The sequence below is a fragment of the Castor canadensis genome, chromosome 8, assembly GCF_047511655.1.
Source record: "Castor canadensis chromosome 8, mCasCan1.hap1v2, whole genome shotgun sequence".
NCBI classification, from domain to species: Eukaryota; Metazoa; Chordata; class Mammalia; order Rodentia; family Castoridae; genus Castor; species Castor canadensis.
The window spans coordinates 160,757-449,114 of NC_133393.1; the positions used below are offsets into that span (position 1 = coordinate 160,757).

The 288,358-nt window shown below is 40.9% G+C and overlaps 3 protein-coding genes across 17 annotated transcripts; 1 reads left to right on the forward strand and 2 right to left on the reverse strand.

The window, feature by feature from the left end:
• Positions 1 to 19,986: 19,986 nt before the first annotated feature.
• Ptp4a1 (protein tyrosine phosphatase 4A1) lies at positions 19,987 to 24,505 on the reverse strand. 2 transcript variants are annotated; one of them, XM_074081818.1, is made up of 5 exons: positions 24,367 to 24,505; positions 22,654 to 22,746; positions 22,211 to 22,341; positions 21,918 to 21,992; positions 19,987 to 21,336 (listed from the first exon to the last, which is right to left on the reverse strand). In XM_074081818.1, the coding sequence occupies exons 1-5, from the start codon at positions 24,469 to 24,471 to the stop codon at positions 21,156 to 21,158; spliced, it is 585 nt and encodes a 194-aa protein (XP_073937919.1). In that variant the 5' UTR covers positions 24,472 to 24,505; the 3' UTR covers positions 19,987 to 21,155. The 2 variants fall into 2 exon arrangements, with proteins under 2 accessions (XP_073937919.1, XP_020027523.1); XM_020171934.2 differs by having other exon boundaries at positions 19,987 to 21,340.
• A 265-nt stretch (positions 24,506 to 24,770) lies between these two features.
• LOC141425612 (uncharacterized) lies at positions 24,771 to 27,850 on the reverse strand. Its single transcript, XM_074081819.1, has 2 exons — positions 27,717 to 27,850; positions 24,771 to 24,905 (listed from the first exon to the last, which is right to left on the reverse strand). The coding sequence occupies exons 1-2, from the start codon at positions 27,753 to 27,755 to the stop codon at positions 24,810 to 24,812; spliced, it is 135 nt and encodes a 44-aa protein (XP_073937920.1). The 5' UTR covers positions 27,756 to 27,850; the 3' UTR covers positions 24,771 to 24,809.
• Positions 27,851 to 28,206: 356 nt separating this feature from the next.
• On the forward strand, positions 28,207 to 203,625 carry Lgsn (lengsin, lens protein with glutamine synthetase domain). Of its 14 annotated transcripts, none has more exons than XM_074081807.1 (12): positions 28,207 to 28,670; positions 54,615 to 54,711; positions 57,559 to 57,598; positions 69,420 to 69,526; positions 72,052 to 72,196; positions 73,024 to 73,558; positions 144,045 to 144,493; positions 144,600 to 144,752; positions 190,595 to 190,718; positions 191,917 to 192,084; positions 197,439 to 197,605; positions 202,221 to 203,625. In XM_074081807.1, the coding sequence occupies exons 9-12, from the start codon at positions 190,628 to 190,630 to the stop codon at positions 203,418 to 203,420; spliced, it is 1,626 nt and encodes a 541-aa protein (XP_073937908.1). In that variant the 5' UTR covers positions 28,207 to 28,670; positions 54,615 to 54,711; positions 57,559 to 57,598; positions 69,420 to 69,526; positions 72,052 to 72,196; positions 73,024 to 73,558; positions 144,045 to 144,493; positions 144,600 to 144,752; positions 190,595 to 190,627; the 3' UTR covers positions 203,421 to 203,625. The 14 variants fall into 14 exon arrangements, 12 of the variants coding, with proteins under 12 accessions (XP_073937908.1, XP_073937909.1, XP_073937910.1 ...); XM_074081808.1 differs by having other exon boundaries at positions 144,045 to 144,223; positions 144,357 to 144,752; XM_074081809.1 differs by having other exon boundaries at positions 73,213 to 73,558; positions 144,045 to 144,752.
• Positions 203,626 to 288,358: the final 84,733 nt, after the last annotated feature.

The window sequence follows — 288,358 nt, forward strand, 5'->3', positions numbered from 1 at the left end:
AAGCCTCAGAAGACATCAACACTTGGTGGGAATGCAAACTAGTACAACCACTCTGGAAAAAAATTTGGAGCAATACCACTCTTGGGGATATACCCAAAAGAATGTGACACAGGTTACTCCAGAGGCACTTGCACACCCATGTTTATTGCAGCACTATTCACAATAGCCAAGTTATAGAAACAGCCAAGATGCCCCACTACTGACGAATGGATTAAGAAAATGTATTTATACACAATGGAATTTTATGCAGCCATGAAGAATGAAATGTTATCATTCGCAAGTAAATGGATGGAACTGGAGAACATCGTTCTGAGTGAGGTTAGCCTGGCCCAAAGACCAAAAATCGTATGTTCTCCCTCATATGTGGACATTAGATCAAGAGCAAACACAACAAGGGCATTGGACTTTGATCACATGATAAAGTGAGAGCACACAAGGGAGGGGTGAGGATAGGTAAGACACCAAAAAACTAGATAGCATTTGTTGCCCTCAATGCAGAGAAACTAATGCAGATACTTTAAAGCAACAGAGGCCAATAGGAGAAGGGAACCAGGAACTAGAGACAAGGTTGGTTCAAGAAGAATTAATTTAGAAGGTAACACACATGCACAGGAAATCAATGTGAGTCAACTCCCTGTATAGCTATCCTTATCTCAACCAGCAAAAACCCTTATTCCTTCCTATTATTGCTTATACTCTCTCTTCAGCAAAATTAGAGATAAGGGCAAAATAGTTTCTGCCTGGTAGCGAAGGGGTGGGGGGGAGAGGGAGGGGATGGTGGTAAGGGAGGGGGCGGGGGAAAGGGGGGAGAAATGACCCAAACATTGTATGCACATATGAATAAAACAAAAGGAAAAAAAAAACTGCCAACACCTTGATTTTGAACCTCCAACCTCCAGAACTGTGAGAAAATAAATGACTGTTGTTTTCATATGAAAAAAAGACATAACTATAACATTATAATTTTATAAACTATATAATCTGCTCCTGGTTCCTGATACACAGTCCCACCCCCAACCTCAAGGGAGGAGAGGTTTGAGTTGACACCAGTTGTCCAGTTGTCAATGTTGTAGTCAGTCATGCCTGTGGAATGAAGCCTTCATAAAAACTGAAGGGAACAGAGTTCAGATAGCTTCCAAGTTTCAGAACACATGGAGGCACTTGGAGAGTGTTCCCAGAAAATGAAAGCTTTATACTTTTCCTGTGAATCTCCTGTTTGACCTTTCACCAGTACCTTTTTGTAATATTCTTTGCAATTCTAAGCATAAAGAGTTTCCCTGAGTTCTGTGAGCCATTCTGGAAATGACAAAACCTGAGGTGGAGGTCACAAGAATCCCAATTTATAGCCAGTTGGTCAGAAGCACAGGTCACAGCCTGGGACTTGTGAATGGTGCCTGGAGTGTGGCAGGCTTGTGGGGCTGAAAATGGCAAAGTTGAATGTTGGGATACTCAGTTGCTGTCCACTGGACAATTGTTTGGTGTGTGAAGAAAATCTCCATACATTTGGTCTCAGAAGTTTTCTATGTTGTGCTGAGTGTGTGAAAATAAGAAAAAAAATTTTGTTTTTCAAGATCTCGCATTAAGCCATCCAATCTGTGCTGTTTTGGTACAGCAGCCCTAGCAGACCAACACAGTTGATATATAGTAAATGTTCACAGTTTATCAGTTCTAGTTATTTAATGCTGACACATCTTCTACACTTACCAACCTCTTGCCATTACTTCTCATAGTTTCCAATTATCTGAAGATATCTTCAGTCTTGTCCTTTGTTTTTTTAAATTGTCACCATTGTGTTTTTAAAATCTATATCTGACAATTCAAACATCTATTGTCTCTGAGAGTCTGCTTTTTGCTCATAGAAACTAATTTGGGTCAGTGCCTGACTATCTTTTTGCGGGGCATTGTATTTGAAAATGATGTGCTTTGAAGACACAGGTGGTCCTCAATTTATAATGGGGTTATATCCACATATACCCTTCATAAACTGAAAATACTGCAGTCAAAAATGCTTTTAATACTCCTAACCCATCAAATATTGTTATGGCTTGGTCCCCAGGGGGCAGATCCAATCATTGAAAAGGGATTGGATGATGAGGGCTCTGACTTAATCATTATAATATATTAATCCAGCTAGGATTGGAGGAAGCAGGTCACTAGCGGCATGTCCTTGTGGGGTATATCTTGTTTGAAAGCCCATCGCTGACTCTGTGCTTCCTACATGCCATGAGGTGAGCTGTTCCACTATGCCCTTCCACCTTTTAATTGTTTCTTTCAGGCATTTGTCACAGTGAAGAAAAACCACCACAAGTGTCATTGCCTAGCAGCACAGTAAACAGTAGCACAACAATGACTTCACTTATGTCTACAGCACTGACTGGTGGCTGTGGTCACAGCCACTGCTCAGCACCTCCAAAGAGTGCCATACTATGTATCACTAGTCCAATAGAAGATCAAAATGCTAAGTATGATTACTAATGAATATGTGTCACTTTAATACCATGGTAAAGTTGAAATTTGTAAATCAGGGTCCATCTGAACTTATGCCAGAAAGGATTAGCACTTATGTCTGAGGTTATTGTAAGTCTTGGACCACAATAAAACAAGTTCAAGTCTGGAGTTTCTCTGGGTATTCCAAGACTCAACTGGGTTACACTGCAAATGGGCTATTCCATTTCCAAGTCAACTTCAGTTTGAGAGAATAGTTTGTAGCAAGGATTCCCAACCCTTGCTTAAAATCTGGATTAATCTCCTCCTTTTTACTCCATAAAGATGTCAAATTTTACAGTTACCCTTAACCAATGGGAAAATGTTGTTGACAAAAGCAGTATCCATATTAAAGCACTTCTCTGGGTCTTTTCCTTCAGGTGTGGCCTAATAATTCCTTATTGTCTTGTCATTCATTCCATCCTCTTAAAAGTATGTAGGAAGCCAGATTTGAAGGCAGGGGCAGGGTGAGAGAAAAATAACAAGCGCAAGAGAGAAGTGCCCAGGAAAGGGAGTTTGGCTTCTGGCATGACAGTCAACCTGCTCTATCTGGCTTTCCTTCTGTAGAGCTGTCATTAAGGGTGGGCTCCTGGGCCCTTCATGTCTTACATACATGAAATAAAAAGACAAATGACCTTGCATTCTTGTCAGGGCTAAGAACAGAGGCTGTTTTCTAAAGAGATTAAGAGCCTTCTGGGAAGGCCTCAGGCTTCTACTGTAAGAATTTGTGCCCTTGAGGAAAGTTTTTGGGTGTTTTCCAACCTGTCCTCTTGCTCTCTACCAGAAAATCCCAAATAAAGGTGGCCAGCTACTACCCCCTGCTTGAGTACACACATTGCTGCTGGCGAGGGAGAAGGAACCTGGAGAAACAGTGCATGATAGGAGTGGCCCACGCCAGCATCCAGGCTGGTGAGCCTGTTTTAGTTTTGGAAGTATGAATGGACACAATACCTACCCCCAGAAGTCTGAAGAAAACTAACAATCTGAATGTGAAAGGCCAGAGTGAACAAAGCAAAAATAGGTGGAAAGAAAGCCAATTGAAGAAAGAGAAGAGAACCTATACCATAAAATGCTAATATCACCCGGAAAATTCAACATGACCTTCTATCTACAAAACTGTGCTACAGACTAAGTCAGAAACTATGAAAGATGAACCATCAGAAGACACAAAGGTTTTGGAAGCAAAAAATAATTTTAAAAAATCAGCAGAATACTGAAAGGAAGTCTCCCAGAATAAAGAACAAAAAGAGAAGAAAAGCATGAAAGTAAGGCGTTGCGGGAGTTTGCTAGCTGAGAAACAGGACTCTGAGGCAATTAACAGGAAGCAATGTTTTATTGTGCCAGCACAGACTCAGTGGACTCATGTCCAAAGGCTGAGCCCCGAGAACAAAGGAGCCTCACTTTATATACCCTTGCAAGCAGGTTACAGAAGCAAAAAGCAAGGTCTAATCCATATATGGTTATATTTAATTTTATTGGCTACTTTATCCTAGTGCTACGTGTTTCCCCCCTAGTGCTACATGACCTTTCTCATGTTCAGATTTCTCAGGTTTTCTCTCTCTGCTATGCCATCCCTACCTCCCTGCTTTCTCAGGACTCAGGCCTAGTCTGTTTTTTTCTGATCCTCCTCCCTGCTACAAAGAGGGCATATAGATGCTCAGCATCTGACTTGATTAACACATATTTCAGAAAATCAGACTTGAAGAAACAAAGGAGAGGCAATTATTAAAGAAGGTATTTCTTAAGAATAAAAACATATAGGGGGTTGTGGGGAGAGAAGGGGAGGTGGCCCAAACAGTGTATACTCATGTGAGTAAATGTAAAACTGATAAAAAATAAATCATAAAAAAGAATAAAAACATGGGCTGGGATGTAGCTCGGTGGTACAGCGCTTGCCTAGCATGCATGAGGCCCTGGGTTCGATCCCAGCACCAAAAAAGAAAAGACAAAAAAAAAAAAAGAATAAAAACATAAAAACAAATTTAATTGAAAATACCGGTGGGGATCAAGTAGGCTAGATGATAAGTAAAAAATAAAATTTCGTACACATATCCTCATTTATATCCCAGATTACAAAGTTTAAGTATGAAATTCAAAATGTTTATAATGGTTGTGGTGGTGCATGCCTGTAATCCCAGCATTTGGGAGGCTGAGGCAGGAGGATCTCAAATTTGACATCAGCTGGGCTACATAGCAAGATCTGGTCTCCATGAGGAAAAAAAAAATATACAAACTTCTGCAAAGAAAATCAGGTTCACTTAGAGAGCAAGACAACTAACCAGCATGTGTGTCCTAGGTACCAGCCCTAAAAGGCACATATGAAGCAATATATTCACACGCTTTTGAAGGAAATAATTTGAGACTCAGTATTTTATGTTCAATCAGATATTCAGACAATTGTGAAGAAAAGAAATATATTTTTAAGCATGCAAGAGTTCAGAAAGTTAACCTCCCTATAATTTTTTGTGCATTATTAAATACACAGTTTAGCAAAACATGGAATAAAACTGAAAATGATGAAAGGATGGAAACAAGCTATGCCAGAAGAAAATTAGGACAAAGGGTGTCGGGATGGAAGCAGAAAGTCAGAGGTCCTGGAACAACACTACAACACACAGTAATTACTTCAGGCTGGGTAGTCTTCAGCATATAGTAAAGGAGTGTTTATTCTGTCAGTAAGGTGAAAGAGAAACAATCAAATATCTAAGCAATAAAAGATTTATTTAAAAAGATGGTTTAAATATAAAGCAAACTAAAATATTGAATTATTTTAATAGTTTATTGAATGTAAAAAGGGAACATATTTAGCTTGATAATTGGAATATTTCTTTTATTAGTATGACGTAATGTTGAATTTACAGCAAGGTATAATATGATACACTTCACTCTACAGCAAGAAATATTATCATTGTCATAATAATGTAAACACTGAGTAGTTTTCAGTTTTCAAAATCATTCCACTCAAAACACAGAAACCTTACTTTTGGTTGCAACACAGAATAAATGACTAAATTAAGCAAACTAATTTAATTAAATTATTTAATTTCTGTAATTTGGGAGGTGAAGAGGAGGAAAATGCAAGAGAAGTTATAGTCTAGGAAGCCAGTATCTGCTGTCCAAACTGAGACAGTAGTGTTTAAGAAAATTTAACCATTTGAGGGAAAACAGCCACAGTGTAACAGCCCTTACCTACTTAGTGTTTACCTTGCTCAAGCACAGTTCTGAGCAGTTTACATTTTACTACTGAATCCCTACAATGACCCTTAATGTACTCAAATGGTCCCCATTGGAGACAAAGAAAAATGGAGACACAGAGGGGTAAGTAAACTGCCTGTTTACATACACAGTAGTGGCACATTAAGGCATTACTCATTGAGCTGCTGCTCTTTCTGAATTACAGCTTGAATTATTGAAGAGAGTTAGGAAAAATAAGCAAATTCAGTCATTATGGATACGTCTGCTGTAAAATTGTCAGGGCTGGCCATTTGTCTGTTTTTAATTTCTGTCACTCTGACAGACAGGTCTCTGCATACCCTAGCAGAGACCGAGACTATCATGATGTCATATAATGCAGTAATAATCAAGATATACGGCTTAACTTTAACAAGTTATTATCCTTATTTATTTTTCTGTATTTTCCCCAAAATGTCAAAGCACTTCTCAGTCTACAACTACACCATATTCACCTTGGAGGCAGGTCATGTTTCCTTCTTGCTGGGCACAAAGACAATACAAGGCTCTTTCTCTTCTCTCTCAGGATTGTGTTTGCACCAAGCAACTCTGAGGGATGGGGTAATGTTTTCCCAGAAAGAAAGTGGCCTTCTTACTGTACAACTGGTGAATTCCCGAGCTGGGTTGCCAAGCGAACTCTTCAGGCATAGCAGCCACTTGAAGCCCATGCTCCCTGCTGCATTCTGAGAATCTGTTCTCCTGTGTCTTTAACCAGCCTCCACTTGTTACTCCATAAGAAAGATAAAATCAAATCCCCAAACCTGGAAGTAAGTAGCTAACAAGGATTATAATCTCTTCTGCCAATCACTTCCCAAGGTGTCCAGTCACAGACACTATTGTTTGACTACTCAATTGTGGATGTGCCTTAAGGAAAGAATAGCAAAACCATAATGGTTCATTCAGCGTCCCTATGTTTCATGTCCTGGAATCACGCAGTTGTCATGGTCAGTTTTCCGTAAGAGAGAACCAAGCCTCACAAGGTTAAGCTCATTACTGGTGCAGCAAGTCTCCAACTGCAAGTCTTTGCCCTAGTGTGTATATGCCATGTGTTTGCAATAGAAAATTTGGAAAAGATACTACACATTAACTGGGCAATATTCTATTTGAGGCTTCATAAATTGCTATTTTAGAAATTACTTTGCATTGTCAGCTTGGGAGGGTTGAACCAAAACAGTGAGGAGCTAAAGAATATTTCATGTTTTAAAAAGGTTTGTCTTTGGTAATTGTCTGAAAACACACTGACACACTGAATACACTCATATCCAGTGCTTGTTTCAGTGCACATGAAGATTTCAAACAATGAGCATTTAATTGAAAAATGTGGAGTGGAACCTAAAAATATCGTCTGTTGGCATTGTACCACCTGGAGCAGAGATTCCAAAAAACTGAAGCGTCTTTTCCTGAACTTCTTCTGCAGGTTGTGCTTCAAATCCACATTACCACAGCTGTGAAAAACAGTCATCATTTCTTATTGTGAAGGTTTAACCATGTCTCTCTTAGAAGCAGGGTTAGATTGTCCACATGTTAATAGTGTTACCTGGTACCATAAAGGTTTCTTTTCTGTCTTTCCTTTCCTCCCCTTTTCTTCCTTCTTCCTGTTTTAGAGAACAGAATACAATGCTCTCCAAATGCAAAGGATAATGGGGAGAATCCCATCACTGAATACAGGGCTCCATGTTGTGCTCCATCACATCACTATGTTCTCTCACCATGATGCCAACTGAATTTTGAGTAGCAGCTCAGAAGACAAACATTTTATAAATGAATGTGGGAAGACTAACAAATGCCACGATACAGTGTAGCAGCCAAAATTCCTGCACCTAATTTTCTTTACATTTACCACTTTAGAGTTGTGATTTAATGACAGCATAGAGAAAATTTACACTTTAAGGAAACAATTATCTATTCAGATAATAAGACAAAACATTTACCAAATTCCTGTGATTCATATACTTAACACAAATATTTTGGGCAGATGACTTTTTTTCCTTTTTTTTTTGCTGGTGGTATTGGGGTTTGATCACAGGACCTCAACGATTGCTGCACTTTTACCACTTGAACAACTGCACAGCCCTGGGCAGATAACTTATAAGCTCAGAATAAATGAGTTTTCTTAACTTTAGAAATCCATATGTGAAAATACTGTATCAGAAAAACAGAAACTTTTTAAATAAGATTTCTAAGCTGGGTACCAGTGGCTCATGCCTGTAATCCTAGCTATTCAGGAGGCAGATTGAGGTTTGAAGCCAGTCTGAGCAAACAGTTTGTGAGATCCTATCTCAAAAGTACCATCACAAAAAAGGACTGGTGAAGGCCCTGAGTTCAAGCCCCAGTACCACCAAAAAAAAAAAAAAAAAAAAAATTCACAGAAAATGTTATGTGGGCAGACACGTTTATGTTAAATTTTTGTTAAGACAAACCAGCAAATATCTGAACCATCCTACTGACTGCAAAAATACATGTTTTATTCCATATTTACATATACATGTCTACACAAATCTGCACAGGGGACATATAAATGATAAGGTAATATTTATATCCCATGTATACATGTACACAAATGTACACATATATAGTAAGCACATATTATATATAAAATATAAAGTCGTTTATACATTTATATATGCATGTACACATATGTATGCACATTAATATGTACATGTATACATAAGTACACACACATTATATTTACACACATGATATAAAATGTTTGAACTTCAGAAAATACTTTGCTTTGGCCTCTCTGAAAAGCAGGTGGTATGAGCTGGAAGGCATGTAGCTCAGTTGTGAAGCACTTGCCTAGCATGTGCAAGGCCCTGGGTTTGATTCTAAGCACTGAATAATAATTTTTAAAAAAGAAAAGAAAGAGAAAGCAGGCAATGACAAAGGAAATTTTGTTTTATCTTCAAATTCTGTGATTGGCTTCCAATAATTCTTTATCATTATAAACACTGACAAAAACTAGACTGACTTAGCATAAGATTCATCTGCTATATATGGACAGTCATTATTATTGCTTCTTAGAAATCAAGGGACATTTTAAGGATCCTTTGGACAACACCAAAACCAGTGGACAAGAAGAAGCAGGAGTAACTGAACACTTTTTATAGGAAGAAAGGCACTCAGCCTTCACAATGTGCTCTGAAGTAGCTAGCTACTTCATTTCAGCAAACCAAACATCAGGTTTTGAAGTGGCTAAAGTCTGCTGCTAAGATTTCAGTCTGAGAACCTGCAACACCCTCTTGGCTCAAGGTCGTGGGGAGTGTTGGGGAGGCTGCTTTTTCTCCTTAATGCCTGTAATCCTTACAAATAGGAAATATCCAGTCAAAAGTGAAGACAAAGTTAGTGTGTTCCTATTATAATCTCGTCATTTTTATTTGTTTTTACGTGTGTTGCCACATAAAAGTTAGCATATTAGACCAGAAGAACTTAGTACATCATAGCTATTGACTTTAAAATGAAAATTATCATTCAGGTTCTTTTCAGTATTGTTGAAGACTAGGGGTGTGTGCAGATGACCCTGAGTTCAATCTCCAGTACTGGGAGGGGGGAGCAGGGAGAAAAAAAGGAAAGGAGGGAGGAAAGAAGGAAAGAAGGATTCTTCAGCATGTCATTGGGATAATTTTGTGGGTCTTGGCCTTGAGATTACACCCAGTCGGCTTTACTTCAATTTTTCTTTTTTTTTTTTTTTAGCCATTCTTTGAATTATTTTCATTTCAAAGTTTCTTCACACAACAACAGACCATACTAAGTACATTTAAATGTTCACTAATTCTTGACATCACAATAAACACCACACATAATAAATAACTCAGCTAAAGAAGAGATATGTGGAAAATATACCCGGCCAGATTTTTAGAATGTTGAGTTTATTGTCAGGTAATCCAGAAAAGGATTGTAACCAAGTTTCTAATAACTTTTTGACCTATAGATGAAAAGGCAGGCAACCCAAACTCTATTCTGTTCTTATACCAGACATGAAAACACCAGGCATAGGCTTCTCATGTCTCTGAAGACAGATTTTTCAAGGGCTGGGTCTGCAGTTTGGGTGCAGGAAGGAACAAATGCTGAACACTGGTAAGATGTTCATTGTCCTGCTTTTTGTGCTACTCACTTCTAAATCAGTGGGAATCTCTGCCCAACATGCAGGGTTCAGGCCCCACTGAGAGGAGGCCTCTTCAAAAATAGAGTGTTATGGGGTCTGCCTGCCACTGAGATCCTTAAAGTGAGAAATTTCTCAAAATTAGAGAGTGGGGTGAAATTCTAAAATGCTGATAAGAGAATGACATATACCCTTATATGTCATTATGGGGACCTCCTCAATGGCAGGACATGTGTCAGTTAGGCAGTTAGTACAAATGGTCTGTTTGAGGCAATGAAATGAAGGATTTTTCTAAGCTTACTACCATTATAGAAAACAAAGTTACCTAGTTCTAGAAAACATAGTCTCTGGTATTTTAGAGTACCTGTCAGGGAGTCTCACTCTAATTCTCAAAGAAAGTTGTCAAATCAATCTAACGTACATTTATGTAGTCTATTGTGTTTGAGTCTCTGAAGATAAAAAGATGAATGAAATAAGATGTATCTTTTAAGAAACTTGTCTAGGATGGAATGGTGGATCACACCTGTAATCCTAGATACTTGGGAGACAGAGATTGGGAGGAGCACAGTTTGAGGCAGCCCTGGTAGAAAGTTGGTGAGATCCCATCTCAGCCAATAAGCTAGGTGTCCTGGGAAACATCTGTAATCCTAGCTAGGTGGGAGCTGTAAATAGGAGGACTGTGGTCCAGGCCAGGCTAGGCAAAAACAAGAGCCCTTATTTGAAAAATAATTAAAGCAAAAAGGGTTAGAGTCGTGGCTCAAATGGTGGAGCATCTGCCTAGCAAGAATGAGGTCCTGAATTCAAACTCTAGTACTGCCAAAAAAAAAAAGAAAGAAAAAAGGAAGGAAAGAAAGGATTTTCCCTTCTCTTTAAAGAGAACACAGCCCTGACATTGACAACACATGGTGACTGGCCTCGGCCAGCTCACAGCAATGGTGTGGTGGAAGCAGAAAATATGGACCCCCCCCCCACCATCCCCAGGGCACCGGGGACCCATAAAGACACTACTCCAGTTTTTTTCTAATTTTTAAAAACTACTATATTTGTAGTACTGTTTTTACTTTATTTTTATCATCTTTTATGTGTTTGTTTTTGTTCCTTTTTTACTTTTATCTAACTGTATTTACATATTTTCTTCATGTTTTAATCAGATTTTTAAATCTCTTGTTCTTTTCCATTCTCCTTCTTCACCTTTTTTCCCTTTTTGCTTCTTTTTCTTTTATTTAACCTTGCTGCTTCTTTCATTTTCACTTCCCCTGCCCCTTTTTTGTTCCATTTATGTTTTCATTATTACTTTTATCTCCATTAATTACTAATTTCATAGTTTATTCTACAGCATTTTCCACTATCTTCCCCACAGTGATGCCTTTCTCTATTCACCTGTTGTGGTGATGCTGCTATTTCATTCTCTCTAAGTGGCACTGGGGATTGGCCCTCGAGAGAAGTCTGCTCACTAAGAAGACCCCCATATAAAACCAGAAGAGATATCCAACCCAATAGATGCATGGGTTGCAATCTAGAAACATAAAAAATATGAAAAAGCAAGGTAACATGACTCCTTCCAAAGTTCATAACTTTGAGATGGTTGAAATTCCCAGCAAAGGATTCAAAAGTCCAGTTTTTAAAAATGCTTGATGACCTCAAAGAAGATTCAAGCAAACAGAAGAATGAAATAAAGAAATCAATTCAAGACCTGGGCAAGAAATTCAACTTGGACACAAAATTTAATCATTTGGATGAGAAATTGAGCAAAGAGATGGGGATTCTGAAAAAACAAATGGAAATCTTGGAAATGAAAAGCTCATAAATCAAACAAAAAACTCTGTGAACAGCATCAATCAACAGTAGACTAGACCAGACATAAGAAAGAATAAAGAAAAAAACAATCATGACTACAATATTCAAGACCTCTGGGGCATGATTAAGAGAATAAATCTACAAATCTGTGGTGTAGAAAATGGAACTAAGATACAGACCAAATGCATAGAAAAACTATTTAATGATATTACAGCAGGGGGTGAGTGGAGGAGAAAAAAAATAAAGATAATATAGCAGAAAATCTCCCAAATCTAGTGACATAAATGGATATCCAAGAATGAGAGGCATTTAGAACCCCAAATAAACATGACTAGAAAAGCAGCTCTCTGTACAACATTGTAGTTAAAATGCCAAGAGTACAAAGCAAGAAAGCATACTGAAATCTGCAAGAAAGAAGTGTGAAGTGATTTACAAAGCAAACACATCAGGATAACAGCAGACATCTCAGAAGAAGCCCCAAAGGCCAAGACAATGTGCATGGATGTATTTCAAGTTCTAAAACAAAATAACTGCCAACCAAGATTTCTATATCCAGAAAAGTTATATTTTAAATTTTAAATAAAGACCTTCCATGATAAGCATAAGCAAAAGTAATTCATGACAACTAAACCAGCATTTCAGAAAATACTTAAAGCAATCACACACAACAGAAGAGGAAGAAAGACATACACAAGCATGAGTTTAGAAAAAACTAAATCTCACTATTAGAATAGATGACCAAGTAAGAATTAGGAAAGAGCCCAACATTATTAACTCATCAAACCAGCAAACCTCTAAAATGAAGAAAAGACAACTAGTGTATATTTTTCCATAATAACAATAAATTTAAATGACTCTGTAGTATAATTTGAAGTCAGGCATTGTGATGTCTCCAGCATTGGACTTGGTCAGAATTGCTTTGGCTATTCAAGGTCTTTTGTGTTTCCATATGTATTTTAGTATTGATTTTTCTATTTCTGTGCAGAATATCGTTGGAATTTTGATGGGGATTGCACTGAACATGTAACTTGCTTTTGGTAGTTTGACTATTTTCACAATGTTGATTCTACCAATCCATGAGCATAAGAGATCTTTCCATCTTCTGAGGTCTTTTTTGATTTCTCTCTTCAGTGGTTTATAGTTTTCACTAAAAAGGTATTTGGTTTCCTTTATTAAGTTTATTCCAAGGTACTTTATTGTTTTTGAGGCTACTATAAATTGGATTGTTTTCCTGACTTCTTTTCCAGTAAGTTCATTGTTGGTGTATAGGAAGGTTATTGATTTCTGTATGTTAATTTTGCATCCTACTACTTTGCTGAAAGAGTTTATAATTTCTAATAGTTTTTGGTAGAGTTTTTAGAGTCTTTTATGTATAGGATCATGTCATCTGCAATAGTGATAATTTGACTTCTTTCTTCCCTATTTGAATCCCTTTTATTTCTTGCTCTTGTCTTATTGCTCTGGCTAGGAATTCCAAAACTATATTGAATAGGAGTGGGGAAAGTGGGCATCCCTGTCTCATTCCTGACTTCAGCTGGAATGGTTTCAGTTCTCCATTTAGTATAATGTTAGCTATAGGTTTATCATATACAGCCTTTATTATGTTGAGGAACATTCCTTCTATTCCTAGTTTCTTCAGAGCTTTTATCATGAAAGGTGTTGAATTTTGTCAAAGGCTTTTTCTGCATCTTTTGAGAGGATCATGTGGTTTTTGTTCTTGTGCTTACATGCTATATTATGTTTATAGATTTACATATGTTGAACCATCCTTACATCCCTGGAATGAAACCAACTTGGTCATGGTGCATGACCTTCTTGATGTATTGTTGAATTGTTTGTCAGTATTTTGTTGAGAATCTTTGTGTCTATATTCATTAAGGTCTATAATTCTCTTTTTTGGGTTGCATCTTTATTGGGTTTGGAATGAGTATAATGCTGGCTTAATAGAATGAGTTTGACAGTGTTCCTTCCCTTTCTATTTCCTGGAAAATTTTGAGGAGTATTAGTATTAGTTCTTCTTTAAAGGTTTGGTAATTTGGCTGTGAATCCATTAGATCCTGGGCTCTTCTTTATAGGGAGGGTCTTTATTACTGCTCCAATTTCATTGGATGTAATAGGACTATTTAGTTGCTTAATATCATCTTGATTGGATTTTGGTAGGTTATATGCCTCTAGAAATTTATCCATTTCATCTAGATTTTCCAGTTGACTTGAATATAGGTTTCAAAGTACTCTCCCTGGGTTTCATTAGTATTTGTGATTATGTCCCATTTCATCTCTGATTTTATTGATTTGGGTCTTTTCCCTTTTCCATTTTGTCATGTTTGCTAAAGGTTTGTTGGTCTTGTTAAACTTTTCCAAGAGCCAACTTTTTGTTTCATTGATTCTTTGTATAGTTTTTTTCATCTCAATCTCATTGATCTTGGCCCCGATACTTACTATTTCTCTCCATCTGCTGGGTTTGGGTTTGGTTTGTTCTTGTTTTTCCAGGAGCTTAAGGTGCATAATTAGGTTATTTATTTGAGAAGTCTCTGTTTTTTTAACGTAGGCACTTGTAGCTACAAACTTTCCCCTTAGCATGGCCTTTGCTGTGTCTCACAAATTCTGGTAGATTGTGTTTTCATTTTCATTAGATTCTATGAACTTTTTGGTTTCTTCCCTTACTTCTTTGGTCACCCACTGGTCTTTAGCAGTGTATAGAGCCATAACAATAAAAACAGCATGGCACTGGCACAAAACCATACAGGAAAACCAATGGATCAGAATAGAAGACCCAGGCATAAACCCACACATCTACAGCCAACTGATTTTTGACAAAGGAGCCCAAAACAAATGATGGAGAAAAGACAGCCTCTTCAACAAATGTTGCTGAGAAGACTGGGTACTCACATGTAGAAAACAGAAATTAGGCTGGGCACCAGTGGCTCATGCCTGCCTGTAATCCTAGCTACTCAGGAGGCAGAGATCAGGTGAATTGTGGTTCGAAGCCAGCCTGGGCAAATAGTTTGTGAGACCCTATCTCGAAAAAAACCTTCACAAAAATAGGGCTGGTGGAATGGCTCAAGGTAAGGGCCCTGAGTTCAAGCCCCAGTACTGCAAAAAAAAAAAAAAAAAAGTAAAATATACCCACAGTAGGGATACATTGAGAAACCACTTTGAACATCAACTTAAATATTAAGAACAAAAGACGAGACTGTAAAATAGGTACAGTATGTAGAGGAGTGTACTCGTGGGAGGGGGCAGGGTGAATGAAGAAGATTAAAGTAAGGGAATATGGTTGATGGGCCTCATATACCTATATGAAATAGAACAAAGAAACCTCTTGCAATTGCTTTAAATGGGGCGGGGACGAAGTTGAGGGGGAGAGACAATGGGGTCATGTGATGTAGCTAATATACAATATAAGCCTAATCAGAATTGTCACTACAAATTCCCTCTGTACAACAAATATATCCTAATAAATTTTTTTTAAATGTAAGAAACAAAAATAAAAACGTAAATGATGTTCTCCAATTAAAAGACAAAGGCTAGCAGATGGGATTTAAAAACAAGATCCCAAGATCCAAGTCTTTGCTATTTATAAGAACTTCAGGTCACTGACAAAGACACACAGAGACTAAAAGTGAAGGTATAGAAAATGATATTCCAAGAAATGGGATCTGAAGGCAAGCAGGAGTAGCTATACTCATGTCTGACAAAACAGACTTCAAGACAGAATTAAATAATCTATCAAGAGAACACAACAATTGTAGACACATGTGCATTGAATTTTAGTGCCTCAATTTCATAAAAACAAAAAATTACTGAACATAAATGGACAGATAGGTCCAGTTACAGTAACAGTCCTTGTTTGTGGTGATGTGTGCCTGAAATCCCAGCTACCGTGGGAAATATAAAATAGGATGATAGTGGTCCAGGATAGCTGTGGGGAGAAATGAAACCCTATCTCCAAAGTAACCAGAGCAAAAAAAGAGTGTTGGTTTGGCTCAGCAGTAGACTGCCTGCTTTGCACACTCCGTCCTGAGTTCAAATTCTAGTACTACCAAAAAAAGTAGAAGCCTCCTTTTAATTTGAATCTGCCTCACTTTTTCCTATCAACTGATAGCTTTTTATTTTTCTTCAGCATCAATCTGCTTCTTTAAGCTTTAAGGTTTCTATTTTGGCAGTGCCGGGGATCAAACCCAGGGCCTTAAGTATGCTGACTAAGTGCTCTACCATTGAGCTTCCTTTAATCTAAAAATTCTTGTCTGCATTTTCATCCCTAATCCTTTGCTTTTTTGTTTGTTGTCTGTGTTATTATCAGTTTCTCTCTATAGGAGACAAGTACCAGAACTCAATCAGAAAGAGGCATGGCCAACATATTTAAATAAGTTGGTTTTCACTTATAATAATGGGGAAAGGCAAGGTTCTGAGAGACAGGCAGCTAATCCCAAATTTCTTATTTTTACTGGTTTTAATCACCAAAATTTACTTTCAGAAGTCTTACAGCTAGTTTATCCCATTTCTCAGCTAAGAGTGGGAATGACATCTCCCAGAATCCAGTTTCCTATTTTGTTCCATGTTAGAACTGTACAAAAGAGGAATTAGTATAAGATGTGGTGAGAGGGTTAAAGTGAAGCCACTGTGCCCAGAAGGTGGTTGCTGGGAGGCTGAGGGAGGAGAGGTGGCTGTGGCAAGTCCTGGCCGGGTCTTCTTTCTCTACACTTCTTTTGCCTTTCTTGCCACCTGCTGGTCTTTGCATAAACAGCAGGCCGGGGCTCCTGGTGACGCCTGCTGCAGGCATTGGGGGCCATTGGTCAGACTTGGTTTTCCTTAGATTTCTCTGACACTGCAATTTGTCTACCATATTGGCACTGAAGGTGGGCTGCCAATAGGGACACCTGTTTCTCTGATTTCTGTGTCCTTCCAGACCTACAGTTCTGCAGCTCTTCTCCCAACTGTGTTTGGACTAATTCCTGTATAAGTACTGTTTTTCCATACGGAGTGTCTTTGTTTTCCTACTGATGCACTTGAAGCTTTCAGTGTTCTGCCATTTTCATCACATCCCCCATGTCTTCTCCCCAAATTGCAAACTACCCCTCCAGCTAAAGTTATACCTAAAGTAAGATTAATAGGCTTAAGCTCTTAAGATTCTCTAACAAGCACCAGTGACATGTTTTGGCTGCTTGCCATTTGTTATGTGGAGTATGTTGCTGTGTATGTACTTACAAATCCTGGTGTGGTAGTGATACTGGTGAATGATCTTAGAAGACCCTGATCAAGAGTCTTGATCTCAGGTCCTTGGAGGCCAGAACTAAGAACTGGATGGAGACACATAGATTTCAAAGTAGAATTTTATTGAGCGAAAGCAGGAAAGTACACTCCCCAAGGAAGCGGGGTGCGGGTCTGAGTGAGGTGGCTTAAGAGCAACACGTGTAGCTCAAGAGTACCGGTACCATGGTTTGAATGGGTATTTTACACTACAAGGGGTGAGAAGGCAAGATTTGGGTGGTACTCAGGAGTGGCTTTTGGTGATTGTGTATGTAATTCAATGAGATGCAGTTATTCATAATTTGGGGCCCTTTTACACACACCCATGTCCAGATGAAAATGCAATTTCAAAAGGATGATTGGGGTGTTCTGGGTGGACCTAGATCACCCTGTTCCCCATGAGACGATCTGTGAGGTCACCTGTTTCCCATGACTTGATTTGGGTACTTTCCGTTACTAGCTTGCCTCAGTAGCAATGTATTTCTGCCTTTTCAACACAAAGCTGGGTGGCTATGTGACCACTTCTGTCCATTAAGTCCTGTGTGCCATGATTTCTTTGTCAAACACTTTTCATTGTGAGACACTCCAAAGCCCTTTTTTGCCTTCAGTTATAACTAGCAGTGCTCACAGTAGATATCCTATTGGCTTGGGTCTATGATGGACAGGAAGTTTTGAGAAATAAATATTAAGGCATAAATCCTAAATCAAGGCCAGCGCTGTAGCTCAGTGGCACAGCACTGGCTTAGCATGCACTATGCCCTTGGATCCACCCTCACACAGCAGCCCCTTCCAATCACAATCTCAAGGGCAGTTTATTACTGCGATGTTAACAATCTGTTCTGATTTAACTTCCACAAAAACTTTTCTTGCAAAACAAAGTGTGTGGTGGTGGTAGTGGGGGAGTTAGATGAACTACAAGTAAGGATCTGTAGACTTCAGGGGAACATTTGTAATGAAAATGAGTTCAATTGGCAAGAGTTCAAGGACTACAAACCTGTAACAAGTGGTTACATAAAAAAGAGGCATATTTGTCTAATTGTGTGGTTTAGTGGATAGGCGCAGATACAAGTTTGAATTCCTGAATTCTACAACATAGCCTCTAGTTAACCTAGTTGGAGGCTCAAATCCCCTTCCTATAAAATTGGCACAACATAGAACACAGAAGGAAATCAAATTATGAAAACTTGACAGGAAGATTTTTAAAATGGTAGCGGTCATAAGTTAAAAACTGGCTGACAATACATATCAAATTATAGAATCACTGTCAGTTCTCTTTTTTTTTTTTGCAGTGCTGGGTATCTAGCCCAGGGCCTTGCACATTTACTTCCAAGCCACATCCTCAGCCCTACTCATTTAATCCACTGAAGGCAAACACAATTTTCTTCCAGTATTTGGTTGAGACTAGTTATCCCAAAGGTAATGCAGAAACAGTAAGTGTCAGATGCTTTTAAACCAGTCTTTAATTTTCAATTCAGGTTTAAGGAGGAACATATACACAAACATCAATTCAAGGAAAATCAAGAATGTGGAGTATAAACATGTATGGCAGATGCTACTCCATGTACTTTTAAAAAAAACTTTAAAAGAATTTCAGTTTACATGGACAAGAAAAAAAGAATCATTCACTTCCATTTTAAGTATTTTCAAATCACATTTTCTGAAATTCCAGACCGCATTCTCTTAACTCATGGGCTGGGGTTACTTGCTGAACACAATCTGGTGATGCCTTTTCATGTCTTTTGCAATACTCTGGAATGCCTGGCAGACAGTAGCTATTCATCAGATGAATAAAATGACACTTAAAAGTGGGAATCCCAGAGATTGAGATTCTGCAGCCAAGGTGGAGAGGCACATTATCATTTTCGGTGGGCTGGGGGGGGGGGTGGGGGTGGGGGGGGTGGGGATGCACCTGGGGGGCTGCTTCTAGGCCTGGAGCTGTGTTACGGTATGGAAACAAGAGCACTGTCCCGGGATAGCAGGGCACTACAGAATGACTAATAGCACCCATTTCTCCGGTTTTCCTTTTCTCCTTACAATTCAGTGTCACATTGTCTTCAACACTATGGCTCCTACAGAGGCCTGGGCAACCAGTCACTGTTACATCATCCCTCTGAGGAATCCAAACCACATTTTAAAACAGCGTCTATAAGTAACTTCTTGAATTCAAGACCTTGTCATAGCTCTTTAAATTCTCACACATAAGGAATCTTCTGAGATGTATCACAAGTATTCCTATAATTAGCCTTATTTACAAGATACAAAATATTTGGATAAAAAGCAAATCCCATGTTGTACACTGTATAGGTAAAATTTATAAAGTAAAGTGATTCTTTAGCACCATATTTACAATCAAACAACAAATCAATTCTACTTCTGGTAATCATGATGGCACCTCTTATCTCCTAGTAAGCACAAATGCTGTTTTGTAGTAACAGTATCTCATTTAGTAATCACACAAAATTACCTTCAAGAGTAGGCTCAATTTTTTTAAAAGAATAAGAAAACATCTCAGGCTAAATAATTTGCTGCAAACACACACGATCTAAATTTAAAAAGCCAAGCATCTCCACAAATCTGTTCTTTTTGTGTTGGTTAAAACTTAAGAATGGAATATATTAAGTTCTAAACTGTCAGAAGAGAGAGAAGCAGACTCTTTGTAACACAAGGTGGAATTTTACTTTTCAAATCTTTGAGATATTTAAAATATCGTTAACATGAACTACATATTTCAGATTATTGAAAGCTTGATGTTACTCCTGTGAGTGCCACAATCCCACTCAAATTAATTGAAACAAATCCCTAATTAGTGGAACTGAGTTTTTAAAAAAACAAGGCCTTCTTGTTTTACTCCTCAGTATCCAGTAATGAAAATGAACTGGCTCAGGACTTTAAATCTAGACCTTTTTAAAAAGAGTTATGATGAAAAGCACTTACAATAAAGAAGTGCTCATGACTCTCATTTGTCTAAACATAATACAATACTGACTTAATCCTTCATTTGCAAAAAAAAAACCCAAACCAAACCAAACCAAAAAACCCCCACACATTCTTACATCAAATGGCATTAATGGAAGTGCAACTGTTTTCTGCAAAATAAGTTAACTTTAAGCAAAACAATCTCATGATGATAAATGCATTTCATTATTTATTTAGATGTTTAAGCTCTCACACTAAGTTTTTACAAGCTGGTGAACACTGACAATTTATTTCTCCCACAGAACTATAACCACACATTCCCAGACTGTATAAATATATGGTTGAACTAACATTAATACACATCACCATTTTATCAATTACATAATAAAACAAATTATCAAGTATCCAAATATTAAGTTACACAGCTCAAAAGGCATATAAAATATTAGATGTCTGCTCAATTCATTAGCAGAAACCCACTTCTTTTTTTGCAAGAGAGGTTGGGGAGGGAGGAAAAAGAAAAATCACAATTCAAACAAAAAATAAGTTGGTAAACAACTTCTGATAAGCATGAAAAAAATTATAAGAATTTCAGAAATGTTATGATTAAGAATTGTTAAGCTACAATAACAAAGCGTGTCTACCTTTAAAAAATATTTACTAAATTAAAGATACTCTACGTGTTCTGCACAAGACAGAAGCAACGCTACAAAAAATATTTAATAGCCCCTCCCACTCTTTCAGGCTCCCCCTAAAGATGCACCTCAGAGTGCAAACATTAAATTAACTGTAAGGCTTTTTGTCTGGAGACGTTATTAAAAACATGTGCTTCTGTAACAATGAAGATTTTCAAAATGAAGGTTTCCCCTACTGCACAAACAAGACAATATAGAAAGACATTAAATAATCACGAGACTTGGTAAAAATTAAAAAAAAAACAAACCTGATGTATACTGGTACAAACATGGGAGATGTAAACATAAACGAGCAGGCAAATAACCATATAGGCCCTACATGTTTGAAATGACTGAAGGAATAAATCACATAAGATCTAGAGTGTTGCTAGTTCCTGGAAATTTGGTTCTGTATGGTACTAAAAATATACAAGTATTGTGCTGGATATTTTGGCACCTAATCCTTCTAAATCTCTTACATATTGATAAAATTCTGACATGGGGATAGATTTAATGACAAGGCAATGATTTTAGGAAAGGTCAGTTGGGATAAATAAGCACATTTCAGATGCTCAATAGCAGGAATCTTTTGCTAATGGTCATAACCCAAACCACTCTTGTCAAGTGTGGCCTGGTAAAACTGCTTTTCAATACTCCTATGGAAGTTCGACTAGACTTATTCCCCAAGCCAATGTCCACTACTATGTACGACAAATTAGGTCCATCTCAAGTTCCATTTGCAAGGCGATGGCATCAGGCACCCCAGTTTTATTGAACGCAACAGTTGTTTCTATGACCATTGGAGTCTTTGAAGCGCAGCCGCATTTTAGGACGGTATTTCTCCAGATACAAAAGTTGCTTGCTGTTAAAAGCTCCACGCCGCTTTCTGGAAGACAAAACCAGTTACCACGACAGAAGTTAAAAGGAAGTTGCTTCTGGTGATAACAGTGATGACAACAAAAGCATATTCTGCAGCACCACACATTCACCTGGTAGTTTTGATTATTACTGTCAACCTTTGAGACTTGTACATTTAATTATATTTCAGTTATACTTCAAAAAATGCAAATTAACAGGTAATATATTGAATCAATAATTAAGGCAAAACCAAACTGCAAATACTACTACTGGATTAGAATCTTAATATTTTAATCTTAGAAATTAATCAAAGGAGATTAGTCTTTATTTTTTGGTTTTAACCAAAACCAATCTTCAAAATGGAACAATCAAGCCAGGCTGGTGGCTACTGAGGAGGCAGAGATTAGGAGGATCTCAGTTCAAAGCCAACCCAGACAAATAGTTCTTGAGACCCCATCTCGAAAAACCCTTCACCAAAAAAGGCTGGCAGAGTGGCTCGAAGTGTAGCACCTCCCTCCTCCATTGCAAAAATTTGTAACGTAGTTAAACTCATTGGCAATCATCAAGGAAACACAAGAGGTTGCAAAAAGAGAACCATTACTTACTGTCTAATGAACTGCACTGCATCTTCGTACTTCATTCCACCTTCAATTAATGCTAGGGCAACGAGCACTGGAGCTCTGGTGAGGCAAGAATTTTGATAAAACAGTTTTTCAAGATCTGGAAAACTCACTGCTCCAAAGAGCCCCAAATCCAAAAGTATAATTAACAGTCATTCTATTTAAGTGATACCTGCAGTTCAACACTGATCTTACATTAAAAAACAGAGAAATCTACAAAGTATCAGTGTTTTCACATCAACCAGATTTTTACCTAGAGCCGATTTAAATTCTCTTACCTCCCAAGGCCTGCAACACAATGCACAGCAATACAACAGCCAGGTTCTTCACGAAATTTAATCTTCACAAGACTTAACCAGTCATCAACAATCTGGTTGGATGGTGGTGCACCATCATCAAAAGGCCAATCCTACATAGAGAGTATTTAAATATCTTAGATCTTCAGTGAGTTTAATCACCTGTTTCACTAATCCCCACTGTCAATGGCTAAACACTCAATCATTATAAAGACTTTCATCATGTTAAAGTTTGCTTAGTTCTCACCTTTATTTGAAAAATAAGATGTTTACCAGCTTAAATTTGAGTCCTGTGATTTTAATAAACTCTTGTGGCATCGTATCATAAACAATACAAACTATTAAATGTGCATGTATGGAAATGCCACAATGAAACCCCTTTGTACAATAAATGCTAATAAAATGGGGGAAAGGGTAACACTTACGAGAACATGGATGCCTTCTTTTTCCACAAGAGTAGTATCATAAGTTGCCTCACAAACTCTTACTATTGTAGTAACTCCATACTTCTTAAGTTCCTGGACAAAATAGACATTAAAAAACTTAGTGAGGTCTACATAACTAAATCACTATTGTTCAACATTTGCCCTTTTTTCTGGGCAGAACTGAGGTTTGAGCTCAGGACTTTGTACTTGCAAAGCAGGTGCTCTACTGCTTAAGCCACACCTTCAGTTCATTTTGCTCTGGTTGTTTTGGAGATGGGTTCTCATGGCCTATATTTGCTCAGGCTGGTGTGAATCTCGATCTTCCTGAGCTCAGCCTCCCAAGCAGCTTGGATTACCAAAAGCATGAGCCACTGGCACCTGGCAACACTTGTCATTTTGGTAATTTCTGATCAGCGGGTATGCTGGTTAACAGCAAGTACAGGAAGAATGATAGTTTATGTATACACATTTATACATGTATGCTTAACATGGAAACAGATCCTGTCTTAATATCAGAACAGAATAAAGGGAAAAAAGAATGTTGAAATAACATGTACTTTAAAAAAAATTCTGTGGCCCCTCATATACTAAAGTTTATAGGCATGGTAACATTGGATAGATTGGGATGCAACACTAGCAAAAGGGGGGTAAAAATCAGTAAGTACAAGGAACTATAACTCAAGGAATCACTTATAACTAATCAAGTAACTGACCTGACTCAATTATACTAGTCACTTAAACTTTTACTCATTTGATGAACAGCATTTAACTATATCCCAAAACTCTCCAATGCAGAAAGTATAGTTTAGAAAAGCCACCTATCGTTTAAAACTATAGGTAGAATGCATGTTTACTAATTACAGCTCTCTTAACAACATAGCTTGTAATTAAAACAAAACAAAACAAAACAAAACAAGTATATATTGGGCACCTGGCTACTGAGGAGGTAGAGAAGAGGTTGGATGCCAGCCAGGGCAAAAAGGGTAGTGAAACTTTATCTCAACAAAAGAAGATGGGCATGGTGGAATACCAGCAAGGAGGCAGGCCAGTGATAGGTAGGAGGATCAGAAACTCAGTCTAAGGCCCACTAGAGGTAAAAGTGAGACCAGGGCCAGGCTGTGGTACAAGTGGCAAAGCGTCATGAAGGTGCTTCCCTATGATCTAGAGCCTAGTTACTGTCTTTGAACACCTGCAGATACTTATGGAATAAATTGATACTCAGCACCACATTCCTTCCAGTGCTTAGCAAAAAGAGATGGGTAGGAAGTGAGACATGCTGCCAACAAAAAGCAGGTTTACAAGGTGAAAATTGGATTCTGAGCATCAAAACGGGTCCAAGACATAAACTTTAGTTCATAGTACTCAGGTGAAGTGCATGGAAAAAAAAAAAAACCCACAAATGCAGTCTTCTCCTGTGAATTTCTTTCTTCCAAGGCAGGGATATATTGTTACTGTCCACATGTAATTTAAATTAAACAAACTCAAAGGCAGGACGAAGCAGGTCTTCAGCTATAAATCCAAACTCAAGTTCACATCCTTCTACAATGTGTGACAATTCACCTATGACCTAACCAACACAGTAATACTCATTTCTGGGAAATGAGCAGCAGGCACACCACGTCATGCCACCTAACATCTTCTGACACATTTACTTTGATAGCCCCACTATTATGTGAAAATTAGCTTGAGACATTTAAGAAAATCAAGTATTACCTCTATAAATTTGTTCAAGGTTGCATTGGTTGGGTTATGTGTAATAAGGAATCTCATGTTCTTGTACGTGACTTCCACAGGAGCAGGGCGGTTCATTCGAGCCATGTTAATTTAGTTAAAAACACTCAAGAGGGTTATGAAAGAATTTAAAAGTTGAATACAGAAATGATGCAGAAACTGAAGTCTACTTCAATATACTCCACTTGAAATTCTCAGTGCTTTGCATATGAAATTGGGAGCGATGGTAAATGAAATAACTCCTAAAGAGAAGCAGCAACTCTTCAATCCAGTAATACTGAGGCAATAGAAGGAAGGGCACTGAGCTTTACCCCATCCAGGTCACAACACTTGTAAAAGGCTTCGCAGATTTCAAAACACTTCTGTGTCCAGGTTAACCACTCTTATGGGGGCTTCTTGGTGGAGTAGTAATGAGTTTCTACAGTTCACTTGTCTGCATAGAGGTCGTGCTGTGCCTGGCAGTAATCTCCACTGCCCTTCAGAAACTCCATAAATGTGTGACCAAGAACACCACAGAACTGCTGTTTAGAAGAAAAAGAGAAAAAAGTTATTTTCCACTTAAATGGAATGTGCTATGCTTTTTTTACAGTATTCAAGTACACATCTTCTCCAAGTAAAGCCCAGGCTACCTTTCAAATTTTACTTGAATTAAAAAAATCCAACTGAGTGATTGGAGACTAAATCAATGAACATAAAACAAGCAGTCAGAAATCCATCAAATGAAAATTACTAATCTATTACAGAAAATCCTTGTAACATCTGGTGAGATTCCCTTATGGGTGTTTTACATTGTTATCAACTACATGTACAATGTCCTGTATCGATCTGTCCGACTTAGAAAACATCTATACACATTAATAGGAAGTTGACGAAGTTCCAAGTCTGAAGCCATTACCCTTGCATAATTAACTCCTATACTGAAAATGATTTAAGTTTCTTTTCAGATTTTTTTTCTTTTTCCTAGTTCATGATAGGGGCGAGAAGAGGTCAGTTGTATGCTCTTTCTAGTAAGATAACACTTCTCTATGTAATCGTTCAGTAATTTTTTGCTTTTGAATCTTAGTTTTTAAAGTTATGTTTAGGTTACAACCACATCTTCATTTTGTACTTTCCATTAGCTCTCAAGTTCCAAAACACACTCAAGAAGACTTTTAAAAAGCAAGATAGTTCCAATAGGCTTACAGCATTCTACCTAGAATAAAATTAATCAGCTCTCCATAAAAATGATGGTACTCCTTCAAACACTTAAAACTATCTTTAACCAATACATCCTTTTCTGAAGGGACCAGTTTTCAAAGTGCTTACATACACATCTCATTTTATTAGCAACCTATGCATTTATCACTCTTATTTAATAAGTGAGGAAAATGAGTCTGTAAATGATCTAAGTAACTTACGTAAGTTTAAAAGGAAGTAACTGTCACTTGTAACTATAAAAATAAAATACCCATAATTTTAATAATATCCTTTTGTATTTTAAAAACATTTCACTTATCAGACCTAAAACTGAAATCTAATTCAGACAAGAAAAAGGGTTAGGAAATCTCCCTTGACTTTTTTTCCTATTAAGTCTCAAAATCAATGTAGCTACTAGGGCCATAAATATAAATGAGTAATACTTTCCCCACATTCCTTTAAGCCCTAGGTCAGATTCATGACAATATCAAACATTAAATGAATATTCACAGGACACTGCAGAATATATACATAGAAGGCATTTAAGTTAATGTTCATCCACAACCAAGCAGTTTGTGTACTTAGAAGTGAAGAAGGGACAGAGGAAAAGCATGGGTAATAAGAGCACTAGTGACAGCCACTGGCCGGGAGACTGTATTCAAGGATAAATTACTAAACAAAATAAAATCTTGTAACAAAAAAAAGGATTCCACTAATATTCCATCCTTAAATTTAAGCACTTAAAAGACTTAAAATTAATACATCTGCTTCCATTTTCATCCCTTGAGAGTCCACACCGGTCAGTTTCTAAAAGTTTGCTACATTTCAAGAATTCATATGGTGAAGTCCCTGAGTTCAAACCTCAGTGCCGCCAACAAAAACAAAAAAGTCCAGTCTACATTGAGTCATTTAAAAGGTCCCATAAACAAAATTGTATTAAGTTTGTTGAAAGGAGTCCTCAGAAGTTACTTCACTTACTTGCCAGCTGGGTTACGAAAATTGGTGTCTAAGTCATCACTAAAGACATCACTTACTACAGTGAACAGAAACAACAGCTTCACTGTACCTCAAATCCTAAGTCCTTTGGACATACGATTGAGGCCACTCTGCCAATGATACAAAATTCACTGAACACATTCGCAGAATTTTTAAGCAGTCTCACCAGGAAAGCGGGTGGGCACTACTTACTTTTACCCGGTGGCTGGGAGACTCTCCACCAAAGCACCCTCGGTCTGCTCAAGACAGCCCGGACCTAATCCCTCCTCCCAGGAAAAATCTGGTTGGGAACCAGGAAGAGACCTTTTCCCTCCTCCGTTTCGGCTGCTCGCACTCGCAGTACACAGCAGGTGACAGGGAGCAGCGTCTGGGGTCGGACTGGCAGTGTGCAGACCACCTTGTCACTGAGGGCTGGCGAGTGTGTCCCGGGCACGCTTAGGTCTATCAGATGACGGTGCACCCAGCACCCGGCACGTGCGGGACCCTCCAGGCCCGGAGCCAACAGAACGCGCAGAGGGCGAGCGGCCCGGCGCTTCCGCCCACTGCGCCCCTGGACCGCCCGAGTTCGGCCACAACCCCGACCTCCGCCGCCGGCTGCACGCGGGGCGCGGCCACCAGCCGGGCTCCCGGGCCCCGGCCTTCGGCCTGCCCGGGGCGAGGACGGTGCCGGAGGCGGCGCAGAGCGCTCACCTGCAGGCCGCCCGCCGCCCCCCGCGGGCCGCAGTCACGGGTGCGCGCCGCGCCTTCCGCGGGCCGCGGGCGAGGCCATCTTGTCTCCGGCTGCGGCCCGTCTGGCCCGCGCTCCGCGGCCGTTACCGCTGCCCGTCCGCCCACCCCGGCCGGTCCCGCAGTGGCCGCGGCCCGCGCCTCTTCCCGAACAAAGGCCCCGACGCCGTGGGCCGGCACGGGGGCCGCAGGCGGGGGCGGCGGTCACAAAGGGACCTCTGCCGCCCGGCCCGGCCCGCCGCTGCGGCGACCGAACCACCCCTGCCCGCAGCTCCGCGCCGCAGGCCCGCCCCGCGCCCCAGCCCACTAGGGACCCCCGAAGCCGCGGCCTCGCGGCGGAAGGCGGCCGCCGGGCTCCGAACAAAGGCGGCGGTGGTGGGATGGGGGGGCGGCCGCCCTCTCCAGTCCGCGGCGGCGGGGCGACGACTACTCACAGGAATATGTCTACTCATTGAAGATTGTGGCCTAATCATACAGCCGGTCCCGAGGCGGCGGCGACACAGGCGGCGGCGGCTGCAGGGAAGAGGGCGGCGGTGCTCGTCGCGAGGCGGCGGCGGAGGCGATGCGGGCGGTGGCGGGGCACCAAGACTACCATGCAGTGAGCGGCTCCGCGGAGAGCGCGTCGCCGAGCCGGCCGCAGCCCCAGGAGCCAATGCGCGCGCCGCGGCGCCCTTGCGTCACAAACCCACCTTTTTATACCCGGCGCGACGAGCAAGCCCCGGCAGCCAATCGCCGTCCGGCGCGGACGAACGTGGGCGGAGGCCCGCCCCCGCCGACGTCACCGCCCGGCGGCCGCCGCCGGTGCGAACCGGTTGATGAATGGCGGAGTGCGGCTGCTGGAGCATCCCCGAGGGGGGGCGGGCGGGCCAGAGGAGAATTGCGGGTGCTGGGATTTGGGGCGGGAAGGGTGGGATCTGCAATCTCGCCCAACACGGTAGTTGCGATCATTAAGGCCACGTAGGTGCGCACGTGTCACGCGGGGAGGCTTGAAGTTTGCCTCAAACTTAAATGCAGTCCCTCTAAGCCGTAACCGCATCGCGGTCTCCAACCTTAAGTCGCAATCTGAAGTCCTGTTTGCCAACGGTTTACCTTGGCACCTGCCCCGTGGGATTCCGCCAAGTAGCATTTATGTCGTAGGATCACTGTGCCCGGTGACTCAACAGCTCGGATGCCCGGGCCCTGGGCTGGGACAAGATGGGTTCCTGTCGCCGGGGACGCTAGGAAACGCAGGCAGCTTCCGCAGGGGTCACCCGCGGGGCAGGGGGCGCGACCCGCCCGCCATGGCCGTTTTGGGGCGCGCCTCCGACCGGTCTGCCGCCGCTGCGGTGGCTCCGGGTGGCATCAGGTCACAGCGTCCTGTGCCCCGCTGCTCACGTGGGCTGCCGCAGGTAGGGTTAACGCTGCTAAAGGAAGCGGTTTTAAACATAGCCTTCGGTTCTGTGAAGCTGCCCTTTTTGTTCCTTTTCAGTCTGCTGTCGTCTAAGGGAGGCCCCTGGGAAGTGAAGTCTTGTTGCAGCTGAGCTGTGTTCTAGGAGGGCAACTTTTTTCAGTCTGAAAGCCTTTCTCCTTCCTCAGTTGTCTTCTTACCGGCCTTGAAGAACTGTCTCCTAACAGGCCGTTTTTCCTGAGCCTTAGGTGGGGAAGGCTCTAGGGATCTAACTGTCCTCCCTAGTATACTGCAGAATTTAAGGATCTTCTAGAACTTCTATTTAGAGACTGCTTCCATAGTTAGTCAACGCTTTTTATTTTTTTGTGGTACTGGGAGCTGAACTCAGGACCTCCACCTGTACTCTGTCACTTGAGCCACTCCGCCAGCCTCAACTTTCTTAAGCAAATATATTTATTCTATAAGGGTAATTGCTTCTGAAAAAAATTAGGCCAGACCTTCAGAGGAACAACAGTCAACTCATATTCATTTAAAAAAAATTGCTTGCTTAGGGATTCCTTTAAGTCAAGGAACACTAGAATTTAAGACATTATATCCTCCTACAACTAAATACAAAAGGATTAGGTTTATAAATAAGTCTCACAGGAAGATTTAGAAAAAAATTTGGAATGGTAAGTTAAAGTTTAGCAGACCAGGAGATGCAAGTCACAGAGAAAAGAAGACACTTCATTTTATAGAAATTAAAAACTTCTGCTGGGTGCCTGTGGCTCACACCTGTAATCTTATCTACTCATGAGGCAGAGATTAGGAAGCTTGCTGGTTCAAGGCTAGCCTAAGCAAATAGTTCTTGAGATCCTATCTCAAAAAATCCTTCACAAAAAAGGGCTGGCAGAGTGGCTCAAAGTGCAGGCCCTGAGTTCAAACCCTAGTGCTAAAAAAAAAAAAAAAAAGTTCTATATGGCAAATGACTTAACTACTATTTCACATTTGGAGAAAATATTGATGGATACATTGTGGGCCTCACAATCCACAGATCCTGTAATTACCACAAGCAGTGCTGGCACGAAGTATTCAGTTAGCTGTGCTCATTGAGCTCTGGAAGTCTCACTCTCTCATGATAGGTACCACCAGGACATAGTTCAAGGATGAAAAATAGAGCCTTCTAAAGAGATAGCCAGTCCACTGAATTCTCACAGGGTAGCCATAGGCCTGCTTCTGTGGCAGCTGCCATGTTATGTCCTATGACACAGTGGTTCACTGCTGTGCTGAGGGTATCTGTTCTATTAGTTCAGTAGTTCTGCTGATTTTCAGAGACCAGGATCCATCCCAGCATTGGTCAGGAGATCCTAGGGGTCTGAGGGTTCACTAACCTTCACAGATTTGCACTCAGCTTATTTGCAGAGGATCTCAAAACAGACTTGCAAATAGTTCAGACATCAAGAAGAAAACACCTACAAATCCAATGCTTACTCTAAACTCCACAAGAAACCCCAAGATGTGTGCTTTTCTCTCCTGCTAAACAAGATGCCCCACTGCTAACAAAACCTGTGTCCTTAACCTCATCAAGGTAGGCAGGACTTTTCATCAGCATATTCAAAATATAAAAACCAATAGCAAGGTATGAAAGATTATAAAAACATAAGGAAGATCCTTATGTGAGGTGAGAGACTGCAGAAGACAACAAATCAGCAAATCCTGATGAAGAACAAAGAAATCCTTACAAGGGCAGTGGACCTCGTAAACACTGATTCAAGTATACAGGAGGATCGAAAATTTCATCCTTTTCAGTCTCCTCTGATTAGTTGAGGTCATGAGGGAGTCTGATAACATTTATAGCAAAAGTATGACCACTGCAATGGTACAATACCAACCTAGAAAGAGACATTAATTTGCAAGGTATATGATATATCAAGCACATTTAATGGGCAAATACCCCAATGGGCCAAAACCCGGTAGGTGTTTGAATACTAGTGAAGAGGGTGAGCTCCCTTTTCATATATAGGAGGTGTTTTAAAAATCCAGGTATATAGTCATGGTTGCTATCAACATTGTTAAAATTTGTTTTCAGAAAATTTGTTGGGTTATAATTTGTGATTAAGGTAAAAAGTGTGTAGTAAATTTCTATGAGTATATAATTCAGTGTTTAAATGTTATTCAAAACTAAAGCATGCTCAGTGGCAAAGAGTAACTTAATTTCTTCCCTTAAGACATTATTTTATCAAGAGCCTTTTAGACAAGGTTAAGTGAATAATAAAAGCACAACAGTGCTATATCATAATTTCTATAGCAATTCCAGACACAGCAATTTCCAATCAAGTTTTCCACAATAAGTCTCTCAAGGAATCTAGCCTAAGAATAGAGTCCAAAAGCCAATATCTGTATGTGGGCTACTGTGTTTCATAGATATAGAAACTTTCACTTACCCAACAGGGTACTATAGATCTATAAATTAATACAGCTGGCTCACAGTAAACTTTACATCATCATATTCAACCATTAGAGATATTTTCTTCTCTATAGATTTAAGCAGTTTTTGAATAACTTAAAGTAATTGTCTATCTTAAGACTATTTCTCTTTAGTCTTTGTAATGTCCATTTTTTCCTATACTTTTTTTTTTTAATGCTTTTTGAGATGTTCTGACTGTGTAGCTGAAGCTGGCCTCAAATATCCTCCTGCCTCTACCTTTCCAGTGCCGGCATTACAGGTGAGGCCCCCTCAGCTGGCTTTTCCCTTTACTTTTCATACCTAATTTTCTTTCTTTTTTTTGTAGCACTGGGATTTGAATTCAGGGCTTGCTAGGCAGGTACTCTTACTTCCTGAGCCATTCCCCCAGCCCTCTTGCCTAATTTTAGTCAAATTAAATGTAAGCAAAGTTGCCTAGGTAGTGTTCAAATTAGATGAGAATGTGTTTTCACTTTAGTAATTCTGCCACTTTATAGTGAATATTTGCTTCTGTGGGAGCTCAGTATGGGTACTAAGATATGACATGCTGGAAGAGACATTTCCTTGGGACACAATAAGGAGCTGTGAAGCCATAATCAGAGCATTTTTATAGCATGCCATTATAACTGATCCAGAGTCTGGTACCTGGAGAAATCTAACTTGAGAAAACTCTTATTTTCAGAAAACTTGGTAAAATTTCTCTTGCTGTTCTGCAACCTGAACACAGACCACTTGAGGATTGGAAATCAGTAGGGACACAGTTTCCATGTGATTATCTAGAACATGTTGAATTATGCCAGTCTGAAGTGAGGCAAAAATAGCTTAAGACAGGAGAGTTTAATTTGGCTAGAGAGAGCGAGTGGAGTGTAAAGTTTAAAGGTTGGTTATGCATGTTGTAGCAAAGCTGTCACTTGACAGGTTCAATTTACAGAGCTGGCATTTAGGCTGTAGATAATCCAGACAGACACTGACCTAAGCAATGTGACTGGAGCAAGCCTTATGTAAGGAGAAATGTTCTTGAGCAGTTTCTTGCCAACATAATCACATTTGGTTGACAAAAGCTACAATAGTCGTGCTTTCTCCCCTGTCCTAATGCAGTTGCTTTTTAACTGGGCATGTTCAACAAACATTGCAGTTGTAGTGTCTCCTATAGTTCATGAGTATAGAAGCCTTTTGAAATTCCTTCTGTTTAAAGATAGTGGTCACATCATGTATTTCTTGAATCCCCAGACATTAATATACACCCATAGATAACCAATATTTGTCTGAGTATCATCAAGTCATTTTCCACCTAAAATCCTTCTAGGGCATCCCACTCCCACTTCTCCTAATTTTTCTTTGCAGCTTGCTTTCAGTCTCTCAAATGTTTGACAATGGCGTTCACTGGGGTTTTGTCCTAGGGCCTCCCACCTTTGCCCTGTGCTCTCCCTCGGTTTTAATCCCCTCCCATACTTTAGCAATCAACCTTTTCTTCCTCTCCTCCCCCGCTGCCAGCATTTATTTGTTAACTACCTAGCCCAAACCAGGCACTCTGATATCATGTTCGGCCACATAAGCATGGTCTCTGTCCCAACAAAACTTTTATACAGACAAGGAAAGAGGTTGAAAAAAATAATTGGAAGTTCCTAAAAATTGTGTTTTTAAGTTTTCAGAGAACAAGTTGTCTTGATAGATAACTACAATAGTAAGACTGGCTAAAATTTGTGGTGCTTTTATTTTCCAAGCTATGTGCTAAGTACATGTGTATTTTTTTGTTGACACTGTTAGAATAATCAGACTCTGGAATAGAAACTTAAAAAAAAACATGTTGGATAATGTCTGCCCCATGAAACATCATATACATAATGAGATTATTTTTCAGACCTAGCTGCCCATGGTATCATGTGCCTAGACTCCTAGTACTTGGGAGGCTGGGACAGACAAATCACTTATCCTAGGAGTCCGACTGAGACTCCATCTCAAACAACAGCAACAACAAAAATACTAAGTTAAACATGGAGAAAATACTGTGTGATGTTAAATGAAAAGGAATAGGGTAAAAAGTACATAGTTGGTGTAGCTATACAAACACAAGTTAGAAGCTCCCAGAAAACTTGAAATAAATTGAATTGTTTTCAGAGAATTAAACCAGAAAGTACCATAATGACCATGTTTATATGGTATCTGTGGCTATACAGGAAAGAGTTGCCTCTGATGTATGGATAACATTTAGAAACATCCAAAATCTAAGCGGATTTGAGCCTAATCTAAAGGGTGATTATGAACTGAAACAGAATCAGTTTTATTGTATCTGTTCTGAGAAACAGAGTGAGCTTGGTGAGTGGGTACAGAGCCAAGTGTACAGATTTGAGAGTTGCCAGTGTTTATGTAGCATTCTCTAGGGAGGAGGCATTGAAGCTGTAACCAACATATAGCTGTTGTAGGATATGCCTTATTTTGGGACAGTATCAACAGCATCAAGTAACATTACTACATGCTGGATGTTGTATTAAGCTCTGTATTAGTCCTTTTATATATCGCTCCATCATAAAAATCAACCACAAAGCCTCAGAAAGCTTAGTCACACAAGTATTGTGAGATGCAGCTGGGATTCAAATTCTAGTGGCCTGACAGGAAGAGTCCCTGTTTCTACTGTTAGTCTGCTCTCCTGGTCTTGAAATACCCCTAAGGGATTTACCACCCCTTCACCTTCGTTCCTTCCTTCCTTCCTTCCTTCCTTCCTCCTTCCTCCTTCCCTTCCTCCCTCCTTCCCTCCCTCTTTTCCTTACTTCCATTATTAATTATTTTAATAGAGTAAAATCAAAGAGACTTTTCTTACTCAAAATAGTGCCCATCAAATCTTAGGATCTAAAACATTCACCTTCTTCATGCATACATACACATACATAGTATACAACACACTATTGCACACTTGTAAAACTCCCGTCACTGCTGTGCAGTTTTGCCATGTTCTTTACTAAGACTTCTCTCTGTTTTTGAAATGAGGGCTCACAGTGTTGCCCAGGCTGATCTCAAACTTGCAAACTGCAGTGCTCTCTACCTCAGCAAATCACTGGGACTACAGGCATGTACCACTCCTCCTGGCATTATTTACTCTCAGGCTCTGGTTCTTTGGTCAACAAATAAGATTTAAATATTCATTTGGCTTCTGACCTATTCTGATTCTGAAAAGGAGTCATGCTATTACAGGTTTATATGTCATTCTATGAATTTAGTAAAAGTGAATCATAAAATATAATACTTTGAAAATTTGCCCTTTCCTTTTGTTCTTGTAGATAAGTGCAGTCTGCTGTGGTACAAATCTATGAACTGCTTCTTGTCTGAGGAGATAAGTAGCAGGGAGATTGAGAGCAAGCATTTAAACACTTTTTAATTTGATAAGCTAGCATATCTGTTGAACTTAATTCCAAAAATTAGTCATGTATTTTTTGAGTACTTTTCACGTTTCCAGTAATTCATTTTTGTCTGGAAGCACACCACCATGGAGAGATATTAGACGTGTGACAGGTGTTTCCAGGGGCACCCTCTTTTGTCTTTCATGAAGGAGGTCATTTTATGCTCTTTTACAATACTATCTATTCCTGTCTGTCCAACTGGGTTTCTGTTGTCAGAAAAGAACACCATTCATCTCAGTTTCCTTCCATAAGCTTTAAATAAGAACTATGATTTTGGTTTTACCAGTCTATCCACGTTTTTATTGAAATATTAGTGTGTATCTGTCATTTACTGTAGTTTGAGATAGCTTGGCTATCTCTGCCTTCATGTCCTATGGATAGATGTCTGTATTTGTAAGGGTATTTCCTATTTTTTCTCTATGAGTCTCTTGTACTCTACAATTTCAGAGTCATGTATAGGACTTCTTTGGTGTCAGCCTCCAAGCACTCAATGGTAACTACAAAATGTGCTTTTGATAAAGGACTTTCCTGAGATTCATGAGGTATCTGTGTGGGGTGAATTCCAGGGGCCCAATGGTTAACATGGTAGAAGACAAGCAATAATCTCCTCTTTCTTACCAGGAAACCTACTCATCTTACTGTGCCCCGAGGTGCTCAAGTCAGAAATCTAGTCATACTAGAATCATCCCCTTCTGTTTGGCCACCATATTCTATTGAGTCTATTTACTAAATAGCTCAGAAATTATCCCCCTCCTTCCAATTTGTACTTACTTCATTTCTTTCTTCTTTCTTCTCTTCCTCCATCATTTACTGAGTCATATTTCAGTTGCTTGATTCAATGACTTTTAGTCTGGTTCTATCTAACCTACCCTGCACTTTTAAAAGCCAGTGTCATTTAAAAAATGCATATCTGAACTGGGTGCTGGTGGCTCATGCCTGTCTTGTAATCCTAGTTACTCAGGAGGCACAGATCAGGAGGATCACGATGCAAAGCCAGCCCAGCCAAGATGCTGTCTCAAAAAAAAAAGAAAACGGCTGGTGGAGTGGCTTAAGTGTAGGCCTTGAGTTCAATTCTTAGTACCACATTAAAAAAATGCGTATCTGATCTTGTTACTCTCCTACTCAAAATCATCCAGTGGCCTTTCCATTAACTTTCAGGTAAAAAAAGCGAACTGTTCAGCAAGATGCTTTAGACTCTCCAAGATCATGCCCCTGCCTGAACAGCCCCCCTTTGTTGCCTGTTAGCCTTTTGAAACTGATGATTTCTCAAGTAGACAATATGCTTTCTCAGGCCCTCCATGGCTTTGAATTCACAATTTTTTTACCTGGAAAACTCTTACTTCTCTTGAAACCATAATGTTAATTTTTACGAAGTCTCCCTGGCCTCCTTATCATCGGTAGTCAATACATTCCTTATTATTACGCTGTGTCATGTACATATCTCTCCTATAGCATTCATCATATGACAACCATCTTTAGAAACATCTCCTTCCCTCATGTTCTCCAAAGGTTTCCAGGGCAAAAGCCATGAATGTTAATTGCCTTTGCCTAACAAAGCACTTGACACATAGTAGATACTTGAGAAGCAGCTGGCATATTTTGTGCTAATATTGTTTCACCTTTGCTTCAAGGATGCTTGGATGACTGTGCTGGTTTGGCAGGAGATAGAAAACCTTGAGAAATACAGTCTGGCATCAGGCAGTGATACTAGAAGGTGAAATCAAGAAAGTGATGGTGATAACAGGCAGGCTTATCATGAGACTATCATCCAAGCAGCAGATTGCTTACTAACTTTCGTTTGTTATTTTAGGCATTTTCCCTAAAAGCTGCCTAATAACTCATTTTTATATTACTGTTTAGAATAAGCCCACTTTTTATTTCTTGAAATGAGTAACAACTTACAAGTAGTATCAGTGACTCAGAAATAAATTATCTAGTATAGATTCTCCAAAAGTGATAGTGACATGTCAATCTCCTTGGCAGAGTCTTAGCACAGAATCCTAGACTTAATTTCCCCTGTGGTGTTACCCTTTCACTATGTACCAAGGCACAGAAACCATGCCCTGAGGACACACATAACAGGACAACCTTAGAGACAGTTTTTTGCTGCATCTTTGTAGCCGTACTGGGGTTTGAACTCAGGACCTCATGCTTGCTAGGGCAGGTGTTGCACAATTTGAGCCACTCTTCCAGCTATTGCTGTATCTTTAAATTGTTATGTTGTCAAGGCTTTAGACTTTTAGATTTGTACAGTGGGAACTTGAAAACAGGAGAAATTTAAGGACCCTATTTCTTTATCTTCACCATGTTAATTATACTAAAGAAATTCAAAATTATATCAAAGTATAATTGAGAAGAGTATTGGATGAACTTTGTTGACTTTTGGGTGATATCTGTGTGTTGCAGTTGCTGCCCAGTCACTGGTAGTGAGAAGCAGCTTGATGAAAACAGACTTAATAGTATTTTAAATGTTTTTCCTTAAATTATGTTCTTTGAGAGGGAGAACCCTGGCAGGTGGCTGCTATATATATATGTGGCATAATTCATGATGGCAAATAGCTTGTGGTAGTTCTGTTTAGGATTTTATCCCACAATCACACATAACTTCTAATACTATTAAAATCATTAAGATGTCCCTTCGAGGTTATTTTTCTTATTCTTGGATAACTGTTCTCTATCACAATCTTTTGACTTTAAGGGGTTTTGTTTCCATACATTCTTCCTTCACAGACCAGCCTCTCTACCTGTGATGGTCCTTAAAAAACGAGATTGTGCAGTGTTTATGGCCACATGCCTTTTTGGAGGAGCTGAAACTCAGAAGCTGTTAGGATGAAAGGCAACAAAAAAAAAAAAAAAAAAAGGCAACAAATGCAGTAGGGTTAGAGAAGAGTCTTCCAAACATAAAAAGATGAAAGAATTTTAGGGGATAGGGTGTAGATCAGTAAGAGAGCACTTGCCTAAAATGTGCAAAGCCCTGGGTTCAATCCCCAGTTCCACATTAAAAAAAAAAAAATGACAGCCATGTAAAATAAAGGTAGACCTGGAAAGACCTGGAAGGATAACTGACTCATCTCATCCAAATGGTCACAGAGGTGGCATTCACCCCAGAGCCAAGGGGAAGTCCTCCTAAAAGGAATGTACCTTGCATTTCCATGCAATTTAACTCCTCAAAGGGATTTCCTTTATGTGATCTGATTGCATTTCTTACTGACACTGACAGCACTGGAAGGAGAATTTGCTATTCCAATTTACATAAGGAGAAATTGAAACACACCTAGTAAATGAATCAGTCAAAATTAAAAACTCTCTCGATTCATCATTCTTTTCATCAAATTGGGACCTGATGTGTCTGTGAAGCAAACACTCAAGTCTCTTGGGCTGTAGCTCCCAAACCCTTTAGAGTAACTTGGAATAGCTGATTTATGCCATATTTCTGTGAATCTTAAAATTCCCCAGGGCTGTTGTCCAAAGGGTCATTCACTCAGGGAGACAAAACCCTCCAGTGTAGTGGGCACACACATAGTTTCATGGTCTCAAGAACCACAATAGCAGCAGCCTACCAGCTATGTGAACAGATTACTGGAGAGACAGGAGAGGGGAATACTCACTGACCATCAATAATTTCAACAATTTTATTTTCTGTGGGATCTACTCTAGTGACTATGACAAGAAAACTGATTCCAGGAAACTTTCCCAAGGACCTGTTTTTACTCTGGAAATCTGACTCCATCTTTTAATGAGATGTTTTGCCACACAGCATAACCTGCACTCAGCACATTCTCCAAGCATCTCTGCTAAGATTTTCTCTGCTGAGCAGACTAGATCTCTTTTGAAAAAGGGAGGGTTGGTTAGCACTATTCTATAACTTGAAATGAAAAGCAATTGTTCTGGGAATGGAATGATTAAAAGGGGAAGTAGGGTTTTCCGTGAATTCATGGAGTATTTTCTGCTTTGGTTGGCTCTGTTCTCACATCAACTGTGTTAACATCTTTAGCAGAAACCATATCATACTTCAGGACTGCTGACCCTGCCACTCAAGTGAAAATCTTTTTGTTACATGGTTCTGACAAATGTTCTGAACATCTCCTGCACCCTGGCACTAGTCTAAGAGCTAGATACAAACACTAATGAAACTGTGTCCCCAAACATGACACATATTCATATAGACAAAATACTGTTTGTTATAATAAGCATATAAATTATTTCTTACTCTGTGCTGCGGGAGCCCTGGAAAGGGACACCTAATTCTGCCTGTAAAGTGAGATATGGGAAGGGATGAAACCAAGATAATCTTCTAGCTGAGTGCTGGTGGCTCATGCCTGTAATCCAGCTACTCAGGAGGCAGAGATCAGGAGGGTCATGGTTCTAAGCCAGACCAGGCAAATAGTGTGCAAGACTGTATCTTGAAAAAGAACCCATCACAAAAAAGGGCTGGTGGAGTGGCTCAAGGTGTAGACCCTGAGTTCAAACCCTGATACTAAAAAAAATAAAACAGAAAAAAAAAGACAGTCTTCTACTGAAGAGCTAGAGTCTAGAGGAAAGAGTACAAGAATTTCCCAGCCAGACACAGTGGTGTGTGCATGCATGTAATCTCTGCTACTCGTGAGGCAGAAGCAAGAAGAATGAGAGTTTGAAGCCAGCCCAAGCAAAGTTAGCTAGACCCTATCTCATACCCAAACAAGAACCACAAGGGCTGGAGGTGTAGAGAGCTTGACTAGCATGACTGAGGTTCTAGGTTCAATCCCCAGAACCGGGGGAAAAAAATTCCTGTCCCTAGACCAGATACTCACAGTATTATGATAATTGTTTAAAAGGAACACAAATAAAATGCTTTTCATAGGTTTTGAAATTTTCAACAGGAATCAGAAACTTGAGACAGAAAAAAAATAGTCCTTCTGTAATGGAAATATTCTTAACAAGCCTGTAAGACAAAGTTGTAACTAAATACATTTCTGGTGAGAAGAATTGTAGTCTTTTTATTGCTTTGGCTGAGAGCAGTCTACCATCTGTTAGTTTGAATACTCGTGCTTTCAGCCTCATTAAAAAAAAAATTTAAAGCACGAAATACAAAAAGAAAAGAAAAGATATGGTTTATGTCTATCGAAATTTCTACACTGGCAGGTAACTAGGAATTTCCAACTGTGTTTATAAGCTTACTAAAATAAGGCCAACTGAAGAATTGATGCTTTGCTATTATCCTCTTCTTCTGTGCTTTAAACAACTACAGTGATTACCTTTTCAGTAACCGGATCCAAATAAGTTAATTGCATCCCAAGCTGGGTAAAAGTTTAATTTAGTTTAATTATGTTCACACAGCAATTTCCTCTCCTTTATCCTCTCCTCCAGTCCTCTGATGAAACTTAATCATGGCTTATCTCTCCTGCCCATATTCACAAAGATCCTGAATTGCAGTCCTCCTCCAACCTGAGCAGTAAGCCATTCTCCTTAGCTGTCACTTCTCAAGTGGGACCCTAGGATCTGCAACATGTGCTAACATCCAGGGATGATTGACACACCTCCTTCACTGAGGCACTAAAATAGTGATAACACATGACAGGATTCCAAGCCAGCTTGAATTGACCTGTCTTGCCTGACAAAGAACTCTATTTTTAGGCCCCCGTGTAATTGGTTATTTATAAGAAGGAAGTACATGACCTTTGACTTTCACTACTGAGCATAGACCCATGGAAACCAAAACTGTATGTGAAAGCCATTCAATTACCACTACAGCTACCCAAACCCGAGTCACTCAGTGTCATGTTACTATGGCCCTAAAATATTTTGAGGCCAAAATTTTAGCCTTAGGTGAAAGTAGAGTTCTGGTATCACAGAGTGCACTCACTAAGCCTTCACAGTTTCTGGGAACTTATTTGATTAGGCAAAATAAGTAGTTTGAAGTTGAGTGGAATATGCTGAGGAAAAGTAACTTGGATTTAATCAATATACCTTCTCCCAACTATTTTGCAACTTTGAAAATCACTTAAATACAATTCCTTTAACTGTGTTAAGGTTACTATGCAACTATTAACATCACAGTTCCCAGGAATATTGACTGAACTGATAGTTGGTCTTTAAAATGTGACCAAAAGTGTAATCTGGAACTGAAGGATCCACATTACTTTTCAACAAATCAAAAAAGTTTTAGGTGGGTGCAGAACTCCGTGACTACAATCCCAGCTACTTGGGAGGTGGAGACAGAGGAGCCCTTGAGACCAAGAGCTCAAGGCCAGCCTGGCAACTTAATGAGACCCCATCTCAAAAAGAAAAACAAGCATTTTTTTTTAAAGAAAAAGAAATACATAACTTAAAAAAATCAAACACTATAGTAACATTTAAAAACAAACCTATCCAGACACTCTAGACCCCAATCCTTGGAGAGAACCAGTTAGAACCTAAGACCTGGGTTTCTCTGTAGTGGTTTTTGGGACCTTGAACACACCAGTTTGTGTGATTTACTCACCTCTGTCTGTCAAGGTGTCCTCTTGAGCTGGACTCACTAGTCAGAAGAAAGGTCCTTCTGGTAGCTTCATCCTCAGCTCTCCACTGGTCCACTGAAGCCTTCCCCAACTCATTTTATACCCTAAGGGAGTGACATACCCTTGCCTCCCTAATCCCATTATCTGTGATTGATTAAGTCATCTTTTTCACACCTCTGTTCATTGCAGTCCAGGAAGGAATACACAGAGAACTCCATTATGGATGTACTATGTAGATTCAAAAAGCAAGCTCTGTGGGTTATCCCCATTAATCACTTTAAAGGTTTTATTTCCTTAAAGCCTTCAAATCTTGCCAACAGTTTATCGCTTTTAAAAGATAATGAACCCGGGGGTGGTAGCTCATGGTTATAATCCTGGCACTGGGGAAGTTGAGGCAGGAGGATGGAGTTTGAGGCCAGCCTGGGGTACATAGTGAGACCCTGTCTCAAGAAAAAAAGGTAATTAAATCAGGTTTGTGTTTTTATTAACACAATAAACCATGCATCACAGGCACATGTGCTAAGTGACAGGAACACATGGAAAAATGAAACATGGTCAGAGCTTCTGTGATAGAAACAAACAAGGAAACTGAGTCTTATTTTGTAGAGTGGTGCCACAAGGATATACTAAAACCTCAATCCTTCCCATATACTCACTCTGTGAGGTAGGTCTTAGAATTTCCTTCACTGTTGGATGAGGGAACTGAGGTACAGAAAAGTTAGGTCACAGCAAGTAAGTTGGAACCCTGAGTTCAAAGCCTGGTTTTCTGCTGGCTTTATAAGCACTACATTATGGGTGTTTGTAAATAGTAGCTTGACAAAAGGGTAATGGTGTGCAGGGAAATAGGATGTGGTAAAGGATGCCACAGAGCACCATCTGAGCCCGAGATTCAGAGGACTTTCCTGAAAAGATTGTGACTTCCAGGAGAAACTGTGGGAAGGAAGGGATTTGGGGTCATGAGTGAGGGGTGGGAAAGAAATATGGAACTCCTGGAGGGATAAACAGATCTCTCACTATGAATTTATAGTCCATGCTAGGGCATTTAAGAGGCACCTGGAGAGAATGGGGAAGCTTAAAGGATCTGGGGGTGCACTGCTGGGGATCTAACTCGGGGCCTCACACAGGCTGGCAAGTGCTCCCCTGAGCCTTACTCCCAACATTCTTTAGAGGATTTTAAACAAGAAAACCTTAAGTCAAATTTCTGGTTATTAAAACGATCTTCAAGAAAACAAGGAGGAAGGCAAAAAGATAAAATTGGGGTCTAGGTAGCTTAAGAAATTTACGCAGTTGTCAGCTCCATGAACTGAGACTCCTGACTTTTCTGAAGGTTGGGCTTAACACCTTTGAGCAGGGCAGAGCTAGGGATTATGCTCAATAAAGTTTTTGATGGAAATAAATGGAAACCAATGACCACCACTTACTTTTTCTTTTAAAATGATTTTTATTACTGTAAATTAATTGTGCAAAGTGGTCTCTTGTGATATTTCCATACAGAGTGTACTCTGATCAAATTCATTCCCTCTTTAACTCTTTCTTAACTATTTTAAAAAGTTTTAATGAGCTTCACTGTACTATTCCTGTACATATGTATAATGCAATTTGTCAGTCCCCATCTTAATCCATTTTGTTTTTAAGAAATGGTGGCTCATTAGGCTGCACAGGTTGACCTGGAACTTCTGGGCTCAAGTGATTCTCTTGTGTCTGCCCCAGAGTAGGTAGATGTACAGGTACGCACCACTGCACCCAGCTAACCCAACGTTTTAAACTTTCAAAATCCCAAAATTCTAAACTTAAATTTTTTTTTCTCCCAGTTCTGTTACTGTTTAAGGTGTCATTGACAAAAATCATAAAGATTTGTGGTGTTTGAAGTGTTGGTGTACATAAATACTGTGAAGTAATTCCTTAAGCTCATTAATGCATTGGTCACTCCACATACTACCATTTTTTATGGTGAGAACATGTAAGGTTTAATCTCACAATTTTCAGGTGTACAGTACTATTGATAATTGTCAATATGCTAAGTGACTTCAGCTTTGTTCTTTTTGCTCATAATTGCTTTGACTACTGTGGCCTTTTGTACTTCCATATGAATTTTAAGATTTCTATTCTATTTCTGGAAGAATGACTGGAATTTCCTTAGAGACTGAATCTATTTGGGAGGGTGAGATAGGAGGACACTTGAAGATTGAATCTGTAGGTTGTTTTGGATAGTACGGACATTTTGACAATGTAACTTCCTCTAATCCATGAACATAGGACACCTTTTCATTTACTTGTGTCATCTCTGAATTCATCTTCATTCTTTTATAGATTTCAGTATATAGGTCTTTTATCTTGGTTAAATTTATTTCTGAATATTTTATTTTTGTAGATCTTATAAATAGGATTTTCTTTTTTTTTTGCAGTGCTGGGGTTTGAACTCAGGGCCTACATCTTGAGCCACTCTACCAGCCCTTTTTTTGTGATGGGATTTTTTGAGGTAGGGTCTCTCAAACTATTTGCCTGGGCTGGCTTCAAACTTAAAAAGGTGAATATGGTTGATGTACTTTCTATGCTGAGTAGCTAGGATTACAGGCGTGAGGCACCATCTCTCAGCTCTTTATTTTCTTTCCTTCCTTCCTTCCTTCCTTCCTTCCTTCCTTCCTTCCTTCCTTCCTTCCTTCCTTCTTCCTTCCTCCCTCCCTCCCTTCTTTCCTTCCTTCCCCCTCCCTTTCTTTCTTTCTCTCCGCTACTGGGAATTGAACCCAGGGCCTCTCACATGCTAGGCCACTGAGCTACCAATTGAGCTGCACCCCCAGCCTGGTGGGTTTCTTGGTTTCTGTCTCTGTCTCTGATAGTTTGCAGCACATTGTTAGATAGCTTATAGAAATGCTACTGACTTCTGTGTGTTGGTTTCATATCCTGCAACGTTTCTGAATTCACTTATTAGTTCTAACAGTTTTCAGTGAATGTTGTGGTTTTCAACATATGAGTTCATGCTGTTGGGAAAAAAGAGAGTACTTGTGTTCTTCCTTTCCAATTTGGATACTTTTTCTTTCTTTTGCTTAATTATTCTATCTAGGACTTTCAGTACAAGATCTAGAATCTTTAGTACAAGCACTGTAAACAGAGTTCTAAGCGTTCCAGGTCCCAGGAAACTGTTCTGTTTTGTTTATATGTTTTGTTTTGCAGTACTGGGAATTGTAGTCAAAACTCCACCACTTGAGCCACATCCCCTATTTTATCTTTGTGTATCATTCCTTGCTCAATTATGTTTGCCAAAAACAAAAGAATGAGCATGGAAGTCTAGTTAGGTTTGCTTGTCTCTGAAGTATGGGATATATATATATATACATATATATAAATTTAGAATAATGGAATCAAATTTCTCACTGCCAGAAAAGACTTGTTGCAAATAGAGAACATGGCTGGGCACCCATGGCCCATGCCTGTAATCCTAGCTACTCAGGAGGCAGAGATCAGGAGGATTGTGGTTTGAAGCCAACCCTGGGCAAATAGTTCGCAATTGCAATCATGAAAAAACCCATCACAAAAATAGGGCTGGTGGAGTGCCTCAAGGTGAAGGGCCTGAGTTCAAACCCTAGCACCGTAAAACAAAACAAAACAAAACAAGAAAACCAAATACGGAACATGTGAGGCCAAAATGAACCCTTGGATTTTGGACTGGATTTTGAGTACTCCTAATGTCTAGATTTTGGTTTCTAGTAATTATCCTCCTCTAAGGAAATATGCCTCCTTGAGAAACAGAGGGTTCCAGGGCTGGGCCTGGGAAAATACAAGATGAGTCTGGAAGGGCTGGGATGTAGCTCGGTGGTACAGCGCTTGCCTAGCATGCCTGAGGCCCTGGGTTCGATCCCAGCACCAAAAAAAAGAAAAAGACAAAAAAAAAAGATGAGTCTGGAAGAACACCTTGAACCACAAATTAAGGAGTGCCCAAAGATGGAAGGAGACATTTGAAAGGGAAGGAAAATGCTTGAAAAGGGGCTTCCATTCCCCAAATCTGGGACGATTTGAACATCAATATAAGTAAAAATATTTACAGATTTTAACCCAATGAATCAAATGAGGACCATGATTGTATCCTTATGTAAACAGCCGAGGGAAAAGGCAAAGCTCCCCTTATAGTGAATGCAGTTGGCACGTATTGAAGAGGTGACAGTTACCAAGTTGCCAATTGGAAGCTATTGTAGTAATAATTCATTCAGAAAAAAATCATCAATGGGTCCTGAAGCTAGTGGATGAAAGTTTGATATGCAATGTGATATTTGTAAAATCTCAAAGTATTAGCCTGAGACACTTATTAACAACAAAAAGAAACATAATTATCTTAGAGAATATAAATCTATTTTTTTTATTTGTACCTGGGAAACTTGTTTAAAATATAACAATTTGGGCCACACCCAATCCTACCAAATTAGAATTTAAGCCAATAGTTACATTCAGATCGTTGCTTGACAGCATGGCAAGAAAACCTATGCCTTTGCAAAAATTGTCAGAAGAAAATTGATCACTAAGGAAATCAGACAGGAGGGAGTTGCTGGGAGGTATTGAGGAGACAAATAATGGGAGAGGAGACCTACTTTGGTTGTTGACTTTTGTTTTATTTGTTTGAGACAGTGTCTGTAGTAGCCCAGGCTGGCTTTGAACTTATGCTTCTTCTGCCTCTGCCTGGAATTACAGACACATCCATCAGGCTGGCAGATTCCTGATCATTTTCTAGGGTGAGATACCCATTGTTTTTACACTATATGAACTCAGCTTGAGTTGATTGCACTCCTTAGTTTGAGGGAGGCACACTATTCATTCTGCGTTGGTGTTTCTTTTTTATTCTTTTTTCCCATTTCAAAGTTCCCCTCCCCCCTCACAATTTTAATGTGTTTAACATGCATCCTTGCTTTTGTGTATGTATGTTAATTTACATAAATGGTGGTGTGACTGAAGCTCATTTTTTATCCAGTGTTTTTAGACACAAGACTAGGTTTTTAAATGTTTGTGTGTTGCTAGGTACACCTTGTCTGCTTCTTCTAACTGCTGGATAGCAGGTAGTTCAAGGAGTGAGTGCATGCACCACATTTAGAAGTTTGCATCCAGGTCTTCTATCAGCAGGCACGAACAGTCCTGTGTCCTTTTCCTGCCCAACCCGCCAATACATGGCATTATCCAACTTCTTCATTTTTTATGGTCAGTGCATGTAAAGTATTAAATACTGGTATAGCCGTGACCATTAACAAATTTGAACATGTCTTCATGTAATATTTGCTGGCCTTTGAGGTTTCTTCTGAAAATTGCTTATTTATACCCTTTGCCTTTTTTCTTTTAGATTTCCTCTTTCTTGTTGATTTGCAGTACTTTTTTGAAACCATAAAGAATAATGATTAAACATGGAGAATAAAGATTCCCTTGATATGGATAAATGAATAAATACACAAAAAAAGATTGCCTTGGAAGAGGAGTGGAATTCTGGGAGGATATGTAGGTGATTTCAACTGCATTGAGATGTAAAGTCTTCAAGTGAGGTGGCAATTCAAGTGTTTTTATTGACTTGTTCTTTACCTCTTTGCACAACTTATGTGTCATGTAATTTAAAACAGATCATACATATTAGAATTTATTCAGAATTCTAAATCATTGCTTTTCAAAGCGTGGTCCCCAGAGCAGTAACACAAACTTTACCAGAGAGCTCCTTAACAGGGAAATTCCCCCTGCACTGCAGACTCGACTCAAAAGCTCTGTGGGTTAGACCCAGTGATCTGTTAAGCCTCCCGATGTTCTGGGCAGGTAGAGTGTTTTTAACTCTTGTCACAGGGAAATATGCCTCAGCATATATATATTTATAAACACATATAAATATATATATATATATTTGTAGTACTGGGGTTTGAACTCATGGCCTACATCTTGAGCCACTACACCAGCCCTATTTTTTGTGATGGTTTTTCGAGATAGAGTCTCAAACTATTTTCCCAGGCTGGCTTTGAACTGTGATCCTCCTGATCTCTGCCTCCTGAGTAGCTGGGATTACAGGTGTGAGGCCCTTTGCATATTTTGATGCTCTCTTAATGATGAGAAGTTACAATGTCCAGCTGTCTCAAATACTCTTTTTTCTTCATGTTATTTTTTGATAGCTGTGGTATTTTATGTCTGCACCAAATTTCAAAATACTATTACTTACTGTTTCTACAGTACCACAGCTTAACTGGCACATGTAGTCAGGTACTGTTGGCTCACACCTGTAACACTAGCTACTTGGGAGGCTGAGACTGGAGGACTGAAGTTCAAATGCCAGCCAGGCAAATACTTCTCGAGACCTCATCTCCAAAATAAACAGAGCAAAATGGGCTGGAGATGTGGTTCAAGTGGCAGAGTGCCTGCTTTGCAAACTTAAAGCCCCGATTTCAAACCCAGTCCCACCACAAATAAATTAAATAAATAAATGTATACATACATAAATAAATACTGGCAGCACATGAAACTCTGAGGCAGGCTAGAATTAGGGAAAGTTGGGGAGTGAGACCCCTCTCTGACACACCTTAAGAGCTCTATTGTAATTACAATAAGTTAGAAAGAAAGGGAACTTGCTCCCTCATGGGTGGGGCACCTGAGAATTAACATAGGTGTAGTAAAGGAGTCTGCGCAGCTCCTCTCCCTGGCTCAAAGGTCAATGGAACCAGGTAATGATACCCCCTCACCTGGCTAGGAACCACATGTGCCCCTCCCCACTCATTGATTATTGGATGAGAATTATCTGCTTCCTCCCTTCCCAGAGGTTAGTTAGAGGTAGATTTTAAAAGCACCTGGAGAGCCCAACACTTGAGAGTCAAGGTTCAAGGCCAGCCCTGACAAATAGTTTGTGAGACCCTATCTCGAAAACCCCTCCACAAAAAGAGGGCTGGTGATGTGACTCGAGGTGAAAGCCCTGAGTTTAAGCCCCAATACCACACACACAAAAGCACCTGGAGAAAAGAAGCTTTTACTCTTGGCCTCTAGATTCTGCCTGGGCTTCATCATGCTTCCTTTTGTATTTCCCTTCCCTAACTTTTAATAAACTCCATTATACCCATGTGTCCTGCCATGGATTCTTCCACGTGGGACAAAGAATTTGAAAGTCTTCTGATCAGACTGTTAACAACTTTATCACCAGCTGTCTTCGATTGAAAGGTGAATCTAATTTCTATTGCATTTTTAACCAGCATATCCAACATTCATCTTTTAAGATTCAGTGTCCAAATTATTCAACTTCAGTGTTTGCATGTTCTTTTATCTGAAGTCTAGAAATCCCTCTAACAATATTTGATGAACTTTCAGCACAATTTCTTAATATCTTGGTGCTAGAGAAATAAGAATAGTGGGGATCTTCTCCCTCTTTTGAACAACTTGCCATTCAAACACCCAGCTCCTGTCCTGAAGAACTTTGGTGGAGATGGATGGGCTCAGTCCTGCTGAGATAAGTGCCTGGAAATTTACACGTATCTTTTACATCAGCAAATTAGTTTCCCACTCTTTTGCAAAATCATTCCAGAGATAATTTATCTTTATTTCTCACTAATCTCCATTTGGCTGAATAAGGCTAGCCTCAAGTAAACGCTGACGCAGGTGAAATGTGTCTGTGATGGTTTATCCGATCTTTTTTTTTGCCCTCTGTCAGGGCCTGCCCGTACTTGGTGTGGTTCTCCCAAGACCTCCCTTCTGAGCATGGTGGCTCTTTCTCCAGGTATTTGGCTTGTTGTGTTCTGGCTCTGTTCCTGACTCCAGTGATCATCTTTCCCTTCCCCTTTCCAGAAAACACATTAAATCACACTGTAGGGTCCCTATTGTCCTGGGGCTCTGATCTGTTGAGAAAGATGTTAAAAGAACTCATCAACCCTGACCTAGTTTGCTCAGCCTGTGTTCGTCACACCTCTTCTTTTAGGAAGCACTGTCACTGAGAAAGAACGAAAACTCCTGTAAATTCACTGTCCTGGTGAAGAAAGGTTAGTTTTGGGGCTCAGCGCTTGGCTTCCTTCTTGGGGTGGAGGGCTTTGTAAGGCAGAGGGAGCTGTGAGAGCCATGCTGATGCCAAAACCCCATCCCTGCCTGGGCTTTGGGCACTTCCAAAGCTCTCAGGTATTACTAAGATGATTCTCCCCTTTATCACACATTGGGATCATCTGGAGGGCTTGTGTGACCAGGATTCCCAGAGCCAAACCCAGAGTTTCTGGGATGCAGCCTTGATAATCTGCATTCTAACAAGTTCTCAAAGGATACACATCCTACTGGTTCAGAGACCACATTTTTGAGAGCTACTGCTGTAGTGGGTTTTTGTTTTTTGAGATAGGGTCTTGCTATGTATCCTAGGCTGACCTCAGCTCAAGATACTCCTGCCTCAGCCATCGAGTGTTGGGATTAAAGGAGTATACCACCACACTTGGCATCCAATGACAACTCAAAATCACTGTTAGATGAGTTTTGTCTTGTTCAGGAATACTGCCCCAGTCCCTTCACACACTTAGCTCTTACATGAATGAATAATGACATTTTCCTACTTAAGCCATTCCACTTGTTGGGTCTGGATGAGTGAGTATCCCATCCCCCCTTGGAGGGCACTATGATTCCTGCATTCTGAGAAGGAGGTGTAAATCTGCATTCCTGAATCCTGAAGAGGAGATACAGGATCTGATAGATCTGCCACAGGGCTGAAGAGCAAAATGTTCTTAAGATTGTTTCTCCTCCCCCAATAAGGGACAAACAGACCAGCTCATCTAAGAAAGCCTGTGAATCCTGCCAATGAAAAGAGTCCACCTAACCCTTACTCAAACCCAGAGTTAAAATGTCCATAAAAACCGCAGCCTTCACCTGAGCAGATAGCTACCGGTTTCTGGGCTCTGCTGCACTGTTTTAGCTGTAGCTTTTCCTTTCTCGTTAATAAATCCTACTTGGAATACCAGCTTTGGCTTATCAGTCAGCTGCCTTACAAGCCAGTTCTCTGGCCTGTGAAGGCAAGGACCCTCGACACTGGCCCGAAACACTTCAAACTGGCACATAACAGACTTTATCATTACCAGTCCATGAAAGAGCTTCTCATTTTAGGTTTCTTTTCTTTTTACTTTTTACCTTAATTCCCAGTCCCCACTGCCCTCTCTCCCATTAAATACACTTCCTCAACTGTTTATAATTATATAGGAAAGCAATTTGTTAAAAGTTCAGACTGAAATGCCAATCCTGAGAACTAATAGTCATAGAGCATTTGCTCTGAGGAGACTGTCATTTTTAAATTCTTACTGCTTTTATTTACTTTATTTTGTACTGGTTCAACAGTCTTTTAAAACAACAATTACAAGTAATCATAAAGCACTAGTAGCATCAGTTTATCCAAGACATGAGTATCTAGTTCCAAAGGTACTTGCAAAGAAAACCATTGGTGAGGACAACAGGGAGCAGGGATAGAAATTTCATAATCATGGCACCCATTAGTGTGGACTCAAAAGACTGCAGTGGTGTGGTGAATTTCCAGTTATGAAAAGGCCTTGAACTGCCATGACTGTCAAATACTTCCTGTAGACCTCCCTCAGATCTGAGGACTGATTCTAGAGCCCTCTCCACTACCAAAGTATGTGGATGGTTGAGTCTCATACATAGATGGTGTGGTGTTTGCATATAACCTGCATGTGTCTTCCTGTATACTTTAGATTATCTCTGTAATAATACAGTGTAAATGAACAAAAATCATTGCTAACTGTATAGGTGGGAAAAAAGTCTGTACATGTTTAGAACACCTGCAATTTTTCCCCTAAACATTTTCTATCCATGGTTGGCTGAATCTGTGGATGTAGAATCCTTGGGTATGGAGGGCTGACTGTACTGAAAAATCATGTATTTATTACTTAACTAATGATATGATAAAATATATCCTAATAAATAATAACCAAAGCTACCTTTTTTAATAGTGATACGGAGTTTCTATAGAGTAGAAAGTTTCTTTAGAGCATTCTCTTTTTTTTGGCCATACTGAAATTCACTGGGATTTGAACTCAGGACCTCACATGTGCTAGGCAGGCACTGTATCACTTGAGCCATTCTTTCAGCTAGAGCATTTCTTATTCTTGAGGATGAAATAGAGTTAACACTACTGTTTAATATGAAGTTGACAACTGTTATAGATATGTCATTCTTAGATCGTCATAAGACTGGATAAAACCTAAAACTATGGCTAAAATTTAAATGGTGGTTTGCTTCCCAGGGGCTTCTGAGTACAGATGTTTTATAATATCATTACTTTTTTTTTGGTTCTGCTTTTTAATTTTTTTTTGTTTATTCATATGTGTATGCATATGCACATATGCATGCCTCCCGCCCCCCCCTCGCTTCCAGGCAGAATCTGTTCTGCCCTTATCTCTAATTTTGTTGAAGAGTATATAAACAATAATAAGAAAGACAAAACGTTTTTGCTAGTTGAGATAAGGATGGCTGTACAGGGAGATTCCTAGCATTGCTTCCATGTACAAATGTGTTGCATTCTAAGTTGATTCTTTTTGAACTGACTTTTCCTCTAGTTCCTGATCCCCTTTTCCTATTAACCTCTGTCACTTCAAAGTTTCTGCATTAGTTCCTTTGCATTGAGGACATCAAATACTATCATGTTTTTTGGGTTTCTTGCCTATCCTCACCCCTCCGTGTGTGCTTGCCTTGTCATGTGACCAAAGACCAATCCCATTGCTGTGTTTGCCCTAGCTCTGAAGTCCGCATGTGAGGGAGAACATACGATTTTTGGTCTTCTGAGTCTGGCTGACCTTGCTCAGAATGATGTTCTCCAGTTCCATCCACTTACTTGTGAATGATAAGATTTCATTCTTCTTTATGGCTGAATAGAATTCCCACTGTATATAAATACCACATTTTCTTAATCCATTCGTCAGTGCTGGGGCATCTTGGCTGTTTCCATAACTTGGCTATTGTGAATAGTGCCGCAATAAACATGGATGTGCAGGTGCCTCTGGAGTAACCTGTGTCACATCCTTGGGGTGTATCCCCAGGAGTGGGATTGCTGGATCATATGGCAGATCTATGTTTAGATTTTTAAGAAGCCTCCAAATTTTTTTCCAGAGTGGTTGCACCAGCTTGCATTCCCACCAGCAGTGTAAGAGGGTTCCTTTTTCCCCACATTGTTGCCAACACCTCTTGGTGGTGTTTTTGATGATGGCTATTCTAACAGGGGTGAGGTAGAATCTTAGTGTGGTTTTAACTTACATTTCCTTTATGGCTAAAGATGGTGAGCATTTTTTCATGTGTTTTTTGGCCATTTGAATTTCTTCTTTTGAGAAAGTTCTGTTTAGTTCAGTTGCCCATTTCTTCACTGGTTCATTGATTTTGGGAGAGTTTAGTTTCTTAAATTCCTTGAATATTCTGGTTATCAGTCCTTTGTCTGATGTGTAGCTGGCAAATATTTTCTCCCACTCTGTGGGTGTCTCTTCAGTTTAAAGACCATTTCTTTTGTTGAGTAGAAGCCTTTTAGTTTTATGAAGTCCCATTTATTTATGCTATCTTTAGTTGCTGAGCTGCTGGGGTTTTATTGAGGAAGTCCTTGCCGATACCTATTACTTCCAAAGTGTTTCCTACTCTTTCCTGTGCCAACATTAGAGTTTGGGGTCTGATGTTAAGGTCCTTGATCCATTTTGAGTTGATACTAGTACAGAGTGATAACATGGATCCAGTTTCAGTTTTTTGCAGATGGATAACCACTTTTCCCAACATTTGTTGCAGAGGCTGTCTTTTCTCCATCGTATATTTTTTGCACCTTTGTCAAAAATAAGGTGGGCATAGCTGTGTGGGTTCATATCTGAGTTTTCTATTCTGTTCCACTGGTCTTCATGTCTTCATGGTACCGTTTTTGTGCCAGTACCATGCTGTTTTTATTGCCATTGTTTTGTAATATAGTTTGAAGTTGGATATTGTGATACCTCCAGCATTGCTCTTTTTGCTGAATATTGCCTTGGCTATTCGAGGTCTCCTGTGTTTCCAAATGAACGTTAGGGTAGATTTTTCAATATTTGTGATGAATGTCATTGAGATTTTGATGGGAATTGCATTAAACATGTAGATTGCTTTTGGGAGTACAGCCATTTTTACTATGTTGATTCTACAATCCATGAGCATGGGAGATCTCTCTACCTTCCTTAGTCTTCCTCAATCTCTTTCTTCAGGGGTTTGTAGTTCTCCTTGTAGAGGTCATTCACATCCTTCGTTAAGTTTACTCCTAGGTATTTGATTTTTTTTGAGGCTATTGTAAATGGAATTGTTTTCATATATTCTTTCTCAGTTTGTTTGTTATTAGTTTATAGAAAAGCTAATGATTTTTGTAAGTTGATTTTATATTCTGCCACCTTGCTGTAGCTGTTGATGGTGTCCAGGAGTTTTTGGGTAGAGTTTTTTGGGTCTTTAAGGTATAGGGTCATGTCATCTGCAAATAGGGATATTTTGACAGTTTCTTTAACTATTTGTATTCCTTTTATTCCTTCTTCTTGCCTAATTGCTCTGGCTAGGAATTCCAGTATTATGTTGAATAGGAGTGGAGATAGTGGGCATCCTTGTCTCATTCCTGTTTTTAGGGGAAATGGTTTCAGTTTTTCACCATTAAGTATGATGTTGGCTGTAGGCTTGTCATATACAGCTTTTATAATGTTGAGGTACTTTCCTTCTATTCTTAGTTTTCTAAGAGCCTGTATTATGAAGTGGTGTTGGATCTTGTCGAAGGCTTTTTCTGCATCTATTGAGATGATCAAGTGTTTTTTGTCTTTGTTTCTATTAATGTGCTGTATTACATTTATAGATTTGCATATGTTGAACCACCCTTGCATTCCTGGGATGAAGCCGACTTGGTCATGGTGGATGATCTTTCTGATGTGTTGTTCAATTTGGTTTGCCATGATTTTAATGAGTATTTTTGCATCAATGTTCATTAAGGAGATTGGTCTATAGTTCTCCTTTTTTGGAGGTGTCTTTGCATGGTTTTGGGATGAGTGTAATACTGAATACCATTGCTTTAGTCCAATCTTTTTGTATGAATCCATTCCCAGTGAAATCGGTGAGCTATCCTCAAATCTTTGTGATTGGGTCTCAAATGCCAGTAAGGAAGTGATAAAATGGCATGTGCCAAAAATAAACTTGTCTCTCTCTCTTTTTCCTTTTTTGCTTTTCTTTCTTTTTTAAAATTTTTATTAGGAAATATTCACTATACAGGGGGGATTTGTAGTGACAATTCTGATTAGACTTATATTGTACATTATTTACATTGCCCCCATTGGCTCTCCCCCTAAACTTATCTCTCTATTCTTAAGGAGCCATTATACTCTGGATGGCTGTGGCTCTCGTAAGTTTTGCTATGTGTGGACACAATCCTTGTGACTAAACTATCAAAGCTACTATGTTTTTGATGTTGCTGTGTTTATTTTTATAAACATTTCTATCTTTATTTTTCTTAACATTCAGTATACCTCATAATACCACCCTGGAAGAAATTATGATGATACATATACACAACTGAAAAATGCCACTAATTCTAGTTATGGAATAAGTGAAGTTTATCTAATATTTAATTCAGGAAGAAAGCTCACATTGTTGGTGTGGTTTTACTACTCCATACCCTCTTTTGTCCACAGGGACCAGGGATCATGCTCTGGGTATCTCATTGCCTGAAGCACTGGAGCTTTCATGAGTTCTGACTGCACTGACTTAAGCAGAACCAGTTTTAGGGAGGTAAGTGTGCAGTGATGGCTCCTTGTGCTACTCTCCCCATCAGATACAGAAGCTTCCACCTTAGAGTGAACCTTGATTCAGGAGAGATTGTGAATTATCATATATAGTGGAAATACATTATTTTCTGGTTCTTTCTATTTATGCTGTTGCTAAACCATTGCTGAGTGAAGCTTTTTCACAAAATTTCTGTGCTTACAGATGTGCAGTTTGCGGTAGATAGTGATTTCTGCATTTAAAAAATGTTTGTTCAAAAATTCACTACAGCCAGGTGCTGGTTGCTCACGCCTGTAATCCAAGCTACTCAGGAGGCAGGGATCAGGAGGATCGAGGTTTGAAGCCAGCCTGGGCAAATAGTTCACAAGAGCAATCTTGAAAATACCTAACACACACACACACACACACACACACACAGGGCTGGTGGAGTGGCTCAAATTGTAGGCCCTGAGTTCAAGACCCAGTACCACCAAAAAAAAAAAATTCATTACATTTTGTTTGTGTAGTTGTTTGCCCACCCCTTTCTCAATATGATTGCTCACTCCTTACTCTTTTCAGCTTTGCAAGGTCATTTAAAATTCTAATCCAGTCCTCTGAAGTAATAAGCACTTACTCCAACTCGCTGCTTTCTGAAAATTTAATCATTCGTGCTCTGATTCATCAACCACACAACAGATGACTGTGAACAGCCTGGGTCCGAGAGGACACTGTGTGCTCTACAGTGTGGTGGCACTGTTCCTTTGACAACCTCAGTGCTCAAGTCCCAACTCAACTGTTTTCCAAATAGCTTTTACTTTTAATGAAATTGTGTACAACACAAGATGAAGATGCCATTGCTGCCAAGACAGATAGGTATGTTTTACTGCTTTCTTTTAATCTATTGACTCTTTTAAAAGACAAAATAAAGCAGATGTGTCAGAGCACACCCATCCTCCCAGTTGCTCCAAAGGAGGCAAGAGGATCTCAGGTTTCAAGGCCAGCCTGGGGAAAGTGAGAGCCTATCTTAAAATTAAAACAAAAAGAAAAGGGCTGGTGGGGTATAGCTTGAGTTCCATCTCCAGTACTGATCAATTGATCAATCAATCAATAAATATATAAATAAATGCCTACAGGTTTTGATGCCTCCGTCTGTCTGATAGTTTCTTAAAGGTGGGGTCTCAAGGAATATTTCTGTGAATCAGTGCTCCCATCTGCTCCATCCCATAGGATATAGGAAGTAGTAGATTACAGGACTATAATATATTAATTATTAACCAATTAATTAATAAGCCGGTATAATTTAGACATGGAAAGAAAAAAATCTATTGTGTGCTATTTAAGTTTTTGCAGACTTTTTTTTAAAGAAGGGTTTAGCCCTTTATTACTATTTTTTTTCTCATATAATATGTACTGGGGTACATTGTGACATTTACAGAAGTTCATACAATATATCATAGTTGAATTCATCCATCCATCATTCTCCTTTATCCCCCCTCCCCTCATTCCTGGAATAGTTTCAACAAGTCTCATTTTTCTATTTTCATACATGAGTACATAATATTCCACCATATTCACCCCCCTATACCCTTTCCTTATATCCTCTCCCCTCCCCCTGGCACCAACCCTCCCCCCACAGGACCTGTTTTACATTCCTGTTCTGTTTTGTTTCCTTTTCTAAGGCATTTTTATTTGTTTAAGGTAGCTATACAGGGAGTTTCCTTGTGATATTTCCATGTGTGTATGTATTATCACCCAAATTGGTTCATCTCTATTTTTCTTCCTTCTACCTTAGTCCCCTTCTTGTGGTAATTTCAACAGGCTTAAAAATTCTAAATTCTATATTCATTCTTGCAAAGAAAGTACATTAACCATGTTTACCTTGTTAACTTACTTCTTTTACCCCACCTCCCCTTAACATGACCTTTTTTTTTTTTTTTTTTTTAGTGGTACTGTGGTTTGAACTCAGGGCCTCATGCATGCTAGGCAGGCACTCTACCACTTGAACCACCCCACTAAGTCTTTTCTGTGTTGGGTATTTTTGAGATGGGATCTCACTTTCATTTTGCCAAAGGCTGGTCTCCAACTGCTATCCTCCTGAGTAGCTAGGATTTAGGTGTGAGACACTGCTCCAGGCTCAGACAGCTTTTTTTTTTTTTAAAAGGGTTTTGCTGTGTAGCTCAGGCTAGCTTTTAACTCTTGATCCTCAGCCTCCCAAGTGCTGGGATTATAGGTGTGGGTCACTGTGCCTTTTTTTTTTTTTTTGGTAGCTCAAATAGACTTCTGTGTTATGAGGCCTGACACTGAAACAATATAGTCATTTAAAAAACTTATGACAATTAAATATGTTAAGTCTCAGCAGTTAGGACTGATTTCATCCCTTCTTTCACACCTCCTCTTCATTTGAAGGTGGTCCAGAGCATTTTTGAAGACCAGTTAAGGGCCTGGTGAACAGGAACTATTTTGCTTGGGCTTAGTGTCATTTGTTACTCTCATGTCCACATTCACTGAGCTGCCTGCCTACAGAAATGGCTTCAAAAACCACCCTGCCATTCACCTTGCTCTCTACTCTGCTATGCTGACCTGTGCAGAGCACATAGGCCACGGCCCGGTTCTGCAGGGCCTGGCATGGGTAGTGAAGGCAGCATGATAAGGTTGACTTGAGAGGTGTAAATCCAGATGTTAGACTATAAGAAACTTTATAGCCAGATGTGCAAAAGAACCTGACAGAGATGTGCCCAAATATGACAATATCCCTGAAAATTTCTATGGTTTCTCTGGTATCAAATTATGATACTGAGAGAAAAAATTTTAAAAGTATCATTAATGAAAACATTTATCACATATAGTATAAGAAAGTTTGTTTTTTTTTATTAGCCACCACAAACTGTCACGTGGAGATTATGGAGCCAAAGAGGTAGGTGGAATTATAACAGGGATGTGCCAGGAAGTTAATTAATGAAAACATGCTTTCGTTCATTGGCTTTATAGGTATTTTGAATTTTTGAAAATTTATAACCTGCTCCATTCTAAGTAAATGTTATTTTTATAGTTTTTAAAGTTGTTTTATTTAAAGAGAACTCCTAGATTGTATAATTTCCAGGTCCTACACAGCCAGTGTCTGCCCTGATTCTACACACTGAGGTAGGAGCCAGTTGCCCTCTGCCTCCTTAGAGCGGCCTAGGGGTGGACAGTCCTTCCCTGGCTGTGAAGGATGAGGCACAGTGTCTTGGCCTAGATGAAGAAGCCAATAGAGGCAGAATATCCTGAGAAAACCCTGAGCTGAGGGGACTGTCCTGAAACCTGATCACCTTTGAGACGGTTGTACTTACTACAATCAGACCAGAATTCTTAAAAGAGAAGTGTATCCTCAGTTTAGTGGAATAGTTGAAGTTGTAAGATTACGTTAAAATATCAAGGAAGGTAGAAAAATAGTGCTTGTTTTTCAAAGGGATTTTTCTATCTATACTAAAATCATTCTGATATACTTTATAGCATCAAATCCATATGCAAGTATCAATTTGGATGTTTTAATCACTGATTTATTAAATATTATTAATTAATTTTAAAAGCTGCTAATTTACTCAATGTGAAAATACAGAAAACTAGGAATAAGAATGAGTGACTTCGTGCATATTTCTAGAAATTTTAATTTGGTGTGGTTTGTTCTGGTTATTTTCAATATGTGTTTTATTTAAAAACTTTTATCTTACTTTATGCAATTTTATATTCTGCTTTCTCCCTTTTACCCTGTAGAACCCAATGCATAGCATGGAAGGGTCTTCATGTCTCACAGGTTGAGGGGTCTTACCCATACTGTGGTCCTGTGAGTGGTATGGCCACAGCTGTGCGGCTTTATGAGACAGCTGTCTGAGTCTTCAGAGTGACAGACCATCCATTTATTTATTTATTTATTGTTTTATTATTCATATGTGCATACAAGGCTTGGGTCATTTTCCTCCTGCCCCCACCCCCTCCCTTACCACCCACTCCGCCCCCTCCCTCTCCCCCCACTCAATACCCAGCAGAAACTATTTTGCCCTTATCTCTAATTTTGTTGTAGAGAGAGTATAAGCAATAATAGGAAGGACCAAGGGCTTTTGCTGGTTGAGATAAGGATAGCTATACAGGGAGTTGACTCACATAAATTTCCTGTGCGTGTGTGTTACCTTCTGGGTTAATTCTTTTTGATCTAACCTTTTCTCTAGTTCCTGGTCCCCTTTTCCTATTGGCCTCAGTTGCTTTTAAGGTATCTGCTTTAGTTTCTCTGCGTTGAGGACAACAAATGCTAGCTAATTTTTTAGGTGTCTTACCTATCCTCACCCCTCCCTTGTGTGCTCTTGCTTTTATCATGTGCTCATAGTCCAATCCCATTGTTGTGTTTGCCCTTGATCTAATGTCCACATATGAGGGAGAACATATGATTTTTGGTCTTTTGGGCCAGGCTAACCTCACTCAGAATGATGTTCTCCAATTCCATCCATTTACCAGTGAATGATAACATTTCATTCTTCTTCATGGCTGCATAAAATTTGGACCATCCATTTAAAATGGAGACTTGGAAACAGATGGCCAGCCCTGTCTGCAGCCATCCCACAGCCCTCCTCCTACAAGGTTACAGATACGTGTTTTCCTCACCTTGGGTTAATTTGCTGACTCCAGTGGATGAAAGTGTGTTAAGCAATTAGCCTCGTGGCTATGTTAATGTTGTTTTTAATCCTTACATCATTTTGCACAATTCTAATTAGACTTCCTTCTGCCAATTTGTTTGGAGTGATTTTTATCTGCTTGTTTCCAAGCATCTATAACCTTATCATCCAGGTCCTATCTCAAACAACATTAATCTTCATGATTCTAATTTTCTTTCTGTCAGATACTGAAATATTGCTCAAAGTCCTATAAAGGTACCTAAATAATAATGAAAGCCAAATTACATAATAATTTATAACAGCAAAACATCCTATTTTTTAGCAAGGAAAAGACTAACTGGGCATCTGTGGATCATGCCTGTAATCCTGCTACTCAGGAGGCAGAGACCAGGAGGATCACAGTTCAAAGCCAGCCTGGGCAAATAGTTCCATGAGACCCTATCTCAAAAAACTCATCACAAAAATAGGGCTGGTGGAGTGGCTCAAGGTGTAGGCCCTGAGTTCAAACCCCAGTACTGCCAAAAAAAAAAAAAAATAGACTAACTTGGAACTGTGGACATATTTTAAAATTAATTTATAATTTTTAGTTCTCTGATAATTCCTGCTAACTCCTCGTAAGCACATATTTTTCTGATTTTTTTAATTGTTTTATTATTCATATGTGCATACAAAGCTTGGGTCAATATATTTTCCTGATTGATAGAAGAAAAACAGCCTAGGTCCTGCTGGTTGGTGACCTGAGGCAAGACAGACTCTAAACCAAAATGCATAACTCTCTCTTCTACCTGGGATCATGAAATCTTTCATTTTTAAAATTTTATTTTAGGCAAACATGTTGACTATTCAAACTAAACTTTAGAGAGACTGTAGCAAGGAAAGAACTTGTTTAAGCTTCACGACAGGAAAAGAGGTAGGGGAATTAGACAGGAGAGAGGTAGAAGGGGACGCTCAGGTTGCCAGGTAAAGCAGTAAGAAGGGCAAGGGAGAAAGAAATGAATCAATCTGTTTTGGAAATACTTTGGCTTAAAAGTTTGTGTGATATTATTCATTTGAATTGATGTAGGAAATAAAGCTTTATCAGGTTCAATATTTGTTCTAATGTAATATTGGTCTTGCAATCAGACCATATTATATATAAAACACTATGTAGAGAAAGAAGGGATATTAATTATTCTTTTTTGGAATTCCAGGAAGTCTGGATACTTGTCTAAATTATATAAAAGCTTTGTAAAAATTATTATCAAGTATTTTTATAAGACATGTTCTGTACTATAAATTCTCTGTGGAGAGTGCCACCAAAGTGTATACCAATCGTATTTTTCAAACAGCTCCAAAGAAATAGAAATGTATTCATGGTCCTCAAGTTTCCTGCATGATGGCCCTCCATGTCACCAGTGTGTTTGAAATTTCATGGGCCAGAAGAATTTCAATGGCTCACTAGGCACTGGACCAGGTCACCCAGCAAGCGCTCTGTGGCTTTCCTAGGGAGGAAGAGGGAGGGAGGGAGGGAGCCACACTTACCTGTCTTCTGCCGTCCTTCCTTGCCTTGGCTGGAGAGGATCCTCCAAGAGCCGAAATTCTATTGGGTCTCATTCATGAATCCTCCGATGCTTTTCTCTCTGCTGCTTTTCTAAGTCCAGCAGAAATCTGACTCCCTGACCTGATAGCTGGTTACACTGTGGTCAGAATCTCAGCATGTGAACTGGCACTGTAGCTGGGAACTGTGAGTCACCCTTTCAGGTTTGTCCTGGGGTGGAAGCAAGTCTCTGCAGAGGAAAAGAGACCTTCTGTCAGGTAAAATGGTCATTGTCTTCATTGCTGTCTCAGCATGCATGTCCTGAAAGACCCAAAGAGCCCTTGTCACATTCTGGGAAGATCACTGCCTTGTTTTGTGACCATAGCAAGTTAACTGATGTTCTGAGAGCCTCAGTTTTCTTTGTTCAAATGGAAGAAGGTTCCTCACAGCCGGCAGCAAAGCTTCAGTAGCTAATGTATGGGAGGTATTATGCAGATCCAGACAAAATGAAAACTCTCATTCTGTGACACTGTACACACAGTAGGAAGAATATGAGACATTTATGTCCTTTATATTAGTATTTGATGTGTCTGCAATATAGCAGATGAGAAAGACTCATAAAAGCGATGACTATGCCTTAGGTCACTTGTTCACTCAAAAACCATTCATTGGTTGCTGATCTAGGTAAGTTCTGTGAGATGGGGATGCCAGGACACATGTGATTTGTGGGGTGGTGTCCTTAAAGAGCTTTCCGATTAGGAAGGAAGACAGAACACATCACAAGCAACTTAGGCTATAAGATGTGCTGTCCATAAAATATGTACAAAGTAAATGCTGTGGCAATTCCAAACAGACAGGTTCTGAGGAAAGCTCACTGGAGCAGGAAGGCCATGCAAGCCAGGCCCAGCCGGTCCAGTTGAGTTCCTGTCCCATGCACTGCTCTCCGTATTTGCATATTCAGTGATGAGGACTCCCAGACAGAAGAGCCTGGAGTCAAGATAAGGATGCTGGAGGCCACACACAAGGTGTGGTAGGTATGACAGGTGTAGCAGGAAGCAGGTGTTTCAGTCAAGGCAGCACTGTAATAAGATTGGGAACATTTTGAAGAAGTGACAAGGGTGACATCGTCGGTGTCTTCAAACATAAAGCCACAGTTTGGTCTTTCCTTCCTTCCTTCCCTCCTTCCTTCCTTCCTTCCTTCCCTCCCTCCTTCCTTCCTTCCTTCCCTCCCTCCCTCCTTCCTTCCTTTCTTCCTTCCTTCCTTCCTTCCTTCCTTCCCTCCCTCCTTCCTTTCTTCCTTCCTTCCCTCCCTCCTTCCTTTCTTCCTTCCTTCCCTCCCTCCTTCTCTCCTTCCCTTCCTTTCTTCTTTCCTTCCCTCTTCCTTCCTTCCTATTCTGGAGTTTGAACTCAGCACCTCCCTCTTGCTAGGCAGGTGTTGTATCACTTGAGATGCCTCTACCCCTGTGCCAGTATTAACTTAGACGTTAACACTTCTGTCAGAGTCTGGTCAGGAAAAACACACCAATTATTGTAAGAAAGAATTCACATAGGGGATTGGTTACATGGGTACCAGAGGACTGAAGGGCAGAAAAGAACAAACTGTACTGCAGGAAGCAGCCAAAAAGCCACCAGGAGCAAGGTGGGATTCGTGCAGCTCTTAGGACGAAGGAGAAATTCATGAGGCTAGGATCCCGATTCAGGACCTGTGGGGCTGGGATCCAGACTGGGAACATGTGGGGCTAGGGTTCTGTCTCAGGAGGCAAGGAGCTGTCTGGATAGAGCAGCTGGAATCCAGACTTCAGAGGGCTCTGGGGTTCTGGGGATGACAAAGTGAAGGTGCTGAAGGTCCAGCACCTTGGGAACATTTTGAATGTTCTGCTGCTGGAGACCACGGCTGGCAACAGAACAGGACAGTCACAGCAGTGTCTCCCACTGCCCTCCTCTGTTTTCTGTTCCCCACTGTCTCCAATGGGTAGAAAGGAGCAGGGCGAGAACAACACGTGGCTGTAGGTCCAGCTCAGCATTGCAAGCCCAGTGCAGAAGGCGGATTTGACCTGAGAGTGTGGTCAGCCAACAAAATGCAGACACCTCATGGGAACATGTCCTCCCCTGGAGTCCCAGGGTCCTCAGGGCCTCAGACTCACAGGAGTCACAGGAATCAGAGCGGGGCCCAGAACCTTCACTTTTGACAAAGATCCTCTGCTGATAACACCCTGTCAGAAGTGCTGTTCTAGTTTGTTGAAATCAAGCCCCTGAATCAAGTCAGAGCAAGAGTTTGTAATGTGCTCAGCTCCACTACTTCAGTTCCCTGAAACAGCGTCACGAGTAAACTTTTCTTTCTTAAATTTTTCCATGAAATATGCTTCTTCAGTATCTTCAAAACAAAACTCTGACCATTCTGATAGTCAGTACTTGCTGTCTTGGCTTTCATATGTAATTACTCCTGTGACTTAACACGAGAGGAACAATCTGTGTATTCATAGGAACTTCTGTATTTTCCCTTATCAAAGCTCATTAGAGAAATAACACCTTCATTTCTCTTTTGCCTTCCCGGGAGCTCAGAGTAACTTAGTGTAATCTCACGCAAGCTTTCTGTTTTAATCACTTTATTTTTATACTTTTCAAATTTCAATTTGCCTCTTCTTTTCTTTCCTGACACAGGTCAGACATAAATAAATATGTTACAATTTTTTTTTTTTTTTTTTTTTGGTGGTACTGAGGTTTGAGCTCATGGCCTCCTGCTTGCTAGGCAAGGGCTCTACCACTTGAGCCGCTCCACCAGCACCTACATGTTATAATTTTTAAAGTGCTCTCAGCTGTTGTAACTTACAGTTCCTCCCTGATTAACTTAGGATGTCAAAAATGCTGAAGTCGATGTCTTATACCGGAGATGTATCTGCTGTGCTACTTGTGGGAAGGTACTGCTCTTAAACAAGGTCCTCATGAATATGTATAATTCATATGCCCCCAGGCTTCTGTACACTATATAATCCATATTAAGACCCTCTTGATAAAATCCTACCTTTTACGTATCTAATTTATTTCTATTGCTTTTACAGTCATATGTTGGAAATCTGGAACTGATAGCAAAACTTTATTTTGCCAGGAGTGGGTGATCAGTTAACTAAGGCATAGCCTATCCTAGGCAAATAGATGTGTTTGCCCTGTTTTGAGAAGGCTTGTTGCAGAGACATGCAACTGGCTTTGTTTGTCTGGTTTTTTTCTGCCATAGTTTATAGCCTTGTGGGATTTATTTTATAAACACACATTGTTAATTTATAAGCACACATTACAAACACATATATACCTCTAATACCTGAGAGAGTGCATAAGCTATGAACTAGCCCTGGAGCCTTACTTTATAGTTGTTTTCTGATAATTCTTAAAAGTGGTTCTGTCTAATACAGGTGATCATTTAGCTAGCTCTGTGACTAAGCCACCTTCTATGGTAATTCAAATGCACCCTACTGCAACTGCATCTCCTGTCCACCATGAAAACAGTGATATGGGATCACCACACTGTCCAAGGAGCAGTAACCATGCGTAAATATAGGAGCAAATATTTGTTATCTAACCATTACACTATTTTGTTCTTTTAACTAACACAAATGATATAAGTTGTGTTACAGAGCCCTTTTCTACCTCAAAGGGAAAGTGCTTTTACTACTCTTTTCTCTAAAGCTTGGTGAGTGTGACAATTATTTTCTTCCAGGGTTGGGGATGGAACCCAGGGCCTCACAGAAGTGAGGCAAGCCCTCTACCACTGAGCTAAAACCCCAGCTCAAATACACTCAACCTTTTGATTTACAAGTCAAAGCTTTCTTTGTCCCTTGCTAATTTTGGCTCCCAGTGCCACTATGCAGAAATGATCTCACCTTCCTATTGCAAACTGAGTCGAGAGGACTGGTAACCTCATGACTTAGAAGCTGGGAACTAAAACTGTTCCTGTCTTCTGGTTGGGCTGTACTTCAGTGATGTTTAATCTTGACTGCCAACTTAATTGGGCTGAGAAATCCCTAGGAGATTAGTAAAGGGAATGTCTCTGAGTGCATTTCCAAAGACACAGTGTGAAGGCTCTGAACTAATCAATGGTTTAATCCGTTGATGGATCCATAATGGATTCAGAATTGTGGAACAATTCAGAACAGATTCAGAGCTGTGGAAGATAGGGCCTCGGAGGAAGTAGATCACTGGGGACCTGGTCTCTTCCTGTTATCCCTCTCTGCTGACTTCCATGAAGTAAGCAGCTTTACCCCTCCACACACTTCTGCTACGATGCTCTGCCATACTGACTATGGACTGAAACCACAAGCCAAAACAAACCCTTCTTCTGTTAAATTGTTTCTCTCAGGCATTTGGTCACAGGATGAAAAGTACTATGAACACAGGATGGTGATAAAGTTTCTGACGTTTGACAACACCTCAGCCTGTTTTGCCTGAGTTATAACTAAGTTTACACTAATGAGAATTACCCACTGCAAGGGCTATTTATTATTTGTTGTCATCTGTTTCTCTCACTAGAATCTTTTTCAGTAGATATGTGGTGATTCCACTTATATTACGGATATAATTTCTGGACCTCTTATCCTTTTAATTATGGAAACTATTTGGACAAATTCAGATAAGTAGCAGAAACATAGCTGAAGTTTGCAATATGGATTTTGAAATGCTTTGGAGAATATGGGAATATAAAATTCCATAAAATCAGAAAAGCATAAATGTAGGGCTAGTATAAGAAATCTGTTTTCTCTCTTTTTTGGTGGTACTCGGATTTGAACTCAGGGCTTTGCTCTTGCTAGATAGGAACTTTACCACTTGAGCCATGCCTCCAGCCAGGAATAAAGAAATCTAACATACCGTTTTGGAAGCCTGGATTCAGCTGACTATTGAAAAGGTTCTACCAAAGGATGCAACATAAGCCATGACACATGATCTAGGGGGCCTGTGGGAAGTGGGGGACAGGTGTGCGGTGACTTGGGTTCCAGTATGGGCTCTGCTCTTAAGCAAGTCAGCACTGTCTGGCTGTCAGTTACTTCATCTGTAAAATGAAAGAATCAGATTCATCCTTTTAATAAGATTCTCTTCCTATGACAGTCTATCTCTAAGTGCTCCACAAGATACCCACATAGGTTAGAATGACCCATTCAAGGGGAACCAGCTTTTCAGGTTGATAGCCATGTGGGATTCATTCTGCACAGGAATATTGGACAAGGCAAGTCAGGCCTGAAACAGTCAGAGGAGGGTGAGCATAGTCCAACTCTTAATGACTTACTGTAGGCGAGGCAGGGAAGGGTATCACGTCTGCTTACTTTGCAATTTCACAGGTCAAGAAATAGTTCTGAAATGGATGCTGTTTGTTTCCAAACTATGCTCCACTAGGAAATGTGTAATTTTGCTGGTGAATGGTGATTCTTAGAAAACTTGCTTATGGCTATCTCTCTGTTATTTATTCTCTTTACAGGCATTGTGTCAGTCTTTTTGTTTTTGGTGGGACTGTGGTTTAAACTCAAGATTTCATGCTTGCAAAGCAGGTGCTCCCAAATCAGGTGCTCTACCACTTGAGCCACACCTTCAGTTATTTTGGAGATGGGTCTCACGAACAATTTGGCTGGCCTGGCCTTGAACCTTGATCCTCCTCATCGCAGTCTCCCAAGTAGCTAGGATTATGGACATGAGCCACCGCCCTTCTGTCTGTCTTTTGTTGTGATTAATTACCTACTTTGGCATATTCCCACACAAAAGGGTGTTGTTCTTCCTGATTCTACAGGCACTTCTGAGAGAATTAGGCTGATTTTTAAAGAAGTGATGTCGAATCATTTTATGTTAGAATATTTCAAGCCAGACCTTATTTTCTGAGCTAAATAAAGAAATATTTGCGGCTTTTATTTTCTTAGTTTTATAACTGATTGTCCAGAGTTTGTCCACTATGGCCCGTGATCTAATCAAAACATCTCTTTACTCCCTGTTCACAGGCAAAACGTCAGAAAGAAGAGAAACATTGTCACAAGCCAGGGTATAATAAATTCAGGTTTAGTAATTTGAAAAAGTGTACTAAAATATTTTTCAGATGTCTGCTTTTCATTTTTAGTGTTTTATTACTTTTCTTAGATGTAAGCAATCTGAGTTGATAAATCTTCTGAAGGTCGAGCCCAAGATACTTCAATACTCATAAGTAAGAATAACATAAATGTCTAATGGGAAAACACTTCCAGTCAAAAAAGATGAAAGAAATAAGAAAGCACACAAGCTAGGCATGGTGGTTCATACCTGTAATTCTATCTACTGGGGAGATGTAGGAGGATCAAGGTAAAGGCCAGACCTGGCAAAACACAAGGCCCTATCTGAAAAATAACTAAAGCAGGGGAGAAAAAAAAAAGAAAGAAAGAAAAGGAGGAGGAGGAGGAGAAAAGAATGTGCACAGAAGGGAACAGAAAAGTATCAGTTCAGTACCTGAGTACCACGATGAAAGAGACCTAGAGGTTAATATTTGACAACTATAAAGTTACTTGGAGATTCATCTGTAGTTTTAAAATATGTTGGACTCAGATGTTGAGGCCCCTCAACACATTGCAGGCACAGGACACACTGAACCATCCTGCAGGTTTACACAGTCAGAGTAGAAATGATCGTCTGTTGAGTTTTTAACATGTTCAATGCTTATTTCAAGTCCAATTGTCATAGGGAAGTGTGGTCACAAATGCCTTTAATTTGATCAGGATGTACCCTAATGATATACTGATGACTGATTTTTTTCAGGAACTGGTAATTTATTCATAGTGCCTTCGAACTTACTCATTTATTTGCAAGTTAAGTGTGATAGTTGGAAGAAACTAGAGTTTGCATTGATTTGTAACTGTCCCACGAGCATTGCTTAGGAGAGTGCGTGTATTTTAGTGATGGACCTATGTTTTATTTTTGTGGCCTACATTTTAATTCAGTGGAGTCACATAATGGAGTGTCACCAGGCAGGAATGAAGTCTGTGCCAGCACTATGGGCAAACTTGGCATATCCTGTTTTTCCCACTAGTGGAAAGTTACTTCTTGGAAGTCAGTCACTCAGTTACCATTAGTGTTCCCTCACCTGCTGAGAAAGGACACAGCACAGGAGCACAGCCCTTACCTGCAGTTGTGAAACCTGCACAGCTAGGGAAAGAGGAAGTATTTTCAAAATTCAAAACCTGACCTGACCTCATTACTAGCAGTGAAGCCTGTGCTGGACTGACGTGTGACTTACAGTCTGTATTTGCTCTCATGGTGTGAGTACTCACGTAGATCACTACAGAAATATCAATGTGCTTGAGCACAGGTGCTGCCCAGACCCTGCTGAAAGCACATCATAATCCCTGCCTCTTCCGAAACCTAAAGATACTGGGCCCCCAAGCATGTTGGTCCCCAATACTACCTTTCTTCAAACTGAGGTCTCCTAATGTGTTCTCAATGTTGAACCCTTCTCTATCCTCTCTGCAAATTCCCAGCTACATTAATACATTATTACTGCAAATCTTAAAGCACAACTCTGCTCTTAGCCTCTGTTCTGAGAACACTCTGAGGCTGAGTGGCTGGCTAGGAAAAGCCTCACCTCGCAATGAAACCCTGCTTGGGCTGTTCACAAGCGATGCGACCTCGGAAAAGCCATTGAGCACCTCTGAGCGTGACATTTCTTTATCTATAAACTTTTGATCCTGATACCTACAACCCCTCTTTTCCGTTTGTTTGTTTCCACCTCAGAGAAAGTTGGAATCCTGATTACCTGTATTAAAATCTTCACCCTTTTCTGCTGTTGAGTTCGTTCAGTTCCCCTTTCTTTGCCATGGGGATGCCCCAAAATACTAATTTTATACTTAGCAAGTGTAAAATTTATTTTTGCCTTTCTGCCAGGACCTCATGATACCTAAGCTATGAATTTAGGTAAGGGTAACAGAATAGCAATAAAACAAACTGGACTGATATCATGCTAATTAGGCAAGGCAAGCTAGCAACATAAGGTGTCCTCTGTCAGCAGAAGAGCCATGGAAAGAAAACAGGAGTATTTTCTGTAGACGATTAATACTTTTAAAACCTGTTGGGTTTTGTAACTGGCAATGGATATTTTTTAAAAACATTGGGGTGCGTTAGTGGATACATAGTCTATGACTGGGGGTGGCTGAGAGGGAGGCTCCTCCTCGTGTTCAAGTACTCCATCTACATCTGTGATACAGGCTGGGTGCTGGTGGTGCACGCCTGTAATCCCAGCTACTCAGGAGGCAGAGATCAGGAGGGTCGTGGTTCAAAGCCAGCCTGTACAAATAGTTCATGAGACCCTATCTTGAAAAAACCCATCACAGATAAAGGACTGTGGAGTGGCTCAAGGTGTACTCCCTGAGTTCAAACCCCAGCACCACAGGGGGAAAAATATCTGTGATCATAGTGAGGAATTCTAAGTGATTCTTGACAGATTAGTGAAAAATTATTCACAACGCTATACAACATAGTTCCTGTTTCAAGCTTTTAAAGTTCATTTCCCTTTCTAAAATTGCTTTATAGGATACCACATGTGCACACCTTTATTTCCATGTTAAATTTCTTATTCACAGTCCTTCCCACTGAGAACACCAGACATCACTTGGTGGAAGAAAGTTTGTGGTTACCATGAAGATTAGGAGCGATTGCAGGTCTGCTTGACCTCTTTCCTTCACTGCAGGTACCTCATTCTAATAACATCCCAAGTTGCTTCCCAGGAGAGTCTGTCCTTTGATATGTGTCATTTTTTTTTGGCAGTACTGAGGCTTAAACTCAGGGCCTCACGTTTGCCGGGCAGGCACTGTACCACTTCAGCCACTCCACCAGTCCTGATATGTGACTTTATAATTTTTTAATGCTGCTGGCTTGAAATGTGAGGTTTTTCACATTATATTTTTCTGAATGGTTAACCTATAATATTTTCTTTGACTATCAATATAATAACACTCACAAGCATCATTTATTGCATACTTAGTATATGGCTGGCACATGGTCTCATTTTATTCCTAAAACTTTTCTTTGGTGTTATTATTATCAATCAGAATTAGTTTGACAGAGAGAATTCAATACTTCAAAATGACAACTTTGTCAGGTAGCTTATTTCTCTTTCTTGTTCAGAAGCCCAGGAGAATTGGTCCAGAGTTGGTATAAGGGGGTAGCAGGGATTCAGTGTCTTTCTATTACCCTTGGGATCTGTAGCTTTCACTTCCAGGGTTTCCTCATGGACAAAGGAGGCTGTTGGAGCTCCCGCCATCATGTCATTTTCTAGATGGAGGAAGTCACATGTCTTACTCTAAGTATACTTCCTAGAAGTAGTACATACCATTTTTACATGTATCTCAGACTTAGACTGATGGCCACATCTACTTGTAATTTTTTCCCCAGCCATCTGTGTGCCCAGTTAAAATATGGGAATGGGTACTGAGAGTCAGCTAGCAGTCTGCCAAATTTGAGTGGTATCATTATCCCTTTGCTGCAAATGGAGAAACTGAGGCCTAAGAGGTTAAACTGATTTGCCAAGAGCTCAACCCATGATTCAAACCCAGGTCAGTCTAGCGTCAGCTTTTAAGCTCCACTTTGAAGTGTTTTTGTCTTAAAATACTTATTTGACTTCATTCTCTGTCATCTACTGAATCAGTAGAAAGAAAACCTTTTTAAGAGAAACAATGGGCTCCTTTGTTTCACCAGCATTCTTGGCAAAGGAGGCAATGAAAACTTTACTTTGCTGACCTTCTGGGTAGCTGGATTCTCAGAATTTAGTGAGAGGCTTAGGAAACTGGCTGGCTGACAGAGTACAGTCTTTTGGCCTCCTACCTTTCGGGGTTACAACAGGTTTAAACGTCATTAAAATAAACGTTCTTGTCCTATGCATGGTTTAGATATTAAGCAAGGCATTAAAGGACCAAGGTTTTCAAAAGGACCAATAAGAATAACGAGAAAAGGATAACTCATTCTAGGAAAAACACAGTAATACGATTTTTCTTCTAAAGATATAGTTTAGAGCATCTTAGAACAAATCAGCCTACACTACTAAGTTGTTTGAAAATTATTATAGTTGATTAACCTGTGATTCCCTCATATCTAAGTTGTGTAAAAGTCCAAATTGTGTAACACTATGAACTGGAGCTTCCTTCCTCTCCTTCCTCCCTTCCTCTTTCCCTTCAACTCCACAAACCTTATTTTGCTATTCTTTTCCTTCACTTTGCTTTGCTGGGTTCCTGTCTCTGCATAACTCCTGGGGGTTTCTCAATCTTTCCCATGCCTGCCTAGCTCTTTGCTTTCTACAACAAAAGGGAAAATGTGAATGTGAATGAACAACTCAGAAAACAGTGAATGGCATGCTTTTTGCCTGCCCCAACTTCAAATTGCTAAGTTGCTTAAAACGTCCATCATTTTAAGAGACCTCTGTATACAGGAAGGGGGGTGAAGGAGAATGATGGAAGGGTGAGCTCAACTATATATTATGAGAGTTTTTGTAAATGTCACAAGGAACCCCCAGCACAACAATAAAAAAAGACTCTGCAAACTCAACAATGCCTTGGACAAATGTGATTAAGGTAAATGAACAGTAGGTATTCAACATGTCCTTCACTTAATTCGCCTCGGTGACACTGGGGACACCGTGTGCGACAGGGTTCATGACTTCAGATGTTTTCACTGCTGTGACAGCTTACAGAAAAAGTTCTTCAAGACTGATTGGACTTTGATCATAAGATAAAAGCAAGATCACACAAGGGAGGGGTGAGGATAGGTAAGACACCTAAAAAATTAGCTAGCATTTGTTGTCCTCAACGCAGAGAAACTAAAGCAGATACCTTAAAGCAACTGAGGCCAATAGGAAAAGGGGACCAGGAACTAGAGAAAAGGTGAGATCAAAAAGAATTAACCTAGAAGGTAACACCCACGCACAGGAAATCAATGTGAGTCAACTCCCTGTATAGCTATCCTTATCTCAACCAGCAAAAACCCTTGTTCCTTCCTATTATTGCTTATACCCTCTCTTTAGCAAAATTAGAGATAAGGGCAAAATAGTTTCTGCTGGGTATTGAGGGGGTGGTGGGGAGAGTGAGTGGGTGGAGTGGGTGGTAAGGGAGGGGGTGGGGGGGAGGGGGCGGAGTGGGTGGTAAGGGAGGGGGTGGGGGCAGGAGGAGAAATGACCCAAGCCTTGTATGCACATATGAATAATAAAACAATAATAAAAAGAAGATGAAGAAGATGATATGGAGTAGTGGAGACAGTCACAGCGCGAGAAGGGCGAGAGTACAGTGGAGAGTTCTGTGCATCCCCGGTTCTTCCCAAACATTAAGCAAGAACAGGACCAGGGACCAAAGGAACGGCCGAAGAACAAATGGTTAGCATTTAATAGATTTCTCATTGATCATTTTATTTAATATTAGCTTATATTTAAATAAGTAGCACACTAATACATAAAGCCTTGAAAGCCTTTTAAATCATTTCCCAATGATTCTTTGTCAGGAGTGACTTCAGGTGTTTCAGCCACACTACTTTATTTAAATAAGTTGAGGTCAAAGTACCAGTTCCGAGAATTTTGAATGCTGTAGCCTTGAGGTCAAAGGCTTAGACAGTGGCTACTTTTGGCCTTGCCTGTGTGAACTCTGCTCCTGTTCTGTCTAGTGAGCTGTTGAATGCTTCCCAAGGACTGTTTCATTCACCTTTGCAACAGTGCTGCTGTGAAGAACTGGCTACTGGTACTGATCCAAATCAAAGTTGAGAAAGCTGTGCTAAGAACCCGAGGCAATTCACTTGTCATGAGCAGTGAGCTCACGTTGGCCTCCAGTGCTGAGTGAAAATGATGTTTGCGAGAATTTTCGCATATGTTCTGCACATAGCAAAGGCTAATTTCAACTGAGTGCTCATAAAGTGCTGTAAGAATTTTCAAATCCCTGCCTGGACATTTTTTCTTTTATTTTGCTAGAGCTTTCAGTTTACCTAGATGTCTCAGATTATAAACCCTAAATTGGATATTTTATAACTTTTTCTGAAACACAGTTTACCATTCTATTGTTTTAAATTTGTCCATGAAAATCAAAATTAAAAATATTTTTATTAAGCAGGGAAGCATGGCTGAGCAGCTAAGATATTTTTATTACAATATGTTATTTTTCCTTATGCTAGCTTTTGTTATTATAGTTTTTTTTTTTTTTTTTTTTTTGGCAGTACTAAAGTTTGAACTCAGATGCTGTACCACTGGAGCCACTCCACTAGCCTTTTTTTGAGTCTGTGTTGGGTATTTTTGAGATGGAGTCTCACTTTTTGCCCAGGCTGGTCTCAAACTATGATCCTCCTAATCTCAGCCTCCCAAGTAGCTAGGATTACAAGAGTAAACCTTATTCTTGTACCACATAGCTCCATGGCTGTCATAGCTTGAAATACCTGAAGAAATGGAACAAACCAGGAAGAAATGGAACAGGAAGCTTGTTTCCAGTCTTGTCCCCTTTTACAAAGATGGAAGAACTCCCAGAAGCCTCGTGGATGTTTCCACAGCCTCACTGGCAGGCTATGCCTCACTAGGTGCCTCAATGACAAATTGGGAGAGAAATTATCTAACGAAGGGTGGAGGCTGTCCCAAGAAAAAAAGGAACTCTGTCTATAAGGTGAGACATGGATGATGGTCAGCCAGATACAAGGTCTTCATTACATTCTTCCCGGAGTTATTTTCTGGCCACTTCATGGAAAGGCAAAAATTAATCAGGTACAGTATATATATCTAGTCTTTGCAATTATGTATGAAAAAATGTTTTACTATTTCTTGGTGTTTGATTTGTACATTGAGATAGAAAAGCTGTTGCTACGCAAGTTTGACCTGGCTTTGAGGTTGAGGTTTACAAGGCTCATCCCGTGGATTAAAGATTCTGTAGCGAGGGTGGGAATGTAGAAACCGACATTTGTGGTAAGCATTAGCTGGTGCTGATGGCTGGGGCCAATGTGCCTTGAGCACAGCACTCACTGGTTTCCTTATACAACCAAGTTTTATTGCCATTGTTACTTATTTGTCTAGTTGCCTTCTAGGTAATTAGCTTCCTGAGGTAAGAGACTATGTCTTACTTCTCATTCCTAATGCTGAAGACAGTGCCTGGTATATGGTACACACTCAGTGAGAATGGGGTTGGAGATTATCTTTCAGGAAATAAAATGTGGGAGAAATGATCAAAGCTTTTATATTAAGTAGTTAAGTCTCAGAATATTTAAAAATAATAAAAAAAACTGAAATGTAATCAAACAATGGAAGGTTTAGCTAACAACTAGAACTTTGTTTTTTTGCAGCACTGGGTTTGAACTCAGAGTCTCAGGGTTGCTAGGGAAGCACTCCACCGGCTTGAGCTTCTTAAGGGGGTAATTTGACTCTCTTCTTTTCTTTTTTCTTCTCCCTGGGAGAGTTCCTTTGAAATCACGTGGTGTTTGTGCAAATCGCTTGGACGTCCATGGCTAAAGTGCAGCTGAGGTGGAACTCAAAAACAACCCGTCAGGACGAACGTGATTCAGAGCGGTTACCTCACACAGGCCCAATTTCACAGCAGAAGGCGACAGTGATGTCCTTCCAGCAGTCAGTGCTCCTCTGCTGTGTTGGGGAAGTGGATCCAGGGAGTGCTCCTCGCAGCACAAGGGGCTGTTTTGATTTATTTCTTTACAAAATTCAAAAAGTAAATTTGCCCTGAAATTAATTTTTAACAGATGCAGTATTAGATTGCTGTTACGTTAGGTTCCCCCTTCGCTGGTGATATTGCTTAATCCTAAGCCTCACGCACTCTTGTTTTGAAAGCTAGTGGCACTTTCTCCAGAGCAGGAATGTGTGGATCGCCTCATTGGGTCGCCAGTGTTGGAGGGAGGCCGGAACTGTGGGATGGCCTGGCTTCATTCTGGGTGGCTGGTGACTGGCCCTGGACCTTGGCCAAATCACTAACCTGTCTGTTGCTCAAGTCCTGGATCTGTAAAGCAGAGGTGTGAGGGGTGAGGTTTTAAGACTTTTCCTAGCTCTGAAACTTTATAATATGTCAAATGCCCACATTTAACAGAACGTAGGAGGGGCCAGTGTTACTATTTTCTCTACAAGTTAGCTTAATCAATTCATCTTTGAAAACTAATTTTTCATTTTATAAATTATTATATCATACATTTAAGAAAATATGGCGGGACTCAGCTAGGGCTGTAACTAAGTTGCAGAGCACTTGTCTAAGGCCCTGGTTTGATCCCTAGCTCTGGAAAAAAAAAAAAAAGATGAGGAAGAAAGTATAGCAGCTATATAAAAATAAGAACTGAAAAAAGTGTAATTAAAATTTAGCATATTTATTTTAATGTCTTTTTTTGCGGTAGTGGGGTTTGAACTCAGGGCTTCACACTTGCTAGGCAGGCACTCAATTAATGTCTGTTTCTATAAACATACATCATGAATATAATAATTGGGACACACTTTCTATAGAGTTTTGATCCTTTATTCCATTGGACTTTATATGATTGAGCACTTTCCTATCACATTAAAATCCTTCAAAACAAGATCTTATAAAATTTCATATTGTTCAATATATGCAAATTAAAGAACTGCATATATAAATTGTTATCAGGTGAACGCTTAGAGCCTGTCTCACTCAGAGACAGGATCACGCTGGCCTCACCAGGAGCACCATTGTCACATAACCATTTTCTTCCTGCTGAAATTGGTGGTCCTGATGACCTCATAATCTCCTGTGTTTCTTCCTGTCTTGCCGCCCAGATGCATCACTAAACATTATTACTTATATTGTCTGAGAATATAATTTTAATGGACATTAGTTTTTTTTATCATGTAAAGATATATAAACACATGCAAGAGTAGCTTACTGGATATTTCCTTTCATTTGTGATAGTTTATCTTTAAATTTCACCTTTTGAGTACATATCTGGTCACAAAAATCTTGGGTAGTTTTATATTTTGAATTAGTGTGTATTATACGAGGGGGCTTCATTGCGGTAGCTCCATACATGGGTACAGTGTACTTTGAACAAATTCACTTCCTCCATAATATTCTCATTTCTGACCTCCTCCCCTCTTCTAAAGCAGTGTTCTGTGGGTTTCACTGTGCTGTCTTTGAACAAACCCTTCCCTGGTCCTTCCCTCCTCCTCCCACTGACCCCCTCAGGCTGTCCCCTTTCACATTCATGTCCCTTCTTCTTTGTCGTCGTCTTCATCATCTTCTTAGGTCGAGGTTCCTAAATGAGTGAGAACATGTAAATTTTGGCTTTTTGAGCTTGGTTTATCTCACTCAACATGATGAACTCCAGTTCCATCCATTTTCCTGCAAATGAATAATTTCAATTTTCTTATGGCTGAGTGACATTTCATGGTGTGTGTGTGTGTGTGTGTGTGTGTGTGTGTGTGTGTGTGATATTTTCTGTATCCATTCTTTGGTTGTGGGCACCTTGGCTAATTCCATGGTTTAGCTAGTGCTGTTCACAAAAGTTTGAGGTTTCAAAAGGGAATGCAGAATTTTCAACTATTTCTCTGAGTCTATCCTCCATCCACATAGCTATCTTCATGACAGTTTCTGCAAAGTTGTTTTTGAGGAGAAAGGAGAATAAGACTGGTATTCTTATGTTTTCAGCTTTAGTGTCCTAAGAAAATCTCTTGGTAGGTAAAAAAATATATAATTTTTGGCAAAGCATTCAAAAAGTTGATGTTCTTTTATTCAAAGTTGACATAATTAGTGCAGTAAGATATCACTGGCTTATTAACTGTGTACCTTTGAATAGTTTTGTGAATTGGATGTAGAATTACCACAGAAGGAAGACCAGGACCAAACAGTGTAAATGGTGGTGGCTTATCTTGCTTGTTTATGGAGATGAGAGACCCAAGTTACTTTGTCTCAGGTACAATGGAAAACTCAAACAATTTCTTATGTTCTGCTCCAGCAGATCAATCAGATCAATAAATAGTGTCATAATGGTAACATATCTTATGCAAAAATGTGCAATTCAGCTTGAATGAATGCAGAAACCACCATGTAACTTACCTGGGCAGTGCACCATTTTTATGAATTAGGGTTCTTTGATCACAAGAAACAAAAACAGACTCTGCTTAACGTTAAAAAGGGGATTTGCTGGGAAATTCAGGTACTCATTGGCAGAATGAGGCTTTAGAATGAAAAAAGACATTGCAACTTAGAAGCCAAAGGAACTGGGGTTGGCAAGAATAGTCTAAGATCAAAACTGGCTTTTGACTACAGTTTAATGTTCTTGACTACGGAACAGGAGACTGCACAACTAGAGTCGTCCAACATGATATTGTCAGGTGCAATGAATGACTTGTTTGTATGGTTGTGTCAGCAGACTTTCAGTAGATATGAAACATTTGGATCAAGCCTGACCAAGTCCAGAAGGCACACAGTAAATTATATATGCATGGATGTCAAGCCTACATGTTGTCAGTCTCTGTTGCACCAATGCTCCACTCTCAGCTCACATTTAAGGCCCCGAGTGGAAGGAAGGCAAGTGTTTTCCTATGACCAAGAGACAGGATAAGAGGTAATGGCTCATTTCTCACCATAAGTTAATGCCAGTTGATAAAAGGTTGCCACCATTGTTACAGCCCCACTAGGGACAAAGAGACAGCTTTAAAAAGAAACACCCTTCAGACAGTGTTATGAGTAGGGCAAACGGATGGTGGCAAAAGTAAGGTATTGTTGAACAGCAACAACAAAAAAATCCCAGGAAATATATGTTTGAGTATTTTATGGAAAAAAAAGAAACAAATGACTTAATAGATATTTTAAAACATCTGATATAAATTGTTTGATGGATTTGTTGGTTACCATTGACAGATTAGAGCACAGATCTTTTTCTAGATGGGATGATTTCACAATTATTTGCTGTTCATTATTTAGATACCACAGAAATTTTCTGGCTAAATTTGCATTACTGTGTATACAGACGTAAAATTTCAAGGCATCAAATCCTCCCAAAGTAAGAATTATATACTGAGGTTTGTTAAATGGATGTAATAGGAACTAAATTTCAGGATTATTTTCTTTTCCCTTTTTGAAGATTTGGCAACATTGGTGACTTTTGTGTGGGAAGAATCCTCTAGATATCATGTTTTTAAAAAGTCCTGGTCCGTTTTCACGTTCCCTCTGCGTCATTATCCTGAAGGATCAATCATTGGGTATAATCCTCTTGATCTCCTGCCTCAGTAAATTAGATCTTCTTTCTTTTCATGCGTTTTTGGCAGTGGAAATGAAGGATTATTTGTATCCCGGGTCTGAAGTTAATTGTCATGAAATTATGTAAAGTAGAATAGAATGAGCTTTCGAATATCAGATATCATCACCTTTATTACAGAGTACTTAGAGAACTAGTTCTTCTCAGGCAGCCAATTGTCATGAGAAGAGGACAGAAAGAGTCTCAGGTGGAAACTGCTCCTGACTTAACCCTGCTCCAGTGACCAGCTGCAGGGCCATGGGAAGGAGAGCGGTACTGAGCTCACCACTGTGCTTCTGCTGGGCTTTTACACAAATGTGCCAGGTTCTCCTCCAATGGGAGGCCACATTTGCCATTCATTAATGTGAAAATTAGTACAATTCAAATATTTAGAGGAAAATTCTGTAAGTTACAGATGCTGTGCAGAAAATGGATGAGTCACTACCCAGGCAAACAAACCAGAACTGATTTTCCTCTGAATGTGGTAGGATGGTCAGAGAAACTGCGCACAGAGCAGAGTCACTGGAACTTTTCAGCTCTTGAAAGAACATAGGACATGGGAAACTTAATGATTTTATACTTAGTGTTTTAGTTTTTATTTTTTTGGTGGTATTGGGGTTTGAACTCAGAGCTTCATGTTCACAAAGCAGGTGCTTTACTACTCAAGCCACACCTCCCGTCCATTTTGCTCTGGCTATTTTGGAGATGGGGGTCTCTCGAACTGTTTGCCTGGGCTGACCTCAAACTGCAATCCTTCTGTTGTCAGCCTCCCAAGTAGCTAGGATTACAGGTGTGTGACATTAGTGCTTAACTAAAGATGTTATATTTAATGTCATTTTTTTCTTTGAGGCAGGGTCTTTCTATGTAGTCCGGGGTGGCCTTAAATTTGCTATTCTCCTGTCTCAGCCTTTGATACCAGGATTACAAGTATGCACCAGTATGTCCAGCTAATGTGAATTTTTTTTAAAAAGCATGTGTATTGGGTAGGGACAAATAAAATAAATGAATAAATTCTGTGTAAGCTCAGGTGAGAGCCAATGACCTTTGGCAAAGTGCCATACCCAATTTTCTCCCCATGTCTCTTCAGCTGCCCTGCAGTCTTCCCCATTTCTTCTCAGTACTTCTCAGTCCAAAACCACTTCCACTGTTGGGAAGTTTCCCATAAAGTTCTGGGTGAATTCCTGTTTTCTTTCTTTCCCTGTGCACTTTAACTCCTGTAAATTAGCCGTTGTCTCACCGCAGGGCTGCAGGGGACAAACACAAACACTTTGCTCTGCTGTCTGCTCTTGTTCTGACCATGTCCCCTGCCATGCACAAGACTACAGGCTTTGGGATGTGGGGCTTGCTCATTCCTGCAGCAAACCTGGCTTGATTGCCTGTTGCTTGCCAGACAGTGTGCATTAGAGAACAAGGCTGAGCTCAAGGCTGCTTTCAGAGAGCTTGTGTTCCAGTGGAGCAAAGGAAAACAGAATGAAGACAAAAACCAGAGGGCTGAGCACTCTGTCCCAAAAGACAGGGCAAGATAGGTGACAGGGCAAGATAGGTGACAGGGTGAGATAGGTGGCTGTTGTGCGCTGCCAGATGGGAAAGGCTGCTCCCACTGGTTCTTTTAAACTGTAGTCCACCTGAAATGAGAGAAAGAACCAGAGATGGGCTCTGACCTTTGTGCATGTAGGCAGAGACCTTGAGGCTCAGGTTCTTCCTGTACAAACTGAGGAACAAAGCAACTTTGCATTAAGTGAAGAACATTTCTGGGTGTATGAGAAGAAAGTTACCTACTCCAGTTCAGTCACTAAACTTAAACGTTATGCTAATTTTCTCACTAAATATAATTGCCAGCTAACATAAAGGGCAATACAAAGGCATGGTGTTGTTATTATACCTCCCCTCGTTCAGTCTCCCATGGTCCTTTCCTAAAATGAAACCCAAGGAACGTTCTGTGGACCGCTCACAGGGCTGTGGAAAAACAGTCAGCTGGTCATTTTCCCTCCATGCGTTTCCTATTTTGCTTTTCTCAGAACAGGGGTCATAGTTTGGCAATGCTATAACTTTCTAAATCAAATTCAGATTTTTGTTGTAACCCTTAAACCACTCTTTTCCTTCATCTTAAGATCCACATGGATGCTTACCTTGTGATAGGGGCAAGGCCTAAACAAAAGTTGTGTCAGCTTTTTTCCTGGCAGTACTAGCATTTGAACTCAGGGCCTTGGGCTTGCTAGGCAGTGCAAGGCTCTACACTTGAGCCACACTCTCAGCCATTTTTCCTTTAGTTTGTTTTTCAGATAGGGTCTCTGGCTTTTCTCCAGGGCCAGCCCCAGGCTGCAATTCAAGACTTCTGCCTCTTCCATAGCTGGGTTTACAGCTGTGAACCACCACACCCATCCCTAAACTGTGTGAGGCCTTGGCACAATCTCTTTTGTAGCTGAGTGATGCTAAATTATTTATCTATGTGTGTTTCATCTGTAAAGTAGGGATAATAACAGTTGCCACCTTATAGGATGGTTGCTGTAAAGAGTAAATGGTTTAATACCTCTAAAGCTATTGACATAGTAAATACTGTAAATGCTGCCCATTCTCTAACTCATTTTGTGAGTCCATTCCACTTTCCTCATCCAGACCTTCCTGCCTGCATGTGCCCATGCTGCACAGATGTAGGTATCCTTGTCTTAATTGCCTGAAGTTCCTTTATTCATTCACCTCTCAAATACTTATAAAGCCCTTACTATTCATGTGTCCTTGGACTAGCTGCTGTGACAGCAAATAGAAAATATAGTCTCTGGCATCAGGAAGGTCACTATCTGTCAGAAGAAAGGATTAAACATGCAAGTTGCTAACTACCATTGTGGGTTAAGAGGCCACAGGAGTCAGTACAAAAGGAGCTACAAGTCTTCCTGTGAGTATCCCACTTACAAATGTGCACACAGCCCTTTAATACTTCATAGGCCTGTTTTCAGGCTTAGTGTTTATTCAGTTGTCCATTTGATTCTTAAACTATGAGCAACGAGTGCAGCTGAAGCACAAGGCCTGTGAAGGCTCTGGGGACAAAAGAGTCTCCGCTGGCTGACATGCTGGACCAGCTGCTCTTCCTCACTGAGCCTCATTTGCTTATCCCTAAAATGGGATAAAACAGAACATTTTTGCATTCATTGGGATTGAATGATATAATTCACATAAACCCAAGTACAAAGCCTGAAATTTGTAAATGTGCAATAAACACAAGGTCTAATTGTGCTTTGTAGAGCTGATGGTTCGTGAATAATCTGTAACTCCCAATCTAGTTCAGCAATTTGTAAGTAGTGGACTGTGAGCTAATTTTGTTGTTGTAGAGATCAATAGATGAGGGAGGGAAAACTCTGCATTCAAAAGCATACAATCCGTGGTATTGTAACACTACAACTTATAAACGCAGCGGTTATTAGCATTGGAACTGGTAGCCCGTTTAGCAGCAAGTATCTTGTTTCAGAGTGCTGTTCTGATATTATCTAATTTAGAGGAATGTCAAGAGTTTGTTACCAGACTCTAAATGAAACTTTGGAAGCTTAGAATCTACAGAATGTCAAAAAGTACTAGAGCAAAGTCAGAGTTTTGTTATGACACATTTTTTCTGTGTAAGTAGAATTTTCAAATGCTATTTCTTTTTAAGCTATTCAGTAGTTAGCAAGATGCCAATTCTGAAAGATGACTCTGTAATTTTAAAATCAGAAATTTGAACCACAGAGTCATAGAGACACGGTCTTGATGTATGTCCTTGGTTTCTCTTTTCTTTAATGCTTTTTTCTCATTGCATATAGAGATACATATATGCACATACATGACATAGTATTCTCTACATATTCTACATTGAGACTTAGTAAATGGGACTTTCCATGGCACAGGCTGCTGTTTTGCGGTAAATATGGAGCTCCAAGGAGTCAGCGGTAATTCCTCTCTCGTCCTATTATAGGGTACTTACCATATATGACTCACTTCTACTGGTGGAAATTGAATCTATTTCTGAAATGAAATTTTCCTTTTACAAAATCACAGCTTATAAATGATTCCCAGGAGTCACTTGAAAATGAATCATCAAAGAACTGATACGTGAATCAGAAGGAGTGATTATTCATGGGGTGCAGACATGTTAGGCCAAGGAGAGACGGCAAAGAGGCCATGGTCATTGCACAGCAAGGTCAAAAGTGTGTCTGCCCTGCCCAGGCAGGAGTGGCCTTCCTCATGAGGGAAGACCTGAGATCCAGTACTACCCTGACTTGGTGTACAGGAGGAAGCTCTGAAAGTCCCCACACCTGGGTTGAATAAGTTTAACTGTCAGACTGAAAACCTGGAGCTTCCTGTTGAGGTGCCCACCAAACTGCTAGGGTTCAGATATAAAGAATATTTCTCCTGTTCAAGCTGAAGAGTTGGGGAAAGGGAACGCAGCTTATTTGTAGACTGAACCAGACTTCTGTTTGCATTTTATTAAATTTGGGTTAGAAATCTGCTCACTGCTTTCTACACTGTCACATTTCCTCTACTTCCTAGTAGTTTTATAATGAAAGGATTTTTAAAATTTTATCTTAAACTTACCGGGGGTCTTTGTGATCTTATTCTCCTAACAATCATTTTTAATGAAGCCAGTAGCCAAAGTGGACATTCCAGGAAAAATAACGTGGTAACAAAATGTGCCAATTTTCTCATCGGACATGGAAGGGTTGAGGAAGGGACTTGGGGAGGTTGGAGGGGACTCCAAAATATTGGGGAAATGTCAAAGGGCACCGACATTGTTTTTGTTCAGAAACATGACCCGAAGCAGAATGTCCTGCAAAATGTGAAGTTCTAAGTCAAATCAACATGGTGGGAGACATGGCACTTCTTTCTTGGCTTTGTGAGACAGATTCCTGAAGGCTGTGTAGCTTCACATTTGTACAAGTGCAGTCATTCCTCAGAAGCACTTGGCTGAAGTATGGTTTTGAAGTGGTGTTTATACATAAACTCAAGCCATTACACCTTGTGTTTATTAGACTTCATATAGATGAATGTTTACTTGGCAACCGTTGATTCCACCAGCATACGAGCACACACTGTTCTTGCCTAGGGAGGTTTGTTGCCTCTGGTTGGTTGCCTTAAATGTCAAGGGTGCAGCCATCCTTCTGGCTCAGGGGAAGTGTGCAAGCTCACTGGCCTTCACAAGCAAGTTCTCAGGAAACTGTCAGGGTAGAGTGTCCTTTTATGCACAAGCCCTGTGAGAGCAGCTCACTCTGCCACTTGGATTGCTCAGCTTTAAACATGTAACAACAGTCAATTGCACAATTGTTGGGAGATGCAAAGTCACAGTATAATTACTGTAGTTTTCAAAGGAGTTAGCATGCAGTTACTCTGAGCAACATGTCCCAGTTTGTGGAAACAATGCAATTAACTTGTCCTAGGCTAATAAATTAAAGGTTGTGTAAGCTCATATAGCAGCTGCTGGAGAGAGGACCTGGCTAGCCACATGTTTTTTTGCCATTTCTTTGAACTTTTAGCCTCTATACTCGTGGGTGCATCCTGCTTTAGTGAAGCTATTCACCTGCCCACGTTTACAAAGTAAGTATTTTAGGAAGCTTGGACATACTTGGCTAAAGTGTAAAAAGAGGAAGGGGGTGAAGATGATGGTTAAGTCATCACATGCTAATTAAGCAGAAAGTCAACAAAACATATGTGAATCTATTTTGTGACTATACAGTAGCACAGGACACTTGGATAAGTTCAGTTCATAGCAGTTTATCACGAGTTCATCGACTGCAGTTATGAAGCCATCCTGTGCCGTGTCCAGGAAGTATGATAGGTTAGAGGCCTTTTAACTCCTCTGTCTTATTCTATGTATATTTAACAACATTGGCCTAGATATGAGTGAAAAAAGAGGAAGAAATAGTTCCAGTAGAACTGTTTGAGGAGTTTATCTTTGGATCTTCAGAATTCTCCCATCTAAGTTGAAACCAACCCGACTCTGCTTAGTTTCTGAGGTCAGGTGAGATCTGGTACATTCGGGGTGGTGTGGCTGTAGACCAAACTCCCTTTAGAATTCTGCATCGGTGTGTTTGAGGAAAAGACCTGGGTCTCCCAGTCTGGTAACAATTGCCAGATTTGGAGGGCTGACTTCATAGTGCCGAGGTCTTGGTGACTTCTCCAGTTTCAGCCAGGGACACTCCATCAGCATGTTCATGTTACAAGAGGAAGGTGGTGGTTATCCCTGGGAGGCCCCTGTAGCTGGGAAAAAATAGTTATGGGGTATCTGGAAGAGATCAGCATTTGAATGGGCTGCACAGACAAAGCAGTTCACTCTCTTCCTGAGCTGCCCTTGTAACATCTGCGTTCCTGCTTCTCAGTTTTCAGACTCAAGCTGATTCTCAACCTTTTGGACTTGAATTGGGAAAGGACTTTCAGGTTGCAGACCAAAGGTCATGGGACTGTTTAGTCTTCATGCACCTGAACTAACGCTTCAAAATAAAACTATATATCTCTATCTCGTCTGTCTTTCTATCTATCTATTGTCTATCTATCTGTCACCTATCTATCTATCAATCATCTGCCTATCTATTTTATCAATTCTTTTTCTCTAGAGAACTCAGATTAATATATCCTGTGACATATGACAGAATTCCTAACTGTAGTTGGGATATGGATAAGTTTAGACTTACTGAATAGAAAGAAGAATTTTCTTTTCTTGTTTTTTGCTTAATTGATATTAATAAGATTGTATACCTTATCTCAGCGTCTGTTAGCAATCTCTCCAGGAGATGATCAGTTCTGGAGGTAGACATCATAAATTTTTATTTAGCAACTGTCTTTTCTTCATTTCCCCATGGTTGTTCATCCCCCCTCGTCCTCACACAGATCACCAGTAGACACAAGTGGGAAGGAGATGCAATTGTGTCTAAAGGGAAATGAGGCAGAGGCAGTGTTCTCTGCTGGCATTAGCAAACCAGTGTCCCCAGGCAGCTGTGCACTGATGTCAAAGCAAATAGTTTGCCTTCGATTGAACCATTTGCATCTGTTTGAGCATTTTCGTTTCCTGTGTTATGGTAAATTCAATAAAGTGTCATTTTATGGTTTTTCCCCAAAGAAGAACCAGACATCCAGTCTAACAACAAAAGGACTTCAGAACACATAGTATGTTCTCAATTATTTTTATATCTTAAAAATAAAATACAACTTTCTCAATGGAACCCCAGCAGCACAGCAACTAAGAGATAGCATAGATAAATGGGACCTCATAAAATTAAAAAGCTTCTGCTCAACAAAAGAAATGGTCTCTAAACTGAAGAGATCACCCACAGAGTGGGAGAAAATATTTGTCAGCTACACATCAGACAAAGGACTGATAACCAGAATATATAGGGAACTTAAGAAGCTAAGTTCTCCCAAAATTAATGAACCAATAAAGAAATGGGCAAGTGAACTAAACAGAATTTTCTCAAAAGAAGAAATTCAAATGGCCAAAAAACACATGAAAAAATGCTCACCATCTCTAGCAATAAAGGAAATGCAAATTAAAACCAACTAAGATTCCACCTCACCCCTGTTAGAATAGCCATCATTAGCAACACCACCAACAACAGGTGTTGGTGAGGATTCGGGGAAAAAGGAACCCTCTTACACTGCTGGTGGGAATGTAGACTAGTACAACCACTCTGGAAAAAAATCTGGAGGCTACTTAAAAAGCTAGACATTGATCTACCATTTGATCCAGCAATACCACTCTTGGGGATATACCCAAAAGACTGTGACACAGGTTACTCCAGAGGCACCTGCACACCCATATTTATTACAGCACTATTCACAATAGCCAAGTTATGGAAACAGCCAAGATGCCCCAGCACTGACGAATGGATTAAGAAAATGTGGTATCTATACACAATGGAATTTTATGCAGCCATGAAGAAGAACGAAATGTTATCATTCGCTGGTAAATGGATGGAATTGGAGAACATCATTCTGAGTGAGGTTAGCCTGGCCCAAAAGACCAAAAATCGTATGTTCTCCCTCATATGTGGACATTAGATCAAGGGCAATCACAACAATGGGATTGGACTTTGAGCACATGATAAAAGCGAGAGCACACAAGGGAGGGGTGAGGATAGGTAAGACACCTAAAAAATTAGCTAGCATTTGTTGCCCTTAACGCAGAGAAACTAAAGCAGATACTTTAAAAGCAACTGAGGCCAATAGGAAAAGGGGACCAGGTACTAGAGAAAAGGTGAGATCAAAAAGAATTAACATAGAAGGTAACACACACGCACAGGAAATCAATGTGAGTCAACTCCCTGTATAGCTATCCTTATCTCAACCAGCAAAAACCCTTGTTCCTTCCTATTATTGCTTATACTCTCTCTACAACAAAATTAGAGATAAGGGCAAAATAGTTTCTGCTGGGTAGTGAGGGGTAAGGGGGGAGAGGGAGGGGCCGGAGGAAGGGGGAAGAAATGACTCAAACATTGTATGCACATATGAATAAAATAAAAATTAAAAAAAACCACACTTAATTGACTTTTGAGTTAAAAGGGAATCTTATTCCAGGCTATTTAGATATAAGCAGAACTTCAAGTTGTGTAAATAATATATTAGCTAAATATAGTACATGAAAAATTAATTTTGTAGAGTAATAATATTTATTTATTTATGTTTTTATAAATTTATTTATGCTTGTTAAATATACTATGAGTGCAATTTAGATATTATCAATATGCAAAGCTTCCCTAATGTGCAGTATTGGTTAACTGACTATGTAATTTTAGGATTGTTAAAGTATTGAGAGTTTATAAAACTCAATGCCTTCAAATTAAAAAATATGTGGTCTTCCAGCCTTTCTGTCTTCCGGAGCACAGAGAACTCCTGCGTGTGATTTAGGTGACTCTCAGTCAGAAGAACTCAGCTAGTGGGAAGTGTGGAAGCAGCCCACAACCTTTCTGGTGCATGCTTGTGATTTTTGTAAGGATAAAAATTATATAGATTTCACCTGCATAATATTTGTTTTTTAATTTTTAATTTTTTTATTGTTGTGCTGAGTCAGGGTATATTGTAGCCTTTACAAAGTTCTTACAATATATCAAATATATCATAGTTGAATTCACACCCTCCATCATTCTTTATCCTCCCTCCCCCTGTTAATGGTGCTGGTGCAGTCTGTGATCAGAAGACTTCCAAATTCTTTGTGTCCCACAGGGAAGATCCATGGCAGGACACGTGGGTGTAAATGGAGTTTATTAAAAGTTAGGGAAGGGAAATTCAAAGGGAAACATGGGCACAGGTGGAATCTGGACACACAGAGAGCGTGCTTCTCTTCCCCAGGTACTTTTAAAACTCACACTAACCTAGGGGAAGGGCGGAACCAGGTGATTCCATTCAGTAATCAATGAGTGGGGAGGGGCGTGGGTGTTCCCGGGCCAGGTGAGGGCGGTCCCTGAGCTAAGGCGTGCTCAATCTAAGATGTAGTATTTTTTTTATTAGTCCTGAACGTTCCCTACTTTAGCCTGCCTCGCCCCCTTTCTAGGAATAGTTTCAGCAGCTATCATTTTCCATCTATACACGTGTGCACGCAGCTTTTATTTATTCCTCCTTCCTTTCATGGGAGCACATCTTAACTTTGCATAGTAATAATATGTCTGGTATTTAGCAGGCTATCCATATCAATTCCTGCTGAATGAAATATATGAGTGAATACCTAAGTGAATGTGCACATGCTAGGCAAATGCTCCACTACCAAATATACGCTTCCTATGTAGCTCAGGCTGGCTTTGAACTCAAGATCCTCCTGCCTCAGTCTCCTGAGTGCTGGGATTGCAGGTGTGCCTCACCATTCCTGGCTCAATTACTATTCTTTAAGGCCAGCTTTGGGCTGGTATAGTGGCTCAAGTAGTATAGTGCCAGCCTAGCAAGTATTTATAAAAAGCATTCAACAGGAAGATCTATTCTTTGAGGTCCATGACAGAAGACACATTTGAGTTCTCCTAGTGCCCAGGCTAACTGTTGAGTTATTAGAGCAAGATGCATTAAGTTTCTGTTGAGAGATAATTCTGGCAACTCTGGGTGACCTTGAGTGAACAGCATCGCCTTCGTTCAAGGACATGGCAAAGCTGCTGGAGGGCAGGGCATAGCGTGACTTCCACTCCCAGTAATAAAGCTGCTTTTCCTCCCTCCCAGGAGATAGGTGGGGATGAAGTTGGCACCTCCCACTGTCAGAGGGCAGATCTGGTCCTAACCAGATAAGAAGACAATGTCTCTCTCTGTAGGGGCGGGGAGGGGTTATTAGTAGATCCTTTAAAAGATTGGAGGTTTACAAGCTTAGGATTCCTAGCAGTAACCCAAACTCCTGTGTGTGCAGCTTTATCTGGTCTGCCTCTGTATCTCTGCCATTGGCCCTGTGTGAATGTGACACTCATGTGGCCAGCTGTGCCACGTACAATAAGATGTACAAATCCATTTGGGCTCATGATCTTCCTACTAACTGAATCAATGGAAATTTGCAAGCTGACTTAGCTGGTGGAGACTGCTGTTTAGAGTCTGTTTGGATGCTCATAGAACCATCACCTCTAAAATGCTGACCTGGAAAACCTTATCTGAAAGGAAAATTCCCACTGTCATCTATGCTTTTGACTTTGTAGGAGAATCCATCGTCTACTGATAGCCATTCGCAAGAGTGTTTAAGATGTTGTTTGGATTGATGTATGTATGAGTACCTTGAGAATCATAAGTGCTTTTGGTACAAAACTATTATTGTCATCAACATTTCTCTTTCTGCTGCCTTCAGGAGAATTCCCTCCTCCCATGTAGTCAGCAAAATAGATATTTTGAGTATGAGAGCCAGGTAAATTTCTAAAAAGAATGATCTCCAAGGTTTACCACACATAAAACCACCTGGGGAGCTTGTCTTGCCCTAACCCTCAGGAAATCTTATTCAATGGATCTGGAGACTTGGCTGAATCAGCTTTTGAAGGGAACCCACATCCCTTCTCCTCCTCCTCTTCCTCCTCCTCTTCTTCAGAAGTACTGGGGTTTGAACTCAGGTTGTCACGTTTGCTAAGCAGGTCCTCTGCCACTTGAGCCACTCCACCAGTTCTTTGTGTGTGTGTGTGTGTGTGTTGGGTATTTTTGAGATAGGGTCTCACTTTTTGCTGGTCTTAAACCTCAATCCTCCTGACATCTGCCTTCTGAATAGCTAGGATTATAGGCATGAACCACCAGTGCCCGGTCAGTAGTGTCTTTAAGTAAATGAAAAACTGTGTGAAATGCACAAAATAAATCTGTACCTTTCCTTTGCAATGTGCAGGTTTGACTGGGGAGGAGGTGAATACACAGGTGTCCACACAACACAGTAGCTCAGTACTCAGGTCTAGAATGCTGGCTGGAATGCCAAGGGCTCCTTGCTCAGAATCTCTGTTTCCCTACAATAACAGCAGGTATTGCTGACACGGCTGGTCCAGAAGTCATTCACCTCAGGGCTTATGGTTTCAGAAATATTATTCAATGTAATGTCTTGGGTAGCAAATCATCGTTTAATATATACGTAGGTCTAGAATGCAGGTTGCAGTGCCAGACTGAGGCTAGCGCAAGTCCAGTGACAGACCAAAAGACCAAGCACCTGTAAAACCCTCTAGTTCTGTGTCTGAAACATGTTTGCTTCTGTGCTGTCAATCATCCTTCATGTGTGGGCACCTTTCTGGGATTTTTCATATGAACATATGATCAATGGGTTTAGAGTGCATGGATCACTTTTAACATTTACTTGTTGTTAACCCTGAAACCTAGCTGGTTGTATGTTACAGGCTGAATTGTGGCCCCCTCAACTTTATATGTTAAAGTGTTAGCCCTTATGTGCCAGGTGTGGTGACACATGCTTATAATCCCTGCACTTTAGAGGCTGAAGCAGGAGGATTTCATGTTTGAGGTCAGCCTGGGCTACATAGTGAGACCCTACCTCAAACAAACAAAGAAAACCTAGCAGTACCTCAAAATGTGACTGCACTGGAGATAGCTGTTTAAAGAGGTAATTAAGCTAGAATGACATACTGAGAGTGGACCCTAGTCCAGTGTGAATGATGCCCCTATAAGAAGAGGAAATTTGGACAGTGACACATACAGGGAACTCATGTAGGGAGAAGTCAGTCTTCTAAAGCTGAAGAGAGAGACTGCAGGAGAAACCAACCCTGCTGACCCTTGATCTCAGACTTCCAGCCTGCAGAATGATGGGAAAAAAAACTGTCTCTCTTTTTTTTTTCTTCCCTAAAACCCAGCCTGTGATAGTTTGTTGGGATACCTTAGCAGACCAATTAAAAAACAAACAAACAAACAAACAAACAAAAAACAACACAAGAAGAGCTTCCTTTGCCATGTCTGGCCTGTGTGCTACAACTTTCTAACTTTCTACAAAGTAGACATCAAATGTCCTTACAGCTTTTCTCTTTTAATTGTCCAGACTGGTTCCTTGCTGCTGGAAGTGACCAGATTCTAGATGCATGTCTGCCTTGTTTATCTCTCTGGCCTTAGTACCAAGAATAGTGCCTGACATGTGGTGTGTGGTCAAAGACGAATAAACAGTGAATGAATTTTGAATAAGACAGAAAGCATCTTTCCTCTAGGACTTTTAGAAAATCAATTGCAACCAGTCTGTGATACTTTGTTTCAGCAGCCTGAGAGAATGGATGCATTGTATTTCTTTGGCAGGGCTCACAGGGCAGGTCCTGCATATATTAGAATGACCTGGTTTATTATAGTATAATAAGGCATCTTCTGAGGATCAAATCCTAGACAATATCAACTTATGTTAAAATTCTTGTTTTATTCTACCTAGGAAATCATTTTAGATAACACCTGAGATTCCCCAGCCTTGGACAACAGAATCACTAGATTATCTCAAAGGGCATTTTGCTCCAGTACAAGCAGATTGGACTTATTTATCCAATGAACACTTTTTGACTGCCTACCATCTGCTAGGAATGGGTCTACAATCTAGGTGCTGGGGAGATAGCAATCTGAACCAAAACTTCAGAGTCTGATGATGTTTATGTATCTACTGTGTAGTTACATGTATGTGGGGTAGAAAATGTACACATATAAATAATAATACTATACATTAAGTGGAACTAGAGAGAGTAGTGGGAAAGGAAGACTGGGGTATATCTGGGGGCTAGGAATGAGGATGCCCCCTACATAAAGGGTGGTCCTTGGGGCCTCTTTGAGGAGCTTTCCTTTACACAGTGTGAATGAGGTGCATACAGAGCTGTGCCATCCAGGCCCTCCACAAGGAAGGACTTTCTGCTTCAGTCACGCCCAGAGTCTTCAATGTCAGAATCTGCAGGGACTGCCTTGCTACAAAGAGCCTTTCACAGACCTGCTGGTCCCCAGGCAGCCATACCCAGTGATGGCTCAAGGTGGGGTCTTATCTGTCAGGCTACTTCAATATTAGAGCTTTTCCATCTGGCAGCTGATGCTGGTGAGCCTCCCCCTTCTCTCCATCCCACAGCTGTTAATCTCAAGAGCATTCTTTCATAAACATTTCATGCACAAAAGTCTGTTTCAGTCATCTTCTTGGAGAACCCAGTTTGTGTCAGGGAGAGGGTAGGTGGTTATCTAAAGGAAGAACATTTCCTTGAGGAGGACACAGTAAGTGCAAAGGCCATTGAACCAATGCCTATACAACATGACACACGTACAAGCAGTGTAGCACAGCCTGCTTTGCTTTCTTTTGGCATCCCACAGGGACCAGCTAGGAGGTGGAGTTTGCCCAGGAAGGTGTTAGGTTGGATTTTCCTTGTGGAGAGTAGTTAAAAACTTCCTAGGCAGGAGGCAGTCAAAAAAAAAAAAGAGTCAGAGAAATGGAGGTAGTTTTGATGTGGAGTTAAAATGCAAATCTGAACAAGCTCATTTGAGACTTGTAGGACTCTGAAGCTTATGGTTTTTCCCATTGAATGTCAAGGTGTCCCGCAATCTGAGATCTGAGGAGCAGGTGGGACCAGCTTTAAAGCTGGAATCTCACATCTGTCTTGGTATTCTCTGAGCCCTGCTTCTCTGGCTCCTCTGTTTTGACTTGTTTTCTCATAGCTTCATCTCCACATTCAGGAAACCCAGGGGAAGAAAACAGCTTTGTCAAGCCTAGGAAAGTAATGGGTATATCAGGGTTCCACATGCTGCTAGTTATAAAGAGAGGATGGAGGCCAATCAGAAAATAAGCAATGTCCTTTCGACCGAAAAGTAACTAAATAAATCACATGCCTTCAAATGAGCTCAAGAAGTGGTTATAGCCCCAATTTTCTTTACAAAGGGAAATAATTCCTTTTATTTCTGTAGGACATAGGGTTGAAGGTGTGTGGGAAAATTACACGAGCCTGACTTTTGTAAGGCCCATATTGTGTGTTCTAATGTTCAGGTCATCATTTTCTTATTATTCTGCTTTTGCCTGATCAGAGCAATAGCTTTTGATGTGGGGATTGTTTGTCTCTGAATAGCTTTCATTTTTGTATCCAAGCACTTGCTAAGATACATGTGCAACTGGATACTTTAATTATTAAGGAAACGACTATCATGAGTTTAACAGTTAATGTAGCCCAGGGTTCTGTTTGAGTTACTGTAACTTATAATACTTAAATCGCCATTACTGAGATTGAAGATGCTGAAAGACCAAGATGTCACAGATGACCAGAATAGATGATCAACACTTTTACTTCTGTGTTGCCTGGGGTTGTTTTAAGTTGAGACTGGAAGTAATGGTGCCAGAGAAAAGCCACACCTAAAACACGTGCTTCAGGAGGACAGTTTTGTGTTTTTTTTCTTTTGGTGGAGTAGGGGTTAAACTCAGGCCCTGTACTTGCTAAATGGGTGCTCTACCACTAGACTGTCATCCTCTTATTTATGCTTCCTTGCACAGCTGGGATCACAGACGTGTATCACTGTACCCAGCCATTGGTTGTGATGGAGTCTTACTAACTTTTTGCCCAGGCTGCTTTGAACTTCTGTCTTCTTGAACTCAGTTTGCCAAGTAGCTAGGATTATAGGCTGGAGGTACCACATCTAGATAAAATTTTTCTTTTCTTCTTCTTCTCCTTCTCCTTCTCCTTCTCCTTCTCCTTCTCCTTCTCCTTCTCCTTCTCCTTCTCCTTCTCCTTCTCCTTCTCCTCCTCCTCCTCCTCCTCCTCCTCCTCCTCCTCCTCCTCCTCCTCCTCCTCCTCCTCCTCCTCCTCCTCCTCCTCCTCCTCCTTTCTTCTCCTTCTTCTTCCTTCTCCTCCTCCTCCTTCTTCTTCTTTTTGTGGTGTACTGTGGTTTGAGCTCAGGACCTTGTGCTTGCCAGGCAGGCAACTCTACCACTTGAGCCTTGCCCCAGCCCTTGCTTTCTTTTGATTTCTCTTGTGCCTATAAGTGGCTAGGGAGATATCTGGCACACAGAAGTTGCTCAATAAATAATTGCTAAGGAATGAATGATTAGGAAATTGATGTGCTAGACTGTAAACTTGGCTAAATCAACCCGGGGTGTCAGGATAGGTACACTGAAGAATTCTACTTAGTTCTGGCAGTCTGTTACTTGGGGGGGTGGATTGTTATATTTTTGATCTCACTTTATCTACCTTCATGGATGCACAGTTGGCCCTCTGTGTCCATGTGCTTGCCATTCATGTATTCAGCAAATCAAGGATGAAATTGTATTATTCCCTAATTAAAACACTGTAACAACCTTGCATGGAGCAGTTACATTGTATTAGGTATTATAAGTAATCTAGACACACTTTAAAGCACACAGGAGGATGTGTATAGGTTGTATGCAAGTTCTACATCATTTTCTGTGTGAGCTGAATGTCTGTAGATTTGGGCAGGAGGTGGGTGTCCAGGAACCAATTCCCTGTGGGATTTTATTTTTGTGCAGGCAGGAATGGCTAGAAAAATGATAGTGAGTACTATCTGCCTTTCCAGCATCTGTTACTTTCTTCCTTTCCCTTCCTATGACTGCTTAAGCTTTCTCTGTGCCCAAATCCCTGCTGATGTGCTCTGCAAGCAGTTGGCCACTGGGTGGACTGTGATTGATTAAGCCAATCCTGGTAAACCCATCCCCTGGAATGTGGTGATTGCTTGGGGCCTAGCGCCGTTGCAAGGCTGTGCTGTCATGAGGCTGCAAACCTTGGAATAAACTCACTGTAGAAGGTAGAGCTGAGACAGGGAAACATTAAGTCTTTGGTAAAATCACTGAACTTCCTCAGCAGACCAAACCTGAACCAAACTCTACCTTTTGACTTTCTAGTTCATAAACCAACAAGCACCTTAATTGTTTACTTAAGATTATGTTTGAGTTTTGCAGTTCCCTTTGAGGGAATGAGTTTAAGCTCCTGAATATTTAAAGTAGAATAAACTCATGGCCACCTGTGTGATTAGAATGAGCCACACTTGGGGAGACCAAGAAGAACTTTTGGTTTGGGATGTTTGGCTCTTTGGTCCTCAGAACTGTTCCTTCCTGCTAACCTCTCACAAGCCCACTAGGTTGATATTGGAAATTTAGGGCTTCTTTAGAAAAAAATGGCTCTTAGGGTCCATAGGCCTCTTAAGGAAAACAATAAATTAATTTTATCACCTTGAAAAGAAACCATGTACTCATTTAACACTCCCCACTGAGCCTCCCCCAGTCCTTGGCAACCACTAATCTTTCCATCACTGTCAATTTGCCTATTATTTCTCATATTTTATAAATTTCTTTTAGAATAAAAGCTTGCTAACCTTTCTAGCCCCCCCCACTCCCATTCTAAACTGTCTTTTTAGTTTAACTTCAATGATATATCTTGGGACCCTTCTAAATTTGATGGGTTCTGTTAGTGTATTTGATTCCATAAATCCTTACAGTGTAAGATACATAAAGGTTCATGCTTAGCTTACCCTCTTTAAATTTTTCTGTGATATCAGTCCAATTTAGTGATAAGGAATAGCAAAAAGGAAAAGGAAAATGAGAAGAAGAACAGGAAGAAGAGGGAGAAGAAGAGGAATATGGTGAGCAATTTTGTCAATAAGGTGTAAGGAAGAAGCAGTGGAATCACAAAATGAATCTTAAAAAACACTCAACTTCTTCATTTCTGCACGCACAAAGGGATTAAAACCCAGAACCTAGGTCCTCGTGCTTGCTAGGCAGTCCTCCATCACTTGAGCCATGCCCCCAGCAGAGAAGACATTTTTTAAATGTCCACACACTAGGATAGCGACCCCAAAGCTAGATTTTCAAGTAACCCCCAATTTTCAGGTTAACATTAATTTCTTTCAAAAAGTATTTGATTTGGGATGTGGATTTTAAGTAGTTTATTAGTTTGAGGAAAAAAGAGATGGTGATTTCATCATTTCAGGAAAAATAAGAACGCTGTTTTATCCTTTGTAAAGTATAAGAGATCAGAAACCTCTTCTTACATGAGAACAAAAAAGAATCTGAGTTTTTATTATACAGAAGTAATTTGAGATTAACTAGGAACAGGTGACACAAAACCAATTGTACCAGAACAGCATGTTACAAGAGAAGTTGACTGCCTGTTTTTCCTGATTTCCAAGCTTAAGAAACCATGTTTTGTATTATTTTTTTCAAGAAAGACTAATTGAAATTCTATACATTAAGTTTTAACTCAAAAGTAGCATTCCTGTCATGCTTTGACAGTTTAGGTCCTGCAAAACAACAGAGTGAATGATAGAAATAAGCTAGCAAAAAACAAAGAGAACATATTTCTCATACCTCTAGGCTTCACTATATGGAAGGATTTCAATTAAAAGCCACATCTTCAGAATAAAGGATATCTATTTCCAAAATCAGATAGGAATGAGTAATAAGAAAGGAAATTAAACAGGATTACAGACTGATGGGAAGCTGCTTATGGTGGAATTAAGAGATGAATCTTTGACACTCCTTGTATAGACAAATGGAGGCCAGTTTCCCTTCCATGGAGTCTGGTGGTTTTGACCATGACCTTGGTCAAAGCTCAGTGCCATAAACACTGAGCAGCTTCCAAGGCTGGGTCAGAAAGGCTCTGAGTTTTTGGGATGCTCACTCTCCTTGCTGTCACTCTGTCTCCTGGTATCCAGGGGCTGCCCGGTGAGAACAGAGCCACCTGGAGAGGTCATGGGTAGAGACCTTGGGTTGACATCCCCACCCCGCTGAAAGCTAGCACCAGCAGAGCCTTCAAACAACCTCGGTTCCTGTCAGTGTCTGACTACGAGTGGTGAGGGATTTTCAGAACTTCCCAGCTGCGTTAGATACACTCTTCATACTAAGCAAAATAAATGGCTAAATTGCGTTATGCTCAAAAGTTAATCCTGGTTTGTCAGACTGCTCTAACAACTTCTGTCACATCAGGCTTTGTGTGACAAGGTTGTTGGATGTGCAAGGATAGGAGAACCTGCCTGAAAGCTTGAAATAAACAAGTCATGTAATTATGGGGTAGGACTATAATATCAAGGTGAACTTTTAATGATTTTATTGCTTAGTGAAGAATCTCCTTAAGCCTCCTTTTATGTCTTCATTACATCTAAGAGTTAAAAAAAAAGAGAAAATTACATAATCTTTTATCCCCACTCTGCACTTGATCTCAATGACGTTAGACGGAAGGAGCCAGCACTCCACCTGCGTGGACTTTGCTTCCAACTCCTGGTCCTTTCCCTCTTCCTGGGAAGGGCTGCTTTGATTACAACACCCCGGACTTGCCAGAGTGTCAGTGGCCTCTGCTCTTTGTTGTTTCCGGGGCAGACTGTTCCGAGCATGACCTGCTGGCGTGTGACTAAATTCTGATTTGTTTAAAACATCTCCTGACTTCAGACATGTTGCTGTTGTTTTCCCTGTCCCTCTTCATTTATTAGGGAATTTTGTTAACTACCATTAGCCCCAAAGTCAGAAATGTGTTCTTGACCTATCAACCCACCCTGGCCCCTGCCTTAAATATGCCTATCAACTCTGAAGCTTGTTTCAGCCCTGATTTCCAGCAGTTCTGTTCTGGACCCAGGTCAAGAGATAAAATTTACCACCAACCTACATGCAGTGTCCTCACTGAGGGGATGTTTGGCTTGGGGGCTGCACACTGGAAATCTGGGCTTTAGAGAGTTATGACAGAATTATAGTTTTTGTCTTTTTATATGATTATGATGTAAATTATTGTTAACAGCAAACATTGTGCAGGTAGAATCAAGGATAATTTTCTTTTCCTTCCCTCCTTCCATCCCTTTCCTTCCCTCTCCCCCTTTCCTCCCCTCCCTTCTCCTCTCCTCTCCTTCCCTTCCATTCACTTCTCTTCCTTTTCCTTTCCTTCCCTCCTTCTCTCTCTCTGTCGTCTCTCTTTTTCTTTCTTTCTGTGGTACTGGGAATGGAACCTAGGTGATTGAGCATGCCAGGCAAGCATTCTACCATGGAGCTATATCCCCAAATCTGAAGGCCAATTTTATAGAGAGGAAATGAGCCTCAAGGAAGTGACATCCCCAGAATTTGTGTGCAACAAACCCAGAGGGGCAAATAAATAAGTGGAATGAGGACTCCCTGGGCCCCAGTCTGGAAGACAGCAGAGATTCAATCTCTCAAGAATGCAACCCAGGGCTATTTCACCTGCTTCATAGTGATAAGGAACTAAAACTTAATGTACAAATCTGTTGGAATCTACTTCCCCTGACAACTGTGAATGTTTGTACAGGGTGTGTAGTGGAGGTGGGAGAGCATGGGCTGGCATCCAGAGTGGACCAGAAGGAGACCTTTTAATAAAGCAGTTTCCTGTAGCTGTCCCTGGATTGACTTAGAACCGTGTGTTAGCCACTTTTTTCCCTCAACATAGAACAAGTGGACTTCCCCTGATGGAAGTAGGAGAGCCCTTCCTTTACCTCATTCTTAGGGGCAGAAATTGCCAGAGCTTTCAGAGGCAATGTGGAATTCAACATAATTTTCAAGGAGGGAATAAGAGACTTTTCGATGCAGGCACACCAAAGATTGACCCTTGACTGTCTCTGGGGAAATTGCAGTATTCCGTGGATACAAAGTGGTGGTTTTGATTCCCTCACATAGGCTCCCAGTGTCAGAGTACTTCAAGGTCACTAAAAGTCAGTCTATTTTGTTTTGTGGGAACTTGACATCTGGTGACATTTCTCCAACCTCCTTCCTATTTTTGAGCAAACGCTCAACTAAGATGGGCCCAAGCCTGTTTCAGTGAAGCACAAAAGCTTCAAGACCAGAGATTGGTGCAGGAATGCTTGGACAGGGAGCTAGAATAAGGCTTATGTGTTGGACACAGAATTGACAAGTATACATACCATAAAACCCCATAAGGAATACAAATATACAAAATGCAAGGAGGTAAATCAGAAAGATTGCTAAATCTGTGATGCAGAGACAAAAGAAAAAAAAAGAAGTAAGGGTTTGAGGATTAGAAAGATGGAGAAATAGGAAATAATCACAGATCAAATTGGAGCAGGATTTCTAGTGAGGGCTCTTTTCCTGGTTTATAGAGAGCTGCTTTCTTTCTTGGTTTTCACATGGTAGTGAGAGAACATGGTTTCTTTCTTCCTCTTCTTATAAGGGCACCAGCTCATTGTGGCAGCTCCCATGCACGTGATCTAACCCTAGTTACCTCCCAAAGGCCCCAAAGGCCCCTTTCCACATACTATCGCAATGGGGTTACGGCTTCAACAGATGAATTTGAGGGGACACAGTTCAGTCTCTAATGGGTGGTAAAAGAAATGCAGAGCTTTACTGTATTTCATTGTTTTAGTGAGTTCAGTTGTGTTACCTTCAAGGAGTTCTTGTACAATGTCCCTCAGGAATTGTTCTGTGTTCTTCTTCTGTGGTCACCAGGCATGACTGCAGCGTGAGCAACTTTCACAGTGACAGTAGCTCGCAAGAAACAAACCAGCCCTTGGCAAATTTTCAGGTTTATTATTTATCAGAGAAAGGAAATAAAAAGTCACACAGCTCTAGAACCTTAGACATTTATTCTTTCAGGTTAAAATAGCAATACACACTCAGATACTTTCTAGTGTACATAAAGGAATCTGGGCTTGGAATGTAGTTCAGTGGTAGTGCTTTGTGTGAGGCCTGGGTTCAATCCTGGTACCACAAAAAAGTTCCATTTTCAATAGGTAATTTAAAAAATTTTTGTGACTTCTCATGTCTTGAACATTGGCTCTAGACTTTTTTCTGAGCTTTTATTTCTAATTATTATGCCTCCCAAAGTCTGAGTGGCTTTTAGTAAGGATTTTGTGGACTCTTCTTGCCTGACTGCTCCTTTTCTCAGCATTGAAGCTGAAGGAACAACTTCCGCACAGTGGCAGCAGCCTTCATTTCCCACGAGGACGCTGGCACTTTGAAGACAGCACACCCAGTCAACCAAGTTCCTAGTGCCCGTGTTCAGCTGAGGGACCTTCTGTCTGGACTCACAGTTACATTCAACTTAAAGTCAGGGCAGACACTGACTTAAAGAGGACTAATGTGACATTTATAATATATTGGTTCTATTTGAAGATGCTTTTATAATCTTAAAAAAAGTAAAAACAGTGTAACTGTTTTAGGCTGTATAGTATCCGCCATATTTGCTTTTGGATCTCTGGTCTCCAGTGTGAATATATTTGTAGACAGAGCCTTTAAAGAGGCAGTTAAGAATAAACAAAGTCATAAAGATGGGGCTGTAATTCAGTAGAAGTGGTTCCTATAAGAAGAAGAGAAATCAGGATGTGTATAGAGAAAAAGTCATGTGAGGATCCAGGGAAAGAATGACCATCTGTAAGCCAAGGCCTCAGAAGAAACCAAACCTGGGACACCTTGATCTTGGATCTCTCACATCCAGAGCTGTGAGAGAACAGATTTCTGTTGTTTGAGTCACCTGGTTTGTGACATTTTGTTATGGAAGCCCAGGAAAGGTAACACACTGCTTCTGTTTCCTTTTCTGTGAGTTTTAGTTCTAGGGAACTCAGACTGTCATTTTGCAGTGACCATGTTGACGCCTATAGTTTCTGTCTTTTTAGTCTTTCTTTTGTGACTCAGGTTTTTTTTCTTCTGTTTCAGTTTTATTAGCTTATTATTTGTTTCTTTATTGTTTATGGTCTCAAAGCCTTTGTAGGAAAGAAGCAGAACTTAAAGAAATAAAAACAACTTCAAGGGACTTTTTTAGTTACAGGTTCTTCTTTTACAGGTGCTCCTCTCAGTTTGCAGTGATGGCCCCTTTGATTTCTTGGACCCTTTAATGTTGGGGTGCTGTGGGTTCACCTCAGACCTTAACTTTTTCTTGTGTCAGATCCCTGCCTGTAGGATCTCTGTGTCTCAAACCTTTCCACTGAACTCCCACACAGATATCCAACTGTCTACCCATTTGGATATCTAGTAGGCACCCATACTTCACATGTCAGAAGCCATGCCAAACTCCAAGGCTTTCCAATCCCACTCTTCCCGGTCTTGTCAACATACCTCCAATTCAGTAAATAACAACTCTACAGTTCCTGTTGCTTGGTCCCAAAATCTTGGAGTCATCTTTGACTTTCCTTTTCTCTCTCTCAGTTTCCAACTTGTCAGCAAGTCCTGTTGGCTCCCATCAAAATATACCTAAGACCTGACAATTTCTGATGTCTTCCTCAGCATCCCCCCTTCCCTTGGTTATTGCCTATCAAGTAGTTCTGCTTCTGCATTTGCCTCTCTTGGTATATTCTCCACAGACCTAGAGAAATCCCATTAAAATGTAAGTTGGATAAGTCACTCTTTACAGGAAATTTTCCATCTCTCTCACATTGAAAGTGCTCCTTGTAATGGTCTGTATAGTACAGTAAGATCTAACATCTGTCACCTCTTTGACTATAAGCATTTTCCCTTGACTCACGTAGTTCTAGACACAATGGCCATGCTCACTTTCTTCTGTTTAGAACAGAGCATGCTGTTCTCCAGGACGTCTGCCAAGGTTCACTCTTGTCTCCTGGGCCTTTTATCATTCTGTTAACCAAGGTAACTTTATGAGAGAGGTTTACCTTGTGGTGTGCTGGTACATGTTTAACAAGTAGCTCTCTGGGAAAAAAAAGTTTTATGCTTGGTTGTATGTTGTAGCACAATCTTAAATTTAGTCTGCATAGTTGTCATTTTATTCATCATTTCCTTAGGTTTAGGTGACTATCAATTAGCAATGCACTAAGTCCTGGTATGAATATTGCCACTCTGGCCAATCTCAGCTACTAGAATGTCACTGACGTCGGGGATGGGAATAGATGTGCATTAGTGGCTTAGCATTACATGGGACCTTCACCATATAGATAAAAAAATGTACAAGTAGACTTAGAACATGGGAAGTAGTATAACATAGCAATCAAATAAGGGAGTTTTAAACATTCATTACCTTTGTTTTTATAAAACTGCTATAGTTTGGATCTGAATTGTCTTCTAAGACCTTTTCTTGAAAGCCTGGTCTTCAGCTTATGAGAGGTAGAGGAAGTGAGTTAGGTCTTGGGGTGTGTCCTGAATAGGGACATTGGGATCTCAGCCCATTCCTTTGCTTCCTGGATGCCACAGGGAAGGTAGCTTTGCTTCATCCACACTCCCTGACATAAGACTTTGCCTGCCACAGGACCAAAACCTGGTAATGTCAGGTGATCTTGAGTTGACATCTCTGAAGCTGTAAGCCAAAATCAATCTTTCTTCTTTGTGAGTGGATTATCTCAGTTATCTTGTCACAGCAACAGAAAGCTGACTGGCACAAACACTTCCAGGTTATACAATGTATTTTTAGTGGTGACTGTACTTGTCTGTTCTCTTCTTGTCTCTCTTGTGTTTATCTTGCTACAATTTTTTCCACTAACATTTAACACATACATGTATATATTTATTATTTTTTCCACTGGGATTTAAGGTGAGTAAGGCTAGGTTTATTTTGCTTGTCACCACTTAGAACATAGCTTGCACATCATTTAAGAGCTTTATAGAAGGAATAAATGAATTTATTAATACTTTGTTAAAAGGTGGGATTAGCCTGTTATGGAAAAAACAAACAACTGAGAATCAGAAAACTACTCCACGAAACAGGTAGATGAAACGTAGGTATACACATATTTACACTTGGTGGCTTACATGGCTTGCACAAGTTCCCATGAAGAAGGTGTTATTATTAAAAAATAATAAAATTGTATCTTGTACATAAAGAAATCAGTCACAGACCTGCCCACTGACACTCAGCAGATAAAGAACACAGCTACTCACAAAATACTCTTGCATTTTGGCTCCAGAAACACTTTTTTTTGGAGGTACTGCAGATTAAACTCAGGGCCTCTATCCACCTTGAGCCAAGCCCCTGGGCCTTTTGCTTTCTTTCAGTTTGGTTGTTTTTCAGATAGGAGTTTGTGCTTTTTGCCCTAGCTGGATTCAGGCGGTGATCTTCCTACCTATTTTCCTGAGCAGCTGGGTCACAGCATGAGTCAACATGCCCAGCTTGTTTTTGAGAGATCTTACTAACTTTAGTACAGGCTGGCCTTGAAGCATTTGTATGTCCACATCTTGAGTAGCTGGGATTACAGGTATGCACCACCACACACCAAACTCTTAAAAAACTCAAATAATTTTAAATTATGGAAAATTTAAAAATGCAAAAGTAGACAGGATAACGAACCATAAATACCCATCACCTAGTTCCAGCAGCTGTCAGCTCCTGGACAGTTTGTTCTCACCTGTACTCTCTTCCCCAATTAGATGGTTTCGAATCCAAGGCATCATCTAAGATGAAGACAAAGACACAGTCTTGTTGGAAGTTTATCTATTTCTCCCTGTTTATATCTCACTGTTTGCTGTCACGTTCCCGAAACAGAGTTTCTTCACCTGTATGATTGATAACCTGTTTCCACACATCTTCTGAGTATTAAATGAGACATTAAATTCAAAGCACTTTGTGAACTACAAAGCAGGCTACGAATTGGTTTTCAATTGTTATGGCAATACCCACATTGTGCTGTTAACACAGTTAGAAGTTCTTACATCAAAGCCTACTTTGTTAGGTCATACCAGCATGGCCTGAGTTTCCCAGAAATATGGTTTCTAAATAACATTACCCCCATAAATATGCTGCAGTCAGCAGCTGCCTGGAATGTATAAGCTTTTACAAGATCATAAAGTCTTAAGAGAAAACAAAGATTCCTTTTAAGAATGGTTTAGTAGTAAAGAGGAAATATTGCACATCACATATATGTATGAAAATCTATCACAACTTATTTCTCAAATATGACCATGAGTATTTCTCAATTTGGGTAGCAAGGTACAAGGGTGAGAGTTGGAGCAAGATGGCCACAAGGGCCTCATGTTTCCTCTGTCACAAACACAAAGTGTTCTTTGATAGAATAGTGGTATCAGCATACACTTACATAGCTCTTAATATGCGTCAGACACCGTTCTAGACACTTAGCATTCATTAACTCATTAATTCTTACAACAACTCTATGAGGTAGGCACAGTCGTTGTGTCTTCCTGGAGGATGGTGAAGCAGAGGAAGAAAGAGTTAAGCAATTTGCCACATTTAAGCAGGTGGCAGTGCGGATCTGAGATTTAGATCAAGTATCTCACTGTCATCCCCAATTTTGCCACCATCTCGTCTCCTACAAAAGAAAAATGCATCATTGCAGCAAATATTTTCCAGGCGTAGAGCTACTCCAGCGTTCTCCTTACAATTTTTATTTGAGAAAATATATCCATGAGACCAATGGTTTGGATAGCTGGTTATGTTTTCTCCAAAGACACACCTGAACTTAAATGAGTATGTATAATGTAAGAAATGTATTTGTCTGCATTCAGTTTCAGATGAGCTCATCTACTATGATCTTGGACACCTTGAGTTATGGTACAGACTGCATCAAAGTGGAAATAAATAATTAAGATATCAGACTATGACCTTGTGGCAAGTGTATGGCATAGTTAGACTTCTGGACACTTCTGTTACAGATGTGTAGGAGAGTTTAAGAGCAGTTTGTGTAACAAGGCTTTGAAAATAAAAACAAATTGAAGGGATATGTGTCTGAAAGGGGTGAGTATTAGTCATGGGCTTTTCCAGAAGTTCTTATTATTTCCTGACACTAGGTATATGCCTTGTTCTCAAGTACCTCACAGCCACTGGGCAAGACAGCTCTGTAGATCCTCTAAAGCAATGTGGGGCTGAGGTTGAGAGAGATTTTCACAAGGTGTTATGTTGACAGAGTAAGAGAGTGCATGCTCTGCTCCACCTGGGAGTATCAGGAGGGAGAGAGAGAGAGAGAGAGAGAGAGAGAGAGAGAGAGAGAGAGAGAGAGAGAGAGAGAGAGATTGAGAGAGACCGATTCTGAAGTGAAACTCAGGATCCTACAGTGCAGAAACTGCATGTGTGCTAAGATTTTTCTGCCTCAATAGCTCAAGCCTCCTTGACCACCCTAATACTTTTACACAAAAGAAATGGAGTTGGAGCCAGAGCTGGGCTTACTCTGGGATTCCCACTGGTGTCATGTCTCGTGGAGGAGTGGCATGGAGGCCCTCAGATCTCAGTCCTGGCAGGCAGGCGGTGTCTGGAATACAAATTCCTGCAAAGTAGAGAGGTCACACTTCAGGACTTTGGGTCTGGAGATAGTTTTTAGAGCTTGGATGCTTTATTAGTCATCCATGCTTTGTTTATTTATTTTCACAAGAATCCTTTTGGAAATGAGGGTTTAAAAGGCATTGTCTTTCCATTTTTCAAGATTCAATAAGAAGCATAATTTTTACAAAATGTTTACTATCATTTATCATCTCCTGCAGAGGCCATGTTGCTGTAAGTAACTACACAAATCTGGAAACCCAAATCTACTGAAAGTGTCATAATAATCTTTCCAAAATGCTAACGGTACAGTAAGAAGATTGTACCTAAAAGTAATGATCCATCACATTGACGATAGGCTGGGTGGCTGTGGGTTGCTCTGTGTCGCACAGAACGCCAGCTTCAATCAGGGCTTAGCTTGACTTACACCATTTTGTGAAGCAATAGTTTGACCTAAGCTGCTTCATTTGAAGTACAAGGGCCAAGACAGAACAAGTCCACATCTTCTTTATATAAATAAACAGCCACCATCTGCCAGCACACCACGAGGCACAAGCTGATAAATAATTTACTGTGTCAGTAAATAATTCCCCTGCAAATATCAGATAATATCAGAAACCCCAGACACATGAACTTATTAATCACACCAGATGTAGCTCCCTCACCTGGGACTATAAAAGGAGGAGCACCCCAAGACTGAGACATGCCAGGCATACTGACCCCATTTCCAGATCACTCATCACAAGCCTTGTTCAGGGAAATTTCTACTGTGAAGGATCTCTTCCTTTGTGCCCCGGCTCTGACTTGAGCACAGTTTCTTCTGCCCATGCCACTGAAATGGCCACGGGGAACCTGCATTTGATCACTCTGTGCCTCGAACATCTCTGTGTCTATGGGGTGGGTTAGTAGAACTTCTTACCTGGTCCTCAACAGAGACTTTTCCTTGCCTTTTTGTCAGCTCTCTGTCCCCAGCACAGCCCCTTCAGGACTGTGTGAATTATTGTGTGAAATGTAATGTGTGATCTGAGAGTTTGTATTAGCAATAAGACTAGAATTAAAAAAAACTGTGTTGCCAGTGGCTGAGGCTATCAAGTGACAGCAGTAGTACTCAACAAATCAATGCCAATGAAATTCGCATAGCTGGTAAATTTGTTATTATTCAATAAATCCTGACATTGTGGTAAGACACAAGGTGCCTGTCTATGTTTCTGGCATAGTTCATTCATGACACATAAGCAGCTGTCCATAGACTCTTTATGCATCATTTTATGACTTGTAACTTCATTCACATCAAATGAGTGCTCTCAATGAATTTTGAATATTTTTGTTCCATTTTTTCCTTTTTCAAATTTTTGTTTGAAAGGTAATAATTGTGCATATTTATGGGGTCCAGTGTGACAATTTGATATACAATGTAGAGGATGATTAGAATTTCTGTCTCCTCAAACATTTATCATTTCTTTGTGTTGAGAAACTCTGAACTCATCTCATCTGGTTCTTTATAAAGTATAGAATAAATTGTTGTCAATCACTGTCACAATATGGGTCTGTAGAACACCAGAACTTGGTCCTCCATCTAAGTCTGTTTGGATTCCCTTTATCCAACCTCTCTCTATTTGTCCCCTCCCTGCCCCAGACTCCAGTAACTTATTCTCTCTCCCCTGTGACATCAGCCTCTCAGCTTTCAGATAGGGGTGAACGCTCCTTTCCAAATGAGTTAGGGGAGGTCTGTAGGGTTTGCCCTGGGCACCATTTCCAGAAGAAGAGTTTTAGGTTCCTCTTCCCAGGTAATCACACTGCTTCTCCATCTAAGTATGGGTAAAACAGCATTCAGTGAGGTGTTTATTCAAAACGTAGTGCCGGTCCTGCTGAGGAATACTGCTTACACGGTGCTCCCTCACTATTCCCTCCATTAGTCAGAGACCGTTGATATTAAATGTGTCTGATACTTGGGTTGACTGATTTTCTTTCACATTAAATTATTCTGTATTTATATTTTCTAAAAATAAAATAATCCAGGCATTATCTATCTAGAGTTTTGAGTTTTTAAAAAGCCCCAATCAGATTTACTAATGGTTTTACATACTTGTACTAGCTTGGAAACTCCTACTTTGTATCACAGCAGCACAATGTCAGGCTCACATTCTGATGGTTCTTCTCTAGAAGCTATAGTTCCCTTTTATGAAATGACCAAATGAATTAGCATCAGAAACAAATGCCTGCTTATAATTTTCTAGGTTCTCTACAGCATCTTAAAAGGGGCACAGAACTAGAGACTGAGTCTGAGGTCTTTGTCTCAGAAACCAGCTAAGGTTGGAGAACTTTGTGAAAGTCACTCAAACATTCTAGTCTCAGTTTCATCACCTGTGACAATACAAGATTAGACTCAGTGTTCACCAGAGACCTCACTAATTATAAGAGTCTGGAAGGCCTTCAGCGAGAGAAAGCTTAGTTGGCAACAACTAACAGGTGTATGTTTTTGAAGTGTTAATGATTGATAGGTTGTGACACTGAAATCAGAATCAAATATTTACACATACCTCACATGCAGCACAGTTTCCATTATGGAAGGTATTGGGCAATGGAAAGTTTCTCAAATACTTTTACTGGAAGAGACTAATTAGGCTCTGTCTTTGAGGTTATTATCAGCATTAATGATAATGTGAAAGTCTGTTTATTCACAGACTAAAACACCACATCAAGAGCTATTTAGCAAGTTGCTGTCAGCCTAGGATGGGTTAAAGATGAGTGGCTCTCCTCTACAGATGATGGTTTTACCTAAAAAAGCCCAAGTCTACTGTCCTTGTTAACAATTATAATTCAAAATGTTGACAATGTTCTCATTAATTATAAGCACTACTTCTTGAAGTTGGCCTAAAATGGAAATCAGAAATCAGTGCCCATATTCTTAACTCAGCCACAGACTCATAAGACAGCAAAATGTCCTTTCATTTCATATCTCTCAAAAGATGGAAAAAATACCACGCAGGTACTTCCATTCCACCTGAGAACGGGGAGAGGCCATGCTAATTGCTCTGCAAGTGTTAATATGGGAAGATCTGTTTAGCGAAGCATATTATAAGTTGATCATTACACTTCTGCGTGTAAGATTTTCTATTTAAATTTACAACTTGTTCATTCTTTAGGATAAATTCCATGTGCTTACCACCCATGTTTAAATTTTCCCTTTAATTATCCTGGAATCATATTTTGGAAGTTTGGTGGTTATCTAATAATGCTGGAATTTAGGGATTTGATGACCGAGTTCCCCCTACCCCCACCCATCCACACCTTCATTGTGAATCAATCTTTGGTCCTATCCCTTCTGGGTCTTTCCCACACCAGAATCCTCTTTCAAATATGCCCTTGCATGGAAGCTTTCCTTTCCCTATGTTTTACTTAATCCTCCTGCTGTTGACCTTCATTTATTTATATTTATCTATTTTATCTTCCTTGACTATGTTGCCCCAAAACACACTATAGTTTTCTAACAGAAAGAAACTATACTTTCATCTTTCTAATACCATTCCTATTAATATTTATTCAATATTGCAGTTGTCTTGTGTCAGAACAACACATGGAGAAGTTAAATGAAAATCTCTTTGAATTACTTCGACATCTTGGGTCTCTTACCTTCAAATCAAACTTTCTCTCATTTGTTACTGGTTGCTTCATCCTAAGTATTGTTTGCCAGGTCCTCGTTCATTTCTATTATCAAGAAGAGCCTTCTTAATTCCTCCCCTTCTGCTGTTACTTGAGCGGACCACTGTTTCTCAGAATGCCAGCACAAGGCTAAGGTTCAGGAGCTTCTCCTGTTGTGTCCTGATGTGTTCTGTGGTGCTCTTCTGAATGGGTTGCTGGTTGCTTTGGCCTGTTCCAAATCACTAAGGTGATGACTCCCTTGATATCCCAAAACAGTAGCCAAGATGGCAAAATCGATTGAGGAAGTCTTTACTACCCTACCCCAGAGTATACACTCTGCTGCAGGCCATCAGTGTCCACACGGATTCCTGGTGTGAGAAGAGAAGCCCAAGTGCACCCCACGGGAGCGTCTGTCTTCTGTAGCTACTGCTACCGCTGGCCATCCTGTACCTACATGTATCTCTTCTTCCGGTTTTTAGTTGTTCTCCCTTATCCCGAGATTTAGTCCTGAATCCTAGAAGCCTGAACTAAATGGTAATTCTTCCCCTAAACTGTGGCTGACCACTTTCAGACCAAGACTGTGAGCATCCTTCCCACTTGAAGAGTTATTTCCTGTTCTGTACACATTCATGATCTAACGTCATCCTTATGAACACCCTCAGAGTAAACAGTGCTGCCATCTTACAGACAAAAACAACTGAAGCATCAGGAAATTAAGTTAATTACCCTTTATCATAGAGCTGGCAAGTGATACCCAGCATCAAATCTGGTCACCTTTATCGTAGCCAATATACATAGTCAACTGAGGTGTTTATGAATGGGTGAATGGATAAATATGTTTTATTTTCATGTATACACATGGATTGTTATTCAACTGAAAGTAAAAAGCAGGAGCTCCTGTCATTTGTGTCAGTGTGGGTGGCACTGGAGAACATCAGACAGTAAGTGTAAGACTCCAGACGCAGACTGTGTCTAAATGAGGCTGGTCCCTCATCTAGTGGGAACGTCTGCTTCTGCCCTTCTGTGCCTCAATGAAGGGATTCTGTAGAACATCTTCCGACCTCCTGCTCTTGATCCAGTGCTACACCTGATGGTTTGTCACCTTGTTTCCAGTCTCTTAGGAGCAGAGGTGGTGACACAACGCAGCCCACATTGCAAGATGGGGTTTCTGCTGAGTCTGGGGTTTGGTGTGCGTGTTCCAGGGATCACTAGTCACAGCCTCACTCCCTCCTGTAACACAGATGAACAAGCGAGACCCCATTATTATTGGTGCTTTTTCAGGGAACCTTGAGGCTTATCCCTTAGAGGGAATGCAAAAACTTACAGTACAGAACTTGTTATCTGTGAATAACCAAATTATTAGTTAACTTAGGTAGACAGACAGCAAAAAGCAAAGCTCAAGATAGGCACCAGTAGAAAGTGGTAAGAAGACCATTTATTTATGTGTGTTTTTTTGCTCCAGGATCAATTCAGTGAAATTAAAAAAAAAATTCCATGTTCAAAGTTTCCTCATGTAAAATGTTAAAGCCATACTGGGTCCCATGATACTAATGGGAAAAATACACGTTATTTTTGGTATTTTATTTACCTTGGATGGTAAAATCTGGCACGTTGAGAAGTGGCCCTGGGAGAAGAGGACTAAGAGCTGTGGCAATTGGTGGGTAAAGACAGTATCAGGTTGGGTGGAAGGAGAAAGCAGACTTTTCACACGTAAACTAGGGATAATGATAGCACACAGTTCATAGAGTTGCTTTGAGGATTAAATCTAATGACATATACTGGTTACAAATAAAAGAAAAGAAAACAGAGTACCATGAAACAGTTTTTAAAGAAGCCGGTGTTGTTTTGTCAATATCAGGGAGCACACACACCATGGAGAACAAACACTGCCTTTCTCTGTTCACAAACAACCTAAATGTTTATGCACCTGAAAACGTCGTCCAAATACTGAAGCAGAACATGGCCAGAACTAAACCAGAACTACACAGATGCACAACCGGCACTCCTAGTGATTAATGGAACAAAAGACGGATGATCAGTGAGGACACAAGACGTCAACATTAAGAGCCAAGCTGTTCACAGCAGCCATAGTTCAGGGTTGAGTGCTGCCCTCATACGACAAGGCCCTGTTTGATCCCCAGCGGGCAACATCAAAGAGCAAGGTTTCCTCAACCTGACCTACTTGGCGTTTATAGAAAACTCCACGCAACCATAGCAAAATGGAGGTACAGTGCATTCTACCAGTAACTGGGTTGAAATAAAATAACACAAAGTGTGTTTTTGGCCCAAACAAAATTAAAGTAGAAATCAGTAACAGAAAGATACATGGAGAAACCTCCAAATCTTTGAAAATTAAACAATATCCTCTAAATAAAGCACGACCAAAGAAGGTACCGTAAATGAAATATGGAGAGTTTTGGACTGAATGAAGTACACGCGTAAGATACCAAGATGTGTAGTTGTGGCTCCCACGTTACCCAGTGTGAAATCCATTGGTTACGTGCTTACATTAGAAAGGGGTGTAAAAGATCATAAAATGATCTAACTGGTTCGAGGTTTGATCACGGAGCAAAAGAGCACAAAGTAACCAAAAAGAAGGAAATGATGAAGAGGAGTGAATAGAACAGAAATAGGAAAGAAGAAAATCAACGGAATAGGGTTCCACTTCCTCGCAGGATCAGTAAATCTGATAAGCCCAGAGCCAGAATGATGGGAAGAGGACAGGTAACATGGTTAGAGATGAAATAGGTGTGCCACTGTACTTCTTATAGATACTCTTTCAAAAAAGATAATAAAGGGATATTATGAATAACTGTTTAAATAGATTAGAAAACTTAGATGAATTACAGAGTTCTTTTGATGTCACAAACTGCGAAAGTTCACTCAAGAAGAGATAGAAAACGTGACCAGCCTGTTAAAGCCCATAGCATCACACTGAGACTTCGTCCCACAAGGAAAACCCCAGACCGGAGTCTCACAGGTGACTTCCACCAGACGATCAACTTAAGGAAGAAATGTTACTTCTACATGGACCATGACACCAAGCAAAACTACACAGAACAATACATTTGACTTAAGGGAGAAATATTGCTTCTACACACATGTGCACACACACAAAGCACACACACTCACAGTGCACACACACGCACATGCGTACACACGCACAACTGCACATGTACACACAAGCATGCACATGTGCACACGCGCATGCATACAAACGTGCACATACAAAGCACACACACACACTCGTGCACACACATGCACGTACATGAACACCTGCACACGCACACACACACCCATGCACATATGCACACAAGGGCATGCACACACATGCACACACGAAGACACACACACACGTGCACATGCACACACATACACATGTGCACACATGCATGCACAAGATGTTTTTCAACTTGTTTATGAGGCCAGCATTACTCTGATGAAGACATTTAAAGAAAAGAAAGCAAAACTCCAATATTTCTTATGCAACAAACCTTAAGAAAATATTAGAAAAATGAAATCCTGACCCAGTGAGTTTACCCCAGGAATTCAAGTTTAGTTTAAAAATTTTTAATCTATCAAAATAATACCCCTCCTCAGTAGATGAAATCTATGCTCATCTCAGTGATGTGGAAGTACACGTTTCTGTTTCACTTTGCTTTTTAAAACTTGCTTTAGTGTTAAGTGTATTTCAGGTAGTCAAAGGCAGTGCCCACCCCTTTCGATGTTTTCTCACTTCTGAGGTTTGCTTTTGCAAAACAAGCACTATCAGCTTTTCAGCTGTTTCTTTTGTTATTTGCCTTCATATTTGTATGAAGAAATCTTCTCACTAAGGTTTTGATAACATTGTATTTCAATTAGAATTATCCATTTCTTTTCTACTATGGAAGATGAGGGTTTTATTCTCTTCTTCAGATTGCTTTCTCACTGGGAGAAACTGTCTCTCTTTCCCTGAGAAGGGTGATGCTACCTTCTGTGGTTCAATCAACAATCTGTGCTTATGTTACTGTAAGTAGCTACTTATGTGTGGCCTAGCCTTGCAGTGGCTTGCAGTTTGCTTACACGTCCTGTGTTTTCCAGAGTTAGTGTCATTGTGCTGTTTTCTGTGATGTGACACTAACTCACACCCAAATCTTTCTATAGGCAGAAAATATCTTCTGAACAGGCTCGCAATGAGACGCTTTTTTTTTCTGGAGGGTACTCTTTCTTTTGAGCAACTGTCATTCTGGACTTCTACTCATTATTACCCTTGGTATTTCTTTCTGTTTTCTGTTTTCTCTTCTTTCCTGTTTTTCTTCTTCCTTAGGTTGGCTCTCTAGTTCACTGTTGCCTCTGTGGGTTGTCCATAAAAGATTCATAACTGTCTTTTTATAACTATTTGGGGGTAGAACTCAATGTAAAATATGAATTCAATATGCCAATATTTCAAGTTTGATATAGTTTGTTTGAAATGCCCTAGAAAGCTGCACCTTTGGCTTAAAACACTTAATCCTGCCCAGAATATTTGATAAAATGAGGTGAAATCATGGGAGATTTAAGTAAGTCAGATTTTAGTTTTTCAAAATTTAACAAGCTCAGATCTCTTTGTACATGGTGAATCTTTTTTAAGTTTTATTTTTCTTGATATAACAAATCATTACTTAGGACATTATGAACTAACATAGTGAGATGTTAATGTTCTATATTAGCACAGAGTCTATGAAGAACATTTGGCAGGTACTTCAGAACTCAGGAAGAGACTGTTTTGTTCTTAATTTAAAAGTACCCCTTTTTGAAATGAAATATTTTGCAAGGCACGACTGTGCACAATAATACTTTAATGGAAGAAGAGTTCCTTTAGTAAGCCCTGGAAAGCAGTGAGTTTCAGTGGTTCTCTAACTCTGTGTTGTAGGGTGGCTTTGGGCAACTCTGCTGAATCAGGTTCCTGTCCTGAGTTTGGACACAACACCATACTTATGTATTAGCATGCATGCAATTGGAATCATTACCTACAATTAACTGATAACCCAAAGGTTAGAGGTGTAAATAAGTGAGAGAATTTGACATGAAAATTATTGGAATATTTATGGTTTGTAAAGTAATAAAACCCTAAGATCTGCCAAGAATATTCTGAACAATGAGTAGGATGCCAGAGGTTATTTTGACTCTTTATGGCATTAATACAAGTCAACAGGGAAATAGACACAGGAGTAATATAAAGATTATATTACTGGCCAGCAAATTTTACTACAAACTTTTCTTTTTTGTTGGTACTGGGGTTTGAACTTAGGGCTTCACCCTTGCTAAGCAGGTGCTCTACAACTGAGTCACTCCACCACTGGCCATAACTTTTCATCTCTATTAAGGCATCCAATATAATTATTTAATATACATATTCCTATCTTTTTAAAATTCCCAAATGAACTCTAGGCACACAGGGCCAAGTAAGGCAGCAAAATCAGATACCCTGTTTTGCACACTACCATTTAAATTCTAAATATAGCCGTGCTGCTTATTTGGCAGTCAGCTTCTGGCTGCTCAACCCAAACCTGCAGCTGAGAACCTGAGTATAAACAGAGCAGCCTCTGTGTGGTCACACGGATGTCACAGTCAGCACTTCAGTGGGAGTCAGGATGCACCAGTCCTCACATTCAGATGTCCAGGGTGTAGTCGATTAGAACAACAGAAAGACTGTGATTCATAGACACACCATAGCAGATAGGACCCTAGAAAGATTCCAAGAATGAACAAACAAACCTGCTTTCCTGTTTCTTGTTATCAAATGGAAAAGTGATATTTGTTGAACTTAATTCCCTTCAACTATACTGAATTATTCTTGGGCCAAATACAATCTCTAACTCACATAATTTAAATTTGAACATTGACTGAGAGGCTCTGTGAGAGAGATGTCAGAACTCACAGGTTCAGGAAAGAGTGAACAAAGCCTTATGTGTTGAGGATGGATTCCTTCATTTGACAATACTCTAGAAGGTGCATCCTAGGAGCCTAAGTTGTTTTCAAGTAAAGAGGATACAAGGGAACAAAATCCTTGTTCTTGTGAAAATTATAGTTTGTCATAGCAAAAAGAGGCAGAAAATAGACAATAAATGACACAGTGTCAGAAGCCATTAAGTGCTATGTGTGGGGGGAGAGCAGAGTACAGGGAGATAGGTGAGGTGCTGGGGTGCAAGGGTGTGTGATGTGTGTAAGAAACAGGGAGAAGGCCCTGTGCTTGGCAGTGCAAGGGGGATGACAGGCTCCGGGAGGTGAAGGTGAGGGGACACAGAGGTGAGGGTGAGGGGACACAGGGAGGTGAGGGTGAGGGGACACAGGGAGGTGACGGTGAAGGCACAAGGAGAGGTGAGGAGGAGGAGGAGGACGCAGGGAGGTGAGGATGAGGGAGAAAACACACCCGGCTCCAGCAGGTCTTGGTAGGTCATGTTGGGCGTATGAGGAGGAAGCCATGGAGGATTTTGCGATGACCTGACGTAGGTCAGGAAGAACGCTGTGTGGGAACAGATAACAAGTGTTCTGGAGTGGAAAGATCACGGTCGGCATGCATGGGAGAAGTTCAGGTGTGTTTATAAAGCATCCACACATATTAAGTATTTCATTTAATATAATTATCTACATCACTCATTATTATTATTGATGCTGTTGTTATTATTGGAGGTACTTGTGTTAGAACTCGGGGCCTTGTGCTTGCTAGGCAGGTGCTCTACCACTGAGGCACACCCCCAGTCCTTTTTTGTATTGGTCAATTTTTTTCCCACAGGGTTTCACATTTTTCCCCAGTGCTGGCCTTGGTCTGCCATCCTACTACTTACAGCCTCCCATATACCTGAGATTATAGGTGAGAGTGGCTGAGCCTGGCCTCTCCATCTGTTCTATGCTGAAGGTTGTGTTACGGTTTGGACATGAAGCATCCCCCAGAAAGCTCTGTGTGGAAGGCTTGGTCCCCAGCTCTTGATGGTGATTGGATCACAGGGTGCTAACCTCACCGATGGGCTAACCCACTGATTGTCTCAGAGCTGACTGAGCCGAAGGAAGCAGCCACTGGGGATTTGCCTTTGAAGGGAGAGTTTGTCCCTGGATCGTCTCTCTGGCTCTCTGAGCAGCTGTTGTACACCACCATGCTTTAGCTTAGGCCCACAGGAATGGGGCCAGCCACCCTAAGACTGAAACATCTGAAACCATGAGCCACAACACACCTTTCCTCCTTAGGACTGATTTCTCTCATGTTTCCTGTTGTAGCACAGGAAGTGGGCTAGCTAACTCAGGCAGTCACTGTATGCAATAAATTCATATCAAGTGCAGGAAAGAGGTGTCTGCTCTGCACCTGGCACTTCCCCAGGGAAGCTGCCTAGGCCTCGGTTCAAGTGCTGTGGATGAAGGGACCCTGTCCTCTGCCTCTCTCCAGCCTGCCTGTGGTTGACTGGAGGGGGAACTAGACTCCATGATGGCCATCTATAGCCTAGTATTACTCTAGAAGAGGGCCTGGCAACCCAGGCTCCATCAAAAGAGTATTGACTGGTTCAAGCAGATTCTTCTCAAGAATTTAACTGGGAGGAATGTGTTGCTCTTATTATTTTTAACAGAAAGAGAAGTGGACATGCTGATAGCCCAGTATGGGAGGGTAAGGAGACTCACGAAGCCCTATCCCCAGGTCCAGAAGGCTTACGGGTGTGAATGGCCTCTAGTTTCTAGCTCTGAGAGGCCGATTGTAAGGATTCCTTCTTTTCCTGAGTTTCCAGATGTGCACAAACTTGTTATTGCTCTCCCCATGTTATGCTTTAGGTGATTTGAACAAGTCTCCATTTCTTACCAGAGTCTAACAAATTGTAATGCATGGATAAGAGCCTTCATATATTCGCAGTCGTCTGTCAAGGATTCTGGAATTTCACTGTTCATGTTGTGAGTGGGTAATGAGTAAGAACACAGGCATCAGAGCCTGGCTGAGCACAACTGCCAGCCCCATCCTTGACCAGCTATGTGACCTTGGGCAAGTAATGTCACCTGCATTCAGCTTCCTCTTCCATAAAATAGAATAATAACACTACTTAGAGTTATTGAGAAGATTGAATGGTGAGAATGGAAAGCTCTCAGACAGTACTTGGTAGACACCATCAGCTGAGGATGAAATAAACCAGTATTTCTAGGTGGCCATCACCAGGGATGGGTAACTGGTATTGGAATGGTGGTGTTTACTAATTGATCTGTTAGATTCCTTCAAAATCAAAGATTTCCACACCTTATGGGCAGGTTTCAGAGAGGCCTCATTACACCTTTTAACTTCAGAGAAAGAGGTATCTGGGCAAAAGGTAAGCAGGTAGACACAGCTTTCGAGCACCTGCTGCATGTGGGCAGGGCACCGTGCTTGGTGCTATGTGAAGGGACCCTGATGTCAAAGAGCTCAGGACTTGCTCATGACGACAGCCTTAGGACTTGTGACTACAGCCCAGCTCAATGAGGACCTACAGGAAATTTTGGTTTTGGAGGGATGTGTGTATATCTGTCTTTTTAAACCACTGATACACACCAGCACCTGGAACCTAGCAGGCACTTGGAAAATGTTTTCGAATGAGCGAATACATGTTGAATAAAAGAAAAATAAGATGCCCAAAAGGACAGCTAGAGGGTTTCAAAGTCAAAAGAGAGGCGAGTGTACAAGGCTTGGATATGCAGAGATGTGGGCAGAAGATTCTGAGTGGGCGTAGGCCATGTGGGAGGAGGGATGGTTCCAGACTTGAACTGGACCTTGAAGAGGAAGTCTTGAATAAAGGAACAGTGGGAGAGGCTTAGAGGAAGAACTTTTCTAGTAGAAGGAAATCCAAAGGATTCGAGTTGAATCTGGAGAACAGGAAGTAGTCTGGGATGAGAACTGAGAGGGTGTGGTGAAAGATGACACATCCGGAAGGGAGAGACAGAAAATGCAAATGGAAAGGTGGTTTGGAGCCAGCGCACGGACAAGATGACCTCCTGTGGCACACATGGTACGAATCCTTTTTCCTACAAGCATTAAACTGGGACAAAGAAGCTTCCATCTTCCCCTCACTGCTCTGAACAGTCTGGCTTTTTTTTTTTATTAATTTCTGCATTGCTGTGTAATTCTATTAGTTTTTCTTTATGTATCTTGATATTAAGCAAACTGCACAAATCCTCATGGAGGTTATATTTTGTTAGGTTGATCTGTACGTCCATGCTATGCTGTGACTTCATCCTGACCCCTAAGTTCTGTTTTGTCCTTCTTAACACTGCCACTGCACTGCGTTTACATTTGTCTGAGATACCTATAATCATTCATTATGAATTTTTATCATAAATTGTGCCTGTCTTAATGACAGCTGGTTTTTGATCCACTGGTTGTTTACTGTGATGACTGAACTTTGGTTTTATTTCTGTCCACTTTTTTTTTGTGGTACTGGGGTTTGAACTCAGGACTTCATGCTTGCAGGCAGGAGCTCTACTGCTTGAGCCACTCCCCAAGACCTTTTTGCTCTGGTTATTTTGGAGGTAGGGTCTCACTGTTTTTTTTTTTTTTGCCTGGCTGGCCTGGACAGCACTCCTCCTATTTTAAGTTTCCTGCTGTCTGTGGGTTGAGATGGGAGTCTCACTAACTGTCCAGGTTGGCCTCGAACTGCAGTCCTCCCAATCTCAGCCTCCCAACTAGGTAGGATTACAGGCATGAGCCACTGGCGCCTACTGTCAGTTTCTTTTGACTTGTATTTTCTCTTATGTGAGGCAAGTTTTGCTTTGGTTGATTTTGGTTCTTTCTAATTACTTCTTCTTTACTATTCTATACCTACAATATTTTAAAGTCAGCCATTTTTCTTTCTGTTTGTTTTCTGAAACAGGGTCTTGCTATGTAGCCCAGGTTAGCCTTGAACTCACCTTCCTTCTCCCTCTACCCCAATGGTGGTAGAATTTATATATCTAACACAGCCCATGAAAACTATGAGATAGCTGACTTTCTTTCCTCCTTAAAAGCAAGGATAAAGTCATATATTCTGACTTCTCATGATTAAGGTCACTATTACATTTCCTCTTCTACAATAAAAATACTCAGCGCAAGACACTTGTGCATATTTGTGGTGCGCACTTCATATGATCAATTGTAGGGGTCAGCAGCTGCATCTCCTAGAACACCAGTTCTTTGTGTTGGGAAACTTCCAGCATCTTTCTTCCAGTTATTTTGAAAAATTTAACAAGTTCTTGTCCACTACAGCCACCTGACTGTGCTGAACAACTCTAGAACACACTCCTCCTGTCCACCTGTGTTTTGTTTCTCTTTATTTCCACCTTCCCTACTTCTAAAGATCTCAACTCTTCTATAAAATCAAGTATTTTGCTTTTCACATCTGAGGGAGATCTGAGTGAGATCATGGGTATTTGTCTTTCTGGGCCTGACTTACTTCTTTTAAAATAATACCCTAGAGTTGCATCCACGCTGCTGCGAATGACAGGATTTTATTCTTTTGGAAGGCTGTATAGTACTCCATTGCTGTATCTGTTGATGGATAGACTGATTCCACGTTTGTTCTTGTGACGGTGCCGCAATAAACATGGAAGTGCAGAGGATTCTTTGCATACTCCTTTCATTTGCTTTGGAACTGGGGTTGCTGGGTACCATGGCAGTTTTATTTTTAGGTTTTGATGAACCTCTGTACTATTTTCTATAGACTACTAATTAGCCTTCCACCATTGTGTAAGAGGACGGTCTCCTTCCTCTGCAGCCCCTCCAACCTTCTTTTTGATCTTTTGGAGGACGGCCATTTGTCTCAGACAGACTGACTGTGACAGATACGTGAACAGTTTAAAAGAGGAAATACTGATTTTGGCTTACAGTTTCAGAGGTTTCAGCCCACAGTCAGCTGGGTCCATTGCTGTGGGCCTGATGTGAGGCAGAGTATGATGGTAGTGGGAGTGTGTGGTAAGGCTGCTCCCTTTAGGGAAGCCAGGAAGCAGAGAGAGACGGGAAGGGTCCAGGGAGGAGACCCTCCCAAAAGCTGGACCCCGTGATCCACTTTCTCCAACCAGGTCCCACCCTCAATGTGTCCAGAACCTCCCAATGCCAAGCTACCAGCTGGGGACCAAGACTGCAGGGACATTTCAGACCACACCGTATCACCATTCTCATTGGGGCAGGTGATCACCCATGTGGCTTTGAGTTTCACTTCTCCCATGAGTGGTGATGTTGAGATTTTTCATACACTTTTTGACCATTTGTGTATCTTCTTTAGAGAACATGTCTATTCAGATCACTTACCCATTTTAAATCAAACTTTTTCACTGTTGAATTTTATATGTATACATATGTTTATCACCTGTCATCTATCATTTATCATCTATCTATTAATCCATCATCTATCAATCATCTATCACTATCCATCTATCTATCTATCTATCATCTATCAATCTATCTATCTATAATCTATTATCTATTTATCTTGATATTGGTCCCTTGTGAGATGAATAGTTTCCAAACATTTTCTCCCTTTATTCAGGTTGTCTCTTCCCTGTTGCTTCCTTTGTTGTGTAGAAGCATCTTAATTTGATGCAATTCCATTTGTCTCATTTTGCTCTTGTTGCCTATTTTTTTGGGTCTTATCCAAAAAAACATTTTGTTCATACCAATATCTTTTTTTTGATGGAACTGGGTCTTGAACTCAGGGCCTCATGCTTGCTAGTCAGGTGCTCCACTGTTTGAGGCACTTTCCAGTCCTCATATCAATGTCCTGAAGTGTTCCCCTGTGTTTTTTTCTAGCACCTTCATATTTTGGTCTGTGATCAACTTTCAGTTGATTTTTGTGACTGGTGAGAGGTAAGAATCTGGTTCCATTCTTTTGCATATGAATATACAGTCTCCCAAGCTCCATTTATTAAAGACACTGTCCTTTCCTCAATACATGGTTTGAATATCTTTGACAAAAATAAGTTGGGCTTTAAGTGCAGGGATTTATTTCTGGGTTCTCTCTTCTGTTCCCTTGGCTGTGTGTTGGGTTTTGTGAGTACAGTTCTGTTTTGGTTCTGTAATTGTAGTGTGTTTTGATGTTAGATGTCATTCCTTCAAATTTGTTCTTTTTGCTGGGGTTTACTTTGGGTAAAAGTGTTTTGTAGCTCCCTACAGGTTTTTCAATTGTCTTTCTACTTCTGTGAACAATGTCATTGATATTTCGATCGCAATTGCACTGAATGTGTAGGTAGCCTTGGATATTGTGGACATTTAACAATGTCAATTCTCCCTGTCCATGAACAGTGCATGTCTTTTGCTGCAGGTTTTCCATTACTGTACAGAAACACTACTGGTTTCCGTATGTTGACTTTGCATCTTCTGGCTTTGTGAATTTGTTTATCAGTTCAAATAGCTTTTTGGTAAAATATTTATGTTCTTTAAATATGAGGCCATGTATTCAGCAAACAGAAAATGTGACTTCTTGTCTTTGATTTGAATAACTTTTATTTCTCTCTTTTGCCTAATTGCTCTGGACAGGACTTCCAGTACTATTTTGAGGAAGAATGTTGAAAATGGACACCTTTATCTTGTTCCAGATGTTGAAGGAAGTCCATTTTCAGTAAGAAGCTGGTTATGAGTTTGTCATATAACTTTTATTATGTTGAGGTACTTCCCTTGTACACCTAATTTTTTGACAGTTTTTATTACAAAGGAGTTTTTTTCAGTGTTAGGCATTGAACCCAAGGCTTCATGGATCCTATGCCACATTCAGCAAGTGTAGACACTGAGCCACACTCCCAGCCCTTGTTGAGTGTTCTCTTCATCTATTGAGAAGATTGTGTGGTTTTTGTCCTTCATGTTGTTTATGTGATGTATTATGTTTATTGATTTGCATAAGCCATCCTTGCACTCCTGGAATGAATCCCATCTGATCACAGTGAACAATCTTTTTGATGAACTGTTGGATTTGGTTTGAGAATTTTCACATCTCTTCCTCAGGGATATCAGTCTGTGGTTTCTTTGTGTGTGTGTCTTTCTGTGGTTTTGATATTTCTACAATGCTAGCCTTGTAGAATGGTGATATTTTTTCCACATCATTCTAAGAATTATTTCAGCCCTAGACTTGTTTCACTAGAATATTAGTGACAGTTATGTGAATGCAATGTATGCTTTTCCTGGAGCCTGCTATCTCTCTGATCTCACCCCCCTCAACTCTTCTTGCTCACTGTGTTCAGCATTTTTTCCTTATCTCAAACACTATAAGCTTGTTCCTACTTCAGAGCCTTCGCTGTTCTTGCCAGATTGCTTCTCTAGATCTTTGCATGGTTGACTCCTTTTCATCACTCAGCTGAGTTATTATGGAAGCATTAATGACCCCCCTAGTCCAAATCAGCTCCCACCCCGCCCACCCCATTCCAAGAAGCTTGTTCATTGTCTACTCCCTTGCCGTATCTTATTTCCTGCATGGGCTTACCGTTCTCTAACACAATTCTTTCACTAGTAGTTTACTTGTATGTTTACATATTTATTGTCCTTGTACTCCCACTAGGATATGCTGTCTAGCTTGGCCATTTTATCCCAGTGCTTAGAGCTGTGACTGGTACACAAATATGTACCACGTAAGTATTTGTTGAATGAAGAAATAAATCCCTGCTTTTTCTACAAATGTCTTCCTAGTCATCAAAACTCTGCAGATCTTGATGAATGTGCCAGGGTCTGGGCCAATCCTTTCTCTGACTTCTGTGCTAACCCTGAGCTGGCTGTCTGGTGAATAGCAGTCATTGCTTTCTTCCTTTTGTGGATGGGCAGGGCCCTGGGAGGCCCAATCTGGGGAAAGAGTAGCAAAGCCTCGGAGTGGAGGGTCCTTGGTCACCAAGTCACCACACTTGTAATGGAAGTGGGACAATTTATTTGTTTTGAAAACAATTGGTCTTGATGTTATATATTATTAGTGACCTATAAGATATGTCTACTTTGAAAATAAATGCTTCCATTTTCTCTCTTAAGATAGAACAAATTATAATGTGAAATTAGCTGGATTCTGGATGATGCGTTATTAAAATGGCCATGTTTAATCAGTGCTTGACTATAGGATCAGGCAGGCTAAGAACTACGAAACTTGGGTCTTAGGTAGCTGAGGATTCTTGTTGATCACAGTGAAGGTTTTAGCTGGCAACGACCTTTAAAGCAGAAGTTAAGGCAATCCTGCCTCAGTTCCCTGCAAGCCTTCAGCCTAGGTAGGGTAAGGCAGGTTCACAGACACTCTCTGATACTCTTCTCCCTACCACTGGGCCACAGGCTCACCTGGCTAAAACCCTCTCTTCATGTTGTCAGTAGACCTGAAGGTGACTGAGAGGGAGGGGTGCGTTTGCAGTTGAACAGGGAGCTGTAGTAGAACGTGGGGGTAAGAGGTGTGGTGATTCCTCTAGAAGAAAACCGGGCCCTTCCTTGTTAGTTCCAGGATGCTCCATGAATATTATTTCTCAGAGAATAATCACCAATCTGTTCAATGACACACTAGTACTTTTTAAGCCCCTACAAAGCAGTGTTTTAGGTTTGGAGCTATAGTAAAGATACAGTAAAGTATCTGTTCTCAGAATTTACATTCCAGTAAAGAGTCAGAAAAAAACAAATAAACACTTGACATTTCAGATGATAATAAAAGCTTTGAAGAAAAGTCAGTAGGGTATAGGAAAAAGGAATGTGACATTTGAACCTAAAGAATGTAAGTTGTAAAATTCTTCCATTCTGAGGAGAACACTGTGAGTTTCTGGGGAAAATGTACTGAGTCAAAAATACAAGAACACAAGGTTAGCAGTGAGGATGGAGCTTAGTGGTGAAGTCAGAAAGTGGGGAGGAGCTCATGTCATTGTGTTTTGAAGAAATTGCCAGTGAGTCAAAGTAAAAATGCTTTTATATTATAACCACATGTATGTTCTTACATGTGAAAAATATTGTCATGAACTATTTACTGTTTTCATCTGTTATACACTCCAATATTTTCTATTTTATTCAGTTTGATTTGATTTGAATTTTAAGATGACGATGAGAGTGACCTACTAAACTGACTCCATGCTCTGTGATTGAGCCAGTACACAGGGGTAGGGAAAATCTGATGGGACTTTGTTGCCCTCAAAACATTTGGATTTTATTGCAACAGAAATAGGGAGTCATTAGAGAATTACAGGCAGAGGAAAGACATCACCTCAGATATTTCAAAGGAACTACTTCAGCTGGTTCAATGGATGGTAGACTGTCAGGTGATTTGCTCTCAGACCTTGCCATACCACCATTAGTATTCAGCAAACCTCCTCCACCCAACATGCAACAGATGGTTAAATCACAACCAGATTTAAAATAGAAGTTTCATGGTAATGTCTTCCAAAGGAACAACATGACAGAATAGGTGGTCAGTACACTTCAAATTTCTTTACTTTCAGCCGTAATCGAGTCTTATGCTTGGCAAACCAGGTTTATCTGGAATTGGATCAGCTATCTACAAGCGGTTGTTCTATCATGGCTGACCTTGGCTGGGCTCCTTTGATGTGACACTTGTCTTATGGGATCTCTACCAACAGAGCCAAAGTGGATCAGGGCTTTCTGTCCTCCACAGATGGCTTGAAGCTTGTGATAACTGTCCTGGCTGCTGAGAGCACAGAACCCTCAACTGTGTACATTGTGCCCCTGAAAACACATAGCTTACGAATGAGAGAGCTGCCTTTTTAAGGAGAAAAGCTCCGTTGGTAAAGAGCAGACATCAGAGAAAATCTCCAAGGAGGCTCCTGTAACTAGAGAATGCTTGATGGCTTCTGCCTTTTCCCCATGGCCTGCCCTCCCATGCATCTTTATGTGAGGAGCTGACTTTAATGGCCTGGCTGTGCCACAGGCTCCCCCGCCTCTGGGTTCAGGTTGGGTTTGACCAGATCTGACAATTAGAGGGAAGAGGGGTAGGTATTTATTCCTCAGGTGCAGTTTTTGCTGGGCTGCTGTGGACTGTTTTGTGCCTCTCCTGGAGGTCACACCAGAACCCTGGTTCAGTGTGGAAATTTTGTTCTGGTTTCTCTCTGGGCTCTCGTGAACCTCTCTGGTCTTTCAGACCAAGGACTGGAAGTGACTCCTAGTTTTTCCTGGTCCTGGCAGGGGACCAGCCTTTGTTGGTTTCTCTCAACACTGCTTTGTAGGTAAATTCTTCCTTAAAGTCTCTTCAGTGTCCTGTGTGCTTCCCACTAGTCTCGTTACTCAGGACACAGAGGATCCCTTGTAGGAAAAGCTTAATGAGAAAGCAGAAAAGTTATGGTGCTTAAAATCAGAGACAAAGCAGGAAAAGGCCGATCAGCTCAACCTAGGTCATCAGTGCTCATGGCCACACGGACCAAGTCTGAGCAGAGTTATTTTGAGGAACAAGTGTTTTATATTGAGCATTAAACGGATGTGTGTGTTCTTATATAATTCATTCTTTTATAAAGAAGGATGATTTCTTCATTTGACAGGACAGGAGGTGGATATGACTGAGCAAGATTCTAGTTGTGGGACACAGTGACTACTGGTTCAGTGAGAATCACTAACACCTAGGGACAAAGACTGCTGGTCACCGCAGCCTACAGTGGTGTTCTGAGCACTTTCTGGAGCTGGACTTCGGGTTCAAATTCTTCCTTTATTATTTACTGTGTGGGAGGCTTTGGCAAGTTACCTCATATCTCTGTGCCTCAGTGTCCCCATTGTGAAATAAGACACCGTAAGCAGCTAGCTCATGGTTCTGTCATGAGGAACGAACGAGTTGATTCATACAAATTGCTGAAGGTAGTGCCTGGTGAGCACGCTGGATAACTGCTCATTTGTGCTTCTCTGGAGGAGCCAGGGAGTCTGGGCAGGTCTGGCCACTGTTGCTCACAGCAACAACTTTGTCCTCTCCCCCCATGGCTTCCCCCTCTGAGATGAAGAAATGGGAACCAGACGGACAGGCCTACACATGTGTGGGGGACACCAAGGCCGTGCTGGGGGAGACAACCAGAAGATACAAATCTGGGGCTTTGTAGGAAGGAAATATGGCCTCATTTTTGAGAAAGGAGAGACTTTGATTCTAGTGGGAAATTCTTGGGAAAGGCAGGGAGGAATCTGGAGCTTTGTCCCTGGAGTAGGAATCTCCAGGGAGGGAAAGGCAAGCATCTTTGTTTATGGCTCCCAGGGCCACAGCCTCATCTTCTCCTGGAAGTGCAAACATGAATCTCACAGGAGGAGGTCTTTCACATCTGCTCAACAATCTAAATCCCAGTAAAAATTTGCAGGAAGTCCTAATTTGCAGAAAGATTAAATTTCACCCCTGACACCTGGAACAGAGCAAGCAAAGGTAAATATTAGCTCTCTGATCTTGTGAGAACAGAAGCTGTGGAAATTGCCTGGTGCCTTTCTGAGAACTGATTGAGAGCTAACTTATGTTCTCTGTACCACAGTAATGCTGTTTTTTTCTTTCAATGTGCGCGAAGCTGGGATTTGAACTCAGGGCCTTATGTTCACTAGATACTTGAGCCATGCCCCCAGTCCTTTTTGCTTTATTTGTTTGAGTATGGACTTGTGTTTTTACCTGAGGCCTGCCCTGGACTACAAACTTCCTACTGACACACCCTGCATAGTTGAAATTACAGACACGAACCACCATGCCTGGTTCGTTAGTGGAGATAAGGGCTTGCTAACTTTTTGTCTGGGTAGTCCTTGAACTGTAATCCTCCCAATCTCTGCCTTCCAAGTTAATGCTGATTCTTAGTGACACTGAAAACTCCTGAGAATTTGTTATTAGAATCCAAGATCAGACACAACCATTGTGAATGCCACATTTATGGAACAAAAACCGATCGCATTACATCGATGATCTAACTTGAAGCTCTCAGCACCCTCCTGACACCTACATGTCACAGAACAGAAGCTAAAGCTCTCGGGTTGGTAACAGGCTGAGGTCATGCCATTGGTAGTGGAAAAGCTGGAATTCCAGTTCCTGTTTGCATGACCTTAAAGCACATTGAACCTGACCTGGTCAGAAGCAGATGTGTTTCCTCGAAGGAAGTTCCTTGGGCCTCCGTCCACCCGGCTGGGAATTGGAACTGTGGGAGGAAGTCTGTTTCTCTAGCGGCCCAGCTGGCACTTGCGGTAGGGTTTGATTTTGTGCCTTCCACCCAGCCGGCTGAGTTGGCTGAGGGTCAGCCCCCGAGGCCTGGATCTGGAGCCGCAGTTCACCCACCTGATAACCGTCTGGCCGAGGCCAGATTTAGGCTGTCTGAACTTGTGATTGCTCATCCACCGAGCTGGGAGAAAGGTCAGTGCTGCTTGTGGGCCTACGTGAGATGATGGGTGAAGGCCTTTGTGGACGGCAGCGACTGTGGTCCACTCACTGCTCAAAAGCTTCCTGCACACACAGGCAGGGAGGCCAATAAAGAAGAGCCAGACAAGGCTACTCGTGTGGCTTTTAACCTTCCCTCGCTGTAAGCCGCCTATGGCAGACTGTGTCAGCACCCACCAGAGAGCCAGGTCCCCATTTTTTCTGTCACCCAATCCCATCACGATTTGCCCATGCTGACGTGGTTCTCCGATTCCCACCTCTCCAGCATGCTTTGTGGCTAACCGTCTGTATGCATGGGTGGGAGCCTTGGCAGGGAACAGACTTTTACTCAGATGGTCACTAAGAGGACCTTAGTGATGAATGCTTCAGGGATGCGGCATTCCTGTGGTATCAACAGTGTCCAGAGACCAGCACGGTGGGGGTGCCACCATCCCAAGCCCTGACATGCTGGACAGGAGATGGGGTCCCCACAGCTCAGAGTGAGCTGGCATCATGAGATTGCCCAGGACAATGTAGTTATTGGGGACACAGCCACCGGAAGACCACAGTGCTGAGGGACGGTGGAGGAACAGGGGCCTCCCTCAGTTCTTGCTCTGTCATCTGCTCACATCTCACTGGCTGAAATGACCAGAAGCCAGAGGCGAAGGAGCCTTCGTGACTTTACTACACTCAACAAGATGCAGGAAGAGGTCAGTCACAGGCATTTCTGGGTAAGAATGGCCTGAGTGGCAGTTCCCTTTAATTTTCCTATCAGTCCTTCTAGGGATGTGATGGCCAGAGGGCAGCAACTGTCTTGTAGCCTTGAGGCAGCAGGCAGTAGGCGGCAGGCATGATGTCTTTATGGCAGGGTAAGGAACAGGGATAGGACAGGAGACTGGGTTCCTGGTGGCTTCTAGCAGCTGAGTCAGTTTCTGCCATCACTGTCCCCACACTTCTTGTTTCATGTGTGGCTTTTGAGTCTTTGTCGTTTTAGTTGGCCCAATATTTATATACATATAGTAATTCTCTCATAGAAATTGTTTACAGTTGGTCTAAAGAGATACAACCAGATGTCTTATTAAAAAAAGTTCAAAGTAGTGGTGTTAAGGGATTCTTATGACTGAGCCAGTACACACAGTATGTCTGGATTCATACAGGCCAAAAATTAAAAACGAGAGCCTTCCAAACAGCAGGTACCATACTTCCCACTGTGTTACCTGATCAACAGTTGTCCCAAGTGGACCGCTTGCTCCGTGTCCTTGAGACCATGCCTTTCTAGGTGACTGCTTTGGGTTGTGCAGGGGAGCAGGTTCCCCATAATTATTTATTGACTTAAAAATGTCAGGAACCTTCACTGAGGTCAAGAATCTGCTATAATCCTCTTAATGAAAACATTCTTAGTCACAGCTTCTTGACAAAATTTTACCTTGTAAGAATTGACACATCAGAGACAGGCGTGTCCGTGGGTCGTGATGACTGAGGACAGGCACTTGATGAGTGAATGCGTGGGTGCAGGAGTTCGTGGTGGTTCCAGTCACAGTGTTACATGTCTAGGAGGTGTGCTGACCGCCCTTGGACACCGTGTTTCCACCTTTCATCTATTCTGTAGACAAACAAACACCCATGTCCGAGTCTCAAAACCAAAAGCAGATTGACTTAACCAAGGAGGCGATGCAAGTGAGACACAGCAGCGTTTCCTGGAGATGAGGGTGGGGCTGCGTGGCTGTGCAAACACCTTGTTTTTTTATGGGAGATGTTATTCATAGTAGTGTTTGGTTGAAATCAAGCAGACACGTAGAGCAACTGGAATGTTGCTTGTAGCACGAGAATCTCCAAAATAGCTGTTTTATTTTCTATGACTTGATTTGCTTTTGTTGTGAAACCACAGTCTGAATGCTGTAATTCATGGTGACACAGGTCTTCCTCAATTCATTAAGGAACACTGTAGTAATTAGGAGCTGGATGACAGCTCTTTTATTAAAATCAGTGTCTTGAAGAAAATGACAATTTTATTTGCACTGATTGGCTTACGTTTCATCTACCCACCACATCTTACATTGATTTTGCCAGTGTTGGGGGAGTCAGAGTATTTTTGACATTGGTTGTTTGACTAGAATAACAATTTTCTATCACCTGGTCACAAGGAGGCAGTGTCACTTCTCATAATTTTATTCTGACTGTGCTGCCGTCAAGGAGGAAGACACATTTGCAATATCTTAGTAGCTGAAGGCCTTCTGAATTTTCCGGAAAAAGAGAAGGGGATTCAACACTAAGGAGAACTGATTTGACTGGCCAACTATGATGGCTTGATTTGTGACCTGCGGGTTGGTTTTCCAAATATTTCAGCTAGCATTTAAAAAAGTTGAGAATCTGTGTTGAGAGACTTTAGCTGGTAAAGGCCGGTCAGTAATGGCCTATTTACCTTTTAGCCCTTACCTTTGCTTACATTTTTAGTTTCTCAGTGCCTGGGGTGAGGGAAAATACAGATTTGCAGCCAAACAATTATTATCTTAGAAAAATGGGAAAGGAGCTAGCTGTAGATTCCCAGCTGTCAGGTACTAGATAACTGCTTTTTTGATTACCCAGAGCACCACTGTGAACACCAAAGGGGATTGGTTCAATGGTCAAAATCGTCCAGGATCGGGACCCGGTAACTTTGTGAGCTGTTTTGTGCTGTCGCACCCACAGTGCCAGCTAACGGCTTGCTAATGAGGGAGGGTTTAAAATTGACACCACGTGCAGCCTGCGGTTACCTGGGATGCCGTCCCGCGCCTCCGTGAAAGGCAAGCACTTTGTGTGTGTGAGGCCGTGCGGGTGGGAGGAGGGTGTGGGTGAATAGTTCTTACAACAGTTTTCGCATCCCTTTATGACTGTAATTGCTTTTATGGGATTTATCAACTACCAGATGGATCAGCTTAAACTTAATTCATATCATAATTACAGAACTCAGAAGGGAGACCCAAGTCCCTGTGGATCATAAAAAATGAATGCTTGGTGTTAATAATATGTTTATTAAAAGAATCAGTCTTGGTATTTTGGGGAAAGAATGGTGTCACCCAAAGAGGGTGTGTGTTACTGGGGGGCCCTAAACAGGAGGTGACTGCAGTTTTATGGACTCAGGGGGCTGGAGGTAGGGCAAGAGAAAGGGCCAGGCATGGAGTAGTACTACTATGGGGAAAGCATCTCAAGCTGCCCATTGAGGAGACCTCACAGTAGAAGTGCAGATATGTGAGCATGGCTGGAAAGGCCTGAACCCTTGGCTCTGACTCCCTTCAGAGTTTGCACAAGTCCCATGTGGGAACAATGGTCCTCCCATTCCTTCCCATACCTGTCAGATGAGGACCTCTCAGCAGCCCATGGCAAAGTCACACAGAGTTCTGGCTGTCACCACACTCCTTAGTGTGTCATTACTGTTCCTCAGTTGACTTCAACTGATACCATGGAGGAGGTGGTTCTTTCACCTCTGGGTGACAGCTCCAGGCCTGGTCCCTACCAGGCCTGACCTGTTACAAACCCAGTGGGGAAGGAGGGAGGCTGCAACCCTGCAGGGCTGGAGTGGATGCTTAGGCCCCCAGTCACTGTGAGGTGGGCATCCAGCTTCCTTTGCTGGCATGGGGTGGGGGCATGGCCTTTTCTGTACTGTCTGGTAGGAGCAGAGCACCTGTGCCCATTCTGCTTGCTGGGGTCCTTTGTGCTTTGGCTGGAGGAAAAAAATGTTTCTAGGGACTCATAAACTAGGTTTATGCTCTCTTCTCAATTTTTGTTGTTGTATACCATTAGTCCCCTGTTCTTTCACAGGTCACATACACAACTTTGAATTATATTCACAGTCACTGTCTCTACCACGGATTCCATGTGCACACTGGGAGGACACGGTCAGTCTTCCTTTCTTTCTTCCACCATTTTCTCCTCCCTCTACTCCATCTAACAACTTCTGACAGCTACATTTATTTTACATTCCTCCCCACCCCACTTTTACATAGCTTTAAGACAATCTTGTACGCCCAGGTTACACATGCTTTAGTCGTGTGTTGGTCAGGGTCCAGGTAAAAGACCAAAGTCACCCTGCCATTTCAGCAGAGCATCTGAAGCATTCGTAACTGTATCTAGCTATTACCCAGGTAAACAAAAGCTGAAAAATGACTTCCAGCCATCTGTTGTCCCAAGCATGGGGAGAATAAAGAGAAGAGACTGGAGTTGTCAAAACTTTGCGATTTAGAGGCGGGACCTTGCAGAATAGAAACTCACAGTCGGAAGTGGGGACTTTGTGCCAGTGGTACTGGGTGCTGGTGTTTGGTGGTCTGGGCATGGGTGTGGTGAGACTGGCCCCAGCAGTGTTGAAAAAAGTGTGACACACATTCCTCTGTGCAGTAAAGGAATTCCCTTTGCCCAGGTGAATAGGCATCAATAGGGCATTGCTGCCAGGAATGGGAACAGACGGGGGAAGCAAGTCCATTCTCCCTCCAGCCTGTGTCTCCTGTGGGTGCCTTTGAGTCAGCTGGCAGATGATGAGGTAACACATGCCTGTAATCCCAGCACTCAGGAGCTGCCATTGCAGAGCAGTTTACAGAAGTCTGGAGCCAAAGGCAGCAGAGCCGTCATTGGGTAATTGCCCTCATGTTTAGTGGGTTTTCTACAAGGGCCGTGCAGTTCATCTCTCCCAGCAGTTAGAATTTCCACATGCAAGTGCATACACTCGTGTTTTCATAGTGCGTAAAGTAGAAGAAGGGCTAGTGACTTGTGGGAGGCGTGGTGTCAGTGACACGCTCGCTATGTCTCAGTTGTTCCCAGGGTCATAAGGTTCCCAAGGCCATGGGTGCTCATTCTGGTCCGGGGGCTGCTGAGTTCCTTCCACGCACAGTCTTTGTCTTAGGAACACTTGAGGCAGAGCCATGAGTAGTGCTGCCATTTGGGAACTGTTCTCAGAGAACAACTATGGAGCCGGGGCTCAGATAAATACTCTGCTTTTGTTATTGTTGCTTTCAAATGACATCTCTTTCTAAGTGGAGAGGGAAGGCAGACTTGGAGGCAGAATGAAAGAGTCTCCTCAATGGTCAGGAAAGTGGGTAACTTGTCTCATTTGGATGTTTTCTTTTTTCTATTAGATCAGAAATGACCTCACTCAATGCATGTTTTCTCCATAAATCTGATGAGTTCAGACGAAAGACCAATAAACGCTCAGGTGACTCTGAAGAGAGAAAGTTCACAACACCCATGGAGGTGGAATGAAAATGGGAAAAGCCAAATCCCTGGCAGTTCAGAGGTTGGTGAAGTCCTGGGTACAGGGTTATGTGTGGCACTGTTCAGGCTGTCCCAAGGAATGGTGGGACATTTTATTAAAAAAATTTCCACTTACTTTTTAAAAAGAACTTTATTGATAGATAATCAATATACAAAGCACTGAACATAGGTAGTGGACACAAGTCCATGGGTTTAGATGTGCTAGCAACCACGATGCCATGACCACGGTCAAGGTTGTAGACTTGTCCAGTGTCTCTAAGTTTCCCCACATCCCTTCCCTGAGTTTTTTGGATTATCAAAGAACACTTAATATCAGATCAGTTCCCCTCTAACAATTTCAAAGTGCCCAGTGTTGTCAATAATACAGATGATCTCTAGAACCTATTCATCTAACAAGACTGAACTTTATCTTCACTGAACTCCTAAAGGAAAAGGGGAGATACCCATATTTGGCAACCAAAAGATGAAGGATTCCATAGTATATCTATAACAACATACCTGAGCCAGGCTACTTTATGAAGAAAAGAGGTTTATTCAGCTCATAGCTCTGGAGACTCAAGGGAGTGATGTTGACCCAACTGGGCTCTGGTGAGGACCCCATGTGGATATGTTTCAGTGGTGGATACATGTGTGGGGACAGTGATCACATCACCAGGCAGGAAGCCAGAGAGAAGCATAAAGGTCAAGCTGAGGCTTTTATAACAACTAACTCAGAGTGCCGTGAGAACTCCCATAATCCCTTCCTGAGCAGCACCTGCAATGATCTTAAGGGCCTCCCACTAAGCCCCGCCTCTTAAAGGTGCCATCACACCAAGGAGGACACCAGCAATGAATCCTACAGCACCCACTGAGTCATTTAACACTTCTGAAACAAAACAGCAAAGCTGAGACGGCTTTCTTATCCTCCTGTCTTGAGGCTGAGACCAAACAGACCCGAGTCACACACACTGCATCACGGGGTGCACAGTGCTCCCCATCCTAAATCACAAGGTTTCAATAACACGTAGAGACTGGTGAGCCTTCCTGCCTCTGATAGTCAAGATACCGTGTCATTTATTTAACATAAATCAATTATATGTTTGTGTGGAAATTACTGTGTGTTTTAACAAGTACAACTTTAAAGGACAATCAGAACTGTCTGAGCTTACTGCCATCCAGTTAAAGCTTGGTCTTTATGGGTTGTTAAGTGTAACTGTAACGTGGAAAGAATCTCAAGCTTTTGGCCTTGTTTGAAGTATTCAGGTCATTTGTGTAGAGGAGGGTGGTCATGTCACAACCTTACATCAATGTCCAGCAGACGGAAAACGGCCTTTCAGCCCTGACCAGGAGCTGCTGGGAGGACAGGGGATTTGGGTTGAGGCCACAGATCTGCACAGGAATCTCACTTCTACCCCACGATCCTGCGGCCATTCACGAAGAAGCCATCAGTCACAAAGCTAGCTAAGTGAGACGGGAGCAAAAATTAGATGTTAGGAGAATCGGTCATCTAGTAATAAAGCCCACTCATCTTTCTTTTCAAGACGATTTCATAGTATTAGCTATCCATTTCTACAAGGTTTTTGTAGATTTATGTAAGACAGTTTATACAGATTTACATATAGATGGAATAAGACTTCTTCCTGACCAGTTGCCTGGTTGACAAATGTAGAAGCTGCATTAAGAATCCGTCCATGAGGGTCCTGGAAAGTAAGGTCATTATTAACTTCACAGGTCTCTCGAGAGTGAGTAACCTCTGTGATAGGGTTGCTTTTATGTTGTAGTAATCCAAATGCCCTTCAAGCTTCAGAATTTTTCACAATGGCTTTAGACATTATAATTCTCTTTAATTTTTTCTCCCTCCTTTGACTTACACCAGCAAGTGGTTTTCTATTCATCCTTCTAAACTTGCCTAACAACTTTTGAAAACCTGAACACCATTATTTTCATTGTTTTTATCTTTGCCTTTAGTATGAGGTTGTAACAAAAGTTCATTTTATTCCTACTAGTTTTGTTTGCTTACCTCGGCTGTGTTCCTATGTAAACTGTTTTTAGAGTTTTAAATTTCCAAATATTCATTGAAGACTTGCACATTCGATAATGCCTAAGTATTTAGTACAGGATCACTCACCTCATAAAGACACAATAAGACTGGTTTTGTGGTTATTAGGATGGTTAGTAGTGTGAACAACAGAACTGTAGCTCTGGGGGAGGCAGTGGAGTTCAGAGGAGAAGACACCACACAGTCAAGCCTTTGCCTGGTGTGTCTTATCTCTACACTTTTGCCTAATTCCCCTCACCTGCTACTGGAAACTGAACATGACAATGACCAGGACGGTGTCTGCGTAAGTGTTATTCCATCCCACAACTCCTGGTGCCAGGGACAATTCTATATCATGCACACCGACTTTGACCAAGGAAGCGAGATCGTCAGGACAGTCAATTTTGTTCTTTGGTGAACTGGCAAAATTTCTGGTTGGTTTTTGGAAGAGGTCCCTGGAGTCATTCTGGAGCGTGGAGGCCACTGCAGATGGATTTTGTGGGGCTGTGTGCTCTGAGAAATAGTAGATGACTTCAGGCACAATTTAATTCCATGTCAGTTCAGTAGCTGATCACTGTGTGCTTCTGAGTAACCCCAGGATACAGATGGACTCGAATTTCTGGCGTAAACTTGTTCCAAACCTCATTGCCTAGGACTCTACAGGGGAACTTGTTTTGCCCCAAGGAACAATCAGAGCCAAGTCATTCACAGCATCACAGCCGCTCTGAGATCGACTTTCCTGTGACTCAGTTCCATCAGTATGCAGTCAACATCCACACATCATAAGCTGTTACCCTTGAGTGGCTTACCATGTCAAAGGGCCAAGTTTTAAACTGTGCTCCCTTTGCGGGTCTGAGGAAGAGCCCCCGTCACCACAGGGGTCGGCACAATAATTTCATAACATACGTGGCACACAGTGGACGCCCAGTACGCATCGGGTGTGTGGGCTAGGGTTCATCTGAAGAACCTTGATTTGCCTCATGCAGTTGGTACATATTTACACATCGATCTTTTGAGTAAGATTTCATTTGAAAAAAAGGTTTGCTGTGAAATAAAGTTTGAAAACTAATGGTGTCAGGCATCTCTTGTTTCATAGTCTAAAATATTTATATAAACATCAAGACTTCATTCAGGGAGGGGGAGGGAAGGGATAGGGGGAAGGGGAGAGAAATGACCCAAACAGTGTACGCACATATGAATAAAAGAAATAAAAAAAAGACTTCATTCAGTTTTATAATAAGGTAAAGTCCTACTTTTGATTAAATTACTGCCAATAAAAATATCAACAGCCTGTAATACTAGCTACTTGGGAGGCTGAGATTGGGAGGATCACATTTGGAGGCGAGCCTGGGCAAAAAAACTTTGTGAGACCCCCACCTCAATGGAAAAAAAAGCGGGGTGTGGTGGTACACACCTATCAACTCAGCTATGATGGGAAGCCTAAATTAGGCTCAGGATAGCATAAGGAAAAGCAAGTTTATCTCCAAAATAACAGAGCAGAAAGGGCTGGAGGTGTGACTTAAGTGGTAGAGCACCCGTATAGCAAGTGCAAAGTCCTGAGTTCAAACTCTGTACTGCCAGAAAAAGTTAATATTTATCTAAAGCTAGATGAGTTGTTTCTGAAACTGTGTGAAATAAATACTTAATAAAGAAGTTTAGACACATGAAACGGTCTTTAAGAGCCTGAGAAGAGTAATCAGATAGCACTTGGTCATAAATGCATGTAAAGAAAGATTGTATCATTCTAAAGAGACACTTGACATCTTTTATCAGACATGTCCTTAATTGCCTAATATTTTGGTGGTATTATAAAGGCTATTTGTAGAAATGTCAGTCCTCATTATTCCTTGCTAGTCTACAGAAATAAAATGGAATCTTTGTACACTGCTAGCTGCGTTGTTGGCATTAGGAAGGGTCTTGGGCCCTGATGAGGCCGTAGGGTGAAGCCCTCGTGAATGGCACAGACCCCCCTACGAGAGACTGCAAGCCTTGTCATGTCAGTTCACAGGGAGAAGGTGCAGGTCACTCTGAGCAAGTGGCCTCCAGCTGTGTGCTGGAGACTTGCAGTAATACACTTGTGTGGCTTACAAGTCCATCTATAGAACTTTGTGACGTGGCTCACACAAATGAAGACAGTCATGTATTTTGGAGTTGAAGCTTGCATACAGTTCTAGAATTTGTTTTTTTGGTAGATGTTATTTTGTAGCTATTGCTTTTTGGATGAGTTTGATAATTTGCATTTTTCAAGGGAGTTGCCCATTTTTGTCTGTTATTAAATTTATGTGCATAAAGGTTGTTTGTAATTGCATCACTACCACATAAATTATCATAAATTTAGGGCTTAAAACACATATTTATTTACTTATTTAAGAAGGCTTAAAATACACTTTAGCAAGTTGATGCTGCATTACTGCTCCAATTCTTAGCAAATCTCCAAATTTAAGGTTTCAAGGACAAATCAAACATGGCGTACCAGTAAAGAATGCACAGTGTAAGTGTGTAACTACGTAAGTACAGCGTAACTACGGGGCTGAGTGACTGTCAGACCTTCAGCATGCAGCAACCCTGTCGCCAGGGTCATGTGAGGCCTGAGAAGAAAAGCTGTGCACAGGCTGGAGGTGTGGCTCAAGGGGCAGGCGTTTGCCTAGTCCATGTGAAGCCCTGAGTTCAATCCCCAGGACAAGTGAGCAACAACAAAAAAGTAAAGGAACAAAAGCTTTGTTTACCTTACCTTCTGAGTAAGGTTTAGCTGGTCCTCTGTGGCTAGGGCTCAGTCCTCATCAGGGCCTGGCCAGGGACGACCCAATAGAGCCTAGAAGAGCCCGGTGGCTGTCCAGATTGCACACCAAGGATCCACCTGCAGAGACCTTAATGGGGAAGGCACCTACAGACACGGAGAGACTCCATGCCTCACAAATCCAAGAAAACACCATTACTGTGGGCGTGCTGCCAGCAGCCACCTGCAGAAGGTCTGCTCTTCCTCCTTTCTCTGGAGGAACAGAAGCGAAGGCACACTGTGAAAGTGAGGAGGTGAAGTGTGTGTGGAGGTTCGGTGAGAGTTGAGCTCTTTTGAAATTGTCAGTTGAGACATATAATTCACATTTCCAGGCAACTGAGAGCCCACTAAAGCTGCAGAACATGAATTCACCGTGTGTCAGCTCGGCCGACTCAAATTCCAGATCTTCCTGCTTCAGCTTCCCGAGCACTGGGATTAGAGTTGTGTGAAACAGGGCTGAGCTCTGCATAGGTTTTTAGCAGATTTCGCTACAGAATGAACCAGGTCTCAGGCCAAAGATGAAAGACAGCGCCTTGTGCACAGGTGACACTGTGGATCGTGGTATTCATTCCTACTGATACCTCCAACCTAGATCGAGGCAGCTTAGGAGTAGATTGGTTTGAGTTTTGCCGCAAGTTACATTCTTCCAAAGTCTTCTGCTTTTCTACAACCTAGTTAAAATCTTCTGCCCTTATCGCCCTTGCTTTTATTGATGAACACTTTGTGATGTTAAACCTTATTATTCTTTTATTCATCTTTTTCCATGGTTAATTGTCTTTTTTGGTTACTTAAAAGAATTTTCATTCTTATAATTCACTTTTCAGTTAGTTAAATTCTACTTTAGTTCTCTAACTAAGTTTCAATAACTGGAGAACACAGATTTTATTCCTGTGTATGATCAGGACAGTTATGGATGTTACTATGACAGGTTTTCATATTTGCTGCTTTTCAATACTGGGTTTATTGAACAGCTATTAACACTGAATCTGTGTTTTATTTTACATTACACTCATGCGGGGCTGGATGACTGATGATGCCAAAGTGCCCAAGGCACAGTGTCATCCCTGAAAGGTTGCAAAAACATGTGCGCATCCAAACCATAATGTGAACAGAAAGTCATGTTTATAAAGTGAGTCCTGAATATAATCACCCACCACATGAAGCTCGTCGGGTATCTATTGTCTAGCAAAGGTAGCCGGCTCTTGGCAGGTCCAGAATGTCCACTTTGTCTCTTGGTTGAGCCTCTATGTATTCTGACCCTCCCTGTCCCTCCCACATTCCTGGAATCCTGAACAAGTTGACAGCTTAGACGAAAATGTGCTTGCCCATCTGTTAACTGTGTACCTGCCCAATGGACCTAAAGCCCCAGGACTCCCACTCCTGTCAAGAGACCTCCTCCTTGTCCAGGCTTAAATTTGAGGCCCTCCTTACTAAAACCTACCCAAATGTCTCAGTGATTACCTGTTTTTCCATTTATTTATTATTTATTTGCTAGATTTACTTGATTCAAATAACCTCTACCGAACAACCTTCTATTTGTCAGGCACTCTTTGAGATATAATTATTAGACACAAGTTACTTTTGGAATAAATATTACACCTGTATTGAAGTTATGCAGAAACACATTAAGAGGGAGGAATTAAGTCTAGATTGAGAGCAAGACAATCCTAAAAATAATTTAATAATTACTCACAACTTTTGTGTTGGAGAATGAAACCAGCATCGTTTTATAAACTTAATTTCATACAAGATGTAGCATGTTCCCTGGTCTGTCCCCAGCTCAGGGTCCTCCCATGACCAAACCTTATTCTGTGAACAGCTGGCATGTTCCCCTGCGCACAGGGGTGCCATAATTTATATTACATGGTGTCTGTGGGTCAGTTGACTTGGTTCAGGGATTACTCTCTGAATCAAAGGTAGGTCAACTGGCCCTAAGCCAGTCCATGGAATGCCTGTTACTAACTGCACAAAACGCTAACACCCAGTATTGGCTACTTTTGTACAGAGCTCTCTTGTAAGGTTTAAGAGGAAACTTAAAAGAAATCAGAAGCTAAGCGACATGGAGTCTTCAGAAGTCCTAAGACAGGAAAAGCCAACAGAGCACAAGGTGGACAGCTGGTGTTGGGGGACAGGGAAGCAGTCGAAGCAGAGACTGAGATCACCTTAGGTGTAAGTTGGGAGCCCTTGTCACAGGAAAAGCAGGCATTTACTTTTGAGTGGGGTGCTGGGGTGCTGATGGGTGTAAGAGCTGCTGGTCCCCCAAGACTTGGCCTGTCCCGAGGAGCTGCAGGTCCTCAGCTGTTGGCTGAGCAGTCGCTAAGACAGCCTTGTGGTTCTTTCTTCACTTGTGTGTCTTTAAACTTTCACCATCAACTTGACCTGATAATGTCTGGTTTTCTGAGACCCAAAGAAGATTGGCTGCTAAGGGCATTTATAAGTCATTTACCAGAAAACTTGTCTTTTTACCACATTTTCTAAAAATGATTGTTTGGTTTGTTTTTGGAGGCCAGGTCTCACTCTATCTAGCAATTCTATTTATCTGTTCAACAGAAGTTATCAATTTATTTCAGAGTGCATCTAATTCAAGGAGAAGGTAAAAGCAGTTGTTCTCTAAGTCAAATTACTGCAATTCAAATAGCTGAATGTGAATGGAGTGAAATAGGAAAGCTAAGGGTATCATCCCAATGAATTCAGTTCCAGTTCTCAGTAAACATATTTAACTTCTGTGCAATAGTCTGCTCCCTGCGACTGGTGGTGGCATGGTGAATTGACGATGAGCTGTGTAACTTCAGAAGATGATAGATAATATGGAGTTATGATTTCCCTTGTTTTAACATTTTTTTTGATTCTTCTTTAAAAGAGACCACCTCAGAAAGCACAGTCAGGAGTTGAGTCCATCAGTTGTGGCGTCACTTGCTATCCTCACACACTTCCTGACACTGTTGGGTCCTTTCTCTCCAGCTCCCGATTTAGTGCTCACAAAAGCTATCTTTCCTTTAGGCTAGATTAGCTTAAATCCATACAATTTTCTCTCTTTTTGTGGGGGAGTGGGGAGAAATAGAAACAGGAAATAAACTGTAAATCATGCACTGACTAACACGTTTAATTTCTGGAGATTGCGGACCAAATTATTTTTAGTATAAAAATAATTTGAAATGACTGGCTGGACATGGTGATGCATGTCTGTAATCACAGCACTTGGGAGGCAGGAGGATCACAAGTTCAAGGACAGCCTTGGCTATGTAGCAGGATCCTGACTCAAATAAACACAATAAAAATAAAAGAATAAAATGATTGCATTCCGTGAGAATGTATTTCTGCGTGCACCAGGTATGAGGATTCCTGAATTGTAATTAAAGCACTGATTGACCTTTTCCATTAGTAAATATGGAGTCATGCACTGTGGTTGTTTGCTCTGTTCTCTGGTTTTCATACTTACAAGCTTGTAGCACTTCACATCCAAGAGTTTTGTGTATAGATAAGATTTGGGAGAACCATAAACACAGTCATGCTTTTATTAAGACTGAACTGCACAGTTCCCATTCCTTTTCCCTTCTCTAGCAGACGTGTTAGGGTCTGCAGCTGGGTTGAGGTCCAGGTCAAGAGAATGATGGGTTGTTTTGCTAGCACTCGGGGTGTGTTCTAAGTCGAGAGCACATTACACCTGCTTGTTTAAAGATAAACACATGGAAACACAGGAAGGTAAGACATGAACCAGACTCAGTCCTTTCCTTTCTATCTGAAAATGCAAGGTAAGTTTCTTTTCTATTCTGTCAGTAACAAGATACGAGCCTAGTTCTAGAAGATAACTACTTCATGACTTGCTTTTGTAGATGGATCCATTATTTATCATCGCTCTTTCACTTATTGTGTGACCCTGGGAAATTTTCTGTGATTCACTTTCCTCATTTGCTAATGGGATAATAATGTTAAATTTAGAAACTCACACAGATGGTTGTAGGAATTCTTTCTCTTCCTCCCTATTTCAATTTCATCCCTGTTCAGCAGCTATGACCCCATACCTTGTGCTCAGGTGTACACTTCCTAAGAGTTTAGTGTGGTCTGTGCTTCTTGCTTATCTGGTGTCCTTGTGTCTGTGAGGACCACAGAGAGTGACAGCCAGTCTCTCTTTTATTTTCCAGTGGCACTTCAGGCCACTTGTCCTCTGATCACTATTTGTATCATTATTCCACCATACAGCCTGTGTCAGTTGGTTAGGTTTGGCTTCTTCTGAGGTCCCACTCCTTGGCTGGTAAGATGGCCATCTTCTCAACATCTTTTCTCTATGCATTTGTATCTGGATTTCCACCTCTTATAACCTAGTCCTATTGGGTTAGAAACCAGTCATATGAGATTAGAGACCACCCCAATGATCTCATTTAACTTAATTACCTCTTCAAGACCCTCTCTCTAAATGCAGTTGCATTTTGAGTACTGAGGATGAGGATTTGACATATGAAGCTTGAGGGAACTTGTTCAGCCTAAAATAGTACCTACCTTGCTCACCAAGCTGCTCATATCTTAATTTTCTGCGTAAATTCCTGACTTGTATAATGTCTTAAACTTTTCCTTTATAGCCATCATTGACCACTGAGAAGCCATTTCCAAATTAAAAAAAATTACACTCTGCAGACATCCTCAATTTCCAAATTATTGAATAAAATTAATCCCAGTGCTGTTCTCTGTGATGTCTTACCACTGCTGGATTTCTCTAAAATTTGTCTCTGATTTTTGGTATGAAGATATTTCTTATCCACATAAAATATTTTCTGTGACTACAATCCAACAGCTATTCACCTTTAAGATAGTCTCTAGTTTAAAGGTCTGATTTAAAGCATCTCCTCAAATTGTTCATATTTGTTTGTTAATTTACTTCTTTCAAAGACCCCAGCAGACAGCCATGACAGCCTCTCACAGATGGTGCATGGTCCTCCATACAGCAGGTTAATTCCCCTAAGTACTTTCTGAGCCAGAGAAGGAGCAGGGTTCTTTTGCTAGACTTTGTGGCTGATTTATTATCAAGGTATCATGCAGTACTGTGACCATTAAAGTGAATAGTTAGGTACAGAGAAGTATTTTTTTTTTGGCAATCCTAGGGTTTCAACTCAGGGTTTTATGCTTGCCAAGCAGGTACTCAACTGCCAGCTCTTTTTGCTCTTCTTACTTTGGAGATGGGGAGTCTTGTTTCTTTGTCCAGATTGGCCTGGACTGAGATCCTCCTGCTTTAGGCTTCCTGCTGTAGCTGGGATGATAGATGTGTACTACCTTGCTCAGCCTTTTTCCACTAAGATGGTGTCTCACAAGCTTCTACTTCTCCCTACCCCAGCCCTCGGACTTCCATCCTCCTGGTCTCAGCCTCCCAAGTAGTTAGGATTACAGGTGTGAGCTACCGGTGCCCAGCCTCGAGCATTTTCAAGAATGATGCTTAGGTTAACTTGTCATGGCTAGGAAAACAGATATCAGTGCTGACAAAGGCCATGGGAAAAGCAGGGAATGAGCTGGAAACATGAAAAGGCAGGTTGGAGAGTTAGAAAAGTGTCAGGAAAAAAAAAACAGCAAAAATAAAATTCTGGTGCTCATCAGTGTTTATTCTCAATGGCTAGATTAAGGTAAACACTACCTTAGCATGTAGCTGAGTTATACAAAGAAAGGTTTACCTGATGGCAGGACTTCTCTTATTTGGCTTTGGCTTCTTAACTGAGCTCCATGTCCATCCTATCAGTATCCACAAAGGGAGCATCACAGAGTCTCCTGTGAAGATTCCATAAGGTCCAGCATGGTGGTACATGCCTATAATCACAGCACTCAGGAGCCAGAGGCAGGAGGATGGAGAGTTTGAGGCCAGCCTGGGTTACATAGAGTGACTGCTCAAACAAAACAAAACAAAGCAAAACAAAACAAACTCCATCAAAATACCAAGTAGGGAGTTAGGTAATTCCCAGGTGTCTTTTAGTAATTTATAAATCCTTAAAACTCTGGCTATATATAAAATGAATTAGAACTATTTTCATTCTGCCTCTGCCCCTCTAATGCCGGGATTATAGATATTATGCATCTCATAGTTCTGAAGGTTAAAAGTCTAAGGTCAAGGGCCGCAGGTTTGTTTTCCTACAAAGCCATTCTCCCTGGCTTGCATGTGGCCACTGCTCTGCATCTCCACTGGGTCTTTATTCCCTGTGTGGGTACCCATGTCTCTTTGCACATCCTGATTTCCTCCTAAAAGGACGTTGGTCGTGCTGCATCGGGGACCTTCCATCTGATCTCAGTTAATCCTAACCACTTCTTCAAAGCCTTCTCTGCAGGGCTGTCATACATTTTGAGGTGCTGGAGGTGAAGCTTCAGCACATGAATTTTAGGAAAGACATAATTCTGTTCATAGCTGTGGCAGGAAACCTTTGCAAAGTTCCTCTGCTATCCTCCTTTCTGTGTTTTATTGGGCAGAATTATATTATGTGACCATCCTCATGCCAGCTCCTGGAGAAAGAAGTGGGGCCATAATTGTTGGCATAGTCCAGTAAGGATTTAGTGTTGGGTCTGTTCATGTGGCAGGAAGAAGTGAAATCAGGTCCCTCAAGCAAGGAAGTAGGGCGAGGACCTTTAGGACAGCAGCGGATTTGTGACCCCAGGAGTCATGGGCTTGTGGTTTATGGGGTGGACTATAAATACACTGGATTCTGGTGAAGTCTGAGGAAGTGAGGCCGGCATTTGGGAGTCTTTTAAAATGTCAAGTTAGCAGTTAAGAGAGAATCTCGCACAATGGCGGAGAGCTGAAATGATGACCAGAGGTGAATGCAGCAGAGGAGGAAAGGCTGGCTCAGGAAATACTTCCACAAATCCCGACTTTACAGCACAGGTAATACGGCTGATATCATCTCCTCAACGAGGTCTTTATATCCTGACAACTTTACTTCTTCCTCCTTTTCCTCCTTCTTCATAAAACGGCATATAAAATCAATTTTTTCCACAGATTTGGGAGAGTAAGTAAGACAAGTAGGTGAGAGAAGTTTTTAAAATGTGAAGTACTATAGGGACACTAGAAATTATTGCAATATAAAACTGGCAGAATTTAATATTGTAATTTCGAGTTATCTGTGTCCAGAACAATTGGAGAGAGAAACTCAGTTAGGACTTAGCAGAATTACTACAACCTGATATACGTCGAATTTCTATTTGTGAAAGTATAATTTGCACTACACTCGTGGGTAGAAAATGCCCTGTTTGAAATACTTGTCTCCAAGTTTTCATCTGTTCCATTGTGGTGTACAGCATTCATGTGACTGTGCGTGTGCACATGTGTGCGGGCAAGCGCAGGTGTGTGAAGGTCAAGCAAGGGCTATGGGTTCCTTTCCCTGAGTGTGGACCTATGAGGCGGTTGATTCCCCTCTGTCATTGGAGGAAAGGAGTTTAAAATACCAACTCCTTAAAAGTACTTACTTTTTTTAATTATGAAAAGCAAAAAAAGTGGAAAAGGTAAGCAGTCTTCAATTCAGACACACATGACTGGCAATTTCATTAATTGCAGTGTGACTCTTACAGTTTTGAGATATGCAAGTAGCAGTTTCATTAATTAAAGTGTGCACCTTACATCGCTTCTGTTTTCACAGCCCGTGGTGACAGCACTGGAACTGATGTACCATAAGCACGCATGACTCCTGTAATTCCTACTGCATATCTCTGCGTGCTGTGTGGTCGGATCTTGGCTTTGGCTCCCCAAGAAGCAGAGCTGGAGACAAAGACTTGTTTTCAAATACTTTGCTGAGGAATACGAGTCCAGAGAACAAAGGTGAATGATGGATGGAGCAATCTAGGAGAGAGAGAGCCACACAAAGTGAAGGGTTATTATCAGGACCGTCTCTGCGTATGACTAGCTGTGCAATGACCCTGCCATAAAAGTGTGTTCCTGTCATTCCTCACAGGACAGTCAACAGGGAACACCCAGGCATAAGGGAGAGGCTCCCAGGACTGGCCTGGGCAAAGCACAGTCAAGGGCACCTTTGGAAGTGGCTGGAGGTGTGCAGACTGCTTGCTCCACCTCTGGCTGGAGTGGAAACAGGTGAGGCAAAACCAGCAGGATGGCACATGGAGACATCTGACGCCATGTGAGCCTAGTAACGGCGGACCATCTTGCTCACGTGCCCTCCTCTCTCCTGTCTCATCAGACAGAACTGCAATCGGCGACCAAGCTTAAGCAGGTCCTTGGAAAAGAGGTGGAGCTTAGTTATTGGCGTGGCCCTACTGGAGTATCAGAATTGGCTGTTGGAACTGAGGACGGGAAAGCACTCAATTTTAATTTATGAAAAGATCATGTTACGGTAAATATTACTGGGAGTATTTACGGTTAAGGAATGGGAGCTTCTCTTCCAGGTGGAGTCTCCATAGTTTAATGCTCACCTACACAATTTAATACATTTTGCAGAAATGCAATATTTGGCAGTTTCATTTTATGCTTTCACGCTTCTACCGAAAATTCAGAGAAACCTCAATGCTTAAAGAAGGATGGCACTTGGGAGTTTGTCTTTATTTTTAAGTTATCAGGACACTTCATATTTGTGCTGGTAGGTCCACCATGAGTATGACAACATGATATAATATTTAATTAGAGTGACCACATAGTCTGGGAGGAACAGCTTTGAAATTAAAAACGTAGTATTGGCTATAGAATGAAATTATGTCGTTTGCAAAACAATGGATGGAGCTAGAGCTCATCGTGTAAGTGAAGTAAGCCAGGCTGAGAAAGACCAGTGTTGCATGTTCTCTGTCATATGTGGAATCTGGACCTTGAAACTAAAGAATGACACGCATGTGAAGCAGGTTCTGTGTGGGGTGTTGTGTGAGAGGAGAGGTGAGGGGTGTAGATGGGGTGTATGAAGTACTTTATACACATGCCCGAAAGTATGGTACTGGGGCTTGAACTCAGGGCCTACACCTTGACCTACTCTACCAACCTATTTTTTGTGATGGGTTTTTTCCGAGATCTCAAAGTCTGTGTGGTCTGGCTTCGAACTGTGGTCTTCCTGATCTCTGCCTCCTGAGTAGCTAGGATTACAGGTGTGAGCCACCAGTGCTTGGATCAGAATGAGTGAATTTGATTGGGGTACATCGTATGTATGTGTGGAAATACAACAACGAAACACCAGAAGAGTAAAAAATTAGAAGGCAATATTTCCTTTTAGCCACTTTTTGCTGACATTCATCTGATACCAGAGAGCGGCATTTCTTTTCCCTTACAGGGCACCAGCCTTCGGGTATAATGTCACACTCCAGGGTGATGGCTGGCATCTGCTGCTCGCTGAGCTGATCTGGGTTTCTGATGACTTCTTACTGTGACCATGGTCATCCAGCTTAGTTCTCACTGGTGAATGGGCAGGCCTGTGGTGATGAGGTCAGTTGTGAAATACCTGGTTATCTTGTCTCTGAGGAGAAATAACGTCAAATGGTGTCAGGAAGTTGTGTTGAGAAGACTTTTGTTTGCTTTTTTGGGACATGGTCTCTCTATGTAGCTGGACTGGAACTCTCAATCCTCCTGCTTCAGCCTCCCGAGTGCTGGGATTACAGGCAAGCCCCACCATGCTCGTGCAAACACTTTCTATTGGGTGACTTTTATGAAGGAAATGCTGATCTGTTTGATGTTACTTTTCATAGTTGTATCCAAGGGTAGGGTCTAGAGAAATGTAGTATCAAGGTTGAGTTTACAATGATAGAATTTAAGGGTTGTGATTACATTTTACATGGCAGAATGGGTTGTATCAGGTTGTAGTGTGTGTGACCCCAATTTACCATGGGTGCTCTGATTACAGTTATTTTTCTGTGATGCTGGCACCCAGTTTGCAGCTGGGTTTGAGCTAATTGACACCCATCTGCATTACTTGGCATCGTAAACTGTTTTCTTTTTATTATTACTGTGTATCTCAACCGTACAAAGAGGTTCCTGTGGAGTTTCACACGGACATGGATTATTGCACATTGATCAGATTAACACCCCCCTTTCCTCTTCACTTCCCCTCCCCCCTATTTTCAACAGCTTTCAGTGGGTTGCCTTGGGCCACCTTCCTAGACATGTATTTCGTCATGTTCCCCCCATCATCTCTTTCCCTCCCCCTCCTCCCCTTTGCCACCCCCCATGGTCCCTTGATTGCAGTCACGTTTTTATGTTCATGTATGTGTACAGAGATATATGTACACATACATTTTATGTCTGGATCCCACATAGGAGAGAGAACATGTGAGCTTTGTCCTCCTATATCTGGCTTACTTGGCTTGATACTACGAGCCCTAATTCCACTCATTTTTCTGCAAACACTGTAATTTTGATCCTCGTTATGGCTGAGTAATACTGAGGCTCGAGTTGAGCTTGTATCAGCAGAGTCTCTTCATGGTCAGAGTTCAGGACTCAGGGTGCCCACTTTTACTTAGCACTGTTTATGAAACACATCTGTGCCTGTCTGAACCACCTTCCCTAAGATCGCTACATCTCAAGAAGGAGGTACATTTTCTTTTGGGATGAGGGTCACTATAAAGCCAGCCTGGCCTCAAACTTATGACCTGGCCTCAATGTTCTGAGTGCTAGGATTTCAGGTGTACATCACCACGCCTTGCTTATAAATTATATTTAGGCATTTACTCTGTGAGACGCCCATGAGAGCACAGGCTTTTTACTGAGGAATGGGGGCGGTGCTCAGTTGTTCTGTTGATTTTAACCATTTCCGATTCTCTCACAGGAGTGCTTTCATAGTTTGTGTTCTGAAAGACCCCAATCTAATTAGAGGTGAGGGGAGAGCAACAAGGACAATGGGGCAGACAATCTTGCAGTGCTACAAGAAGATAAAATGATCTCGCTTAAAACCTGCCATGTCCAGCTGACCTCCGACTCACGTTTGACACGTGTCTTGAGTGGGAGGTAAACCAGTAGTAAGTCAAGTCACGGTGGTTTTGGTGTTGGTCTTTGAGTACCACCTGGAGCATCCTGACTGACACACAGAACTCACCTGTCATTCTTACTCATCTGTGGTTGCTGTCCTTCCTGCACCTATGCTGCTGACTTGGGCCTACCTGCTTCTGACCCTTTCTTTACTTTGCTTCTCCATCTCTAAGTAGCCGGTCTCACTCTTTTCATCTTCCTCTTCTCTGTCAAGACATCGCTTTCTCACAAAGCTTATTTGAATCTCCTAAGCTTTCACTGGATGCTCTTTCTATAGAACCTGAGTACACCTCGTGCTCATCACACCATCAGGGAATGAACTCCCTGCTTCTCTATCCCTGTGTTCTATCGGACTGTAAACATGTGTGGACAGTACCATGTCTGTTTACCACCTCTGCCTCTCTACCATGACAGTAGTACAGCCATAAGGCAAGTTCTCAACAAGTATATGTGTGTATATTTATGTACATACTTATGCATGTATATCTGAGCTCTGGGGACAGACCCAGAACCTTGAGCATGGAGGCAAGTTCTCTATCCCTGAAATACATCCCCAGCCCAGTGAGTATTTCTTGAATGACAGATTGAGTGAATAAGCCCTCAAGGCTGAGTTTGTTGTGCTGAATGAAAAGGCAGAGTGAGGAAGCCTTCAGGGCAGAGGTGAAAGTCTGTTGGAAATTTGCCCTCATGGCTTGCAGATAAGTTTTCAACCTCCACTCTTCTGCCTGGGAGGACGGGGGTCTCCTGGACCCTCCCCATATTGCTCTCTCCCCCTCTTAGCTTGCCATCATTCCTAAAAGGTATCTTAGTGTCTATTGCCAAAGGTTTAACACATCCAGCTGGCTTCTGAATACTAAGTGGCAAGTGTTTACTATAAGCAAGATGAAGACAGGCTGTTCCTTTAGCAATATTTTGCTTCTAAGTTAGAGGAAAATTAATCTAAGTTTCATTTTGGATGTGAATGATAATGTGTAAGAGAATTAGTGCATATCTGTCTGCTTCTCCTTGAAGCATCATTTGCACTCGAAGCAATTTTTGGAATATGAGAACATCAGATTCTGGATTAGACCAGCAGAGAGAAGGCCCTCACCCCACACGCTGCCTTTTCCCTCGCTCAGCTTTGCTCTGGGTTTGATAATTCAAGCACCATTTCCCTCAGAGTGACTTTCTGTTAAAAATAGTGAACTTTTGTGACTGTGCGTCTTTGCTAACGTGCACGTGATACATCCCAATAAAAGTTATTCACCTCAAAAATGTATTCCAGTTAGCAGTCTGATTTGAACACTTGAAGTAGATGAATTTTTAAAAGTCAAGCAAAGTACAATTTCCTGCTTCTTCTTCATGCTTGGCCTGTTCTCTGACAGTTCCATTCTTACTTTGAAAATTCTACTGGGCTCAAGTGAGAGGCAATCAGATAATCAGGAAGGGAATTAAGGAGGAATTCCACAGACCAACGTCTTCTAGAAGAGCAGAGAAGGCTGAGTGTGTCCTTTGCCATTTGTTTCAGTCTAGGATGGCGCTGTAGTATGGATCCCTGAACCCGAACCTTGTGATCTTTCCAGATGTCAGCACCAGTAGCCAGAGGGCTTGGCCTTCATAATGAAACCTCCATTTTCACAAGCTTGACCCAGGACAAGTAGAAAGTAGAGGTTAAGAAAAGTGGCAGTAGGAACAGTCTTGATGTTCTGAGGTTCTAGTTGTATTGCTGGATGTCTGTCTGCACTGCTGTCTTTGGAAATCATGGCCTTCTTGAATTGCTCTCCAGCGTGGATTTCATGACTAAAGCACGTCCATGTTTCTAAGATGCATATCTGCTCCGTCTAAGCACCTTGGGATCTGGGCTGTGTCTTAGGATCGGTGACATCTTACCATTGCTGCTGGCACTTGGCAAGGATGCTGTGTGGCATTACTTACTCCTTTGGGAACTGAAACTTTATATTTGAAAGAAAATGGCACCAAATAGTGTAGCTCCATTAAAGGAATTTTTTTTGAAATAACTTCATACTTTCAGAAAGAATAATTTCAAGAATTCCTATGTAAGCTTAGCCTGGATTCACAAAAGGTACCATTTTTATCACATTGGCTTTACCATTTACTCTTGTGCACAGGAAGACATGATGCTCATTACATCTAAATAACACTTCAACATGTACATCCTAAACACGAGGGACCCTCTTACCAAATCACAGTACAGATATTAGCTTAAATAGATTAGCAGTGATAAATACTCTAATTGAAAGACATCCTAGTTTTGTCTCTTGTCCAACTAATATCCTTTATGGATTTTCGTACAGCATCCAAATTAGGGTCATGAGTTGTGTTCCATTGTCTTGTCTCTTTAGTTTTCTTTAATCTGAACAATTCTTATTTTAACTATTACAGGCCAGCCACGTTGTAAATGTACCTAATTTTAGTTAGTCCTGATGCTTCTTCACAATTAGAGTCAGGTGGTAAATTTTGGGGAGAGGGAAGAGGGGAAGAAAATCATAGATGTCTCTCCACAGTGTAGCATATTAAGAATTAACTTATATTATTTTGCCTTATTACTGATGTTAACTTTTTTTTGAGACAGCGCCTCACTGCATACCCCAGGCTGACCTGGAACTTGCAACCTCCTCCCTCCACCTCCAGAGGACCAGGTTTACAGGCGTGTGTCATCTTGCCTGGTTGGCGTCAGCTTTGATGACTGGATGAGGGTGATCTCACCAGATCCCTCGACTGTGGCTACTGTTTTCCCTTGATATGAAGATATGTCATGCAGGAAGAAACTCTGCTCACTTCCACACCCTTTTCTCATCATAGTTTCTCAACAGAGCACTTTAAATTGTAAGAGCAAAACAGTTGTGGGGGTGGTGAGTCACTTATATCAAGTTGCAAACATGACACTATTATGGTTTTGTATTTAATCCTCATCACAAGCTTATAAGACAGGAAATATTACCCTAGTTTCACAAGTAAGGAAAATGAAGCAAAGGGAGTTTAAGTAATTTGATTAAAAGAACCAGGGTATGAGGCCAGTTGGATTCTAAAGCTGACACTCGAAACTCCTGTACCAAGTAGACATGTACGTGTGTGTGTCTATCTCTTCACTCTGTCATTATCTTTAACCCCTCCCTTAGTGTTCTCTAATGGTCCCACTTTTGGAAACATGTTCTGCATATATGTATATATAATACATATAAATAAAAAATATGTAATAACACTGGTATTTATATTTGGATCAAAACATGCAGTCTTTGTATTTCTGAACCTGGCTTACTTTACTTAACACGATAGTCTTCACTTCCATTCATTTACCTGTCAGTAACAAAGTTCCATTCTTCTTTACGGCTGAATAAAATTCCATTGCATATATATCAAGTTTTCTTAGTCCATCCATTAATTGTAGGGCATCTTGGCTGTTTCCATCCCTTGGCTATTGTGAATAATGCTGCAATAAACATGGGGGTACAGGTGTCTTTATTGTATCCTGACTTACGTGACTTTGGATAGATGCCCAGGAGTGGTACTGCTGGATCATATGGCAGTTCTATCTTTAGTTTTCTGAGGAGCTTTCACACTGCTTTCCATAGTGGTTGACTAATTTACAATCCCACAGTAGAGTATGAGGGTTCTTTTTTCCCTGCATCCTTGCTAACATGACACTTTTGAAGCGGGAGTTAAAGGTTGTCAGCTGGCCTTACACAATTGCAATCTCACATAAGTGGCTTTTGCTGTTGGCAGATTAGTTTGTTAAATACTTTATCACTGCTGCAGTTGGTGGAGAGAGAATGACTTGGTGCTGGGGTAAGGACTTTGCTGATCTGGTCCTTACTGTGTCACTCTTTAAAACGACATTCTTGCATGTCCTAGAAGAAACTCAGATGAAAATAATTGATACTGTGCCATCAGTGTGATGAGCCCCAAGAAGAACTGTGAAGTAGGATGGTTATTTGTTAGACTCACCCTAAATTTAGAAACCTCTTCGTGGCACCTAACCATTGTTCTTGCCTCTCTTCCCATCACTCACTCCCTCACACTTAAGATAAAGTCAATCTTAAGAAAAAAAATTGATGAACTTACTTAAAGTGAGTTATGAAAGATGGTATCATGCTTTAGCATTCTCTCTCAATATTTGGATTTTTGTGGGTACAGAGCCTTGGTTTGGCCAAGGAAGTTAAGTCCATGCACTCCCACAATCTTAGTGCTCAGCGGTGCTGATTTTAGAGTGCTAAGAGGGTTTTCTGATTTTACCACCCACACAACTGTCTGCTCTGCTGGGGTGGGGAGCTGTGTACTTGGGATCTCCTGAACACAGTAACCCTACAGGAGTCTGTTTATTTACTGGAACTCTTTCGCAACAGGTTATGTAGTCACAAAACTTCATACCCACCTTCCTGAGTTACATTTCTATTCCTAAAATCAACAGATTCAGGAAGATGCAGGTGCAAAATGAAAGAGTGAAGAAAAAATGCATTTGGTGCTGAATAAAGACCAACAAGGAATGAGCAGATCCTCAAAAGAATACCTGGGGCCTCGATTTTCCTCCCATCACCACCCTGGGTCTGAGAAGTTACATTGTCCCAACCCAGAAAGTTAAAAAGACCAAATATCATTAGGATTGGGTTGCACAGTATAAATCACTCCCTGACTGCCAATGGTCTTTACACTGATAAGACATGCAATTGTTTTGAATGCTGGTCCCCATTTACATGTAAAAGTAGAGCACGGTGGTGACCACTTGAGTGCTGCAGTAACAGGACCCTGTTTCCTTTCTTTTTGGCTCTTTTGAGTTCTCAGGCACTGCAGCTCCAAAATCAGTACCAGATAGCTCTAAAGGAGATGATAGTCACTTAAAAATTTATGCCCTGTTGATTCGTGAGAAAAATTTAAGGCAGCTTAAAGTTCCAAATCATTTCTGGAGTGGAAACCTCTGCTTGTTCTGACAGGCGTTTCCTTGGAAGCTGCGCCATTTTGCTTGGTTTGTGAGTCTCTTGGTTTAGGGATGGACTCTGGAGCTTTACCTGCAGTCCTGTCTCCCAGCTCCTACAAGACAGACAGCTTGTGAGATGGACATTAGGACATGCTCTGGGTAGTTTTAGTAGTTTACCAACTGGCATTGTTGAAAGGGAACTGGGTACTGACAGAGATGGGAACTACCTGACGTTTTAAGACACTGCTGTGTGTGAGGCTTTCTACAGTGGTGGGATCAACAGTCCTGTGTTTTATTTTTGACGTGTGCACAAAAATTGTGTGTGATAAAAATTTGTCTCAGCAGCAAGGCCTGCTGCATAGTTCACAGGGACCAGTGGAAATGATAACTCAGGCTTCTCATTCAAAACGCAGGAGGAACGCATTTCCTTTTTCCCTGAGGTTTCTTTCTCTATGTGTCACAGCATTTTCATTTGCTCCCCATGGCATGGGGGACTTGCAGGGCCTTGGCAAGCAGAGCACTTCTATAGCATCCCAGGTCTTGCCACACCCAGGCGCAGACCCTGCTAGAGGTCAGGAGAGCATCCTTGAGATGGCAGGCAAGACCTTTGTGAGACATGCCTGGAACCTCTGGCGCCTCCCGTCTGTCATAGTTCTCCCCTGGAACCTCAGATTCAAAGACAAAGTGACTGAGAATCCCAAGACAATGACAGCACAGCATCAAACCCCAACATGAGCCCCATCTGAGTGGGGGACAGTGTCTGAAGATGCTCACAAGTATTCCTGAGTTGGGTTTTGTTATCCTTGCTTTATAAGTAGAGAAGCTAAACTGGTTGTTCACAGCCTGTAAGTAACAGAGCTGGAAATTAAACCTGGGATGGCTTGACTCTGTGAATACATCTTGTCAGTTATTACTGGCTTCCAGGCACCTGCAGCACTGGGCTCTGACTTTGCAATGTGACTCCCTTAAAGGGAATGTCATCCTCCGTTAATAGCTGAGCTATCTTTAAAGTAAGCTGAAATCATGCATCTCTGCTATCCAAATGGTAATGTCTGTAAGTCTCCATGCTACAAATGACAACATGAAACATGACTTTGCTCTTTCCCTGGGATGACTTTGAGGACAATATTCCTGTGAAGACAGCATGTTCCTGGAAGAATTCTTTGAACTTGATATGTATGTCTGGTGCTTTCATGGTCCCATCCTGAGGACATCCAGCCCTTCCCTGCACACTGGAGCCACCCGAGAAGTACAAGGGTTCTACAAGGCCCATCCTTTGCCCACGAAGACAATTTCCAGGGGTAAGGACTGGCACCAGTGCATACAAAGCTCCCTTGGTGACTAATTTGTAAACAGGTATCAAGTAGCCTGACATGGACTGTCTTTCAGCAGCAGAATAACTCTCAAGTTACGTAGCATCACTGGCACCTGATACCAAGCATTTACATTTATTCTGTGTAAGACTGCTGCCAAGTTCACTCACAAACATCTCTCCCATATGTGTTAGTCACATGCACATCTGTGTACGTTTCACAAAGTAGCACACATAGGTGCCGGTCCCTCTAAGATCATGCCAGGTATTCAGTGGGACAATTAGAGGAGCTCCCTGTGTCACACTGTCCAAGTTTTATAGTGTATAAAGTTAGGTCATCACACAATGGCATATTTTACCTGAGATTCCCTTCCTCCCTAAGATTTAAAGATGCATTCACCCTTTATAAAGACTAACATGAGCAAAAGCAATTGGAAGAATTGCCTCTGAATTTTCCAACCTGTAATTGAAGACAGTGCTCCCGCTGTCACAATTCAGATGTGCCCTACCTGGGACAAATTGGTGGCATTCAATCAACTCTCCTTCAGTATAGAGGGAGGGGAGGCTGATTGTAAGTTTAAATCATTGTTCTTCAAGAAATATTTCAAGAAATACAATTGCTCTCTGCCAGGCTTCTTGCTTAGTCCAGAGGACACAGCAGCAAACAAAAAATATGGAACATTTGCCTTCATGGAGATTACATTCCAGGAAGGAAAGAGGCAAGAAGACAAATGAGCTTCAAGATTAGATGGTGATTGGCATTTTGGAGAAGGGAAACAAGACAGTTGAGGTAGTGACACGATGACATGGGGAATGTTCATTTTAAGTGAGTTGGCAGAAAAAGAATCCTAAAGTGACATTATTTTAGAGCACAGTGATATTTATTCGACCATTCATAATATTTAATTAATTTAAAAATTAAAAATTTTAATTAGCATACATTGATAATACCAGAGGTTCCATTGTGGTTATTTCATAGATGTGTACAGTGTACTTTGAATAAGTTCACCTCCTTCTCTGTATTTCCTTACCCTCCCTCCCCTTTTTTCAACAGCATTAGGTGGGTTTCATTATGCTACCTTCATGTGTGTGTGTGTGTGTGTGTGTGCATATATGTGTGTAACATACTGAAGTGACTTTTTTTTTTTTTTTTGGTGGTACTGGGGATTGAACTTGGGGCCCTATGCTTGCTAGGCAGGCACTTTACCACTTGGGCCACTCTGCCAGGACTTGTTTGGGTTGGGTGTTTTCAAGATTGGGTCTCAGGAACTATTTGTCCAGGCTGGCTTTGAATTGTGAGCCTCCTGATCTCTGCCTACTAGATTACAGGCGTGAGCTACCAGTGTCCAGCTCCCTGAAGTAACATTTTAATAAAGACTTGAGGGATGTGGAGCTGAGCAAATGCAACCATCCAGTGTTTCCTGCAAATAGCAGCAAGATTATACTTCGGAATGGACAGACCAAGGTGAAGAAAATCCAGTAGATTGGTGAGAGCAATGGTTTGGATGTGGTTTGAATGTTTCCTGCAGGATTCATTTAATTCCCATTGAGAGAGTGGAAACTCAATCCAACAATGGTGTTTAGAGGTGGGGCCTTGGGGAGGTAATCAGGATTAGATAAGGACACCAGGTGGAGGCACCATGGTTGATTCCTGGTGGCTTTATTATGAGAGGAGGGAACCCAGAGTATGCAGACACACATGCACATACCCTGCCCCTGGCCATGTGAGGTCCTGCACTGTCTTGTGACTCTGCCAGCAAGAAGGCCATCACCAGATGGAGCCCTTGACCTTGACCCCAGAACCATGAGTCAAAATAAAAATCTTCCTGTCAGTTCGACTCAGTTTACTCCAGAGGCTCCTGCACACCCATGTTTATTGCAGCGCTATTCACAATAGCCAAGTTATGGACACAGCCAAGATGTCCCAGCACTGACAAATGGAAAAGAAAATGTGGTATCTATACACAATGGAATTCTACTCAGCCATGAAGAAGAACGAAATCTTCTTGTCAATCACAAGCAAACTGATGGAATTGGAGAACATCATCTTAAGTGAAGTTAGCCAGGCTCAGAAGACCAAAAATCCTATGTTCTCCCTCATATGCTGACTTTAGACCAAAAACAAATGCAGTAATATTATTGGACATGGGTCACAAGCTAAGGGGAGAACACATACATTAGGAATAGAGAAAGGTAGAAAACCCAAAACTTGAAAATGTGTGATGTGTCCACTGCAGAGGAGCTAATACAGTAACCTTAAAATGACAGAGGTCAATATGGGAAGGTGACTGGGAAGTAGGGAAGAGGTCAGGTAGAGATGAACCAATTCGGGTTGTAATACACTCGTGCATGGAAGCAATGCTAGGAATCTCTCTGTATAGCTATTTTCATCTCAACTAGCAAAAACACTTTGTCTTTCTTATTATTGCTTATGTCTTCTCTTCAACAAAATTGGAGAAAAGGGCAGAACAGGTTCTGCCTGGAAGTGAGGGGGGTGGGGGGGGCAGAGGGAGGGGCGGGGGACAGGGTGGAGAAACGGCACAAACAATGTATGCACAAATGAATAAATGAATAAATAAACAAATCTGCCTGTCGAAGTCTGTGGTTTTGTGTTATTGGCAACAGAAAACATACTAAGGCAGTGATGCCAAATGGACTGTGAGCGTCTGTTGCTAGAGGTGTTATGCACAGCTAAAGTCATCTTGAGGACAGACCTAGGGAACACTCACTGACAGGTGAGCACTTGGTTCTGTGAGGGGCACTGGTACCCTGATGTGAGAATGTTCTTTCTGAGTAGGGAAGAAACAAGAAAGTCAACTGAGAAGTAAACTCCATGATAGCAAAGAGTTTTAATGTCTTTGTTCATTGCTGTGTCCCCAGGAGTTAGAAGTGGCCCAGCACACAGTGATGGTTAAGTGAGTATTTATTTCAGGAATGACCATAAAAGTTTATAATCAACATTCCTTCTATCCTTGCTAAAGAGGAGTTAATTGAAAACCATCAACTTGTTCAGAGTTAAAGGGAATGATTTGTGGCTGAGATATTCATAGACCTTTCTGTTCTAAACAAGAAGTTATTTTAGAGAGTGAAAACAACTGGCTATATTATAATTTTTACACTTTAAATGTCAGGAAAAGATATTTCTTCCTGTAGTTATATGCACGGAATAATTAATCACTCAGTTGCATATTAAAATCTCACCTTCTCTATTCAAATGTCACTTTATTTTGAGACAGTCTCACTATGTAGTCCAGGCTGGCCTAAGATCCTCCTGACTCAGCTTCCTAAGTGCTGGGATTATAAGCATGCATCACTACATCCTGCTAATGTCATTTCCTTGACTACCATATCTCAACATGCCTTCTCTCCCCTCCTCTCCTCTCCATTCTTCTCTCCTCTCCCCTCTCTCTTCTCTCCTCCTCCTCCTTCTTCTCTCTCATCAATGGGGATTGATCCCAGGGTCCCACGCACACTAGACATACACTCTACACGGAGCTGTGTCTGACTCCACTTTATATTATTTCATTTTCTCTGCTTTATTTCTTCCTAAGTGGATGACGAGTTGAACTATGTTTTCTCAAGTGATTTGAAGTCATAATACCCAGCACTCCAGGATGTGCACTGTAGAGTGGTTGCAGATGAAGTCAAGACTTGGTTATTAGGCTGGGCCTGAGTCCATATGACTGGTGTCCTTGTAAAAAGGGAAAATGTGGACACAGACATGGTCATGGAAAGAGGGAAGAATATGGGAAGAGACCCAGAAAGCAAACGCGTGTGGACAGGGGATTGGGACGATACGTCTGCAAACAGAGGAACACTGAATGCGGCTAGCAAACATTGGAAGCTAGGGAAGGCAAGGGGGATTCTCCCACCATTTTCAGAGAGAGCATGACTGCAAACACCTCGTTCATACTCCAGCCTTTGACAATGTGGAACAATGAGTTTCTGTTATTTTAAGTTACCTGGTTTGTATAACTCTGTTATGGCAAGTCCTGAGTTATACCACCTGACGTATGAGATACATTTCCTTTGTTTAATTTCTGCATCCTTACCAGTTCTATCTAACTAAGTTCTATGCGGAAGGAGACATGCATAGTTGGTCCACCTTTGTGCCTCAAATACTCAGAACAGTGCTTGACCATCAATAAATATTTATCACTAGGTGTGATGGTGAAGCCATGAAGGTAGAAGAAAGAAGATCATGAGCTTGAGGTCAGTGGTTATATAGGGAGACTCTGTCTCAAAACAAAACAAAACATCAACATGTTCTGTTTTACTTGTCAAAAGAACGAAGGGAAATATTTAAAAATTTTCCATTTTGTACAATGTACTTCTTTGTCAAGGAAAAATCCAGGTGCAGTTATTAGTGAAGTAGGAAAAAATTCAACAACACAATAGTGGAAATTTTTACTTAATAATCTACTTTGAGTCTGTAAAAGCTACTCTCTGGTAGGAGCTGTTTCTCGGGAGAAGACTCCATGGTGTCTCTGAGCTTGTCCTGGAAGGCACTGTTCCCGTCCCTGGGGCTCTGGGGTGTTGGGGACCAAGTTGTCTGTGTGGCAGCCGCACTCTGCCTGTTGATTCAGCAATTTAGAGGAAGGGAACAACTGACTTCTGGTGTTACGGACCTCTGCTGCCAAGAGCAGAACCTCCGCTCTCCCCTGCAGCTGCTGACGTCCACACCTGAGAGTATTAGAAGCAAATCACATCTCAAAGTTAAAAATATCTGCAGGTCTCAAAGGCTACAGACACGTCACCATTTATCTCCTAAAATGGCCTCCTAGGTTTGGAAGGTCAGCTGGGAGCACCGCCCACAGGACCCCACATCTGTCTTATGGAGATGCAGATGTGGACTGCTGTGCTCAGAACAGGAAGGGAAGTGACTTGGCTGCCACCTTCCCAGTGCCACGGCTGTGCCTTTGCAATTCGCAGCAGCTCTGGTAATTGTGCCCATACTCTGGCTTTTAAAAAAAATTAAAGAAGAAACCCAAACCCTTGTATCCATGGTCCCATTAATCCTTACCCAATTCAATCACTCCATCTGGGCAACACAAGTAAGTGGAAAATGTCCGTCCCTCCTTTCAGGAGGCAGATGACAGACTGAACATGACTCCCAAATGAAGTGTTTTTAAGATTAACCATTTTAATTCCGTCTTTCTGAGGCGGCACAAGCACCTATTCGCAAATATAAAAAATAAAAACAATGTGTGCACATGAATGTGCTCCTTGTATGCGAGTCTGGAAAGCCCCATGAGTCATTAGCTCGTGTTTGTTGTGATGTTACACAACCATTTCGGCAAGACCGTGTGCATGTTGCCATCCACTGTTTGTCTGGAAACATGGGTGTAATCCACCTTGCGCCTCCCGGGTTGCATTTCATTTGCCGTGAAGACCGGACTTGTCTCAATGCCCTTGCTTTTAAGATGATTATGTATTTCTTAACTTTTGCTTAAGTGCTTTATCCACACGGCGATTACGGGAAATTCTCTTATATTCTGGAAAATCCTGAGGCAGTGATGTACTTTTCCTTAAAGTTTCTCCAATGTGCTGAAACAATAAGTCAGTTTTAGGTTTCATGAACATGTAAGTGAAATCTCGTTGAAAAAAATTAGTCTCCAATCTAATTCAAAGCAGTCAAGATTACTGCTCATGTTATTTTGAGAATCAAATTCAAGCTTACAGGCAAATATCTGTTTTTCCCTGTTGTCTCAGTCTTTTCAAGTTGTTATTACAAAATACACAAATTAGGTGACTTAAGAGGAGGAGCATTTCATTTCTCACATCTCTGAGAAGACCAAGATTGAAGCAGGGGGAGATTTAGTGTCTATTTTTTTTTTTTCCCTACAGACCATGGTCTTCTGTCCCCTTACTGGTAGAGGGCAAGGGATCTTTCTGTGGTATCTTCTGCCCTTGAGTGCTCCACCCCTAGGATCTACTTCCCTTCCAAAGGCCCCACTCCTAATGCCAGCTGAGAAGCTAAGAGGGGACACAAATATTCAGTCCATGGGCACAGTAAATATAGTTGAATGCCAGTGACTAAGCACCAGGTTCCTTTTCGTTAGGTTAAAATCCTGTCTCTTTACTGTTACTCAGTCTCTGAGTTGCTTTAAAGTTCTACAGCATGCCTCCAGCACCACTTTCAGGATGCTGTTGACTAAAACAGAAATCATTTAAAAAAGTCTTCACAATCATGTTCAGGTTCACTTAAATGGGGGGAGGAAACCATGGTTTGCCACGACTAGACCTGGCAATAGTAGAACCTACACCACGTTTCACAGTTTGCAATGAGCTTTCTGTGCATTAGTGAATTTGGTCTTAGTAACAAGCCTGGGGGTAATTAGTACACTAATTCTTTTTCTATTTCAGGGAAGAAGGGTTGGAAGTAAAGAAACGGAGACTTGTGTTTGTGCACAAATGTCCTTCACATGGCCAAAATAACCCTGTAAATTCAGCACTCTTGACTCCAAAGTTTATTCACTTTTATTATTCCTTATGAATTAAATTAATTTATATTTAGGAACTTGACTTTTTTTCTACTTTTACTTGTTTAGTGAGTATTTTTAAAGTATTTTCAAATAATCAAGGCATTTACCTCTAAATCCTTGGGTAGGATGCTAATAACTGAAATTGTCTTCCTATTCTATGAAGGTGACCTGGACAAGCACATCCCAAAATGCCACCTGAATTGATTTGCCAGTGAATTGCACTTCAGAGTCACTGTTTAAGAACCCAGCCTGCCCAGTCCCTTGATTCAGCCAAGCACCCCGAGCACAGAACCAGTCACCTCATGCCAGCACATCTGACCTGCAGAAGCTGTGGTGCATCTGTTGTGCGAAGGACTGAGGTCCCTGTCACCTCACTGGCTGCTAGGTCAGGGCCACTTGCATTCCTGACACTTGGCTCCTCTTCTTTGAAGCCTGGAATAGGAAAGAAACTTCTCCATGCCGAATGCCTTTCATTCTTTGATACTCTCTGACTTCCCCGTTGCTAGCCTCTAGACACAGAGGAGACTCATCATTAGGGCCAGATCTGCTTGGAGAACTTCTCTTCCTTACCCGATTTGAGACCTTGGTTACCACCACAAAGTCCCCTCACAGCAATACCTTGACTAGTGTTTGGTTTAATAACCAGTAGAAGGCGTGTTTACACCCTGCATGTTTGGGGTAGTGGGTCTTTTAATAGTTATGCCATCCATGCTGCTCATCTGGCTGGCTGCATGCTTTCCTGGTTTGGTCCCACTCTCCAGCCTCTTGCATTTCACATTCCAAAGTGACCCAGAACAAGCGATTCTAAAGCACAATTCTGACCAAGCTTAGTGTCGTGCTTGCTCCAATAACAACCAGCAAGCAACAGCTTGAAGACCTTTGTGACATGTAAGTAAGGCCTTGGAAAATGCAAGTCTGAAACACCCCTTCTGCCTTCCTTCAAGATCATTGAATTTTCACCCTGTTCTTTGGCTTCTCTTTATTTTTCTTACTTTTATCTTTACAAGTACAAATCTCAATTATTTCAAGGCTGTATTCCAATCTAACCTCTCCAAAGAACTTTGCGTTAACCTCTTAACCTTTGAAAGCCTTTGTTTTAAGAAATCTATACTTGAAGTGTAGTTACCACTCCACCTTGGATTTAGATAATTGACAAATAAATGCCTCATTGCTCCTACTGAATGGCCAGAACTGTATTTGGTTTATCTTTGTCTCTCCTACAGTACTTGGTAGTGCCTTAGAGAGATTATAGTTTGTTGAGCCATTAACTAACCGTTAAGATAAAACCCAGAACAGTAAATCCGCAGACATTTCCTCTTCATTGGTGTCAGGATGGTAATCTGAGCTCTTCCTTTGTAGCTGCTGTTTCTCGAGGTCATTTCTGCCTGAACTGCTGTCTTAGTTAGATTATATTCTTTAGCGCTTGCTAATATTGAATGGCTAATTCATGTGTGCTATCTTCTATTACAAATCAATGGTTTTATTTGATTTTTGGTACCTGAAGAAACAAGTTTCTCCTCCAATTTTAAGAAACTTGTCAAGAGTTCAGAGGTAGGCTTATTTTCTCACTCACATAGTTAATGCTTTTCTAATATTAGGAATATTTCTGTACTTGTCATTCCTGAGTAATGAACTCTGCTGTATGAGTCACATAAAACTCAGCACATAATTCAGATTCTTAGTGAGTTACCATTATTGAAGCGGGCTTCATAAACGTGATGAGTCACTCATCTTGCCTATTTTCAGTTAGCAACTAATTGAACATAAGAAAAAATATTTACTTACTAACTTTTTAAATGTTCAAAGGACTTTAGCATCAGTTATCTCATTTTATTTCACAAAATGTGTGCCACAGTGGCTGTGGTAGGCAGAAACTTCTGTTAGAGATGTCTCTAGACTTTACAGCATGTTGGAAAAATCTGTCCTTGGAAACAAATGAATAAATGAATGAAATGATGGAAGAATGGTGAAGCAGAAAACTGACTTTAAAGTTGTATATCCGAACAACAAATAAACTTTTCAGTCATTATGATAACATTCCAAATTCCGAAGATGTCAGTTTCTCCCAAGCATTCCACAAATCTATGTAAATCCAAAATAGCAAAGGGTTTTGTTGTTTGTTTTAAAGACTGGCTTTGAAATCCATCTATAAGGGAAAAATGTACAAAGCTATTCAAGAAATTTTAAAAGGGAACCATGAAGAGAGATTGGCTCTATTGACTGCTTTTTCATCTGTACTCACACCAGCACTCTTAATACCTCACTTTTGAAAACAGTTGTTTAGGGTTTTCTTCCACACATCTGTTCCATGGCAGGCACTGACTGGGTCTTCTATAATTCAATGTAGTTCTGATGCTATCTGCTTCGGGTTCCATTGTTTGCAGGGGTGACTCATAGAAGTCAGGAAAGCATTTTACTTATGTTTAACAGTTTCTGTGTAAGATGCACAGGCAGATGTCTAAGGCACATGTGTCCTGTCTACTGCTCACCACTTCCTGCACCTGCGCCTTCCTCCCTGAAGCTCTCCAAACCCACAGGAGTTTATGGAGGCTTAATCAAATAGACATGGTCAAATATTAACTTAATTTCCAGCTTCTCTCTGTTTCTGAAAAAGCAGGGCTTGAGAGTTCTAAACTTCTCACTATGGCCCACCAAAAATCGCCTCATTAAAGCAAAAGATACTCTTATCATCTGGGAAATTCCAAGGATTAGAAGCTGTATGTGAAGAACTGGGATCAGAGACCAAATACTAAGACAAAAGGTTTACCTGGCATCCCTACTGTTCAGGAAATCATGAGAGTTTTAGGAGCTCAATTTCAGGAAATGGGGCAGAGAACAGATATGTATTTTTTATTATATCACTTATTACGTCACAATATCACAAAAATATGTTTTAAAAATTGGCAAATAAAACAACACAGAATTTGTATAAGAATCAACAAATGATTGAAAGAATGGAATTTGGAATTCAGAAACAGATCATTGACTTGTAGAAGTTTTAGCCTGTGAAAAGGATAGTTTTTCAGTAGGTAAAAGATTCTGGGTGAGAGAGCTGGTTAGTCCTTTTCTATGCTACTTCCTTGACTATGGAACCATGACTTCCAGCTGGGCATGGGGCTGCCCACAGTAGAGACCCTTCCAGTTAGGAGGTCATGTGGTTAAGTCTAGACCAATTAGCTGCAAATACAGTTAGTGCTGTAGTCTTAAAGAGATCATGGCCACATTTGCCCTTCATCATTCCTGCTGACTGAAATGAGGACAAGATATCTGTGACCTGAAGCTCTCTCTGATATTACGGAAAAAGCCAAGGTTGTGGTTGAAAGAGTAATATATAAGGAGCAGGTAGTCCCGACACTATAAGCTCTGGTTTGCTATCATTACATTTATTTTTAGTGTAAAAAGTTCAATTTTATTTAAAACAGAAAATAAAATTCTATTTAACCTACTATCATTTTGGATTTTCTGTTATTCCTGGATGAACCCAATCCTGGTTGACACAAATGTAAGATTAAAAATAAATTAAGTTAAAAATTTATAAAAAAGTAAAGAGAGAAGAAATAATAAAGAAGCCACCTTATCAAACACCTGTTAAAGATGACAGACAACTTACACCCAGCCATAAATTTGCAAGTCTAGATTTCATCTCTCCTTTGCTAATACAGTAATTCCTTAAAGGAATGGTAATTAATTTTTGTGAAATAATGTCAGTTCCAAACATCCTATGTGAAGTTTTTGCTTAGGACATGAAATGTGTTTTCTCATAGAAATACAGTTGTGGGTTTTGGTAGAATTCCCTAAGAGATAATGCTGCAGAGGACAGGAAAGGATCTGATGAACACGTGAGACTTAAAACCAGAATACTGGTACCCCATCCTTCTACTGCAATCACATTGTGTGTTTTCAGGGTTATGTGTGTTTATAGTAGCATGACTATACATGTTTTTATCACTCAGCTAAATATTATACAAGGACTAGTATGTTACATTAGGACCGGTCTTCCCTTACTTCCTTCTGCCTTTTTTGTTTTCCTTGGGTTAATAATAGTTTATTTTCTCATTTTCTTGTTATGTGGACTGATCATCAATTTGACCCTAAATTCTCAGCCCCACCCCAAATCTCCTCTTAAAACATTCAGGCACTTCAGTGTTCTTACCAGGCTAACCATTCAAAGTCTCTCCCAGGCCTTCTGCCCATCCAGAATGGTCTCCCTTAGGGCCCTGACTCCAGCCAGCACCCTGGGAACTCTCTGCTCCTGTGAGTAAGCAGGATGCCCTGTTTCTTGAACTCTGTGAGTTTTGATTTGTTCTCTTTGTAGTGGAGCACATCTTCTAGTGGTCTATGAAGGTCTGTATCATGATATGGGCGGGGACTTTGAAATACCTTGGTATAGCCTCAAATTGCTTCATAGTTTTGGGAGATGGTTTTAGACTTGATATTGCTTTTCCCTTAGGATTTTAAAATCACAGTTCATTTTTTCCTATATTATAGCTTTGCTATTGAGAAGTTCAGGCCATTCTGTTATTTACATTCCTTTGTTTATAATTATACTTGTTTTCTATTTTGGTATAGCAAATTTCCACTAATTTAGAGACTTAAAACTATACCTAGTTATTACCTTAAAGTTCTATAACTCAGAAGTTAGAGTAGATTTGGCTGGACTCTTCTCTTTTAAGTCTAAAATTAAAGTGTTGATTATAGGCTAACTAATATATGGAGGTTTTAAGGAAAAATGTACTTCTGAGATCTTCCAAGTTTTTGGCCAAAATCTGGCTTTCTTTGACAGGACTCCAGTCCACGTTTCTCTATTAGTGGTCATCTGGGGGCTACTATGAACTTCTAGATGCTGCTCTGATGGCTTGTAAAGTGCCCTCCTCCATGTTTAAGGCAGCAAAGTGGCATTAAACTCTTTGGATGACTTCTAGTCTCTGAATTTCCTTTCTTCTGTTGTCAGAGAACACTGTGCTTGCAAATGGCTCATGGGATTAGATTAGGTTCACCCAAATAAACTTTGTAAGTCAGAAATTTTAACTGCATTAGTGAATTCCTATCACAGCAGCACTTAGAGTAGTATTGATTGAGTGACCAGAGGCAGGCTATCTTGGGGCCCTATCCTTGGGCTCTGGCTCCCAGAGTACCCATTTGTACTTCCCTGGAGATTTTGATGCTGCCCTCACCCTACTCAGGGTCATCTGCCGAGCTGAGGGTTCCATGATCGATCGCATGGGCAGTGAGAGAGAAGCAACTCGGTGGTAAATTGGGCTCTGTGATTTGGGCAATTCGTTTTTGACACACACATTTATTTGAGTTATATGTCTTTGACTGTTCTGTTTTATAAACACAGAATTCAAAGTGATAAGAACTCTTGAATGCCAGATCATATCTCTGACTGATGAAAATAACTAAAAAGAATAAATATGAAAATGAATGTTTGATCTTTATGGAGATTTGGGTTAAAATGTGAATAGGACTTAATTAAAAAATTATGCAAGCCTACATAATAGTTAGCTTACAGACTTGTTTCCTTTCAACTATTTTATTGGTATGAAATCTTAATTATCACTGTTCTAATTATTGTATTTCTAACTATGATATGAGCATGAAAGTTATCATTATAATTAAAGCATAAGGAATTTGGCGCTTTTGTACTAAGTAAATTTCATTTTGTTATTAAAAGCAAGATATGAATCTGAAAGGTCTCAAAGAAGTTTGGCAGGGAGCAATATTTTGATCAAGCTAAGGAGAGCTTTCAGCTGAATAAAGCCAAGAGAATGTAGAGAGAGAGTTCCCTTTAGCATGGCTAACGGTCATGGTGATGTCACTGTGGGAAACACGGTTGGTGAATCATGATGAATGCTGGCTGGCACAGACAAGCTGATACAAGACTTGGGGATTTAACATTAGTCAAATTCTTTGGGCTGAGTTAATTCTGTAGCTGGATAAATGGTGTATATCGTTGGGTTTCTTAGCAATGCCAATCATTTAACAGAAATGAACCTGGGAAGACATTGGACAGCTCACGGAGGCACGAGGAGTTGGAAATGGAGAAGCTGAGCTATAGCTAAATGCACGGCCCTGTAGAGAATCCCCCACCACTGGGCACCGGATGACACAGCTTGAACCACTGACATGGGACACTGGACCTTACCATGGCCACTTCTGCCACTGTCACTGTCTCCAAAATGAAATCTTCACCACGCCTGTCCCTCCATGGTAATAGCTTTCGACTCACAATCCTCTGTCTAATTGGCAGAGCAGAAAACGAAATTAGGCAGGGAATCAGAAAACGTGATGGCTAAGAATGATGGGATCACATGTTGATAAGGAATCACATCCTGGATCCAACTTATGACATCCAGCAGGGTCTTACTGATTTGTAGGCCCCACAGCCTGCCAAAAAATGACAGGCCTGGACTGACCATCCAAAACCAAGCACTCCCAGCCCAACATGTGGGAGGAATTGATGACAGATAATCCAGTTTCAGAAAGTTCATGGCATATTAACCCATTTTTCCCACCCCCATGTCTGCAGACTCCAATGAAACCCTGAGATGTTAGGATCCTCCTTGAGTCTGCCCACTCCCCCATTTGAGAGTATATTTTTACTTTGCATTAATAAATTTTCTGCTGTGTAAGTCTCCTCTGTATCCATCCTTGAATTCTTTCTCTAATGAGATAAGAATTTCCTGTCCTTTCCCCACCCAGCTGGTGACCTGAATCTGGGGAGAAAGACCTGTCTATGCCTAGATGAGGGTGTACAGGTTAGATATTTGGTGAGTCTGGTATTTTCAACTTCCATTGTGAGAGTAAGTCAATGGCTTGCACTAAGACTTTCAATATAGGGATTTTTCCCTTGGAAGATATTGAGGAAATAAATGCATACCCAGTTTTTCCTACTAAATTCTCAAGCACAGATCACTTCTGGCATCAAGGCCTGACTGTTTAGGTTCTTCTTGGCCTTGCTGTGCAGCTTTCTCCCAGGTGTGGGCCAAGACCCCTTCCCAAATGGGGGCATGTCTGATCTACCATCATGTAAGGTAGGACACAGAATTTCTTCATGGCCAGTTCCAAGACAGAAAGGTAAGGGTACATATTAGAGTAGTTTCCGAGACTTGCCTTAGGAAGAGAAATTCTAGTTTCCATCGGTTGACTTTGGGGAGAAAAAGGAGCAGATGATAGGAACAAGAAGGTCCTAGAGAGAGACAATTTATGATGCTTGCTTTTGAGGACTAAACATGCCAACATTACTTTAGTCACTTGGATAAGAACAAGGCTAGGAGAGTAATGAGCCAGAGATGGTGGTCAAAAACTAACAATACACACTAAAATATCACACCCCTCAAACATAGAAAACCAACAATCTATACTATAAAACACCCCTAAATATAGAAAAGTTTTAGATACTAGGCAGTAATAGAACAAAAAAGAAAGCAGAATAAAACAAAACAAATGGGGTTATTCATAGATTATACCCAATATGAACATACTACTCAGGGATTGTACTTAATTCTTACATAGAACTTGAATCTAATTGAATTGATAACGTGAGCAGCAAACCGAATCTTTGTCATTTTAATAATCATTGATAGGAAAAATTTAAATCACCTGGTTTCAATCATTTCTCTAAAAACAGTTTCTATGTGGGGTCTTGAATCGTGTTCTGAGATATCAGGGGATTTCTATTCTCTTTGGGGTGCTTGAAAAATGATCAGGCAGGGCTGGCAGTAGGGCTCAGTGATAAGTGGTCACAAGGCCTGGGGTCCAGTGAGACCTGGAGTGAGGCCCCCAGTGAGGCTCTGAGGAGCCTGAGGAGTGGAAAGCTGAACCAAGAGGCATCCCATGCCCCCCACCTCAGTCACAGTGATGCTGTAGTACCTAAAACACCCCTCATTTAAATGTCTATTTTAAACTTTGAGGTAATTTTGAACTTGCAGGAGACTTGTGAACAGTGCATAGAGTCCTGTAGGCTTCTCTCCCAGCGTCCTCTTACCTTAGCGTCTTACATAACCACAGACTGTTTTGCTGAATTTCACCAGGTTTCCCACAAATGTCCTCTTCCAATTTCATGTCCCACATGGTACTTAGGAATGCCGTAATTATTATCATTATTATTCTAAACATAATAGAAACTTTACAAATCTATGTTGGTTGGTCTTCTAGGTGCTTAGCTGGAATTAATTTATAAGGTAAACATTTGTATGACCATTATAGCAGGGGAGCAAAGGGCTGTGTGAAACTGAATACCCGGGGAAGCCAAGTCAGGGAGGGGCAGCGGATGTATCCCCCCTTCTTTAGTTCTTCACAGAATATTAGGGTTAGGGCAGGGGGATACTCGTGTCCCAAATCTCACAAGTCTCATTTTGCACATAAGAGAACAAAGATCATGAAAATTAAGCGACTTACTTTTCATGGATAGAAGCTCCCGTAGAACTTTAATCTGCTGACTGTTTCATTACAGCTCTGGTTGTCAAAGTGTGGGCCAGGGAACCCTGAGAATCTCACCGTCCTTCTAGGAGGCTGTGAGGTCACAGTTATTTTCATAAAAATGCAAAGATGTTACTTATCTTTCACCTCAAACTTCCTTGAGTTCTGTGTTGCATAACAGAATGAATCAAAGTTAGAGCTGAGATTACAGTGGTTTCCCTTTGACCTACAAAATAAAGGGATTCGTAAATGTATCAAATGACATCAATCGTCTATCACATTTTTGTATTTTGTAATGTATTCTGAAAAATGTATATTTAGGGGGAGAACATTGCAACATTGTATGCAAATATGAATAAAAATGTATTATTTATGTTAACATGTACTATATTGGCTGTTACAGTTCTAAGTACGGCAAATAACAATTGACGTAACTCGTCAGTGAAAGGCTTTGGGTGTTAGCAATAGTTTTCAAGCTTCTCCCAATAATAGAATGAAGCTTTGAGTAAAATAAGGGAGAACATGACCATTAGCCACCTGATCTGTGAAATCAGCAGCATTTTAAAATGCATCCCATGGCACTCTCCTTTTCTCCTTAAAATAGCTTGGGTTGTTTTGGAGTAAGCACAATATGTGATTGAGAGGACCTTCTGGGTCTTGGGGTTTAGAATTTCATGTTTCTACACTCACTGATTCACTTCATGAAGTTTGTGCTTGAGGATATATGCAAAACATTGACATGTTCATTTAAAATGATTGGAAATTTTTAAAATTTTATCAACTTTACATCATTATCATATTTTTTTTTTTTGGGAAATTACATTGTCTTCTGCATACTAACTAGATTTGTAGAAAGGACATGTGGAAGAAATCCCTTTAAACGAAAGTTATGCACAGAACAGTCTTCATGGCTCCCTACAGGCGTCTTACTCACCAACAGAACTCTTCTCTACTTTCCATCCCAACTCCTCTTTTAAACAATGGGTTGAAAATCCCAATCTTATAAACAGATGTACTATATCTTAGAAAATGGGCTGTGTCATGCTTGGCTACGAAGGCTTGTAGTCGTGTTCATAGGTGATCAGATCATGTGGTCTCTGATTTCAGAAGTGCATTAGCCCATTGATGGGCTCATTGTCTGATGGTGTTTTTGGGATGTGGTAGAAGCTGGGAGGTTGAGCCCACCTTGGGGGAGAAGGTTACTGGGGGCCTGCCCTAGAAAGACACACCTTGTCCCTGGCCCCTTCCTGTTTCTTTCTCTTGGTGAATACAGAGTAAGCAGCTCTGTCCACCACACCCCTCCATCACGATGCTCTGCCTCACACGGTCCCAAACTAATGGAGCCAGGCTACCACACACTGAAACCTCTCAAACCACGAGAGCCAGTAAATTTTCCTGCTTTAAGTTGTTTCTCTCAGACATTTTGTCACCTCAATGAAACAAAACAAAAAACAAAGCAACAACACCCCCCCAAAAAAACTGGCTAACACAAGCTGCTTCTAGAGCAGAGGTGGCAGTGGGTGCTGGAGGCTTTTATGGTCAGGCTCCAGAACCACTCCTCTTGGTTCCTGCACACTGTTGTTTCAGTCTGTGTCACAACTGGGTACACAAGAAGGAGCACCAAGTCATGGCTTTTAGAACAATCATACATCCAGAGAAGGATAAGGTAGAAGTGTCCTTCTGTCACCAGTGCTATGGTCTATGGTGACGCAAATGACACTTTTGGGGTTGATGGGGAAGACGGTTTCCTTCTGTACACTTGCTTATTGTCACAGATGAATTATTCCTTAGTCTCCTTGGACATGTTTTTATCCTATTTCTTTAGCTGCTAGTGTTGGGAAGGCAAGAACTTTGTGTTTCTTACACATACTGTAACACGAATGTGAGCCTGACACAATGCCAGAATCATCATGGTTCGGTTTTCTCCTACAACGAAAGACAGATTTACTCTACCCAGTCTGCACTCTTTTCCCCTTCAGTCTTGCCAAATAATTCACCAGAAGGCAGTGACTTGTGGTGAACAGCACGGTTTCACCTGGTTGGTACTTAGCAAATGTCAGCTTCTGCAATCTGTTCCCATAAAATGAATCCCGTAATTCCGTCAATAATTTTGGCTCTGGATCCAGTCAATTACATCACAACTTTTTGGCAAGAGAAGAGCTTAAATTGAACAGTCTTCCCATCCTTTTCTCAGGAGAGGGGCTGGGGATGCCTAGGTCTTTTACACTGGTGGCTCGGTGGCTGCAATCTTCTTGGCTGGTACACCTTTTGAGTGCAGTAGGTATTGAAGAAATGCTTATGAATGAATAATGTTGAATATGGACTTGCTGACAAGTTATTATTTTTCTGTAAGTCTCAAGCCATTTACTGACATTTGTTTTCTCCTTTGGAAAACTGATTTTAAGTAAGAGTAAGACTTTTAATGCATGTCACGTTCATATCATGGATTTGGTTATATGCCATTTGTCCAACCCAGCAGAACAAATGTCACAGTAGCCACCTGCACAGTTACACTGTGATGTGGCCCTAAGCCATGCATGAACTGAACTAGCAGCATGAATGAAGGGCGAGTCAGTGAACTAGCAGAATACCCACAGTTGCTCACAGGACACAAAATACGTGTGCGTAAAGATGTGTAAGTAAAATAGTTGACTTTATTAGCGTTAGACTTTGTTTTTATTTTAATACTCCCTACTTTGAAAGTGAAGTTTAACTTTTTATAAATTCTCCATATAGTAAACTTCCATGGTTAAAACTATAATTGATCCAGTAAGTTTACCCGATTTCCTGGGCCTTAACCAATGTATCTTCAGTCAATATTTTAAAGAACAAATCACAAACCACTCAGGAAACAACTTACATACCTAATGGAAGACACTCGCTGTATCAGAGGAAAGGAAAGTGGATTAAACAAATAGAATTTACTCTTGCTTTTGCTGACTCTAAACAGAATATGAGGCAACATGATAAAGAAGATTTCTATCAGCAACATGGGCCTTAATTCCTAGTCTTCACAAACTCAGTCTTCACAAAACATTTGTTTCCCACTCAACAGTGGCACCTACTCTGTTTGCTGGAAATAGTTTTAAGGGTGGAAGTAAATTCTTCCCACAAGAGGACTGATAAAAACCCAGGCACAGATGCAGAGCCAATGTGAAGGAAATAAGGGCTGTCATTGTCCTTAGGAAATGAGCAGCCAGGCTGGACGTACTGCCTGCAGTGTGGGCTGGGTCTCCTCAAGCCCGAAGACCTGTGGAGAGGTGACCACCATGGAGCTGTGTGCTCACACATGTGCTTAGGGGGAACCTGGTTTAATTTAGGAGAAACTCCCATCCTGGCCTCCAGCCACTGTCTTCGCTGTCACAGTGGGGGCAGCAGAAGTGTAATTTCAAACTCCCTGTGAAGAGAAGGCATTCTGTATTTCCTCAGACTAGATCAGGCTTGTTTCTAGGGATCTATGGGGCAGGCTGTACTGACTCCATGATCTGGATGGGCCGAGCTTTGATGCTTGCAGGATTAGGAAGGCTAAGGGAGGATGGCTACAGTTACAGAGTGAAGGACCAGAACAAATTGGAGACAGGAAGGGACCCAGAAGTGAAATTAAAATGTGAATCATGAATCTCTGCGATGGGTAAAAATCTGGTCACACAGGGCTGCATTTTTCCATTGTGCTTTGTCTGGGTTTTGGTAGCATCATTCCCTAATAAGTGTTTCATCTGTGAGTGTGACAATAGGTTTCATTCCTGAATACTGCCGTTACATAGCAAAAATTCAGTATGTTGGAGAAAAAGTCAGTTAACATTTTTGGCTTTGTCTGCCCTTTGTCTGCAGGGAGTCAGGCATACACAGGCATTTGTCATTTGACCAATCTAGAGCCTTTCCAGCACATTGTGCCTTGAGCGTGACACATCAGTTTCATGCTTATCTTTTGTAACCTGCTGGATCCCCCTGGAAAGAATCCATGGAATTCATTATCTGCGGTCTTTTTTGGAGGCTTGTATATAAATGCACCTTGAGAGCATTGTTGCTGACAAGCCGACTCAGATAAAATGTTGAGATGAATGATGAAGGGGACCTCCTGCAGAAGGTATGACACTAATAATTAGAGCATTACTTGCCGAAGCACCGACAGCACAGCTCTTATTATTTATTCTATGCAAACTATTTAAGTTCCAGTAGAAATAAGGGCAGCATGATTACATTTGCTGTATGTCTGCTTCAGAGATGTTTGTGAAGAAACTCTCCTCTCAATAGACAGTATGTTTATAACAACAGCTAAGTGATTCAGAACTTTCATTTAGGAAACCTTGCTTAGTTTGAATAATCACTTACAATAACTCATTAGGCACTGAGTTTCAGAAGTGTAAATATAATACAACATTTTTTATTTCTATTTTGGTTATCATTGAGAGAACAATCTTTGCACTTCTCAAAGCTGTTGTCTCATTCTAATAAAAGTGCTTTGAGGTTAAGCAAGTAAAGGAGAAAAATGTCTTTAAATTATATTTGAAACACACTGTGTACTAAATTCTACTTGCTGAGTCTGGAATGCACTAGAATAATCAGTTATCAATGTGTAGCCCTCTCACCAGTCCGTAAGGTGCTTGTACCCAAATCCTAGTCTTTCATTTCTCACAGGTCATTCTGGACTTGGAGGCAGGCTAGGTTTAGTCTGGGAGAATGTGGGTTTTCTACAGATGAAGTAAAGGAAATATAATGCAAGAAGCACACCTACTACATGTGAGGTGCCGAGGTCAATCTGTGCATTGGGCCATACAGAGTGAGTAGAGAGAATTGACTTGATCTCTGTGTCTTCATCTGCAGAGAAGAGAGAAAGAGGCCATTGCTGGAGGAGGAGATAGATAGAATGGGTCCATTGCTGGAGGACACAGAATGGCATCATTGCTGCAGGGTACACACAGGGGTGTGATCAAGGAGGGAGAGAAGAATGCAGATGCTTCCACAGGGAAACTTGGTAAGGGACGTACTGAGGAGGACCGTGGCTTGTCCTGCAGTGTCATGGTGTCAGCACAGGCAGATATGGACAGGTTTGAGTATGAGAAGTCAATTTGTAGCTGCAAATGATGCTGTAGAGAAAGAAAGCAAATGTGATGACTATGGCTACTGCTGGCTTTTTCAGATTTTGGTTTCTACTTCTTGGATCAGGTTTTACTTACTGTGCTTCAGGGAAGTGCTATATTTACCTCTGCTCTCACTACTTTAGCCCAGGATTCCAGGTGACTCAACTTCTGTGAAACTCATCAAGATCTACACCCTCCCCAAGACCATTCTAGACCAAATGTTTGCTCTTAGACCAATAGAAAAACCAAAAATGTGATTTTTTTTTTCCCTTTGAGACAGGATCTTGCTATGTAGCTGAGACTGGAACTCCCTATGCAGCTCAGGCTGGCATTAAGGTCTTGGTCTTCCTGCCTCAGTCTCCTGAGGGCTGGGATTAAAGGTGTGCCTTACCATACCTAGCCTAATACGAGTCTAAAGCACACAAATTTCTCAGCAAGAGACAATTCTATCTTTTGGAAACAGTCTTGGTGATGGTAATAATGACAAGTTCAGGTGGCCATTTGACACAACTCCCCACCAAATGACCCCTTTTGTACTCTCGGTATAGGGTTATGATCCCAGCAGGAGATTGTACTTTTCCAGTTAGCTAATGTCTGGAACAGGGCGGTGGTGTGGCCCATTCCAGACGCTCTGGTAACACGAGCAACAGAATAAAGTTAAATGCAGAACCTTGGCACAGTGGCCGGATGAGGCCCTGTGGGTTCAGAAGGGCAGATTGTGAGTGAAGAAAATCCCTCATGATGGTTATTTCCCCACCCCAACAAATTCTGTGTCAGAATCATCAATAAAATGAAGCTATGAGTCAGAATAGGTGTTCCATAAAGAATTTTTAACTAAGATTCTTTATTCAAAACAAGGTCATAAAGTCATGCATTCACTCAGTTCTTAACTGTAGTGATCATAAAGTAGACTGAAAATGCTGTTTTATTTCTCTTCACTTAACCCTAAGGATATATGAAGTTTCAAAATGGAGGAAATTGTAGCAAATCACAATAATTAATGATTAAAAATCCATGCATCAAGAACCCAAATCACCATAATTAAAACTCTGTGCGTCAAGAATCCAGTGTGTGGTATTGACCCGATATTGAGTTGAGGTGAGGTGGATGAGGTTCCTTGCCCTGCAGAGTTTATAACTCAAAGCAGAAAACCTGTAAAGGTTGACGATCCCACATTGCACACCACCTGGGCTGAGCCCAGAGAGTCATCCTGCTCTGCTGCTGGTGTCTTCTGGGGATGCTCCGTGTGGCCTGTGGCCCTGCAAGGCTCTGACTGACCTTTGCAGATTGACCTTGGAGTCTGGAGATTTGCCTGCTCCAACCTCCCCACTCTCCCTGTCTTATGTCATTGTGGGACTGCAGAGATTTCTGATTCTACTTTTATGTTTTCAATGTGTTTCACTCCATATTTCTTGAGTGTGTAGGTTATTTTATTGTAAAAGTGGGAAATCATCCAGATTTTCCCTGACATTTGGCCATCTAGCTCCTCCACAATGTGCTTGGAGTGAGACCCTCTCACCTTGAGTCTACCGTACTAAGTAAAAGCCTCATTCTCTGTGACTTCCAGGACATTCATCCGGATTTTCCTTCTGTGCTTTGTTTCACCCCAAAGGACAGAAATAATTGAACTTTCATTTGAAATGTGAAGTTAAAAAGTGAGCTTCCTGCTGCCTTTTATGGAAAACTGTTCAGCATTTAGTATTGCTGGAAAGGCAGCAACTTTCATTTGGAAATCCTGTAGCATGAAAAAGTGAAAGAAGAGGTTAAACCATACAGATTTGAATTCTGTGCTTTCTAGGTGTGAGTTGGTTTATCTGCAGGTCTTTATGCCTGATGGTCAGGACCTGAGTAATTCAGTGTAGGACTAAAGTGACTTTGAAGGAGTGGCTTGGTTGAAAAGGCAAATCATTTGCTAGAACAGAAAGAACAAGTGTTCTAAGTTTTCAAATAAGCTTCACCCTCATTTATAAAGTGTTGGTAATCCAGATATCCCCAAAAGAGAAGAGTTTGGGCAGGGTCCTCAGTACAGTGTGGAATGGACAAGGGCCTTCAAACAGATAATTACTAGTATTAGAGAAAGTATATACTTGGTAAGTTTGGTTACTTTTAATGTCTTCACATTTCCTTTATTTTCTATTGTTTTAAAATATTTAGGAAATTCTTTCAAAATAGCAGCATGTTTAGCTTTTAATGAGAAGCATGAGAAATTATATTTTTTCCATATTAAAGAGAGCAATGATAACCCTTGGTACAAGGCATAGTTTTGAGGATAAGCTCAGTAAAACAAAACAAAACAAAGGAAAAAACCCAAAGAAAAAGTGAAATTCACAGGTTAAAGGAACAGAGCCAGCATGAGTCATGTTCTATAAGTTCTAGAGAAAACTTGTATGGAATTCATGTGATTTTTTTTTTTATCTAAAACATTTGATTTGGTCATATTAACCTACTGTGCTGCTGGCAGGTCCTGTTGAACATCCCGTCTCGTTTACAACTTTCATGAGGGAACTCTCAGCCAAATGTTTCTTCTGGCTTCATGCTTCGCCTGGTTACCATTCATTCATTTGTTAGAAATATTTGCTCAATTCCTATTCTGTGCTAGTCAATGTGCTAGCACAGGATGCACCCGAAGCACCACCTTCCAGGAACTTCCATTCTCTTGGCCAGGTTCTTCCTGCTGTCCTGACTCACTTCCTCTCATACCTGTCTTGGTTCCAAATCCCATCATTTCAGATTTTTCTTGTCTATGACCTCAACTTACTTTGTTCTCATGCTCTTGAGCTGTGCCCTCATAACCACCCCCCTCTCTCTCTCTTTTTCTCTCTCTCCAGCTCTGACTGAGTCATACAGGAGAAATTATTTACCCATACAGATTGGTACCACTACAACTGTGACGTCTCTACTTCTTACTGTGCCCTCCATATTTGTTTCCTGTGTTGATTCTTGTTCTCTGGCACACCTATGTGAAATCATTTCGTTCTCCTTAAACCTTCAGGTTTTGATACTCTATGAGCACCTTCACCCTGAAAGAGAAAATGAGGGGCTAGGCATGGTGGCTTATGTCTACAATCCTACCTATTTAGTAGGAGAAGATAAAGGACTGTGGTTTGAAGTAACCCCTCACAAAAAGGTAGTGAGACTTGATCTTAAAAAATAAGCTGAATGTAGTGGTGCACATCTGTAATCCTAGCTGTGTGTAAGGCAGAGGTGGGGGGATTGTGGTCCAAGGTTAGTCTGTGCAAATGTGCAAAACCCTATCTAGAAAATAGCTTAAGCAAGAAGAGACAAGGGGTGTGGCTCAGAACCCCAGTAAAGGGTGGGAGAGAGAGAGAGAGAGAGAGAGAGAGAGAGAGGGAGAGAGAGAATATGCAACTGTCCACCTTAATGGACAAAAAGATTAGGATTTAAAATAGGCTTAAATTCAGATTCTGCCACTTGCCGAGTAAACACAATCTTCCTGAGCCTGTTATCATTAGTAATTCTTTTCTCCTCCTCTATCTCCTCCTAATTCTCTTCTTTCCCCTCCTAACTTGTTATCCTTTCTCCTGTCTTAGACAGTTTAAGCTGCTACAACCAAGTGCAATGGATAGGCACTTATTTCTCACAGTTCTGGAGGCTGGAAGCTAAAAGTCAAGGTGCTGGCAGACCTAGTGTTTGGTAGGACCTACTTCCTGTTTGCAGATGGGCTTTAGTGGCTTCTTGTCTCCTCAATGGTAGATAGCAGAAAGAGGAAGCAAACTCTCTCCCCTCCCTTCCTATTAACACTATTTCTGAACTAATGAATATACTTGTGTTGTTGGTACTCAAAAGACAAGACAAGAAAAAGAACAGAACAGAACAGAAATGAAAAAGAAAAGAAAGCCACTTCCACAGGCCCCTGCTAATTCCATCCCATCGAGAGCTAGGGTTTCAAAGTGTGATTTTGGAGGAACACAGTCCATAGAACTGCTCCCTGTAACTTTCCATCCTCTTTCAGAGGAGGCCAAATTCAAGTGAATTCCTTGATTTCAGCTCTAATTTCCATCCTGACTGCCCTTTCTGGAACCTCACTTTACCCCTTTCCTGCTCTCTCTGCATCTGTGTGTGGGATCCTTTTGTTAAACATGGTGTAAGCACTTTCCACAGAAAGGTCTCTGAGCGCCTATGCATTGCTCCAGTGGCCACCCTCTCTGTCCTCTCTTCAAACTGTTGAGTTCTGTTCGGGACTGTCTTCACTTGATGGTATTTTTCAATGGCTTTTTGTGCAGCTTATGTAGGGAAAGCATCTCCCATTTGCTCCTGATTCCTGTACTCTACATGCTGCTCCTGACTCCACTGAATCTGTGGCCCATGCCTACCCCTCACTTTGGGCAGTTTTTTTTTTCATTTTTCTTTTATTATTCATATGTGCATACAAGGCTTGGTTCATTTCTCCCCCCTGCCCCCACCCCCTCCCTTACCACCCACTCCTCCCCCTCCCTCTCCCCCCCCTCAACACCCAGCAGAAACTATTTTGCCCTTATCTCTAATTTTGTTGTAGAGAGAGTATAAGCAATAATAGGAAGGAACAAGGGTTTTTGCTGGTTGAGATAAGGATAGCTATACAGGGCATTGACTCACATTGATTTCCTGTGCGTGGGTGTTACCTTCTAGGTTAATTCTTTTTGATCTAACCTTTTCTCTAGTACCTGGTCCCCTTTTCCTATTGTCCTCAGTTGCTTTAAGGTATCTGCTTTAGTTTCTCTGCGTTAAGGGAAACAAATGCTAGCTAGTTTTTTAGGTGTCTTACCTATCTTCAACCCTCCCTTGTGTGCTCTCGCTTTATCATGTGCTCAAAGTCCAATCCCCTTGTTGTGTTTGCCCTTGATCTAATGTCCACATATGAGGGAGAACATACAATTTTTGGTCTTTTGGGCCAGGCTAACCTCACTCAGAATGATGTTCTCCAATTCCATCCATTTACCAGAAAATGATAGCATTTCGTTCTTCTTCATGGCTGCATAAAATTCCATTGTGTATAGATACCACATTTTCTTAATTCATTCATCAGTGCTGGGACATCTTGGCTGTTTCCATAACTTGGCTATTGTGAATAGTGCCGCAATAAACATGGATGTGCAGGTGCCTCTGGAGTAACAGTCTTTTGGGTATATCCCCAAGAGTGGTATTGCTGGATCAAATGGTAGATCGATGTCCAGCTTTTTAAGTAGCCTCCAAAATTTTCCAGAGTGGTTGTACTAGTCTACGTTCCCACCAACAGTGTAAAAGGGTTCCTTTTTCCCCGCATCCTCGCCAACACCTGTTGTTGGTGGTGTTGCTGATGATGGCTATTCTAACAGGGGTGAGGTGGAATCTTAGCGTGGTTTTAATTTGCATTTCCTTTATTGCTAGAGATGGTGAGCATTTTTTCATGTGTTTTCTGGCCATTTGAATTTCTTCTTTTGAGAAAGTTCTGTTTAGTTCACATGCCCATTTCTTTATTGGTTCATTAGTTTTGGGAGAATTTAGTTTTTTAAGTTCCCTATATATTCTGGTTATCAGTCCTTTGTCTGATGTATAGTTGGCAAATATTTTCTCCCACTCTGTGGGTGTTCTCTTCAGTTTAGAGACCATTTCTTTTGATGAACAGAAGCTTTTTAGTTTTATGAGGTCCCATTTATCTATGCTATCTCTTAGTTGCTGTGCTGCTGGGGTTTTGTTGAGAAAGTTCTTACCTATACCTACTAACTCCAGAGTATTTCCTACTATTTCTTGTATCAACTTAAGAGTTTGGGGTCTGATATTAAGATCCTTGATCCATTTTGAGTTAATCTTGGTATAGGGTGATATACATGGATCTAGTTTCAGTTTTTTGCAGACTGCTAACCAGTTTTCCCAGCAGTTTTTGTTGAAGAGGCTGCTATTTCTCCATCGTATATTTTTAGCTCCTTTGTCAAAGACAAGTTGGTTATAGTTGTGTGGCTTCATACCTGGATCCTCTATTCTGTTCCACTGGTCTTCATGTCTGTTTTTGTGCCAGTACCATGCTGTTTTTATCGTTATTGCTTTGTAATATAGTTTGAAGTCAGGTATTGTGATACCTCCTGCATTGTTCTTTTGACTGAGTATTGCCTTGGCTCTTCGTGGCCTCTTGTGTTTCCATATAAATTTCACAGTAGATTTTTCAATCTCTTTAATGAATGTCATTGGAATTTTGATGGGAATTGCATTAAACATGTAGATTACTTTTGGGAGTATCGACATTTTTACTATGTTGATTCTACCAATCCATGAGCATGGGAGATCTCTCCACTTTCTATAGTCTTCCTCAATCTCTTTCTTCAGAAGTATATAGTTTTCCTTGTAGAGGTCTTTCACATCTTTTGTTAGGTTTACACCTAGGTGTTTGATTTTTTTTGAGGCTATTGTAAATGGAATTGTTTTCATACATTCTTTTTCAGTTTGCTCATTGTTAGTGTATAGAAATGCTAATGATTTTTCTATGTTGATTTTATATCCTGCTACCTTGCTGTAGCTATTGATGATGTCTAGAAGCTTCTGAGTAGAGTTTTTTGGGTCTTTAAGGTATAGGATCATGTCGTCTGCAAATAGGGATATTTTGACAGTTTCTTTACCTATTTGTATTCCTTTTATTTCTTCTTCTTGCCTAATTGCTCTGGCTAGGAATTCCAGTACTATGTTGAATAGGAGTGGAGATAGTGGGCACCCTTGTCTGGTTCCTGAGTTTAGAGGGAATGGTTTCAGTTTTTCTCCGTTAAGTATAATGCTGGCTGTAGGTTTGTCATATACAGCTTTTATAATGTTGAGATATTTTCCTTCTATTCCTAGTTTTCTTAGAGCTTTTATCATGAAATGATGTTGGATCTTATCAAAGGCTTTTTCTGCATCTATTGAGATGATCAAGTGGTTTTTGTCTTTGCTTCTGTTAATGTGGTTTATTACGTTTATTGATTTTCGTATGTTGAACCACCCCTGCATCCCTGGGATGAAGCCTACTTGGTCGTGGTGAATGATCTTTTTGATGTGTTGTTGAATTCGGTTTGCCATTATTTTGTTGAGGATTTTTGCATCAATGTTCATTAAGGAGATTGGCCTATAGTTCTCCTTTTTGGAGGTGTCTTTGCCTGGTTTTGGGATAAGTGTAATACTGGCTTCATAAAATGTGTTAGGCAGTTTTCCTTCCCTTTTTATTTCGTGGAACAGTTTAAGGAGGGTTGGTATCAGTTCTTCTTTAAAGGTCTGATAGAATTCAGCAGAGAATCCATCAGGACTGGACTTTTCTTTTTGGGGAGACTCTTGATTGCTGCTTCAATTTCATTTTGTGTTATAGGTCTATTCAGGTGATTAATTTCCTCTTGGTTCAGTTTTGGATGATCATATGTATCTAGAAATCTGTCCATTTCTTTTAGATTTTCAAATTTATTTGAATATAGGTTCTCAAAGTAGTCTCTGATGATTTCCTGGACTTCCATGGTGTTTGTTGTTATCTCCCCTTTTGCATTCCTAATTCTACTAATTTGGGTTTTTTCTCTCCTCATTTTAGTCAGGTTTGCCAGGGGTCTATCGATCTTCTTTATTTTTTCAAGGAACCAATTTTTTGTTTCATTAATTCTTTGTATGGTTTTTTTGTTTCTATTTCATTGATTTCAGCTCTTATTTTTATTATTTCTCTCCTTCTATTTGTTTTGGGATTTGCTTGTTCTTGTTTTTCTAGGAGTTTGAGATGTATCATTAGGTCATTAATTTGGGATCTTTCAATCTTTTTAATATATGCACTCATGGCTATAAACTTTCCTCTCAAGACTGCCTTAGCTGTGTCCCATAGGTTCTGGTAGGTTGTGTTTTCATTTTCATTGACTTCCAGGAACTTTTTAATTTCCTCTTTTATTGCATCAATGATCCATTCTTCATTAAGTAATGAGTTATTTAGTTTCCAGCTGTTTGCATGTTTTTTGTCTTTACTTTTGTTGTTGAGTTCTACTTTTACTGCATTGTGGTCAGATAGTATGCACGGTATTATTTCTATTTTCTTATATTTGCTGAGACTTGCTTTGTACCCTAGGATATGATCTATTTTGGAGAAGGTTCCATGGGCTGCTGAGAAGAATGTATATTGTGTAGAGGTTGGATGACATGTTCTGTAGACATCAACTAGGTCCATTTGATCTACTGCATATTTTAGATCTTGGATTTCTTTTTTGATTTTTTGTTTGAATGACCTATCTATTGATGATAATGGGGTGTTAAAGTCTCCCACAACCACTGTGTTGGCGTTTATATATGCTTTTAGGTCTTTCAGGGTATGTTTGATGAAATTGGGTGTGTTGACATTGGGTGTGTACAGATTGATGATTATTATTTCCTTTTGGTCTATTTCCCCTTTTATTAGTATGGAATGTCCTTCTTTATCTCATTTGATCAATGCAGGTTTGAAGTCTACTTTGTCAGAGATAAGTATTGCTACTCCTGCCTGTTTTCGGGGGCCATTGGCTTGGTAAATCTTCTTCCAGCCTTTCATCCTTAGCCTGTGCTTATTTCTATAGGTGTGATGGGTCTCCTGTAAGCAACAAATTGTTAGATCTTCTTTTTTAATCCATTTTGTCAAACGGTGTCTTTTGATGGGTGAATTAAGTCCATTAACATTAAGCATTAGTACTGATAGGTATGTGGTGATTCCTGTCATTTAGTTGTCTTAGTTGTTTGAAGGTTTCATTGTGTGTACCTTAGTTGAGGTTACTCTCTACTGTCTTGCTTTTTCTTTTCCTGTGGTTTGGTGCTGCCTGTCTTTTCATGGTTAAGTTGGGTGTCACTTTCTGTGTGCAGGATCCCTTGCAGAATCTTTTGTAATGGTGGCTTTGTGGTCACATATTGTTTTAGTTTCTGCTTATCATGGAAGACTTTTATTGCTCCATCTATTTTGAATGATAGCTTTGCTGGGTAGAGTATCCTGGGGTTGAAGTTATTTTCATTCAGTGCCCGGAAGATCTCACCCCATGCTCTTCTTGCTTTTAATGTTTCTGTTGAGAAGTCTGCTGTGATTTTGATGGGTTTACCATTGTATGTTACTTGTTTTTTCTCTCTTACAGCCTTCAATAGTCTTTCCATAGTTTCTGAACTTGTTGTTTTAATGATGATATGTCGTGGAGTAGTTCTATTTTGATCTGGTCTGTTTGGTGTCCTGGAGGCCTCTTGCATCTGTATGGGAATATCTTTCTCTAGATTTGGGAAATTTTCCATTATTATTTTGTTGAATATATTACACATTCCCTTCGCTTGCACCTCTTCTCCTTCTTCGATGCCCATGATTCTCAAGTTTGGTCTTTTGATGGAGTCAGTGAGTTCTTGCATTTTCTTTTCACAGGTCTTGAGTTGTTTAATTAATAGTTCTTCTGTTTTTCCTTTAATTACCATTTCATCTTCAAGTTCTGAGATTCTGTCTTCTGTTTGTTCTATTCTGCTGGATTGGCCTTTCGTTTTGTTTTGCAGTTCTGTTTCATTCTTTTTTCTGAGGTTTTCCATATCCTGGCAGTTTTCTTCTTTAATGTGGTCTATTTTTGTCCTGAGTTCATTTATCCGTTTATTCATTGTGTTCTCTCTTTCACTTTGGTGTTTATACAGTGCTTCTATGGTTTCCTTTATTTCTTCTTTTGCTTTTTCAAATTCTCTATTTTTATTGTCTTGGAATTTCTTGATTGTCTCCTGTACATTTTGGTTGACCCTATCCAGTATCATCTCTATAAAATTCTCATTGAGTACTTGTAGTATGTCTTCTTTTAAATTATTCTTGTGGGCTTCATTGGGTCCTTTGGCATAGTTTATCTTCATTTTGTTGGAGTCTGGATCTGAGTTTCTGTTCTCTTCATTCCCCTCTGGTTCCTGTACTAATTTTTTGTTGTGGGGAAACTGGTTTCCCTGTTTTTTCTGTCTTCCCATCATTGTCCTTGGTGTTGTTACTGTCCCTGTACTGTGTGCAATTAAGTATTTTCTAGCTGGTAATAATAACAACGGTAATATTTAGAATGGAAGGGTGAGCTGAGATGGAGAGCAAGAAGTTAAAGAAAAGGGGAAAGCAAATATACCGACAAGAGGGAGAAAGCATAACAAGGTATCAGACAAGAGAGTTTCAAAGGTATAAACGGAGTGTTAGTGTACTAATCGACAGTAAGCTGAACAGACATTAGAGAGACAGAGAGCAGATTGAAAATCAAAGATAAAAAAATAAAAAATAAGTAAATGAAAGAAATATCTATATATAAATATGAATTAAAATAAAATGGAAAATAGAAAATTAAAAAAAAAAAACCAAAAAACTTCCAAGTTTATATGCAATGCAGTTTCAGTCTTAATAATTTGGATGTCCATCTCAATCTCCAGTCCTGGAGTTGGTGCCTCAGATGTTGTTCTGTAGTTGTCTCATCAAAGGGGATGCATAAAGTAGAACAAAGCTACACTCACACACACACAGAAGAAAAAAAAAAAAAAAAGCCCCACCAAGTGTCCCCAGTTCAAATGCAATACAGTTTCAGTAAGTTTTTCAGCTTGTAGGTGTAATTCGGTTGTTCTCTCATCAAAGGTGGGAAGAAAAAGAAAAAAAAAGCGTCTGGAGACAGTTCTGAGAGTGGTATCTGCAACTGTGGCTTGCCTGCCTGCTGCTCTCAGCCTGTAGCTGGCGGCGTTATTTATGCAGCTCTCTGGGGTGAGCTAGCACTCACCTGGTCCCACAGGCTTTGTTTGCTCAGAGTTCTCCTGTGCGGGAGCCTCTGCTACAGGCTTTCCCCTTTCCAAGCACTGGGAAAGGTGACACTGCCCCGCGTTGTCAGGCCTGTGTGTTTATTTACAGTTCATGTGGGAGGTGGGTCTTCCCCCCTCTCTTGTGGAGTTTTCCTCCCACCGCCACTTTCAGCAGCTTTCCTGCTCCTGCTTACTGGGCGGTGCTGCTGCTCCTGCCGGCCGCCATGTTTGTTTACAGCTCACGTGGGAAGTGGGTCTTCCCTCATCTCCTGTGGAGTTTTCCTCCCTCCTCCTCTCTCACAAGCCTCCCCTCTCCTGGTTGCTGGGTGCGTGCCCTGCTCCCACCAGAGGCCCTCCGGCCCGCCCGGCTTGTTTATTTACAGTCCCGGGAAGGGTTCCCTTTCCCCAATCTTCAGCGCTCAGGGCACCCCACCCTCTTTCCAGCGTCTTAACTGTTCTTATTGCTTATTACTCAGTTTCTCTTTTTTTCCCGGGTGGAGGTCAGTCTGTCCAGGGGGCTATGCTGCTCTGGCCCAGGCTTGTCTGTGGGGCTACCGTGGTACAGCGAAGCTCACCTGGTCCGCGTCTTCCCAAGCCGTATGGGCACCAGCCACTGGCAGCCCCGGGGGCCCTCCTCGTTTCTCCGTTTAACATGAAGTGGAGATTCTCTGCGCCGGCTGGAGATGTGGAGGGGTCAAAGTTATGCCTTTTCTCGGTGATTATGCCTGCAAAGTGTGTCTCCAGTGTCTCTCCAAGATTTCACTATAGGAGGGTCGCTGTCTGCTTCCTACCTCTAGCCGCCATCTTGGAATCTCCTTTGGGCAGTTTTTAACCTCAGGTGTCAACAAAGCCACAACTTTCTGTCACCTTCTGACCACTTATTCTCTGACTGCTTTCTGGGATTCCTGTATTGACTGGCTAGATAAGCCTGCTTCTCAGTTTTGCTGTTTTCTCCTGTTTCTCAACTTAGGCTTTTCCCTTAGTGATTCCTATGGGTGTCAGGGCCATGACTTCCCCTCCCATTTGTGTTATGGTCAGTGTGTTGTAGACACCTTTGCATGACATAGTTACTCTTGATCCACATGCCCACAGCCAAAGCCCAACACCTCTCCTCTCAGGGTTTCCCAGTCAGAAACCTGACTGACATCTTTGTCCTTTCTGTCTCCTTCACTTCCTTCATCTGGTAAATCAGCAAACTGTCACATCCACCTCCACAGATATCTGCAGTCACTCCATTTTTCCACCTGCATGGCCATTATCTCATCTCAGATTGCCCAAGTGAGTAGTTCCTTGGTGTGTAGTGTCTTGACTGAGTTGCAGGACTTATTATTCCTACAGGGAATAAATACTTGGCATTTATGGGCTAAAAATGCTGAGGATGAACTAATCATTGCTTTTAGGCTTGGAGAAAAATTGTATAGGTGAAAGAGAGCTACTTTAATGATGCTGAGAATTATTTAACAAAATAAGGAGGGATTGGACACTTGGGATTTGAGGCTGTCAGAGCAAAGTGCCAGAAGTGGGAGTATTGGGTTAGCAGGTATGAACAACTTTAGATTAGTTGATGCAAATTTGTGATGTGCCCTTCGAAACATTTCTCCTGTAAATATTTTCAGCACACTTTCTTCCCTTTCTCTTTGGGGAACACATTTTGGTAACTGGAATCTGACAATTGTTGGTCCTTTCCTCCATTTTTTTCTAATGCATTAAAACTTGGTGCTTACCTTCATCATGAGCAAAATCAGAGTGTTTAGTAAAATGCATTAATTAGACTTCAAACTATCATTATTATACAGAGGTCAAAACAAAAGCTTGTAAAGTATTGACATTAAAAAGGCAAAGGAAATTAAAAGTAAATGAATAAAACCAGTGATATTTAGAATCTAAATAACACTGGTTACTCTATTGGAAGGAAATTTCTTAGGTCAGATTAGGGTCTAAATTTAATGCTTGATAGAGTTCCTTTAGGTTAAGCCTCTTAGTTAATTTGATCAAGCTGCTGAGTTGACATGCACAATGACAAACTTATTTTAAGCCATATAAACAACATTCAAAAGAAACACAGTGATGAAAAATATGAATTAGAAAAACACCATGCAATACAAAACATTCTCTATGCCATCCAAGTGCGTGAGACACAGGAGCTATTACACAGAACAATAGAAACACTGCAACAGGAAAAGCTGCTCCATGGAAGGTCAAGGGAGATCAAATCGACCTCTTCTAGTAGGATTTCAAGATTGTCTAAATTAAGATGAATTGGATTTGCATATCGTGCCGTGCAATCAAACACAAAATTGTGCTCATTATGCTCATGCATCTTCCTGCCTGGAGGACCTTACCCCTCCTCTGTCTTCAGCTCAAATGTCGCCTCTGGTGTTTAAGCTTGGCCTGGTTTCCATCACTGTCCGCATACTCAGATATAAAATATCCCACCTGTTTAATAATACAAGTACGACAGAGTTCAAGTGAGAATATGTTGGTACATTGCCCCCTCTGAGTTCTTGAGATGGCTTCAAATGTCCTCATCTCTCCAAGAGGCTCTGCTAGCTTAGTGTGTCCAGAATCTAGAAATGCTTGGATAAGAGACTAGAGCCTGCCCAGATGGGAACCAGCTCTAGGCTGGTCAGGGGCATCTTCCCAAAGTGAGGGTAGGAGTGTGTGGTACCTGGATAATAACATCCATGGTGATCTTACGGTCAGTAGTTCATTGGTGCTTTATCACAATGGCCCAACCAGGGAAAGCCGTACGGCTGGCTGCTTGATAAATGACAAGGTGTTTCTAACCTGATTGGCAGACAGCAGCTGACAAAAGCCTCTCTGTGCCCTCTCCAAGAAAAACAAAGAAACAAACAAAAACACAACAGAACAAACCGAAGAACTCCTGCAGCCATCCTCCAGTTGCCTGGTACTCTTGGGACCTGCTCATTATGCTAAAGAGTTAACACCCCACCGCAGACCCTATAGGACTTTGCTCGCTTCCCCACAGCCCTGGACCCCAGCAATGGCCACATTCACTGATGGTGCTCACTAAGGACAGGAAGTACTTAGAGTTCTGGATCCAATTGGTGTGTTCAAATCCTAGCTCTGGCACTTAGGAAACATGTGATTTTGGGCCACTTAGTCCTCCTTTGATTCAGTTTTTCTCATCTCTAAAACACAATGATAATTGTATTTATTTCAAGAATCTTTTTGAGACTGAATGAATTGATACATATGACTCATTAGAAGAACACGGGCACACAGTAGGTGTAGTAAGTGTGCTTTATTCTTATTAGCTGTCTTCAGTCATGGCTAGTGACTGTGGTCCTCCCGCCCTGTCCACTATCACACAGATGCCACTGTCAGGGGAAGAGGTAGTCAGTGCTGCTGCACTTGTCTCAGGACCCAGAGATTCTGCACATTCTGAACAGCACTCCATTGCTCTGAGTTCTGGTCCTCTGTTTTCCTTTATTCCCACCTTTTACTTTAAATTAATTGCCAACATTTAAAAGTCACAAAACTTAAAACAGAAAAATTTCATGTTTCTGGAATTCCTTAGAAATCTGCAGAACTGGCAGCTCTGGGCCATATTGTGACATGGTGATGGTTGGTGGAGCCACACGTTGGCTCCTTCCTGGAGGGACCATCAACTCTGTCCACTGTGCTGCCCACTTGTCTGATAGCTGCCCGGTTTGGGGGGTTTCCATCCTTGAACTTGGTTAACCTAAACATAGCTCTTTCTTTATAACATGGAAGTCTTTAACGTCCACAAAACATTTTATTGCTGTACTACATTGTAAAATTCTTTTCAAATCATGTTTTTGCTTTACTTATTTTTATGTCTGCCTTTGCCTTATCCATGGTAGGTTACATCCTCACCCTTTCAACTGAGGGAGGCAAGCTTTTGCTTAACAGATGGTTTTAGACTTCATACAGGAAAGAATTATAAAAATATAACTGAACAAGAATGTGTAATTGAGGAAACTGAATAGTTTTATGAACCACTTAGGGTAACATTATGTAGTAGAGATGTAACTCCATGTAGGTCACTGTCTGACTGTGAGGACGTGGGACGCACCCAAGTCAGAGAATTTGACCTGAATTCTCATCTTTCCTTGCCAGTCACAATGACCTTGGACAAACCGCTTGACCCCTGTGGACCTATTTGTACTTTGGCAAAGATGTAGATAGCAATGAAGTTCTCCCTGGTGGAGAATTGCTTGGTTATGAAAATGATTTTACCTAATTCATATACTTAGTACCTTCAGGTGAGAATACCAAGCCTCTAGAACAACCTGCTACGGAAAAGGCAGAATTAGAATCCAGACCTTATGAATGTGGGTTAGATTTTTTTTTAACTGAAACACCAGGCACACTGCACCTAAGTGCAGCTGAGTGATGAAGGAGAATAAATGCTTCCTGCTGAGGGAGGGTGTCCAGGGGTCTATTAAAGTCACTTTCAGCTACTACCTATCTGATCTCCTTAGTGCATAGAAGAAGTTGAAGGACAGGAGAAAATTGTTTTTCTTTTGAACCCTCCCCCAAAGGTATTTTTATTGAATAAGAGGCATGTAATGCAACTTTATTATTATTATTTGGAGAAATTACTGGGTTAGTACCTTGGTAAATTGCCTTAAGGAATTTCCCTTTTGGCTGATTTATGTGAGAGCAGGGATGTTTTTAAAATGAGCTCTTGGGATTGGGTCTCTGACTTTCAGGATGTGGAATGGTATTTTGAGAGCCAGGAGACCTTTATGGGAACAGCATCTTCCATACAGTGTTGTGTAGCTGACACTTGGACTCGCTTTTTTCATTTGTGAAATGGAAATTCTAGGACCTTGAGGTCTGGCAAGGGAAGTGCCTGGCACGTTGCTGTTCAGTTGAAGGTTCAAGATTGAAGCCGGCGGCATCCTGAGTTTATCTCACCTGACTCTTTCAATTTGTATATGGGGGAATTCCTAAGGGACCAAAGGAAGACAGTGACATCTGCTCAGACTCCTGTGATACTGTTAAAAGATCAAATATGTGTATACATGAAAATATTTAACAAAAATAAAATATACAATGTATATTTCTGCAAATGTGATTTTAGAAACCAGGTATATGTGCAGTAAGACATAATCACTGTCAGAGCCTCTCAGAAGTGTGTTGGGAAAGTTTGTGCAACAATTTGAATAAAATCCTAAACTACTAAGAAACAGTAAATTACCTTATCACATAATAAGTACCATGCAATCTGAATATAAGATTAACTGGAGTGAAAGAGACCTCGATTTCCTAATAAGTGAAGGCATAAAAGTACAAAACTGACTTTGTTTCATGAAATGTATCTTTGCTAAATTTAGAAACAAAGGTAGCAATGCATCATGATTACATATGAGCACAGAAAAGGTGGGGAGCCCATTCCTCCTCTTTAGCTTTCAGAAGCATTGAATTGGCTTTATGGAGAGACTGCAGCAGGTCCCCTCAGCACTGTTTTTGGGACATACATTTCTATAACTTGCCCCCAGAGATGGAGACTTTCAGAATCTGCTCCTCAAAAGACAATAAATAGCTCAAGACATCTGGAATACAGTTTCTGCCCTACCCCTTCTGCTTTCCTCTTGCCTGAAACCACAATGAGAGCTTTGCAAAAAGCCTCAAAAAACACCCATGTCAGCTTGGATGCTCTTTTTCAGTGGCAGCTCTGGCGTCTCAGGACTTCAGAGTGACTCTTAACCCCACCAACCCCTGTCGCCCCAATCCCTGCTGGAAACAGCTTGTCACTGTCATAGCCAGGCTTTTAAAGTGAGGATGTTTCATTTTTAGCACATTTCTTTAGAATTTTTCCCAAGCCATAAAGTAGTTTGAGTATAACATTTATTTTTCACATTTAAAACCAGTCACAAAGTTAGTAAGTTATAAATGAAAGCACTTTCTTGAAGCACAGCAAATATTGATGTGGGAAGGATGAGGAAGGGTGAGTGACAGAGAGACAAAGCCAATTTGCAGATACTTATGTCTTTGCTCAACAAGGTTAGAGATACCAGGAAGCACAGAAATCATACAATTAGATAAAATGGGTTTTACACAATAATTCAGAAATAAACAATATAAATATTCTAAGTAAAAACAGAGAAATGTTGATTAGGTAGACAAGACCTTAATGTATTTAATAATATTTTCTGTATCACATCTAAAAGGAAAGACAGAGAATCCAGGCTGTAGGAGTTACTCAAATGGGTGAGGGACTGACAATATGTACTCTGTTCACATGAAAATCCAGCTGCCCAAGTGTTTTTGGACACCCAAATTCAGTGTTAACATGACTTACTTTCTGTGTACTAATTACTACAGGACACAACAAAAAGTGATACTGAAGCCAGTGGGATGACTGAGTTACGAAGGACCAGAAGGAAGGCCGGCAGACCACATCTTGGTTCTTCTGATGTGGGAGAAATGAGCACATCCAATCCAAATGGTATCGAACTACTCTGTTCTCTTGGAAGGGGTGTGGTCAATGACAGCTTTCATTGGTGCTCCTTTCCATGGCTCAGTTTCCTTTCTCCTTTGGGAGAAACAAAAAGGCAATAAAATGACATTTATTGCTACATAGGTGAAATGAAATATGGCAAATTAAGCTTACAATTTGTGTATATGAAAACAACTGGCCAAGCCTAGTTACTTAGGAGGCTGAGATCTGGAGGAGGGGGGTTCAAAACCAGCCCTAGCAAATGGTTCACAAGACCCATCTCCAAAATAAGCAGAACAAAATGGACTGGAGGAATGACTCAAGTGGTAAGAGCACCTGCTTTGCAAGTGAGAAGCCCTGAGTTCAAACACCAGTCCCACTAAATATATGAATAAATAATCAAAATATTTAGGATTTAAAGGGAGTTAGAACTAGGATGATAATAATGGAGTAGGCACATTTCTACATGGAGAATGAATGCAATGACCATACTGAGGATGGGGAGGCCACAAGAAAGGTGTGGAACAATTGCTTATTTCATTTGAAATTCCAGCTGGATACCAGCAGATCTGAAACAGGCAGCAACTAGGAGTTAATTTATATAACACCAGTCCTGGAAGGAGTGGTGCTCTAAGGAGACATAGTAGAAATTGTGATTTCTGTACATTTTATTATTATTTTAAAATTCTGTACAGGCAGCATACTCCTTTATGGCTTGCAATGACTCCCTGTGCCTCATTCAGTTTGTAAGTGATTAGGGACGTGTTATTTCCTCACGTGTGCACCTCTGTGGTGTGTTAACAGACAGCTGAGAGCCAGGGATCAGTGGTTCACATGTGTAATTGTAGCAGCTTTGGAAACTGACACTGGGAGAATCACTGTTTCAGACTGGGCTGGGGGAAAAGTTTGTGAGACCCCATCTCCGTGGAAGAAAAAAGTTGGGTGTGGTAGTACTTGCCTGTCATCAAGGCTACAGTAAAAAGTGTAAAGTAGGAGGACTGATGTCCAGGTCATCCTGGTGAAAAACGTGAGATTCTATTTCTAAAATAACTGCAGCACAAAGGGCTAGAGAAAGGGCTTAAATGGTAGAGCACTGCCTAGCAAGCACGAGGCCCTGAGTTTGAACCCCAGTATTGCCAAAAAAAAAAAAAAAAGACAGTTGAAAAGCAATGGCAGTATGTTTTAATATTTTCCCTTATTACCACAGAGAAAGTCAGAAGCCACAGAGCATGGCACCAGCTAGAGGATGTGAGCTCTGCTGAGCCTCACCTGTCACATGATGACAAAGACACCCAAGATCTGATCACAGCGATGAAACCATCACCCCCTAAAATATCAATCAGCACTCCTGGTGGGGAAATTAACCCAAACTCTGGTAAGAATTTTCCAGTGGAGATTCTGATTTCTGATACAAATGAGCAAATTCTCAAGTTCATATTTAGAATAGAGGTAGACTGATGCTGGTTGAGAAATGCTAGTCTGAGAGTCAGAACACAGAAGAGTTTGTAAATATATCATTTATAAAGTGCTTTGCTGTTTTTTTCCTCTCTAGGCTGGTCATCTGGAAAATAGAGGGGCTTTAGTCTTCTCTAAAAGTGACATTTTGTTACTGGCAGTGATTCAACTGTACATAAGTGCATTGGCTAAAACTGTTGGATACAACTGATAGAGACTAGTTTCAAAAGCATTTGTTTTGTGAGGTAATCTAGTAAGAAATAACCAAACCAGGTTTGGAAAGTGAGAATAAAGCAGCTTGAAGTTAAAGAAACACAGTTACTATGTTACTTTCACTTATATTTTTGATAATTTGTCAGGGGGACTTATAGAAGTCTTACAGAAAGCAATTATACTCAAGGTCATAGTTATTACATCAAAAATATAAAATTGGTCCTGGGACAAAGTCCAAGAAAGAACTAAGCATGAATGTTCACCGCTCTCTCCCAGTGGGGGTCATGGACAGTATTATTCTCTTGGCAATAGGGTTTTGCCAACTAGGGAAGCTCTCTTGAGCCTAGGTATCCAGGGTCTTCATTGGGGCTTTGTGGTTAACTGGCCCTTCTGATATTGAACCCCAGGTATACAAAGACAATCTTGTCAGACAGTTGACTTCCCATGGGCAAAGGGCAAAGGCCAACCTCTCCTTTCACAAGATTTTGTTGTTACACACAGGAACTGGAACCTGAGAAGTAAGCATTGCCAGGCTCCATGACAGCCTTTAACATCAGGGGCCTTTGTACAGGTGTGCCAGGAAGGTAATAGTAATGAGAGCGGTGCTGTGGGGAAGTAAGGAGGTTGTGATCACGAAGGCAGAGGTTCAGAAACTGTGGCCAAAGACCATGTGCAGCTCGCTGGCCTGTTGCTGTAAGTAAGACTAATGTTTTGCTATGGTTGCTTTTGTGCTAAAATGGTGGAGTTGAGTAGCCATGCCAGATAACACACGGCCCGCAAAACTGCAAATGTTTACTCTCTGGTCCTTTATGCACAGGGTTTGCAATCCCATTGTTAAAGCATGCACGCTCCATCCCGGTTACGTGGGAGCTCCAGCCAATGACTGCTGTGGAGAAATATCCAGCCAGGGTTGCCGGAGCCAGTCAAGGAAAGATTGAACTCTGTTTTACGTGAAATTTTCTAACCATATGTGTTGCCAACTAATTTAGAGAGGTTTCAAAATCCTAGAACACCTAGCAATCACCTTCTGGCCACATTGACTTGTTCACAGTTTGTGACCTTTGTTTCGTTCAGGGCAAAGAATCTGCCCGAGCTCGCATTACACCACAAGGGGGCACCATTACCAACCCAACTTGGTTAGCTCAGGAGCCCTTGTTTTGGCCTAGGGTGGTTAAGTTCTTTATTAGGTCCTACGTAAAGAGCAGTTTGAGATCCCAAATAAACTATAAATATATCATTTAAGAGTAAATATAAAAATCAACCCCAAAATGAAAGTAAGAAATTTTGATAAGGTATTTTTTTTTTGTGACAACTACTTGGGTTTAATGCATTTTTTTCTAAGATAAACCCCATTACCCCACTTTTTGTCATTATTTTTCTGTGCTTTGCACTTCGCTATTGTGACACCTGGATTTTCCAATTCTTTCTGAGCTTACATGAGGGGTCCAGAGGGTGGCACATTGCACTAACAGGGTGGTCTCACTGTGAAAGGCCCTTAGAAAGCAGGGCAGCATCGCAGGTGTGCAATAAGCTGGTGTGTTGTACATAGTGCACGCCCCCTGTGAACTGGGGCTTCTGAAGCCGACTGCCTATTCAACCTGGCTTTCTTTGTAACTAAAGTATGTCCTCATGGTCACCAAGCAGAGACAACGTTGCTACAAGGCCTTCTAGTTGCTGTAAGAGCTTTGAAGTCTTCAAAAAATGTTTTCTTATTTTCTCTAAACACTCACAGCAGTAAAACTTCCTCTCTAAAAGCATATTGATTTAATTTATTAGTCCTTTGAGGGGATAGGAATCACACTGTAAGAACAAATGAGTCCCCGAGTTGGCAATTATTTACCTGCTATTTATCATGTATGGCCAGGAAAGGCAGGCTGAAAGGCTTAATTGTAACAAGTATGATTTATGTGAAGGAAAGAAATGGAGACAGTGACGCAGTGAGATTAGCTCATGCTTTGAAATGCAATTAGATTGGATAGGGTTCTCATATTTGATGAAATAATTGAGTTTTAAATGAAAAATTTGATACTAAGGATACTTACTAAAATATATGATGGCAATTTCTCCTTATAAATTAAACAGGGTCAAATCACACAGGGCATGTTCATTCACTCATTCACTCACATACTTATTAATGGAATATTTATTGAGTCCTATCATGGCCAAGCCCAGCTCTCATGGGGTGGAATTGTAAGAAGAGAACAGCAGATGTAAAAGTGTGATCCTGCCATATGACAAGGAAGGGTGAAGAGGACCCTGAAGCAAACGGAAACAGAATAAACAGTTGTCAGCAGAATCGCTTCGCCTCAAGATCCTTATGTTAAGGTCCTCACCCTCACAACCTCAGAATGTGAGTGAATTTGGTTATTAAAGAGGTTAAATGGGGTCAGGAGGAGGGCCCTGACCCAGTGCACCTGGTGCCACCACAGAAGATGCTGAGACAGACATGCCCAGGGAAGACCTTGTGAAGCTACAGGAAGATGACTTTTACAAGCCAAGGAGGGAGGCCTGTCCTCGCCTGATGATGCCTTTGATCTTGGACTCTGGACACCAGGATTGTGAGAAAACAGGTTTCTGTTGAAGCCACCTGGTCTGCGGCAAGAGCTAGAGCAACCTCAGCGAACGCACACACACTCTGTCCAGCCTCTGGCAACTTGGAGATGGTAAGAGAAGCGGGAGTTGGACCTGCCACACCACAGTTGGGTCTCGCAGAATTGACACTGCTGATGAACGTGCCTCACGTTTCCAGCATTTTATCCTCACAGGATCAACCTACCTTTGCAGGCGATCAGGCCATGGCCTTTGGCGCCCCGCTTTGTAACTGAACGTTTTACCGGGTAGGGGTTTCTCTGGCTGCTTCCTAGGAATGCACCAGTATGGAAGGTAGATCCTGAGTGGTAGAATATGTTTCTTATTTTAAAATAATGTGTGCTTATTGTAGAAAATTTAGAAGGTGCAGATAAGGCAAATGACTAACAAGATGGCTTGACATCTGATTACTGGAGAATCAATAACATTACCATTTTCCTGACATAGGAAATGTCTTCCTTATAGCTTATATATAATAGCTTACTGTTTAGATTACTGATTATTTGAAGTTTTTCATATTTAAAAATGCTTATACATTTTGTTTCCTTTGAGGAGCATCAGTCCACTTGGGCTGAACACCCAATGTTTCAGAGTAAGTTGGGAACACAAGGACTACTGACTTATTTATCCTGCAACATTGTAGCTGCTGCAGCTTGATTGTTTGTGTTCAATGGAAGGTGGCTGTGAGCCCCAGGAGTGGCAGAGTGGCCAACCATAGTGACAGGACATGTCTCCAGCAGACCTGCACAGGTGGAGCCAGTGATTAGCTTTCCTTGTGTTTCACATATTTAAAACCTGTTTAATCTATGTTTTTAAACTGTCAATCTTTTTGTTTTTTTGAAAGCCTAACTGTATTTTGAAGAAGGATACTTTAAAATTATAGCTGCTTTATGTCCTCTGTCATGTGACAGATTGCTGGGTGGCCTGACTGCCTGTAACTGTTAAAAAAAATAAAGAAGTGCTTGTTTAATCCTCATAATAAGCCCACAAAATAGGTGGTATTTTATTAATGAAAAAGCTAGGGTTGAGAGCATGGGAAAGGTACCAGGCAAAGGTGGGTATGAAAGGGAGAGGATGATGTCCGTGCTTTGGGCTGAATCTCTATATTCTGCCACCTGTTCCACAGCTCTGACAGTGAATTTATAATGTGCACTGTGGCCCTTCTATGTGATGAGGATGCACTCACTCATTTTGTGGTAACAGGCCACTTACCTGGGGGCAAGAGAAATGCCAAATTCATTCCGTTTTGGCAATGAGCTGATAGTGTGACTTGGGGCACCCATTGTCCCTCTTTGGGACTCGTTGAAGGGTTGGTTAGATTGGTTTTATCTCCAAAGTCTTTCTTAGCTTTAAAGTTCCAGAATTTGCAAATTGTGCATAAGGGGGTTGAAGATGTGGCCTGTATGTGGCTTGCCTGCCAAGTGTGAGGCCCTGAGTTCAAACCCCAGTACCATAAAAAAAAAAAAGCTTTGAAAAGGACATTTTATCAAGTTTCTGATTTTAAAAGTGAACCCACAGTCCAGATTTTTTTTTATCTCCTACACTCTCATTCTTGAAAAGCAGTTGTTTGCTTACTTAAGAAAATTTAAATTCGACAGAAATGTGAGCTTCTTAGATTCAGAGGCCAGTTTAAAGACATAAAACCCTGTTGCCAATAACTGTTATAGGGCTTGTTTAATCCTCAGAACAAGCCTACAAAGTTGGTAATATTTTGTTAATGAGAGAGCACTGTTAATATTGTTGCAAAAGCAGTAACAAGGAAACAAAATAGCAGTAAATAAGTAGAAACAACTTACCTTTAATTAAATAGGAACTTTTAATTTAAACATTGCTAGTTAGTTCAAGAAGCCCCTACATTTTCAATGATAGTCACCCACAGACAGGATTTTCTTTTCTTTTTTTTTTGGCAATACTAGGGGTTGAACTCAGGGCCTCAGGCTTGCTAGGCAGGCACTCCACCACTTCAGCCACTCTGCCAACTCTTTTCTACATTGGTTGATTTTGAGATACGGTCTTGTTTTATGCCAGGGGTGGTGGGCTGAGAGCCTCTTATTTATGATTCTTGGCAGTAGTTGGGATGACAGGCCGGCACTACTGTACCTAGTCATTCATTAGTTGAGATGGGGGTCTTTTTTGTGTGTGTATGTTTGGGGTTGGTCTCAAACGCTGATCCTCCTGATTTCCACCTTCCAAGTAGGTAGGATTGCAGATCTGCACTACCAAGCCCGGTTTGCATACTGACTTTCACGGTACCGACTCTGTCCACTTAAGCAAATATGTTCTATTTTCCCAAAGCAAAGGGATTGCCAGCAAGTGCTTTATGCAACAAGGTCAGTGAAACCTAGTCCTAACTGAAGCAATGCTCCCGTGGGTAGCGGTGTGGAGGTCTCCAAGTGTAAGCAGACGCATCCTAACCACCAAGTCGCTGCTTCATGGCGCACTGCTGACTCGGACCCGTTCTCTGCTTTCCAGATCGTACCAGCGATGGCACTCAGGTTTTGGCCCCTCCTCAACTGCCCTCTAGAATGAAGCAGATCAAACAAGAGATGGCCAGAAGTCACCTTCGGTTTGTGCGATTTGAGGCGACAGACCTGCACGGCGTGTCCAGGTCCAAGAGCATACCGGCACACTTCTTTCAAGTGAGTTTCATACACCGTCATGGGCGAAGGCATTTTCACGACCATTAGGAGGAAATCACTCCCATTGTTCATCCTTATTTTCTTGTAATCCTCACAGCAATTCAAGCTGAAAACCAATAATTTATTTTGCTTTTCCCTTGTCCCTCCCCAAACACATTATTGTTCCCTGAGGAGCTGAGCACAGCTCTCAGACAGCTATTCCTTTACCCAACAGAAATACAAAACCAATTAAGACTGGCAATTTCAGTCCTTTGGCCTTGAATAATTTCCTGCCATGGAATTATCTTTTCTCTTCTTACTGCAATTATGAAGATTATATTTTATTTGACACGAGAAAATTGCAACAGAAGACCCAAGAGCAAATATAAAAGGGGAAAAATGATTAAATAGAGAGAATTTGCAAGATAAAAAAGCATATCATTTTCAGCTGTAATTCTAATAAGAAAATGCCCATTGTTTTTGGATGACTTAATGAATATTAACTTCTTAAAATGGTGGTATCAAGAAACTGTGTTTTGAGGGTTTTTAAGATTCTTTTGTTCAGTTTATGTCAATGTTTATATTAATGACTGATTTGTTGTAATACATATCAAATTTCTTAGGAGAAGATATCAGGCATACTGTTTTAGCAAGCACAAAAGTCAAACATTCTGTAGATTGAACTATTTTAAGAGTATGGTATAGTGTTTTTTTTTTTTTTTTTTACTTTTATATCCAACTGTAATTTTTCTTATTTGCTTTACGTTGGGGAAAATGAACCATTTTCTAGACACTTTTTGAAGGATTCTAATAGGTTCAAGTTCACATTTTAAGACATTCTTTAGACTTGCCTGTACATATTGTTTTCTCAAGAACACATGTTGGCTAATTTTGATTACAAAATGTGAAATTTAATCTGGACAGGTTCATAAGATAATTCACATGAGTCTTTTTCAATCAATAATTGGTGGTTTATGTGCTTGCTAGAAACCTCAATATAAAACAGTTTGCTATTTGGTTTTTGTTGAATTATAATCATTTACTCCATTAATAATCCCTAAAAGCTATGTATTTAGAGCATTTCTCTAGTCCTCAATCAAATACCTTTGCAAAAGCAGAGCCAAATTTTCTCTCAATTGCTGCAGGTTGATTTAATGGACATGCAAAGAATATTTCTGCATTATTTTTTCCAAACTGCTATTAAAAATATTTTCCTTCATTTCTTGTTCAGTATCCCACACATCAAGCCACTTTTTTCCTGGAGTTTAGGTAGGAAAGATTTGATTTATTGTGGGAATTTTGATATAAGAAATTACATTCTTTCAATGGATATATTTATTCTTAGCCTTGGTTTTCTGTGAGTTCACCTTCTCATTCCATTACCTAGCTATTATTATTTTATTCTTATTTAATGATCATAGACTGTGTATATGTATATATGCATATGTGTGTTTGTACACACAGTTCTCTATGGGAAATTCCTTAGACACAATGTGGAATCAGTAGTTTGAATGTGCTCATGGCTTTGTGACAAGTAATTTAGATCTTTACAAGAATAACTTTTAAAAAATCTCCATTTGTGAAAAATAAAATATTGATTGGAAAATTATTAAGGTAGACCATGAAGGAGCAGAAGAGTTAATATAACCCCTCTCTTTCATCTATAGATGAAGAAAGTGAGACTCAAAAAATGAAAAAAAATTCTGCAGACAGGTGACAGCAGAGCTAGGCACCAGCCTGTGTCTTCTCACTCAAAGCTCACCCCTTTTTTTTGTTTTTCTGAACTTTTCCAGTTCAGCTTTATCACTCTTGACACTCTTCATTTGAGCTAAGTGTTCTTTCTTATTAAATACAAACAATTATTAAAAAACATGTAATCTACCAAGAACAGAGGAAAAACTGCTACATATTTGAAAAGCCCAATAGAGAATCTGTGATACAATGGTGTCTGAGATGCTTGGAGAACCTAGCCGATACCTGGCACTGTCTAAATGTCTTATTTAAACCTTTCAGCAGACTTATAGGGTCTTTGTTCCATTAAAGGACTGATTTTTATTTAAATTATGCAGATAATGTGAGTTCTTCCCATCTTTGGTCTAATAAGAATAGAACATATTACTATAGAACTCGTAACCAATTCTTGGGTTCTTTCAATAGATGGACTGTACTGTGGCCCAAATTTCAGTTGTCATAGGGTTTTCAATTATTCTATAACAGTTTTTACTGAGCTCAGAGTGATTGATGCTGAAGTGCAAAGCTATGCACTAAGTCTGCAAGCACAACTGAAGATAGTTTATTGTCATAGACAAGGGATGCTCATCTGTATATTTAAACATTTCCTACAGCTAGCAGGGAGTAGTTTGAATCCAGCATGTTCAATAATGAATAAAGAAAATGACAGCACTAGAAAACAGTGCTCAGAAAAATACAGATTAAACAGCCTGAAGAATAAGATGTAATTTTGCAATCCTTCAAGTTTGCCAAGGACTGTTGTAGAGAAATGTTAGCCAGCCATAACCTGCTGCTCACAGTGAAATGAGAAAAAACTCAGGTTTAGATTACAGAAGCTCTTAGAAGTCTCGTGAATGAAGCACATTATCCATCATTTTAGAATCACACAGAATTAATATAAAGATTTCCAAATAAAAAACAGGCAAGTAGGGAAATTGTGTTACTTTCACAGTGAAAATATGAAATCAAAGTGTTTCATACTGAAGTGCTCTAAGATCCTACCATGTGTCTGTGGTTGGGGTATAAAATTTATAAGTCCTTGAGTAGTTTGAAATTAAGTAAGCACTGGAAAGTGCTTGGCTCACTCCATTTTATTGCAGGCAAAAGTAGGTTTGATCAGCCAAGTCAAAATGTCACTAGGAGACGTGTGCAATGGCTCCTGTCACAGCAGAAGAGTTACCAGCCCACCTTGTAGCCATGTTCTTTGGGATCTGGGAATAAGAGCAAGAAAGAAATGTGGCTTGTAGAATGTTAGGATGTTTTTATGAACCTCACAACGCTCATTGGCTTAATGAAAACAGCATCTTATAGTCAGAGCCTTTTCCCCACCCGCTAATGTAACTTTTAACATGTGAAGTTTTGCTGCTATTCCTGCGCACTTTCCAGTGTTGTTTCATGTGCATATTCAGCTTTAAACCCCATCACTTCTCTGTTGCCTGATCCGTAGCAAACGTTCGGTAAGTGATCAAATCCATAGACACATGGCTGGGAAATACCTCAGCAGTCATCTATTGAGCACTTTGTTTCACAGACACAGAATTGCCTAGCTCACACTAGTAATTAATGAAAAAATCTATGACTATGTCAGTCTTGAGACACTCAGTTCATGCTGACTGGATGGCTTCAATATCTTGAAAACTGAGGTTAAGTTCACTTTCATAGGGACTCTAAGAGTAGTGAGGTAGTAATTCTCAAGTGCATTGTAAAAGTTAATAAAAGAGAGAGTGAAACTGTGGGCAACCTGGATCCTGGGTATTGGACAGCTGTCCTATAATTTGTACAGTGACCACAGAGATCCTTTTCTGTAGAATTCTGAAGGTCATCTAATTCTCTTAATTATAATAGAATAAGCCATAAACATGAGTGAGTTATGCTAATATTATTTCCTTTGGACATACACCTAGAAATGAGATAGCTGAATTATATGGAATGTCTATTTATTGCTGCACTATTCCCAATAGTTAAGGTCATGGAATCAGCATAGGTTTATGTTAATGGATGAATGGATAAAAGAACTGTTGTGTATATACACAGTGAAACATTACTCAGGTATAAAAAATGATATCTTATCATTTGTACCAAAATTGAAGGAACTGGAGGACATTGTAAAACGTGAAATAAGTCGAGAAAAATGTCACATGTTCTCTTTCATAATGTGGACATTACAAAATGTTGATTAAATACAGAATGGAGATTACTAGAGGCTGGGAAAAGTGGAGGAAGGGGGTTGGAGGGAGGTTAGATAACAGGTGTGAAATCACAGGAGTCGTAAGTTCTAGAGTTCTACAGCACAGCAAGATGACTAGAGACCATAATAATTTGTTATAAATTTTATGAATAACTGGAAGAGATATGCTTGAAGACGTCACACATGGAGTCATGATTAGGAGATGGAACATGAATTACTCTGACTTGATGGTCACACATGTACGTGTGTGGGATTACCAATTTATGCCATCAATATATATAGTTAAAACAAATAATTAATAAGAGAATAGAATAAGTCAAAGATGAAGGCTTATCTGGTTAGCGAATATACTATAAAATAAGCAGTGCTTGATAAAGTGCTGTTGACTTTGGTGATTTAACTATTTCTGCGAGGTTTCTCTTGTATTTTGATACAGAGAGATTTTCTTTATCTCTTACAACTTACAGATGTTTATAGCGTTTAAAATTAAAATCTGCTGTTTTCACCACTAAGAGCATATTCTTAAATATTAAGGTTTACAGAAGTGCCTCTGGGGGGTTTTATTTGGGAATATTTAAAATTTATTTGAATTAAATTAGTGTTAACAACAGATGTTAGACACATTTTTTTTTCCCCTCACACACAAGGCTCTTTTCTCAACTCCTTAGCTTGTCTTCAAGTTTCAAAACCTCTATATTTTCTCTTTCCCTTCTTTAGGAGAAAGTGGTTCATGGGGTTTTCATGCCCCGAAGCTATCTTGAATTGATTCCCAACCCTAAGGACGATGACGTCAATCATCTAAGAGCTTCGTGTTTCAACAGTGACATAGTCCTGAGGCCAGAGTTGTCAACCTATAGAGTCTTGCCATGGGCAGAGAGAACAGCTCGAGTAATCTGTGACACCTTCACAGTGGCCGGCGAGCCTCTGCTGACGTCCCCGAGACACATCGCCAAGATGCAGCTGAGCCGGCTGCAGGATTCGGGCTTCTGTGTGCTCTCAGCCTTCCTCTATGATTTCTGCATTTTCGGTGTGCCCGAGGTCATCGATTCCAAGACCGTGTCTTTTCCTGCTTCCACTTTTCTAAATGATCACGGGCAGCTCTTCATGCAGGAGCTGGTGGACGGCTTGTGCCGTACTGGGGCCAATGTGGAGAGCTTTTCCTCTTTGATCAGGCCTGGTCAGATGGAAATCTGCTTTCTGCCTGAATTTGGCATCACTTCAGCTGACAATGCGTTTACCCTCAGAACAGGTGTCAAAGAAGTGGCAAGGAAATATAATTACATCTCCAGCTTTTTCATTGAGACTGAGCTTTGCAATTCAGGAATTTTGTCTCACAGTGTCTGGGATGATGGTGGGAAGAAGAACATGTTCTGCAGCAATTCTGGAGGCGAACAGCTCTCAGGCTGTGGGAGAAGATGGTTGTCAGGACTCTTGAAGCACTCAGCGGCTCTCAGCTGTCTGATGGCACCTGCTGTCAGCTGCCGAAAGCGTTATTCCAAGGACAGTAAAGACCTGAAGGACAGTGTGCCTACGACGTGGGGGTACAATGACAACAGCTGTGCTTTCAATGTCAAGTGCCATGGTGAGAAAGGCACCCAGATAGAAAATAAACTAGGCTCGGCCACTGCAAATCCTTACCTAGTGCTGGCCGCGACAGTGGCTGCAGGCTTGGATGGACTGCAAAGCCATGACAGCGCTGGGGTTGACCCAGAGGAGAGAACAGACCTCTACCTCTCAAAACCTCCGGAGATTCCTTTGAAGATGGAGGATGCCCTAGTGTCTCTGGAGGAGGATCAGTGTTTGAAGCAGGCTCTGGGAGAAACTTTTATTCGATATTTTGTTGCTATGAAGAAATATGAGTTGGAAAATGCAGAAACAGATGCCGAGAGGAATAAATTCCTAGAGTATTTTATTTAGATGGCACTCCTAACTATCCTTTTAGAGCTGTTGGTATGGCTTAAGTAGCTAATCTACCAGAAGAAGAGACTGAACTTTTGTCCTTATCAACAAGAATACAAATGCTTTCACTCTTTGATTTCCCTGTGGGACACTGGCAGATGGGGTGGGTTGATACCAATAAAGTGTGGTGAGGCTGGATATAAAATGTAGCCAGCTCTTGGCATATCGTCATACATTCTTTGTGTTGTGTTGACCCACATTGGAATACTCAGTTTTGGGCAATAAATACATTCAAACATTGAAGAAAGATGTAAACATTACAAGGCAAATTTTAAATGGCTGAAAAAAAATTTCAAGTATACACATAGGTTTCGACTGCAGGGAGACAGCTATGTTAATATAACCTTACTAATCAGAATGCTATCTAGGATCCAGGCTGAAAGCAATGTTATGATCTAAACATTCTAAATTTTGTGACGTCAGAAGTTCTCATGGTCCCTTCTCTTTCTGCCCTTCTCCTCCAGCTCTTGAAAGGCTTAGGGGCCTCAAGATGATAACGTCCCCAGGAATCAAATCCACAGGAAACAGATTTTGGGCTGGGAACAATGAGGCCAGATTTTAAGGGTCAAAGCCTTTCTTTAGGCAGTGCCTCATATAGAAGCCCAATACAGAAAAGATTTGGAGGAATGGGAGCCCAGGAGGGGAGCTCTGCTGGCTTGGCTCTGTTCTTTGAAACTACTTATCTCTCCACACCTCTTGTGCTCTGCAGGGCATGAGAACAACTGCTTAGCCAGGCCATGTTTGCAGCTCAAATTCCTGTTTAAATGACTAATTCTGCTGCCCACAGAGGTTGGTATTTCTCCGTCAAATAGTGAATGTTCCAGGCAGTTTTTGAAAGTGATAGTATTGTAGCTATCACTGAAATTTATCATCTTTTGGGAGTAAGTCCAAAATCTACTTACTAGCAAATGAAAACCCTGTTCCACTGCTTAGGAACAGCGTTTTATATGCAATTAAAACTGACTGTGGTCTTGATTAGGCAGCAAACACACACGTAGAGCATGAGGATTTGGCTCAGTTCCTGCTATTAAAATTTGCAGCACTTAGCAGTTAAAGGAGCGAGAGTCGGTCTGTCCTTCCCTAATTGCTCTTCAACCTTTCCCAGGAACAGAAGCAGCCTGCTTGCAAATGTAAGGATGGAGTTCTTGGGTGGGTTAAGAACAGAGAGAAAGGTAACAAGGGGTGGAGGCTGCAGGAATGAAACCCCACACAGCTCACCTTGTGTGGAGAAGCAGGACCCTCACCACAGCTTTAACTGTCCCCGGTTCTCAGTAGTCAAACCTGTGTGTGTCAGTTGGGAAGACACTGCGGAAACAGCAGAGGTATTCCTGAGGCTCCATCATGGCTGAATATGGTCATGCACTAGGTTCAGACCGAGGAGATGTAAGGTGAAGCATTGGGAGAAGCTCTAGGAAACTGACTTGCAGGGCAGGCATGGCAGGGGGTCCTGCCCGTTCCCCACTTCCTGTCTTTGCCCTTCCTGGTGGAGGCCAGAAGAGCATGAGGCTGGGAATTCCCTCCAGAGAATGGAGCAAGGGTTGACCTGAAGGGGATGCCTTCTGTCTTCTTCAGGCCGCAGTGATTTCAGCTCTTTGTAACTTGCAACAAGACGCCTTTCTTGCTTATGTGTGTGTGTGTGCAAGTATGTTTGTGTGTGCCTGTATGTGTGCACATGCATGGTGTATGAGTGGGGTGTGTGTGTATGCATCCACGTATGTCTGTATGTGTGTATGTGCGTGCGTGTGTGCCTGTGTAGGAGGTTCAAGGGACCTGGGGATGAAAAAACACAGGTATAAGGAGCAGAAAAAGACTGCTTTTTCCCATTCCTTGAGGGGATAATCTGGGTTATTCAGAGGGATCCACCATGAAAAATGTGTCATCTCTCACCTAACAGAGCTGCATAGATCCCTTCATAAGTTCATGGCATTCATGCAACACGTCTAACGCTTTGGCTTGGCTTTACCACAGTGAGTACAGGATGCTGTAAGAACGCAGCTAATCCCAGGGTTCGTAGCCTCTATTTCTTTTACCTTACACATCATTAGCATAATTTGAAGAGCACAAAGTCAAGGTGCCAGTGAGGGAATTCTGTGACTGGCAGTATTGTCACTAGTGCTAATGGTGTGAGTCGGCAGCAAGCACTCCACCACACATTATAGACCAGCTCAGAGCATAGGTCCCTTGACATCCTCCACTCCTGACGTGTGTTTTTGTAAACAAAAAGTGAGCATCGGCCGAGAGAGAGTTTAGAGGTAAGGAAAAATTGAGGTTGATAGATGCAAAAGTTGTAAAAATTCAGTGTCTGTATTTCTTTTATCTGTCGACTGGCTTCCTATTGTTGAAGGAATACCTTTATCTTTTTGGTCTAAGGCAAGAGGACCAGATCTACTCAATAACATTTATTGAGCACCGTTTGTATAATGGCTCTTCCACCATCATCCTGGAGGAGACAAGACAAAGAAAACAGGCAGATGATGAAAACATTTTATATTCTGAAATAAATAGAAACAGAACAGAAAGAGTTTTTTTTTTTTTTGTAGACCCAATGTTGAAAAAAACTATTGAGAAGGCTGCTTTATAGCTTGAAAAGGAAGCTTTTGGAATCTCTTTACAGAAATGACTTTCTTATTTTCATTTGCCATAATTGTTCTAATCAAAGCTTAGGGGAAAATGTGATTACTGAATTTAAAGTTGGTTATTAAATGAGTATACATAAGAAATGTAAGTTAAAAACAATAATGTTTAAGACTAGAAGCTAAAACATTAGTATCATGGTAAGACGTTCAAGGGCATTTTATAATCTGAAATTCATTTCATAGAGTCTAAATAACAATAAAGCTTGAGATGATGATTCTGAAGGCAATGAAGGATCTCAAAAACTTTAATTTGAATAAAAACTGAAAGCACGCCATGGAATCTGAACTTACCAGCAGCACTGAACAGTCTAATGGTGCTTCTTCAGTCCCTGTTTAACAAAGCATACTTGCTGTGATATTTAGAAACTTTAAACTCTATATCATATTATTGGATCTGGGATTAGCTGAGTTCTTACAGCATCCTATACTCACTGTGGTAAAGCCAAGCCAAAGCGTTAGACGTGTTGCATGAATGCCATGAACTTATGAAGGGATCTATGCAGCTCTGTTAGGTGAGAGATGACACATTTTTCATGGTGGATCCTTCTGAGTAACCCAGATTCTCCCCTCTAGGAATGGGAAGAAGCAGTTTCCTGTTACAGGAGGCAGATGTTGTGTGGTTAAGCATGACCCACGATGCAGATCTGATCCTTTTGCCTGTGATTAGAGGTTTACAGGACACTTCCTGGTTGGGGTGCGAGTTCAGGAACGAGGCACAGACCTTAGTTTGTATTTGGGTTCATATTTCTTATTCCTTGCAGGTGAGGTAGGACTCAGTAAATGTCGGTCACTACATATGGTATAAACAGACTACAGTATTGTGCTCGCACAGTGCAATGCAACACCTTCATACCCCCAGAGACAGTGAAAAAAACTGCACTCAACTTTGAGAATAAGTGACTTGTGGTTTTCATTGGCCCTAAAACTTTTGCCTTCAGATGGACTTCTGTAGGTTCTCTCTTTCTAGAAACTCTTGAGGACACACAATTTGATTAGCTTGATCCCAGAAAACAGATCAGGATGGCACAGTGACGATTCCAGCCATGTGAAAATTTTAACTGCTTTCTTACATTTGTGGAATTCTCTCCTTTGAATGCCACTGTCCCAAAGTAGAGTCAGAATCTGGCTTTTCCAGTTTCTCTTGCAGCAAACGTGTAGAGACTGTGACCAGGCACAGTTGTAAGCCCATGTGGACACCTCTCCTGCAGGCTTGAGGGGGCAGCAGTGACCAGGTCACAGGGATGGTCTCCTGCGGTGACATTGTGGGTGCGGTGCCCAGTGGTAGGGGCTGTAGGCCTGGGGAGCACTTGAGCATAGCTTCCAAACCTGATGGCCTCCTCAGACTGTGAATTATCTAACTTCTTGTAATAAATTCCTTTTCTGCTTCAAGTAGCTAGAATTTACAGAAAGAAGGCTGACTGAAAACTCTGCATAGAAGGCCAGGTAAAGGACAAAAACACTTTTAAAAGGAGAAGAGAGAAGAAAGAACCAAAGACTGTTCCTTAAATTGGAAGACAGAGATCAATTCGATCTAAATCTAAATTTGATTTAGATTAAGCAAGGTCTGCCAAGCTCCGTGAATACAGTGTACACCATCTGAGTGCTTTCTCATTTGTTGTCTTATTTGACGTTCTCTGCAATTTTATGAGAACTGTGTGCGAGTTGTGTTGTATTGAAAGATAGAAATTCAAGACTTAAAGAAGCAACTGGGTGAAAGGCATGGGAGTGATATTCAGGTTTCTGTCTTCCAGTTTCTGGGTCTCTGTGCTGTCTCCAATGTCCTCACGCCACGGTCCCGGCAGCGGACAACAGTGCAATTATCTTGCAGGTTAGATGCCAGCTGTTCTCTGGGCACCAGCTTCAGGGAGAGAGTTAAAACCTGGGCCTTTCTGTTTTATTCAGTACATCTTAGTGTACACCCACTGAGACGGTGTCAGATAAGTCACTCCTTGCCTGATGGGTATCCAGACCAGAATCACACGGGAGTGTCACGTCACAAATTCACTTAGCGAAGAGTAGTAATTCAAGTTTTAAATAATTTTATAAGTTTTGTTAACATTGAAAATACCTAGTTGAAATTTTCTTAGCATCTGAACAGGTGATGTTTAAATCGTTTTGTTCTACCATCCAAGGGAGAACCCCTTGACGAGTACGGGTTTGCTGAGCGTATACAGGACCTGAGCCTCTTCCCTCGGGCTGCTTAAGGAATAAGAGATGAAGAAACTCTGAGTTTTGAAAACAGCGCACATGAAGGGAGGGGGTAAAGTCAGGGTGCAAGGTGTTGGGTGACACCTGCTGCAGCATGAGAAGACAGAGGGTTTTCTTTTCTAGATTGGCATTTTTCAGTTAGTTTTACCCATACAAGAAGAAAATAGCCAATAACCCTGCACATTTAACTTTTACAGAACTGCTAATGTAAGATTCATTTCAAAGCAATGCTTATGAATTCTTGGGGCATGAACAAGACCTGCTGAATACTTCAACCCCACAGAGAGCCTTTCTGACAAGCTAGAGGGCAGCATGGCACCGCTGAATCTGCAGCTCCTCAGCGTCCACCACAAAGCCTCAGATTAAATATGAATACCCAGACCTTAAGTGAATGAAAATTGAAAAATGTATTAGGACACTAACCCATACAGAAATTTCTAGTCACATGACTTGTATTTGAATATATTTAGGTTAGCATGTATTAAACACAGGCTCAATCTGGGAGGGGAGGAGACAGGAGGGTTGGAAGGGATACAATGTTGCTGGATGCATTCAGGAGACACCAGAAATATGAAACCATGGCAACAGGAGCTGCTGACGCCATGCCTAAAATTAATCCCGTTTTCTTAAATTCTGGATGACTCTGCATGCACTGGATTTGGAATAAGTAGGTCTGAAAAAGGACTAAAAAATTTTGCCCCACCAAAATATTTTTAAAGTTTATTTTTAAATATTTAAAATTTTATAATCTGAAAATAATGATAGAAAATACAGCTACAATTTGTTACTTATTTGGAGGTTCATTTAAATGGATAAAATTATAAGAGCCTCTAAAATGTCAGCAAATTAAATTAAACAAAGTGCTAAATTAAAAAGATTATACAAAGTGCCAGTTTTTCTTCATTTGCACAGTATAAAACATGCATATCAATTTGTAAAATATCAACTTATAAAATAAACTGAAATTAGGATACTTCAGTGTCTCCTTGAGAGAAAGGAATGCTGGCACTAAATTGTTATTAAAGTTAGAAGTATTTCTATACAATTTACCAAATGATTGTGTTTTTTAGATTTTTTTGTTAGTATATATTAATTGTACAAAGTAATAGGCTTCATCGTGACAGTTACCTTTTTTGGTGAATATCATTGAACATAATGGTTTTCATCATAATTCTATACATGCACAGTAATGACTTGGATCTCATTCTCCCTCCATTGTGAGTAATTGTTTTGAGAGCAGTTCTGTGTCAGCTATTGATGCAGAAGTAAACAGCTCGTGTGTATCTCCCTCAAAGAGCTTTCAACTTAATTGGAAGAAGGATAAATTTCTAAATGTCTGTGGCTAGAGCACAGTCTATGTGTTGAGGAAATCAAACAACATAGAAGAGGGTGACATTGGTCCAATGATACTAAGGTCTGGCTGGATCACAGGTGTCCTTGGCTCCAACACATTTTCCCAGAGGATGCAGGGTTTACCATACTCACGCTTCCAGAACTTGAGGAAGGAAAGGAAGTATGGCTGAGAAGAGGGGACGAAGACCAACACCAATAAGGCTGTGTTGGGCAGGTTCACTTCCTGAATTCCCTGCAGTGAACAGGCCTCTTACCTCCTCCTCTTCTCTACTTGCAAGGAGAGGTGTCTCTGAGGTGTCCCTCTAGCCCTCAGCCTTCTCAGGGACCCTTGAGAGCTACCTGCATCCTCACTATGTCCTTCTCCTGATGCTTTTTCCTCATCAGAAATTACACACATTGCCATGTTCCCAAAGTGTACAACATCATACATCCCATATCTTCACTTCTCCCCTCCTTGAAAATTAATTTTATTGTTGGGTTGCATATTTTTACTCTTTCTAGTTTTTCTTCCCATCTTCTTACCACTGCTCCCTCAAAATTGTGGTTTCTTCCCCCACTCCAACTGTTCTCACCATGGTTGGCAATGACCACCCTCCTGTTACACCTACCGGCTACATCGAACTCCTGGTATTTCATGACTGATCAACAGGCAGACTTCACACTACTGAGTTCTGCCTCTGTTAGAGGTTTTCTCTCGGCTTGCAAGATGGAGAGGGTTTCCTCTGTCCATGAGCACTTCCCATGGTCTTTGAACTCCGCTCTCCTACCACAAGTTTAATGTTGATTATTATTCAGGACCCTTTCACCCTTGGTCCTCTCCTCATTTCTAAGGGAGTTCTAATATCATGTCTATTATTAAGACTATTTTTCATTGATGAACATTTTTGGCTAGAAGTAAAAGAAATTAAATTGAACTTGATTAAACAGAAGAGATAAAGAACACCTCATGGACCCTAAGACCTCAGATAAAGGTAGGTCTTAGGACTAGATCTCCCTGGGGACTGAAGCATTGTAGGTAACCCTGACATGTTTTCTCCTTACTTGTTTCTCCCCTCTTGTCTGTCTCTTCAAGCAAGTTCATGCTTTCTTTCTTGCTGTAGACTGGCTTTCTCCCTTTCTTTCTCGGCACGATAGAAAATGTCTCCTGTAGTGACAGCACAATTGTGCATTCAGCAGGCAATCTTTCTGAAGCTGGACTCTCCCAGTCTCAACTCCAAACTCTCAGCTTGGTCATGTTCTCACTCTGACATCCAGTTGACTGTGGCCTGGAAGGGACATGCCACAAGATATGAACAAGGTTTCTGCCTCTTTTATACAACAGATGGGCCAGGCAGGGGAATCCTTGTGAGATGGCAATGGGAAGTCCCAAACCTGGAATTTTTATCTACGAGCTGATGCACCTCCACTAGCCTACAGGCAGATTGAGCTTAACATATGCAATGACATCGTCTTCACCCTCTTGGACTGACAGTCTTCATATTGGTCTTCTGCTACTGTTTAAGCTTTACTGCCTTCCTTCAAAAGAACTCCCTGTTGTGCCTGATCACAGGTTATCTGCTGTTATCAAATGTTCAAGCAGGGGAGGGTTGGAGAGGCCTGGGGACTGTCTCTGTATTCTCAGTGAATCTCCTTGATCCCTACTTCTGACTCAGTGCTACTTCAACTCTTTCTGACACTGTAGGCCACTCAATCTCAGCCACATTCCCCAAGCAAGAAAGGGTTTAAGAGGTCCAATTAGCAGCTGTAACTTACTCCACAGCAAGCCTGCTCTCTCTCTCCGCTTGTGGCACGTGATCTTGGATAAGTAGCCTATTTTCTTTGAACTACAATTTCCTACGTATAAGTTGAAGGTACTCTCAGTAGCAAATAGTTTTTTTTTTTTGAAACTTAAAAGTACTACCCGTGGAGTCAGACCATGTTGTCAAGAAGCTTCTTTTGGACATTCCTTCAAAAGTAACGCTACCTGAATGACTGTAAACTTGACACCTTGCCTGGTTGGATTAATGCAAGCCTGAGGTCAAGTGGCTGAATTCTGTGGAGAGCATCTGCCAGGGGGTGCCATCACTCTACTTCAAATCCTCTTCGCGTCTCTCGAGAGTGAACAGCAATCAAGATGTGCTGGAGAGGGCGGGATTAATGGACCCTACATCAAGGACACGTGTTTTAATGCAACCGGTCAGGAAGGCTTGTGTTACATGGTGACCTGCTAGCTTTGTTTTGACCAGGAGACAGCAATTGTTTTTTGCCTAGCCCGTGTTCGTCAGGGCTGTTTCTTTGTCTAACTGGTTCGAGAGGAAAGAGTAGGAAGAATGAGGCAGTGCTGGTTTTCATGTGGTTGGAAGGATGCCCTAAAATGCACTGTTCAAAGCACCTCAGGGTGGGATTCTGGCAGCAGCAGGAGTGTCACCTCTGAGCTTTTGAGAAATGTAAACTCTCAGGCCCAGAAACATGCACTTTTACAGGTGCAATTCCTCTGCACGCTTATGTTTGAGAAGCCCTGTCCTGCAGATCAAGAGTGGCCCAGCAGTTCGAGACTTTCCCATAGCCTTGAATAGAAGGGGAAAGAAAACCCCAAAGGCCATTGCAAGGTTCAATTGCAATGCTATTTCCAGGTGTCTGGCTTCCTGTGCCTCTGGGCTAACATTAGGTGAGTGGAGCCAAACAGCTGTTCCCACACCTAAGGTCTCTTCCTGACACCGGGAAGGCTTTTTACCTGCCCTAGAAGCATGTGCGAGCTGCAGTGCTATTAGGGCCGCTGTGATGACTATTAGTCAAGTTTGCAGCTAAAAGCTTCTCGACAGGTGAACAATCTCACCTCGCTCCGTCTCTTACTCCATTTAGAAGGAGAGAGACTATAAAAAAAATTGTCTCTGGTTGAATGGCTTCCAACTTCTATAGTGTGAGATATTTTTAAGAATGGAATTTTAGCTGTATAGTTAACCTTATAGTCCCAGGAAGGAAAATTCTTGCATAATCAAGAGATTATGTGATTTTTGTTTGGCTGGAATTTATGCAAGTCTCTTAATTCTCATTAGTAATAAGCTCAGTTTTTCATAGAACAGAAGCAGCTGTCTAAATAATTGCTTGTGACAGGTAAGTCTGTTTTGCTTATTGTATTTGTAGTCTAATCCCTTATCCTGCAAGGGATTCAGAAGTGCACTGCTCGTATCAGACACACACACATACACACACACACATACACACACATGAGGGCACACACACGAGGGCACACACATGTGCACACACATGCATGCATATACCACACAACACATGTATACACACACACAACTGGGAGAGAGGGAAAATGAGTTTGTACAAAATATATCTGGACCTCTACATAAACACACTCAAAGTACAATTCGGAAGAGCAGTTTAGTCTCTTGGGGATGTCTAGTGTAGAATTTTTGTAGTGTGTTCTCTGGAATTGACTCCCATGGTTCGAGCCCAGCTGCACACTTTATTTCTGAGTCCTTGGTAGGTTTCTAAAACTCTCTGTGCCCAGGTTCTGCATGCAAAGTAAAAGTCATAATAAAACCAGAAAAGTCAGTGTGAAGAGTATATTAGTTAAGTCTGGAATGCCACTTAAACAGCACCTGACCCGTGTTAAGCAGGCCTTCAGTAAGTGAGCTATAGAGTCATCCTTTTTGTGACAAGATGGACAATTTGGATTTCTCCTTGCCTTTTGCATATAGTTTGAGGCTTTCCAGTTGGGGCAATGGCTCAGTAAAGGAGTCCTCTTGGGCACGGTGCTGGGTTGGGGGGAGTAGATAAAGCAGGAGCACACACCTGATGTAGATGTTTAATTGTGTTGTCTTCTGGTCCTTAAGTTTGTGTTCTTCCATCCTATTCTCAGTAATTCATCGCTCTGGACAGGATAAGGGAGCACATTTTAATTTTAGCGTGTGTGCATGTGTGCGTGTGCGTGGTACTGGAGTTTCAACTCAGAGCCTTGTGTTTCCTAGGCAGGAATGCTACCACTTAAGCTACACCAAACCCTTTTTGCTTTAGTTATTTTCCAAATAGGATCTCATGCTTTTGCCTGAGTCAGCCTACCTACTTCCTACTTCCCATGTATCTGGGATTACTGGTGTATACCACCATGTCCTGCCCTTAGTGTGTGATTTTTTAAAAATTGCTTTATTACTTGCAATAGTCTCAAGAAGTATTTAGTCTTTGACTGAGCGAAATATAGTAGTACCTCAGGTCCGGGCAGCCTGTCAAACACCATTCTACACCATTATATTCCATACACCTGGAAGGAAATGGAACTCCCCGGAATTATCCCCTGTAGCGTAGACTTTCACTTGCCCATAAGTCTGTGTACTAAATCACAATGTGTTTGTTAAAGAGTAAAAAAGACTGAAATGCAGGCCTATTCACTCATTTTCTTACTACTATGTACATTTTTACAATAAGTTGGAAGATAAAAAGACAGGGTTAAAAGTAAGGCATATTTGAATAATTTATACAAAGAACAAAAGGCTAACATATACAAAAGATGATGCTTGACACTGAGGTTTCTTCTGGAAAGAGCTCATTTTATTAAATTTCAAGGAAAGCAAGCTTATTTGAAAGAGAAACAGATTTATGATAACCTTTTAAACACAAATTTCTTCCCAATGAAGAATATCTATAATTAAATTTAGAAAGAAAATATGAATTAGTAATGGTGTCATATAATTTTGTATATCTTATGGCTTCCTTCACACAATTTTCAAATTTGAAAACCCTGTTGAGGATGCTGCATTTTCCCCTGAGGCCTTAAAAAAAGCTTCCCCAGACTAATAATTGGCCTTATTTTACACTACCTCATTTCACTTTGTAGTTCAAATAATAATGAATAGACTTTTCTAAATAGAAAATAAGATGTGGGCAAATTAAGGTACTCACAAGCAGTCTCGAAGTATTTATAAAACACAGCTGGGGAAGAGAAAGCTGACGAAGGAAGAAAGTCTACCCAAGGTACATTGTAAGCAATCGAATGTCACAATGAAACCTTCCATGTACAACTAATATATGCTCATAAGAATGCATAAAAATTTAAAAAGCTCAGTTTTAACGATAAAAATCCAACAATCTCTCTGCTTTCTGAAATCAGATAGTCTTGCTAATCTGATACAAATGGAGGCAGGCTAACAACAGGGAAAAAAATACCTCGGGACCCAACCCTCCTCAGTAAGGAATCACTCCAGGCTGGACTCCTCTTTGTCCTCACCCAGTATTATCCTTGGCATCCTCTCTATGGTCATTTTATGTAAATTCCCCCAAAAGACAATGGAATCTCTCAGCTGGTTCAGAACAGAAAGTGGCACATGCCCAGTAAAGAGGAATCTGTCCTCAATCTGACCTCTCAGGGAAGGCTGTCTACTTAAGACCTTATGAATCAGAATAAGCTCATGTGCAGAATGCCTCATGTTATATGACAAGACCTTGTCAATGAAATCTGTCAAAGATTGCCCACATTTTCTTCACTGTTTGCCCTTTAAACCAAGAGATTGGGGCCCCTCAGCCATTTGGCCAAGCCCACCATGCCCTCAAGGTGCATCCTCTGCCTGTCTTCCCTATTTCTGTAAAACTTTGCTCCTGACTTACAATCTGTGTCTCTGACCAGAACCTAAGAACTTCTCTACCAGGGTCTTCTTAGACCTCCCACTGGTGACAAAACCATCCAAAGCAAGCACAAAAAATACAGTCAATCTTAAAATGAGTAACCAGTAAAAATAATCACATTGTTATTCTCCCTTTCAGACTTGACATATTTGTACTATGAATTTCAATATCAATGAATTCCTCCTTCTTACCAACAGGAACATTCACTGCCCATGTCTGGAGCCTGAAGATGCTGTCCCAAGAGGCTCCTTTCTCCTTCCAGTAATGGCAGTGTTGGCCATTGTCCATCATTCCTAAGGGCACGTCCCAGGCCGCAGAGACTCACAATGAGCTAATGAAAATTTAGGTTTTGTTCTATAGAGAGACATGGTGAGACCCTCTAGGACTCATATTCAATCAGTTTCACCGTGCAGTGGCTCAGCTGGTTTCAGGCTATTGCACAGCGAGTAAAAGTCTCACAGTGAAGAATGCCATGAGCGTCCATAGATCACACAGTAATCAATAGCACTTCACTGCAGAATTACATGGGAAGCTTCCCTGAGTGTCACTCTCAATCAGGAGATTCACCCTTCCACTTCTATGAATTGCACAGGAGTCCATGCATTTTAGAACTGGATGGTTGACATCCCATTAGACGCGAAGCTCCTGGCACACCATTTCTGAGAAGAGCGGCGTTTTGCCTCTAGACAGCTAACGAGTTTCTCAAGAGGAAAGGTGGTAGCCTCTGTCCTGTCAAATGTTGGAGTCATTCGAAGGAAGGGAATGAAAATGACTGGAAAGACAAGACAATTTTATGCACCACAAACCACTTGTATGGAAACTGAGGGCTAAAAGGACCCTTCCATGGCAGGAAGGCAAGACCGTGGTGAGGAAAGGGACTCAGAGACTGAGAGAGTGGCAAGAGGGATGAGGATGGACACTGGCTAAACATGAATAATCCCATCCACCAATTAGTGGAAAATCATATTCTTTCTTGACAGAGATAAAAGACTTGACTCCATGGTCCTCAATTGAAACCTTTGGGATGTGGCTGTAGAAGAATAATTTTGGAATATTTTACCAACCTTGAAACTCTCAGTTCTTGAAAACCTCCTGCCCTCTTTCCAGTAACTTTCCATTGAAGTGGGACAAATCCAGGTTGGGTTTTAGTCTACTGAAGGGGGATGGGGCTATAAGGATTAAGCCCCATTTGATTATGAGATAATCAAATGCTTAGACCGCTCAGACCATTCAAGGTGAGAAATTTGTGAGTAGATGGAGAACCAAACACTTGGGAATGTTAGATCCAGTTCCACCACATCAGAAATTTTCTGACTTTCACAAGGCTGTGGCTTATTGGCAGAGCTGGAGCTCTATCAGGTTCTGCTAACTCCTGGTTTCATGTTTTTTTAAATGCTCCACAATGTCAGCTTCCTGTTATCCATACTTAAAAAGAATTCTTGGCTTGTCATTGGAACTTGTAAAATATTTTTACCCTTCTATCTGCCCTTTTATTTGCATTTCATGATGTTTTAAGTTCCATTGGTTTTCTGCCTAAAGGAATTCTGAATTAAATTGCCTTTTAGGTTCTAAATCTGAATTACAACTCATTTTGAATCAGATCATAAAACTGAGTTTGTCCTGTTTGAGTCTGAGCTATCCCTTGATTTAAGTTGATCTAGACATAACTTGAAATATTTTCAGTTTTTCTCTATTTCTCAATTGCCAGTCAGACTGTTGCCATTCAATTTTGTCCTGTGGCAAACTGAGGAGAGCTTAATCCTCCCTCGAGGTAGCATTGGAGCACCTGGACCAGATTCAAGCATGTCCAAGAGTGGAGGAGATTTTAGAAAAAGCATATGCACACCTTCCAGAAAAAGTGTCATCAGGTGTGAGAATCATGGCCCTCCATCCCTTCATCACCTCACTGGCTTCAGTCACCTGGCCCTGGATGCTTGCCACTGTCGGTGTCAGCTGCTGACCGCGTTTTCTCTCAGGAATCTGAGTTCCCCATTCAACTCAATGCTTCTGCTGAGCATGGGCTTTGGGAATTGGGGTCACAGGGAAATGCAGGGTGAATGTATTGCGCCCATTTCTGGTGCGTCTGATCCTCAGTAATTTTGAGATTTTATCCACTGTGTGTGGACTCTCACACAAACAAAACAGGCAGTTACTGGAGCTCAGTCCTTCCTAAAGACTCTGTTTCCTTTATTTTCACCCATTTTGTCCTGAAATACGTGAGGAAACAAAACAGCCTCAAACTCTGGATCCTTCTGCCCCGGCCTCCTGAGTAGCTGGGATTACAGACAGATGCCACTGCACTTGACAGGGAAAAATTTTAAGTGAGAGTTTTACACAAAGACTACATAACTGTGTGTCTGAGTGTGTGTCAAGTTTGAGGTAGATGTGTGTAAGTCAGTTAGAAATAGAAAGTCACCTACATTTTCTTTAAATGAGTGAATGCTAATGTTCGTGATCAGTTTAAGTGTCTGTTGGACAAATGAAAGAAATTAGGATACATTTTTCTTCCACATTCCAGTTTTGGACGCTTAAATATTTTGATTCAGTAAAAAGCAGGGCACTTAGAATCTGCAGACCCTGCTCACTGTTGGGGTGACAACTGAATTATAGATGACACGTGACAACTCTCACCCCAGATGCTCAGAGTAGGACAGGGACTGGGCCAGCCGAACCAGAAGACATGTTGACTGTTTCCATCCCTCAGAGCAGTTGTTCTTGACCCTGGTTGCACACGTGGTCACCTGAGGAGTTTTAAAAAATACCGATTCTCAGGTCCTAACCCTGATGTCCTGATGTGACTGATCTGGGCAAAAGCCAGGAGATGGAAAATCTTGACATGTGTTTCTAGCAGGCAGCTGAGCAGTTCTTCTTCTAACCTGTAAGGATTGTTACTTAGCAGTGGTTTCCAAACCTGTGTGGTTGAGGCTGTCATGAGAATCTTTGCCTTCTTCTCATCATAACCAACCAGATCTACTTGAGGGCGATGACCCAAAAATCTGCAATTAAGAAAGCAGCTCTTCACTGGTAGCCAGTTATGAGAAAGAGATTATTTATCTGCTCTGACACTGCTGAATTAATTGCTACTGGCTTATGTTCGTACAGCTCCACAGGAGCTTCAGCTAACTCGTCATAGCTGATGAGGGCAAAGTGAGGGTGCGGAGAAGTTGGGGTGTGCTAGAAGAACACTTTCCACGTGGGGAGCAGAAGAGGAGGCGACATAGGAAGGAGATGAGAAAAGGTGCACTAACTTAATGCTCTTGGCAGTAGACCTATCTTTTAGTGCATGTAGTCAGTCAGCCACTCTGCTGGGTCTCAATGTTTGTAGAAGTCATTCAGGTGATCCTCTCAGGCCAGGGTGTATGAAGAAGTCAGTAAGCATTCTTCCTGGGTCTCAATGTTTGCAGAAGTCAATCAGCAACCCTTCTGGGTCTCAATGTTTATAGTAGTCAGTCAGCAACATTCCTGGGTCCCAATGTTTGTAGAAGTCAGTCAGCAAAACTCCCAACATCTCAGGCTTCAGGACGAGTGGACTTGCATCCTTGACCTGTCACTGACTGTCCCTTGAGGGATCTGTGTGGCCACATAACTATTCTGTTGGTGATTGGGAGGTACCATGCAAGGTGCCTGTTCAAGCTCTGTGCAGGACACTCAGGTGCAGGCTGCCATCGCTTCTACACTTCAACACAAGTTCTGAGCGATGACACTTGCAGGAGAGGACCATTCAGCAGAAGCTTATTACAAGTAGGTTTTTACTTCTTTATTGAGGTGCTGGGGGATTGAACTCAGGCCATGGGCAGGCCAGGTGAGTGCTCTTCCACTGAAATGAATGCCCAGCCACAATGTTCTTACTTAATCAGAACCGTGGGAGAGTCAGCTTAACCCCTCTCTTTCTGGGAGGCCACAGTGGTGGGGCCACGCCACTGCAAGCTGCGCTGTGTGCCAGGCTTCTCCTCGAAACCCAAACTGGCTTGTTGGCTGAGAGCTCACTGGGCCTTCACTGCTCATGGAAGACCATAGCATTCCCGACAGGACTCGTGCTATTCATGAAAGGACTGCTTCTCCCAGGCTGGAGGATCAGCGTTTCTCAAGAGCGTGGCTCTCCACGGAATGCCTAGCAGAATAGCGAGTAACCTAACGGTCCACTCACCAGCTGGGGGCTCCAAGAAACCACACCGGGCCATTCTTTAGAGAGAGGTAACTTAGGTTACCTCTGCCCACGTCTGTGTGTTTCCTGGCTTGGATCTTGGATGCCAAAATAAGTATACAATAAGCTTCGTGTGTTGACATTTGTATGCAGGATGTATTTTTAATCACTGCTTATTTTCCACTGATAACATGGATATTAATTCTTCTTACACAGAGATTAATCTTTCTGAAGTAGAGTTCAGATATTATCACTTTCTGTACAAAAGCCATTAGTGGTTCACATTTGCCTGTGGAATAGTATTTATGTTTCTTTGTTTTCAATCCATAGTCTACGCTCCCCTTGTACACACCAGCTTCAAAAGATAGGTTTTTTAATTCTTTTTAAGTCAGCCCCTAAATTAAAAAAGCATTATTTTAAACTTTATATTGATTTTGCTTGCATATTGGGAGTTTTCTGGACATCACAAACTCAGCCAGGATCTGAAGTCCCAGGCAAGACTCCAGGCGGGAAGCAATTCCTTGCACCGACTGTGTCCACCTGCACATGCATGTCACAATGTCCTTGCTGGAGGTTTGGCAGCCCAATCCCCTCCTCCTAATCAGAAAAACTTGACTAGGTCCATTTTGAAGAACGAAAGGGACAAGGCCTGGAGAGCTGGATCTTTTTCTTCAGGCATTTCATCTGGTACTCTTTTTTAAAAAAATCTCCTCTTAAAACATTTGTAGCTGCTCAGTTCCTAGTACAACCTTCAGAAGCTTTGCAGAATACCTCAGATTTTGGGCTGAAGTTTTCTGCCTAAGTCACTATTCATTCTGCCCACAGTCACAAGACATATGAAAGGGAAATGAGAACCCACTTAATAAAAGCTTTGCAGAACAAGTCATGCAAGGGTAAAGCATTTCTAACTGCACAACTTTGTTCTAATTACAAGCTGTAAAATGTTTTAGGAGAAAATAGTGGTAGGAGGCAGCACAAGGGATCCCTTGTGCACTGTTGGTGGGAATGTAAATCAGCAGCCATTATGGGAAACAGTAGGACGGGTCCTCAGAAGGCTAGAAATAGAACTCCTATATGACCCAGCAGCCCCACTCCTGGGTGTTCCCAAAGGAAATGAAGTACGTGTGTCAAGACATGTCTGCTCTCACACGGTCCCTGTGGCATTATTCAGATCAGCCAAGACGTGGGAATAGCCTGTCTCACCAGCTGATAAATGGATGAAACAAATGTGGGGTTTGTACACAATGGAGCACGGATGACAACAAAATCCTGTCATTCGTAGCCATGGATGGAGCTGGAAAACATTATGTTGGATGAAGTAAATCAGGCACAGAAAGACAAACAGAAGCTCTCACTTTATGTGGAAGCAAAAGCTGATCTCAAAGAAGAAGAACGAATTGAAGTTGCTAGTGCCTGGGAGGGATGTGGAGGTGGGGGAGATGGGAATGGGGTGCACAGGTGTTCAATAGAAGTGGAACACCTCAACAATTAATCAAGTATTTCAAAATAGCAACTAGAGAGAATTTTGAATGTTCTCAACCTAAAGAAATGATAGATGACTGAGCCGATAGATATGCCAATTACACTGACCTGATAACCACCCAGTGTGGACATGAGTGGAAATGCCATTCTGTACCTCATAAATATGTGCATTTATTATGTGCCAACTAAACCATATGAATTAATACACAAATGAGAGCCTCATGCTCTCAGGTAGTAAGAAGTAAGGTGGCAGAGGAGGTGTTATTTATGCTAAAGGACCCCAGGCAGGAACCAGGCATGGAGGTCAGGCAGGGTGATGGGGGTGAAGTGGGGAGATTGCATGTTTATCTGCTCATGATTTGTGTGATCTCACTTTGAAACCTATTACACATGGAACCCTTTGGGGGTGAGTTCCATATTTTCTCCTCCTATGTGATGTTTGCCTGGCTCAGGAAATAAGAGAACTAAGAAAGAAAATCAGCGTCTGGTGGTATGTTGAACAGTGTTCAAGATTTTGAGCTAGAGGCTCCGCTTGTCATGTACTAGCTGTCTGTCCCACGAGTTAAAGTTCTTAGTTTAGCCATATGCAAAAATAAGTTAACAAAGAAATTTTATTTAGTTTTCGTATTTTAATAACTCTTTTCTTGAGTATTCATTTTTTTTAAACGTACAGTTAATGAATGCCTGCTCTGTCCCTGGGCTGAGTGCTATGATCTTGGGGCCCACCAGTAAACAGAACAGTCAACAACTCTTGTGACTACAGAGTTTGTGTTATAGTTTGGGAGAAACAACAATCAGTCAATTAGTCAGTAAATTGGATAAGAGGTTGGAAGGTCACAGTGCTAGGGAAAGAAGAAAAAGAGGAGTGGGAAGAGGGGATCAGAAGGGACCCTGGGGTGGTGACACAAGGCCACCTTCCATAACCGTGCAGGACGGTTAGGGCAGTCCCACTATGAGGGTGAGACTTAAGAAGGCTGAAGAAGGTGAGGGAGGTGGCCTAGCAGATCCCAGGAAGAAGAGGGCCGGTGTCCTCAGCAGCACCCTGCCTGGGGGCTCCAGTCAGGCCACGGCCTGGGCAGTGGACAGGAAAGGAGTGAGAGGAGATCAGAGGACGAGGAGTGAGGGCTGTGGTGACACCTGGGCTCACGGAGGGCCAGTGGTCGCTGACTTCTCCTCCCGGCCAGAATGGGAACCACTGCAGTTTTCAGAAAAGACGGCCTGACCAACTTCTGTTGTGTAAGATTTAGTCTGAGGATTACAGGGATCACCTGATGTCACTTACGAATCAAATTGCACGTTCTGACAATTATTCATAATTTTCTTTAATCAGATCAAAATTTCAGTTGCATCCACAGCTTTGTTGAAGTGGTTAGCAGAGGAGGATTTCGGCAGCTGCTGCCCCCGTTTGGGCTGGGCTGAATGACCCCACAGTGAAGAGTTAACTCAGGAAATGCAGACGCTCAGCATAAAATTTCCTGACTCTTTCTCTTAAATGCTGCAGAAGCTTACGAGAAATTTTGGGAGGACTCGAAGCAATTTATCTTCCTTAAAAATTGTGCCATTTCTGTATGAAGACAGAGGATTTTTTTCTGTCCTCTGTCTGGTGGAACTAATGGAGAGGGCCTTTTGCACTCAAGTGCCAGAACCAATCTCACCAACTTCAGTCTGGTGATGGTACAGTTTGGGTTTAGTGCGCTGCTCTTTCTTTTAGCTCAAACTACTCATCTCGGCCTCTCTGTTACCTGTGCTGCCTAACACTACCAGGAAAATAAGAATCAGACGCCACATTAGAAATTTCACAGAAGCTGGGGTTTTTGGTGGACCAGGCATTGAACTCAGGGCTTCAGCCTGGCAGGCACGGACTCCACCACTTGAGTGACTCTCCAGTCCTTTTGCTTTTTAGAGAGAGTCTTGTGCTAACTTTGTCCGGTCCTTGGACCGGTGTCCTCCTACTTCTGTCTCCTGAGTAGCTGGGATTACAAGCGTGAACCACCACACCTGGCTTCACAGAGTTCCTTGTTTTCCTCTCTCTAATGTGTCAGTCTGTCACAGAAATTACCTCACTTCCAATCAAGAAACAATTTGAGCTTCTCTTTTCTTATTGTCAAAAGAACTGAGTGTACAATAACTACACAAGTTACAATTTAACTCACTGGTGATCTTTGCTAAATAAATTACTGACATCTATAAACATTTAGTCTAAAAATTGTCTTAAAAGCTCAATAGGAAGAAAAATTTGGGAAAAGGTTGAGCAGCAAGTGTTGAGCAAGAAGTTCTGGTGTGCATTTGGGTAATAGGGTGACTTAAACCATACATATCAAAAAAGGCAGAATGGCTCAAGCGGTACAGCGCCTGCCCGGCAAGCATGAGGCCCTGAGTTCAAACCTCAGTGGTGCCAAGAAAAGAGGCAGAAAAATGAATATTTAATTTTTAACAAAGAAATTACAAAAATTTGAGAATATAGAAATGCTTAACCTGACTTAAACATTACGCAATGTTTGCATGTTTCGAAACATAGCTCATTAACACACACGATTTTTATGTGTTAATTTGAAGATAAAGTAAAAACAGGAAAAAGTCATTCCAAACTGTCAAATGGTCCTAAAGGGCAGGTTTGAGTACCTTTGCCTTTAAAGTCGTTTTTTGTGTTTTATTGACATGTTTTAGGTCTGTCAAATAACACTGTGAAGTTTACTCTGAGCCAGTTAGAAGTACTGATGATTTGTTTGGTACAGTGAAAAGGAACGTTAGATTTCATTTAGCTGTCAATGTAGTTTTAATCTTTTTTTTTGCAGTACGAGGGTTTGAACTCAGGGTCTACACCTTGAGCCACGCCACCAGCCCTTTTTTGTGATTTTTTTTTTTTTGAGATAGGGTCTCACAATCTATTTTCCCAGGCTGGCTTCGAACAGTGAGCTAACTGACCTCTGCCTTCTGGTAGCTGGGATTACAGTAGGGAGCCATGGCACCTGGCTTGTAATTATAACCGTGTTTATGTCGCTATGATTCACTTCCAATAAACAAAATATGAGGACGTGATTTAGCAATAGTGTACTTACAGTTGTGGACAGATGTGTGGTCCTCGAGGGTGACCAGTCCTTATCCTCAGAACCTCAGGCTATGTTAGCTATGGGCCAAAGAGCCTTTGCAGGTGCGATTCAGTGAAGGATGGGGAAATGTGGAGAGGGTCCTGAATTATCTAGAGGAGGTAACATGATTGTAAGTGTCTTTAAGGAGGGAGACAAGAGGTCACAGTCAGAGAAGGTGACCAGTCAGCAGCAAAGAGGAGAGATGTGGTTCTAGCTGGAGAGGCGCAGAACGGATCTCCCTCACCGGAGTGGCGAGAGGGACCTTGTTGGAACCTGAGGACCCCTTGGCTTCACTCAGGGACACTCAAGATAATAAGATTCTCTTGTTTCAAACCACCAAATATGTGGCAATTTGTAACAGTTGCAAAGGAAGTAAATAATGCATATCTATGTAATTAAGCAAGTCGACATTTAAAAAAGTTGACAGCAGCCAGGTATTTCATTTCATCAATACAATTCATGGTACAAAGATAAAGAGCAGGAAGTATGACCTGGGTTTTGTTTTTGTGTAATTGACATAGATACAGAGCTAGAGCACTGCTCCAGAGACCTTTGGGACGTGTGGCTATGTGCACAGCCACCACAGCAATCTGTTCAGTTTTCCTGGAGGTGAGCATGTCTGATGAGATGCAATGAGGATAAAATTGGGGAGACGCAGAATTCATCCTTGATGTCATCGTCACTGTTGAGTCTCATCACCGATGCTGACTCCTGCATCGCTTCTCACTTCTCTTCACTCCACCCACCAAAACCAAACACCTGGCAGACTGTCACCAAATTAGTGTGGGCCAGGTTGATTTGTTGAACGTGATCTGGAAGCTACATTTTTGAAGAGGTGTATATTATGTATTTTGAGAAAACAGTGGGGGGAATTTTAACCATGTGAAATCTTTCAGGAAGTGAAACTGAGCAGGGCTAGGAAGTGGGAAGGGTTTCTCAAATCTCACCCCCATTAGCATAATCTTCAGAGAGGAGAAATTTGAAACTGGTGTATTTTGAATTTTCAGAGCTTCTCAGTAAAAACATTTGGCTTAGTGCAGAGTATTTTGAAAATGTTTATGTCCTTCTTAATTTTTTTATCTTTCTTTTTCACTTATTACATCATGAGAATTTTTGCATGTCATTGAGAATTCATAAGTATTCGTATTACAAAAGTGAAATTCTGCATTGTTTTCTTAATTCAAAACCATATTTCATTAATTGTTGTTACAAGGAGGGAGCTTTTAGATATATTTCAATTTTTTTAATTCTTCAAATCTTTTGATACTGGTTAGGTTAACCATGACCACATATAACAGTTGCACAGAGGGTTTCAATGTGATATTTCCACACATACATACAACGAACCCCGGTTAGGTTCATCCCTCAATTCTCCCTCTTCCTCCTTCCCCTTCTCCAAATGACTTCGACAGGTTTCCGTGTTCCGTGTTCACACATGTGCAGAAATACACGGGACATATTCACCCTCATCTACCCTCTTCATTTATGCTCCTCTTCCTCAGGGTCCCCTCTCCAAGCAATTTCTTGTTCTCTCAAGTTTTGTGAAGAAGGAACAAACTTTATCTTTACAAAGATTGACTTTGGGTGCATACAAATGAAGTCTATCCATTCTTCCTAAAAGACTTAATATAATATTAACTATTCTCTCTCCACTTTAGACATTTCAATTGATTCTTATTTCTTAGTCCTATAAATAAATCTGCTGTGACTTTTTAAAAAATGGAATTTCATTTGTATGCATGGTAATGTGTTTGAAATGGATCCCAGAAGGTGAGATTATCAAGTCATGGATTATAAACATTTAAAAAGTGATACATGGTTCTTCAATTTCTAGAAAAGGCTCGACATCTGCATCGCTCATCAGGAGGGTTTGAGCACTCCTATTTCATGCTACCATGGAGACATCTGATCATTAATTAAAAATGTTTGCTAGCTTGATGGGCAAAGACAGGTAACTCATTGTTAATTGGCAGCATGGAGTTTCTCTCATTATTGATGATTAATTGTTGAAACTTCTTTTGTGATTTGGCTGGTCATTTTTAGAGTTTGTTAATTAATACATCTTTATATAATAAGAACACTAGTCATTTATCTATGACATTTACTGTAAATATTTCCCCAGGCTCTTGTCTTTTATTTTTATGTATGTGGATTTTGTTATGCTGGTATCAAACCCATCAATCTTTTCTGCTGTGACTTAAATTTTTTTTTAATCTTAGAAAATTCCTCCCTCAATATTTTAGATAAATATTCATTTACCTTTTCTTTGTAGTTTGAAAATTTGGATTTTAAATTATTGGTTTTCTTGATTTGCTTTACCTTAGTTTGAGCCCATTTAGGATTTATTTGGCAGTGTGGTGGAGATAGGCCTGTAGGTCTTGCACATTTCTGCACATTTTAGCCAGAGGTACTAACTACTCTTTATTTTACCTGTCCTCTTCAGGGACATTTGTCTACTAAGTAGACCTGGAAGACAGACATACAGCAAAGGGCAGGCAGGCTCACTGAGCACCACTCAGGTTCCTCTCCTGGATGTAACCCACTGTGTATAAACATCAGTGTGGGTCACTTCACGTCCCTCCCGTGGGATGTAATGGGCTGGGAAGAAGGTGCAGGGTGTGCCTGGGCACAGCAGGCCCGCAGCTGGGAGCAACTCCTCCATCTTTAGCATGGTACCCAAGGGCTGCTGGATGCATATAGGCCCTTAGCCATGCTTGAAAAGTATACTTTTAAAATTTAATATTTATTTATTTATTCTACTTACTCTATATTTGTTCCAAATTCACAGTCTTCTGTGTGTGTGTTGATACTTTTTTGGGGGGCTGGGACATTGGTTTTAGACATTGTAACATATTTTAATGCCTTTTTTTGTAAATTAAAGTTACCAACCCCAAGTCAGTGTTCTCTTTCCTAAAAAACTTTTTCATGGAAATCTATAAAGTTGTGAACTAGACTAGATACAAGTCAGGAGCTCTTCAGATGAGCTCATCATCCTTAGTGCCAGGATGGTGGTCCATTTGGATGTCCAGGCTTCACAGCTGTGTTCTTTCTGTACCCGTTACAGGTTAGGAGCATTCCAGCAGAATGACAAAAGCAATGTCAGTTCTAGCCTAGAAACATATTTTAAGAAGCATTTTTTCATATCAATTGTTCAAATCATTAAGCATAAAACTCACGTTAAATCTCTCCAGCACTGTATTTTCTGGGCTAGAGAAACCAAAGGACAACTTGCATGATTATAAAATCTCATTTCAAGAACGCAAAGCTAATGTGTCCAAGTAATTCATCTGCACTGAGTCCTCATGAAATCAATGGGGTAGGTCGCAAGGAAGGTTTTTACCTCCCTTTTAAAAAAAGCTTTCAAAAACCGAGTCACATGGATTATGAGAGCAAAAGCATTGCCCTTGCCCTTCACGGGTGAAACACTGTATTGAAATGACTCACAGAGCCATTCAGGCAATTTGAAATGAGAAACTAGGAAGAACTCAGCACATTTAAATGAAAAACAAAGACGAGTCTGAGAGCATGAACTGAATGACCATTTCAATAAGAATTTACAAACACGCGTGCTGACATGTGAAATCACAGAATTGACTTGACTGATTGAAACATTAGCTCTATTAGCACATGGTCTTGGTTTTTCTGTTCTGAAGTGAAGCACCTCAAACTATCAATATACAAAGATGAAAAAAGGAAAGGAATTCAGCTGCATCAAGCTCTATCAGACATCGTAAGCACTGTCTACTCAACGAGTAGATTAAATAATAAGATTTAGGTAATTTCCCATTGTTACGCAGTGACACTCTAAAAATTTTGGTAGATAATACTTTCATTGAGCACACTAATAAAACAGTGTACCACATAAAGTGTTTTCAAGCAAAACATAAAATAGTATATTCTAACTTTTGTGTAAGGAAAAAGTAAAAATGTAACAGTGCACACTTAAAAAAGAGGGATTATTTGGGGGAGACCGGCAAGATGGGGGATGGAGGAAGGAGAGAAAGGATGGAGTGAATGTGACTAGAAGCCTTGTATTCATGTGTGAAAATAGCTCAAAGAAGCACATTGAAATTGAAAAAGAGGAGGGGATAAGAAGGAGAACAGAGGGCATAGACATGATTCAATTCCTTTCGTGAATATGTGGACACATCACAGTGAAACTCATTTGTACAAGTAATGCACACTAATGAAATTATGCATAAGGGACTGTTATTTAAAATAGTGTATAAAATGTTACAGTAAATAATGAAATAAAGGAAAATTTATGATGAAATGCACATTTTGGGTGCCTATCCATGGAGGACAAATCTGGAAACTGTAACACTTGCTTCCTACAAGGGGTGGAAGAGCTCCTTAGGTCATTTGCTTTCTGTCCTGTGTCTTCCTTCATGCATCCTTACTCGGGGTGCAGAATAGGTTAACCCTGGGGGACTAGCCTTGAACAATAGCGATGGGACCTGAGGGCTAAATGCTTTCCTCTTTAATAACCTGGGAGCACGGCTCTGTGACACCATCCATGGGGTTCCTCAGAAGGCCAGGTCGTCAATGTAACCTTGCCTTACCTTCCTCTCTTTCCTGCTTGACTTCCTAACTCCCTGGTCTTCCTTTTTCTTTCCTTCTTTATTGTTTTGATGCCTTTGTCTATGACTTTACCAAATAACCTAGTCCCGCTTAAGCTCTATGGGATACTTTTCATCATATTTATGGTAAGATATTATTTATAACGCAGTGCTTGAGTGTTAAAAGAGGGAATGTGTGTTGAGTGCCTACTAAAGAAGTGGTCCCAGCAACCCTCAATACCTGGCGGCCCTTACTTCTGCCACGGGTCCCCTTGAATTGTCTTCCCTCTGAATTGCTTAGTGCATATTCACACGGAATAATAGGCGGAAAGCCAGAAGCAAAAGCAAACACTAGATGTGGTTGCTGATTTATTCTCCCAAGATCGTTTTGGCACGATTCAAAGTAGTACAAAGACATCTGTGGTACCCAGTCATCCTTTAACAGAGCACCCTTAATTCCCGTAGCAGCTGGAGGAAAAGTGAATCAGGAAGGTCGTTAATAAACGAAGCAGCAAAGCTGAAGCCAAAGTGGAAGAAGGAGAAGTCACAGTCATGGGAAGCAGATCGCCTGAGCTGCGAGGGACACCAGTTCTTCTTCACGGGGGAGAAGGAAGGAAAGACGATGACTGGCAGCCATTCTGCCAGGACAGTGGCCTCAACTTCTGAAGTGTAAGAACACCGTAATGTCACCTTCAGGACAGGAAAAGAGAAATTGGCAAAGGAATGTAGGATGGAAAGTTGTAGAATGTTGATGTCAGAGATGACCACAGATACGTCCTTGAAAATGAGAATCAAGCTGAGACAGGAGACTGTACAAGGACAACGGTTCTAAAGTGTGGTGGCTGTGCAGACACGGGGAAACTGAGGAACAAGGCAGGATTGTGCAGCGTAAGAAATGGATCTGAATGAATCTTGGATGAGGGGACTGACAGACTTAAGTGATGGTTGCAAAGGTGTACTCCTTAAGAGGTTTACTTTATCCTTTAGTACAGACTTCTTACATCATTAAAACTGAATCAGCAGTTCAAGGAACTAAACTGTTCCACAGAACACAGTGAAGGCTGTGAGCAGAGTTCCACCTTCATAGACTATTTCCTTTAGAAAAATATGGGTTTTCCACATGCACAGGAAAGCAATGCAAGTCAACTCCCCGCATAGCTATCCTTATCTCAACCAGCAAAAACCCTGTTCCTTCCTATTATTGCTTATACTCTCTCTTCAACAAAATTAGAGGTAAGGGCAAAATAGTTTCTGCCGGGTATTGAGGGGGTGGGGGGGAGAGGGACGGGGCAGGGGGTGAGGGGTAAGGGAGGGGGTGGGGGAAGGGGGGAGAAATGACCCAAACATTGCATGCACATATGAATAAAAGAAAAAAATGTGTGTTTTCAACATGGATTTAAACTGTCTTTCCCTGCATATGTTTGAGGGTGGTGTTGTGTGTAGACTATAACTAGAAATTATGAATAGATACCTCAAAACTCCAGGTGTGATCTGGAAATTATGCATAGAAACATCAAACTGCAGGAAAGGCTTGGGAAAATAGCTGGATTGAACTTTTGGCAGCCGGTGAAGACAGGATTGGTGATAACCTATTGACTGAGGATGAGGCTGAAAAATATCAGAATTTTTAGTGTCTTGACTGTAATTTTCTGGTATACCTTAACTGTCTTTCTGACACAAGAAAGGTGAGGCCACACCATTGTGGCTGAGGTGAGATTTTCCCTGAAATGAGTAAGTGGACTTTACGTGTGTAAGTCATTTTAGGAAGACCCTAATATACAAAGCACTTTGTTTCCACTTTCATCCAAGATGAAGTAGTAAGAGTTGGATTTACCTTCTTTCCTCAAACAACTGAAAAAAAAAAAGCAGGAAACTGTGTAAAACACAGTTCTCCAGACAGTAGACATCAGGCAACAAAAGACCCCCTTGTGGAGATAGAAAAAATACCATGCATGAACCCTGTAAGTGCCCTCAAACCATTGGCTAGAGAAATTTCCAAGCTTGAGCACAGAGAGGACCAGAGCAGGTGGGGTGCAGACTGGAGCGGAGTGGAGAGGCTAAGGCAACGTTGCTGAGAAACTGGAAAAGAGAGAGGCACAGAAGGATCCGAGACCCTCAGACCCTACCCTAAGTCTGCAGCTGAATGCTGACAGAACATGCTATGAGGAATGACCCAAAGCCAGGTGAGGACTGCACTCATACAGGGCATGTGCGTACCATCTTCCAGACACCAGAATGGGAATCCTTATAAATTGTGTCACAGTGGGCAGAATATGCAAAAGGGTTTGTTTCTCCATGTTGGGGAAACCTTAACTAGAGACTAAACAGTGTTCTGATCCCATCTAGCAGGGTTAAAAGAGCCACCAAGCCAGATGTCTTTCCAAGTGTCTTATTCATGTGCAAGAAAAATCTCAACGATGCTTTCAAAAATACAAAACACCCAGCCTCCAGAAAAAGTGAACTTCTCAACACCAGGCATTGAATAAGGAAATGCCACGCACACACACTTGAATGCACACACAGACACACGGGCACACACACACATACACAGAGGAAATGCAACCCAAATAAAAAAGCAATAAATCAGTGGAAACTGATCCAGGACTGACAACAACACTAAAATCATTTTTATATTGGCATTTCGTGTGTTCAGGTCACTACAGGAAAGTCTGGGAAGGTGACGAATGAGTAAAAGACTCAATTGAACTTCTCAACGGGAAAACGATCATGTCTGATATGAAAAATATGTTGATAGGATTAGGAGCAGATTAGACAAACCAGAGAAAAAATCAGTGAACTTGAAGACAGCAGTAGGAACTATCCAAACTGAAGAGAAATGCAGAGAAAAGACTGGAAAAGTGAGGTGTGGAGTGATGTCTAGTGACTTCATGAACGTGCACTTTGAGTCACTGAAGGAGATGGGGCAAAGAAACAACTTGAAGAAAGAATGGCCTTTTTTTTTTCAAATTTCTGGAAATTTTAATTGCACAGTTTCAAGAATTTCACTGAGCCCCAAGGGCAGGAAACACAGATTAAAAGTACGCCAAGGAATGTAATAATAAAATTGCTTAGAACCAGACAAAGTAGAATTAGAATTTCTTCAACAGAATCAGAGAAAGAAAGACATGTTATGAGAGACCACAGATGAGCTCAAGTATGGGGAAAGCCTTGCAATACAAACTGCAATAGAAGCCAGGAGCTGGTGTTTTGCTCCTGTAATCCTAGCTACTTGGGAGGTTGAGATCAGGAGGATTGAGGTCAGAGGCCAGCCTGGACAGATAGTTAAGGAGACCCCCATCTCCAAAATAACCAGAGCAAAATGGACTGGAGGTGTGGCTCAAGTGGTAGAGCACTTGCTTTGCAAGTGTAAAGTCCTGAGTTCAAACCCCAGTCCCACTGAAAAAACAAAAAATAAAATAAAACAAACAAACAAAAAGCCCCAACTATAGTAGAGAAAGATCTTTAACACAGCGATAGGAAAAAAATTTCAAACCTACAGTTAAACACACAGTAAAAAATCCTTTAGAAACAAAGATGATCTCTTCAGTTTAGAGACCATTTCTTTTGTTGAGCAGAAGCTTTTTAATTTTATGAAGTCCCATTTATCTATGCTATCTCTTAGTTTCTATGCTGCTGGGGTTCCATTGAGAAAGTTCTTGCCTATACTTATTAATTCCAGACCAAAAGACTGTGACACAGGTTACTCCAGAGGCACCTGCACACCCATGTTTATTGCAGCACTATTCACAATAGCCAAGTTATGGAAACAGCCAAGATGCCCCACCACTGACGAATGGATTAAGAAAATGTGTTATCTATACACAATGGAATTTTATGCAGCCATGAAGAATGAAATGTTATCATTCGCTGGTAAATGGATGGAATTGGAGAACATCAATCTGAGTGAGGTTAGCCTGGCCCAAAAGACCAAAAATGGTATGTTCTCCCTCATATGTGGACTTTAGATCAAGGGCAAACACAACAAGGGGATTGGACTTTGATCACGAGATAAAGCGAGAGCACACAAGGGAGGGGTGAGGATAGGAAAAACACCTAAGAAACTAGATGACATTTATTGCCCTCAACGCAGAGAAACTAAAGCAGATACTTTAAAGCGACTGAGACCAATAGGAGTTGGGGACCAGGAACTAGAGAAAAGGTGAGATCAAAAAGAATTAACCTAGAAGGTAACACACACGCACAGGAAATCAATGCGAGCCAACTCCAACTAGCAAAAACCCTTGCTCCTTCCTATTATTGCTTATACTCTCTCTTCAACAAAATTAGAGATAAGGGCAAAATAGTTTCTGCCGGTAGTGAGGAGGTAGTGGGGGAGAGGGAGGAGGCAGAGAGGTAAAGGAGGGGGTGGGGGAAGAGGGGAGAAATGATCCCTCTCATATGTGCGTTGTATGCACATATGAATAAAATGTAAAAAAAAAACCAAAAAAAAGCAAAGGTGAATTTCAGACATACAAAAACAGAAGAAATCCATCGCTAACAGAGGTGACTTTTAATATCTATTTTCAGACTTATTTTAAAGATAGTCAAGACAGTTGGGGATGAATGTAACATTGACAGCTGGATCGATGATCCAGAATAGAAAATCCAGAAATAGATCTGAATATAAAAGATCCATTCAGTTTCAACAGAATGCAACTCGGCAGTCACACCACACGAACATAGGTAAGGGAAAAGTGGAGCTCTGTCTTCTACTAGACTCTGTGGGTACTTCCCTTCCACTGCTCTTTAACTTCTAGAAAAGTCTTATTTAAAGCTTGAAGTTTGGGCCAGTTGTGTGGTTCATGCCTACAATCTCAGCAGTTGGAGGCTGAGATGGTCTGTGCTCTCCAACACGAGGCACAGGAACCACAAAGAATTAGCCTCGTCACGAGAACACCACTGCCCAGTTAAAGCCAATATGTGACAGGTGAACCAAAATCACACAGACCACATTCACTCTGCTATTCATTTTAAACAATTGCATATGCATTAATTGCTGTTCTAATGTAGCAGGGATTGCTGAAAGAGAGAAAGAAGTAGAGGTTCCCCATGCTAGGAAACATGCTGGCATTGTGAGAAGAACTGAGCGACACTACTAATCAAAATTTAAAGGGTCTACATCCTGTGTGACATCTGAGAATAGCAGAGAGGAAATGGCCAAACATTCACTTTGTCTTCTTGAAGGCAAGAACTGTGGCAACTAGTACCGATCTGGAATTGGTGTTTAACTGGACCGGAGGTCATGGGACAAAAGGCTACTAGCTTTCCACCATTCTCTTCATCTTTCTCCATAGTTATGGGGTCATTCTGGGAACACGCATTCTCCAAACCCTCTTGCAGCTGAACCTGTGGCTGATGTGAGCAGAGGTGATGCATGTGGCATTTGGACCAGAAGTTCTGGGGAGCAGAAGTGCTTCCTCCATGCCCTTCTCCTTTCCAGGTGGCTTTATTCACCAAACCAACTGGATACTCCTGGCCATGAGGGACCTTCAAGATTGAGAACCTAGATCCCTGAGCGACGCCCCCGGAGGAGAGCCACCTCACCCAGGTGAAAGCCCAGCGAGAACCATCACACTTGCAAGGTGTTAACTTACCATGTAAGCCGACACACTGGCGATGCATTTGTTACAGCACTTTACCTGTGACAACTAACGGATGCAGAGAGGATTTTGTTACAAGAAACTGTGTGAACGTGAATAGGTTTTTCCCTCAAGCACCAAGGAGTGAATATTAGAGACCACTGGAGGTATTCTCTAGCTTGGGTCAACTGTCTTTTGATATATTTTGAGGACTCAAGCCTCAGCTAATGGAACTGGAAGAAGCATCTGTGTGCTTAAGGAACCACATTTCTGAAGAAATCTTCCAGGACTTGACTCTTGGAAGACTCACAAGGTTCACTTACATTCAGTTTAAATCTCCTAGCTGTGTGATCCTTTAAAACCGCGTATCTCACTCTCCCTAGAGGGTCGCCAGGAGTAGCTTGAATTTGCATTTCAGATAAACAATGCATAATTTTTAGTGTAATTGTATCCTCAGTGTCTGGAGGCCCTACCCACTGGCTTGGAAAAAGTCCTTATAAGGAGTCTGGAAAATTGTCAAAAATGAACATTTTCCCAGCACGTGATATACCATCCATGGTTGTGGTGAGAATGACCCCTGTTTCTGCAGGGTGTAGAGTTCACTTGATGGAGGAGGTTGGAGCAGAGATGGGGAGGCAACCAGTGCATGGTTCCTAAGCTCTGCTGAACAGAAGGACTGGCCCTGCCATTCATGTTGAATCCCTCGGGAGAAAGGACATGCGTGAGGCTGCCTCTCACCTGGGAGTCATTATGCTGGAGTGATGGGTACAGGGTTGTGTGGCTGAGGCAGAAGGAGGGCATTGTGTCTTCCTCGGCTGCGAGGCAAGGGTTCATCTTAAGTACACATAACAGCAAATGTCGTGTTGCTCTTACTGTAAGCCTGGCCTTGTAAATGTCAAACTCCTGTATTGACTTACTAAATCTTCACAGCCCTCCAATGGGAGGGCCTGACTTAGGTCCTGAGCCTGAGGTCCTTGCTGACACTCTACCCTGCTACCTTGTGCACCAGAAGCTCACCAGAGGTCACCCAGGTGGAACCAGGGGGCCACCTTTGCAGCAGTAGAGTGACTCGGCGTGTTTAGGTTTTCTCTGGAAAATCCCAGGTATCCAGAAATACTTAGGATTACCTCAAGTTCAAGAAAGCTTGGCAACCTCAAATCTTTGCTCCTTGGCTTGTGAAGCTTGGTGTCTGCCACACTTTATGCATCTAATTCCATGACCCATTAGAGCTATCGATCTATTTTTTAAACATGAAAGCAGATATTAGAAGGTTTAAGTAAGTAGTTGCATCTGCCTCTGGGCAGTTGCCCTGGATGTGTAAGTTAGGATTGCATGGACTTGCAGGTTTTGCTTTTGGAATATTTTCTTGATCAGAATAGAGAATTTCTATTCCGTGAGTCCCTATTTTTAGACAGTGGATTTAAAAAATTGAAAAGACCTTCTCCAATTAAAGCAGGTGTGAAGTTTGAAAATGAGACTGTTCCCTCTGCCATAGAGTATTTTTGTCATGTCTGACATTTTATTGGCAGTGCATGATGTGGTTTGATTTAATGAGATGAGCACAATAATGTATTACCCTTATTTATCTAAATAGCAGGTGTACCCTGTGACATATCTTCACAGAAAGACTGATTTCTCTCTTTTGTTTAGAAGGTAAGAAAAATAGCTGAATTTTGATTGTCATGCATATCTGCATATACCTACAATTACATATACAGAAACTGACAGCTCACTCTGCTTAACACTATCAGTGCATTCATAGGAAACCTCAACTCTGTAAAAATCCTGTCCAATAATCCTGTAATTGAAATAGCCGACTCAATTTGGGGAACAGAAGTTGGAGACCAGGAATGTCATACTTGCCTAGCAGTATTATTTTTTCTGTAAGAATGCAGTAGCATTGGAGTAAGTTTCCCATAAGAAATACATGAGCACATTTTAAAACTTCCAACAATGTAGAAAAAAATCCAAGAATAATTTTCTCCAAACTCCCTCTCTGTTTCCCCCATCCTCCCCTTTGCCAACTATAACTCTGTCAAGCATTGGGTGTGTACCCTTCTGGATACTTTTCTGTGCAGCTATGCACACAGACATTTACTGATTCCACTCCCAGGTATTTCTTCAAAAGACATTAAAGCAGCATATGTCCATAAGAAGAATCAACCACAAATATTCACAGATGTTTAAATAGCTAAAAACTTAGACTAATGCAAATGCCCATACAAAGGGATGAGAATTAAAAAACCAGCTAGGATATCCACTCAGCAACATCAAGGAATGAACTATGGTTTACACAGCCATCTGTTGAACCTCAAAATAAGTATGCTGAGTAAAGAAGCAAATCAAAAAGATTAGATGCAAGCCAGGCGCTGGGGCTCACACCTGTCATCCAAGCTCCATGGGATGCTGGCAAAGGGAGGATTGCAGTTCTAGGCAAGAAAAGTTTGTGAGACTCCATCTGAACAGAAAAAAGCTAGGTGTGGTGTGCACCTGTTATTCCAGCGGCAGGAAGCGAAAAATAAGAGGATTGTGATTCAGACTGGTCTGAGCAAAAAGCAAGACCCTACCTCCAAATTAACTGGAGCAAAAAGGGCAGAGGAGTGGCTCAGGAGGTACGGCACCTGCCTAGCTAGTTTCTAAGGCTTGAGTTCAACTCCAGTACTGCCAAAAAAAGAAAGAAAGAAAGAAGGAAAGAAAGAAAGAAAGAAAGAGTAGATACAGTAAGAGTCCACTTGTATAAGATTATAGTTTCCTACAGTGACATATGCAGACCCATGGTTGCTTGGAAAGAGGTGCAGCAGGAGAGAGGGAGGAGGGAGTTTGGCAATGAAAACCTCTTGGTGTGAATCATTAGCTTGACTGTGGCCATGGCGTCATGGGTGTATTCACATACGAAGCAGCAAGGTGACACTTCAGATGTCATGTGTCACGTGTCAGTTTTACCTGTACAAGTGGCAGAGGAGCAGACCAAGTCATGGCGTATGGGTTGGAATTCCAAATGTCCTATAATGTATCTAGAATTGGGACTGAAGCAGAAGGACTTATTTTTCACGGAAATCAGGAATTTCTGATTCATTAATATGTGCGTATTTCAAAACTTTTCTGAAGATATTATTTTATCCTTAGAAAATTCTAAGAATTGTTAAATTCTTAGAAAAGAAATTCAACAAAAATATTTACAGTAAATTGTTACTGAAGAATCCTAATGACTTTAAATTTTTCTATCTTGCTAAATATTTAAGAAATTTTACTAACTTTACAAACTCATTTTAAAGTACTGATTCAGTCTTTCTTTCTTTGCGGTACTAGGGTTTGAACTCAGGGCCTACACCTTGAGCCACTCCACCAGTGCTGTTTTGTGAAGAGTTTTTTGAGATAGGGTCTTTCGAACTGTTTGCCTGGGCTGGCTTCGAACCTCAATCCTTCTGATCTCTGCCTCCTGAATAGCTAGGATTACAGGCGTGAGCCACCGGCGCCTGGCTTAAGTATCGATTTTCAAGATTACTTCCACAATTGTTTGTTTAAAATTAAACCTTTATAAGACCCCCCCCCAAACCTTATGGATTTTATCTGTTGCTGGTCTTTCTCTCAGGCATCAGTACCTTGCCATCTGCCCCGATCTTGATATCAGAACATTGCTAAATTTATCTCCCTACGTACAAATATACAGTCTTATACATACTTCCCATTTTAATTGGGTCCTACAACTTATTTTACAAGTAATGTATAACTCCCTTTTACCATCCAAGGTTAACTATGGCATATATACTTAATCATATATTTTATTATACTTAATTTGCAGTGTGTGTTCATGTACATTTCATGTATGCAAATAAATACCAATACACACATATGCATAGTTCTAAAAATGTAATGATTTCATTTAATAATTTTGTTTCACTACTAAATTATTTGCACCATTCTGCCTGGTAGCGAGGGGGGAGGGGGGGTGGGGAAAAGGGAAGGAGTGGGGGAAAGGGGGAGAAATGACCCAAACGTTGTATGCACATGTGAATAAAAGAAATAAAAAAATTATTTGCACCAAAACCATGAGGAAAGTAAACTGAAAAGACATTTTTTGTTCATGGTACTTAAAGCAGAATGAAGGCTCGAGCTTCCTTCAAACACATAACTCAGTTTCTCTTAGGTCTCAAACTTCTCTTTCCATTAATGACCAAAGCACAATCCTTCCACTGAAAAGTTTGGTCTCAGGCCCTAGTGCAATTAGACTGCTGGGGCCGAAAGATGGTTTCCTACATTGAGGCAGAAAATTAACAGAAACTTGAGGAAGTCATCAGATTTTCATCACAGAAAATGCATGTGACTTATGTAGCTGAGACTAGCCGCCTCGAACTCTCGATCTCCTGCCTCTGCCTCTGCCTCTGAGTTTGGGATACAGGTGTGTGACACCATGTGGGGATCAGTTAACTTTTATTGCCCTTCCTGAATTAAAAGTCAGTAAGTCATGAGGATGAGGATGGAATGGATTGTTTTTAATTTGGCTGTTTGCACATTAGGAACTATTACCGATGCTGCACAATCAGGCTCTCACTAGTTTTCCCAGTCCAGTTTTGTAATGATGCACAAAACCCTACTCTCTAGCCAGCCAGACTGATTTCTACAAACGCCGTACACAGGCTTGCAAGGAGGCTGGAAATGTAGCTTATCTGCATTAGACCATCCACAATTTGAACAATACAAAAAGGAAAAGTTTTCCAAGTGACATTTCAGAAGGAGAGTAATAGGGTCACCTTAATATGACAAAATATAGTAATAAAGATGCGGAATGAGAAGGACGGGGCCCATTGATAGCAAAATGCAATCGACATGTTGGAAGTCCTGTTTAGTTAATAATTTCACTCGATGAGCACTTTGCTCACGGGCGGGTGGACGCACTTGTTCACAGTTCTTCTCCTGCCAACTTTACTGCCAGGCCAGCGGTTGGGGCTGTGACGTGACATCTTATCCCCTAAGATGTGAATGGGCCTGGCATTTGTCATAGGTGAGCAGAAGCTTCAAATACATGAGCTAACATGGTCATCCCTGCCCCTGTGCCCTGTGACTCAGACAGAAGCTGGTCCTTAGGTCTGAGCCCAAAATGAAAATATTTTAGAAAATATCCAAACCTGATTCAAACCTAATCCAGCCCAGTGCAACCCACAGTTAGCTCAGCCCTTGAGACGTCACTGTTGTCAACCAGGGTGGTGTCAGGATCACACTATCATAGCAGAAGCTGGCAGCTAGAATTAAATTACCTATCTTTGCACACTGTTTACTGAAAAATGGTGAGAGTGACCAGATGTTTCTGAGCTGACCGAGTGCAGCTTTTACCTTTTTTATGTTGAAATGTAGTCAAGAGGCATTTCTTTATAATTATATTAAAGTGATCATTGAGATTTTTAATTTCTTTCAGCTTTTATTTTGTCATAGCATCATAATTCCTGTCAATCACTGTCTTTTTATATTGTATATATATTACATGTAGTTATATATATATATATATATATATATATACTTATATATATAGAGAGAGAGAGAAAGAGGGAGAGAGAGAGAAGGAGAGAGGGAGAGAGGGAGAGAGAACTACATGTACATTAGTTTGGAAAACTGATGGCTGTATTAATTTGTGGGGTTTTAAGTGTTTAACAATCTTTTTCTTTATCTACAAATATCTGGTCAATGATCTCTGAAATAAATTTTTATGCTTTTGGTTCATTTTTTCAAAACAATGTTAGCTTGACTATCCTAAATATGACCTATTGCTTAGCCAAGCAATAGAACTAAGTCTTGAAACTATAGGACACCATTTTATCAAAAAAATTCTTTACAAATACAACCAAATGGATCTCTAAATAGTAATTCAGAATAAAAACTCAACTATGGGACAACATAGATTTTTTTCTACAGTACTGATAACTTTATTTTCTTATTTAAATATAGACAGCTTCAAGAAAGTGAAAGTCTTTAGAGTAGAACTTTTCTTCTAATCTTTCCTTTTTCTCTCTCTCTCCTTCCCTCCTGATTTCATCCCTGACAGAAAAGAAGTTTTTAAAAGGCAGATAATTTATTAACATAATGCCTTGAATGACTGCGTGAGACACGATCAATATTGGCAAGAGAAAGATTTGTTAGTCTTGTGGACACCTCAGCTTGAACACCCAAGCCCTCAGGGAGGAGCTAGAAGACCAGGAGAACAGAGAGGAAAGGTCCAGAGGGTCATGGGGGCAGGTGATGGAGGGAGGGAGGAGATTGGGGTGGATGGCTACTGGGGAAGGGGAAATTGTGGGTGCTGACTAGACACTCACTTGCTGCATCTTGGTTCAGGGGGAAGAAAACAAACCCATGTGTGCTGATTCTTCCTAGGAAGGCGCACATCCGGGCCTAGCCCACCGATGTCTAGGACGCCATGGGCAGACCTTAAGGACTACAGCGCTTACTTCTGGCATTTTTGTCCTGTGGAAACCCTGTTAAGGACCAGCATTTGCAACCCTCTAGCGCACGTCTGTTTTCAGTTTGCCAGCAAATCTGGGCTTCCTCTCTCCATCTGGATAATTTATGTTCATGATTCACGGTTCATCACAAATCTAAGGCCCACAAAAACCCTCTCTTGGCTTTTCTCTCTAAATTTGATGCCCTTCCTCCACGTTGTCACAGGGCTGTGTCATGTTCAGCTTGTACTTATTTGTCTTCTGCACAAAGTTCCTGACACTCCAAACTACATCCTAGCCTTTCCCCTCACTTCTTGGCATGAAATGGGTAAATGCTGTTCAACACTCATGGGTCTTTGCCTTTTCTTGTCTTCTGGGGAATCCCTTACTGCTTTCTTTACCATTCTTAGTGCTAAGTTGCTCTGTGAAGTCTTTCTTGACCTCCTCCTGCTCATTGCAGCAAAGTTCATCATTTAGTCATCTGTCTGATTTTGTACCTAATATTGAAGGACACTTCTCAAAATGACAAAATTATACGTCCCATACAAACGCAAAATAAGACACACGTGAAATACTGTATTTCACTCATCAATTAAGGAGGAAAAAATTGGTAACTGCCACTGCTTCAAGGAGAACTGGATACATGGAGCGTGCTCCTCCGTGACAAAGCCCTCCGTGCTCCCCAGCTGCAACCACTCCATTACCCTGAAGGACATCTGTGTTGACGTCACTCTCCATGGTGACCTCCATCCCTACAGAACTGGGGATTCTGGAAACACACTACAGGTTCAGGTAAGTCCCAACATCCCACCAAAGTGACAATAATCCTCTTGTTTTGTGATAACCATTATTGAATTCCACCCTTTGGGGATTATTTTCACGTTTCCTTCCTCCTCCCCACCACAAGTAACCCCATAGTAGAGGAGCATGACCCCAACTTTGTCCCTGTCCTACCTGCCCCTTTTGTTTGATGGAAACTGGCTTCGACAAGGAGAGGGAGTTATCAGAAAGCTGAGAACAGCAGGATGGAGGTGACACAACAACCTGTCCTGCAGGTGATGAAGTCCCCAATTGTAAACATGAGTCCTGACGCTGGATTTGTGTGCTGAAGTGCCTCACCGTACCCTTTATAACACAACCAGTGCAGTGAAATAAAACAGGCTGGAGTAATTCGGAATCTGAGTGTCAGGCGCCTAGGGGATGGAATTGTTAGGACACCTCCACATTTCCTGCACTTGCTCTTTCCAGGGTTTTTATTTAATCCCCACACAGATACACTTGTGTTGCTTAGACTGACAAAGAATGAAGCATTCTTCAAGGAGAAGTAACTGTGGCCTCTAAGTTTAAATAGTTGACCACAGGCCAGCCTCTCTCTCTCTCTCTCTCTGTTGTTTTTCAGATTTCTGTGGGCCAGTCTCAGACTGTGATCCCCCTACCCACAGTCTCCTTTTAACAGCGATTACAGCTGTATATAACCATACCCAGTTTATTTGTTCAAATGGGGGTCTCACTAACTTTTTGCCTGGGCTGGCAATCAACTGCAAACCTTCCTATCTCTACCTCTTGAGTAGCTGAGATTACAGACATGAGCCACCACACCCGACCAGGACCTGAGGCCAGGTCCTTTACAAAAATCATTTCTTTTTATGTTAGTTTGAGATTGGACCATTATCAACACACTGCAGAAGAGAGGAAGGTCACCAGAACTAGTGGCAGATCTGGGTTTAAGTCTAGCACTGTCAGGTTCTGAGTTTTTAACCATTATCCATTCAGTGTGTGAGTGGCCTGAACACAGGAAAGTTTGTTCCAGGAGGGGCTGTGAAATTTGGTCTCTGAGGCTGAGGCCATTCTTACCTGAAGATCTTAGCACATACACCAAGGTTAGGTCTTTGAGCTGCTTTATTAGTCAGATCTGTGAATGCAAATAACCTCAAACTGCATCAAAGGGATGTTGAGTTAAACGATTATCCTCATGTGATGAGATCTGTCCTGCAGAGGACGAAGGGGACAGGCCACAGCTTGTAATTCAGGACACTGTGCAATTTAAACATTCTGCCTTCAGGTAGACTTTTGTTTATGTCTTGAGACAGGGCCTCACTGTCACTCAGGCTGGTCTTTAACCCAATGAATAGCCAGACTGAACTTGAACTCTTAATCGTGCTGTCCGCCTGCCAAATAGTGTGATTTCAGGCATGCACCACCACACCTGGCTCCGATATACTTTTGAAGTTATTTGACGATATCTGTAGCAGATATTTTAGCATTCCTTTTCAAATAATAACGTGATGTAATGTTTAACTATGCATTATTAACTCATTTCATCCTCGACACAATCCCATAGGGTTGGTACTCTGTTGTCTTAAGTATAAGAAACAGAGGAATGAGGTGTTTGGACTGAGACGCAAACATGTGCTGTGGTCCAAGAGCCCTGGCTCATCACGGCAGAGCTGTGTCACGGCAAGACCTTGGAAGCCATGCTGACTGCAGGTGATGAATGCCCTCTGTTTTTTTCTTTTTGGCAGCATGGAGTTTGAACTAGGGCCTCACGCTTGCTAGGCAGGTTCTCTACCACTGAGCCACTCTACCATCCGGCTCTCTGCACTCAATGAGATGTTCTTCTATGCTGTCCCTGGTAACTCTCACTCCATCCAGCACAGATGACTTACCCTACTGATTTTTTAAGCTTTGTTCCTTGTGCCCGTTCCTTGGGTAGGTCGCGAGCTGGGTTTTACGAGACTTCCTATTACAAAGTAAGAGTTGAGATGTCAAGAAAATGGCAGTGACCAGAGGAGGGATCCTAAGCAAGGGATCTTTTAGTCAGTCCAACATGACTGGCATTTCCTTTGGGAGAAAGTCCGAAGGAAATGTGGCTCAGAGGGTGGCCTAACCTTTGAGAGCAGTGATTGTAGGGACCAGGTATAAGTCAACAACAGCAACAGGGATGACCTTCAGGTACTGATAGAACAGCTCAGTGTCTCATCAGGGCTGTGACCCTGAGCAAAGGCTTCCTGGAAGAGGGACGGTGAGACGTGTCGAGATGCAGGGGCAGTGCTGTAGATGGTCACTGCTCCCTCCCCAGCCATTCTTCCCCAGCCAAGAAGGTGTCTCTAGGAAGGTGGAGGTAAGGGACAGTCATGCATAAACAGGTAGCAGAGTCATCTGTGAAGCCATTCTTGAAGTGCTATCTGGACTGTGGGGAGAAAAGCCATTCACAAGTGACAGAACGAGCACAGCTGCGGGTCCTGTGCAGGACACAAGGACACAAAGAATTCCCTTCCATCCTATAAACTCCCCTGTCAGGTGCAGTAGAATTTAATAAACTGGCTAGAAAGAAGTGCTTGCCTTTTTAAATAATCTGCTTCAATTTCTATCAAATTGTTCAAGAAAATGTCATTTATTATTTTATGTGTACATTTTGATGTCCATTGCAACATGGAAATGAATTCTGCAAGTTTGCTTTGTATTTTTATCATTTTTAGTCCTGTTGTAATTCATGAAATTGGGATAAGCTCTCCAGCCAGGACCTGATTTGATCCAAAAGTGATCAAAATGATGACAGCCACAGATTAAGTAGCTGATTTCGTTAGTACTTCAGAGATTCCTCTGAACCAAGTATTTTGAGGACACAGCTTGATGGGGTATATTTTCAAGATTCTGCTTGTATTTCCTATTTTTGGATTAATTTTTCTTTAGAGCACAATTACGTTCTTTCTTTAGCTTCAATTGGGCAAATTTAAAGGGATGGTTCAGTCTTTCCAGCGAATTCTATTCTAAAGAGATGTTTTCTAAGTAAAATATTTATTACTTACCATTTTCAGGCCTGCAGATGATCCAGAGCTAATGTGGCTCCTGTTTTTCTTTCTTTCTTTTTTTCAGATTGATTCAATCTGATGTTAAAAAGAATAAAAATAAAGTTTTGATAGCTGTTGTGTAGTACAATTCTATTTTTTAAAAACATAACCCAGTATTTAAATTATTACAGATCACGGGACATGATGAAAACATTTCTCAGTTTTTGCTTTGTGAAATAATCTTCAAAGCCAAATGTGATTTAAATGGGACATAAAATTTTCCATAAACGCAGGTCATGGGCCAAAATTTCCATAAAATCATATCATATACAAAAGCACCCATAAATACAAGTCTGTAAAAGGAAGAAAGCCACAATTTGCCGCAGCCCAGCTGCAGCAGGGGCTCTGAGTCTGATCTTGGGAGCTCGAGCGGTGAATAACGACATGAACTTGGGGTTGTGCTGGCCGGCAATGGCGAAGTTTATTTTCTGAAGAGAGTATTTAAGCAGTGCAGAAGACTAGGATGGAGGATGTAGCAGTCCTCAGGTTTCCCTTGACCTCTGTACTAGGATTGGCTGTCACGTTGCTATGGCTACAGGCCCAAGGGAGGAACATCGCGTCCTCGGGACTGGGTCTTCCCTGTCCCACGCAGAGAGAGAACAGGGGAGTTCAGCAACTGTCCTCTTGGACTGTTGCAATCTCTCTTAGGGCTGCTGCACAAAAGCTACAGTGACTCCGCTCCTTTCCAAAAGGCTCTGGGGGTCCTGAGGGTTTCCCACACACAACTGTAGAGTGAGAAGCCATCAAGGCCACGTTAGAAAAAATCAGGTTCCAAGCAACAAACGGGCAAAGTATACCCCAGTGAGATTAAACAGTTAAGTTGTTGACTGACGCGATGCCCGGAATGAGGAATTAAAAAACTCAAGGTAGCATTACAGAAAATTAATACGCCAGAGAGCAATTCTGTTACCACACCAGTAAAAAAGCCAGTAACTGATACGGAAATGAATGATTCTTAAAAGGAAGAGAATTTCCAGACTGTGTATTCAGATTAGCCCTGGCTCGTCCTATCTCAAGTAGTTTTACTGCCTTGATGAGTTTGGGCTGCTGGTGCTGCCATGTTTCAGAATCGGGTCATACCAAATGTTCTTAAATGATCAAGCGATATAACCCAAGGAATACTTGTTTCGTTAACCAGAGGTGAAATGAGGGGCTGATAAGGCAGTCTCAATGTACTTTTAAAAAGCAAAATTATGAAATGCACTGTTTATCTACATTTTGTTGATGCAATTTCAAAGCAAAAGAACTGTTTGCATTTTATTACATTTTATGAACAGTTGGAAGTTGTCATGTTCCTCAGAATGGTTTGTACAAGGTAACAAAAACAATTTTTGAGAGTTTTGTGAAATAGTTGACTAAGTCTTTAATGGTCTTGAATTTTGGTGTCATTGTAGACATTACTCAATCCAGAGAACTGCCAAAACATGACTGTGTACATATTTAGAGAGCTTAGCGTGGAAAGGTGGATTTATCTTAATTTTAGAAACGTTAGGTAATTTCTGACAGCTTACAAAACTGGAGAATGAAACTTTCCCCTTCTCTAACAATTCAGTTGTCAGAAAATGTTAGTCAATAGGAAAAAAGGCGCTCACTGAAGCTCTAAGGAATATGACCTGCTAAAGCGAGTTACACACAGTACCTGACACATGCAATATTTTGGAAGCAATTCAGAGATCTGTCCAATCTGGCCTGTGTCTGTCAGTCCACAAAGGCAGAGACATACCAGTTCCTGTCATTTTCGTCCCAGTCCTTCAACCCTGTTCCTCTGTAAGCTCTCCCCCTTTGGCTCTACCCTCCCATCAGTTTGCACTGAGCTTGGGTGCTCTGTCACACTGTCCCTCCTGTCCTCAGATTTCAGCAGCATTGCAAGCACAGCAGCTGGCTGATCACACAGCAGCTGGCTCTGTTCTTGTCTTTGTGTCCTAGTGGCTGAGGTGACTGTGAGGCGGTCATCTGCCCAGACACAGCCAGAGAAATCCACAGCCATGACTGGAGCCTTGGGTCCTTGAGCTGATGGTTGCACGGGCTCAGAGCCACAGATCTCTAAAAAAGCGATCTGCTCACTGGGGAGAGGACAGAGCAGGACGGAAGGTGGAAAAGAAGTGAGGTTCAGCCGCCTCTTCACCTTGTGTTAGCAGACAGAAATCTTTCTGAAACAGCACGAATGTGACACAAATACGGTTGAGTTTTCAGATTCAGGAAAATCCCTGGAGAACACATGCAGCAGCCACACCGTTTCAGAGGGTGCTGAATTCACACCCCCACATTGGTGAAAAGTCACTGTATTTTTGTTATATAAATTTTCATTTATGCATAACTCTGCACATATGAATACATTTTTATATTTCTACACCATATGCTGCAAATGACTTGAGAACTTGACCTACGTTTTTCTCTGAGAACTAATGATACTTTAGGTTACATTGGTACTGCATTAATGGACTTTTATAGGAATTTATATCAATAAACTATTTACAGCTTTCCAAAGACTTCTGAAACATAGTGGTTTTATTGTTACTTTGGGGAAATATAAATAATAAGTCAGGCCATAAAATTTTAGCTGTTTGAAGTGTCTGCTTTCAGTTTCTGTGGGTTGAGCATCTGTCTCCTGTCATGAATTAAATTATATTGCTGTTTGTCTGATCATCACTTACTCCCAATGAGGAAAAGAACCCTGCAGCAAAGTTTAAGAAGTCGACTTGGACAACTTCTGTGTAATATTTTAAATCATCAAGGACAGCATTCAGGATTTTTTTGGGAGGGTGGAGGTGGAGATGGTAGGAAATTAACTTTTCATTTAGTTAATAGTATTTGTAGGCTGTCTATTTATATGTAGATAACTGTAGCTTTAAAAGATGTTAGGATATCCAGAGGAGAACCAGAAGATAATTTTAATAAAATGCATCTGCTTTGTAAGGTTTTTTTCCTTATGATGGCACCGAGTGCTAAAGGCTGAATGTTTGTGTTCTCCCCAAGTTTTTATGCTGACATTGTGACCCCAAATGTGACGGTTCAGGAGGTGGTGCCTCTGGGAGGTGAGAGGTCCTGACGGTGGCGCCCTCATGAGTGGGATTACTGTCCTTGTAAAAAGGCCTCAGAGAGCTCTCGGTCCTCTTTCTGTGATTTGACAATACAGACATAGAACCCACTGGCACCGTGATGGCTCCAGCTTCCAACATCAGGAGAAACCAAGTGTTGGTGGTTTAGGTCACTCAGTCCATGGTGTTTGTCTTGTAGCAGCCCAAACGGACTAAGACATAGAGACATGTGGATTGCATGTACCTGCTTGTACACTTAGACACGTGCATCGACCACGTAATATGGAATCACATTTCTGACGTTTCCAGACAATTAATGAACATTCCAAAAATAGTAAATGTAAAAACTCTATGCTGGGAAGTAACAGGATTAATTTTATGAAATAATCTAGTAACAAAAATGCACAAATGGAGAAAGATGCAGAACTTACATATCCATCATTAGGACAAGAAAGGTAAGTTTGTTCAAAAAAAACTAAAGAAAATCCACAAAGAAAAACAAGCACATATTCTAAGACAAAGGGCAAAGATCCACTTTTTAAATATATAAGAAGCCCTTATCTTTCAGTATAGCAGGCAAAAATACTACAGAGCAACTCATGAAAAAGACCTGTAACTGTCATAAAATGCTACAAAGTGAAGTCAAGGCATACTCATAAAGTGACAAAATCCATCAATCCTGTCTTTGATTAACCACACCTGACAAGAATGCCAGTTAAGGGAGGCTATTTCTACTGTTTTTTTTTTTTTTTTTTTGAGACAGGGTCTTGGTATGTTGCTTAGGCTGGCCATGAACTCCTAGACTAAGCTCCAGTGATTCTTCTTCCCCAGCCTCCCAAGTAGCTGGACCACAGGCACACCCCATCATGGTTGGTTCCACTAAATGTTTAAAGGATGATTTTGTATTATCTGTGCAATAGAGAAATACCTACATGGCTAGGAATTTATCTCTCTCTATTTGAAACCATGTATTAAACTCACTCATATCCACACACACATCTGTAGCATTATCTATAATATCAAAATATTGGAGTGCACATAAATGTCAACACTGATTACATGAATATTGGCAGTCTATAGAAATAGCATACCATGGATCCAATACAAAAGTATAAGGTAAATCTGAATGTTGGTTTGGAAGTACGCCCACAATATAGGAGGAAAAAGAAGAGTTTAGAACGATGAATGTGTTCTCATTTGTGTAAATAAGTTAATAACTAAGAGGTTCAGAGCGCACTGCACACCAAGATTCATACTAACTACTTTACACCATCAAAACAACTCCTGTTCTCCCACACCAAAGGTTAGAGGGATGTGTCATTTTCTCAGTTACTCATGTGGTCAGAGTCACTTCCTTGAATTGAGTTCAGGTCTCAGAATATAGCTGTTAAGGTTGTTGGGACAACTGCTTAGGAATGTCCCTGCCACTCAATAAATTGCTGTTGCAGAAAGAACAGGGGTATGACTTCCACCAAGAAAGCCATGTAAAAATGAGTTCTTCCTGTTTCTTACCATATCTTATTTAAATATCTGTGGTAGTTTCTTAATAAATAAAAAGGAAACGGGCTTGCCTTCTTTTGAAAGCAACAATGTCTTAAACCACCTTCTCAGAGTTAATTTAAGGTCTTCCAATAGTTAACAAAGCAAGGTGCTCACAGACGGGGAAGCTGGGCCCTTACACATAAGACAGTGGCCCCTGGGGGCTGCACGGTTCTTACCTGTAACACCAGGTATCCTGGTTGCTGTGATACCAGGAGTTCTGGTTGCTGTGACACGGGAGTCCTGGTTGCTGTGACACAGGAGTCCTGGTTGCTGTGACACCATGAATCCTGGTTGCTGTGACACAGGAGTCCTGCTTCGCTCTTCTTGATAGGAGGGCATGGAGCAAGGCTCCAGGACTCCCACCAGAAAACTTACCAACACTTCTCAAAATGAGAGAATGAGATTCTGGCTTGCCTTTTCTTTCTTTTTTCTCCTTAATACATAATTCATGAAAGTTTATTTGTCTGCTTGTCATATTACTCTATAATGTAACTGGAGATTTACAAGTGAGAAAACTCTGCCAGCCACAGATTCAGAAATGATCTTTTGCTTTTAAGTGCAATTTATTTGTTTTCTTTTGAAATGAAAATGTACTTTTAAAGGATGAAATAACCTTATTAAGAAAGCGGTCCACAGTGGTGCACAACAGTGTAATATGAAAGCACAGCCCCAGAAATGAATTTGCAACCAAGAGGAGAAGAGAGTTCACATCCCAATGTCCCTAAACTAAGGGTTCACAATAATTAAAATGACTCACATAACTGGATAGCATAGGTTAGTTAGGGTGTAGGCTAAGCTGTGTCCACAGAAGTCCCAGAGTGGAGGGGTCAAAGCAGACAGCACAGTGTCCATCTTTCAATTAGTAATTCAGAGCAGACAGGCAGATTCTATGCCTTGGAGTCAGGCCCAAGACCTTGGGCCGCAGGGTTGTTCTTTTGTTCCCAAAATGGGGACCTCAAAATCGTTGCAGCCATTTTTTACTGGGAGGAAAAGGAAAGAGGGGAAGTCGAAGGCAGGAAAGCAATTTGCCTACATCACTACACTTTTCCTACATCACAGTTCATTTCTTTTATACAGTCTGTTGGTAAGTAGTTGGACACAGCCAGTAACTTCTGAGGGGGCCGAGAAATGTAGTTTTTAAGTAGGTGACTATGTGCCTAAGTGAACTGTTACTACCATGAAAAAGGGGAGAACAGCATTTGGGACCAACTGTCACATGTGCCCTTAAGTGATTTACAATTTTAGTATTTGTTTTATAATTGCATGCAAATGCCAAAGAGATCAGACCAATAAAGCGAAACTTGAAATGGCTACATTAGGAATGAAGGTGCATTTTAGCTGCAAGCATTTAATCTAAGTGCACCGAGAGCTGGGTGTCAAGTAATTGGAACCTAAACAGTCAGGAGTCAATCGAAGTCACTTGCAGGACTTATAAAAGATGCCTCATTACTCCTTTTCATTATAGAATTCTACAGTGGAAACCATACACGCTTCTAGACTAGAATTTCTGTTCCTACCTCCTGAGCAAATTTCTTGAGTTAGTCACTTGAGAATCTCTGGATGGATTTCTTCTCTTGTTTTCTGGAAATGCTGTCACTCCACTGTGGACACTGTGTATACATCCTTGGAGTTGGGTCTAGCACAGAATTTTTCTCAGAGTGATTGGTTGGTGTCCATCTGGACGGGGTGCCAAGTGTAGTATTACAATTGCACAACTACTGTCAACTTTCTATCGTAACAGGTAGGTGAGGCTGAGTAGTGTAAAGCAAAGAGGCAAGGCACATACACTTCAGAGCTGCTCTTCTTTCTGGGTGTTCTGCCAAGTGCCGTACCAATTGAAAGACTGAAGGACAGTAGAATCTGGAATACAAGGCCAGATGCTGGCTCAGGAGGCCAGCCTTACATGTCACACAGCCCCTTTAGTGACAGGAAAACTAGGTCAATTGGGAATGTTTAGGATAAGCTGCTAGTGTTCTTGAAAAAACGTTTATTCAATTTTATGCATGGAATGAATTTTTTCCATTCTTTGTTCTATGGATACTGTCTAGGCATCTTTTATTTTTGTGATGTATGAAACACTGGGACGTGAATTCTTTGAACTTGCTTAGGAAAATAATTTCATGTGGGGTAAGTTTGTCGTTAGGGCTGAGACTTTCGCTGCATTTGCAAGAGAACCATATTTAGCTTACATTGTGACAATTTTTCCATTAAAATTCTTCTGATCGTATTTCACACATCCAGTTGCTAACATGCTAATATTTCTCACAAACCATCAGTTGCTTTTTCTGCGTAGCCTGCTTCTCATCAAATGACCTGTCTTGTTCATAATGGCTTTGATTTTGGCTGGCAGTTTTAATTTTATCTAGCAAAATATTGAAAACTCATAAAGAAACTAATTACACAGTTTCACAGGTAATAGTATGGTTTCTAGTTTTAAGACCTGTAACATGCAATTTATCTGGTTGGATCTTCTAAGATCCCAGACTACTTCTTCTTTTTAAAGACGGATAGAAATCCTTTTAGAAGCAGTGTAGAACTTTTCACACCATTGACTTGGAAACATTTGATATTGATCTTCCAATGGTTTTATTGATTTTTTGTAAGCTTAAATTTCATCTAAATTCTGTTTCTGTCATACAGACATTGTCTTTAAGATTTCCTCTTTGAAGAATTCACAGCTCTCCAGAACGTAATCAAAGGAAAGACATATCCAGTGGAAAATTCCCTGGGTTATTTACTAATAATGTCAGTAGGGAATTCAACAATAAGATTCTTTTTGTTTTGTTTTTTTGAAGGGACTGGGGTTTGAACTCAGGGCTTTGAAATTATAAAGCAGGTGCTGTACCACTTGAGCCACACTTCCAGCCCAACAATATCACTCTTAAGATAGATTGGTTTTAGGACTTCTGACCATTGACTGGAAACAGCTCAAAACAAATTACTACATCGAGAGTTCTGTTAGCAGAGACCCAAATAAAATAAGTTGGTTGACTAGTAAACAAACCATACATCATTTGATACGATTTTACTAAGAATCAATATTTAAGAATCAATATTAAAGATGTAGGACTTGTATACTTTTTCATTTGATGCTGACTATCCTCTTTGCAACTTAAAGAACTTAAGATTAGAAAAATCAGAATGATAGGGAAGAAAAGGCAGAGGAGAGAGGATTGAGAGCCAGACACTGAGATGTTAAAAATGCACTTCATATTCGTGTGTGAACCCGTTGAAATTGTTCTACGTGGGGGAACGAAGCAGGGGATGAATCTAATTAAGACACATTGTAAGCATACGTGTAAATGTCACAACCAGACTCCTCTGTACAACTAATATATGCTAATAAAAATGTTTTAAAAAGGCTACCCAAAAGAGGAACTGAATTGATTCGTTAGGAAAAAACTACCAAGGTGAAAGAGGAAAAATAAGAGATTGAGACAGGGCTGAGGGTTGTGAAGCTCATTAGGCTAGGTTTCCTGGCATATGTTTTAAACTATGTATTTCATCCCTATCAATATAGATATTTAATCTGAACATATACTGACTCTGCTACCCGTGTGTGCATTGGCACAGAAGGAATTCTGTGCCGGCACCAGGAGGGTTGGAAGAACTCCTGCCGACTTTTATCTTGATTTTCAGTTGCGATGTGAGTTGCTTTCTTTCATAATTGATTTGGTGAGCGAAGGACTTGAATTTATTCGGTGTGTAATGGCATTGCTCCAATTTATGTAATTTATACGATTATCCATTACGTTATTTAATTATTTCTCTCATTTTATTTCATAAGGCTTTTGGAGCTGCACTCATGAAAGACATTCAAGAAAGCTCACGCGTATTGTTCTTTAATGTCGATGTACTGTTTCCATTAAGCTTAATGACCCTCCAGAGAAATTGATTTTTGAATATACAGAACTATTTTATTGGTTTCTGAAACAGTTTTAATTTGGGTGCTTTGCCAGTCACAAAGGATTAATGCTCATAGGACTGGGATCAGTGTGTGTTCGCTGACTCTCTCCTAGGGGAATGGTGTGTTGTCCATTCTCATTACTGCTGGGGTGACTTTCTCGTTTCAGACAAGCAACTCAGTGAGTGTAGTAGATTGATTCAGTTTCAGAAGGAAACCATATTCCTTTTCAACACCGCGAGTTTAAGATGCAGCTAGGCATCTCACGTGACCTAGACTTTCCTAACCTTGTGGATGCTGTGCACAATCTCATATCTGATGTCACTAAGTCACCCATCACAGCAGTGATGAAGAACAGCCCACACTTGAGCTGTGGATTATGTAGAAGACACAGAAGATGTTCTCTTACATGTGTATATGATTGATTTGTTTTGAAGAAAGACAGAAATAGAGTGTGTATGTCCGATTTTGAAGAGAATTTCTTTGAGAATCTGTTTCCCTCATAAAAACAAGTTGTCAAGACACTGACCCAAGTGTTATTTCTTTTTCCTCTCAAGAATCCTTGCAATAAAAAAATATAAAAACCAACACTTTAAATTGATTGTTGTAAATTCAAAAGACTCTTGAACCAAAAATCCTTGCTTAGAAAAACTTTGCACTATGGTAGAGTGTCAGACAACAGAAGGAATGAGTTATTAAAGTGAACTGTGGGATAAACGATACACCTGCTATGGAAAATGCAGCAGGTAAGAGAGATGGCGTGTTGGAGTGGCCAGCCCCATCCAGACATGAAAGGTGAGAGGAAACCTGAAGAAGGATAGAGAGCAAACGTGCAGAAGTGTTAAGGACCAGTGTTCCATCACAGGGAACAGCCATGCGAGGGCTGGAGGTGGAAGGTGCCTGTGTGCGTTGGGAAAAGTGCAGCATGAGTAGAGGGCACAGAAATGGGAGATTAGTCAAGCAATGGGGCTTTGGGTTTAATCTGTGGAAGGAGTGATATGTAACACATTTTAACAGAATGAATAGACTGAAGGATAATGAGAGAAGAAGACAGCTAGGAAGCAACAAAACATTCCAGATGAGTGATGGATGGACTAAGATTGCTGGTTACAGTGGTTGGATTCTCAATGTATTGGAAATTACAGCCACTAGAATTTCCTAATGGACAGATGAGTGGTAGGAGAGACAAGAGATCAGATGACGCCAAGATTTTTGGCCTGAATAACTGGTGGAACATGGTTGCCATTGCTGAGAAGGGGGGCATGGGAACACTCAGGTCTAAGGTAAAGATCAAAAGTTTAGTTTGGGATCTGACAAATTGGAAATATCTATTACTAATCTATATTGGAGATGGCCAGGAGGACATTGAAAGAGACCGGGGTTCAGAGGAAAGATTTATTCTTGGGATATAAATTGAAAGTCATGTATGTTTAAAGCCAAGTGAGTATAAATGAAATTACCAAGAAAGTGAATAGGAAAGAAACTAGGTCCAATCTCCTGGGCCATGCCGGTGATAAGCTATAGGTCATCTTGGACAGACAAAGCCCCCTGGGAGATGTTGACCCCATGGACCAGTCTAGGAAGATGCAGTATGTTTGTGTGTGTGGGGGGTTGGGATGGGGGAGTTGGGTGACTGAGGGACCTGCCACCAACTGACTAGGGCAGAGGCTGTTCTGAGTTTTGGGATTGCAGCTGAGGTTTGCAAGCCTATGATTCAAAGGAGTTAATGTGTGTAAGGCATTTGCAAACCAACCTGTCATGCAATGTTAGTGTTTGTTAAACAGTTAACCAAATTGTCATCAGTCCTATTCCCTTCAGTTCTCCCTGAAGACCTCCATAAAAATGGTCTGGTGTCACTCAGTTAAAATATTCTAAAGCAAATGTTCTGGAAGCCACTTGTATATGGGGACAAAGAATGAAGGGACCTTGAATGAAGAAAAGTCAACAACCTCTTACTTAATGTCTGACTATCTACTGACCTTCTTTTTGTATAATGGTGTGAGCAACTTGAGAGAAGTCTTGAACCATTCCACACAGATGTGGGTGTTCCTTTGAAAATTTGTGTAGGAAGAGTGAGAAGAAATTAAAGGGTCAAGTCAGGCAAAAACTTTAGACAGGAAGAATGAAAAATAAACATTTACAAGAGGATTTTTTATGTTTTTGCCATGGGTTGCATGCCAAAGACTTTCCCCCAATCTTTCCATAAGACAGTCAAACAAATAGCTATTTTAACGTGTTTTGCTGAACTGATGTTTCAGTGATAAGACAAAATGCCTCGTTCCACAGAGGACCTTGTGATCAGATTTGAATATCTTTTTTCCTTTCTCAGGCCACACTGATTTTCCTGTCTCTAAATCCTCATCTTTTTTTTGATAATTGACATTCTCCTAAACGTTTTCTGTTGAGGATTTCTATATGAAAATGTTAGTGTAATTTGAAAATACATTGCTTAAACACAATTAAACAACGTCCTTTTCCTATGAATCTGAAGGCTCTTAATTGCATTATTTGTTACTGTGAGCCCAGAATCAAGGTCACAGCACAATTTAAAAAATCTCCCAGGACTGTGCTTTGTGACATGCATTTACAGAAGCCACTCCAGTGGAACCAATCTTTGATCAATTCTTCTCTGTTTGCTTTATATCTTTCGACCTACAGAATCTTCACGAAATGAGATAACCTGAGTGCAAAATAGATTATTGGGAATTAATGAAGTAACGGGCACCTGGTAAGGTTGGTGACAAGAATGAGCTTGACGACTTCAAGTTTGAGAAACCCTGACTTCTGAGTTGGTCATGGCCGCTGCTGTATTTTGGCACCACCTGGTGGCCGTTGTCTTTGTTAGCCTGAATATCCTGGGTCCTCAGCACAGTGTAGTGATTCTAGAAATCTTCCAATTCCATGGCCCAGGAAGATTGGAAAAGAGAAGGTCACCTTCACATGTCCCCAGAAGGTGTCACCGACACACCTCTGGGTTTGTCCTTCCCTTTCTGTTCCTCTCCCCACACGTGAGAAGTTGACTCTGCTCTCGTTGGAACAGGCACCACACACGGGCCTTGGTGGATAGTTCTTGGGATTCAGAAACGTGTTCTGTTCTGTTGACTTGACAAGGAGAAATTATTTTGTGATGATGCAGAATAAACAAACTTACTTTAAACCTTCAAGGGAAAAACAGAATAGTGGGGTGACTGCAAATGGGTAATGATAGCAGAGATGAAAAATATTACACAATTACAGTGTCTACTCAGGACTGCATATTTAATTTGTGAGGAAACTAAGAATGGAAATGCAGAACACTTTGTTAAAAATTATTAAGGATTTCAAGACAGCAACAGAAGGTTATTAAGTCAAAGATAGGGCTCTCCTAGGTGTAGGACCCTGCTTAATGGCCATCAGGTTGGCCTTGCTGATATGTGTTAAATTGACAGTGTATAGGGGATGACTATCTACCTGCTTTAAAGTCACTAATTAATTGTTGTAAGAAACTCATTAGGTAGGTGTGGATGTTACCTCATCACATATGATCAAACTCGGTATGGACCAGTTGAACAGCCTGGCTAATGTTCCACAATGAGTAGCCAAGCTACTATTCAAACCCAGGTCAGAGAATCCACTTTACCTACTAGACAAGGAGATCTCCATTCCTCCTTTAATTTAACTCTGTGAAACAACTAGCCAATCTGCACACATGTACTGGTCCTCCCACCCTACCCCTCAATTTGTGTTGACCCTAAATGACTGTTAAGAGCTATTTCTGCCAGTTTCTATAACTCCTGTTTATGATGGAGCTCTTTGTGTCAACTAGTCGACTTAATAAGTGAAAGGTCATCAGGTACATCATTAGGTTGTTAACCTGAGCTCACTGTGATTTTTTAATGTCAGAATTTATAGCTACAAACTTCCTTATTTGAATTGCTTTAGGTATCCCGTAGGCTCTGATGTGCTGTGTCTTCATTTTCATTTGCTCCTAGGATTTTTTTATTCCCTCCTATTTGTGGAAGTTAGGAGAAAACAAAACAAAGCAAAACAGTCAAGGTCATGAAAGTAAAATTGGGACGAGTAGGGAGGTGGAAGGGGAAAGGAAAAGGGTGAGGATGTGGGAGAGAAGACGGTAATAGGGCTAATGTGACCAAAGACCATCATATGCAATAAGGAAGAGTCATGATGAAACTCTTCACTGTGCACAATTTAATATATGCTAATTAAAAAAACAAGTGAGGGGAAACACTAGCTGAGAGTCCTGTATGTGCCAGTGTCTCTCCTCCTGCCCAAGACCAGCTCAGAGAGTCAGCACGAGACAGATGCTGGGTGTTCCTGCCCTATGAGAGCTTCGTTATGGAAAAGAAACTTGATTTCAGCAAACACTTCTCCTGAATAGTTATAAGATGCTTTATAACTTCCTAACCTCAAGAAATTTCCACCTATTTTTAACAGAGGCTGGGAAGAAGAAGGGGAAAAGGGTTAAGCTCTGGGAGGTAGATGAACGCCAAATTGTTGTAAATATAGACTTGCCTAAAGCAAAAGGGGAGTACACCAACCCATGTGCGGAGTTCTGCCAAGTGGCTTCGATGCCATGTTATCATCCCCTACTTGATTAGACTCGTTCTTTGGATGGTGGAGAAATGGGAATCTAGAGAAATCCTGAGTTGGTGGCAGACCCACAGTGGCAACTCCTGTCTGTGGCCACTTTGATGCTCTTTTTTTTGGAGTGAGACTGGGATTTGAACTCAGGGCTTTGTACTTGCAAAGCAGACACTTTACTACTTGATCCACACCTCCAGTCCATTTTGCTCTGGTTGATTTGGAGATGGGGTCTTGTGAACTATTTGCTTGGGCTGGTCTTGAAACAAGATCCTCTCTACTTCAGCCTCTCAAGTGGCCAAGTAACTAGGACTACAGGCCTGGGCCACAGGCATCAAGAACTTTAATGTTCTTTTCAGTTCTTCGAATCACACCTTCATGGACTGTACACCAATTAGAGCTAACAAAGAGGGCTCATTTTATTTAATAAGGTTGGTGATCATTTTGTTTTCACAGTGCTTTCTATTAGTTTAGTTATTGATCCATACTATAACTTCTAGGGATATATGGGCTAAGGGTAGGAGTGGAGAAAATAGCTCTATAATGTCTTGTTTAGCATTCCATATAACAAAAATTCACAGTTGCCTGCAATTTTGTGGCTCTTCCAGGTGAGTGTGAGCTTAGCATTTGGTCTTGAGGATGACATATGACATGTACTTGCTTGAAAAATGGAAGAGCCCACTTAAAACCAATGAGAGGTTTATTCACAGTTTACTCCCAAGATCGTTTTCGTTAATTCCTTTTCTCTTTGGCTGAGAGTTTGTCTTAATTAATCTCAAGTTGTGCCTATAAAGTAGGGAAATTGGCTCTACAAAAAGAAAGCTACAACTCGGTGTACTCCATGGATAGAGTAGGAATTCACACGTGTGGACACGGCACTCTTGTCTACACCCTGTGCATAAAGCTTTTTCTTTGATTACTTGTTTTTTACTGCTGTCAATGGAAGGAAGTCTAAATCACCATGCAAGTACTGTGAATATATTTTTGCTCACTATAATTGGGGGAAGGTTTTGGAAACAGGGCAAAGGAAATCATAGTGCCTACTTAGATGTTTTGTAATGGGCAATGCGCTGTGGCTTTCAAATGATTTGGGGAGGAACCATTAGCACTTTGCCTGGCAAAGTGAATGTACCTACTTCTCTGCTTCCCTTGATGATGGGAATAAATTAACACTGTCACTAATCGTATTAACAGTGCAGAGGGTACACAGTGAAGCCAACATTATAGGTTAAGTATTGGGTATGGTGGCTGGGTCCTGCAGCCCCAGCTACTCAAGAGGCTGAAGACAGACTATTGCTTGAGTCTGAAGGAGTTTGAGGTCAACCTGGGCAACACAGTGAGCCCTTGTCTCTCAAAATAAAATAGTATATACTGGTGAATGGCTTAATTTCCTTGGAAACAGGTATATTTACCAGATAGAGTTTTCTTATTAGACATTCAATTCTTTGTTCTGTGAGATTGTGTCCTCAAAAAAATAGGAAGAAAAAGAAAAATATTCATTTAAAACTGTTTTGATCATTTTTATAAAAAAAATCACCATAAACTCCAGAAACAAAAGTCAGCATTTCTCAGAGGTTTCAATTCTGTCATCAGCATGTCATAGACACATTGATGAGCACCACGGTCAGAACTTTGAGGAAGAGCACAGATGAATATAAGTCTTTGCAATTCTGCCAGCAGTCTTAAGCAGCCTTTGAAGGGTGACTGATACTTATCACATGGTAAAGGAACAGAGGAAGAGAGATACTGCACTGACAGGATTGACTTTTGAAAATATCGGTCAAAATGTAAGATCAGTTTAAAGACCCACCTTGCTGTAGAGTATTAGTAAGAAGCTGAGTTACAAAAAATATCTGAAGCTGGTTAGGACAATAATCACCTTTTATCTGCTGAAAGAAGCGCGATCTGACTTCTATAATGAACCCAGTGCACTCAGAGGCTTTTTAATCTTGGAGCTTCTGCAGTGACTCACCAGGGCTGGAATTATAGGCGCACATGGTTTATGATTGAAGAGAACTCTAAACACTATTGGAGATGGGGATATCCCACTGGACTCCCTCATGCCAGTGTAACTTATACTCCCTTACTGACTGAAGACAAAAGCCAAAGTGCCTAGTGAAAAACATGCCATAAAAATACAGCAAATACCACTAACAGTCTAAATGATTAGCTCCCTACTAACTGCTTAAGAAAGTAAATTATCATTTAGGTTAAACTTTCGGCCATTCATCTCCTGTGATTTGTGAGCCTGTGCTGTACAGAAAGATATTTATGTTCTTAAGCAAAGCACTTTTACACTGAATCATAGTATAGTTAACCAATGAGAAACCAATGGCATTTATTTAGGGAGACACTACAATTTGGATTTCAAATGTCCCTCAAGGCTCATGTGTTAGATTTGGTTCCTGTCCTGTCCTTGGGAGGTGTGGCCCCTTTAGGAAGGGGGTCTAGTGGGAGGAAGTTAAGCCTTTGAGGGCATGACCTTGAAGAGGACAATGGGATGCAGACTCTTCTTATCTTTTTATTAATTCATTTATTCACATGTGCATACATTGTTTGGGTCATTTCTCCCCCCTGCTCCCCACCTTCACCCTCTCCCCCCTCCCCTCCTCCCCTCCAGGCAGAACCTGTTTTGCCCTTATCTCTAATTTTGTTGAAGAGAAGACATAAGCAATGATAAGAAAGACAAAGCGTTTTTGCTAGTTGAGATAAGGACAGCTATACAGAGAGATTCCTGGCATTGCTTCCATGTACAAATGTGTCACAACCCAAGTTGATTCATCTCTAACTGATCTTTACACTGGTTCCTGATCCCATTCTCGTGTTGACCTCTGTCGCTTTAAGGTTTCTGTATCAGATCCTCTGCAGTGGGAACATCAAACGCTTTTATGTTTTGGGTTTCCTACCTATCCCCATACCTCCTGTGTGTGCTGTCCCCTTGTCATGTGGCCCAAGTCCAACCACATTGCTGTATTTGCCCTAAACCTAAAGTCTGCATATGAGGAAGAACATACGATTTTTAGTCTTCTGAGCCTGGCTGACCTCGCTCAGAATGATGTTCTCCACTTCCATCCATTTACTTGTGAATGGTAAGATTTCATTCCTCATGGCTGAGTAAAATTCCATTGTGTATAAATTTTCTTAATCCATTCATCAGTAGCAGGGTATCTTGGCTGTTTCCATAACTTGGCTATTGTGAATAGTGCTACAATAAACATGGGTGTGCAGTGCCTCTGGAGTAACCTGGGTCACAGTCTTTTGGGTAAATCCCCAAGAGTGGGATTGCTGGATCACATGGCAGATCTGTGTTTAGATTTTTAAGAAGCCTCTAAATTTTTTTCCAGAGTGGTTGCACCAGCTTGCATTCCCACCAGCAGTGTACGAGGGTTCCTTTTTCCCTACATCCTTGCCAATACTTGGTGGTGGTGGTGTTGCTGATGATAGCTTTTCCAACAGGAGTGAGGTGGAATCTTAGTGTGGTTTTGATTTGTATTTCCTTTATGGCTAAAGATGGTGAGCATTTTTTCAGCCATTTGAATTTCTTCTTTTGAGAAAGTTCTGTTTAGTTTAGTTGCCCATTTCTTTATTGGTTCATTGATTTTGGGAGAATTTAGTTTCTTAAGTTCCCTGTATATTCTGGTTATCAGTCCTTTGTCTGATGTGTAGCTGGCAAATATTTTCTCCCACTCTGTGGGTGTCTCTTCAGTTTAGAGACCATTTCTTTTGTTGTGCAGAAGCTTTTTAGTTTTATGAAGTCCCATTTGTCCATCCTTTCTCTTAGTTGCTGGGCTGCTGGTATTGTATTGAGGAAGTCCTTGCCTATACTTATTACTTCCAGAGTGTTTCCTGCTCCTTCCTGTAGTAACTTCAGAATTTCAGGTCTGATATTAAGGTCCTTGATCCATTTTGAGAAGATACTAGTACAGGGTGATAAACATGGATCTGGTTTTAGTTTCTTGCAGATGGATAACCACTTTTCCCAGCAGCATTTGTTGAAGAGGCTGTCTTTTCTCCATCATATATTTTTGGCACCTTTGTCAAAGATAAGGTGAGAATAGTTGTGTGGTTTCATATCTGGGTCCTCTATTCTGTTCCACTGGTCTTCATGTCTGTTTTTGTGCCAGTACCATGCTGTTTTTATTGCTATTGCTTTGTAATATAGTTTGAAGTCAGGTATTGTGATACTTCCAGCATTGCTTTTTGCTGAGAATTGCCTTGGCTATTTGAGGTCTCCTGTGTTTCCAAATGAACTTAAGGGTAGATTTTTCAATCTCTGTGATGAAAGTCATTGGGATCTTGATGGGAATTGGATTAAACATGTAGATTGCTTTTGGTAGTATAGCCATTTTTACCATGTTGAGTCTACCAATCCATGAGCATGGGAGATCTCTCCACCTTCTGTAGTCTTCCTCTATCTCTTTCTTCAGGGGTTTGTAGTTCTCCTTGTTGAGATCATTCACATCCTTTGTTAAGTTTACTCCTAGGTATTTCATTTTTTTGAGGCTATTGTAAATGGAATTGTTTTCATATATTCTTTCTCAGTTTGTTCATTGTTAGTGTATAGAAAAGCTAATGATTGTTGTAAGTTGATTTCGTATCCTGCCACTTGCTGTAGCTGTTTATGGTGTCTAGGAGTTTTTGAGTAGAGTTTTTTGGGTCTTTAAGGTATAGGATCATGTCGTCTGCAAATAGGGATATTTTGACAGTTTCTTTACCTATTCGTATTCCTTTTATTCCTTCTTCTTGCCTAATTGCTCTGGCTAGGAATTCCAGTACTGTGTTGAATAGTAGTGGAGATAGTGGGCATCCTTGTCTGGTTCCTGATTTTAGAGGGAATGGTTTCAGTTTTTCTCCGTTAAGTATAATGCTGGCTGTAGGTTTGTCATATATAGCTTTTATAATGTTGAGGAACTTTCCTTCTATTCCTAGTTTTCTTAGAGCTTTTATCATGAAGTGGTGTTGGATCTTGTCAAAGGCTTTTTCTGCATCTATTGAGATGATCAAGTGGTTTTTGTCTTTGCTCCTATTAATGTGCTGTATTAAATTTACAGATTTGCATATGTAGAACCTCCACTGCATCCCTGGGATGAAGCTGACTTGGTCATGGTGGATGATCTTTCTGATTTGTTGTTGGATTCGGTTTGCCATTATTTTATTGAGGATTTTTGCATCAATGTTCATTAAGGAAATTGGCCTTTAGTTCTCCTTTTTGGAGGTGTCTTTGTCTGAGTTTGGGATGAGTCATAAATGAGTCATAAAATGTGTTTGGCAGTTTTCCTTCCCTTTCTATTTCATGGAACAGTTTAAGGAGGGTTGGTATCAGTTCTTCTTTAAAGGTCTGATAGAATTCAGCAGAGAATCCATCAGGTCCTGGACTTTTCTTTTTGGGGAGACTCTTGATTGCTGCTTCAATTTCATTTTGTGTTATAGATCTATTCAGATGATTAATATCTTCTTGGTTCAGTTTTGGATGGTTGTAAGTATCTAGAAATCTGTCCATTTCGTTGAGATTTTCAAATTTATTAGAATATAGGTTCTCAAAGTAGTCTCCGGTGATTTCCTGGATTTCCATGGTGCTTGTTGTTATCTCCCTTTTTGCATTCCTGATTTTACTGATTTCAGTTTTTTTTCTCTCTTCATTTTAGTCAGGTTTGCCAGGGGTCTTGTTTATTTTTTCAAAAAACGAGATTTTTGTTTCATTGATTTTTTGTATGTTTTTTTTCTGGTTTCTATTTCATTAATTTCAGTCATTATTTTTATTATTTCTCTCCTTCTGCTTGTTTTGGGATTTGCTTATTCTTGTTTCTCTAGGAGTTTGAGATGTAGCATTAGGTCATTGATTTGAGACCTTTCTGACTTTTTAATATATGCACTCATGAGTATAAACTTTCCTCTTAGGACTGGCTTTGCTGTGTCCCATAGGTTCTGGTAGGTTATGTTTTCATTTTCATTAGCTTCTAGGAACCTCTTAATTTCCTCTTTTATTTCATCAATGATCCATTAATCATTGAGCAATTGTTGATCAGCTTCCAGTTGTTTGCATGTTTTTTACTGTTGTTTTTGTTGTTAATTTCTAGTTTTAATGCATTATGATCAGATAGAATGTATGGGATTATTTCTATTTTCTTATATTTGCTTTGTGCCCTAAGATATGATCTATTTTGGAGAAGGTTCCATGAGCTGCTGAGAAGAATGTATATTGTGTAGAAGTTGGATGAAATATTCTGTAGACATCAGCTAGGTCCATTTGATCTATGGTGTGATTTAGTTAGAGAATTTCTTTATTGATTTTTTGTTTGGATGACCTATCTACTGATGACAGGTGGGTATTAAAGTCTCCCACTACCACTGTGTTGGAGTCTATATATGTTTTTTGGTTCTTCAGAGTATGTTTGATGAAATTGGGCACATTGATGTTGGGTGCATACAGATTGATAATTGTTATTTCCTTTTAGTGTATTTCCCTTTTTATTAGTGTGGAATATTATCTCTACTTTGTCCGAGATAAGTATTGCTACTCCTGCCTGTTTTCGGGGGCCATTGGCTTGGTTAATCTTCTTCCAGCCTTTCACTCTCAGACAGTGCTTATTTCTGTTGATGAGCTGGGTCTCCTGTAGGCAGCAGATTGTTGGATCTTCCTTTTTAATCCAGTTTGCCAATTGGTGTCTTTAGATGGGGGAATTAAGTCCATTAACATTCAGTGTTAGTATTGGTAGGTATGTGGTGATTCCTGTCATGTAGTTGTCTGTGTTGATTAAGGGTTTGATTGTGTGCAGCTGAATCAGTGTTACTCTCTACTTTCTTGCCTTTTCTTCTCCTGTGGTTTGGTGCTGCCTGCCCTTCTATGGTTTTGTTTGCTTTCACTTTCTGTGTGCAGAATTCCTTGAAGAATATTTTGTAGTGGTGGTTTGGTGTCATATATTGTTTTAATTTCTGCTTACCATGGAAGACTTTTATTGCTCCATCTATTTTGAATGATAGTTTTGCTGGGTAGAGTATTCTAGGATTGAAGTTATTTTTATTCAGTGCCCAGAAGACCTCACTCCATGCTCTTCTTGCTTTAAGGTTTCCATTGAGAAATCGGTTGTGATTTTGATGGGTTTACCTTTGTATGTTACTTGTTTTTCTCTCTTACAGCCTTCAATATTCTTTCTTTATACTCTGTGCTTGTTGTTTTAATGATAATATGCCATGGGGAAGTTCTATTTTGGTCATGTCTGTTTGGTGTTCTGGAGGCTTCCTGTATCTGAATGGGCATAGTTTTCTCTAGATTTGGGAAATTTTCTGTTATTATTTTGTTGAATGTATTTTGAATTCCTTTTGCTTGCACCTCTTCTCCTTCTTCAATGCCCATGATTCTTAGGTTTGGTCTTTTGAGTTGGTGAGTTCTTGCATATTCCTTTCATAGAACTTGAGTTGTCTGACTAATAGTTCTTCAGTTTTTCCTTTAATTACCATTTCATCTTCAAGTGCTGGGATTCTGTCTTCTCCTTGTTCCAGTCTGCTGGAGTGGCCTTCCTTTGTGTTTTGTATTTCTGTTTCAATCTTTTTTTCTGAGGTTTTCCAAATCATGGGTCACTTCCTCTTTAGTATTGTCAATTTTCATCCTTAATTCATTTATCGCTCTATTTATGGTGTTTTCTGTTTCACTTTGGTGTTTATTTAGGGCTCCTATGATTTCATTTATGTGTTTTTGTGTTTTCTCATGTTCTTTATTTTTGTTTTCTTGGAATTTCTTGAGTGCCTCCTGTAAGTTTTGGCTGACCATGTCTAGTAACATCTCCATGAAATTCTCATTGATTACTTGCAGAATTTCTTCTTTCAGAATGTTCTTGTGGGTTTTGTTGGGTTCCTTGGTATAGTTTATCCTTGTTTTGTTGGAGTCTGGATCTGGGTATCTGTTTTCTTCATTTTCCTCTGAATCCTGCACTAATTTATTTTTTTTGTGGGGGAGAATGGTTTCCTTCCCTTTTTGTCTTCCCATCATTCCACTTGGTACTCTTTCTGTCCGTAATTTAGTATTAGCTAACTTACAATGTAAAAATTTTTTTCTTCTGATTCATTTATTCATTTTTTGATACAGACATATACACATTCATATGGGCAAAAACACATTCTTGATTTTCTTTTGTGGATGTAGTGTTACAATGTAAAATTAACAAAACCAAGAAAGAAGGAGAAAAAAGAAGAAGAAAATTAAGAAGAAAAAAAAAGAAGAACCAAAGAAATCTACAGGGAGAGATGGTGGACAATCAAACAGTGAACAAGACAAACAAACACTTAAAGAAAAGAAAAAAGAAAATAAAAATCCCTGGCTCAGGAACAGTAGAATTTCAGTCTTAGTAGTTCTGGTGTTACTTTTTGGCACCCAGTCCTATTCGTCTGCATCTCCTAGGCAGGTTTGGAGCTGGCGTTTGGTGGTGCTGGAGCCCTCCTGTGTCAGGCTGGTGGGTGGGTGGTATCCTGGTGGGCCGGTGGGTGGTGGCCTGGTGGGGTGGTAGTCTGGCAGGCCTGCGGGCCAGCAGGTGGGCAGGCAATGGCCTGCCTGTTCTTTCAGTGACATGGAGAAGACGTCCATGGGCTAGGAGTTCAGGATGCCATAGTTTCCGCTCTCTCTGGTGCTTTACCTCAGCCAAGTGTGTCTCCAGCGTCTCAGCAAGGTCCCAGATTCCTGGAGCTCACAGTCTGCGTCTGTGTCCCAGTTGCCATTTTGGATCCCCTCTGCCTGTCTTTTTGTTTCCCGACCACCAAGAGGTGACCAGGCCTCCTTGCCATGTGCTCCTGCCATGCTATGCTGTCCTACCATGGACCCCAAGCAAAGGGGCTAAGTCACCATTGACCAAAACTTCTAAACCCATGAGAGAAACGAGCCTTCCTTCTTTTAAGTTGATTTATTTCAGGTACTTCTTATAGCAGTGGAAAGCTGACTGACACAGAAGTGAAAAGATTTTTATTTAATTTGAAAAAATTCAGTTTCCAATTGAGTCAAGAGTTTGGAACAGAAAAATATTTGCTTGCTAAATGTAGGTGAGTGTTTTTTTTTTTTTTTCAAAACCAAGTTCTGGGAATTGAAAAAAATGGAAAGAACTCACTGGTGTTAATGAAATGAGGGTGTGTGTGGGAATGTATATTTCTTTTCATGGGTCGTGTGCTAAGGGCAGAGGGTGGGGGAAGTGTAAGGTTCCTTAACAGGGTTTCAAGCAACTAAATGTCAGAAAGTCACTTCTGTTTTCTCTAAAATTTCTCAAAGCTATTCCTAGAGCTCAAATGAAGGCTGTATTTTCATGAAGGTGGAGCTCTGTATACAAAATCTGCCACCTCTTGGAAACATGCAATCCTGCAGGAGTTTGTTTTCTTCTAATACCTGTCATTAAAGCATATCATTTCTTTAGGTGAAAATTATAAAATTATAGACTAATAGCACCAATCTGCTTGAGCACATTTCTCATATCTCATGGAATCATAGTACAAGCAACAATCTTAGACATTTAATGATTTTCAAAACTTTTGATGATTTCTGCCTTAAAATTTGGCAAAACAATGTCCCTTTTTGGGCATTTTTAAGTTGACAATGAACTTTAAAATGGTAAATTAAAATAAATACATGGCTGTAACTTCTAGTGTTTTGTGAATATGAACAGTTAAAAACAAAATTGCTTCATGTAAAGAATGTAAAATTGGCAGTGATTTTATAGTTAATGTTGCTAACTTAAAAATAAGCAGTATCTTTTTTAACACTCATCAGTTTTCTGTCATTTGTCTTTCTTCTTGAATCTGTGTTTCCAATCACCCCCATAGTCTTTAATGCGCAAAAGTCTTATTTACAGCTTCCTATCACTGTTTTCAACAAAAATACTGGGTAAATTAAAATTAGAAATTTCCTCTTAAAATTTTTGATCATACTCAAAGGCACTAGATGTTAAACTTTTGCTATTGATTATATGACATTTGTTAGATTATGATTAATCAAAACACTGTAAAAAATTGATAAACAAATGTTATCACATAGCAATACGCTTAGAATTTAAAAATAATTCTTTGTGTCTGTGAGTAATCATTATTACTTTTTGCTAGAATATTATTTGTCAGCATCAGTTCCATTCCTGCTTTTCATTATTATAAATACTGAGCAGACTCACTGACATAAGAAATGTGAATGATGAGTACCACTCAATTTTGTTTCCTTCCAAGATGTGTGCAAAATATCATGGTGCATATTCTGCTATACAGCATTAAATATTTCCCTTTTTGCTCATGGTCCTGGTGTTAGCATTTTCATTCCCAGTCATGCAAGGTGTGTGATAAGACATGGGGTGGGTAAGGTGCACACTTTTCTTCTGTGAAGTCGGAGGTTATTGGGAAGCAGGGTCCTTTTGATATCCTTTTTTTAATACAGAGAACCATCCTTGCACAGGTAACCTTTGCAAAATCCTTATGAACCCCACAAGTTGCACTCCTCACATTTAAAAACTATCAGTTTATGTCATGGATTTGGGAAGCCATGGATTGGTAAAAAAAAGTTTATCAAGGTAGAGGAGAAAGCAAACATCTATTGGGATCCCATTAAAAGGGAGACAAACAGGTGGTTACACAGAGGAGCATGGCTCTGAGACAGGGTGAGAAGAGGTTTTATATCTCGGGTTAGGCCACTTTTGATTGGCTGTTTACTAATTGGCTGTCTCTTCCTCGATCATGGTTTGAATTCTGTGGCTGTGGGAACATCTGATCTTGGCTGGCTTTTACTTCTGTGTTCCATCTCAGACCCTCTGTGGGTTAGACCCACTGGTCACATTCCACCTGTTCCATGGTACCCCTTTGTCTGCCATGTCTCCTTAAAGTGGGGGCCTCCTTCATAGTTTAGTTACTAATGATGATTGATGGGTCTGGAAACTGAAGTCCAGAGAGTTAAACAACAGAGTTGCTCTCAGAAAGTAGAGCGAACTGGAACAGAAGTGAGGTGGCACTCCACGTCCTGGGTGTTGGCAAGTTTTCCATGTTAACCGTCATTTCGATGCTCTGTAATAAAAATGGAAAATTAACATTCCTCCAATTTAAGAATGATTTATAACACAAAGACAGAGTGGTTTTATGTAATCACTGAATACTCTCCATAGCCACTGGAAGAAATGTGCTTGATAGCATTAAAAAGGAAGTTGAAAGCTCATTAGGATTAACTAGCTCAGATGGCTAAGAACTAAGGACATTAATAATTTCTTACCTTCATTTAGGTTAGAGTTTAGATGGAAAGATGGAAGGACTCACAGTTGGGAATTTTTTAGTTTACTAAGAACAAGGGAGGTGAATTGCTTCTTTTTTGAATTCCTTCTTTTTTTTTAAATTTTTTTATTCATTTATTCACATGTGCATTCATTGTTTGGGCCATTCCTCCCCACTGCCCCTGCCCCTTCCCTCTCCCTCTCAAACCCCCTTGCTTCCAGGCAGAACCTGCTCTGCCCTTAACTCTAATTTTGTTCAAGAGAAAACATAAGCAATGATAAGAAAGACAAAGCATTTTTGCTAGTTGAGTTAAGGACAGCTATACAGAGACATTTCTAGCATTGCTTCCATGTACAAATGTGTTACAACCCAAGTTGATTCATCTCTAACTGATCTTTGCACTGGTTCCTGATCCCTTTCCCGTATTGACCTCTGTCACTTCAAGGTTTCTGTATTAATTCCTCTGCAGTGGTGACATCAAACACTTTCCTGTTTTGGGTTCCCTACCTATCCCCATACCTCCTGTATGTGCTCTCCCCTTGTCATGTGGCCCAAGTCCTACAACATTGCTGTATTTGCCCTTGATCTAAAGTCCACATATGAGGAAGAACATACGATTTTTGGTCTTCTGAGCCTGGCTAACCTCACCCAGAATGATGTTCTCCAGTTCCATCCACTTACTTGTGGAATTCCTTCTTTTTTGATGAGGTCTCACTATGCAGCACAGGCTGACCTCAAGTTTGCAATCCTCCTGCCTCCATCTCCAAGTGTGGGGATGGCCAGTGTGCACCACCATGTCTAGCTTGAATTGAGGTTTTCTTAATGAAGAATTAATTCCTTCAAACTTAAACACACGTTGTGCGTACCCTCGATGTAAGTGACATGGTTTCATAATAAACATAAGGGGATATCCTAGCCTGCTTTTTGAAATTTGCACAGCAGAATCTCCCATTTGTTTCTATGCAGTATACCCGGGGGTAGGAAAGGTTCATGCTTACTGCTGTGCAAACCAGTGGGGAAGGCAGATCTTCCCTTTCCTCACTCTTCTGGCATCTTTTCTCACCTGGGTAATCTAATGGCCTCATCCTTCCCACCACGGCCCCCTCCCCCACCTTCTAAGCAAATGAATGCTGAGACAGTGGACACACATGAGAACTCTCATTTTCTCAGTGACCACAATTTCAGAGGTGAGCAAGTCTGAAGCTCTGTTTCATCTACTGTGAGTTGTTAAGCACATATCTTAGCCCAAGAGATCAGAAACCTAAGGGAAAAACCTGAGAGCATTTGCTGCCATCTGGTAGGTTCTATGGTAACTGGAAGCTTCTTCAGGCAGGGCTTACATTGGCTATGTCCACAGGGCTCACACTGGAAATGTCCACTGGGCTCACCTCCAGAGTGCAATGAAGTGAGGGCAAATGAATCATTTTTTTTCAGGTAGTTCAATTTCTTTTTTTTTAATTATTCTTTTATTCACATGTGCATACATTGTTTGGGTCATTTCTCCCCCCTGCCCCCCTCCCCCACCCTTTCTCCCTTTCCCCTCTCAGTTCCAGGCAGGTCCTGTTCTGCCTTTATCACTAGCTTTGTTGAAGAAAAGAGATAAGCCTAATAAGGAAGACAAAGTGTTTTTGCTGGTTGAGTTGAGGATAGCTATACAGAAAGATTTCTAACATTGCTTTCGTGTACACGTGTTATGACCCATGTTGATTCATCTCTAACTGATCTTTTCCCTGGTTACTGATCCCCTTCTCATGATAACCTCTGTTGCTTTAAGGTTTCTGTATTAGCTCCTCTGGAATGGGACATCAAACATTATCAGGTTTTGGGTTTTCTACCTATTTCTATATCACCCAAATGTGCTCTCCCTTTGTCATGTGGTCCCAGTCCAACTACCTTGCTGCATTTGCCCTAGATCTAAAGTCTGCATATGAGGGAGAACATACAGTTTTTGGTCTTCTGAACTTGGCTGACCTCGCTCAGAATGATATTCTCTAGTTCCATCCATTTACCTGTGAATGATAAGATTTCATTCTTCTTCATGGCTGAGTAAAATTCCATTATGTATAAATACCACATTTTCTTGATCCATTCATCAATAGTGGGGCATCTTGGCTGTTTCCATAACTTGGCTACTATGAATAGTGCTGCAATAAACATGGGTGTGCAGGTGCCTCTGGAGTAACCTGTGTCACAGTCTTTTGGGTATATCCCCAGGAGTGGGATTGCAGGATCATATGGCAGGTCTATATTTAGATTTTTAAGAAGACTACAATTTTTTTTTTCCGGAGTGGTTGTACCAGCTTGCATTCCCACCAGCGGTGGATTAGGGTTCTCTTTTCCCCGCATCTTCACCAACACATGTTGTTGGTGGTGTTTTTGATGGTGGCTATTCTAACAGGGGTGAGGTGGAATCTTAGTGTGGTTTTAATTTGCATTTCCTTTATGGCTAGAGATGGTGAGCATTTTTTCATGTGCTTTTTTGCCATTTGAATTTCTTCTTTTGGGAAAGTTCTATTAAGTTCAGTTGCCCATTTTTAAATTGTTCATTGATTTTAGGAGAGTTTAGTTTCTTAAATTCCCTGTATATTCTGGTTATCAGTCCCTTATGTGATGTATAGCTGGCAAATATTTTCTCCCACTCTGTGGATGGTCTCTTCAGTTTTACTATGTTGATTCTACCAATCCATGAGCATGGGAGATCTCTCCATCTTCTGTTTGTTGTGCAGAAGATTTTTAATTTCATGAAGTCCCATTTGTCCATCCTTTCTCTTAGTTTCTGGGCTGCTGGGGTTGTATTGAGGAAGTCCTTGCCTATACCTATTAGTTCCAGAGTGTTTCCTGCTCCTTTCTGTAGTAACTTCAGAATTTCAGGTCTGATATTTAGGTCCTTAATCCATTTTGAGTTGATACTAGTGCAGGGTGATAAACATGGACCTAGTTTCAGTTTCTTGCAGATGGATAGCCACTTTTCCCAGCAACATTTGCTGAAGAGGCTGTCTTTTCTCCATCGTATATTTTTGGCACCTTTGTCAAACATGAAGTGGATATAGTTATGTGGATTCATATCTGGGTCCTCTATTCTGTTCCACTGGTCTTCATGTCTGTTTTTGTGCCAGTACCATGCTGTTTTTATTGTTATTGCTTTGTAATGTAGTTTGAAGTTGGGTATTGTGATACCTCCAGCATTGCTTTTTTTGCTGAGTATGGCCTTGGCTATTTGCAGTCTCTTGTGTTTCCAAATGAACTTTAGGGTAGATTTTTCAATCTCTGTGATGAAAGTCATCGGGATTTTGATGGGAATTGCATTAAACATGTAGATTGCTTTTGGTAGTATAGCCATTTTTACTATGTTGATTCTACCAATCCATGAGCATGGGAGATCGCTCCATCTTCTGTAGTCTTCCTTGATCTCTTTCTTCAGGGGTTTGTAATTCTCCTTGTAGAGGTCATTCACATCCTTTGTTAAATTTACTCCTAGGTATTTGATTTTTTTGATTTTTTTATGAGGCTATTGTGAATGGAATTGTTTCCATATATTCCTTCTGAGTTTGTTCATTGTTGGTGTATAGAAAAGCAAATTATTTTTGTAGGTTGATTTTATATCCTGCCACCTTGCTATAGCTGTTATGGTTTCTAGGAGTTTTTGGGTAGAGTTTTTTGGGTCTTTAAGGTATAGGATCATGTCGTCTGCAAATAGGGATATTTTGAGTTTCTTTACCTATTTGTATTCCTTTTATTTCTTCTTCTTGCCTAATTGCTCTGGCTAGGAATTCCAGTACTATGTTGAATAGGAGTGGAGATAGTGGGCATCCTTGTCTCATTCCTGATTTTAGGAGGAATGGTTTCAGTTTTTCACCATTAAGTATGATGTTGGCTGTAGGCTTGTCATATATAGCCTTTATAATGTTGAGGTACTTTCCTTCTATTCCTAGTTTTCTTAGAGCTTTTATCATTAAGTGGTGTTGAATCTTGTCAAAGGCTTTTTCTGCATCTATTGAGATGATCAAGAGGTTTTTGTCTTTGCTTCTATTGATCTGCTGTATTAAATTTATAGATTTGTGTATCTTGAACCATCTTTGCATCCCTGGGATGAAGCCGACATGGTCATGGTGGATGATCTTTCTGATTTGTTGTTGGATTTGGTTTGTCATTGTTTTATTAAAGATTTTTGCATTGATATTCATTAAGGAAATTGGCCTATAATTCTCCTTTTTGGAGGTGTCTTCATTTGGTTTTGGGATGAGAATTATATTGGCTTCATAGAATGAGTTAGGCAGTGTTCCTTCCCTTTCTATTTCATGGAACAGTTTAAGGAGGGTTGGTATCAGTTCTTCTTTAAAGGTCTGATAGACTTCAGCAGAGAATCCATTGAGTCCTGGACTTTTCTCTTTTGGGAGACTCTTGATTACTGCTTCAATTTCATTTTGTGTTATAGGGCTCTTCAGGTGATTAATATCTTCTTGGTTCAGTTTTGGGTAGTTGTAAGTTTCTAGAAATCTGTCCATTTCTTCAAGATTTTCAAATTTATTAGAGTAGAGGCTCTCAAAGTAGTCTCTGGTGATTTCCTGGATTTCCATGGTGTTTGTTGTTATCTCTCCTTTTGCATTTCTGATTTTACTGATTTGGGTTTTTTCTCTCTTCATTTTAGTCAGGTTTGCCAGGGGTCTGTCAATCTTACTTATTTTTTCAAAGAACCAGCTTTTTGTTTCATTAATTCTTTGTATAGTTTTTTTGGTTTCTATTTCACTGATTTCACATCTTATTTTAATTATTTCTTTCTTCTGCTTGTTTTGGGATTTGCTTGTTATTGTTTTTCTAGGAGTTTGAGCTGTAGTATTAGGTCATTGATTTGAGATCTTTCTGTCCTTTTAATATATGCACTCTTGGCTATAAACTTTCCTCTTAGGACTGCCTTTGCTGTGTCCCATAGATTCTGGTAGGTCATATTTTCATTTTCATTAACTTTCAGGAATCTTTTAATTTCCTCTTTTATTTCACCGATGACCCATTCATCATTGAGCAATGTGTTGTTCAGCTTCCAATTGTTTGCATGTTTTTTACTGCCGTTTTTGTTGTTGAGTTCTACTTTTAATGCATTGTGGTCTGATAGAATGCATGGGATTATTTCTATTTTCTTGTACTTGCTGAGGCTTGCTTTGTGGATGGGGCTGTCTCATGCCAGGCTGGTGCCTGTCCCAGCAGGGTGGGCCTCCAGTGGTTCCACATGGAGCTGGAGCCAGGCAGGGCCTGATGGGCGAAGGGAGTCCAAGGGGTGGGGATCCGGTCATCCCACATGGAGCTGGGGCTCAGTAGGGCTTGAAGGGCGGTGGGCTCGGGGCAGGGGGCTGGAATCCCCGGCTCTGGGCTGGGGTCCTGCGTGGACTGGTGGCAGGGATCCTGGTGTCCCACCGTGCTGTGGGGCTGTGGCCTGGCGCAGCCGAGGGCCCGGCAGGGCGGCTCTGTGGACCTTCGGGGTGGGCATTTGGCTGGTGGCTCTTGTTTTATGAGTGTGGAGAAGCCGTCCACGGGCTGTGTTTACAGTGCCGTGTTTTTGCTGTCCCTGGTGCTTGACCTCAGTCAGGCTGTCCCCATCTTCTCGGCAGGGTCTGTGGCTCTGTCTTCGTCGCCATCCTGATTCTCCAGGTAGTTCAGTTTCAGTGATGACTTTATTACACTTTTTTTATACAGACAGAGCTTAAAATAAGTTTAGGATTTACTTAGATGAGTAAGTGAAGGGTTGAATTTTTCACAGTAACCTACAGATTACAAGAGGTAAGAGAATATAGGATGCAGCTGAATGGTGGTAACCAGAGAGGAGGAGCGAGGAAGAACTAGGGATCAGCTTGAACAGGAAAGGCACACAGATGCCCCATCCTAGGTGTCGAAAGCATGGCCTGATTCCTTCTGAGCGTAGAATGAGAGGGAAGTGAATTGCAGGAGTCATGAAGCAAAAAGAAATCATAACACAAAGCCCTAATGTCTAAGCCTTCACATTTTGCAAAAACCAAGAAAGTTGGTTCTGAAGAGACGCACCATGCATATGGCCAAGCAGCTGCTTAGCAAGGACTGTGGTCTTCGTCAGTCATCCCAGCAGAGACATCACCAGGTGAGACAGAAGGGAGCACAGATGGAATGAAAAAAAAGGAATGGTGATTGACGTCTGAAATCCTATAGGAACAGACCATAGAGCCATCTGGCTGAAAACATGCACAACTCCTCAAGATAAGGAATGGCCTTGAAGGCGATTCAAAGGTTGTCAGAGTTGTCTCCTCAGAGTCAATGTGGGCATGGTGGGCAATACCTAGGTTTCAACTGGCCAGACAGCAGCTGCCTGTAGGCTTGGGGGTGCGAGTCCCTCTGGCAGTCACAGAGGCAGGACCAAGGTCCCAGGGGTGTCCTGAAGGTGGCACTGACACTCCAGTAGACATAGAAGGCAGAGCTTCAAACAAGGAGGACTGGTCTTGAGCTTTAAGATCTGTGTTCACAGTGCTAGGTTTTAGACTTGCTTGGGGATGCATTATTCATTTCTTCCTTCTGAATTATCCTTCCGGAATGAGAGTGTCTGTTTTATGGCCACCTCACCACTGTATTTTAGAAATCCATCTGGTTTCACAGGTTCACAGCTGGAGAAGAATTTCACCTCAGTATTCACTTCTCATCCAGATTTTGTTTACATGGCATTTAGACTTTGGACTTTAGGTAATGATGGACTATGTAACATTTTGTAGGATATTGAGATGAAATGAATGTGTTTTTCACACAAGAGAGCATGAATTCGGGGGCGGGGGCAGGTTGGAATGTTGAAGATGGAAAATATGTGTCCTCCCAAATCATCTGTTGAAGCTCTAGCTCCCAGAGTAACGGGGTTTGGATTTGGAGCCTTTGGGTCAGGCTAGAGGACATCATTGGGTAGGACCCTATGATTGATTTAGAAGAGAGAGCAGAGCTTTCTCTCTCTGCATGATCTCAGGACAGAAAAATTAGGTGACCATGAGTAAGACAAGAGGACCTTTTCTAGGAAATGAAGTGGATGACTTTGACATTGGTTTCCTATCACAAAGAACTATGAGAAATAAACACCCATGGTTTAAGTCGCCCAATCCATGCTATTTGCTTTGACAGCCCAAGCAGACTGAGGCAGACAATGAGGAGGAAAAGGCACGGATTTCTCTGAAGTTTGAAAATAAAAAGGCAGATAGTGCCATTTGTTTTCAGGAGAGGAATTGTTGAAAGGATGAAAGCGATGAGAAGAAAAGGAAGGAGAGGTTTGCTTTCTCCTTTGGGACCTATTAGAGTGGAGGTGTTGGTGGCGTTGAGGTCCCTAAGTGGAGATGTTTGGTACATAGTTGAGTATATGAATTTAGGACAGAGGGAACTATTTATAATAGACAGAGAAATTCACAGAGGCAATACCATCAATATCCTACAAATAACATTATGAAAGAACCAAATTTCACAGTGGAAAAGGTGATCCACTTATAGGATTTCAAAGAATCTAAGTAGTTTTCAGGTTTATTTTAGAAGCAGTAGGTTGGAAGACCACTTGGTGTGTCTAGTTCATCGTACCCTTGTCCTGTGGAGCGCGACTCAGTTCCGTTAGATGGAGCTCAGGTGTGACACACTGGTGAGGACGGGGAACAATGAGGCCAGTGATTCTGCTACCCAGTTTCTCTTTGTTCCAGATCCGAACCGGGTTGGGCTCCCACGTGCTTAAATGGAGAGGTTGCAGAGAGAGCCCTCCTCTCGCTCTTTCTCCTGTCATCTCGACACTCAGCAAACATTTCTTGCATAGGCAGAACATATCGCTTCTATAAGGTGTCAGTCTCCACAGGAAGCAGCAGGCTCTGGAAACACATGTGTGACTGTGTTGAGACATTTTTCCAAAGGAGGCCAGGTCTTCTTGCAGGTGGGCTATAGGGGAGATGATTTGAGGAAGCAAGAGTGAGGATTGGGGAAAATGAGACAGGACAGAAAGAAAAGCCAGTTTTCTTATATGATTTCAAGGCTACTGTCCTGAGGGATGAAGTCTCCACTCCAATGGACTCTATCCTGAGAAACAAGGAGATTTCCAGATAAACAGGAAGTGATTGTGCTCTAGCTCTGTACCCATTGTGGACTCCACTGGGGTGTGAGTTGTTCTGTGTTTCAGGGGTAAACTTTGGGAGGCCAGTGGAATCTGAAGCAAGAGAGATATGAGGCAAATCCTGGCTTCTTCATTTATCAGGAGTCTTTATTATTATTACTCAGCTTTTTGGAGATGTATATTCATTTTTCCATTCAACGTCTACATAGCTGGATTTCTGTGAAATACACTGGGAAAATGTAACTGTACATAATGGTTTAACATTTTTCTTTGTAGAATTTAGTAAATGACAAATTTATTTTGGGCATTTTTTTTCAAGCACTTAAAAATCCATCAGCAGAGATAGCATGTCTTAGTCCATTTGGATTACTGTAAGAAATAGCATAGGCATGGTGGTTTACAAACAGCAGAAATTTATTGTCATCATTGTAGAGAGTGACACAGTCCAAGACACAGACCCTTGTGGATTTAGACAAACAATGCATGTACCGGGGGCCTCGTATCTCTCCGGGGTCTTTTATAAAGGCAGCAACCCTATTATGAAGGCTTTACCTTCATGACATAATCACCTCCTAAACAAGCACGTTAAGGTTTAGAATGATGACATATGGATTTTGGAAGGAAACCCGTATTCAGTCCTCTTTAAAGCAGAACTTCATCATAACCCGGTCATACGTCAGACTGCACGAGCCCAAGAGTGTTTCAGAGTGAGATTCCAGAACAAATCGAGAAAGGAGAAAGCATGAATAGACGGAAATTTCTTTTCAGGGTTTGGCATATGTGTAACTGTGGTAAGAAAATGAGAAGGAAGCAGTTCTCATAGAATGACAGTGGCTCATATTTCATAAAAGTTGAGTTATAGGATGTGTATGATGGGAAACTGAGAGGACTAGTAATTACCACATGACAGGAATTCTGATTTTGAAATGAATCCTTATTATATGAATGCCACAAAAAATTACACATAACTCCACAATCGTCCTCCCTCATACTTGCATTAGATCAGAAAACTCCGGTTGTTTATAAGGAAGCAGAGCCCTAAGAAGAACAGATTAAATATTTAAAATAGCAATGGATTTGCACTTATGTCTTTATGGGAAAATTGCTAGAGATAAGATATGCCCTAGGTAGATGCCAGGGTTGTTGCTAATTGTTCTGAATTTCTTGATATGATGACAGTGCTCATTTCTCTAAATATATCCTCTTGAATGTGCTGTGCTAATTAGAAATATTTTGTAACCTGAAAATGTAATCTGACTTTGCAAGTTTGGAATTGCCTTATTCTCCACTGGAGTCAAACTCCTGTGTCAGTGTGGGATACTTTGTGGTTAGCAAGAACACACAGCTATTTCCTTCATGAAGAATAAGCGATTGCTACATTCTCGACTCACAGTGAGGAAGATGCCAGCCACGTTTGTGAAACTGTGAGACTATTTTTTAAACTATGTAATAATATTTAAACACATCATTAGTGCAGAAGATGGTGGCCACTACATGCAAAAATGACAGCAGGATATATATTTTAAATTATTTTTTTCCAGTAGTGTTGACAGATTGGTTTTCAGTCACTTATCGTTTTGCTTAATTCAATGTTTTCAATTCAAGACTTTTCAAGACAATGAAAATAATGATTGAGGCTTATCATAGCATTTCCTGGCTATTGTAACAAATAATGATAAATATTCTAGGCAGAAATCTGTCAAATTGCTTTTATATGGAAAATGATGCAGTGAGGAGTATATCACTGTTGACATGACAGAGGAGTTGGGCAGAGAGACTGGCAGAACCATAACCTCCACATTCTCTGTGGAACCACAGTAGTACTGTATGAGTCTATTTTTAGAAATGTTAAACCCCTCACACAACTTTCAAGTGATTTGATCTTAAGGATTAAGTTCAAGAGAATGCTAATTTCACATTGAATGAGGAAAAGGGCAGGGCAGACCTGGAACGCACTCCCTGGTGTTGGGTGCTGCATGCAACACACACAAGGGCTCTGTCTAGTGGGTATTTTCAGGCAAGGTTTAGGTGGACCAGCTTCATTCTAAATACATTATCAAAATTTTCTTGTTTGATTCATTTCCGGCAAGTTGATTTATGATCTTCTAAAGTGGAATTTAAGTAGAAGTCTGAGATACATAAAGTACAAATAAGCAAAGCAAAAGCATGCAGCAAAGAAAGCAGTACCCTCTGATTCAGCCTAGCACGATGGGGTTTTATAAAGCAGGCTTGTTGAGTTTTCTAACTGGAATGAAAATGTATGAAGAGCACCTCCTCAGGCAGTGGGTTCTAGGTTCCCCTGGGTGATTTGCTTCCATCCAGTCCAGGGTTCTGTATAATTGGGTCATCTCTAGAAAGAACACAAAGCGTTCTATGGCACTGTTTTTCAGTAGGTACAGATGGGTAATTAATAATTAAATGAATTATGGACACTTCATTCCAAGGAATTTTGGGAACTTTTACCAGCTTTCTCCACACATTCCCTGATTGAACTCACTTAATTTTAATGAGAGTTATTAAAGTGAATTTGAAATTCAAAAATATATGCAAACAGAATGCCTTCTCACTTAAATGATACTCAGAAAACAATTACGAGGCTTCTTTTGGGCTTGAACAGCTAGATCTCCGGCATACAAGTCCTAAGACTTTATTTTTTCTTAAAATACTGATTTTTAATTGAAATAATGTTTATCTTAGAATGTCATTTTCTAAATGATCTGTTTTTGAAAGACAAAAATGCAAATATAAGTACTCAAAACTTGATTAACAAAACAGGCAAACATCCTCAAAATAAACACTTCAGTATAGTTTTCATATTGGCACATGCAATTGGCAGTCAATGTGCATGAGTGCTAGTCTTCATCCTGTAGGACTCTGGATGATCAGAATTGACATGAGACAACAGGTTATGGTCAGTCATCCTTGTCGCCCGCCACCTTCTCCTTCCTTTCTTTCCCCCACCTCCTCCTCCTTCCTTTGGAGGAGAAGTTTAAAAATCTCCCCTCAAATTTCTCAGTGAAGTAAAGTTTTTGCTCCTAAATGATGAAGAAAAAGTGTATTTTTAAAATAAATCTCTTAATTAGCCATTATAAGACTCAGTTTTAAGTTTTAAAGGAACCAAAGTGTAAAATACAATTAATGCCATACTACACAAGACTTGTGTAGTACTATACAAGACCTATTTTTTTGGTGGGACTGGAGTTTGAACTCAGGGTTTCACACTTGCAAAGCAGGTGCTCTACCGCTTGAGCCACATCTCCAGTCCATTTCACTCTGGTTATTTTGGAGATGGGGTCTCATGAACTGTTTACCCGGGCTGACCTTGAGCTGGTCCTACCTATCCCATCCTCCCAAGCAGCTAGGATTGCAAGCATGAGCCACCAGCAGCTGGCTACAAGACCTAATTTATGTTTTGTTTCCTGTAGGACCAAACAATCTCTTAGGTTCATTATGAGGAATATGAATTCTGTGTGCACTACACCTGAAAAACAAAATTCTCACTATTAGCCCCTTGGGTGGTTTAGATTCTAGACATGTGTGGTTTTAATGTGTAAATACATCTTTCTGTGACTTCTGAAGATTTTTCTTTTAATGTGTGCATGCTTCTTTTTTCCCCTCTCTTTATCGCAGTTTAGTCTTGGGTTGTAAAGCTGTCCTGTGTTTTACTGAGCTATAAAAATTCTTGCACACTGATCATAGAACCACAAAACTATCAGTGGGTTTATCAGATTGATTAATCTATAACCTTGTAGTTTATTGAACAATAAAGCAGCACCGGTATGTTTTACCTGCACCTTTTTATCCCGGAAAACTGTGGGCTGGTTGTGTTTAGGGTCTAACAGTTGCTTTCTTTAAGAATTCCTTTATGAGTCTTTCTTAGGAATTGCATGAATTATGTCCAACTCAACATTTATAAAGGACCATTGTAGCTTTCATGTCCGTGTATTCAAAGTGCCATGCTCAGTGCCACGCCAGGTTGTAATTTGGTTGTGTTCCCATGTTGAATGGAGAGGTTTCAGTTTCTGGTAGCCTCTTGGTACAAAATGGTGGACCATTTAGCCTTGTTTGAGGAAGTGACAGTTTCTAGATTTGTGGCTTATCTAGCAAGACTATGCAGTGTCAGCAGAGCTGAACACAGGGAACAGAGAGGCCAGCAAAACCACACTCAACCTGATTACCCACAGTCAACGACACAGAAGGCGCTCATCAGATAAATGCTATTTTGATTAAATTTCTATTTTCTCTCTGAAAGTATTTTAAAAGGCCATCTCTTTGAGGGTGTTTTAATTTTTTTCTTTGGTTTGAGTTGGAAACATTTAAGCACTAACACTAAAAGTCTCATCTGAAGTATCCAGCAGTAATGCCTGAAATTGCTGCATGTGGAGTTTGATATTGAAAGATTTTTAAAAGTTCAGGATTTGCACATAATAGCTCATTTGCCTCCAGAAAAACAGTATGTGGTACCCTGCTGGTTGTTGTAATGCAGATGAAATGAAAGTAAGTGTAAATCTAAAGTCAGAAATTCTAGTTTTTCATGTCCTTCATACTGGTTAAAGTAAATCCCCCCAAATAGAAACTACAGTGCTTCTAACACTCTCTCTACAGACTCCTCTCCATGTTTGTTCTTTGAGGTGTAGAGGAGAGCAGCATGGCAGGAAGTGTTAGCATTGTTTCCTGGAACAGACACAGGACAGATTGCAGACTTCGTTCATTTGGAAACTGCAATAAATCCTAAAACATTTTTGAAATGTTTAAGAGTTTAAAATGTTTTACTGGAGAAAGAATAAGCATAAAAATAATAAGGAAATTAAATTGTGTCCACACTCTCCTGCTTAAAGTACAGACCATCATTCTTGGAGTGTCTGTAAAGGCCTTGGATAGGCATCTTAGAGCTCATCCTCCCTCTCCTTAGAGAAATCACTAACCTGGATTTTTTACAGTCTGTCTATCTATCTATCTATCTATTTATCTATCATCTATCTACTTCTCACCAGTTCTAAATAATGTAAATCAACCCAAAATGTTCACTTCTTTCCAGTTGTAACAACTGTGGATTAACTCTAGAGGTTAACTTCTGGCTACTCCTGTAGATTTTTCTGTAGATGAGTGACAGTTCTGTGTCTCCTTCTTGAATCCTTACGCTGCCCTTTTTCTTTACTCTACTGTCCTGATTAAGAACAACAGTGCCTAGAGAAGGAAAGTGTGTCCTGATTTTTATTTTTAAAATACCTTTAAATTTTTACTACTTCTCCTATTTCCCTATTTTCTGTAGGTGATGCATCGTTTAAGAAAAGTAGTCCACTTCTAGTGGGTGGGTTAGGAGCAGAAATGCAAATAATTACTTTCATTGTCTGAAAGCTAATGAAGGTTTGAAGGAGAGAAGTAGCAGGTCATATTAAAGCAGTATGACAGATGGATTTAGAGTGAAATGTAGCCCATTGCATTCATTGTTCTATACCCACTGACATAGTTGGGGCCTCATTTACCCTGGGAACAGAGCAGGGAGGACAAGTTTCACAAACAGCAAGAAAGTAAAATTAGTAAGGTTTGGTGTAGGTTGTTAAGGGAAGACAGGAAAGGAGTCCAGGATGGAGTTCAGGGCTCTGATTTGGTATCCAGTGTGAGTGGACAGGAAATGAGAGACTGAAGGAGACATGTCTGGAGTAGAAAGTTAAATTTACATTTTTTAGATGACCTCTGGGTTGTCCGTTAACCATGAAGAGAAGTTGTCTCAGATCCATTTGAACAAACGAGTCTGAAACAAAACCAGCAGGTCATGGTCAACACCATGAGCATGGGTGACACAGCAAACGGAGGGTGTAGGAGTTGGAAGAGTGTGGTGAAGGGTGAGCCCTTGGGAACACCGACTCCTGAGTTCTCAGAGACGACTCCAGGAAGAACTCAATATGGATTCGTCTTTGTAAAATATGCTATTTCCATAAGTTTCCACAAGTGAATAAATGCTAATTATTTTAATGCAAGTTTTGTATGTTGGGTCATCTTGCAAGGCTGTAAAATTTCTTTATGATTTATTATGGTGAACATTAAATGGACAAAACAGTATTTTTAACATTTATGAAGAATAGCAAGGTAAATAGTAAAATGAGCTCTGTGTCTTTCTCACCCAGTTTAACTAACCGACTCTTCTGCTACCTCGGAAACCTATGTGCCCACCCCACCCTCTATGTGTCCAGAGGAGACCTGGATAATGAAGTTTGTTCACTATTTTCAGCTTTCACCCATCTTTCTCTATATTTAGATTTTAAAAATGGTTTTGAAATTTACTTACTGAAATCATACTACCAATAGTCTTCTCAGTCTTGGTTTCTTCCCCTTCATGTATTTTTGAGGTTCACTGATGTTGAAATGCTCGGTGTATCAACATACCACACTTTGTGTATATATTTTACAAGTATTTAGTGGGTTACTTCTTTTTTCCTTTTTGGTCTTCCATCTGTTTCAGTAAATATTCTAGTTTACACCTCCTCTGTAAGTGGGGGCCCCTCCCCGGGCCCTTCCCAGGGTACAGGCAACACCATATTCCACTGGGAGAAGATAAGGCCGTATTTTGTTTATTACACAATGTGAATTGCTTTCCAATTCATGCTCCCACAGAAATGTTCAAGAATTTCTTTTTCCTTTATTTTTTCTCCAAGATCTGGATACTGTCAGAATTTGAAGGTTTTGCTGATCCAGTAGGTATAAAATTGTATCTCTGGGTTTCAATTTGTTTTCATATCGGTAACGAGTAGCTTTTCACACGTTTATTAGTCAATTTTGCTATCATATTTGTTATATATTTCTATGTATATTTCAATATGTATATAAATAACATACATAAATGTATATAAATATTTGTGGAATTCTGATTTTTGGATGGATTTATGTGTGTCTTCTCCCAGTTGGTGGTTTATCTTCTCATCCTCTGTGGATTCCTTACGACAAAGTCCATGGTATCTTATGGTGAATAGATTTTTCCATTTTGAATTTATTAGCTTAGTTTTTTCTTTATTAATCGTACTTTTGTGTTTTGTTTAAGACATCCTTCCCTATTTTGGAGTAGACATTTCTGCAGTAAAGGGATTGATCAAATTTCAAGCTAATTTAACTCTATTCTTATACTGTTTTAAAAATAGTTTTACTTATTCACCCTTCCATCTTTCTCCCTCATCCTTCCTCAACCTTCTTCTTAGAACAATTTCAACAGATTTCATTGTTCTGTTTTCATACATGTATAGAAAGTTCATCTACCATATCTGCCCTCCTTCACCCTCTGTTTACCATCCCCATCCCTCTAGACCCACCCCTGGACAGGACCTGTTTTACTTTCCTGTCCTTCATTTTTTAAGTGTATATTGATTGTTCAAGGGGTTCGCTGTAGTATTTCAACATGCATACATTACACCTTAGTTAGATTAACCTCCTCTGTTACATTCTCTTTATCATGCTGGTCCCGTTACTGAACAGCTCACAATGCATTTCGTTGTGTCATCTTCATTCACAAATGCAATGTCTTTCAGTATTATGGACTCTCTATCAGTCTCTGTTTTCAGTGTTACTATCCTCACTTAAATCTTTAGTGCATCCAGACTTGACTTTATAATTTTCTCAAGTGCTAATATATATGCATAGGTGAGGCCAGAGCAGCACAAACACAGTGGCTGTTACAAAGCCACTGGATTTTGGACCCAGGCAGTGATCTTTTAGCAAGAAGAGACATGATTTAAAAATGACACCTGAAAAAAATTTATTGGTGATATTTTCTAGGGGATTGGTGAATGCAAATACTAGTGAGGTGATGAGTTAGTGCTCGGGTCAGACTGTCAAACCAGACTCCCCTGAATCAGAACACTTGCTCAGTATCAAAATTTGCTCCTTTGTAAGGAGACCAGCAATCCAGGGGCTCAGAGGAGAGAGGAGAGGTATGGGACGTCCAGAGCAGTTCTCCAGGTGCATCTCTTTGCCCTGGAATCCATGAGGCTCTCTGTGCAGGCCACATATCATTCCACACGGTAGGAGCATTTAATCAAGACGCCCCCATCTCATACTCCAGAGAGTGATGTCACATTTCCCAGGGACCCAGGCCTCACAGAGCCAGGTTCTAAGCACTGTAAGACAATGTTTGCCAATGACATCTAGCCAGGCTGTTTCGGAGACAATGTCTCTTCCTTCCAGCAAACACCGTCAGTCTTTATCCAAGACTGTTGTCAAAGAGACTGAAGGGAACACTGGCCTATTTGTTTTTCTATCTGTCCTCCCTGGGGCTTTTCCTCAGGAAAAGAGCAAAAAGGATCCAAAGCCTTAGGTTTTAATCCTTTCTCCCAGAGAGTAAAGTTTAGAATAGAAGGAACACAAATAATTTGAAAAAAGATGAATAAACTCTTTTCACCATCACAAATAGGCTAATTTGGAGAGTGACAACTTCTCCAATAAAAATATGAAAACAAAAACAAAAACAAAAACAAAACAAAACACCTGTAGGGAGAACTGGTCTTGGAATGGATGCCTGGTATGTTAAGTTACAAGGGATGGCAGGCTTGAAAACCAAAATAGTCATTAAACTGAGAAAGAAAGACCGGGACTGAGCTGCAGATGGAGTCCTCTGCAAGTTTGAAACTCGTGGTGGGTTACTTCTTTGGAAAGCCCAGAAAAGGACATGGTCAGCACAGGGATGAGGACAGAGAGAAAGGACTGAAACTGTGATGCTTACATTTTCAATTTTACACAAATTTTTTTCTCTAAATGTTGTTATTTCTCCTAAAACAAAAAATACCAAATTTGGAATGCATCAAAAACCCAGGGATTCAAACAATAAAAAGAAGCATCCAAAACAAAGGATTTCAGGAGGGGAGGGCTCAACTGGAGCAATCAAATAAGGTCATTTAAAAGAAATATCTTTTCCCACTTAAATCCAGAAATCAGTATCTCACAATTCTGGAGTCTGGTCTAGGATCAAGGTGTCAGGAGGCTTGGTTCCCCTGAAGTCTCCCCTTGTGAGGAGGGAGGTTATAGTGACCGGGTAGAATGACCTTGGTGGAGGTCACAGTGGCCTCGAGGAGTGACCTTGTTGCTGTAGAAGATGTTTGTGGCTGGTCAAGCCGGTCAGCTTCCTTTTCATTCATCAAATGCAGGCCGTGCATTACCCCAAATATTCCTGCACCCTGGACACCAGCCCTTCACCCATCTATGCTAGTTAATGGAAGATCACTTCAGACATAAATAGAGCAGAGTGGAGTTTGACCCCCGATTTCACTCCAAAGTTTCTTAATGATTGAGCCTGATGAGAACTTCTGTCCCTTTAGGAGGACACGCTCTGTCTGATCTGGACAGCAACGTGCAGTAGGCTATGCTGTAAAGCCAACATGGCTTCTTCCAGACTCCCGATGTCCACAGGGACACGGCTTTCTGCTTTTCTAAAGATGCTCAGAACTTCTTCCGGAGTTTTCCCATGATAGGAAAGACCATTTGGCTGCTCGTTCTCTTACTGTCAAAACGTAATGACTGTCTCCTCCCATTTCCAGTGTGCTGGGGAGAGGGTAGTGCCTTTGATTTTTTCAGATGTGGCTGCAAAGTCTTCTCCTGCTGCATTGGCTGTGCTCTTTTTAGAGGAGTGTTTTCCACCAACTTTTCTAAACATAGTTTATCTGGCACTTAAACCCATGTGAATTAAGACAAAATAAATATGTTAATTTATAAGCAAATGGGAAAATATGTATCACTTTAAATGGCAAATACAGTTTATTTAAAATATGATTCTTGGAACTATATGCTACATATGATTTTAGAATTTTTCTTTCTTTCTTTTTTTTTTTTTTTGAGATTGGGTCTCACTCCATAGCCCAGACTGACCGTGAACTCAAGATCCTCCTGCATCAGTCTCCCAAGTGCTGGGATTACAGGTGTGTACCACCATGCCTGGTTTAGGATGAAAACATAAACAGTGCAAATAAAGCTACATAGAATGCCTGGATAAAGCCAATGCACTTTGTCGTCACTATGACTGTGTTTTATAAAACATTCTATTATCTTGAACACTGTGTAGACTAAATGTTAAAATGAACATAAAAAATTAAATTTCAAGTAGTTTTGGAAGAGAAGTATGCTAGAAAGATGATTCATGTGTTAGATGTATTTAGCTAATTCTTTTTCCTCCAAAAAGTGTGAGGCTATAGCTACTCCTTTATAATAGGCATAGCTTAATCTCAGCTCTTTTTTTTTCTTTTCTTTTTTTTTATTTATTTTTTTTCATTTTTCTTTTATTATTCATATGTGCATACAAGGCTTGGTTCATTTCTCCCCCCTGCCCCCACCCCCTCCCTTACCACCCACTCCACCCCCTCCCGCTCCCCCCCTCAATACCCAGCAGAAACTATTTTGCCCTTATCTCTAATTTTGTTGTAGAGAGAGTATAAGCAATAATAGGAAGGAACAAGGGTTTTTGCTGGTTGAGATAAGGATAGCTATACAGGGCATTGACTCACATTGATTTCCTGTGCGTGGGTGTTACCTTCTAGGTTAATTCTTTTTGATCTCACCTTTTCTCTAGTTCCTGTTCCCCTTTTCCTATTGGCCTCAGTTGCTTTAAAGTATCTGCTTTAGTTTCTCTGTGTTAAGGGCAACAAATGCTAGCTAGTTTTTTAGGTGTCTTACCTATCCTCACCCCTTCCTTGTGTGCTCTTGCTTTTATCATGTGCTCATAGTCCAATCCCCTTGTTGTGTTTGCCCTTGATCTAATGTCCACATATGAGGGAGAACATACGATTTTTGGTCTTTTGGGCCAGGCTAACCTCAGTCAGAATGATGTTCTCCAATTCCATCCATTTACCAGCGAATGATAACATTTCGTTCTTCTTCATGGCTGCATAAAATTCCATTGTGTATAGATACCACATTTTCTTGATCCATTCGTCAGTAGTGGGGCATCTTGGCTGTTTCCATAACTTGGGTGTGCAGGTGCCTCTGGAGTAACCAGTGTCGCAGTCTTTTGGGTATATCCCCAAGAGTGGTATTGCTGGATCAAATGGTAGATCAATGTCTAGCTTTTTAAGTAGCCTCCAAATTTTTTTCCAGAGTGGTTGTACTAGTCTACATTCCCACCAACAGTGTAAGAGGGTTCCTTTTTCCCTACATCCTCGCCAACACCTGTTGGTGGTGGTGTTGCTGATGATGGCTATTCTAACAGGGGTGAGGTGGAATCTTAGCGTGGTTTTGATTTGCATTTCCTTTATTGCTAGAGATGGTGAGCATTTTTTCATGTGTTTTTTGGCCATTTGAATTTCTTCTTTTGAGAAAGTTCTGTTTAGTTCACTTGCCCATTTCTTTATTGGTTCATTAGTTTTGGGAGAATTTAGTTTTTTAAGTTCCCTATATATTCTGGTTAAGAGTCCTTTGTCTGATGTATAATTGGCAAATATTTTCTCCCACTCTGTGGGTGTTCTCTTCAGTTTAGAGACCATTTCTTTTGATGAACAGAAGCTTTTTAGCTTTATGAGGTCCCATTTATCTATGGTATCTCTTAGTTGCTGTGCTGCTGGGGTTTCGTTGAGAAAGTTCTTACCTATACCTACTAACTCCAGAGTAGTTCCTACTCTT

Coding starts and splice junctions, on each gene's coding strand:
- Lgsn (XM_074081805.1), top strand. CDS start 54,667: ATGAGTTCTGACTGCACTGACTTAAGCAGAACCAGTTTTAGGGAG. Junction 54,712..190,594: donor GCAGAACCAGTTTTAGGGAG/GTAAGTGTGCAG, acceptor TAATTACTACAG/GACACAACAAAAAGTGATAC. Junction 190,719..191,916: donor GAGCACATCCAATCCAAATG/GTATCGAACTAC, acceptor TTATTACCACAG/AGAAAGTCAGAAGCCACAGA.
- LOC141425612 (XM_074081819.1), bottom strand. CDS start 27,755: ATGATTAGGCCACAATCTTCAATGAGTAGACATATTCCT. Junction 24,906..27,716: donor CAATGAGTAGACATATTCCT/GTGAGTAGTCGT, acceptor TCTTCTAAACAG/CAGTTCTGTGGTGTTCTTGG.
- Ptp4a1 (XM_074081818.1), bottom strand. CDS start 24,471: ATGGCTCGAATGAACCGCCCTGCTCCTGTGGAAGTCACGTACAAGAAC. Junction 22,747..24,366: donor CCTTGAACAAATTTATAGAG/GTAATACTTGAT, acceptor TATTTTGTCCAG/GAACTTAAGAAGTATGGAGT. Junction 22,342..22,653: donor AAGAAGGCATCCATGTTCTC/GTAAGTGTTACC, acceptor CTCTCTATGTAG/GATTGGCCTTTTGATGATGG.